The sequence below is a fragment of the Haliotis rufescens genome, unplaced genomic scaffold (assembly GCF_023055435.1).
Source record: "Haliotis rufescens isolate VD_foot unplaced genomic scaffold, xgHalRufe1.0.p SCAF_3, whole genome shotgun sequence".
In the NCBI taxonomy this organism is placed as follows: Eukaryota; Metazoa; Mollusca; class Gastropoda; order Lepetellida; family Haliotidae; genus Haliotis; species Haliotis rufescens.
This window is the reverse complement of record NW_025964001.1, coordinates 50,630,637-50,918,994: the sequence shown is the minus strand read 5'-3', so window position 1 is coordinate 50,918,994 and position 288,358 is coordinate 50,630,637. Positions and strand designations below refer to the sequence as shown.

Sequence of the window (288,358 nt, the reverse complement as noted above, 5' to 3'; positions counted from 1 at the left end):
TATGGATAACAACTTCTTTATTACTGTAAAGGCGACGTTTCGGTATAGATCCTTTTTAGCCTAACCAGACTGACTGTGCCAGGATCACCCAAACCCTCTTAGTTGCATTTTTTATTTTAGTCTAATAATAATAATAGATTAATTAAGCGATGAAACCCTTTTCATAGCCAATAGTTATATCTACAAGAAGCAGAGTCCTAACAACAATTGGGATATTGTAGGAAACAATTTTGCAAGGTCGTAAATAAAAGCATAAAGGATAACATGCAAAAACATCAATTACAAGACCATTGGCAAAAAGGCATTTGATTCAGCTAACAGATCAATACTTCAATAAAAGCTATTAGCAAATACAATTTCAGGAAATGTGTTAAAAATAAAGTAATCAAATTCCTTTAAATCCAACATTGGAGTAAGACGAGGGTGCCTTTTGTCTCTTAATATATACCCCAATGATCCCCAACATTATTTCAAAGCCTGTATCAGTCCTCATTTCAACTTCATTGTCAGTCTGTATCAGTCCTCATTTCAACTTCATTGTCAGTCTGTATCAGTCCTCATTTCAACTTCATTGTCAGTCTGTATCAGTCCTCATTTTAACTTCATTGTCAAAGTCTGTATCAGTCCTCATTTCAAATTCATTGTCAAAGTCTGTATCAGTCCTCATTTCAACTTCATTGTCAAAGTCTGTATCAGTCCTCATTTCAACTTCATTGTCAAAGTCTGTATCAGTCCTCATTTCATCTTCATTGTCAAAGTCTGTATCAGTCCTCATTTCAACCTCATTGTCAAAGTCTATCAGTCCTCATTTCAACTTCATTGTCAAAGTCTGTATCAGTCCTCGTTTTAACTTCATTGTCAAAGCCTGTATCAGTCCTCATTTCAACTTCATTGTCAAAGTCTGTATCAGTCCTCATTTCAACTTCATTGTCAAAGTCTGTATCAGTCCACATTTCAACTTCATTGTCAAAGTCTGTATCAGTCCTCATTTCAGCTTCATTGTCAAAGTCTGTATCAGTCCTCATTTCAACTTCATTGTCAAAGCCTGTATCAGTCCTCATTTTAACTTCATTGTCAGTGCCTGTATCAGTCCTCATTTCATCTTCATTGTCAAAGTCTGTATCAGTCCTCATTTCAACTTCATTGTCAAAGTCTGTATCAGTCCTCGTTTTAACTTCATTGTCAAAGCCTGTATCAGTCCTCATTTCAACTTCATTGTCAAAGTCTGTATCAGTCCTCATTTCAACTTCATTGTCAAAGTCTGTATCAGTCCACATTTCAACTTCATTGTCAAAGTCTGTATCAGTCCTCATTTCAGCTTCATTGTCAAAGTCTGTATCAGTCCTCATTTCAACTTCATTGTCAAAGCCTGTATCAGTCCTCATTTTAACTTCATTGTCAGTGCCTGTATCAGTCCTCATTTCATCTTCATTGTCAAAGTCTGTATCAGTCCTCATTTCAACTTCATTGTCAAAGTCTGTATCAGTCCTCATTTCAACTTCATTGACAAAGTCTGTATCAGTCCTCATTTCAAATTCATTGTCAAAGTCTGTATCAGTCCTCATTTCAACTTCATTGTCAAAGTCTGTATCAGTCCTCATTTTAACTTCATTGTCAAAGTCTGTATCAGTCCTCATTTCAGCTTCATTGTCAAAGTCTGTATCAGTCCTCATTTCAGCTTCATTGTTAAAGTCTGTATCAGTCCACATTTCAGCTTCATTGTTAAAGTCTGTATCAGTCCTCATTTCAACTTCATTGTCAAAGTCTGTATCAGTCCTCATTTCAGCTTCATTGTTAAAGTCTGTATCAGTCCTCATTTCAACTTCTTTGTCAGTCTGTATCAGTCCTCATTTCAACTTCATTGTCAGTCTGTTTCAGTCATTTTAACTTCATTGTCAAAGCCTGTATCAGTCCTCATTTCAGCTTCATTGTCAAAGTCTGTATCAGTTCTCATTTCAACTTCATTGTCAAAGCCTGTATCAGTCCTCATTTTTGCATCAACTTCATTGTCTTATTGTCCTGCTTCAGCTTCATCGTCTATCTGGGGTTCAGTTCTTGATTTGTTCTCTTTGTCTTTCTGTACTTCATTATCGACCACAACATCACTACCGTCTGTTCTTCAGTTCTCATTTCAGCTTCACTCTTTATTTGAATTTTAGTTCTCATTTCAGCTTCACTTTCTGTTTGTATTTTAGTTCTCATTTCAGCTTCACTTTTTATTTGAATTTTAGTTCTCATTTCAGCTTCACTTCCTGTTTGTATTTTAGTTCTCATTTCAGCTTCACTTTTTATTTGAATTTTAGTTCTCATTTCAGCTTCACTTTCTGTTTGTATTTTAGTTCTCATTTCAGCTTCACTTTTTATTTGAATTTTAGTTCTCATTTCAGCTTCACTTTCTGTTTGTTTTTTAGTTCTCATTTCAGCTTCACTTTCTATTTGTATTTCAGTTCTCATTTCAGCTTCACTTTCTGTTTGTATTTTAGTTCTCATTTCAGCTTCACTTTTTATTTGAATTTTAGTTCTCATTTCAGCTTCACTTTCTATTTGTATTTTAGTTCTCATTTCAGCTTTACTTTCTATTTGTATTTCAGTTCTCATTTCAGCTTCACTTTCTGTTTGTATTTTAGTTCTCATTTCAGCTTCACTTTTTATTTGAATTTTAGTTCTCATTTCAGCTTCCCTTTCTATTTGTATTTAGTTCTCATTTCTGCTTCATTGTCAAAGCCTGTATCAGTCCTCATTTTTGCATCAACTTCATTGTCTTATTGTCCTGCTTCAGCTTCATCGTCTATCTGGGGTTCAGTTCTTGATTTGTTCTCTTTGTCTTTCTGTACTTCATTATCGACCACAACATCACTACCGTCTGTTCTTCAGTTCTTATTTCAGCTTCACTTTCTATTTGTATTTTAGTTCTCATTTCAGCTTCACTTTTTATTTGAATTTTAGTTCTCATTTCAGCTTCACTTCCTGTTTGTATTTTAGTTCTCATTTCAGCTTCACTTTTTATTTGAATTTTAGTTCTCATTTCAGCTTCACTTTCTGTTTGTATTTTAGTTCTCATTTCAGCTTCACTTTTTATTTGAATTTTAGTTCTCATTTCAGCTTCACTTTCTGTTTGTATTTTAGTTCTCATTTCAGCTTCACTTTCTATTTGTATTTCAGTTCTCATTTCAGCTTCACTTTCTGTTTGTATTTTAGTTCTCATTTCAGCTTCACTTTTTATTTGAATTTTAGTTCTCATTTCAGCTTCACTTTCTATTTGTATTTTAGTTCTCATTTCAGCTTTACTTTCTATTTGTATTTCAGTTCTCATTTCAGCTTCACTTTCTGTTTGTATTTTAGTTCTCATTTCAGCTTCACTTTTTATTTGAATTTTAGTTCTCATTTCAGCTTCCCTTTCTATTTGTATTTAGTTCTCATTTCTGCTTCATTGTCAAAGCCTGTATCAGTCCTCATTTTTGCATCAACTTCATTGTCTTATTGTCCTGCTTCAGCTTCATCGTCTATCTGGGGTTCAGTTCTTGATTTGTTCTCTTTGTCTTTCTGTACTTCATTATCGACCACAACATCACTACCGTCTGTTCTTCAGTTCTTATTTCAGCTTCACTTTCTATTTGTATTTTAGTTCTCATTTCAGCTTCACTTTTTATTTGAATTTTAGTTCTCATTTCAGCTTCACTTTCTGTTTGTATTTTAGTTCTCATTTCAGCTTCACTTTTTATTTGAATTTTAGTTCTCATTTCAGCTTCACTTTCTGTTTGTATTTTAGTTCTCATTTCAGCTTCACTTTTTATTTGAATTTTAGTTCTCATTTCAGCTTCACTTTCTGTTTGTATTTTAGTTCTCATTTCAGCTTCACTTTCTATTTGTATTTCAGTTCTCATTTCAGCTTCACTTTCTGTTTGTATTTTAGTTCTCATTTCAGCTTCACTTTTTATTTGAATTTTAGTTCTCATTTCAGCTTCACTTTCTATTTGTATTTTAGTTCTCATTTCAGCTTCACTTTCTATTTGTATTTCAGTTCTCATTTCAGCTTCACTTTCTGTTTGTATTTTAGTTCTCATTTCAGCTTCACTTTTTATTTGAATTTTAGTTCTCATTTCAGCTTCACTTTTTATTTGAATTTTAGTTCTCATTTCAGCTTCACTTTCTGTTTGTATTTTAGTTCTCATTTCAGCTTCACTTTTTATTTGAATTTTAGTTCTCATTTCAGCTTCACTTTCTGTTTGTTTTTTAGTTCTCATTTCAGCTTCACTTTCTATTTGTATTTCAGTTCTCATTTCAGCTTCACTTTCTGTTTGTATTTTAGTTCTCATTTCAGCTTCACTTTTTATTTGAATTTTAGTTCTCATTTCAGCTTCACTTTCTATTTGTATTTTAGTTCTCATTTCAGCTTTACTTTCTATTTGTATTTCAGTTCTCATTTCAGCTTCACTTTCTGTTTGTATTTTAGTTCTCATTTCAGCTTCACTTTTTATTTGAATTTTAGTTCTCATTTCAGCTTCCCTTTCTATTTGTATTTAGTTCTCATTTCTGCTTCATTGTCAAAGCCTGTATCAGTCCTCATTTTTGCATCAACTTCATTGTCTTATTGTCCTGCTTCAGCTTCATCGTCTATCTGGGGTTCAGTTCTTGATTTGTTCTCTTTGTCTTTCTGTACTTCATTATCGACCACAACATCACTACCGTCTGTTCTTCAGTTCTTATTTCAGCTTCACTTTCTATTTGTATTTTAGTTCTCATTTCAGCTTCACTTTTTATTTGAATTTTAGTTCTCATTTCAGCTTCACTTCCTGTTTGTATTTTAGTTCTCATTTCAGCTTCACTTTTTATTTGAATTTTAGTTCTCATTTCAGCTTCACTTTCTGTTTGTATTTTAGTTCTCATTTCAGCTTCACTTTTTATTTGAATTTTAGTTCTCATTTCAGCTTCACTTTCTGTTTGTATTTTAGTTCTCATTTCAGCTTCACTTTCTATTTGTATTTCAGTTCTCATTTCAGCTTCACTTTCTGTTTGTATTTTAGTTCTCATTTCAGCTTCACTTTTTATTTGAATTTTAGTTCTCATTTCAGCTTCACTTTCTATTTGTATTTTAGTTCTCATTTCAGCTTTACTTTCTATTTGTATTTCAGTTCTCATTTCAGCTTCACTTTCTGTTTGTATTTTAGTTCTCATTTCAGCTTCACTTTTTATTTGAATTTTAGTTCTCATTTCAGCTTCCCTTTCTATTTGTATTTAGTTCTCATTTCTGCTTCATTGTCAAAGCCTGTATCAGTCCTCATTTTTGCATCAACTTCATTGTCTTATTGTCCTGCTTCAGCTTCATCGTCTATCTGGGGTTCAGTTCTTGATTTGTTCTCTTTGTCTTTCTGTACTTCATTATCGACCACAACATCACTACCGTCTGTTCTTCAGTTCTTATTTCAGCTTCACTTTCTATTTGTATTTTAGTTCTCATTTCAGCTTCACTTTTTATTTGAATTTTAGTTCTCATTTCAGCTTCACTTCCTGTTTGTATTTTAGTTCTCATTTCAGCTTCACTTTTTATTTGAATTTTAGTTCTCATTTCAGCTTCACTTTCTGTTTGTATTTTAGTTCTCATTTCAGCTTCACTTTTTATTTGAATTTTAGTTCTCATTTCAGCTTCACTTTCTGTTTGTATTTTAGTTCTCATTTCAGCTTCACTTTCTATTTGTATTTCAGTTCTCATTTCAGCTTCACTTTCTGTTTGTATTTTAGTTCTCATTTCAGCTTCACTTTTTATTTGAATTTTAGTTCTCATTTCAGCTTCACTTTCTATTTGTATTTTAGTTCTCATTTCAGCTTCACTTTCTATTTGTATTTCAGTTCTCATTTCAGCTTCACTTTCTGTTTGTATTTTAGTTCTCATTTCAGCTTCACTTTTTATTTGAATTTTAGTTCTCATTTCAGCTTCCCTTTCTATTTGTATTTAGTTCTCATTTCTGCTTCATTGTCAAAGCCTGTATCAGTCCTCATTTTTGCATCAACTTCATTGTCTTATTGTCCTGCTTCAGCTTCATCGTCTATCTGGGGTTCAGTTCTTGATTTGTTCTCTTTGTCTTTCTGTACTTCATTATCGACCACAACATCACTACCGTCTGTTCTTCAGTTCTTATTTCAGCTTCACTTTCTATTTGTATTTTAGTTCTCATTTCAGCTTCACTTTTTATTTGTATTTTAGTTCTCATTTCAGCTTCACTTTCTGTTTGTATTTTAGTTCTCATTTCAGCTTCACTTTTTATTTGTATTTTAGTTCTCATTTCAGCTTCACTTTCTATTTGTATTTTAGTTCTCATTTCAACTTAATTGTCTAACTGTACTTCTATGCCAATTCCGACTTTTGAGTCTCTCAATACTTATTTCCACGTCATCTCTGTTTTGCATGGGTCTTTGTCTTTTCACTCTTCTTTCACCTTTGTGTTCCATCACTCTTTTATCATTTTGTGCAACTTCTTTGTCTCTCTGTTTTTGCGAACTGTACTGTCGTAGACATGCATATTCTTCAGGGGTTTACGGATTCCAACAAACATATGTCTTTTCACCCCTTTCTCCTTTCCTCTTCTGTTACACTGTTCATCTTCTTTTCTTGCTTTATTTGTTCCTTTCTTGGTATTTTTCTTTAGCATTGTCAAAACCTTTTTCCTACTACATTGTCTCCCCACCTTGAAAGGCTTACAACAGTTTCCTTCTAACTGTCGCTTTGCCTAAAAGTGTGGTCATCATAATCAAGTGAACTTTCTGATTCAGTTCCTGTGTCATTGAAAGGTTTATAGTGAAAGTTGAACAAGCTGCTTCCCCATGGACATCACACTCGACACACAATTCTACAGCAACGATGAAAGTGAATGCATTATGAATGCATAAGTAGTTAGTGTCCATTTCTCACTTAAGCCATGAAACATCCACTTTCGGAACGTAGGTTATGATCATAGTCCATATCTTCAGTGCATACATCTTCAGACAAATTACCATCGCAGTTTAAATGGTACTCTCTGTCACATGAGTGGCATGTTACCCTCTGTGTACCATCATTGTCAACTAAGACAGTGTTTTCACTCATTAATGGAGCAATGTCCAATTTCATAGAATATTTGGCATCTCTTTCACATTCAAAATATGTGCAGGGTATGTCTGTTGTAGTCACGTCCTGGTAGTGTCGTCCATCTTGGAATGTGTTCATATATAGTTGCGAACAGATTTTACCTTTTACCTAAATTTCAAAAACGTATATGTCTTAATGAAAGCATCAAAATTTATAATATCAAAACCTCGTATTATTTATAAAGTCATTTACAACCAAACTTGTGGTGGTCAACAAGGTATATACATACAGTAACAGTTAAATCTACTCAGTGAATAGTTTAGTTGGACAAATCAGTATTGTGTGAAAATTATATCATGTCATTTTATCAGGGTGACAACTCCTTTGACTGAAAGTACTGTAAACAGAGTCCTGTTTTAGAATCATAGTACTATGACGGTAAACACTATTATATAACAATTGTGCACAATTGAGAAAAAAGAATATTTCAAATATTTAATTTTTCATATGGTGTATTGTGAAGTGTGACAGGAATTGTAATATTTTTAAGCATTTTGTGGACATAAAACCACACACTGTTGGAGTACAGGTACAGCTATTTGTATTCATCATGGCTATATCTCATTGACAGTTCATTGAGCGTGTAGCACGTGTCTGGAACAGCCAGACAAACAGGTCGTATACTTATTTTTATAGGAAGTTTTAACATCAGGACGGCGGTAATATACAAATGCCTCAAACAGCAATTTACTTTCCTCATTCCTGTTTTTTTTGGTCGGCGGATGCGTAATAACGCGCCTTACGCGCCCATCAATATTGATAAATGCGCTGAGTTGTTCTTTTATGGAAGTTAATACTTGCCACGTGACAAACATTTTATAACCCTGTCACCAATCGCGAGGGGCACGTGCTGAAGGCTCAGGGTACATGTAACGTCAAGGGCCGACACAACATCTCACACTTGTAATGCGTCAACTTTTTTAATGTCTTTTTGAATACGGTTATAAAAACGATTATATTATCTATGATTGAAATAGGTCAGAGAATGCGGATGCCCCGGTGTAACAGTGTTGAAATAATGAGATTCAAAGGAACGGGGTAGTCGTGCCCTTAGGTTTACAAAAGTGGCCTCTATTACGAGTACAGAGGGACATTGCCATATTCACATATATATGCAACATAGCCGCTGGACTCTGTCGTATGTCATTCTATAAATAGTTATTATTGCGTTTGTTATTTTAAAACATACAACAAATTGACAGATGTTTAATTTGACTAATAAATGTCATTGTCATTGTTATGGTGACCAACAAATGTCAGTGCTTAATTACCTCCCATCAGCATATGGAATATCTGGTCCCCTGTGATGTAAGGCGCCGTTTACACAGTACCGTCGGGAGGACAGAGTGACTGAATTGGATTTAGGCTGCTAGGAACTACATTTCAATTTTAAATGGGACGTGGGTGGGTGAGTACTTTGGTGGAATATTCCACGGTCTATAACCTGTTTCACTTTCTTCGCCCCTCCCTCATGAAGCGGACACATGATATGACTGAATTACTGTTCCCGGTGGCGTCACACTAAACTCACGCACTCACTCCAAGGTCTCGCCAAGATTCGATAACTCGATAATTTACAGGCATACTTAATACTGTGAGTAAAACAATGCATACTTAATACTGGGAGTAAAACAATGCTGTTTCGTGTGCAATGTGAGTGTGACGTAACACAAACTTGACATTTTAAGTTGGAGTGGGTATGGTTTTACCCTACTTTGCGCGACAGTCCAGCCAGACTTCACCTGTTATAACCACATAGGGGTTTGAACCGGGGCATTTGGTGCGACAAGTGAATGCTTTAACCACTATGCTATCCCACCTCCTTAATAGCCAAGTTTGATTTTTCATCATATTTACACCTGATCAACGCATTGAAAATTTACTGGTCACCGACCAGTTATCGCCATTTTGTTCATGGTATTTTTTTAATATTCCGTGTACAAAGTTTATTGTGCCAATAACATTGATTTGTGTGATTTGTGCGTACTTCTGTCCGTGGAGAAAGCTTTGGTAGATTTCTGTTATAACGCGACGATTGGGAATCAAAACAGTGGAAATAGAAGTTTCCCGTCCACCACTGTTCAAGTTATCGACATCTTCTAAACAGCACGTGCCACGCAATCACTTCATTTATACATATTACATTTTCTATTTTCTCTGGTATCGCACTCAATTTTTATTTTCATTTCAGTTAATAAGAAATGCTTTTATCAATTTGTCGTCTGCAAACGGACGTAAAGCAATATTCCCCAAATTTGATTTACACATGCTTATCCTCAACACTATGTACTATGGATTTTTGGAAAACTAGCTCAAGTATTTTGGGGGAGAAATGACAGACAGACAGTAAGCTATGAAAGAACTGAATGTGCATCATTGCGTTGTTGGATTTTTTTTTACGTGAATAAGTCACGTGACATCACCCGCGTGTCTTTCCTGATAAGGTGTATTTGAGCAAGGTGATTACATGGAATGTTTTTTCATGGGAATGGAGAAATGTCACGTTTATGAATGAGAACGTTCCAACAGTAATTGTCCGGAAGGTGAGGTTTTCGGATTTACGGGGTTCGGTCTGAGAGCTGTCACTGTATTGTACTGCGATCACATAATAAATCGCCTCCGTGAAGAATTGGTCTTCAGCAGCCCAAGCTTGTGTAAGAGACGACAAATAGGATCGGGAGACTAGGCTTGGTTATTGCATGTCATCGTGTCGGCCTTAAGCAACAAACAAACGAATAACAAATTGTAATCTGACAGACATAAAACATCACTAGGGCGCAGTGTGAAAGGACGCAACCGACTGTCGGCTTCGTGTATCGACCTTCCTTCTATATTGAGCCACGTGCCACGTGCAAATAATCACAGCGTGCCCTTTGTCTGCGTTAATTCAGTCTCAATGTCATTTTCACAAAGCTGTGACGTAATCAGTCACGGACCTCGCATAAGGCTGCCGATTGACCTTCAATTCTCTGCGCAGGTTGTTGTCAGAAGCTTTCGCTGTGGGTTCACGACAGATTTGTAAACACCAACAAGGTTAGACTGTTTGTTGAACAGGAAGAGAATGACGTCGACTGTATAAGTGACATCAGCGCTTTGAATGTGTATTTCCTTGTTAATTGTACTCGATGTTTTCTATAAATAATTCTTTAATTGGAAGGCGTCCAATATGTACTTTCAACACTTGGTATCTGAACCCGCTATAGGTGGCTATCCAGCACGTGTAAGCCATAACGTTCCGCTGATAGCGTTGAGCCTACAAACAAACAAATCATCTTTACCTTTGGTTTGGGAATCTAACGAGAAAATATTTGTTTCAGGATTTATAAAGGATGAAGCGCGTGCTGCTAACGTAAACATTGGTCATTTGTGCACAAACAAACTAATTAGGTTGAGAGGCAAATCTTTGCACCATGAACCTGTAATACGTAGGATGTCATCAAGCATAATCGTGGCTAACATACGTGCTGTTCACATATTCAACATAAACACGTGTCTCTTGTGCATAAACAAATGGGACTTATAGGACTGATGTGCTCTTTGACAAACGAACGACATCCGGGATTTCCAGATCTTCCGAGATAAATGCGGATACAATTGCAACATTAATTACTTTGAATTAACGGGAATCGAGATAATGATTTAATTCTAATTCATTGTTTTCGCAATTTTAATGCACGTGATTTAGAGATGTGGCAATCATGTTATGTACATCTCTAATAATTTGAATCCATGGCACATAAAGGGAAGCGGGGTAGCCTAGTGGTTAAACCGTTGGCTCGTTACGACGATGACTCTGGTTCGATTCTAAACATGGGTATATGGGAGGTGCATTCTTGATGTCCAAAGTCGTGATAGGGCTGGAATATTGCTGAAAGTACCGTTACCTTAATTAAAATATATATCTTAAAAATAGAAAACAATATAAAAATGGAGCCCAGAACACTGCTAAATCTGGACTTGCCAAATCATTCCATACTTTAGTTTGATTCATTTTTATATTTATTCTCACGGGTCTGGGAGACAAACTACGTAGCAATATACTCATCTACTCATCCAGGCACGGTACATCAAGTTCTATCAGTAAGAAATGGAATTTCATTAAAAGATCACTGAAGCTTGTAAGGATATTTGAAGGGAACGGACACACCCTACACACTCCACGCACACACCCTACGCTCTCCACACACACTATACACTCCACACACACCCTACACACTCAACACACCCTACACACAACCAACCTACACACACCACACACCCTACACACACCCTACAAACAACCAACCTACACACACCACACACCCTACACTCAACAAACACCCTCAACGCTCCAAACACCCTACACACTCCACAAACACCCTACATACTCCACACACGCCCTATATACTCCACACACACCCTACACGCTCCACACACTCCACAAACACCCTACATACTCCACACACACTACATACTCCACACACACCCTATATACTCCACACACACCCTACACGCTCCACACACACCCTACACACTCAACTCACATTACATACTCCACTCACACTACATACTCCGCACACCCTACAAACTCCATACACCCTACACACTCTATACACCCTACACACTCTATACACTCCACACACCCTACATACTCCACACACACCCTGCATTCTCCACACACACCCCACATCCTCCACACACACCCTACACACTCCACACACCCTACACGCTCCACACACCCTACACACTTCACACACACCCTACATACTCCACACACCCTACACACTCCATACACCCTACACACTCTATACACCCTACACACTCCACACACCCTACATACTCCACACACCCTACACACTCCATACACCCTACATACTCCACACACCCTACATACTCCACACACACCCCACATCCTTCACACACCCTACACCCTCCACACTCCACACACCCTACATACTCCACACACCCTACATACTCCACACACCCTACATACTCCACACACCCTTCATACTCCACACACCCTACACACTCCACACACCCTACACACTCCACACACCCTACATACTCCACACACCCTACACCCTACATACTCCACACACCCTACATACTCCACACACCCTACATCCTCCACACACCCTACACCCTACATACTCCACACACCCTACATACTCCACACACCCTACATACTCCACACACCCTACACCCTACATACTCCACACACCCTACATACTCCACACACCCTACATACTCCACACACCCTACACCCTACATACTCCACACACCCTACATCCTCCACACACCCTACATACTCCACACACCCTACATACTCCACACACCCTACATACTCCACACACACCCCACATCCTCCACACACCCTACACCTTACATACTCCACACACCCTACATACTCCACACACCCTACACACTCCACACACCCTACATACTCCACACACACCCCACATCCTCCACACACCCTACACACTCCACACACCCTACACACTCCATACACCCTACACACTCCACACACCCTACATACTCCACACACACCCTACATACTCCACACACCCTACACACTCCACACACCCTACATACTCCACACACCCTACACACTCCATACACCCTACATACTCCACACACCCTACATACTCCACACACACCCCACATCCTCCACACACCATACACCCTACACACTTCACACACCCTACACACTTCACACACACACTACATACTCCACACACACCCTATATACTCCACACACACCCTACACGCTCCACACACACCCTACACACTCAACTCACATTACATACTCCACTCACACTACATACTCCGCACACCCTACACACTCCATACACCCTACACACTCTATACACCCTACACACTCTATACACCCTACACACTCCACACACCCTACATACTCCACACACACCCTGCATTCTCCACACACACCCCACATCCTCCACACACATCCTACACACTCCACACACCCTACACACTCCACACACTTCACACACACCCTACATACTCCACACAACCTACACACTCCATACACACTCCATACACCCTACACACTCTATACACCCTACACACTCCACACACCCTACATACTCCACACACCCTACATACTCCACACACACACCCCACATCCTCCACACACCCTACACCCTACATACTCCACACACCCTACACACACCCTACAGTCTATACACCCTACACACTCCATACAGCCTACATACTCCACACACCCTACATAGTCTATACACCCTACACACTCCATACAGCCTACATACTCCACACACACTACACATTCCACACACACCCGACATACTCCACACACATTACACACTCCCTCCACACTACATACTCCACACACCCTACATACTCCACACACACCCTACACACTCCACTCACCCTACACACTCCACCCCCCCCCCCCCCCACATGCTCAACACACCCTACACGCTCCACACACCCTACACACTCCACTCACACTACATACTCCACACACCCTACACACTCCACAAACACCCTACATACTCCACACACACTACATACTCCACACACACCCTATATACTCCACACACACCCTACACACTCCACAAACACCCTACATACTCCACACACACTACATACTCCACACACACCCTATATACTCGCACACAATCTACACGCTCCACACACACCCTACACACTCCACACACACCCTACACACTCTATACAAAGATAAGATGGCGGATCCAAATGTTTCATATCTCACAGACAGGTCCTTCGAGTTACCAAGTATACACTGTATATCACATCAGTTCTAATTATTCAGTTCCAAAAGGATGAAGTGATTGAGGTTGGCGTAATGGTTAGCGCACTTGCTCGTCACACTTAAGGCATGTTTGACTCCCGGGGTCGAGTTAACGTTACAAGACTCACATGAGTGAGTGAGTGAGTGAGTGACACGGTAAACGGTAACACAACACAATAATTACAGTGAGAATACCGATGATTGTTCTGTTTAAAGACCAATGATGACGCCCCCTGTTGTAATAACCCTTAACATGGCTTACAGACTCATCACTCATTCATCCAATTGACACAATGATAACAATCGTGGGAACAGTTCTTGTTTGCTCGCTCCGTCTAACAGAGGGATTCTCATACGTATAACTGCCATAAATAGGAAAAGATAAAAAGTTACACAACCCCACAGTCATAAATCTCATATTGACATTTTACAAAACGACAATGATATATGTTATCACCAAAATATATGTGCGGTTCGCGTATGGATATCCAGTTCCCAACTGTGAAATTATATTTGTATTCTTTTGAAACATACGTGCTGTATATCAGCTTGCAGATATTCAAAGAAACGACACCCAGTTATGAATATTTAATTCAAATTCCGTTTCGCCTTTTTCATAGCTGATAAATACGAAATACAAACCCTGTGAGAATCGACATTTTTATATTTTTCAAGAGAAATCCCTGATTTAGGAAATCAAAGTCATTAAGCATTAATTTCTGTTAAATATGCGTATGGCGTTTGTTTCACGCACACACGTGAACTGTCACTTCAGTAGCCATAATCTGCATGATCAGGGATCAGTGTTAACGTACGTGCACAGCTTATAAATGACAGTCATTATATATTAACTATTATCAATATTTCTGGTCTCTGCATGCTACCAACTCGTTTCATTAAACAGAATTTAAGCGTCTCGGAATAATATACCGTATCGAAATAAGGTGTCAATGTATAATTAAAGCGATAATTTATCGAAATATGACGTGTTGATGTTTTCCTTTTTATTTAATTATTTTGTACGAAAATATTTGGCGAAGTTGTTATGCTGTAGAGTATATAACCGGATGTGTTGAAGTTGTATTTTTTGTAATTAGATAAAAAAAAAAGGGTGGAGAGAGAGAGAGAGAGAGAGAGAGAGAGTATGTGTGTTTGGTTGTTGGTTTGTTTGTTGTTTAACGCCGCACTTAGCAATATTCCAGCTTTATGTCGGCGGTCTGACAATCCAGTGATTGACATCGTTAGCATCGATCCACGCAATTGGGATACAATGTCATGCATCAACCAAGTCAACGAGCCTGACCACCCGGTCCGGGGTAGAATAGGTCTTCACTGTAGGTCATGCTTGCTGTAAAAGGCTACAATGCTTGTCGTAAGAGGCGACTTACGGGATCGGGTGGTCAGGCTCGCTGACTCGGTTGATGCATGTCATCGTATCCCAATTGCGAGTTAACTGACTTTAAAAGTCCAGTTTCCAGCCTTGCCGATCTAGACTGGAATTCCTGGGCTCGGTCATAGTGCCACCAGTGGCTACGACTACGAGTTATGTCCCTTCTATGCCTCTCCTGTGGACAATCAGATTCCACCTCTCGTATCACTTGCATTTGCATGACAGTTTACGCACCGGATTTCGATTTCGTTGCGCGATTTTGATTAGACTATGCATAGACTCGTTAGTTCAGCATAATGTAACTCTACAATACCAGCCTAGTTCGGCAAGGGTGGAAACTGGACTTTTATAGTCAGTTAAAGCACTTGCCTCGGGAAGATGCGTGGATCGATGCCCGTGATGTCAATCACTGGATTGTCTGGTCCAGACTCGACTATTTACAGATCGCCGTCATATAGCTGGAATATTGCTGAGTGCGACGTTAAACAACATATAAAGAAACAAACCAAACTAAACATGAAGATGTTTGTTGAAGCATGCATACACTTCCAGAAGTCGACGTATTTTATGTGCAGGTGCAGTGGATGTTTCTTAAATCAATCGAAAGTAATGTTTTCATCAAATGTTACAAACAAGTTTTTAGTTTCGCACCATTTACTAGATATACCTAGTTACACACAATCCTAACACTCAGTATCGCATAAAAGTTTCGTAGATTAAGACAAACTTTATCCGATCTTAATAACCCAAGTTCACATATGGCTAGATTGCCCTTTTTCGTGTACGAATGCTTAACATTTCCACCCTAATTCGGCACTCATCAATATTCCAGCTGTATGACTGCGGTCCGTAAATAATACAGTCTTGGCCAGACAAGCCAGTGATTGACATCGAGAGCATCGATCTACGCACTTGGAAAACGATGTCATGCATCAACCAAGGCAGCAAGGAATTTATGTAACCTTAATGTGTTGATTTACCATTTTACAATGCAATCATCAGTCCTACTAGTCACCAAACCATTAACCCATCGATGGATCTATCAAAAGATCCATAATAGACCAATCATTCATTCAAAAATATAATCATCAATCTTGCCTATTAACTGTATCCATCTAATCAACCCAGGGCTAATCATTCATCAGCTGTCAAATCATCGGTCTTGCATATTAACAATATGTATCTATCATGCCAATCATCAATCCGTCTGTCCAATCACCTATCGTACCTATTAACCAAAAAACACTATCCATCTTATCTGATATATCACTGGTCCAAATGTAACTTAACATCTATCCATCTAATGACTAATCTAGTCGTGCAATCAAAGTACCCATCCAACCGTCCATTAAATAATCCGTCAATCCACTCATGTAAGTAATACAAGCTAAACAACTCTTCAGCTGTATCAACCACTGTCTCAGAATGTCATCCTTTGCCCCTCAAGGTCGGATGCCGTGCAGCAATATCACACACATTCGCAACCTGCCTTGTTTTTGTTTGTGTACCTGTCCACTGATGTTTAACCTGGCGTTTTACCCGAGCTGGCAATCAGCGATAGCTTCGTGAAATATGCACATCACGGGTCGCAGTATTGTCGCATGCGTGTTGAAAGGGCGGGAGAAGTGTTTCCCTGTTGCCACGGTTATTAGGCCTCGTGACATCACCGCGGCCGTTATTGGCGGAATGCCAGAACATGTAACGTGGCGCGAGCTGTCTAAATATAGAACCTTAGTCATGCTCGCTTTCCACGTGGAGAAATATCAATTCCACGTTCTGGCGCACAGAAACATCACTTGGTGTTGATATGTATTACTGGCACAAGTTAAGGTGGATGTTCAGATCGGCCGTGCGCTTTAATTGAAGTGCTGATCAATACAGAGTGGAGAAAGTGTGGTAGACACAGACGAATATACCTTGCTTCACATCATTCCAGACTTTTAAAGAAACTCACATGAAAACGTTGAACATAAAAAAGTAACAAACCAAAACCAAAACAGTGTCAGATTCTATGGGGATTTTTTTATCTTTTTTCTTTTTAAATTCAAAATAATAACAATAACCATGATTTGAATAATAATAATAATAATAATAATCACATCATTATCACGATTTGTTATTATCCTCATCGTTTGTATTACTGTCATATTCAAAACATTGTTATTATATATTGATTATATGTCATTACATACAACCATAGACCCGTGAAGATCCGCGTTAGAACTGGTCTTCATGATGTTCATGCTGTCAATCACTGGACTGTCTGTTCAAGACTCGATTATTTACAGACCGCCGTTATATTGCTGGAACAAACAAAACAAACAACAAATCATTGTTGTTATTTTGATTATATGCCATTACATACAACCAACGTAATATCTGCTTAGAAAAAAAACACATATAGTAGTGTTATCAAATCTGAAATGCTACAAATAGATGATGAAATATCAAAAGTTTGAAATAACATGAGGATATCATCTGTGGAAATGTGATACTGATTACTCTGCCTGTCACTCATGATAAAATATTGCATCATCGTTATATTCTTCCTGTTGTTGCCAACGTAGATGTACCGCCAGCGACAAGCCGCTTATTGACTAGGCCTCAGTGCAAATCTGTCAATGTGTGCGTCCTAGTACTTGGGCGAGTATTGTGTCTCTGTAACAAGAGCCTGTAGCGGATACATAAACCCGTAATGTTGTTACCGATCTGTTCGTGAGTGCTAGTTGGGTCTAACGCCGCTTTGAACAATATTCCAGTTCTATGACGGCGTGTCAGTTTGATGTGAGTGGAAAGCCTGAAGTGATGCAGGTGTTAGATGTTTCCTACTTCTCAGTACGGTTACTTGACACTAACAGACCCTGGGATTCGAACCTGTGATTACATTATTTTTAAAATACTGGGTGCCATTGGCCTTGGATTGAGCCTCGAGTGGGAAAACATGTACTAACTTTCTATGTCAAGTTCAACTCTCTGCATAAATTAGACTCACGGAACACCCCAGGATGTGATTAACATGATACCGCACTGTGGAAGCAGTATTATATGAACATAGTATCTGATATCAAATGATGATGATGATGATGATGATGTCGTTGTTGTTGTTATTATTATTACGCCAAATCCACACAGCATAATTTTTCATAGTAGTAGCCTGCGATGGTTTTAGGTGATCCTACATCCCCACCCCTACTCAAACACACGCACACGCACACGCACACGCACAGACACCACATACACACTGCCCCACCCTAGACACACACCCCATGTACACACCTCTCCGAGCACACTTCCATACACACACTTACCCCAACACACTCCCATATAAACACGCACACACACTTCACACCACTCAACCCTTTCCAGAAAAATATTGACAATTAGAATTCACTGCCGTGTTCGTTAAATACATATTTCATTTGAACAAAATCAGCCTCATGGCAGGATTTGATCACTTTATGGGGAGCAACAGCTGCTTCTGTAATGGAGAAATCATGAAATCTGTTGATTCTACTTCCGGAAAACAACCATTCGAGTGACTGTTCAGACTTGAACTAAATTATGGTTGATATATAATTTCTCTATAATATTGCAAAACGATCTATTATTGTTGGTCAGTTTTATTTGTTTAAAATGCACGTTCAGCACGGCCAGCAATCTCATTAAAATCATGACCCGTAATGGGATGTCCTCAGATCATTGTTTAGCGATTGCAAGAACTAGGGTCTGATTTAAATGAGATGGGCATGGCCAATGAACTCCTGGCTCAGAATCAGCTACAACAACAATAGTGTGACGTCATCATAATGGTTTAACATGCGGGGGACATTTATACATTCTTTATTCATTTCTCCGTCCCGTTTTTTTCTGTACACCAGTATATACTAAACATCAGCCACGTCTTGAGCATAACTTCTCAACATCCTTTGGGTATAATCAAATACGGAATAATGAGAACACACCTCACACATGACATACGCTACGCGTGTCAGACCGAACTATAGGTACAGTGGCAAATAGTCTCGAGGTCCGCTTAATGGATTGTAATTCCTCAATCATCTCACATTTCCGTCTAGGCCTGTATGAGAATTGTATCAAACTTTATACTTATGCTAATTACTGAAGCAGTGAAATCGGAACCAACAGACAAAAGTTGATAGGGATTTAAGGAACAATTGAGCCTGTCCCGAATGTCCGCTATAAAAAGAATAATTCCCAGTTGAGGCCAGAGATTGGCCTTAATGCTGGTGATACCGCCGTCTGTCGGATGTTTGATAGTCATGTGTCGTTACCTTAAACCACCGCTGCCTACATTTGGAAGTTTCATTGCGAGAATGGGGAGGTATTGGGAATCGCCCAGGGGGTGGGGCAGGGGGGTGAGACTATTTGATGGGGTGGGCTAATAACCCACGTGGCTATCTCTGTCCCTGGGACCCCTTCCGCGCAATTTTCGTTATCTAAACGCTAGATTTAATGAGCAACATGCGCTCCTTACGCCTGCCATTATACTTCAGTTAAAGTCTGTTCGTACTTTACCGGGTGATTGTTTGTAGGAGTGAAATAATTAACCATGTAATCCCACTGCTGAGACAAAACAGAATACACTGGCGTCGACCAGAGGAAGACTTTTACAGAAGTTCCCAGAAGTGATTCACTCAGCAGATAAAGCGAGAAATTGACTTTAATCGAGCCCTAATCATTCTTGGTAGCTCTCTGCCACTTTATTATCCAAATTCTAGACAAGAACAGCGCTGAAATTGCGATAAAACTACCAGGGTGTCTGCTGTTTTCGGACCCCGAAGATTCCCGAGGGCGCCTCTGTTACGACGTTTCAGCCCAAAACGCGCGAAAAGTTGGTAGTCGCGCCAGGTTCAGGTCGTCTGCTTGACTGAAAGAGCAGACGACAAAAAGAAAAATGGACGAGAGAGGTTATCTGACCATCTGGTGGTGATTACAACATCTCAAAGTGGCTGAAAATGATACCTTTTCGCGTCTACCAATCCTTTGACTTCTACAGAGCTCGCTAACCTCGGGAGGGAAAAAATTGTGGCACCTTTCGTTTTGGTGGCCGATTTGAATTACTCATATCTGGAGTGACATCCCCGAGCTTCGAAGAAGGCGGCTTATGTTTCATAACTTCAAACCTGATGGTTTTCTTTCAATTACAAATGCATTCCAGTTTGTCTAGCCCCGCCATCTTGGATGATCCGGTGTGAACTTTCCCCGGCTAATCGAGCAGCGTGTTTATTTTTGTAGTATAGTTTTACAGACACCAGGACATTGGAACAACGGTAGTGAAGTGATCAAAGAGGAGAAAAGGTGGCGGTTCCAAGCCCCTGCTCCTAAACATTGACAAACTTTAAAGATAAACTGCAATGGGTTGCGAGTAAAATACTGTCTGCTTTTTCTTCAAACATTGTCCATGGTTCTGTTTTCTTTGTATGAGGTATCTTTCTGCGTGGTTTACGCTGTTTACAATAAAAGCTTAAACGTCAACGTTTAAAGCGATTTTTTTTTTCTTTAAAAGTTTCAGTTTCAAATTTAATTTGAGAATCAGCACGGCTCAGGCAATATCAACAGTCACTGAGGGTCGCGGTAAATATTGACGTGTGTTTGTTTCAACTGTTAGACAAGTCATACAATTATAGAGGAAGAGATAGACTAACATTTAGTCTCTGAAAACTTATATTACACAATATCCTTCTTGACTCTAAAAAAAAAAAAATTCCCTATGCTGATTTCAGAGACTGTGGAATAGAGCTAGCTTGAGCTGGCTAGACTTGCTTTTGTATGCATTTCTAGATTATTATTTTTTTCTCATAAAATAAATATATTCCACGGTCATGGTGCAGGACTAAGCAAGTGACTGTTTGGGCGCAAGCTGATCCTAAATAATTAGTGAAAATATATTAATTGAAAATCTGATTTTCCATATTTAGAACACATTTTTTTCTCCGTGAATGAAAATCATTTTCCTCAGTTTATTTATTATTCTAAATATATTTAACGTCCCTGATCTGGCAAATCTATTTTTTCTTTCAATCCTTTTGACCTTCGTGTGAAAAGAAATAGACTAAATCAACTTTTTTTAAACTCCTAATAAATAACTTTCATGTTTCTGTTGTTAACTATTAATGATTATGACACTGTATTTGAAACTAAGCGAACAAATATCTATAAAACGAAATGATTCGAGACAGTAAAATGAATATTCACATTTTACTTTCTGCCCTTCCGTTTCTTCCGTACTTACCGAGGCGAACCCAAGAAATGTCATGTTAATAAGTAAGCTAAACGTTTCAGCTACAGCTGCAACTGAATACAACTACAACACTGGCGAACAGTGCCGAAACATTGCTGAGTTACTGCCACAACACTGCTGAAACACTGTTATAACATTGCTGAAATACTGCTAAAACAATGCTGAACACTGCTAAAACATCGCTATGACATTGATGAACACCGATAAAACAGTTCTGTACACAGTTTCAACATTGATAAATATTGCTAAAACATTACACTGATACAACATTGCTGAACACTAGTGCAATATTGATGAATACGGCTAAAACATTACTGTATACAGCTTCATTATTAATGAATACGGCTAAAACATTGCTGGACACTGCTACCAAATTGTTGAAACACTGGTAAAACATTATATAAACATGGTTACAACATTGCTAAACACTGGTAAAACATTGATGAAACACTGTTACATCACTCCTGAACACTGGTAACACATTGATGAAACACTGTTACAACATTGCTGAACACTAGTAAAACATTGATGAAACACTATTACAACACTCCTGAACACTGGTAAAACATTGATGAAACACTGTTATAACATTGCTGAACACTGGAAAAATATTGAAGAAACACTGTTACAACATTGCTGAACACTGGTAAAACATTGAAGAAACACTGTTACAACATTGCTGAACACTTGTTAAACATTATAATTTTTTAATTTGAAGTTTACACGATATACGGCTTTTCCATTGGACGAGAGGTCGGTCACATGGCCGCGAAATTGACGTTCATAAGTGTATGAACGACACAATTTGACGTTCATACGTTTTTCACGAGACCGTGTTCTTGAAATGACGTAAACACTGACGGACTACTTCCACATTCCTGGGGAAACCCATGGGAATTCCCTAGCACGAAAACATACATAGGCGTTCTTTCTGATCATTTAGAACCTCTATTCTTGGTCTCAGCGTTTCAGTTTAATTTGAGAAATGTCAGAGAGCGTGACTGCATGATTGTTCACTTATATCCTCGCTACGGCCCATCCTAATCAACAAACGAAGAAATGCACATCTAAACTATCGTAGTATCGTCCGATTCGTGTCTAGGCGGAGACTGACCGTCTCCAGCAATCTATGAATTTACCTTAGTGTCTGTTTATCGCATCTTTATTCACCTTTCAATGATCGGCCAGTTGATCAATGATGACTAACACATGTAACCGCCACAGGTTCATTAACAACTTCGGAAATCTCTCCCGTCACATTATCGTGTCGGCCATTTTGACGTCTTGTACTGGGTGTAAATGTATTACGACGCGCTGTCATTGTGACTGACTTACTGATGTAGCTCTTTACAGACCTTTCTCATCTAATGAGGATATGATTTGAACACATGTGCTGCGTAAGATGTTTCTGAAGAGCAAGTTGTGCATCCATACGCCCATGTCACCTCTCTTTTTGAGGAACTATTTCACTCCGCGATATAGCTGGTTGTTGTATGGTTGTTGTGAAGTCACACGTACTAAATAAAATTGTGTTTAGACCTTGGCCTACATCCTTTGAGGTAAGACATTGTGATCAAACAATTATAAGAATTGACTTTCACTTTGAGGGAGTGAAAACACGGTGCTTGGATGCACGGGCGAGGGCTGGGCGGTTCGTGATGGATATAGGACGCCAAGGCTGTTTTAGACACAAAAGACTGTATTTCTGTTGGTCAAGCACATGGTCAACACTCCTGGTTGGAGGCTGCCATTTTGGTACATATGGAAATTGGAAAATGGTAAAGGAAACGAAATCAAATATAACAAAAGTGGAATTAGACAACGAAACGAAATAATAGACATTTGGGCTCAAAAGGCTTTCTGACACGGCCGCCCGTCAATTTGTCAATATCTAAAGAAAGTCTTTCCACACTGGAACTAGAGTCAATTATCGTCATCCGCACATTCCGGTAGTGGGATGTGTCTTGTGATTGTTCTGGTGTACTCCTTGTCTTTCACACTGACAGTGGCAGTGCGAACACATCCATCTGTTCCGGGGTAGGTTTTTGTGACTCTACCAACAGGCCACTGAGCTCTTAAGAGCTGTGGATCAACTATCATGACAACGTCATTCATCTTCAAGTTTTGTCTCTCTTTCTGCCATTTTGTGCGCAGCTGCATATCAGGAAGATAATATTTGACAAAGTGTACCCAAAAGTGGTCGGCCAGAACTTGACTGTGGCGCCATCTGCGTCTGCTTAAAAGTTCATCAGCTGGATAGACGACTTGTGGAAGAGAAGCATCATGGCGGCCAATCAGCAGGATGTTTGGTGTAACTGGGTCCACATCTCTGACATCTGATGAAACGTAGGCTAACGGCTTAGAATTCAGAATCCCTGCCACCTCCCCTAGAATGGTACGTAACACAGGTTCTGTCACTGTCTGATCTCCTAGTGCCACTCGGAGGCCATATTTCACAACATTTAATCTCTCTTTCCCAAACACCTCCGAAGTGTGGTGCATGAGGAGGATTGAACACAAATCTGACCTTATGGCGAGCCAGTTGTTCAGCAAGGTCTGGTTCCATACTTGCAAGTGCCTCCTGCAACTCTGTTTTAGACCCTCGGAAATTTGAACCTTGGTCTGAGATGATTTCGTAAGGTTTGCCTCTCAGTGAAGCGAAGCGGCGAAATGCCATGAGGAATGCATCCGAGTCCATGCTCCTGAGTATGTCTAAATGCACCGCACGGGTGGTCATACATTTAAATATCAAACCCCATCGTTTCTCTGAGCGACGTCCAACCTTCACATGCATTTGTCCGAAGCAATCAACTCCCTTTGAGAAGAATGGTGGTTTGAAAAGTCCCAGACGTGGTGGTGGCAAGTCAGACATTTTCTGTGTCCTCGGGTTTGAGCGCCATTTCTGACAGATGGAACACTGACGCTGATGGCGTCGAATCGCTTATCGTCCCCTCAATATCCAAAATCTGTGTCTTATCTCTGCGAGTATACGCTCCTGCCCATAGTGTAAGAGCTTCTCATCTTGATCCCGGATGATCAACTTTGTTATAACATGTTGTGGGTCAAGAAGAATTGGATGTTTGATGCCTGTATTTAGAGATTCAGCTCTCTGTAAGCGTCCTCCTACTCTGATCAGATCTGATTCTGCATCATAGATAGGGTCAAGCTGGAGGAGCCTGCTGTCTGGAGGCAATCGTTTACCTGATTTTAGTGCTGTGAATTCCTGGGGGAATGATTCTATTTGCACTAGTTGATAGAGATGGTTCTCTATCTGTTCAAACCGTTCAGCGGTCAGGGGTTGAGCATTTTCCGGGATGGCCGCACCATCAAAGGACTCATTAACATCACCCACAAACACGTCCCAGGATGAGTACTGATCTGCATCTGGCAGCTGAGGTGTATTCACAACAATTGTGCCACACATAACAGATTTCTTTATCTCTGTATTGTCAGAGTCTATTGTCACTGGGGTAACTGGCCAATGATCAGGTGTCTGGCGCATGAATTCTGGCCCATCTTTCCACCGCGATTCCTTGCTGAGTTCTCTGTGCAGTTTGCCTGGAGTAATGTCATCGGCAGGATTTCTCTGTGTGTCAACATATCGCCAGTTCTGTACATCTGTGAGATTCTGGATTTCTGAAACTCATGTTCCAACGAATACCTTGTATCTGCATGATTCTGACTTTAGCCAACCAAGTACAGTAGTAGAGTCACTCCACAATATCACTTTCTGGATTGGCAAAGTTATTTCCTTGCTCAACACATCAGCTAGCTGAGCACCAGTGAGGGCTGCACATAGTTCTAGGCGTGGCATAGACAGTTGTTTCTTTGGGGAAACCTTTGATCGCGCCATAAGGAAACTGACATAGATGTTTGCTCCTTCGTCTGTTGTGCGCAAGTATGCTACTGAACCATACACTCTTTCAGAAGCATCACAAAAGATGTGTAGTTGTCGGTCTGCACTTCCAGAGTCCACGCTATGGGGTGTGTAACACCTTGGTAGAGTGATCATTGGGATTTCTTCTAGCTCTAGATCTTTCACAGATGTCCCCCTTTTCTATAGGGTCATTCCAGTTTCTCTTTGACTTCCACAAGTCCTGTACTATGATTTTGGCTCGTGCAAGGAATGGTGCCAAGTAGCCGATGGGATCATACTGACTAGCAAGAACCCTGTAGATCACTCTCATGGTAAGCTCTTCATACTCTATGGTTCTGTGTTTGTAGGTGAGCTCATCAGATTCACAGTTCCAACGCAAGCCTAGGGCTGGCTCCAGTGAGTCACCCTGGCCGAAGGTAAGCCAAAGTTCTGTATTTTCCGATCTAGCATCGGACGGAAGGTCTGCCACAACGGATGGAATATTGCTGGTCCACTGCCTAATGTTGAAACCACCTTGTGCAAGCAAGTCTCTCATTTTCCGTACAAGTTCCTTGGCTTCTGTTGCTGTAGGTAGGCTATGCAAGCAATTGTCAACATAGAATGATTCCTCTACAGATTTGAGTACTTCTTCATTGCCAGCTTTGTGATCCGAGACATGTTTCCATAAAGCATAGCTGGCACAACATGGCGAGCAGGTGGTGCCGAATGGTAGGACTTGCCATTCATACACATCTGGAGGGCGATCATGTTCCATGTTTCGCCAAATGAAACGCAGAAGAGGTTTGTCACGAGAAAGCAGTCTTACTTGATGGAACATGGCTTTTATGTCTCCTGATTTCGCAACTGCATGCTGCCGGAACCGAAGAAAGACACCCAGCAGTGATGATCCGACTGTTTGCCCAGGCAGAAGGTGCTTGTTCAAGATTTGGCCGTTGTGCTCAAAGGAGCAGTTAAATACCAGGCGAAACTTCCCATTGTGTTCAACAATGTGGTGAGGAAAATACCAGGATTCTTCTGATTTCTCCACTTCCTCCTTGGTGAGTTTCTTTACATATCCTGCCTCAACTAGCTTCTGGATTTGGTCATTGTGGATTCTTGAAAGGTCCGGACGATCTCTAAGTCGCCTTTTAGTGCGCCTGAGTGTAGGCATAACCATTTGTTGATCTGTTTTGAAGCAGGTTCCATCCTGTGTGCGTAACAGTAGGGTGGCATAGTGACTAACACCATCGACATCTATCCTGACAGTTTCAGATTCTAGAGTCTCAATTGCCTGTTTATCCTGCTTGGAGCGTGTCACGTTTCTCGGTGAAAGGCAAAGTGTCGATTTGCCACAATCGCTCAATGTTCTCAACAAGATCTGAATTATTGGTGCTGTGTATGAGCATACACTTGGTGTTCTCTGGTCCAGATTCACTAGATAAACCCTGGAGGGACCAACCGAGTTTGGTAGACACCGCTATAGGCGCATTGATGGGTCCAAACTGAACTGGTTCATTGGGAAGAATGAGATGGGCATTGTCCGATCCAATGAGAATAGTTGGCCGAGCTCCATCAATGTTAGGTATTGGTAACTTTTGCAAATGCGGCCACTGCCTTTGCAGGGATTCAACAGGATATGTGTACTCGGACATACACAAGTTATCTGCAGTGAAGGCACCCTTAATCTTGTACCTGATGTTTGGTTTGCTGATAGGAGATATTTGCAGGTCAACTGAGTGTCCATTACACCTGAATGGCTCCTTGTTGATTGTGGTAAGCAATATACTGTCCGACTTTGTCTGAAGTTTTAGGTCATGAACGGTTGATTGTAACACCATAGTTCTCATGGAACCGTCATCCAAGATTGCATGAGTCTCCATCATACCACTTTCACCATAAAGCAACACTTTGACCACCTTTAGCATGACATTAGGAGGATATGAGGGTTGATCAGTGTACACTTTGTCTGTACTGACTTTCACAGAATACACTTTGGAGGCTGCCTGCTCTATAGCCTCATGCAAGACAGTCAAGTGCACTTCCTTACATATGTGACATGGTTTCTTGAGGGTGCACATGTCTGGCTGATGTGTGCGCCCACATTTCCAACATCACTTGCCGTCATGTAACCAGTCATGTACCTGGTTCATTGTTAGTTTCTTCAATCCTGGACATATATTCAGGAAGTGTTCATTGCTGTTACAGTATGGACAGAAAGGCTTGGTCACGTGACTCCTAGCAGAAGATCCAGGTTTTTGTTCAAATGGTTTGGATTCCCTTGCATAGAATAAAGCCGTAAGTGCAGACCTCTTCTGACTTGTTCGTGACGGATACCTCCTGTCAGGTTTAGTACTCTCCATTTTGTATAGCGCAGTGGCCTGGTTAGCTATACGGTTTGCACGTGATTTTGTCTGCAGCCAGTCTGACAAATGACACAATGTGTAGGTCTGGTCACTGTCAGCCTTGAGGATATCACGGTTGATACAATGTTCTACAAAACTATCTCGATAACCTGGGGGTAGCTTGCCAATCAGGCGGTCAACATGTGACCCACATCTCAGTTCATAACCAGTCTCTCCCTCAAGTGACTTGAGCATACCGACAAGGGAATGGACTGATAGGGCAAAACTGTCAAACCCATCAAAGTCACCATATCTTAGTGCTGGCATGTTCATGAGTATACCAATCTCACTTTGTACAAGTTGTCTCGGCTGACCATACTTGTCCTTTAGTGCTTGCAAGGCTGCTGTGAAAGGTTTGGGATCATGCATAAATGCCTCAGGTAGGCGCTTCGCACTGCCTCCAAGTTTGTCAAGTAAAACTTGGTATTTGTATTGTTCCGTAAGGTGTGGATGAATATTCACCAGGTTATCCAGTGCCATCTTAAGCAAGGCAAAGTCCTTTTCTCTTCCACTGGTGAAATTGGGTAATGTTGGTCTTGGTATGCCATAAGATGAGGAAATCAACAGTTCGGTGAGGTTAGGTGTGCCAACCTGAGGTATCATACCAGTAATCACTGGCGGTTGTGTTCCTTGTTCGGTTGGAGGCAATGTTGGATTATCTGGTTGGAGCGCTTGATGCTGTTGTGGCTGTGACTGTTGATATGGCATATTCGGTAACAGAAACAATGGCTGAGGCACTACCATTGCTGGTGGAAAACTTACCTGGGGGTTGCTCCTTGGATATGAACCAATACCAGTACCATAACCCACCAGTGAAGGTTGCTGTGTAAGTACACCAGTGGCTGTTGGGAAAGTACTTGACATGTCGTTTGTTGTGATTTGTTGGGCACTGGTTAACATCTGACCTTGAAAGTGGTCATTCTGTCTGTATATTGGCATACAAGTTGTCAGGTTACCAGGATAAGGGTTGATCCCTTGATGAAGTACACCAGGATGAACTCTGTCAGATGGATCTGGGCCCCGCTGTATCTGGTTCCCAAGGGTTTGACTGTCACCAGAGGGTAGAATTTGGGAGGTGTCAGGAATTGTAAGCTGCTCTGTATTATTTGTGTTACTTACATTGCCAGACTGAATGGCATTAGGGTCAGCAGTAGGTGGGACCTGTCGAGTTACTGACTGTATTTGAATGTTACCATCGAAACTTGGTTGTTCCGTTAGTTCCTCTGGAGGTTGTACATTTTCTGCATTGCTGTTGGGGTCTTCATTTACCATGGTAGCAGTTAGGGTTGCTTCAGCAAAGTTCTGTTGAGCTTGTCTCAGTTGTCTCTGTCTTGACAGTTGAGTATTAAGTACCTCTCTGCGGCGAATAGCGTCACGCTCTATTTCTTCTGTCCGTCTCTTAGCGGCATTCACCTCATCCTCAGCGGCTAAGCGTGCAGTATAGGCCTGGTCATCTAATGCCTGCAATTGCTCATCAACTCTGAAATCCTCCTGCATCCTAAGCACGAGTTTGTCAAGCTGAGCTACTGTTCTTTGCTGTCTTACCACTGCAGACTGAGATTCACTTAGTCCAGATATCACAGAAAGTTTTGAGGACTTACTTCTTGAATCAAGTGACCTTTCACTGTGACTAAGACTATGTGATCTGGAAGATCTAACAGTATTAGTATCTGGTTGTAACGCCATGCCTTCAGATGATTTACCTCAAAATTAAAGTATTTGAATCTGTAGCTTGTCGATATGTTGATGATGACGTGACAAAGATTGGCTGCCGGGCTTAGAACTTACAACACAGGTTCAACTTTGAATGACAGTTGCAGGAGTACAGTTCTAGAATCAGTTAAGTAACAGTTGCATATGGCGAACGTGACTTGGTAACAGGATATTTGGCACGAGATATATACTGTCTCATGATTGAATGTGGGGTTTACCATTCACTGGCGGGATGGGTAATGCGTACGTACAGCGCACTGTTTATATTTGGAATTTGGCGTCACCTGGTTATTGTATCCGCCTCGCTGGACCATGAAAACACGGTGCTTGGATGCACGGGCGAGGGCTGGGCGGTTCGTGATGGATATAGGACGCCAAGGCTGTTTTAGACACAAAAGACTGTATTTCTGTTGGTCAAGCACATGGTCAACACTCCTGGTTGGAGGCTGCCATTTTGGTACATATGGAAATTGGAAAATGGTAAAAGAAACGAAATCAAATATAACAAAAGTGGAATTAGACAACGAAACGAAATAATAGACATTTGGGCTCAAAAGGCTTTCTGACAGGGAGTTCATTGGATTATGAACCTTCATAGAGTGAGGGCCAAACATTGTATGAACGTCGCAAGCTCCGACGTTCATACAGTTTGGCCCTCACTCTTTGAAGGTTCATACTCCAATGAACTCACACAAAGTGAAGGTCAATTCCTAAGAAGAAACACTGTTACAACATTGCTGAACACTGAACACAATTACAACACTCCCGAACACTGGTAACACAATGATAAAACACTGTTAAAACATTGCTGAACACTGGTAAAACATTGACGAAACACTGTTACAACACTGCTGAACACTGGTAAACATTGACGAAACACTGTTTCAGCACTGCTGAACACTTGTAACAAATTGATGAAACACTGTTACAACACTCCTGAACACTGGTAAAACATTGAAGAAACACTGTTACAACATTGCTGAACACTGGCAAAACATTGAAGAAACACTGTTACAACACTCCTGAACACTGGTAAAACATTGAAGAAACAATGTTACAACATTGCTAAACACTGGTAAAACATTGAAGAAACACTGTTACAACACTCCTGAACACTGGTAACACATTGAAGAAACACTGTTACAACATTGCTGAACACTTGTAAAACATTGAAGAAACACTGTTACAACATTGCTGAACACTGGCAAAACATTGATGAAACACTGTTACATCACTCCTGAACACTGGTAAAACATTGATAAACACCATTACAACATTGCTGAACACTGGTAAAACATTGACGAAACACTGTTACAACATTGCTGAACACTGTTACAACATTGATGAAACACTGTTACAACATTGCTGAACACTGTTACAACATTGATGAAACACTGTTACAACATTGCTGAACACTGGTAAAACATTGAAGAAACACTGTTACAACATTGCTGAACACTGGCAAAACATTGATGAAACACTGTTACAACACTTCTGAACACTGGTATAACATTGAAGAAACACTGTTAGAACATTCCTGAACACTGGTAAAACATTGAAGAAACACTGTTACAACATTGCTGAACACTGTTACAACATTGATGAAACACTGTTACAACATTGCTGAACACTGTTACAACATTGATGAAACACTGTTACAACATTGCTGAACACTGGTAAAACATTGAAGAAACACTGTTACAACATTGCTGAACACTGGTAAAACATTGAAGAAACACTTTTACAACATTGCTGAACACTGGTAAAACATTGAAAAAAACTGTTGCTACATTGCTGAACACTGGTAAAACATTCATGAAACACTGTTACAACATTGCTGAACACTGGTAAAACATTGATGAAACACTGTTACAACACTGCTGAACACTTGTAACACATTGATGAAACACTGTTACAACATTGCTGAACACTGGTAAAACATTCATGAAACACTGTTACAACATTGCTGAACACTGGTAAAACATTCATGAAACATTCCTGAGACACCGATGAATACGACTTAACATTATGAACACAGTTAAAACATTGCCAAAATACTGCTATGACATTGATAAATACGGTGTAAACATTGCTGAAACACTGCTAAAACATTGATAAATACGGCGAAAACATTGCCCAAACACTACTATAACAATGATAAATGCGATAAAAACATTGCCCAAACACTACTATAACATTGATAAATGCGATAAAAACATTGCCCAAACACTCCTATAACAATGATAAATGTGATAAAAACATTGCCCAAACACTCCTATAACAATGATAAATGCGATAAAAACATTGCCCAAACACTACTATAACATTGATAAATGCGATAAAAACATTGCCCAAACACTCCTATAACAATGATAAATGTGATAAAAACATTGCCCAAACACTCCTGTAACAATGATAAATGTGATAAAAACATTGCCCAAACACTACTATAACAATGATAAATGCGATAACATCTTTGCCCAAACACTCCTATAACAATGATAAATGTGATAAAAACATTGCCCAAACACTCCTATAACAATGATAAATGTGATAAAAACATTGCCCAAACACTGCTATAACAATGATAAATGCGATAAAAACATTGCCCAAACACTCCTATAACAATGATAAATGTGATAAAAACATTGCCCAAACACTCCTATAACAATGATAAATGCGATAAAAACATTGCCCAAACACTACTATAACATTGATAAATGCGATAAAAACATTGCCCAAACACTCCTATAACAATGATAAATGTGATAAAAACATTGCCCAAACACTCCTGTAACAATGATAAATGTGATAAAAACATTGCCCAAACACTCCTATAACAATGATAAATGTGATAAAAACATTGCCCAAACACTCCTGTAACAATGATAAATGTGATAAAAACATTGCCCAAACACTACTATAACAATGATAAATGCGATAACATCTTTGCCCAAACACTCCTATAACAATGATAAATGTGATAAAAACATTGCCCAAACACTCCTATAACAATGATAAATGTGATAAAAACATTGCCCAAACACTGCTATAACAATGATAAATGCGATAAAAACATTGCCCAAACACTCCTATAACAATGATAAATGTGATAAAAACATTGCCCAAACACTGCTATAACAATGATAAATGCGATAAAAACATTGCCCAAACACTCCTATAACAATGATAAATGTGATAAAAACATTGCCCAAACACTCCTATAACAATGATAAATGCGATAAAAACATTGCCCAAACACTACTATAACATTGATAAATGCGATAAAAACATTGCCCAAACACTCCTATAACAATGATAAATGTGATAAAAACATTGCCCAAACACTCCTGTAACAATGATAAATGTGATAAAAACATTGCCCAAACACTCCTATAACAATGATAAATGTGATAAAAACATTGCCCAAACACTCCTATAACAATGATAAATGTGATAAAAACATTGCCCAAACACTACTATAACAATGATAAATGCGATAACATCTTTGCCCAAACACTCCTATAACAATGATAAATGTGATAAAAACATTGCCCAAACACTCCTATAACAATGATAAATGTGATAAAAACATTGCCCAAACACTGCTATAACAATGATAAATGCGATAAAAACATTGCCCAAACACTCCTATAACAATGATAAATGTGATAAAAACATTGCCCAGACACTCCTATAACAATGATAAATGTGATAAAAACATTGCCCAAACACTCCTATAACAATGATAAATGCGATAAAAACATTGCCAAAACACTCCTATAACAATGATAAATGTGATAAAAACATTGCCCAAACACTCCTATAACAATGATAAATGTGATAAAAACATTGCCCAAACACTACTATAACATTGATAAACACAACAAAAACATTGCCCAAACACTACTATAACATTGATAAATGCGATAACATCTTTGCCCAAACACTACTATAACATTGATAAATACGATAAAAACATTGACCAAACACTACTATAACACTGATAAATACGATAAAAACATTGACCAAACACTACTATAACATTGATAAACACAACAAAAACATTGACCAAACACTGCTATAACATCGATAAATACGATAAAAACATTGCCCAAACACTCCTACAACAATGATAAATGCAATAAAATCATTTCCCAAACACTGCTATAACATTGATAAATACGGCAAAAACATCGCCGAAACAGTTACAACATTTTTTAATAGGGCTACAACATTGCTGAACACTGCCATAAAATTACTGAAACTCGGCTACAACATTGCTGAACACTGGTAAAACATTGATGAAACACTGTTACAACATTGATGAAGAACCGCCATGACATTGCTGAAACATTTGCTAAAACGTTCATGTCGCTGAACACCGCTAACGTCAAAGTGATCAAGCATAAGGTAGACTTGGAACACACACCTGTGTAGGCAGTACAGGAATGGTTAAACGATAGGTATGTAATAAGCCACTTCTTCAGAAGTACATGTAATTATGCCCAAGTGCTAATGAGTTAAACATGTATGCTTGAAATGCATTATTAGTGATACGCGTCTGAAGTGACATTCGAAATTAAGATGCATTTACAGTCTTCATCAAGAGTTAAACTCCTTACCTAGCGAAAGATGTGTCTACCAGATCCCAAACGTCTGATTACAGGTCGGAATCTGCCTCCCTGTCTATGTCTTGTCTGTGTCGTGTCTGTGTCATGTCCGTGTCTATCTTGTGGGAATCGGACTTCAATAATTGTAAGGCCAAATGAATTATTTTTTTGCTTTATACTGTTGTCCGAATGTTCTAAGATAAATTAATATTAAATTAACACAAAACATGTAAAATTTCAATATTAGAATATGTTTTGCTGATACAATATCTTACAAACTGATGGAATATCAACGATGATATTGTATTGATTTCATACTTAAGTGTTTTCTTTTACTCTTAATGGTAGTTTAAGTTTGTTCCAATACGGTTTGCGCGTTCTTAGTTGTAGGAAAAGTAGGATTTAATTACCCAACTGTAATAATTTCGTCCCTGGTGAGAAAACAATTATGTCATGTAAAAAAGGTGTAATTATGGGATATTTCGTATCGATAAACAGTAAATTGAAATTTTCAACAAAAAATTGTAGTCTCTTTCTCATCATCCGGGTCGTTTTATGTAACTAAAAAAGCATTGGCACATGCCTGGAAAGTAATGCAAATATTGCAATTAAAAAAAATTAAAATTAAAACTCACTTTGAATATGTTGTTTGCATATCAAAATTCCTCTAATCTTATTGTACGCATTTGGTGTTTGCTGTTTCCATCCGTCTCCGGATATGATGCACAAGAGGGTAAGTGAGAAGCAGGACCCAAACTCTCCACACCATATTTGGTAGTGGGGGATCATATGTTGGGAGAAGGGTGTGGGGTGTGTTAGACGATTTATCTTAAAATTATTGAAATATTAAAACATGTATACAGTTTTCAGAACAATAGAGGTGTTAATCTGGATGTGTAAATTTCATTAAGTGTGTGTGTGGAGGTGTTTGTGAGTTGTGTTTAACGCCGCTTTTTAGAGTATTCCAGTTATATTATTATAGTCTTTGTGTACATCCACCATAGGAAAGACTGAAAACCTAACCTTAATAATATAACCGGTTCAACCACACTTATTTATCCAGCACTAAAAAAGGTTATAAAGTGATACCCCAGTTACTGTCTATCAGATGTTATTAGTGCTAGCGGGCGCTCTGTTGGATGTCAGTATCACATAGTATTGCCGAATCTGTACCGAATTTAACACACAGTTACAGTTAGACAACATACGGAATTTTGGCCAAAAGGTCAAAACAAATACATAAAATATCTATTTTGAAATATATATACATATTTTTTATTCCTCTCGCGATTCGCCATATTTTATAATTTATTTAATCATAGTATTTTCAATAATTTATTTATATTGATAACGGAAGTTATTACGGGATTTCTTTACATTGTACTAATTTCTGCTCAAGGGATAGATTTCAAACGAATGTTTTGAATTATTTAAAGTTCAAGACCAGATGGTTGTCTTCGGTAGTTTGGTATAACATCTACCTTATTACAACATCTGAAGAAACTGCTGGGACTATATCGAGTTAAATGAATTCGTATTAACAAGATTCTACTGTTGTTCGGCCCCTTGTTCGAAAGTGGTCTATTTTCCCCAAGTCATCGTTTTATCAGACTGCAGCCTGTGCGTTATCCCTATCAGCGTCATGCCATAGTATATGCATTACAGGGGTCTTTTCTTATCTCTCAGCAGACTACAACAGATCGCGTGGGTTTCACGGGAGTCACGACCTGCATCATTCCGACTTCCCATGATACACCGTTCAAAGTTAAACCCACTCACCGTTTCGACCCGTGAAGAATAGGATAGGTCTTCAGCAACCCATGTCTGTCGTAGGAGGCGACAAACGGGATAGCGGGTGGTCAGACTCGCCAACTTGGTTGATGCATGTCATCGAATCCAATTGCGTGGATCAATATTCATTATATCTATCACTGGATTTTCTTGTCCAGACTCGATTATTTACAGACCGCCGTCATATAGCTGAGTGCGGCGTTAAACAACAAACAAACCATGCAACAACCAAACACTGACCGTTCCACTGTGGGTTCGTGTTAAGAAAATGGATCCCTAGCTTGTTGGTTTCTTGTTTAACGCCGCACTCAGCAATAGTCTGGCTATATGGCGGCGGCTAGTAAATAATCGAGTCTGTGCCTGACAGTCCATTGTTTGATATTGTGAGTACGACCAATTGCGTCGGGGCATGATGTCCGGCAATCAACCAAGTCTGACACCTGATCCAAAGATGTACACAAGGACAGAGCAGTCATTGATAATGCTGCAATGCCAGTATGACTATCTCTGAAACAATATGATGGTTAGCACGATGGTTTAAGTGTTCGCCCGCCAAACGCACGACCTGTGTCCGCTTCCCTGCATGAGCCACAAATGCATTCTTGTTGTTGTTGGTTTGATTGGAGTGAGTGAGTGAATTATCTTTAATGCCACTTCGATCAATATTTCACAAAGTGTCAGTTGTTTTCAGATGGAAAGATCAAAGAGAGGTGAATCGTAGACGTTGGCCACTTTTCTGAAACCTGCTGGTACGGTGCAGTGAAACCAAATATCATAATCGAATCTAGGATTCAAACCAATTACACGGTGGATAGCGGTGGCGGAAACCACTGGAACTATATTGCTTGGCCACCCGCTTCCCGTAAACGCTATTCAGCTAATTGGAAGATAGTACTGTTGACTGCGTCTGCATATTTATCAGTCTGTCAGTTCGCACTCGGGAAGTGTCTGCTGATCTGAATCCCAAACCTGCACGGAAAGTTCATCATGCCCGTTTCTATTTTCAACTTTTGATCTTTAACTTGCGTCTTTCTGTGGTAAGGCCCTATTCCTTTAAGCACTCCTTCGACAAACCCTTGTTAATTCAATACATTGAGTTTGATTGCATCTCTTCTCTTACGTTGTTTCCGCCGATCGCCAGGACTTCTCTTTTATCGCCTTAATTGCACAGAGGGGCGGCCTATGGTCATTTACTGAAATTAATCAAAATGAGCCATTTCAATTCAAAGCGCACTCGGTGTGTATCATTTATGGTTTGTGGGTCATAAACCTAATCTCTAATGACGATGTTGCAACCTGGGAAAACTGTTTGTTCAATCTGCCGGATTCAGTGTTTGCATGTCGCTATAGCGACGTACCAGAAACAGGTCTCGTCTCCGCATTAACGACATGCGTTTGTTTATCGATGTTACTTTCCTCGCACGTTGAAATTACGTAAGATTTGGAAATACAGATCACGCCTGTACTACAATGTCAGAACTCGCATATGTTGTCAGATTGCATCAGGTACGAGAATACGCCGAGAAACAATTACAATGCGCACAATGCACGTGAATGTGCATGCGCGCGAAGCACGCTCTAACCCTGACCTGGTTTAGAACAATCTGTAGGTATTTACGGGCTGCTTTAAATTGTTGGAAGATAATGCTGACTCGCTTCAAATGCTTTTCGTTCACATTTATGTAAAAATCAACTTGGCTGAGAATAAGAAAGAATATAGGTTCGTGGTAACACTTATTTGATATTTGATTATTTGGAATTAATTATAGGTTTTACCCCCGCTTTGGAACCCATTTCAGCAACATCATTGCGGGCTCATCAAACATCACACATTGGGGAATCCAACCCGGGGCCTCGGTTTGACGACCCAACGTTTTAACCACCAGGCTATCCCAACTGACCTTGTCGGAATTGAAATGAATATAACCATTGATAAACGTAATATTAAGATTTTGAAAAAAATTAGCAAAGATTCATGGTAATGAACATATTCACGACAAAGGAACGACATAGAAACAACAACAACAACAACAACAATAATAATAAAATCCAATGAAAACATTTTCATCATTGAATTTTCTGTCCCTTTTGACACTAATGTGATTGACAAGATTCTGGAAAAAACATGGCAAATATGCGGACCTCGCTTTCGAAATGTCACGCTTGCTTCCCACGTACCAAGTTATCCGACGCCCCATTGTTCTCGGTGCCTTAGGTTTGGTACTTCCCAATCTGGTCTCCAACATTGGGTGGGTTCGACTTGGCAGCTCTCCCTGGGAGAAGTCCTATTCGCTGCGTGTAGAGGGGGTAAGGGGCCAGACCTGATTATGAGCCTAACCAGCCTAACTGTGCCAGGATCACCCAAACCCTCTTTGCTGCATTTATTTTAATCTGTAAACAACAACAACACTAACAATGATAATAAAGCATGTCATAGTATCCCAATTGCGTGGATCGATGCTCATGATGTCCATTTGTGGTCCAGGCCCGAATATTTACAGACAGCCGTCATAAAGCTGCAATATTGCTGAGTGCGGCATTATATACTAGTATCAAACAATCAAACAAACAAGATCATGACGCCATGGTGAAATCAAGTGAACCGCAATTCATCCAATACAACAGATAATACCGGGCGTTGTAAAGTAACGACATGGAATTTGATAGAAATACCCGAATGAGTATTTGAGTTGTCGAGCTTTCATAGCGTCATAGCATATACCCGAGAAACTTGACACCCTGAAGATCCGAGTTGCGACTGGTACATTAAGAGATACTGAATCATCTTCTAGTGAGAGGCCTGGCCGGACAGTTATCTTGACACTGCCAACACAAACCAATCAAGATGACCGGGAACGCGGAGATGATTCGACATTGCCGCAGCCAGGAGGTATAATGTGATGTCCACACGCATTAGCAACAGACAATCACACTTTAGACATCAAGTGAGGTCTTTAAGTCTCGGGTAACCTGTGCCGGTGAACACTCAATTTGTTTTATCAATATCGACGTTTATGAATGTTTCGTATGAAGTAGAAGAATGGGACTGTAAATTACACCGAAGTTATGTTCAGAACTTATAATATGGACCGCGTCCTTGGTCTAGTGGACAGAGAGTCTACCCCGAGAGCGGAAGATCGGTGGTACGATCTCCGGCCGCGTTAAAAGATGGTACTTGTTGTTACCCTACCTTGCGCTCGGCATTTAAGGGGCTAAACCAGGAACTGGTCGGCTCGGAGTCCGTATGCTGCTGGGTATCATGTTACATTTCGGCATTATATCACTGATAGTGGGCTAGCACTATTAAACACCCGTTAGGCCGGACTAGTACAAGCAGCCACACACATGCATTCACGTCAATATATACGTGTAATAGAGTTGAACACAACGTACATCCAGTTTGACCTCACCTGTATGTCCACATAGCATAATGTAGTGAGATCCGGTTAATCCCGACGGTTTTATTCATAATTAGATCGTCCGCATTTTAATCAATTTCCTAACTTATTACGTGTAAGGGAACATCTGTATTTTTGTAAATACATAAACGTTATTTAAAGTGACCGGAATGTCGTACCCTATCACAAGATCAACTCAACATATTTTTCCTGCAATACCAGGCTGTATATGGCTACCCTATAGAAGGGACTCGTGAGTGATACGGTCGAGGTGTAGATTCCTTGGGAAGTGTGAAAAATAGATTGATTTAGTTGGTCCGACATACAACTGAGCACAAAGTAATCCGCGTTCATTGGCGATATAGCTGTCCTCCATTTATTAAATATTTCTTATTATTAAGTGAGTATGGTTTTACACCGCGTCTAGCAATATTCCGACAATATGACGGCGGGGAACACCAGAAATGAGTTTCTCATATTGTACCCACGTGGGGAATGGAACGCTTTAACCACAAGGCAACCCCACCGTACTTCTTGTTATTGTTATTATTACGGATGTCGTTATAATGATCACATATACATTGCATGGACGATACACTAAATACGTACACGATACAAATCAACTGTAAAAAAATAGAAACTGAATCAATGAACGAGTTCTTGCAGCGTTTCCCAGTGTTTCAGTAATATCACCGCATGTCAGCTTAAGGTGGGGGAAAGCCAAATCAGGCGAAGTTAAGCAACGTTGGTGGCGGATAATCCTTGGATGGGTGACCTAGTTCGGCAGTTTTCTAGAGCTTAGGTCCTGCCCCACACTGAAGCACATGGGGTCACCTTAGGTAAGTGACTTTATTCGAAGTATACCTCTCTACACCCAGCTGTGAATGGGTACCCGGTAGGATGAGATGGTGATGTGACTGCTAACCTTCTAGCAGACAGGCAGCTTGGGTTGTATACTCTCCAGGGAGCTGAGAATGAAAACTTGAGTGCACACTGATCCATTGACCGGGGTAATAACACTGCAGAGCTTCGAGCATACAATGCACATGTAGTTATGATGCGCTTTACATAACAGTGAATGTGGGTTTGAAGCACTGTTATAGCATTATTTTTCCCAAACACACATAAGACACGACTCGCTTTGTCCACAGACACCGCACACCATCAACACGGATGCTTTGTTAGTATCTTACAACATCTCCAAGTATCACTTCAGCAGTATTGATGTAGAACCATTAACCAGTTCAAACGTTTGAAACAAATGACTTGAACTGCGTATAATATCGTAACTCGTGAACCTTTTGAGGAGGTTTCAAATTTGGGTTTGCATACAGATCAGATTTCCTACTAATGTAACGACCACAAACACCATCGTTAATTATCACTTGAAATACGTCTAACATACGTCTAACATGCGACGTGTTTTATTTCACTTCCTGAACATATTGAGACTGAAACCGAAGTTGGCGCACAGCTGACTGCTGGAGTCAGATCTAATTTTAGCACGGGGAATTCCATACTTTTCGTTCTCGGGGGCCCAATGCACAACAATTTTAATACTACGGCGGTCATAAATATGTGTTAAAATGGGGTTAAGGCAATTTCCGTGTTACATCGATTTTGTTAAATAGGTCCTTAGAGGGGCTCATGGGTAAAGAGTACTTGTAATGAAAGTCTTCCTGTCGGTGCGTGTTTCTTATTCATAGCATTATTAATATCGGTTTTAAGAACAAAGACCATGATTTACAAATGCCCAGGTTTTATTGAAACCATTTTTCTTTGACAAAAACCCTCGAGTAATTTATCATCCCTCCTGGCTAACACGGGTTTTCAAAACTCGCCCTTGAAAACAACACTTCCATCTGCAAACCACGTGACTTGACGTCTGCTGCGCATGTTGATTTCAAGCACATGTGACAATGCAATAGACATCAAAGCTCTTTCTGTCGAAACATGTCTTCTGCAAGAGTTAAACTAATATTGACGGTAGGTAAGTTTTACCACACACTCAAAAACAAAGAAAATACCGATCCCAACGCCAAACAACCGCGTGCATTAAGGACCGAGTGATAGCTTTTCTATGGAGATCGTTTATTTTTCTATCGTTTCATTTCAAGGCGTGTCGCCGATACCGTTGGAACTGACTTTTAGATCCGACTCAGAAACAATAAAAGGCTACTGTCTAATAATTATTGACCCGTAGGCACCGGTCATATATATTGCACGAGGTCAACAATTTGCTTAACACCGTATGCTTATCAATAATATATCGTGCGGAAAACATTACCTTGGAATAATGGTAAAGAGGTTCATGAACCGCGAAATCCTAATTCAAAATGTGATGAAGCGGACCGCTGACCCCCGTACCTTTAGCAACCTAATACATGCTACCATCACAAGTAATATGTCTATACAAACGAAAATGTGTGGAGTCGTACAGTTAAATAATTCTGTCCAAATAGACCTGTATTGAGTGAGTGAGGGATGAGTTGTCAGTTAAATGTGGGAGGAAAGCCCGAAGTAAAGCAGGTCTCAGACGTTTACCACTTTTGTAAACACGTGAGCACGGTGTGATGCTGACAAACCTAGAAAAAATAATCTGGGCGAACCGGGATTCGAACCCACGATCGTAGGTTGCTGGAGAACCAAGGGACGCAACTCTGTCACCCATGCGCCCTATACATTAATTGAACAGTGCCGTTTAACTATTAACTACGATCGAACCATTTGTAAATCGTACCGTTACAGTGTTCATCATAAGAGCGAGTTAGTGAGTGAGTTGGGTTTAACGCCGCTTTTAACAGTATTCCAGTTATATCGCGGCGTGTCAGCTTAATGTGTGAGGAAAGCCGGAAGTGATGCAGGTCTCAGACGTTTATCACTTTGGTGAAACCCACGAGCACGGTATGGTGCTGACAAACCTAGAAACATAATCGGGGCGAACCGGGATTCGAACCCACAATCATGGGTTTCTGGCATGCCCAAGGGTTCGCAAGTCTGCACAGCGAATCGCGGCGCCTTAGACGACTGAGCCACGATGAGTCGTGCGGTTGAACAATTCTGGGGTGGAGGGGTAACCTAGTGGTTAAAACGTTCGCTCGTCACGCCGAAAGCCCGGGTTCGAATCCCCACACGGGAACAATTTGTGAAGCCCATTTCTGGTGTTACCCGTCGACATATTGCTGAAATATTGCTAAAGGCGGTGCAAAACATACTTACTTACTCACTCACTAAACTGTTCAGTGTACAAACGAACTCGTCAGTCATACCGTTAAATTTTTCTCTTTCAACGAACTCGTGAATTGCACCGGCTGTTTAACTGTACTGTTGTACTGTTGTACTGTTGTACTGTTGTACCGTTAAACTGTTCTGTTGTACTGTTGTACCGTTAAACTGTTCTGTTCAAACAACCGCGGGCACATATAATGCAGCTTTTACGGTACACATACCCATTAGCAAGCGTGAGTAGTTAAACTACTAATCTCAACTTATAAAAAAAGTTACCGTGAGATCAAATAAAGGCGATTTCGTTATTTGCTCCTTGTAAGAAAATTACTTTGATGTCAACGATCGCTCGATCACTAACCAACCTTTGTTAATGTGGATGTTTCACCTCGCGTCAAATAACAAGCAATGTTACGTTAAATACCTTCAGTTTCAAACTGAATACTTCTTGCATTAATCACTTACCAGGCAATCTTCCACACCTGGTCTGTTTACGTGAGTAAATACTATTTGAGACACAACTTATAATAATTGTTTACACTCTTAAAACTACTTGATGAGCTAGTTCAACCTTGCTAAGATATTCCTAACAACCTAAAGCATCGCCACAGATCTGGACTGTATCACGCTGTCAGTTGAAATGCGACCGCGGCCCATGGTACAACATATATCACGACAAGATGTCAGATTGGGATACGATAACGCGATGTTTAGTGGTGGAGCTCTGGTCGAGGGAAACTCGAGAATAATTTGTCGCAACCATCATGTCTACTGTTTGGGTCCTCCCTTTTAATCACGTGATTTATCGACACAATTAACGCTCCGTCTGAGAGTCTATTAAGACAATAACCCTATTGATGTGATATCAGTTGTTGGGGTAATAGCCCGTAATAATTTGTATTAGAGGTGGCTCCCGGCGTCTCAATGCTACGCTTGGGACAATGGCGTAATATTCTCCCTTTTGATTCATGTTGTTTTTTTTATTTGCGACAGAACCGAGACTCATATTTGACAGTTATTTCTTGTTAATTAAATATTACTTCCGGTGGGGTAGGTTTTCCGTTCAATGGAAATTACAAGTCAAGTCATAAACAGATTATTGCATAAAACTATTTTCCAAAACATATATATGGGTTTTGTCCCCCATTTTATATACATACTTTATCCGAAATATCCGTCTCATAAGAATATTTTTTGTGTCATTATTTATTTAAACAAAAATTACACATATACCAAATAATGTTTTAAATTGCAATAGTTAAAGTTAATGTGACTGTAACTTATTTCTCAATCCAGTACATATGTTTAAATCCCATGGTGCCCCAATTGCATAAAGTAAACAAAAATCAAGCATTGCGTGTTCCTTGAAGATTTGGTGTCTATGGGACGTTCATTGTGGAACACTCTTGAACTATTGTTATTAAGTACGGTTATTCGTATCTCCGTGACAAAGGTTTGTTACGTTTAATTAAATTCGATATAAATCCGCATCTCCCTTTTGGCACATTTCATTCTCTTAAAAAAATACTCATGTAGTTTTCACTGCCAAATAAAATATCCTAAAGTCCACAAGCTGTTGCTCGACCATTGGTCAGTACTTGACGGTTTAAGCTAAGGAGCCACGCGACCCTCTTGTCCAGACGTGGACGTCACGCGGTGACATGTGAATGGCCACAGTCGCGTGCCCCGCTGGTCGCCTTTATGGTTAGCGATCGCTCTCATATCAACAATGACCATGCCGCCTAATCACATAGTGACCATAACAATGAGCGGTCAATTACTGGTCAAATAGAGCCACTACAGAATCGCGAGTACCTGTAGAAATAACAATGGGTGTTTTACAAGGAATTATCAATTACTTCTCTGTCGTTAAACCTCCTGCTGTGAGGTGTGTTGTTCTGGCACGCGGGGTAGATCGTGATTCCGAGGTGGTTATTATTGAGGCAGCTTGTGAACAGTTGACGGGTGCGAGGCGGTGTGCAGGTTGTTTGATACAATGTCTACAAAGGAAAAATAGATAGATTGATAATCTTTAACACATTGACTCTTGTCACTGCAGCTGATGGTATGGAAGATGGTATGGTTGTTGTTGCTGCAGCTAACAAAGATAGCATGAATGTTGCTGCATCTAACAAAGATGGCATATAACTGTTCTTGCAGCTAACAAAGATGGTATATAACTGTTCTTGCATCTAACAAAGATAGTATGACTGTTGCTGCAGGTAACAAAGATGGTATGACTGTTGTTGCAGCTAACAAAGATGGTATATAACTGTTGTTGCAGCTAACAAAGATGGTATGACTGTTGTTGCAGCTAACAAAGATGGTATGACTATTGCTGCAGCTAACAAAGATGGTATATACCTGTCTTGCATCTAACAAAGATGGTATGACTGTTGCTGCAGCCAACAAAGATGGTATATAACTGTTGTTGCATCTAACAAAGATGGTATGACTGTTGCTGCAGCCAACAAAGATGGTATATAACTGGTGTATAACTGTATATAAGATGGTATATAACTGTTGCTGCAGCTAACAAAGATGGTATGACTGTTGCTGCGGCTAACAAAGATGGTATATAACTGTTGCTGCAGCTAACAAAGATGGTATATAACTGTTCTTGCATCTAACAAAGATGGTATGACTATTGCTGCAGCTAACAAAGATGGTATATAACTGTTCTTGCAGCTAACAAAGATGGCATGACTGTTGCTGCAGCTACCAAAGATGGTATATAACTGTTCTTGCAGCTAACAAAGATGGTATGACTGTTGCTGCAGCTTACTAAGGTGGTATGACTGTTGTTGCTACCAATGATGATATCGCTGTTGCTGCAGCTAACAAAGATGGTACCACCGTTGCTGCAGCTAACAAAAATGATATGACTGTTGATGCAGCTAACAAAGATGGTATATAACTGTTCTTGCATCTAACAAAGATGGTATGAATGTTGCTGCAGCTAACAAAGATGATATGACTGTTGATGCAGCTAACAAAGATGGCATATAACTGTTGCTGCAGCTAACAAAGACGGTATGGCTGTTGCTGCATCTACCAAAGATGGTATATGCATATATACTGCTGTTGTTGTTGCAGCTAATGAAGATGGTATGTCAAGCATATTTTGAAAACTAGTATTTCGATACCATTTAGGAACAATTCTAACTATCATTATTTTCAAAACACACTTCATTTGAATCACCCCCAAAGTATCTTCTCACGCAGCCGACTTTCACACCTGGAGTCCTATATAAACAACACTGACGATGGATGTAACAGTATATTTTATCACAAGCAGTAAACCAACATTTGGCTGTAAAATGTCGCAGATAGAATAGGAGAATGTGTCATGTACATAATATTATTACACAGGATTGACAGAATATAACCTACCTGTTTATGTTATGAACACTATTCTATAAAACATCAACACATACCGTTATACCTTCAAAATTGGCGTAATATTCATTTTTGCTAGCAACATTTTTGCTTGAAATTCCTTTGTGTACGAACCAGATATTATTAAGGAGAGTCAAGGATTCTCCTTTAAACTTATAGTTTCTTTATGAGTGAGTAGATTTAACGCCGCCCTTAACCATACCCAGCCGTATCACGGCGGGGGACACAAGGAATGGACTCCTCACATTATCCATATGTGGGGAATCGAACCCGGGTCTTCTCGTGATTAGCAAACGTTTTAACCACAGGGCTACCCTTCGTTCCTTAAGTGAGACTGAATCTTCAAAGTGACCGCCGACAGTGTTACATTGGCTGCTGAAATACCCTATCCTTCCTACTGATCCACGATAAGATATGTTCCCGCAACAACACCATTGCCAGGAAGCCTTATAATTTGGAATGTGTGATCATGATAAACCTGTAAATGCGGTTAATACACAAGTATCATACTATTCTGTAAAATGTCTCTGAATTGTTTTCAGTATTCATTTTGAGCGTGTCCATACATGTACATTGTTTTATCAAATTGGAGGAAAATTCAATTTCAACACGATCTCGCGGGAGATTCAGGGGAAATATATGAGCTGTAAATACTGAAAATGAACACGTGTCGTAATGGACACCATCTTCCTACCAATAATTTGATGTCAATTTTGTCAGCTTGTAAACTCAACTACGTGACCTTTAGGAAACTGACACCCGAGAAACACAGCGACTGGTGTACATTTCACGACACGAGCTGCAGCGGTAGCATGAGCTTTGGCATTATTACATGTCAGAGTCATGTGATTCCATGCCATGCCTCTCAGTCACGTGGGGGATGTGGTCCCGCACGAATCTAATTACCAATTGTATTAACTAAATGACTGAATACTTCATCTGGAAGATAATGAGGAATTAAAAAGGAAAATAAAGAATCTGGCCTTGAAAAAAATATTTAATATGCAACGTGGATGCTTCGTGTATCATGAATACGTCAATAATTATGTCACATGGATTGACATAATAACTGAAGAAATATGATTAATTTTGAACTGAATATGGACTTGATTCTTAGGACTGTGCGTTATGAAGGCGTGATGGATTTAATTCATTACGTTTCGAGTGTATATATGCTCAAACGCAAAAGTTACTGTGACCATATTAAATTATTATTTCCTGTAGTTATGGTGATATTAACACATTGAGTAATCTCTACATAACAAGCCTATTGTCAAGACAGTTGTAGCTTGGTGCCGTGCTAATTTCTACCTTCTTCTGATCTGCAAAGGCGACCATGCTTGTGGTGAGAGGCGACTAGTGGGACCGGGTGGTCAGGCTCGCTGACTTGGTTGATGGATGTCATCGTATCCGAATTGCGTAGACCGATGCTTATTATGTCAATCACTGGATTGTCTGGTCCAGACTCAATTATTTACATAAACCGTCATATAGCTGTAATATTGCTGGAAGCGGCTTTAAAAAAACCAAAAAACTATATAATCCGTTCTACATCATAGAGCCCGTTCTACATCATAGGGCCCGTTCTACATTATATCGTAAGTTCTACACCATATCGTCCGTTCTAGACCACATCGTCCGTTCTACACCACAGGGCCCGTTCGACACCATATCGTCCGTTCTACACCATAAGGCTCGTTCTATACCATCTCGTCCGTTCAACATCATAGCGTCCGTTCTACACCATAGGGCTCGTTCTACACCATATCGTCTGTTCTGCACTATCTCGTCCGTTCTACACCACAGGGCCCGTTCTATACCATCTCGTCCGTTCTACACCATATCGTCCGTTCTACACCATATCGTCCGTTCTACACCATCTCGCCCGCTCTACACAATAGGGCTCGTTCTACACCATATCGTCCGTTCTACACCATAGGGCTCGTTCTAAACCATCTCGTCCGTTCTACACTATATGATCCGTTCTACTCCACAGGGCCCGTTCCACACCATATCGTCCTTTCTACACCATCTCGCCCGCTCTACACCATAGGGCTCGCTCTACACCATATCGTCCGTTCTACACCATCTCGTCCGTTCTACACCACAGGGCCCGTTCTACACCATCTCGTCCGTTCTACACTATATGATCCGTTCTACTCCACAGGGCCCGTTCCACACCATATCGTCCGTTCTGCACTATCTCTTCCTCTTTACACCATATCGTCCTTTCTACACTATATTGTCCGTTCTACTCCACAGGGCCCGTTCTACACCATAAGGCTCGTTCTGCACCATATCGTCCGTTGAACACCAAACGGCCCGTTCTATACCATCTCGTCCGTTCTACACCATAGGGCCCGTTCTACACCATATCGTCCGTTCTACACTATATTGTCTGTTCTACACCATATCGTCCGTTCTAAACCATCTCGTCCGTTCTACACCATAGGGCCCATTCTACACCATATCGTCCGTTATACACCATATCATCCGTTCTACACTATATTGTCCGTTCTACTCCACAGGGCCCGTTTTACACCATATCGTCCTTTCTACACCATAGGGCCCGTTCTACACCATCTCGTCCGTTCTACACCATCTCGTCCGTTCTACACCACAGGGCCCGTTCTGTACCATCTCGTCCGTTCTACACCATATCGTCCGTTCTACACCATATCGTCCGTTCTACACCATCTCGCCCGCTCTACACCATATGGCTCGTTCTACACCATATCGTCCGTTCTACACCATAGGGCTCGTTCTATACCATTTCGTCCGTTTTACACCATATCGTCCGTTCTACACTATATTGTCCGTTCTACTCCACAGGGCCCGTTCCCCACCATATCGTCCTTTCTACACCATCTCGCCCGCTCTACGACATAGGGCTCGCTCTACACCATATCGTCCGTTCTACACTATATTGTCCGTTCTACACCACAGGGCCCGTTCTACACCATATCGTCCGTTCTGCACTATCTCGTCCTCTTTACACCATATCGTCCTTTCTACACTATATTGTCCGTTCTACTCCACAGGGCCCGTTCTACACCATAGGGCTCGTTCTATACCATCTCGTCCGTTCTAGACCATAGGGCCCGTTCTACACCATATCGTCCGTTATACACCATATCATCCGTTCTACACTATATTGTCCGTTCTACTCCACAGGGCCCGTTTTACACCATAGGGCTCGTTCCACACCATATCGTCCGTTCTAAACTATATTGCCCGTTCTACTCCACAGGGCCCGTTCTACACCATAGGGCTCGTTCTACACCATATCGTCCGTTCTACACTATATTGTCCGTTCTACACCACAGGGCCCGTTCTACACCATATCGTCCGTTCTGCACTGTCTCGTCCTCTTTACACCATATCGTCCTTTCTACACTATATTGTCCGTTCTACTCCACAGGGCCCGTTTACTCCACAGGGCCCGTTCTACACCATAGGGCTCGTTCTATACCATCTCGTCCGTTCTACACCATAGGGCCCGTGCTACACCATATCATCCGTTCTACACTATATTGTCTGTTCTACACCACATCGTCCGTTCTAAACCATCTCGTCCGTTCTACACCATAGGGCCCGTTCTACACCATATCGTCCGTTAGACGCCATATCATCCGTTCTACACTATATTGTCCGTTCTACTCCACAGGGCCCGTTTTATACCATCTCGTCCGTTCTAGACCATAGGGCCCGTTCTACACCATATCGTCCGTTATACACCATATCATCCGTTCTACACTATATTGTCCGTTCTACTCCACAGGGCCCGTTTTACACCATAGGGCTCGTTCCACACCATATCGTCCGTTCTAAACTATATTGTCCGTTCTACTCCACAGGGCCCGTTCTACACCATAGGGCTCGTTCTACACCATATCGTCCGTTCTGCACTATCTCGTCCGTTCTACACCATATCATCCGTTCCACACTATATTGTCCGTTCTACTCCACAGGAACCGTTCTACACCATAGGGCCCGTTCCACACCATAGGGCTCGTTCCACACCATATCGTCCTTTCTACACAATCTCGCCCGCTCTACACCATAGGGCCCGTTCTACACCATTTCGTCGGTTCTACACCACAGGGCCCGTTCTACACCATATCGTCGGTTCTACACCATATCGTCAGTTCTACACCATATCGTCCGTTCTACACCACAGGGCCCGTTCTACACCATATCGTCCGTTCTACACCATAGGGCTCGTTCTATACCATCTCGTCCGTTCAACACCATATCGTCCGTTCTACACCACAGGGCTCGTTCTACACCATATCGTCCGTTCTACACCATATCGCCCGTTCTACACCATGTCGTCCGTTCTACACTATATTGTCCGTTCTACTCCACAGGGCCCGTTCCACACCATATCGTCCTTTCTACACCATCTCGCCCGCTCTACTCCATAGGGCTCGCTCTACACCATATCGCCCGTTCTACACTATATTGTCCGTTCTACTCCACAGGGCCCGTTCCACACCATTTCGTCCTTTCTACACCATCTCGCCCGCTCTACACCATAGGGCTCGCTCTACACCATATCCTCCGTTCTACACTATATCGTCCTTTCTACACTATATTGTCCGTTCTACTCCACAGGGCCCGTTCTACTCCACAGGGCCCGTTCTACACCATACTGCTCGTTCTACACCATATCGTCCGTTCTAAACTATATTGTCCGTTCTACTCCACAGGGCCCGGTCTACTCCACAGGGCCCGTTCTACACCATAGGGCTCGTTCTACACCATCTCGTCCGTTCTACACCATAGGGCCCGTTCTACACCATATCGTCCGTTCTACACTATATTGTCTGTTCTACACCATATCGTCCGTTCTGCACCATATCGTCCGTTCTAGACCATAGGGCCCGTTCTACACCATATCGTCCGTTATACACCATATCATCCGTTCTACACTATATTGTCCGTTCTACTCCACAGGGCCCGTTTTACACCATAGGGCTCGTTCCACACCATATCGGCCGTTCTAAACTATATTGTCCGTTCTACTCCACAGGGCCCGTTTTACTCCACAGGGCCCGTTCTACTCCACAGGGCCCGTTCTACACCATAGGGCTCGTACTATACCATATCGTCCGTTCTGCACTATCTCGTCCGTTCTACACCATATCATCCGTTCTACACTTTATTGTCCGTTCTACTCCACAGGGCCCGTTCTACACCATAGGGCCCGTTCCACACCATAGGGCTCGTTCCCAACCATATCGTCCTTTCTACACAATCTCGCCCGCTCTACACCATAGGGCTTGTTCTACACCATATCGTCGGTTCTACACCATATCGTCCGTTCTACACCATATCGTCCGTTCCACACCATATCGTCCTTTCTACACCATCTCGCTCGCTCTACACCATAGGGCTCGTTCCACACCATATCGTCCGTTCTACTCCACAGGGCCCGTTCTACACCATAGGGCTCGTTCTACACCATATCGTCCGTTCAACACTATGTGATCCGTCCTACTCTATGGGGCCCGTTCTACACCATATCGTCCGTTCTACACCATATTGTCTGTTCTACACCATATCGTCCGTTCTACACCATATCGTCCGTTCTACACCATCTCGTCCGTTCTACACCATATCGTCCGTTCTACACTATATTGTACCTTCTACTCCACAGGGCCCGTTCTACACCATAGGGCCCGTTCCACACCCTATCGTCCTTTCTACACCATCTCGCCCGCTCTACACCATAGGGCTCGTTCTACACCATATCGTCCGTTCAACACTATGTGATCCGTCCTACTCTATAGGGCCCGTTCTACACCATATCGTCCGTTCTAGACCATATTGTCTGATCTACACACTATATGATCCGTCCTATGATCAGATCTACCTTATATAATCTGGTTCGAATACCAGATTCGACCTCATTATGTTTCTAGGTTTGTCAGCTCTATGCATCAGCTCGCGGGTTTAACAAAGTGGTACTTTCGCCCCACCCACCCTCACACACCCACCCTCCCTCCCTCACACAACCACCCTCCCTCACCCACCTTGCCGACCGCCACATTCTAGTGTACATGTAGCCTCGCCCATGATGCGTAATACAACAGAGAGTCTGCTTATCATGCAACATTGGCTTATCGCAATTGCAAACGTACCTAATCAAATTTTGTCAGTAGCCAGATTCATGTTTATAGTGTGATTCCTTGTACGGCAATCAGAGATTATTAATATACACAATGAAACACGTACCAGAACCTGTGGTCGATAGACCTACTCTCAAACGTCAGTACACATTCAAATGAGTTCCCGGAATGGTTTATGAACACTTCGCAGAAACGGAGCCAATTACGAATGTAATAACTGGGCCGATTAGCCTCCTGATTACGACGATGTCTACGGAGATATTGACATAACGGTTCAGTATATTGCTACATGCCTGCTACGTGGCTGTAACTGACTCTGATCTCTCAATTTCGTCAACCTTAAAGTGACCCTGGACCTGTCACATAAAGTCATTATTGCTAGTGAAGGAGAATAGTGTCTGCGGCCAACACTGGTGGTAATAGAATCAGTGTGCATGTACTCACTAAGATGTATCTTCCAAAACATCTCACTTAATGGAAATTTATTTATTTAGTTATTTGTTGCTGTTGTATGAATGCATTTATGCACTCCCACATACAGTGGTGTATACACTCCAACTTGTAATGTTTCACACCTCCCTACATACATGTTATATACAGTGGTGTATACACTCCAACTTGTAATGTTTCACACCTCCCTACATACATGTTATATACAGTGGTGTATACACTCCAACTTGTAATGTTTCACACCTCCCTACATACATGTTATATACAGTGGTGTATACACTCCAACTTGTAATGTTTCACACCTCCCTACATACATGTTATATACAGTGGTGTATACACTCCAACTTGTAATGTTTCACACCTCCCTACATACATGTTATATACAGTGGTGTATATACACTCCAACTTGTAATGTTTCACACCTCCCTACATACATGTTATATACAGTGGTGTATACACTCCAACTTGTAATGTTTCACACCTCCCTACATACATGTTATATACAGTGGTGTATATACACTCCAACTTGTAATGTTTCACACCTCCCTACATACATGTTATATACAGTGGTGTATACACTCCAACTTGTAATGTTTCACACCTCCCTACATACATGTTATATACAGTGGTGTATACACTCCAACTTGTAATGTTTCGAACCTCCCTACATACATGTTATATACAGTGGTGTATATACACTCCAACTTGTAATGTTTCACACCTCCCTACATACATGTTATATACAGTGGTGTATACACTCCAACTTGTAATGTTTCACACCTCCCTACATACATGTTATATACAGTGGTGTATACACTCCAACTTGTAATGTTTCGAACCTCCCTACATACATGTTATATACAGTGGTGTATACACTCCAACTTGTAATGTTTCACACCTCCCTACATACATGTTATATACAGTGGTGTATACACTCCAACTTGTAATGTTTCACACCTCCCTACATACATGTTATATACAGTGGTGTATATACACTCCAACTTGTAATGTTTCACACCTCCCTACATACATGTTATATACAGTGGTGTATACACTCCAACTTGTAATGTTTCACACCTCCCTACATACATGTTATATACAGTGGTGTATATACACTCCAACTTGTAATGTTTCACACCTCCCTACATACATGTTATATACAGTGGTGTATATACACTCCAACTTGTAATGTTTCACACCTCCCTACATACATGTTATATACAGTGGTGTATACACTCCAACTTGTAATGTTTCACACCTCCCTACATACATGTTATATACAGTGGTGTATACACTCCAACTTGTAATGTTTCACACCTCCCTACATACATGTTATATACAGTGGTGTATATACACTCCAACTTGTAATGTTTCACACCTCCCTACATACATGTTATATACAGTGGTGTATACACTCCAACTTGTAATGTTTCACACCTCCCTACATACATGTTATATACAGTGGTGTATATACACTCCAACTTGTAATGTTTCACACCTCCCTACATACATGTTATATACAGTGGTGTATACACTCCAACTTGTAATGTTTCACACCTCCCTACATACATGTTATATACAGTGGTGTATACACTCCAACTTGTAATGTTTCACACCTCCCTACATACATGTTATATACAGTGGTGTATATACACTCCAACTTGTAATGTTTCACACCTCCCTACATACATGTTATATACAGTGGTGTATACACTCCAACTTGTAATGTTTCACACCTCCCTACATACATGTTACGTACAGTGGTTCAAGACGCCCGTACACACAGTAACTGTTGTATTATATATTCCTACGTGAAATGGTTTTATACGCTCATATATACAGTTGTTTCAAATGCTCATCCATGTAGTGGTTTTATACGCTATAGAGGTGGTTTTAAACGCACCTAATGCAATGGTTCAATACGATCCTACATACACTAGCTCAATACGATCCTACATACACTAGCTCAATACGATCCTACATACACTAGCTCAATACGATATAACGTATTAGGTCAGTACGATCCTACATACACTAGCTCAATACGATCCTACATACACTAGCTCAAAACGATCCTACATACACTAGCTAAATACGATCCTACATACACTAGCTCAATACGCTCCTACATACACTAACTCAATACGGTCCTACATACACTAGCTCAAAACGATCCTACATACACTAGCTCAATACTATCCTACATACACTAGCTCAATACGACCCTACATACTAGGTCAATACGATCCTACATACACTAGCTCAATACGCTCCTACATACACTAACTCAATACGATCCTACATACACGAGTTCAATACGATCCTACATACACTAGCTCAAAACTATCCTACATACACTAGCTTAATACGACCCTACATACTAGATCAATACGATCCTACATACACTAGCTCTAAACGATCCTACATACACTAGCTCAATACTATCCTACATACACTAGCTCAATACGACCCTACATACACTAGCTCAATACGATCCTACATACACTAAGTCAATACGATCCTACATACACTAGCTCAATACGATCATACATACACTAGCTCAATACTATCCTACATACACTAGCTCAATACGATCCTACATACTAGCTCAATACGATCCTACATACACTAGCTCAATACGATCCTACATACACTAGCTCAATACGATCCTAGATACACTGGCTTAATACGATATAACATACTTGGTCAATACGATCCTACATACACTAGCTCAATACGACCCTACATACTAGATCAATACGATCCTACATACATTAGGTCAATACGATCCTACATATACTATGTCAATACGATCCTACATACACTAGCTCAATACGATCCTACATACACTAGCTCAATACGATATAACATACTAGGTCAATACGATCGTACATACACTAGCTCAATACGATCCTACATACACTAGCTCAATACGACCCTACATACACTAGCTAAATACGACCCTACATACACTAGCTCAATACGATATAACATACTAGGTCAATACGATCCTACATACACTAGCTAAATACGATCCTACATACACTAGCTCAATACGATCCTACATACACTAGCTCAATACGATCCTACATACACTAGATCAATACGATCCTACATACACTACCTCATTACGACCCTACATACACTAGCTCAATACAATCCTACATACACTAGCTCAATACGACCCTACATACACTAGCTCAATACGATCCTACATACACTAGCTCAATACGATCCTACACACACTAGCTTAATACGACCCTACATACACTAGCTCAATACGATATAACATACTAGGTCAATACGATCCTACATTCACTAGCTCAATACGATCCTACATACACTAGCTCAATACGATATAACATACTAGGTCAATACGATCCTACATACACTAGCTCAATACGATCCTACATACACTAGCTCAATACGACCCTACATACACTGGCTCAATACGACCCTACATACACTAGCTCAATACTATCCTACATACACTAGCTCAATACGACCCTACATACTAGATCAATACGATCCTACATACACTAGCTCAATACGATCCTACACACTAGCTCAATACGATCCTACATACACTAGGTCAATACGATCCTACATACACTAGCTCAATACGATATAACATACTAGATCAATACGATCCTACATACACTAGCTCAAAACGATCCTACATACACTAGCTCAATACTATCCTACATACACTAGCTCAATACGACCCTACATACTAGATCAATACGATCCTACATACACTAACTCAATACGATCCTACATACACTAGCTCAATACGATCATACATACACTAGCTCAATACTATCCTACATACACTAGCTCAATACGATCCTACATACTAGATCAATACGATCCTACATACACTAGCTCAATACGATCCTACATACACTAGCTCAATACGATATAACGTATTAGGTCAATACAATCCTACATACACTAGCTCAATACTATCCTACATACACTAGCTCAATACGACCCTACATACTAGGTCAATACGATCCTACATACACTAGATCAATACGCTCCTACATACACTAACTCAATACGATCCTACATACACTAGTTCAATACGATCCTACATACACTAGCTCAATACTATCCTACATACACTAGCTCAATACGACCCTACATACTAGATCAATACGATCCTACATACACTAACTCAATACGATCCTACGTACACTAGTTCAATACGATCCTACATACACTAGCTCAAAACTATCCTACAAACACTGGCTTAATACGACCCTACATACTAGATCAATACGATCCTACATACACTAGCTCAAAACGATCCTACATACGCTAGCTCAATACTATCCTACATACACTAGCTCAATACGACCCTACATACTAGATCAATACGATCCTACATACACTAAGTCAATACGACCCTACATACACTAGCTCAATACGATCATACATACACTAGCTCAATACTATCCTACATACACTAGCTCAATACGATCCTACATACTAGCTCAATACGATCCTACATACACTAACTCAATACGATCCTACATACACTAGCTCAATACGATCCTAGATACACTGGCTTAATACGATATAACATACTTGGTCAATACGATCCTACATACACTAGCTCAATACGACCCTACATACTAGATCAATACGATCCTACATACACTATGTCAATACGATCCTACATGTACTAGGTCAATACGATCCTACATACACTAGCTCAATACGATCCTACATACACTAGCTCAATACGATATAACATACTAGGTCAATACGATCCTACATACACTAGCTCAATACGATCCTACATACACTAGCTCAATACGATATAACATACTAGGTCAATACGATCGTACATACACTAGCTCAATACGACCCTACATACACTAGCTCAATACGACCCTACATACACTAGCTCAATACGATATAACATACTAGGTCAATACGATCCTACATACACTAGCTCAATACGATCCTACATACACTAGCTCAAAACGATCCTACATACACTAGATCAATACGATCCTACATACACTAGCTCAATACGACCCTACATACACTAGCTCAATACGATCCTACATACACTAGCTCAATACGATCCTACACACACTAGCTTAATACGACCCTACATACACTAGCTCAATACGATATAACATACTAGGTCAATACGATCCTACATACACTAGCTCAATACGATCATACATACACTAGCTCAATACGACCCTACATACACTGGCTCAATACGACCCTACATACACTAGCTCAATACTATCCTACATACACCAGCTCAATACGACCCTACATACTAGATCAATACGATCCTACATACACTAGCTCAATACGATCCTACACACTAGCTCAATACGATCCTACATACACTAGGTCAATACGATCCTACATACACTAGCTCAATACGACCCTACATACACTAGCTCAATACGACCCTACATACACCAGCTCAATACGATATAACATACTAGATCAATACGATCCTACATACACTAGCTCAAAACGATCCTACATACACTAGCTCAATACTATCCTACATGCACTAGCTCAATACGACCCTACATACTAGATCAATACGATCCTACATACACTAACTCAATACGATCCTACATACACTAGCTCAATACGATCATACATACACTAGCTCAATACTATCCTACATACACTAGCTCAATACGATCCTACATACTAGATCAATACGATCCTACATACACTAGCTCAATACGATCCTACATACACTAGCTCAATACGATCCTACATACACTAGCTCAAAACGATCCTACATACTAGATCAATACGATCCTACATACACTAGCTCAATACGATCCTACATACACTAGCTCAATACGATCCTACATACACTAGCTCAAAACGATCCTACATACGCTAGCTCAATACTATCCTACATACACTAGCTCAATACGACCCTACATACTAGATCAATACGATCCTACATACACTAAGTCAATACGACCCTACATACACTAGCTCAATACGATCATACATACACTAGCTCAATACTATCCTACATACACTAGCTCAATACGATCCTACATACTAGCTCAATACGATCCTACATACACTAACTCAATACGATCCTACATACACTAGCTCAATACGATCCTAGATACACTGGCTTAATACGATATAACATACTTGGTCAATACGATCCTACATACACTAGCTCAATACGACCCTACATACTAGATCAATACGATCCTACATACACTATGTCAATACGATCCTACATGTACTAGGTCAATACGATCCTACATACACTAGCTCAATACGATCCTACATACACTAGCTCAATACGATATAACATACTAGGTCAATACGATCCTACATACACTAGCTCAATACGATCCTACATACACTAGCTCAATACGATATAACATACTAGGTCAATACGATCGTACATACACTAGCTCAATACGACCCTACATACACTAGCTCAATACGATATAACATACTAGGTCAATACGATCCTACATACACTAGCTCAATACGATCCTACATACACTAGCTCAAAACGATCCTACATACACTAGATCAATACGATCCTACATACACTAGCTCAATACGACCCTACATACACTAGCTCAATACGATCCTACATACACTAGCTCAATACGATCCTACACACACTAGCTTAATACGACCCTACATACACTAGCTCAATACGATATAACATACTAGGTCAATACGATCCTACATACACTAGCTCAATACGATCATACATACACTAGCTCAATACGACCCTACATACACTGGCTCAATACGACCCTACATACACTAGCTCAATACTATCCTACATACACCAGCTCAATACGACCCTACATACTAGATCAATACGATCCTACATACACTAGCTCAATACGATCCTACACACTAGCTCAATACGATCCTACATACACTAGGTCAATACGATCCTACATACACTAGCTCAATACGACCCTACATACACTAGCTCAATACGACCCTACATACACCAGCTCAATACCATATAACATACTAGATCAATACGATCCTACATACACTAGCTCAAAACGATCCTACATACACTAGCTCAATACTATCCTACATACACTAGCTCAATACGACCCTACATACTAGATCAATACGATCCTACATACACTAACTCAATACGATCCTACATACACTAGCTCAATACGATCATACATACACTAGCTCAATACTATCCTACATACACTAGCTCAATACGATCCTACATACTAGATCAATACGATCCTACATACACTAGCTCAATACGATCCTACATACACTAGCTCAATACGATCCTACATACACTAGCTCAATACGATATAACGTATTAGGTCAATACAATCCTACATACACTAGCTCAATACTATCCTACATACACTAGCTCAAAACGATCCTACATACACTAGCTCAATACTATCCTACATACACTAGCTCAATACGACCCTACATACTAGCTCAATACGATCCTACATACACTAGCTCAATACGATCCTACATACACTAACTCAATACGATCCTACATACACTAGTTCAATACGATCCTACATACACTAGCTCAATACTATCCTACATACACTAGCTCAATACGACCCTACATACTAGATCAATACGATCCTACATACACTAACTCAATACGATCCTACATACACTAGTTCAATACGATCCTACATACACTAGCTCAAAACTATCCTACATACACTGGCTTAATACGACCCTACATACTAGCTCAATACGATCCTACATACACTAGCTCAAAACGATCCTACATACGCTAGCTCAATACTATCCTACATACACTAGCTCAATACGACCCTACATACTAGATCAATACGATCCTACATACACTAAGTCAATACGATCCTACATACACTAGCTCAATACGATCATACATACACTAGCTCAATACTATCCTACATACACTAGCTCAATACGATCCTACATACTAGCTCAATACGATCCTACATACACTAACTCAATACGATCCTACATACACTAGCTTAATACGATCCTAGATACACTGGCTTAATACGATATAACATACTAGATCAATACGATCCTACATACACTAGCTCAATACGACCCTACATACTAGATCAATACGATCCTACATACACTAGGTCAATACGATCCTACATATACTAGGTCAATACGATCCTACATACACTACCTCAATACGATCCTACATACACTAGCTCAATACGATATAACATACTAGGTCAATACGATCCTACATACACTAGCTCAATACGATCCTACATACACTAGCTCAATACGACCTTACATACACTAGCTCAATACGACCCTACATACACTAGCTCAATACGATATAACATACTAGGTCAATACGATCCTACATACACTAGCTCAATACGATCCTACATACACTAGCTAAATACGATCCTACATACACTAGCTCAATACGATCCGACATACACTAGATCAATACGATCCTACATACACTACCTCAATACGACCCTACATACACTAGCTCAATACGATCCTACATACACTAGCTCAATACGACCCTACAAACACTAGCTCAATACGATCCTACATACACTAGCTCAATACGATCCTACACACACTAGCTTAATACGACCCTACATACACTAGCTCAATACGATATAACATACTAGGCCAATACGATCCTACATACACTAGCTCAATACGATCCTACATACACTAGCTCAATACGATCCTACATACACTAGCTCAATACGACCCTACATACACTAGCTCAATACTATCCTACATACACTAGCTCAATACGACCCTACATACTAGATCAATACGATCCTACATACACTAGCTCAATACGATCCTACACACTAGCTCAATACGATCCTACATACACTAGGTCAATACGATCCTACATACACTAGCTCAATACGACCCTACATACACTAGCTCAATACGACCCTACATACACTAGCTGAATACGATATAACATACTAGGTCAATACGATCCTACATACACTAGCTCAATACGATCCTACATACACTAGCTCAATACGATCCTACATACACTAGCTCAATACGATCCTACATACACTAGCTCAATACGATCCTACATACACTAGCTCAATACGATCCTGCATACAGTGTTTTTATACGCTCATGTGGTTTAATACGCTGGTTTAGTTTTATGACTTCCTGCACAGAATGAATTTATATGCTCATAATGCAATGGTTTAATACTCTCCTACACACAATGGTTTAATACGCTCCAACAATGTTTCAATACGCACCATCATACAATTGTATACGCCTCTACATGCAATAGTGTAATACATTCCTACATACAGTGCCCGTCGCTAACTGGTCGATACGAAGTTATATTTGAACTCACCCACTACAAATAGTGGTTTTATACGATGATACACACAGGGGTTTTATACGCACAACACATATAGAGAATCTCACCCAAGTGTCTTTTGATATCAAATATATAAACACGAGTTGATAAAAGTGGAAAAATTCCGAGGCTTGCCGGGGATTTTTGCCACTTTTATCAACGAGTGTTGATATATTTGATATCAAAAGACACGAGGGTGAGATTTTATTTATCATCCAACATCATTCTTTCAACTTTTCAAATTTGTAGACAGTAATTAGGAGTGTCTTCAGTGTAAAAAGTACTGCAAACAGCTTCAGTAGCAGAGCCATTTGTGATGTCATTTGATTGTGACGTCATGGTAACCAGTGACGTCACAATGGTCTGCAAAGCATTGTGATGTAATTTCATTGCAGCGATATCTACAGTGTAGATATCGCTTGATCTCATCCCAGCTATATCTCCTGTGGGAGCCAGTTTTGGATGATAAATTAGTTTTGACAACACAAAGCAACAACGACGATGATTCATCGCATGAGGATACTGTTGTTGAGTATGCTAACCCTCCACAAGCTTCAGTGTCCACTGATATACATTGTACCAGTGGATAGGCCAACTGAAGAGGAACCATCAGAGACTGTATTTAAAGGAGATGGAACTCCTATTGCAGAGGGGGAGGAAGAGCCAACTAAGGATGCTGTTCAGCATGTTCAGCAGATTCATGACGAACAAGAAGATGGTGCTTCTGGGACAGATCATGATGATGACAATGACGACGAAGAAAGAGAGCAACAGCCAACTCAGGAGATAACCACTCCTGTTCCACGTCCACGGCAGTCTACTCGGAATGGATGAAGAGTGGAGAGTTTGCTCTCTCTGCAGTTGGAGATCGTGACTGGCGTACACGAGCCAACTATCTCAGCTCACTTCAAGCTGACGGATTGTTCCGAGAGCAACGACACAGACTTTCTGGTGCCATCTTGGATCTTATCACTGGCAAGGTAAAGTGACGTGGACGTCATTTCTCGATGGAGGGAAGTATGTGGCCGATGTAGTTTTTGTATGTATTTGTTTTAATTTCATTTTAGGTTTTTACATATATTTATCATATATAACAAGTTGTTAGTTTCAGGCAGCTATAACAAAGTGTATCTAACCTGTCTTACCTACTAACTGCCCCATGGCCAGAAGCTTCATATGCTGATTGGCCAAGCTTGACCCTATTGTTAAACTGCATGCTTTGATTACACTGTAAATTCTCTCAGCACATGAAATGACAGAACTGCTCAGACCAGCAAAGCATAAAGATATCATCTTAAATCAGGTGAGTTAAATGGTTATAATCTCTACCTTGTGTTGTATTAAAATAATACAGTATGTTTAAAGTGTTATATTAAGTAAACTAAATGTATGTAATCTAATATAAATGTTGGTTGTGTCTAATTTTTTTAATCTGCATAAGGTAAGCTAAAGAACCATAATTTATCACTAAAATATATTCTATCACTTCAATGAAATATGTGTAAAAGTGTTTTACTTCAAGAATGTTTTAAAAAGCTTTGTAATGTACAGATTCAGAGGTGATACATGCAAATCATTGTAAATAAAATGTGTGTTTATTATCTTGTTCAATATATTAAATGTTAAATAGTGTTTTAGTCTATGTGTTATTTATTGAGATCAATAACTATGCTGTTGCCATAAGTGTGGCAGTAGGGATCCACACCCTTGTATTACCTACAGGCTATGCATTGCATTGTTTACATAAGTTTAAGACTTAAGATTTAATCTAAATGTTATGACCGCATTTAATTTAATATCATAAATTTATAATATCATTAATTTCTGTCTTAAAGTACTATATATGTTTATACAGAATGTGTAAGCGTTATGTATTTATTTTGTGTATACAGCCAAATGAAAGTCAAGGAGTTATCTCCCGTGGATGTTGGTCTTGTGTAGCATGTATATTACTGTATATGTTCTAGTATAATCGTTAAGCGTACAGTCTACCTAGAGTTTTAATGGATGACTAATGTATGTAATACTTACTGGTAGTAAGCCTATGCTATATATCTGGCATTGATGATAATGTTTTACCTATTATTTGTTATGTAATTATGTGTTTCAGGGTGTCTGATATCTTAGATCTTTGATCTTTCACATCGCAATCGCATGGCACCGCGATAAAGCATGTGTTTGTTCACTGTAAAAAGACATGCACTAAACTGCTACATACGTTTAAACACACAGTGTGTTTTTATATACGCTCCTATACATAGTGGCTTTATATGCTCCGTGAAGCAGTGGTTAATACGCCTCAACACACAGTGGTTTATCATTCCTTCACACAGTGGTTTAATACGCTCCTACATACAGTGGTTTATACGCTACTACACGCGGTGGTTTAATACGCTCCTACATACAGTGGTTTAATACGCTCCTACATACAGTGGATTATAAGCTACTACACGGTGGTTTAATACGCTCCTACATACAGTGGTTTATACGCTACTACACACAGTGGTTTAATACGCTCCTATATACAGTGGTTTATACGCTACTACACACAGTGGTTTAATACGCTCCTACATACAGTGGTTTATACGCTACTACACAGTGGTTTAATACGCTCCTACATACAGTGGTTTATACGCTACTACACAGTGGTTTATACGCTCCTACATACAGTGGTTTATACGCTACTACACACAGTGGTTTAATACGCTCCTATATACAGTGGTTTATACGCTACTACACACAGTGGTTTAATACGCTCCTACATACAGTGGATTATAAGCTACTACACGGTGGTTTAATACGCTCCTACATACAGTGGTTTATACGCTACTACACAGTGGTTTAATACGCTCCTACATACAGTGGTTTATACGCTACTACACAGTGGTTTAATACGCTCCTACATACAGTGGTTTATACGCTACTACACAGTGGTTTATACGCTCCTACATACAGTGGTTTATACGCTACTACACACAGTGGTTTAATACGCTCCTATATACAGTGGTTTATACGCTACTACACACAGTGGTTTAATACGCTCCTACATACAGTGGTTTATACGCTACTACACAGTGGTTAAATACGCTCCTACATACAGTGGTGTATACCTTACTACACAGTGGTTTAATACGCTCCTACATACAGTGGTTTATACGCTACTGCCAAGGTGGTTAATACGCTAATACACACAAAGGTTAAATACGCCCCTACACACACTGGTTAAATACGCTCATACACGGTGGTTTAATACGCTACTACACAGTGGTTTAATATGCACCTACACACATTGTTTTAATAAGCTTATACCAAGTGGTTTAAAACGCTACTTCACACGGTGGTTAACCATACGCTACTTCACACAGTGGTTTATACGCTACTACACAGTGGTTTAATACGCCCCTACACACGGTGGTTTAATACGCTCCCACATACGGTGGTTTAATACACTCCTCCACACGGTGGTTTGATATACACAATGGTTATATACCTACACACACCTACACACAGTGGCTAAATACACCGACACACAGTGGATAAATACGCTAATACCCAGTGGTTTAATACGCTACTACACACGGTGATTTTCAATACGCTTCTTCAGACAGTGGCTTATACGCTACTGCATACAATGGTTTAATACGCCCCCACACACGGTGGATAATACGCTACTACACGGTGGTTTAATATGCTACTACACCCTGTGGTTTAACACGCTCCACACACGGTGGTTTAATACGCTCCAACACACGGTGGTTTATACGCTACTACACACGGTGGTTTAACACGCTCCCACACACGGCGGTTTCATGCGCTACAACACACAGTGGCTGATACGCTCGTTCCTCAACATGGGTGATATATTTCGTTCCTTCACTGATTTAATTCGCTTCTTAACCCATATTCACTCACTCACTCACTCACTCTCTGCTGCTGCTCTCACACTCGACGTCACCGAAGTGATGATCGTTATTCAAATTCCCAGACCCTAACTGCACTTTCATATCACTTAACACAGGGCTCGCCGCGTTACACACCATCATACGACACAATCATCGCACTGTGTCTGACCGTATACTTTTAATTATCTCGTTTATGACTCATCCATCACGTGACTGAGGTAAGTAAATAAGATAAGTAAACAGACAGATAATGATGAGCAGTAGGTAATTAATAGACGCTTAACCGACATATAATTAATATCCAGGCTGTAGCAGAACCAACAGTGATCAGCCGATGAGCCCATTGTGTTATAACTGCAATAGTTGTAATTGTTCAGGTAGGAATGTTGGTTTTCTCAAAGTTTCTCTAAATAAATTGTTTTCTAAAACGGGTTTCACTTCAAAATTGAGCGTCATGACTACAATCTTCTGGCTTACACTACAAAAAAATGTGATATCACTTCATAAATTCAATGAATTCAGGTACAGGGTGACAATAATATATACAAATGTGTCTAAATGATTTTGATAGTATCCCCAAGGTTGTTGCCCCTGCCAAACACTCGTATATCTGTATTTTCGTTGTCGTGACAACGGCCTTTACGCCCCGCCCTTTATCATTATTTTATTTGGGTAAAATTGGTATCTCCACAAGGAGGAAAATTATTTCCGTAGTAATTGCGTCATCGAAGTAAACCGATCCAGTAGTTGATACTATATTGTTTTGGCGCATGCAAGACTCGTGTTATGGTGTGTTGTATCGCGTCTGCTGATACATTCAATATTTTTAGTTGGCTTGAACCGCTCCTCTTTGATTTCTCTGTAAAGTTGAATTGTTATTCTTTTTGCTTCGTTGTATATTTTTGTATAATCCTCTGCATTTTACCGACCTGTTAACATTCACAACTGTGAACTTAATACAATGGAATGTTATATAATGGAATCACATTATTTCACAAATCCTGCAACAGTTTTTCTTTAAATCTGTCATATGGAGGATTCTTGTGGAAACAAAGTCACACAAGCAGGGATATACTGGTGACAGTCCAAGGATCATAATAAGACGGATACTGTCACGGCTACGGGACGTAACTCTGCCGCGCATAAACACTGCCCTTTAGAAACACTCAAGGCAACTTTAAACACACCTTGTAGTTCCGGTTGTTTGTTTATCTCCTGTGCATTTTATTTCTCAAAGGTTTTAGGTCATGAGAAATCGATGCCAGACAGTTCGATCTAGAAATATATAGGACAGGATTTCCGCGCTATTTGAATTATATCTGCTGGCGCAACCACAACATAAACTACTGGATATGGCACGTTTATCAAGGATGTGCGTTCACACATGATTCGGTTATAGACCTAACGTCAATATATTAAGTCGCTTGTCATGAATAGCCTTTGTTGGCGCTTGTCATTAAAGATGAACAACGGATGTTGATTACAGTAGTGACGTCATACTTTGAGGTAAAGGCAGGCTGCGGATATTGGAGGCATATTTAGCGCACTTGTGGGTGACCGTCACGAAGAGTACACTACACATACTGTGCTATATGGGCATAACACTGTTTCTGTTATCTTCGGTGGACTTTGGAACCATCTCTGTCATGCTAAGTCATTGAGTTTGTGACAACAAAGGCTGGCTATTGCAGTTCACTCGCAGTTTGCCAATAAATTGTTATCGCACGCCGCCATTTGCAATTCTGAGAAGCGGGCGATATGATCTGGATTTCCTGTTCAGACACGATGGCAGCACTTATTGGAAACGTTAACCGGAAGTGTCCATTTTGGATAGCGACTGTGAACGTTTTTGTCTGAATAACGTCAAATATAATGGCCCATTTAGATTAAAAGAATGATGTGGGTGATTTTGCTGTGCGAGAAAAAGAGTTCTTTTGATTTGTGATCCGACAGAGCCCAATAATTCCAAACATCTCATCCCGTTGTCTTTTTTAATGATATGTGTATAGGAGATAGGACATCTGTCACACGGGTGCATCACACGCATCTCTATCAATAGCCATGGCGTCATACAACTGGCACACATTTGTCTATGTCTAGGACGGGACTGAAGACTTGAGATCATGAGTAATATCCACGCCCCCCCCCCCCCCCCCCCCCCCGCGTATGTGTGTGTGTACGTACATGCGTGCATGATGAGTATTATTCTTTGTATATTGCCTTTCTAATCTAGAAAACACACTTAACAACAATCACTCCATTTCAATTATTTATATACACCAATGTATAACGTTTCCGCATTTGAAATGCGATAAATGTTATCACCATAAACTCGTTTGTTTCTATTCCTTTTTCACAAACCTTATCTGAATTGTTCGTTGGAAAAACAGTGGAAAAACAATCTGTTTCCTCTTCACAGAACATATACGACAGATAGACCTCTCCGCTGAATTATTTATCTCAACGCTCATTCCCTTGAGATGAAATTTGGTAATGCGGAAATGGCAACTTTTTAAAATCTAAATATGCTTGTCGCATGATGACTGTGGATCTAACCGAGGAGAGGATGTTTTGAAAAGGTTGCCATCATTTATGAATGTACCGTATGTTTTACTTTTACAGATTTAGAAGTTAAATTGTCAAACGTGGAGCCTTCTGTCAGCAAGTACTCAAGGTGTCACATCAGATTTGCCTTGCGACGCTACATCAATATGTGATACATATATGAATATATAAATGGTCATCCAAGCCTTTTTGAGTTTCAGAAATGTAGACAATTAAAGGAAAACAGTTTAAAGCTTATGAATTCAAAGCAGCCACATGTTATTCATGTTACCCACGCAGTTTAAGTAATTGATCGTTTTGTTAGCGAGATTGACTTATACAATCAAAGGTGGTTTCACAGTAGGCATGTATCATTGTCTCGTGGCAAGACTTAGGAGTATGCGTCAAGGCGATGAGTTGGCCTTGATAAGTTACAATAAACACCATCGATTGCATTTCAAAAGCTTTCTCTCGTTCGTGTTGTTATACCTGTTTAATAAATAAATGTCGCAAAGTTATGTCTGTGAAATGCTTCCAAAACCTTCATCTATAGTTTTCAAACACATGCGTTTCGGTTTCAAATGGAATTTAGCACGGGTGGATGATTCTTTGTAGTATGAAATGGATAGACAGATCCAGTGCTTTCCGTGTAGGTTTGTTCTACGGTGAGATAGAAATGCAGTATTAATGCACCGCCAATGCAGCACTTACAATTCATTTAGGAATGTCTAGATTTGTCTTGTGATGCAGATGTATAGAAGGTTTTCGGCTTGGCTTGCCGTACATAGTACAGAATCACTGTATAGACTGCATGTCATCCGTAAAATTTGAATAAATAAATAATGTTAGAAATTCAGTCAACGGGAAACCATTCATGCACTGTAAAATGTGTTGAGGCACTTGAAATTCATTGTAGGTAATTTAAAAAGCGAGCGCTTTCTATGTGAACTCTTGAACTCTAGTCCTTCACGCTGCCACATGGGCTACTGAGAGTGTTTACGTCCTAGATGGTAATGTTTCTAGTCATCATTGTCTTCGATTTGTTTATTTTTATATTATTATGTTACTATTTTAGTTCGTTGTGAGTACTGTTGGAACTTTTCGTATGCAAGTGTCTTTGCATCTGACTGAAAAATGTTCAAAATATGTTACACAATCTCATCCATATTTGACGTAATGATCAATGATATGCACTTTAATAAACATCTTTAAATTCTAAACATGTTTAGAAAATTGGGATAATACACATATGGTATGTATTTTGTCGTAAACGTGTACATTCTAAACGCATTTAGATTATGGGAGTGTGTTTAGGTGGTGTTTAGGCTGTGAAACGATAGCTCATTTCATGTGATTAGGCCCTAAACGTGTTTAGATAGGACAGGATTTTCGGATCTAAACATTCTTAAACATCTGTATGTGATTACAATTAACACGTTTTTTTAAACAGTGTGTAAACTGTGGTATGGTCTGATCAAGTACATCAACTACATGTACTGCTGAAACTATGGGGATTCCGAGTTAGAGTTGGTCTCCAGCGGCAACCTAAGATGTGACCAAATACCTGCGACAATGACGACTTCGTACACACTCAATACAAACCTTATCTCCCCATGATTCGCGTATGATCGAAAACGAAGACAAGCTTAAGCGGAGTATGGACATGAAACAGGATTCATGGACAGTTATTTGGAAAGGATGAGGTGCATTTAAAATAATAGAAGGACTGGCAATGATAAACATTTTGCGTTTGTTAGCCAAATATTAACTCAGTCAATTAATTGTTAGTTTTGTTGATAAATATGTTACCAACTGATATAATTATATGAGTTTCATACGTCAACGTGAATAGTCTGTTCCCCAACCCGTGAAGATCCAGGTTAGAATTGGTCTTCAGTAACCGATGCTTGCCGTTAGAGGTGACTAACGGGATCGGGTGGTCAGGCTCGGTGACTTGGTTGATGCATGTTGCGTAGATCGAAACTCATGATGTCAGTCACTGGATTGTCTGTTCAGACTCGATTATTTACATACCGCTGTCATATTACAGAGTTGGGCGTTAAATAACAAACAAACAAACTATATTCTCCTAGATTTGCGCATTTCCGTTGTTCGAGACAAGCGAAGCATGAACATGAAACTGGATTCTGTTGATACGGTACAGTTTAATTGTTTTAAAGGATATATCGAGTTAACGTGGTTCGTGAGATCACGCCGTGGCGTGCCGTTTCTGAGGTCCGGGTACAATGTTTGAAGCCCATTTCCACCAGGTTGCTTGTAGTGGAGTCCTTATCACTGCTGGTGGAACTTAAGAGCTACGACTGGCCTTAGTCTAAAGAATTAAACTGGTATTAACGCTAAGATCGCTTTCCGAAACAGGATCTGGGTCTTACTCTGTAACGAGGGTGGTGGCGCTGAAGTTACCTTCTGAATCCCGCAGGTACAATACTCAACGTCACCGATGATTCAGTTGGGTTTAAACGCCGCTTTGAAGTGTTTCGGTTGTGTCAGCTTGATGTGGGAGGAAATCCCGAACTGATGCAGGTCTTGGATGTTTACCACTTTGGTGAAACCCGCGAGCACTGTGTTGTGCTTACAAACCCAGACACATAATCAGGACAACCTAGGTTTCGAACCTACGACCATCAGGTTTGGACACGAAAAGGCACGCAAATTGCAGCGCCTTTCCATCTTCGCCACTCACGTGCCCAGATTGGTTCTGAATAATGGCACATGACTTGAGCATGATGTCATATACTATTCGAACACTCATTTATACATCGCAGATGTCCAGATACCCCCCAATACAACACGTGTCTTCGAAGTGTCATCAAGCCTAAACGATGCAACAAGAAATTCTTATACAGACGACCCCCGTTTGCAACCAACACACTTTTCAAAAGTATTTGACAGTTGGGACACGATAGATCAGCGTCAGAGACGCCACAATTGCGCCCCTTAGTCTTGCGCGGGTCCACTGGTCGTGGCTTTGAATCCCAGACTGGCCCTGCTTATGATCCTTGGACTGTCATCACCAAAACATTTGGTTGGTTTCAGCAAAGTTGACAATGATTACAACCTGTATGACAGTCATTCAACATAAACGGACATACCGACACCCCCTCCCTCACAACTGCACAAATACGACTGACATATCTTTATAGAATAATGAATTTTATTCAACAATCATAGCAGCAAAATTTTCAAAAGAAATCCAAAAATCATTTGGCAAAGCAAAAATGTTTTTATTTAATGTTTGGAATCGTCTTTTTGGTCATCGCTCCATGCGCATGAGACCTAAAATGTGATTGGATGGTTGATGTTACGTGATCATGGTGATGTCAAACAGTGAACATAAACAAAAAACTACATGACTTTTAACGGTTTTGCGGTGTGACTACACAGGTTTTGCATGGTATTGTGAACATTGTGCAAGTCATAACATTTCATTTCTTCAAACAATGTAGATGCAATATATGAGATGTCGTGTTATGGCATGAGACAGACATCAAAAAGATGGTTCAAAATGAGGACTTAATTTTGCATCGGACACTTGTACGTCGGTTGCCGCCAAAATGGATGACCACCAACATCTTCATAATGTTGAAGGCATGGTAGCAAAGTTCTGTATTTTCACAAATTTCAGAATGAAAAGGCACTTCAAATTGCCACACATTAACAAAATACACAAACATGGGCCTATTGTTTGGGAATTCAATGTATCAAATAAAGAAAGAAAAGAACACGCGGATTTCTTTCTGAGATTTCAAAATTCACTCCATAAAGACTACCGTGAACACAATTTCAGACCTTCGGTATAACATTCAGAGTCGGAAAAAAACATCAGAAGAAAAAAAAGTTATTCCAAATGCATGAGAAATAGAAATAGTATGTATAAAAATTGTGGAGAAAATGTCTTGGATTCAGTTAATTCATTTAAAGTTGGAACACAAAAAATATCCGGTTTAAATTTGTATCTTTTTTCAAACATAGGACTCAAATCTTCAGTTACCTGGTCGTTTTGAAAATGAACTCTTGGCATGAAGGTATATTATGAACTTGTGGACATACAACTGTATCAAATTTGCAAAGTACATGAAAATCTGCATATCAAAAGACAAAAGTGTGGCAAACACGTATCAACATTTCAAACTGTGTCATTGCTTTAGCAGAACATAATTCCTTCATAATAATGTTCTAGACACAATGAAAACAAGTCTGCATATTTCATTCCAAATCTGATTAAGTGCATAAAACAAAGAGAAAACCTGCAAAATTGTCAGTTTGGAACCAAGACAATAGCGGGTTTTCTTACAAAGTCGTAAGGAACATGAAATCTGAATGACTGGCAATGAGGATAGCCTCCCTTGTCAAGGTCGGGTAACTCGTGTAGTGGAAATACCGATTTGTAATGCACGCCGTGAAGTGACCAATGAAAAGAAACGAGTCAGCAATATTCCCTCTACGACATTCAAAATATTGCAAATACAATATGCAAGAACGTGGGTTTTTCAGAAATTCGGTTACATCAAAGGTACCTTTCATTTCAGCCTTATGCACAAATTTGAACAGTGTTGTAAAGGGAATATAATTAATACCTCTCGGTTAATTACGGCAAAGGTGGGATCCAATAATGAGATCTGTGAAAAATTCCTGATTTACAAATTTGACATACTTGGCGATTGTCATCGTGTATTGCTGTGAAAATCCTTTCAGTCACTATACCGCTAGATGTCACTGAAGAACTTGTTTAACCACGCCATCTATCGGAGCAAAATGGAAGCAACACAAACACAACTTTCCCAGACAAAAGAAAAGTTGTTGAATGAAAAACATAACGTTTCAATCAGATGGCATTAACGCTACCGAAAAACTCAGATCAACAGGCTATCACTACTGCTATAGTTTGAGATATTTCCATATTTTACTTCATAGCTGAATATTTCACCCTTCTTATCGACAGAAATTCAAATTATATATCCAGGTGTTATAATATATATAACGACTTAATTTAAAAAGTAAATGTGACAAAACAATCCAAAACACGAGTAATAAGCCTAACAAGCACAACAGATTATTGAAAACAAAAGAGAAAGATATAAGTGTTGAAGGGGAAAGCGGCATAACAATATAAAATGTACAGTATACGCTCTTCTACACACACATACCGCAACGCGGTATCCTTAAATATCAATGAGATCATTCGAAAACTTAAACTTGCTTTAGAATCGCAAGTGAAACGAACCATACACAAAGGAAACAACTCTGTACATGGCCAACTCTACAGTATTCTGTACAAACTGTGGCCGGTGGACACTGTAGGGAGCTTCAGCAACATTATTTGTTGGTAGTATGCAACAATGATGGAGTCACGTGATTACAGGCAACAGTTGCTGTAAAACCGAGGATGGTTAAAAAGACCTTGGTCTCAAGATGTAAAAAAACTTGAACGAATATTTAATTTGACTTTTGAATGCAATTGGGTTTCTCAATTACACCGAAGAACAAGATATCCAATATCGAAAGAAGCATTCGATACAAACATTAACATGCATATTTTGAAACATTTAACCACTTCTCAATGGCCTTTAGAACCCGTTTTACCAAAACTGAAATTATCATATACAGTAACCAAACCAGACAGTTTATTCGGTTTAATCAGTGTCCATTATTGAAAGGTGATATTCAAAACCAAATCCCCATAGTGTCTCATAAGTAAGGCACTTCAAAAGTCTCACAACAAACTGTGAACAGCTCTTGGCCACCTCAGGTGCCACAGAAACCCTTCCGAGTAAAAAGAAAATAACTTCCACTTTTCAAAAACTTGATGGGCTGAGGAGGGATATTAACGTTTATTCATGGGGATTTGGTTGCACGAAACAAATATAGGTAATATATTAAGTTCATCATTGTTGCTATGGTGATTGGCATCTACTAACATTTGGCACATGCATTTCGTAGCTAATACAAAGACACCTTGTTAATCCAAGTCTGCATTAACGAAGTACCATTGTACATGTAACCACCCAAACTACGGCTTTGATCTTTCCTCGAGATTATTGGGATAAAAAGCAAAAGGGCTTCAAAAATACATGTGTAGAAATTAACTTAAGCAAAAATTAATTCTTGTATTTGATGGAACAAAAAGTTAAAATGCAAAATAGTGACCTGAAACGCTGGAATATTACTATACAATTTGTAAATCTTGATGAAAAAATGGATCTAGCACAAACCTTAAGTTCTGTATATATTAATGGAATGTTTGGAGTATGTATACGCTAAAAAGACGCTATTGAGCAATTCATCCTAGTCTACGGTCATATACATAAACATTCCGAACTAACTCTCACTTATCTGGGTTTGCAGGGCATTACAGCTTTCATGTGTTACATCTCACGTGCACTTGCATCAAAAACACTTACAAACTACAGAATTTGCATCACAATTATCAAAGTTTCAAAAATGTTTCTCAACGTGCGGGACATCTAAAGGGGTGGTTTTTACTTTTACACAGAGATCAATATTGTTTGGTTTTGACTGGTGAATAAACACCGGTTCCAGGAAGGTCAAGATAGTCTGGATTTTCCAGGCATGAGTTATCTTTCTTTGACTAAACCATGCCGACATGACTGACAAGGTAAGTTTTCATGAATTACTATTCTGCCTTATAATTGACTGACTTGGTCCTTTAAAAATATGCTTCAGATAAGAAACATCTTTGGCTTTTTTAGCCTTTTGGCAAAAAAGCGATTTGAACCTGTCTATCATCATAGACAGCTAAACGGTACAACGAAAGATGAGTGAGTAGGGTTTAACGCTGCTTTGAACAGTATTCCAGTTATATCGCGGCATGTCAGCTTAATGTGGGAGGAAAGTCTCAACGTTTACCACTCTGCTGAAACCCACGAGCACGGGCATGGTGCTGACAAACCTGGAAACATAATCGGGGCTAACAGATTCGTATCTGGTGTGCCCACGGGACGTAACTCTGCACAGCGAATTGTAGCGCCGTATTCCACTAGTGACTAAAGACGAGCTGCATGTATCTAAGAACAAACATATACTTCTATATTGACTGAATGCTTAAACCAATTGTGTTGCATTTTATGAAATAGATTAGGCTACTGTGGGCACAATGATCAAAAGCAATAATTTATCACCTAATATTTCAACCTTGGTTCCATGTGTAGGTAGTATTAAAGTTAGGCTTGGTTTTGGACTAGATGAGCACTCATTGATGTTGATGAATAAAACATAACAGATAACCAAACATGGATGGATAAGCAGTTGTATAAAATAACACATGAGCCAAGATTCATTGCATCATTACTGGGTTAAGGTTGGTTGGTTGGTTTGTTGTTTTACGCCGCACTCAGCAATATTACAGCTATATGACGGCGGCCTGTAAAATAATCGAGTCAGGCCAGAGAATCCAGTGATTGATATCATGAGCATCGATCCACGCAATTGGGATCGATGACCAGCATCAACCAAGTCAGCGAGCCTGACCACCCGATCCCATTAGTCGCCTTTTACGACAAGCATAGTCGCCTTTAATGGTAAGCATGGGTTGCTGAAGACCTATTCTATCCCGGAGTTGACATGAAACTCGTTCTAACGTTATCGATCACAAACAAATATGTCCAAATCTTTCTCTTGTTCCACAAAGAACACCTCAATGACAATGAGTTTTGAAAGAATCGACTCATTAGCTGGTCCTCTAAACGTGAACAATATTATGCTGTCAATTATCAGTAATACCATTGGAAGCCATACCTTTTGACTAGAATCTTAAAATATATTTTTCTTTCTAGCACTCATTCGGTGATGACATGATTTCGTATGATCAATTTCCGGGAGTTTATAGTAGAAAGCCGGAAAAGTTTACCAATTTGGAAACTTCCGAATAAAAAATCTACATGAACATGAATATAATGCTTCTAGTTTCTTAATGCCCGCAACGGTCAATGGCCATGAAATGAGAAATATATGTCTAAATCAAAACAAAATCATTAACATGTGTCCAAAAATACAAAACTTGTGTCGTGAACATGCCGAGTCCTGCGCGCATCAAACTGCCAAACTATGTATTTTCAAAGTCCAAACGTATTCAACAACAAAATGGTAACGATGGTAATGAATCGAACACTTTCGGCGCTATGTACATCAATGGCGGAGTCACATGGTACCCATTTCCGGTGATGACGTAAGGGCACACTTCCGGTGTATGAGATCAGTGACAGCGCCTCGGGAAACCGCGAAAGGTCCTCCATTGTAAATCGTCAAAAAAGTTCCATACAAAAATAGTCCATTTCAATAGTCATTGCATAGCACCCCTTTCACAAAGAACCGGACAATTCCGGTTTTAAACCAGAATGCTCCGACCTCAACTGGGCCCGGACGGATCTTCCGTGTCTGTCCTTGCTTCCATGGATCCGAAGAAGAGGCTCCGTAAACTCGTCCATACGGTCATGTACGCCGGCCTTGCTCCCGGGAAAGAGGCAGCCTCGCCTTCAAAATTCTCAGCAACCGGATACTGTAAAACGGAAGGAGGAGTTTTAGTTTAATGTTAACACTCGAATCTCAGAATCTCTACGTGTATTGGTGTTGGTGCTCCTATGGGCTATTTTAATTGCTCTTGCTTGAGTTAGTATGGTTTTACACCACTTTCTAGCATGTTCCAACAATGCCACGTTAGAGGACGCTAGAAGTTAATTTTACACATTGTACCATGCATGTGGGGAATCGAACCCGATAGACAAATTCGGACACTTCTTCGATTCAATTTCTAACCCGTGTCACAAATCCATCACGACCTTAAGACTATCGGAGTGGAAACATAAGACCTACGACAGTCGTAACGCTACGGTCGAATTTTCAGTACTGATCCGGAAGTGCTACTCGTGTTTGATAATATATCCCCGTACTGAATAGAAAGTAGACTTCTGATTGGTCACCAAAACTCACCATACAAAACAATACCTCAGCCTGGTTAACATGGCAGTGTAGCGCCAGCGCAGCATACCCAGGTAAACAGGCTGAACAAAACCTAAATATTACCGTCACTATTTTGAATAAACTTTCTGTTTTACACGCAGAGTACATTACGAGCACTGTGATAATACTGATACAAAGCTAAATACTGCCACATAAATCTTTTGGTTTGTGCGTGACTTGTTTCGTTCGGGCACGGTAGCAGGAAAAAGTTACTCGGTGCAAACTTATTAAAGTTTCTTACGATGAGATCAGTCATTTCCTGTCCAATTTGTTAGGCGTATGTATTGGTCAAGGGAGTGTCAAGGGGCTAAGAGAGCATAGGGATTTAGAGATAAATATGCTACGATACCCGGCCTCAAGTGATCTTTTCTAAAAAAATAAGATGATATTTTTTAATTTGTCATCCTGCATATTTAGCGCCATAAATATATGGTAATTACAACAGTGTGTCGCTTCAATTAGTGTACAAGAGGGAAAGCCTTCGCGTAAATTGTACACAGAAATATACTTTGTTAATAGGCTAATGACACATTGTTTAGAATGAAACTATCTTCCCATCTTTACGGACGACTGATATATGTATACAGGTAGGTCCTCAAAAACATCGGACATAATAAAGAGGTATTTAACTATTCATTATCACTCTATCACTGTGAATTTAAAAAATCGAAAGTCCAACAAAAAAGGGACGTATTAGAGAATTAGATTTCTTTAATATATTCTGCTATGGCCATCGTTGATCAATGTTTCAAGTAAGTCTCTGTTCATAGATCCCCTCTTTGCGTCACACTGTGCCACTAGTGGACCTAACACGATGAGGATGATTAACAGGGAGAAAAGTGGCATCGCAATTCACTGCGCAGAGTTGCGCCCCTTAGCCCCACTGATAATCGTTTGAATCCCACATTCGCCCGAATAACGGACCTTGTCAACTATTACGGTGGCAATAAAGGTGTAAATGAGGAAGTACAGTTAACCTCCGTTAATACAGATACCCAGCATTCCAGACAATTACTGATTGGAACGCATAAATAACACAATGTGTCTTTTTTCTGTACCCATGATTCGAAATTTTGGAAATTTGTAAATCCAGACAATTTCACAGAGAATGCTACAGATTAACGAGGTTAGATTATGCGTACATTCCACATTCAGTTTTCCCAAGCTCAAAGTGATAAACTAACTTATACACTAAGAACTGAAGGATAACCTCTGTTCTCGACCTGGCTGCAACAGTGTTAATTCGCGTACCCCAATGTAACGTGCCTCTTCTGGCCACGGATTTGTTTGGTGATCACGTTGTAAATAAACTGTCACGCATTCTCTCTTTGAACAGATACCAACAGGCGAGGGACTGTGACTGAATCACGTACAGGGTGTTGTTCTAATTATTTCCGCACTGGCATAAATAGATGTGTATGGGCTTAAGGAAACTGTAGAAAGGACGTTCTCGACGCACGAGTGGTATCACAACTATAACTGGCCACGTGTACACTGAGAAGTTCCGAATTATTACCGGTTGACACATATCCGCACACCGAGTCCAAAGTTCCACGTGTAAGATGATGAAGAATGATGTTATCATTACCCTAGTTTACACATTCTATTTGCAACTACATGTAGCATAACCATATATGAAACTCCGATCGTATAAACAACTATTAACCATAATAACATGCGGGGGTGGGTTGGTGAGTGAGACTGGATGTTTTGTAAGAGCCGAAAGAAAAGCAAACCTAAAAAACATCAATGTGTTTTTGTGGCAGATATTTTTCGAATTTTTTTAACAGTCGGAAACATTAATTTTTTTCAAGCATTTTCTGGGTCAATTTATTTTTTTCTACAAAATTGCATCCCCCCTTCCTCTCTGTATTCAGGAAGAACTCTTTGTGATATATAATACCACGCCATGACAGATTAACTATAGAAATATCGGGTGGTACTTTTGTAGTAGCATAAGTCGGGAAAGGTCTCCAATACCTCGGTCATAACGCCCACACAATCAAACTAAGACAATTTAGAAGCAGACAAAATGCGCTTACCAATCGCCTCCTCGATCCGTGGGTGGAGTTGAACTCGTCACTTATGCGGCGGAGTTCTCTCCCCATTTCAATTTCACGCTGTTGTCTGAGGGCTTGGACGTCTGGGAGGGACACAGAGCGATCCCGGGGGGTGGGGACAATGTCTGGCAGTGGGGCGTTGTCAGATTCAGCCTCCTGGGGGTCCTCCCCCTCTGAATAGTACCGCTGTCGCCTGTGAACTGGACCTGCAAAGGGAAATAACTCTCATCAGTCATCTAAGTTCAAACTGGGCGTAAATGTCCTGCTGGCCCGCGTAGCCATTAAACTATAACACTACCACCGGATTTCAAACGATGCACGATATTCTAAACAGTCTTCATATTGATTATGTTTACAAATAAAAAAAATGACGTGCGAGGAACGTTTAATTGTTACCAAGTGTGAATCAGTGATAGGTAATTATACTCGAAAACACCTGAAATCTCCATGATCAAATTCAGACTGGGTGAACATTGACTGAAGAACGGAGAACTGTTTGGAAAATCTGCCTCAAACCCTCAGAAACCAACTACTACCTGACAACACCAACCTAAGACACAGCTGATATGGGTCTATTGTAAATAGGTTCGGTTCGGGGTATTTTCATGTCACGCCCATAAATTGCATAACGTACATGTGTACTGATAAACACTATATATAAAACCCATGTCAATGGATACTCGTACAAAACCTAAAACTTCGTTAATCCGAACTCGGATACTGTGTGACTACGGATAAGGCAACATTCGAGGTCCCCAGGAAGTGGAGTTACCGATATTTTCGTACACATTCTCCTAGTTAGACTAGCTTAGCCCTTGGCCCTAAACATTTACGCAATGCGCAGTGCATTACACGAATTGAAAGATATTCTTGTGCGTTGTAATATACCCTAAATATAGTTCTAGGGGACAATGAACCACGCGTGCTTTATTGTGACATAGATTTGCTGGATCTATTACATATACACGAACACAATGCCGTAGTTTGATCGAAGAAGAGATAGACTCGCTACAATATATTTACGGAACGTATTTACGCTTCTGTGCTTGATAACAATATACAGTAACTATTTTTATTTTCATTTTATCCTGGCTAGGCCGATGAACAGTAATTTGTGTCTCTGGTACTTTTATATATGGGTCGTCAGCTTTAACCTTTTGAAAATCTATGACGCTAAACAAGTTTGTGTCAGTCAGCGCGTTGCTCTTTCAGGACCCCGGTGCCATTAAGTGGTGGTCGGACAGCCTAGTCAGTTTGTCCTTCTAGCTGGTGATATGGGTTACGATTCCCGGAATAATTCCCATATACATATACACCTTTTAAACTATTGTAAATCCGAAAAGATGATACCTTGTGAATACAGAGGCCCCCGTACCACACTGTAACCGCACCGATAACCCTGGTAGTCCGGACGGTCAAAGCAAAATAGTCAGGATTGACAAAGGTACTGGTACAGAGCACCGCCCCTTTTGATGTATGAGTCCGCTCCTGACAATAGTTGTCCGGAAAAAGGGGGCTCCGGACTGACAAGGGTTAAGTGTAGGAGTAATTAGGTTTAATACCATGTAACTGTATGCGTGTCACGCGATTGATGGATGAAATATGAATGCTATACTGCCGATCAAAACCCATGAAATCGAAGTATAACATGTGTAATAGCTGTTGACCTTTAAAAAACACCTCGCATCGTCATTATTTACTTAAATGAATTGACAAATTGTTTAATATCACAAATCAGTAGACACTTGACGCTTTAATTGCACATTTAAAAGAAAGATATTACTAAAAGAATGTCCCTTCTTTAATGGAAGCGTAAGAGCGCATTGCATTTCAAGTGATTTACTATGAACACCGTGTTAATCTAACTCAAAACACTGAATTTTCAAGCGGAGCACGTGAAAGAATACGGTATCATCAAACCTTATTAGATGAATAAATGATGATGATGCACGTGCAGGTGGGTGATAACATCAAGCCAAAACGGTATATTTAATGAGATATTTAAATCATACACGCAATTGTCAAATGAACCCCACAACAATAAATTAATAGTTCTACAGTTTTATATTCTTTGAAATTCGATCTGAAATATATATAACTGTACGTGATGACATTTTACATTACAGTGAAAGAGAAAATCGCATAAATAGGAAGTTACTGAGTAATGGTATATCTTATTTAAATAACATTTCTTAACTCAATTGTACATACTTAGGGCTGTGTCTTTGGCCTAAGAATATCTGCCCCCTCTTTGTAATGGTATGTCACAATAATAAACTGAAGTTTATTTGTGACTTTTATTAATAAATTATTCGAAGAAAATCGACTATACCATTCCCCTGTTCCTGGTATTTTGAGCACCAACTAACATATATACAATTACAAATGCTTTCTAAACACGGCACTCTATTCATAACAGAAGTATTTATTCACCAGCATTTGAATCAAATTCATTGCATTTGAGCAACCATAACGAGTTATTCTAAGTATATGCAAAATATTGACTGTGTGTTTACAACCGTACAGCTCCAGGTTACTACGTTCTCACGCCATGCCACGAGAGCTCCTAACAGAGCACCAGCTGTTCCGGAGCTCCACACGCGACGGCAATGTATATCTTTCTGCCACAATTTCTTTTCAAAACAGTCATTATGGCTCGTTGTACAAGTTTGATTACGTTTGGAGTAAATTCAGTTCCATTAGCCCTTGAGCCGAGAATGAAACCATTTCACATTCATAATATACTTGTAAAACGGTTATGTTAACATTGCCACAGTCAGATAATGTGTGCATACTACTGGTTTATTACCGGGATGACCAAGTGCATATCACCCGCAGTCAGCAGAGCGAAGTATTGTCAAATGTAAAACTATATTCTAAAAATAACTATTGTGTAACTATACAGTTACAATAAACAAAGGAGACTAGTGACGAATAATAACAAAACCATGAGGACAGCAAACAAATTGTTCATAATTGAAAACGTTTTAAGTTCGTCGAGCTTTTACTACACAAACAGCACGCAATGACTCCAACCCATTCTGCATCGTCTTCCTGACTACCCGTGCTGCGTGGAGCTGTTATCTGTGCATCGTTAGAACAAATGTCATGGATGAAATGTCAACTGAACAAAATGTGGAAATAAACATCAGTTAGAAGACATTTCAAGGCCAGGCGAACTGCGGGGACAACCAGGAGGCAGACACGCGCATGCACAACTCGCCTATGGCGCGCTTGCAGACTGAGGCTATATTTAGCGCTGACGAGGCGAACCTATATGGACCGTGACCCAACGAGCGAGGGTTGGGTCACCGCCATCCAAAACACGGGCGTGGCCTAATTTGGCGGTGACAAATTTTGTTCGAGCTGTTATTCTCGCTGCTGGTTGTTAAACAGTTTGAGTTTTGCACAATCACCTTATCCACCTCCCGTTCTGTAATTGTTTGTACAATTAACATTATACTGACTGACTGAGTATGGTTTTACGCCGCTTTTAGCAATATTCCAGCAATATCACGGCGGGGGACACCAGAAATGGGCTTCACACATTGTACCCATGTCGGGAATCGAACCCGGGTCTTCGGCGTGACGAGCGAACGCTTTAACCACTGGGCTACCCGACCGCCCCTAACATTATACACCGGGATATCTGCGCACAATGTAAGGCGGATATTAAAATATTGAAACGAACATGTTGACGCAGAGAAGTTTAATCTGCTCTAATCTAAGTTCACGACTTGACAAATCAATGCCTGTGTTTATCAAAGGCCTGTCCTACCATGGATCGAATGGCGATAAAGAGGGTGGTCTATAAATATATCTTACTTCTTATCAGTAAGACTTGTCGTCAACATTTACATAAGCTATGATAGGGCATCAGAGATTTCAAGGCGTGATTGACCGACAACACTACATACACGACAACATTTAATTGTGTCAAAACACTTCATTGCGTGGACAGAAAAGTGTTTGGCACTGGGCCAGTGAGACACGTGATATCCGCCACGTGCTACGTAGAATAATAAGACATATATTAACTCATATAGTCATAATGAACCATTGAAAGTTAGTATTTGTATTAATGATGAATTCACAATTTTAACCTAAATAACCGGAATCAAAGGTTCAAGTCTAACGATTTAATTCGATGTCAGAAAATTCCGCTTTTGTCATTATCCTATTAAACGATCAGCCATGTGTATGTTTCTGGTTGTTTTCATAACCTTCACCACGCACTCATTGAATACAATCCGAACCAGGGGGCCTATATTTGACAACTGATTCTTTTACAGAAACAAATAAAAACCACAGTGTGATGTAAACCGTTATTAGCCTTCAGTAACAATAAGGGAATTATATGTGTAATTATCTCTACTTGCCATGATTACTACAAATAATTAACATTGATAGTATTGAAAAGTTATGTGTGACTCTGTATCGCTCTTTCTCAAAGGAAACAATGAAACTCATTTAACGTATTGCAATCTGGTGTTTGTGTAAACACTTGACATACACATAATGTAGCATCCTGATATTTGTTATTTGTTTACATCAGTTAATACGATCGGGCTACTTTAATCCACGCGAATCACCCAAAGAGTATCGGAAACCGGAATCACGTAAACGATAGAACTCTAAAAGTCGTTTCCTTTCATTGTGTAATGGCCGATTTAGCGCAGCCATTTTCTGCACGTTATCTCTCCGGTTGTGGACAATACGCATTTCACGTACCCTAATTTTGAACAACGTCGCGTGGAGCTCAGATTTCCCTATGTATGTGATCCCAGTTGTTAAACACACGATAAAAATAAGTTCTCTAGACACCGCCGCTAACCACAGACATTTCCGCACACGAGTCATTGACCGGATGGCTAAAAAGTCTAGAAAGTTTCTGATTTAGATTTATTGTCCATTTAGCCGACGTTCTCAGTGTTTCATCTTTCAGTTTGCTCCGTTTGCTAAATCAACATTAAAGTGAAGTCAGATTAAATGTCAAAATATTAAGATTGATTATTTTGCCAAACTGTAGGAACATTGAAGGAGCAGATTGGATATAAATAGAGCATGATTAATGCCATTAAGCCTGTAATTTGTCATTTTAGTATTTTTCTCCTTATTCGATGTAATTAGTCACGCTTGTTTTTAATACATACAATTTGTTCATATTCTTATTCTTATTCTAAACATTTCCGTTCAGTACGATCGGGCAAGCGTTCACAGCAATAGGAAGCGCTGTCAATGGATAGAGCGAATCGAGTTGTCTCCCTTTAGCAACACTTTTTCTTATCGTTTATGCATACTCCAAGAACAATGAATTACACACTACGTCTGGCTTCCCATTATCCTTCAAACACGAATAAACACTTCACACAAACTGGCCCATAAAACGCCACGCGAAACTAATCAAGTAGAGAAAATGTTACCCATATGTAGGAGTACGAGTGTCAGTATGGCTGTTTCTAGGGCTACTACTTGCCGATGGAATTCTATCTAGAAATATTGATCGCATGACACAATTTTAGCACATTAGATAATAACCCAGACAGCTTTAATGCTCGGTTTCTTTTTGTAGCCGAGCATCGCAATCTATGCGCTTAACGAAAACCTCGACAAATCTGCCAGTAGCACTTATGGCGATGGCAACCGCCTATCGCGGCTAATGTATATAGAGCAGAGATATCTAGCCCACTGGGTCAAGGTAGGCATTGCTGTATGTATAGATTTATCATAACATTGTACACGGATCAAATATATATGATTGCTACTGGCTCGCGGAACTGCCTGTTAAAGTCGCATACAAATATCATTATTCCGACCAATGTGTCGACATGAGGTAACTATTAACATATCCGATATCGGGTATACCTATGAGGAGTACCTTTTATAATTCCAAATGCCAGATGGCGAGACTAAAGTATGTTGTAAATAACTGAAGACAATACTACCATCAAATACAAGCGTATGAATCAGATTCTAAAAATATATCACATATCTAAAACATTAAAACGGATACTACAGGTTACAATATCTCTTATACAAGTATAAGGACAAGTATATCTTACCTTGGGCTGTCAAGGGTAAGGGTGTTTCCAGATACTGAATGAGCAGACGACAATGTTCGTGAGGAGTCTGGGTTCCGACATTCCTTCCGTGAGACCCAGGCACTCTCATAGGGATAGGCATTGAAAACGGCACTACCCTCCCGTGGACGGGTGGGGCTGGGTCGACATGTCTGAAAGCTTCGGAACGATGTCTATATATTTGCACAGATGAACTGTCTTCCTCGGGTAATTCCGATTCCTCCGGGCCAGGTGAAAACGGGCTATCGCGAAAAGCTGAGTCATTGTCTTCGTCTTCGTTCTCTAAAAGAATTGGATCGAATGGGGAACAGCCCTCTGCTGTGTCCGACTCAGATCCCCCAACCGCGCCACGTAAACCCCCTTGTTGTAATCGTCCTCTCGTGGCGACTTCAAACGTAAACTGTTGATGACCAGAATACGAAGCTGGTGAAGTGTCCGTTAGATATCCACTGTCCCTTTTTTGAGAACGAGGGGTACTGGTACTAAACGGCCCAAAACCCGCACTATGGTGTCTCTTCCTCCCATTACTCCCCGGCACAGGAAAGGTAGGATCCTCATCCATCTCGTCTTGGTTATTAAAATCCATATTCCATTTGAAATCGTCACGCTGTCTCTTGTATTTATCTCACTATAATAAAAAGGAACCAGAAAATATAGTTCAGCAGCTGTGACACCAAAAGTACTGGATGTGCCAAATGTTTACAATGTGACGAAATCCATGAAAAAATTGTCAACAAAACTCATGAGTCGATTATCTGTGATGATCCTCCGATGACACGTGGTACTGTTTTTCAAAAAAGTTCTTGCGGCGGTAATTAACGTGTTGAAACATCGCCGTCCCAATGCAGTCTCGTTCGATCGATCTAAAGCCCTGTCTTTTAAGTCGGCCACCTAGACTAATTTAGCGTCTTACTCTCATGATATTTCCTATGACAGGTCACCCGTGCGATATCAGAGCTAGTCCGCAATCACGAGAAGCAGGAAAACCCATCCTTGATATCAGCTGGCTGACTTCCAGTGTTTTGTTAAACAAAGACTAGTAAGGCGACTAACCAATCATAACTTATGCTTACTGGTGACCAATCTGTTGTGTTAACGTTGCTCTGTGACCTTTTCATTTCTTACTTAGCGTACGATGCATGGGGTGCATTCGTGCACACTATAAGTGACTTTGGTGTGTTCAGATATGCTACTCCATCTGTACTATAACAGTAACCACCGTGGCGAAGAGCGTTATTGTTATGAATGACGCCCACGGACGCACAAGACCATCTCCAGGAACCTGTTCCAAACCAAACATAAACAAACCAACGTGACAGGCACGTTGCTCGTGTTTTCCCAGATAACCCCAACGCCACTGTGTAGCGTTGAGTGAGGTACAGAAATATTTCCTCATTAAACACGATGTCGGTTAGCTACGACTGGGAAACGGAGACAAGTCATTCATTCAGTGTACTCACCTATTGCTTCAAAGCTGAAGTCTACACGTTTTCGCGCCTGCTGTACATGTGTGAATATAAGTATTGGAATCTGTTTTGATGCATGATGTCATCATCACCTCAAAGCGAGGCTACCAATCACAGCATCCTATTTTTGCGTGCCCTGACAAGCTTCCCCACGACTCTGTTGCTACTCGGTCCCTGCTCGGGAAAGCCCCTCTCTTGGAATTCCCCGCTGTAGTGTCCTACAATATTTTTATAGGCAGTTGTTGCACTAATCTGTCTCCTTGGTGAAACTCAGATCACACTGTCGATGAATTTGCCTTTTTTCGTCTTGCTAGAACGTTATCATTCTGGGGAATCGTCGACGAGCATGCGGTTTTGTTTACAATCGTGCACAGAACACGCCCTTTTTACCACCTGACCCCGTGCAAATTTGCATACGAGAAAGTGCGAGATGACAGCAGTAATGGCGGGCGCTTTGGTTCGTGTATCCCACACTCGCTTGTAGATGCGGCGCTCAGCGGAGTTCTGTTATGTTTTGCAAGCCTGATCCGTGTGTAACTATACTGTGACATTCTGATTGTTAAGACCTGAATACAATTATACGAAAATATCTTCGCGTTTTCAAAGCAAGCCCTATATGACTGCATTGTTTACATTTATTCCGCGTAAACGTCTTTCCTGAGAAAATGTCAACAAAAGAGCATAACGACATCTCGAGTTAAAAATTATCATGATTAAGTATGTTTTATACGAAACCAGAATGTCCCATTTCCCAGCAAGCTTTGTCATAGTGATAGTGTCAGCTAAGATAACGCTCCAAAGAAGACATTTAATCAGAAATGAGCAGGCTTCACTAGGCTATATGCACATGGCGTTACTCTATTCCGAGAACATTTTATCAAGAGGATCAAGACAGCGCAAATGTTTTTTTGTAGCATACCCTATCTATTGCTATTGATGCTAGTAGCTATACTGTCTTAAAGCGCACATGTGTAAACCACAAATATCTACTCGTCCTTATGATACCTTGACTAATGGTCAGTTTGGCAAGGACTACAGGGCTAGTGCCAATTTCTAACGTTGGTGGTATAGTATGGCCTTTTATTATCTCAAATAACAAGAAACATTTTGCATAGGACATATTTATTAGGTTAGTAAGCGTTTGCCACTGCAATCCATTATAAATAAGCTACCGCAATAATATAGTGTACCATGCTATCTTCAGAATCAGGAATGAGAATATGGCACATTTCAGTTTAAATATTTATGTAATATAAAAGTAGAAAAAAGTACATTACCGGTATGAAATCAAAACTAGTAGTATGTTTTTACAACAATGACTTACTGAGACATTAGTTATTGTTTTCAAGGACTATAGGGTATTATGTTGACACAATCATGGTGGTAAACATGATACTGTTGACATTGATATATCTGCAATAGTAAGGTTATAATATTTTTCATAATTAATCTGAAAAACACTTGGAGGCCACTTGATACATATTATTTCTGAGGCATTTGCAAACTTGTGCAAAAGTGACTGAATTGTATGTACAAACCTTAACTTCATCCTTTCATAATTTTGTGCAGAGGGGTAACCAAGTGGTTAACACCATTACCATTCACCAAAGGCTTGGGTTTGATTCCCCACATGGGTACAAGATGTAAAGTCCATTCTTGGTCCCTACCGTCTTGAATATGACGAAAATGTGTGTAAAACACTAACCTAAATTATACACTCCATATTCATCTGAAGCCATTGCTCCCATTTAAGACAAACTGCCATCATAATCCTTCCAGTGACAACTTTTCCTGACATGTCTATGTACAAATATCACTACTATTTCCTTTGTCCCAGATCCAGTCATGACAGTGTCGTGGCTCCACCAAAAACCCACATTGGGGCCTACATGACTGGTGGTCTGAAGGACCTCTATCACAGAATCATCAGGGGCAAGGTTTTACAAACTCCAGGTAATATGTTCATGCTAATTTTGTGTTAGAAGCCACCTACCATATCATACTCATAGGACCATTGAGAGTTTGACTCCGCTACGTTCAGCTGATTTGGATGGGAGTTGAGTCAGAAGCAGTCTGCAACTTAAACCACTATTCTGAAACTCAAGTCTAGTACAAATCCCATCTATCTAATATGCTCAGCTCATAATAGCCTATATATTTAAATGAATAGCTATTAATAATGTGGCCAATAGTTCAGGCTAGTAGATGCACAAGTTCTTACACAGACTGCAGAAGTAACTTGTGCAATTCCGCAGGTGGCCCAGTCATCTATTCGGTGTGCAGTGTTGTGTCCCTTCGGCATGCCAGAAATCTTTGATTGTGGTTTTAAATCATGGTTTGCCCAAATTATATGTCTAGGTTTGTCAGCCATATGACCTTGTGAGGGGGTTTCACCAAATCGGTAAAGGTCTGCGATCTGCATCACTTCTGGCGGTCATATTAAGCTGACTTACTGTGATATAACCTGAATCGTGTTAAAAGTGACTCTAAACCTCACTCGCTCATAGCCTCCGGGTATTGGTGTTTTCTGTCATCATTCTATTTAAACTTTAAAAAGACATCCAAGTAGTAGTTACTTATTGCACCCTTTTACCTTCTTTTACAATTTTGTTCTTTAACATTACATCATCTTTCTGAGTTGACCTAAGTTTACAAAATGTGGTGTATATTGGGAGTCGAACCCAGGCCCCAGTAACTGTTTCTGTCCCCATAGTACTATTTGATAGAATTTGCAGAGTATCACATGTCTGCCTTCATCAGAAACATATTCCACCATTTCAGATGGTGAGGCACACACTAACGAGAAAGGCCATTTTTGGCCAGGACATGATGGTCCGGTGGTTCTGGCGCAACGTTATCACATAACAGAAGTCCTCAACACCCGTGGCCAGTCTGCAGTGCTTGTCTTTGCTGAGGTATGTATCTACACTACATTTTCAGCATGTTCAGGAGTACATGGTTGGCCCTGTGGTCTAATACGCTGCAATTCACTGTGCAGAGTTGCATCCCTTAGCAATGTCTGGATTGGCTTCTTTGGTATGAGTCCTAGGTTTGCCCTAATTATGGTGCTTTATGCACACCTTGCCTGCACCTGTGAGTTGCACTAAAATGGTATCGGTAAATGTCCGGGATGTGCATTATGATTACCGTGAACATTTTTCTCAGAATATATTCAAGGGGCACTGGTGACCTAGTCATCTAAGGCGCTGCAATTCGCTGTGCAGAGTTGTGTCCCCTGGGTGCGCCAGAAACCTATGATCGTGGGCTCGAATCCTGGTTCCCCATGATTATGTTTTTAGGTCTGATAGCACCATACCCTTGCTCGTTGGTTTCACCAAAGTGGTAAAGAGTCCTGCGTTACTTCAGTCTTTTCTCCCAAATTAATGGATCGGGTGGTCAGGCTTAGTAACCTGGTTGAAGGTACTAAATGTCCCCCGACGAGGTTGATCGTTGGTGGTAATATCAATCCCTGGATTGTCTGGTCCAGACTTGATTATATACAGGATGTCGTCATGTCACTGGAATATTGCTGAGTGCTGCATTACACAACAAACACACACAAACAGTTGAGTTAAATGATGTCAGACCTCATGCACTCTCACTTAACATGTTCAACAATATTCCCCCAATATGGTTGGGTGTCCAAATTAGTTGAAAGTCACCGGATCATAACCTTCGTTTGACAAATTTGTAAAATTTGGGGTCTCCAGGTAATAGAGGTACCGTTTGGTAAGGATATTGAATTTGACTTGGTGAAACATCACTTTCTGTGAGTTGTATCACCAAACAATTGGGAGCAATGTGTCTTCTTGCAGATGGTGCTATTGAAACCACATCAATAGCATCTTTCCCTCAAGACAACTGATGCACAGAATATTACAAAAACAAAAATACTATTTACATGACCAGACATGCCAAATATCAAACCAATTTCTTGTATATGTCCAACTGCAATATCAATAACAGGAATACGTTATGAGTGTTTTTGAAGAGATTTGAGGCAAACAATCTTTTATAGGTTAAACATGTTAAAGAATTATTTGATGTTATAATAATATGTCTTGTTATCTGAGGCAATTAATTATTCATAGACTTAAATTACTCTTCTCAAACAGTTTCATTAGGTTTTGGCATTTAACACTATCTCTTTATGTTGCTGAATACCATTAATCATATTTTCAGGGCGTCATCTGGTGTCCCCCGCCGTGATATTGCTGGAATATTGCAAAAAGCGGCGTAAAATCAAACTCACTCACTCACTCATTCAGGGCGTCGTGATTTTTATACCCCCGACCTGTAAGTTAGTGTAACTTTATTACTCACTCACTAATGTTTTTTTCCCTTTGTCAAAATTTCAAGAGGCAAACAAAGAGGCCAGGGACTATTCTTCACCTTCACACTCATCACAGAGGCCGATTTCTCAATTCATGTTAATATATTAAACTAGATAATTCTTATGAATACCCTACCTCTATTACATCATAGCCATAAATTCCTGTTTGTGCTGAGAACCACTCTACAATTTTTTTTAAAAATTTTCAACAGACGTCCTCTTCATTGCCAACATATCTAATAGTTGTGAGGGAAATCCTATACCTCATGAGAGATGCAACTGCACATGTGCAAGGTGGGAACAGCTCACTTCTTTCCAGTGTGTCAAGTTGACAACAAGGAAACATTTTTGTTTGATGCATCTGCACTTGAGATTGCTGTTCAACACTATACAAATCACACTAGATCATCACAAGCTTCACTAAAGACAAGCAGTGAGCAGTTCTACAGCAGAGAACAGGGGTATAAGAAGGCAAAAGTCTCAAGTAAATAAACAGTTTAGAGAACATGTTGTTGGATGAGGACTTCATCCCAAGAAAAGCACTTGCACACAAAAATCAAGGAGCAGTTATTGTGAACCTCTGTCCAAGGAGAATTTTGAGGACCTTTCTAAGGCATGGCACAATGATCCTGATTATCACAAGAACACTAGAGCGTCAGCTAAGACATCTTCATCTGTTTCCTGTTAAAAAGGGAAAGTGATTCAGTCCGTTGTGGCATTCATCAAGGAGAATCACTTGGGTGACAAGCAAGTGTCGCATGGGAGAGATCTTGTTGCTCATCCCACTCTCCCAATACAGTTAAGGAGCCGATGTACCTTTCGGGTTTTAAAGCAACCAGTCACATACATCCGAAAACGTCTGGTAAGGTGGACCATCTAGGCTTGGAAGCAACCAATCTCCATCCTATGCCACATTTCCCCTGTAACTTAAATGAGTTCATGGAAAAGATAACCACTTCCATGTCTGAAATGATTGACAAACATATGCAGTCTACGCTCATGAAAGTTTACCTCTAGAATCCATTGCACAACACAAGACTCAAAAGAGATCTAAGGCTGAGCATCCTTACACACTAGACACTCATGCAGTCAAGCTGAATCAGCATATTATGAGGACAGTAGGAGAGTGATAAAAAGACATTGAGAGTCTCATAGATCCCCTCCCTACCACTCACATCATAGATCATCTAGCCACTATTATGATAGACGAGTGGACAATAGATCTCATGCACATCATGATAGGTCTCCCTGGCGTGCTCCCTCTCATTCTGTTTCACAGTCCAGTTATATGGGCGGGGATAGCAAAGTGGATGTTACGTCACAATCCCATGTGCTTTCCGCTCCTCGAGCCACATATCAGATATACCAGGATTACACTACCCCTAGCCATATTTCCTCTCCCCAGCACAGCCTGATCAGGAGGTGCGGATCCACAGCTAACACGATTTCTTCAAACAACTGGGACTCTATCATGGAGGATAATTACGAACCAAATAAGTATTCTATTAAAGACATCATTGCAGAGCATAATAATTTGATGCCAGCTTTAAGAAGATGAACGGTCAACCAAATCCTTGTTGGAACGTGCTTGGTATGAAAAAATGAATTTCATACCCTTCCCTGCTCGTCATACCTTGATGACGTCATCAAGAACATCGAAGCATCTGTGAATGTTTCTTCGGCACATAATATCAGACTCAGTATGCCCTTGATTTATAAGAATGCTTACAAGACATACGATGCTACTTTCGAACTACAGCCTAAGATTGATGACGATTTTTATGAACTCACTACAATCTCACTGGCATCCAAGATCCAGAAATGGCCTGCAGATTTCCAGCATCAACAACAGAATCCTAAATCTTGTCATGTGAACTTTGGTTGGGATTCTTTTCAAGCCTCTACATGGAAGGACAGATCGTTTCGCCCCAGGAACAAGAACTCCAAAGATGACCATCCCACTTCACAAAGAGGTAGAGGCAAAAGGGGCTTTCCGAGGTGGATCCCTACTGACATTACCTGCCCATTGGACAACGATTTAGGACACCAGATTATCAACGCTACACCCACATCGAATCCTTGTGGACATTGATCAAAGACTGCCAAAGTTCAGCACTACCCCTACACCAGGACCAGTCGGCATCCCTGTCCTTCGACGAATATCTTCACAAACCGTACATTGTTGCCTCAGATGTGCAGGGATTGTCGCCAGAAGACCCGCCAGACCTCCCATTTTGACAGGAAACCACCGTCAAGCACGTCTACAGTGGTGCAGACAGTGTCTATGCTGGACAGCCATGCAGTGGGGACAAGTTCTATTCACTGACGAGTCTCGTTTTCACCTCAGCCACAGCGATGGACGGATTCGAGTGTACCGACGTCGAGGTGAACGTTACGTCAATCATTGTGTCATGGAAGAAGATTGGTTCGGGGGCGGCAGAGTTATGGTATGGGGTGGGATTACAGCAAGACAGAGGACCCGTTTGATAGTGGTAGAGGGAAATCTCAATGGACAAGCACAACCACGATGAGATCATCGGCCCTGTTGATCTACCGTTTTTGCATGGTCATGGCCCAGGGATTACCTTTCAACATGACAATGCCCGGCCTCATATTGCTTGACTTGTTCAGGATTCTCTTCAACAAAACAACGTGAATGTCATCCCCTGGCAGGCTCCCTCCCCTGATCTCTCACCAATCGAGCACATGTGGGATGAGATGGATCCGCGCCTTTGACGTCAACCAATGTGTTCCACAGACACTCCAGGAACTTCAAAACATGCTCCAGCTGATATGGACAGATATCCCACAGGACTTTGTGTGACACCTGGTCCATTCCATAAGACGAAGATGTGTTGCTTGCATGGCAACCAGAGGTGGACATACACGCTATTGATTTGTAAATTGACATTTTGGCATGTTCATGTTTTTTAATGAAATCACACATTTTCTGAAGTCAGTATGGCAAATTAAACCATTTGAACACTTACAGGAGTCTTTTATCTGTTGCAAACCGAAATTGTTTCAGATTTGGTAAAAAACATAACTTTGCATTCAATCTTATTCAATATCACAAGAACTTTTGTTGTTCAGTATATGTAGTGTGGTTCTCTGCATAAACAGGACCGATAAAGAGGAAGAGGTTTTAATGCTTAGTCTCATGTCATTGAAAGCAATCTCAAAATACAATTTTGAAATACCTCTGAATTTAAGTAAATAAGACTTTTTCAATCCTCATATTGAACTAAATGACATACTAATTTACCTGCCAGGGGCACTTAGATTCTTTTTACATAGTCATGTTATAAATTGCAAAACCAGTATTTTTGATCAAACTCTTTCATTTTTTATACTTTTGACACATTGTGAATCATCTCATTCCTGAATCACAATCAGATACAAAAAATTAAGAACAATATCTAGTTGACAAATGTCTGTGAGAAACATAAATCTCCAGTGAAGATTGACAGGGGAAGGGAAGTAACTCTTTGATCAAGAAACAATCTAAGGAGCAGTGTGCAGTGGTCAGAATGAAGTTACAACTGTTACAAGTTTCTTACCAGTTCATGACCGCCATTGACTGCCTCTTATCATGCTTACTGCACTTTGTAATGAAGAAGTAAAATTGACATATCTTTGCAGTTTTAGAGATCATTCCTAATTCACTGAACCCTGTGTTATGTGATTGCCAATGCTCCTATCGAGCCATAACAAAAGGAATATATAAGCATTAGCGCATGACTTTTCATTTTTACCTTTACCTTCAGTTTCTTTGATGAGAAACCAAATTGAATCTGACTCAACCAAGATATCCAGCAAAGCATGTGATTGTCTGTGTGTTTATCTTGTTTTAGTCAGGTAATTGTTCAAGTGTACCGATAAAATCAGTCTGGCAATTGTCTGCACTGGAGGTATGGTAGCCCATTGATCATGCACTGAGACTAGATAAGTCAGCATGTTTTCAATGATGTTATCTGTATCAATCTTAAGTTAATCGAATTTAGTATATGAGAAGAACTCAAGACCAATTTAATTTCTTGTCTTATAGCAGGTTTTCTCAGTCAGCATAGCAGGTTATTGCTAAATTTTAAAAATGTAATGTTCGCATTATTTAAGCAACAATGTTTAGTTAGCCCACCTAAACGAAAGTCAAGTACCAAGATATCATTGAGATGGTTGAAGTGTCATAAAATTATTTCTTCAAACGTCAGGTGAGCTACATAGCCTTGTGGCTCTATTTGATTCATAATTATATTTATCAGCATATTTTTTATCAAACACAGCCCAAGACTAGTCTGGACCAGAGTAAAATTAGTTTTGATCAAGAAAAATGATGTGATTCTAATCCATGTTATGAGGTTAAATTAACTGAAAATAATGGAAAGTTACAATATGTGCAACTCAACTCCAGAAATGGTCTCCAGTACCCCATGGTTGTTTCAAAATAGACACCCATTTTTACTGTAATACTGCTTAGAGCGTTCCTCTCTCATTAAATTATAATACATGCACAAAACTCACTCACTCACTTTGAATTATGGTGGTTCTGATCCTTACTCATAGGTCCATAATTGCTCATCAGTTGATTAGTGATTGATTGATATTTGATCGAAGTATTCTCTCAAATGATTTCAAGTTGATCAGGTAATATTAAACTCTTTTGTTTTCTTGATTTACGTATCTGCCTAACTGATTTTTCCCTGATTTCGAGAATAATGAAAAATTAAGATTTATTCTATTTTTCATAAATCACAGACAACACTAAGATATCGATGGACCTCTCAGTGGAAGGGAAGCAACTCTTCTGCAATTGTCCCTTACATTACAGAAATGTAAATAACTTCTTTGGATGACTGCTGATCTCTGCCAATCAATTCACTTTTTGCTGATTACTGTCATATGCACATTTTTTTATAACTGATAATGGTGCCTAGTCGAGGCTGGTTGTAGTTTGTGAATTTGTTATTTTTGGCGTTTCTGGTAGGGTTTTGCACAATGTCGAAAAAGTGCTTTACTTCAACAGTGACAGAGCAGAACATCTTTGTAATTAAGAAATTAGCTGAAATGAAGCTTACTGACACAGTTGGTGACTTGTCAGCGATTACCACATTCCCTGTCTGTCTGATTTACTGCTACATCAAGTTTAACATGGTTTCTTAACTGCAGTTACTCCATTAGTCAGGAAATATTTAACATTTTCAAGGTCCCTTTTCTGTCTACATCCATCCAAACAATTTGGTCCCATAAATCTATAATGCAAAATTTTTTTTTATTAATCTGGGCTTTTCTAAAAATATTTTCCCTTCTCAATTCAGCGTATTTGGTCCCAAGAATCCATCATACTAGAGAGAAAAAATGGCCTGGCCTAATATGAAAGTTTTCATCATGTAAACGCTATTTCAGCTAATTTCCACCTTTAAGACTTTTCCATTATGAATGAACTCACAGCAATGAGGTGATGAATATTTGATAAGCTCCCAGTACAAGAGGGGGGATTTCCTCATGGCCTTAACATGGAACACAATAGATCCCTTTCTGTAATAATTGTGATGTATGCATAATTGATACATCTACCCAAGATCAGCAAGAACAAGAAGGGTTATGATTTACAACTGGCTCTGATTCCCACCATAACTTCCGCTGACATGGCATGGCACTGTGAACTCTGTAGACTAAAGTTGTCAGTGCAGCAATTTATTGCATTCTTTTCTAACCCAATTTGGAATTTGATGGAATTTCTTGAGCCTATCTGTAAATCATTTTGTGTGTACATGTAGTGTATTATATATGAGTACACATTGTCAAGGTTCTTGTTTGGCATCGTTAAGTTTGTAAATGCCATTGTGGAGAATTTTATGTATGTGTGAACTATTTGTTACTGTTTGTGTGATCCTTTGTGAATTCTTGTGGGCACAGCATGGTTGTCAGTCTGGCAACTGTATTTATTACTTAGTGTAAGGACTGACCAATTTGTGTTCTTGTTTTTTGGGTTGTTTTGCTTAACATTGCAAGAGACAGGAGATGAAATCTGTGGTTGCTTTCATAAGCAAAAATACATAGAAAAGAAAATACAAAGAAATAGTTTTAGAGCATTTGTTCTATCAAGCACAGTATCTTGATTATTTTAAGACAAAAATGTATATTATAAGTACATGAATTGGCCTGGCCTAATGATGCAAGATTCTATTTTTGATTAAGAAAATCATTGTGCAAATTGGTTATATCGTTAATCATTTTTCTGATCACAAACACAATAAATTTACCCTCATCATTTCCTCTTACTGAAGGGCTAGGGGCGGTGGGGCCAAGTGGTTAAAGCATGAGCTCATCAAGCCAAAGAACTGTGTTCAATTCCCAACATTAGTAAAATGTGTGAAGCCGATTTAAAGTGTCCCAGATATTGCTGGAATATTGCTAAAAGCAATGTAAAATCTTACACACTCACTTTTGTCGGGTTTATGATATCCTAAATCCACTACAGCTTAAGTTAAGCTGCTTGCGAACATTTTTTGTGCTTTTAAAACAATCCATAGCCCTGTCTCTTCAGTTACCTGTGCAAATATCATATGTCACCAACATCCTCTGACACGGGTTCAAACTGGCGCTTAGAGACAACCCGCCTCTCACATTGTTGCCTATAGTGGACACCTACCCCTTACTCAACAGCAGCTACTAGGACAGAACATCTCGGGGCTGCTGGACAAGAAAGCAATAGAGGTCATACACAACCCAGCCATAACACCCATCTTCCTTGTCCCAAAGAAGGACTCAGACAAACACAGGATGATTCACAACCTGGCCGCTTTCAACAAACGCTACCTGGCGCGTCCACCTTACTTCAAGATGACCACGCTCAGGCTGCTGTGATCCCGGATCCAGGCACAGCATGTGCTCATAAGCCTGGATATGGAGGACGCCTACCTACATGTCCAATACATCCAGATGACTGGAAATTCCTCCAATTCATCTTCATGGGAGTCCATTACCAATGGGCAGTGGAAATACCAATTAGAATTTCTTCGTCCCCGTGGCTATTCACACAGCTTACCAAGCCGAAAGCCTCATACCTCCATCTCCGGAACATTCAGTTCCAGGCATACATAGACGACTGCCTCCTGAATCATTGGGACATTGTCACTCTACTTCGCCACAGGGACTTCACCCTCCGGCTACTGTACCAGTTGGGGTGGAAGATCAACCTCAGGAAGTCAGAGTTGACACCCTCAAATCGCCTTCAGTTCATCGGGGGCCTCTTCCAGACGCACCTCAACCTCTTCTCTATACCCAGGGACCGGTGGGAGCACATGCAATTGCACCTGATCCCAGCCCTTCACCTACCACGCACTCTGCGCCAGATGCAAGTCCTAGACCTCCTAACCTCAGTGCAGGACTTGACATACAGAGGAAGACTCCAACTGCACCCAGTTCAGATGTTCCTGGCTCCCTACATCAGACGCCAGGACACCACCGTATCCATCGTCCTCCCGGATCACCACAGACTGGAAGCTCCACCCAGACGCCTTCACTCTTGCGTGTCGAGACCACGGTCTCCCCAACATAGACCTATTTGCCACCTGCCAGAACTACCAGATACCGACCTACAGATACCGACTGCTTGGGCAGTCGATGCCTTCAGCGTCCGCTGGGAAGGACTAAGAGCGTACGCTTTTCCGCCACCTGTACTCCCTCCAAGGGTCATCCAGAAGATCAGATCGACACAGAACCTTGATCTGACTTTGGTCGCACCCCGGTGGCCAGCGAGGACTTGGTTCGTTGACCTCACGCCGTCACCACTACTAAACGCCACTGACCTCGCCTCCAAGTCCAGAGCTGGCCTCTCGACCTCAACTGGCTTAAATGCCCTGGACTAGAAGGTTCAGACCCCACTTGCATACAGCTCTGTTCACCAGTCTACAACTTCAACTTGAGAAGGTTATCGTCTGTGGCTGCGTAGTACCTGGACACACCGCATACCTGACTCTTGGTTCCCATCCATGAAATGGTCATTGATGCCAAACATACAGCCGAGGATGGGCTGTGGGAAAAGGAGGTTCCCATTCATGGATTGGTCACTCAAGGCTGACCACACAGCCGAGGATTGGCTGAGGGAACAGAGTTCTGAGATGAAAGTCAAGATCTGAATGTATGCCCTCCACCGATTCCATCGGATAAAGATGCATTAAGGAATAATGCAGGATAAGTAAAAAATCTAGTAAAATCCTAGATATTTTTTATATTTGTATACTTATCCTGCATTACTGCATGTAAAGACCCACCCATCACAGAGCTGCCTCCCCATGATGCCCTCCGATGTTCTGGACTCCAGAGTAATGTAAGGATCTGTGACGTCACTTCCTTTGATGATAGGGTTGGCCTCCCAGCTAGTTGGAACAACTTCTTCAAGCAAAGACCTTCACACAGCTCTTTTCTCTGTCAAGAACAAGCAGTAATATGCATTAAGGAGTAATGCAGGATAAGTATACAAATATAGAAAATATCTAGGATTTTACTAGGTTTACACCACTTTTAGGCCATAATAAATGTTAATTATTAGATTTATTTTCATAAGTCATTTTATTTCTTCAGTTTTATATCTACCACTACACGCTGGTGTATGTTGCATGAACTGTTTATCTTTGTAGGATCTCTTTAATCGGAACAAAGTTGTTGTGATCAAGATTCTTCATACTACCTACTTTAACATTGGAGCACAGGAGGCAGAATGTCTGAGACGTCTTGCCGTGTCCGATCCACTTCATGTTTCTCACACAGTCAAGTTGCTTGTAAGTTATCTCAACTCAGGAGAATTATTTCAACTTTATGATTTTGATTTTCATATTTGTTGTCTGAAAGTATGTGATATATTTGATGGATTTAGATCACCTAAATTTGAATGTATGTGTTTGTTATCATGGCACTTGACTTGTCAGTGTGTTGCAATTTGTTACATTATTTTAACACCATGTGTCATTGTATATAACCTCAGCAATAGTATCCGGCTCTCAACCAGAAAGGCAACAAATTACATTTTAAACATTTAAAAGATCAGGCTAGTTCATATTTAGCATTAAGCTAATTAATTGCAGCTTTAAATAAAAATTCTTAATCTATAGTAGATTATGCATCCATTGAATAACTAATTTTGTTATTAAAGCGATTTGTCATTCTATTTTGATAATTTTGAGTCGATATATCAATTACAAAGTCCAATCAATAAGACCCCCATCTATTTTAGTACAGTAAACTATAGTAACAACAAACTCAAAGGGACCACTTATTTTACTTTGTTATAACCGCATTACGTTATAAGCATATATACAGCAAGTGGCCGGTACCGAAAAATAAGTACTTTATTTCCATCTTCGTTATAAGCGGTTTGTTATACGAGCATAGTTTACTGTATTTTGTTTGCCGATGCAGCCAAGTTCTATTTTTCAGCTCCTATGATCTAGCACGATGTTGCTTAGTGTCTACCTTAAGTCAAAATGTCTTGATGACTTTGATGATGCACATTTGGATCCCAATTTCTAACCTTGGGATTTAGGTCTTCAAAACTCACCAGTATGTCCTGTAAAACTAACTAGTTTTGATGTTTGAACTGGATGAGAATGTAGATTGATCATATGTGTGAGTTGAAAATGAACTTTAACTGAAGCCAGAGTATTATTTCAATTTCGATAAAATCAGGCTCCCCATGACTTTATTTTTGGCTCTTAGACACTGGTTGTTCAAATATACCTTTGCCAACTAGGGAGACAACATCAGAAGCCTGGTGGCTTCCTCAGAAGAAATCAAACTTGAGGCCAAGTGTCTTATAGCATCCCCAACTGCCTCCGTTCTAGTGGATAGAGCAACTGCTTTGAGAGTAGATTGTTCATGGTTCGATCCCTGGCTGTGTCATACTAAAAGATGTTAAAAGATTGTACTTGTTGATACCCTGCCTCTCACTCGGTATTAAGGGGTTAAAACAAGGAATGGTCGGCTCAGAGTTAGTATAATGTGTCTAAGTGGGGTATTCATGTTAAACTGCAACAGAGTATCTCACTTATATCAGAACTGACATTGAATTGTAACCCAAACATTTATACATCGTCTCAATTCACCTCGTACAATCAGAATGATCCTGACCAAGCAGTCTATTTCTAATGTACAAGAGACAGCAGTTGCAATATGGAGATTGTATGAGTGCTTCCAGTTCTTAGTTTCTGTAATTCCTGTTTAGGATGTCTGCCATTGTAAGTGTCAAACAGGTGTTATTAAAACAGCATCCTTACTGTTTGAATATAAAGATATTTGGATGCTGTGCATTCTATTACGTTACATACAATTACGTGTCCGGGCTCGATATTTATGTCTACACGCACCAAGTGCATGTAAAAACAATTCAAATTTGTGTCCCTTACTTGTCCACACAACAACGATCATTAAACACATGCAATACCTCTATGCTTTATGTACCATACTACATCACTAGTTACTGTGTTGTGTGTCAGAGATCTGGGATTGTACTTATTTACACTAGTTTATGCATCTATGTTTTATCTTGGATACATTTATGGGACCAGGGTGCAACCTGGTTATGTCTGGTGTAACTCGCTTTTCATGTCAAAATGCACCTGGTGCAAATTTCATCAAGTTCTTAAATCACGCCCTGCATGTTGTACATGCACTGAACAAGAACTGTGTGAGCTTCTTGTTGAGGACTATATATCATACCATTAGACATCCTTAACTTAATCTGCCATCTCATAAAATATATACTTTCGTGTGAATGTGTTTAAACAATTAGTCAAAATTAGTTTGATGAATAATAATGAGGTTGTGTATTACATATGAAGCACATTTTAGATTTGCATCCTTAGTTGTGATCTGCTGATCCTATGGGCTGTATTGATAGCTAATATGTTATGTAAATAGACAAAATATATCCATTCATTAAAATCTATATTTCAGTTTGGATGATTAAGAAAAATATTGTGAAATTGTTTTGTGAATGTGGTGAAGTGGACAGAATTATATTTTAGTAGGTGAGCTACGCTGTAGGATCTGTTAGCTAGCCATAAAATCTTTGGCAGTGATCATGGTAATGGCAGTAATTGTGAAATTATTTGTTGCAGAATACATTTGTGTTTGGAGGACACTTTTGTATGGTGTTTGAATCCTTGTCACCTCATCCAATCACTGAAGTATTTGGTGACCTTCACCTTCGCAACTGCACGGTAGGTAGACATCTTGTCAGACTCTGTCACATGCAGTGATCTATGGCCTATTGATTCACTTAACAAAGCTGTGTCCCTTAGCCATGCTCTGCTCAAGCTCCTTCCCAGCCCGTGACTCCTTCGTTACACTCCCAGTAGCATCGCTGCCACCAGTATGGACATTATCATTACAAGAATCTTGAAGTTTGCCTTCTAACCTCAAATGTGGAGATATATATACATATTTGTGTATGTTTTGGGGGAATGCCATCATAGTGAATTTTGAAAAGGCTTAAGTCAGAATTTACATTTTGCTTGTTTAATCAGATTGGTTTGAGATTGCAGACTAATGGAAAAGTACACAACTTCCCCCTTACATTTATCATTGGCATTAAATGTGAATGTTTTGTAATAATGCGTATTGTTTAAATAACTGTTAGAAAGTGGTAGTTTCATACATTATACAATATAAATATACACAGTGGTGAGAATCTTCGGTGGATCCGTGAATTTTAGTGACCACAAATTTGTTAAAATCTGAAGGCTTCCCCCATGAACACCCTCAGATTATGGACCACGCTCAATTGCAAAGATGTTTCAACTGAAAAGGAAACTATCCATTCTCATCCCTGTATACATTAATAAATAAGGTATTAAAAATAAAATAGCATTGCAATGTTCTAAATATTTAACCATAAATACATTGTCACATGAAACAAAAGATTCAATAGTTATCTATTTTGAAACAATGTTTAATCTAAATTATATGTAAGCTATGACTTAATTTAAACCCTATAATCCAATCCTAAAATAACATTGTCAAAACCACTTGATTACCTCTGTATTCATTGAGTCTAGACAACGCCCTAATTACCTAGGGCTAATCACCTAAAACAATATATTTCACCCACCACCTAGTTAGTGTCAAAGGATACACATCCAAAAGTTCCGAATAGTTCAAAATCTTAAATGTTAGTCCCTAATATGGTTGGTCCCCACACCCTAAGCTTGTTGTGATTGGTCAGCCAACCAAGACCAATGATATAATACATAAACGTAGTAAAACGTTAGTAAAGATATCAGTCCAGGAATAAGTGTCTACCCCTATTTACTCCAAATCCCCAAAGAATAACCAATTACCTAAATGAACACAAAATAAATAATCTTAAACAAAACAATAAATCATCCAATATCTTCACTCCAAAACTTAATATACCAAAAATAGACACAACACTAGCCGATACACTAAATAAACAGACCAATCCTAACATCACTAAAACCACCACACTAGCATACATACACGAAAATTGGCCAAATTGGTGTCACATATACACAGACGGACGATCTCAAAACACACAGGTTTCGGAGTCCACATCGCACAACCAACCAAAAACAAACTCCCAAACAACCAATCCATATTCACGACCGAACTAAGGGCATGGCCTCAACACTCAATCACCAATCTAAAAAAACACCAAAAAATCCTCATCCTAACCGACTCCCTCAGTGGACTACAAGCCCTCAAAAATAAAAACACTAAAAACCTCCCCAAACTAATAAATGAAATACTCAAAAGCTCAAACAACTTAACTAAGGCAGGTAAACAAATAGAGTTCATTTGGATCCCCGCCCACGTAGGAATCTTTGGAAATGAAAACACAGATAAAGCTGCAAATTTATCCCTTCAACTCCCAGAAATAAGCTTAAACTTACCCAGCTAAAAATCAGAAATCAAAAGTGTCGCTAAACAAAAAATCAACAAAAAATGGCAAAATATATACCAAAACTCAAATAGCCAAATCAGGAAAGTATTCAAGAAAAAACTAACTAAACCAAAAAATACTACACCCATCCAAAACAATCGACAGAATAATTACTAAACTACAAACAGGCCACACCAAACTAAATAATCACCGTAAAATAGCTAATCTACACACAACAGGAAACTGCCCACATTGAAAACAACAAGAAACACCAGAACACGTACTCATTCACTGCACACACTACCAAACACACCGAACAACACTACAGACCGCCCTAAATCTTAAAACTGCACTTACACTAGCATCAATCCTAAATCCACAAAATAACCAAAACCATCTGCATCTAATACTGTAGAACGTGAAATTAATGCGTCTCCAAAAGAATGCGACCGCTGGCCCCTAGCCAAAAATGCGACTCAATATGAATGCGACACACCCTCCTCTCAAGCATCAGTGGATTTATATCTAAACAAAATGTCCTCTGTCAGGTTTACAGGAGAATCCTCATCTTAATCCAACCTTACATTAATCCAATCACACACCAAATAGCACAGCTTATTAGTGCAGCGTAGAGTACTTCAGCTTAAACAATACGTGCACGCTGGCTTGTTTCGGCCTTTGATGCAGTCGGAAAGAGCAAAGACACGGTGTTGGGTGGCGTCTGTCTGGACTTGCAGGTGTGATCAGTGATGACATGAGTGAGTAGAACACTTTTCTTGACCCCAGCAGTGACAATTCACAGGATGTAATTAGTGTTTGAATGACATTGTTTATATACTTGTAACAAGTGCTGCTCAATAAACAGTGATGTGGAATACATAGTTGTTTGTTTTCAGCGTATGTCTAAGTTGGTATATCTGCTATCCAAAATGCCTTATTGTTGATAAAAATGCGATGTGTAATTATGCAAGCAAAGACAACTCGCATTTTTCGCATATAATTCAAGCTCACGTTGATATCAAGATTTACAGTAAGCTACAAAATCATACTATCACCAATCTAAACCCTAAAAAAACAAAAAAACTAAATAAAACACAACAACACAAAATCCCTTAGTTCCTCCTCCTATAGCACAGCATTCTTCAAAATTACAAATTACCCCAAAATTAAATAAGCAGCCATAAAAGCCCACAGGTTGCCATTCCTTTTCAGATATACCCTCCTCGGCAAAACCACTAATTGGCCTGGCGGGTCCGTGTGCAAAATACGCATAAAGTCGGAAAGCAGGCGTAAAGAAGCCAATTATCTCTCTCTCTAGTGTCTACACATATACACAGATGGGTCCTCTGACTTGGACTCAAGACGCACACAGGATTCGGCATCCACATCAACACATCTACAAAAGAAACAAAATCCTAAAGGCTCTCCATTAACAAATCAATCTTCACAGCTGAACTAAAGGGGATAGTAACAGCCCTACTCAGCGCCCAAATAAAAAACACCAAAAAAAACTAATCCTAACTGACTCATTAAGTGGGCTCCAGGATATGAGAAACAAATACACAAAAAAACCGTCCAAAACTAATACTTCAGATACTTAAAAGCTCCGACAATCTCCGTAAACTAAGCAAAGACATAGAAATAGTTTGGATCCCTGCCCACGTCGAAGTGTTTGGTAAGGAAAATGCCAAGAAAGCAGCTTAATCAGCACTAAAATGAGAAGAAGGCAAAACAACTATCAGGAATCAAACTGCAAACCTGCTACAAAAGCCACTCAAAAAAATCAAAATCCATCATAAAATCAAAGAAAGTCGACAGGGCAATAACCAAATTGCAAACAGGCCACACTAAACAGTGAACTAAACTCACACCTACACCAAATTAAAAAACATCAAACCGGTAATTGCCCACATTGCATCCAAATAGAAACACCTGAATACGTAATACTACATGTCACACATTACCAACAACACAGAACAACACTCAAATCCACACTAAACTACAACAACCAGATGACACTAGCAACTCTACTAAACCCCTTAAATTACTTACAAACCTATAAAGGACTAGGCATTTATCTAATCAAAACAGGCCTACTCGGTCGCATTTAAAAAAACCCCAAAGAAACCCCAAACAAAGAAACTACCAATAAAACATAAATCATAAATCTATAAAAACACTTAACCACACAACCTCACAAACCCCTTTAGTTCCCCCACCTTTTTAGCATGGTATATTTAAATATTCCAAATTTCCAAAATACTCATATGTCGGAAAGCGCACATTAAAACCAAAACTAAGTATGTGTCTACAAACTTGCTCTTGCTTCCTAGGAACATGCTCAGACCCTGGGAAGTCTATTGTTGTTCACCAGTGTTGTATATATTTGTTAGCTACCTATGTATATGATGTTCATGTAAATAGATCTGTGTATATTGTACTAGTCGTCTCTTGTTCTACCTGGCTAAACTACCCCCTTTAGTACATTCTTACTAATTACATGATGAAATGAAATAGAGATTCAGACTGACGAACAAAGAAAGTGAGTTAGCTTCTGGAAGAGTATTCAGCATCACAAGTCATCACATTTGTGTGTAAACGTAATGGTCATTCTGTTGCAAACATGGTTGTGACTGCCTGTCACAGTAGGGAGTTGAGTGGTGGCAGGGATAGTATACATAGAGAGCTCCGCAAATGGGCTATTGCTGTGGGGAGCTTCTGCTATGATCCCCTACTTGTTTTTTCAGATCCCAGATTGACCTGGATTGTGATCCTTGAGGCTTTCCTCCCACTTTCTAGGGCTGAATAGGTCCCTTGGAATAGAAACAGATTATGTGACTTAAGTGATTGTGTGTCATAGTGCCACTGGTCCACCATTAAATTATTTACCGGCTCTCATGATATGGCTTGGATATTGCTGACTTATTGCTTTATTCAAACAACCATACAAACAATCCCACCATTAGCTGACACATTGGGATTAAATGTAATACTGTCACTCTCACTTTGTGTGAAGTCACAAATATAGATTAGGGTTTGTAATAGTGCTATGTTTATAGGTAGTTGATTGATAACCATAAGTCATTGTGTGAAAGTGTTGTAAACCAATGCTGTTTTTAGGAATTTGCCTCTATGATATTTTTTAGGTGAGGTTTGTTTTTCCCTCTCTTTTAAACTTTGATTTCTAATGATCGTAGGAATGTATAATCTTAAGGGATAAATTATTAGTTGAAATGTATAATCTTAAAGGATAAATGATTGGTAGGTATGTATAATCTTAAAGGATAAATTATTAGTAGAAATGTATAATCTTAAAGGATAAATGATTGGTAGGAATGTATAATTTTAAAGGATAAACAATTGGAACAAATGTATAATCTTAAAGAGCAATTAAATTCAACATAGTAACTTGCAGATGTTAATACTTTCTGGCATACTTAATGACAAATGCTTGACCAAAATTACATTTGAAAAACAGAAATAGGGTAAAGCAGACGAAAGAAAATAACAGGCGAAATCAACTCCAAAACAAAAATTCCCCCACTGGGGGAATTCCTATTGTGAGTGCTTAATGGATAAGAGTTGTAAAAATATTTTATTAGGCAAAAATTATCTTTTTACAGTTTGTTTATTTAGGATCGATGGACATGATGAAGCTGTTGTGTGTTATATGATGAAGCCTATGTTATACTTCAGCACCTACACAAGGTGAAGAAGCTGAGTCTCCAGCTGTTGGTTGTCCTAGGCTTTCTTCGACAACAGAACACTATCCATGCCGACCTCAAGCCAGAGAACATACTGCTGAAACATGGTTAGTTACACTCCTGGAGATTCTGTAGCAGAACAGGGCTCCGGTACCCTATGCTTGTTGTCATAGCATGTGTATACTTAAATGAGAATTGGGAGGTTGCAATGTGGATCTGGTGGACCTGACATCTTTCCCTGATGGTGTGAATCACATACCAGGCCATCAACCACTGGTTTGCCTGGCCCACACTCAATTATTTACATTTTGATTAAAATGTTAATGTATTAATTTTGTTAGGATGTATGACCTGGCTGATTGTATGCTGTCATATCCTGACATATCCCTATGCTGTCAGCGCAGATTGGTGGCTCGTATATATAAAACACAGTCTTGCTGTCTTCAACTGGAGTGCCTGGCCCAGCATAGATTATTTACAGGCAGTCATCATTCAGCTGATTTTTTTGCTGACTAAGGCATTAAACAGTACTCACTGCTCACTGAGGACACCAAGAAGTAGATAGACGGATGAGCTAGAGTCCATTGAATATCTTTCCAATTATTGCAAGAAGTACTCAATCCTACTTTTAATAGTTTTCTCTGATACTGTGATCAAATGATACCTCCCTGACAGTTTTGATAGTTCTAAGCCAACATGACCATTGGTTCAAGTATCAGTTCTTTGTTTCTTCCAGCACCTTAACTGAATTCTGTGATTGTGATCACATAGTACCTCCCTGACAGTTTTGATAGTTCTAAGCCAACATGACCATTGGTTCAAGTATCTGTTCTTTGTTTCTTCCAGCACATAAACTGAAATCTGTGATAGTGGTCACGTAATACCTCCCTCACAGTTTTGATAGTTCTTAGCCAACATGACCATTGGTTCAAGTATCAGTTCTTTGTTTCTTCCAGCACATAAACTGAAATCTGTGATAGTGGTCACGTAATACGTCTCTGACAGTTTTGATAGTTCTAAGCCAACATGACCATTGGTTCAAGTATCAGTTCTTTGTTTCTTCCAGCACATAAACTGAATTCTGTGATAGTGGTCACGTAATACCTCTCTGACAGTTTTGATAGTTCTCAGCCAACATGACCATTGGTTCAAGTATCAGTTCTTTGTTTCTTCCAGCACCTTAACTGAATTCTGTGATTGTGATCACATAATACCTCCCTGACAGTTTTGATAGTTCTAAGCCAACATGACCATTGGTTCAAGTATCAGTTCTTTGTTTCTTCCAGCACATAAACTGAATTCTGTGATAGTGGTCACGTAATACGTCTCTGACAGTTTTGATAATTCTAAGTCAACATGACCACTGGTTCAAGTATCAGTTCTTTGTTTCTTCCAGCCAATGACCTGAGTTCTGTGACTGTGATAGACTTTGGTAACTCCATACAACATGTCCACAAAGAAGTTTCTCTGTACTACCGTGAGTTTGATGTCCAGACCTTGCTCTACAGGGCGCCAGAGGTAATTTCACTGTTGACCAATGGATGATGTAGAAGTGCCAGAGTATGCTAGTCATGGGTTCGAATCCCAGATTTTCCCAGATTATGATCCCTGATCTCTCAATACCATACCTTGGTTTCACCAATCTGGTAAATGTCTACCACCTTTACTTTGGGCCTTCTGACATATTTGTTTTGTTTTTATATACAAAGTAAAATACTCATATTAATCTAAAGGAATCAGAATTGATTATCTAATGACATGTTTTAGGACTGTTCCATGGCAATAGTTGACTCCCCTTTATAATGCTTCCTCTGCTTCCTGGCATTATATGATATGACTCAGTCCTCAGTACTCAGTACCATCTGGGGGCAGTAGGGTAGCCCAGTGGTTACAGTGTTCACTTGTCACCTCACCGAAGACGCAGGTTCAATTGCCCACATGGGTACACTGTTTAAAGCCCATTTCTGTTCCCCTGCCATGTTATTATTGTGAGAAGCATATCATTTTTTCAACAACTTTTCAATTACTGGCATCTTAGATTTTTATCAGAATGATACGAGTCATTTTCAAAATTTGTAAGATATTTCATGCCTATGAATTTCAAAAAGCAACTATTTCTTTTCCTTGATTTTGGTTCATTAATACAAAAACAACATGTTTTAGAGTTAAGGTAAAGAGTTTGCAACCTTAATGAATCCTAATATTGCTTTGTTGACATTTAAAAACGAAAAATGCAAATTACAAGTCACTACTGTTACATGTTGTAAAGTAAGGGTTATTTGAAAATTGTCATTTGAACTGGGATTTTTAGTGATAATATCATTTTCTGTGAAGACTTGTACACAGAAAAGTCAAAAGAAACCAAATTGAAGAAAATATAAAACAATGATAGTAAGCTTTGGTTTGTCAATTTACATTTTGATAAAATTTTGACACCAGTCTTCTTGTACTAAAACATTGTTTGTTCTGGTGAATTTCTTTCAGAACATACAATTACATGTTTATTTATTAGAAAATAACACATAAAGCAAATAACAAAAAGAAAATAATAAATATTTACTATAAGTTAGGCCGATAACAGTAGTGACATTACATGTAACAGTAGTGACAAGCATAACAGTAGTGACTTTCTTATGAAAGAGGAAATTTAATATGACTTCCACATTCCATCTTTCAACGCAACAAACAATGTTATCAAACAAAAACACATCATATCAACTGAATAAGCTTTAATTTGAATGAAAAAACCTGTTTCACTGGTTAACATGTCGGTTTTACGACAAAATGTTTTTTCAGACAATATGCTGTTGTAGAAGAATGTTGACACATGGGTAACTCACAAAAAAGCACATAAACATTACTGACATGGGATTTTCCATCTCCACCTTCATCCAGAGGTGAAGATGTCTCTTGAACATCCTGCATCATGGATTGACTGGGATTCGCTGGTGTCTCCAAATTGTCCAGAGGTAAAGATGTCTCTTGAACATCCTGCATCATGGATTGACTGGGATTCGCTGGTGTCTCCAAATTGTCCAGAGGTGAAGATGTCTCTTGAACATCCTGCATCATGGATTTGTTGGGGTTCACTGGTGTCAGGTGTTTCCAAACTGTCCAGAGGTGAAGATGTCTCTTGAACATCCTGCATCATGGATTTGTTGGGGTTCACTGGTGTCATAGGTGTTTCCAAATTGTCCAGAGGTGAAGATGTCTCTTGAACATCCTGCATCATGGATTGACTGGGATTCGCTGGTCTCAGAGGTGTCTCCAAATTGTCCAGAGGTGAAGATGTCTCTTGAACATCCTGCATCATGGATTTGTTGGGTTTCACTGGTGTCAGAGGTGTTCCCAAACTGTCCAGAGGTGAAGATGTCTCTTGAACATCCTGCATCATGGATTTGTTGGGGTTCACTGGTGTCAGAGGTGCTCCCAAACTGTCCAGAGGTGAAGATGTCTCTTGAACATCCTGCATCATGGATTTGTTGGGGTTCACTGGTGTTATAGGTGTTTCCAAACTGTCCAGAGGTGAAGATGTCTCTTGAACATCCTGCATCATGGATTTGTTGGGGTTCACTGGTGTCAGAGGTGCTCCCAAACTGTCCAGAGGTGAAGATGTCTCTTGAACATCCTGCATCATGGATTGACTGGGATTCGCTGGTGTCTCCAAATTGTCCAGAGGTGAAGATGTCTCTTGAACATCCTGCATTATGGATTTGTTGGGGTTCACTGGTGTCATAGGTGCTCCCAAACTGTCCAGAGGTGAAGATGTTTCTTGAACATCCTGCATCATGGATTGACTGGGATTCGCTGGTGTCTCCAAATTTTCCAGAGGTGAAGATGTCTCTTGAACATCCTGCATCATGGATTTGTTGGGATTCACTGGTGTCATAGGTGTTTCCAAACTGTCCAGAGGTGAAGATGTCTCTTGAACATCCTGCATGATGGATTTGTTGGGATTCACTGGTGTCATAGGTGTTTCCAAACTGTCCAGAGGTGAAGATGTCTCTTGAACATCCTGCATCATGGATTTGTTGGGGTTCACTGGTGTCATAGGTGCTTCAAAACTGTCCAGAGGTGAAGATGTCTCTTGAACATCCTGCATCATGGATTTGTTGGGGTTCACTGGTGTCATAGGTGTTTCCAAACTGTCCAGAGGTGAAGATGTCTCTTGAACATCCTTCATCATGGATTTGTTGGGGTTCACTGGTGTCATAGGTGTTTCCAAACTGTCCAGTGGTGAAGATGTCTCTGGAACATCCTGCATCATGGATTTGTTGGGGTTCACTGGTGTCATAGGTGCTTCAAAACTGTCCAGAGGTGAAGATGTCTCTTGAACATCCTGCATCATGGATTTGTTGGGGTTCACTGGTGTCATAGGTGCTTCCAAATTGTCCAATGGTGAAGATGTATCTTGAACATCCTGCATCATGGATTTGTTGGGGTTCACTGGTGTCATAGGTGCTTCAAAACTGTCCAGAGGTGAAGATGTTTCTTGAACATCCTGCATCATGGATTTGTTGGGGTTCACTGGTGTCATAGGTGTTTCCAAACTGTCCAGAGGTGAAGATGTCTCTTGAACATCCTGCATCATGGATTTGTTGGGATTCACTGGTGTCATAGGTGTTTCCAAACTGTCCAGAGGTGAAGATGTCTCTTGAACATCCTGCATCATGGGTTTGTTGGGGTTCACTGGTGTCATAGGTGCTTCAAAACTGTCCAGAGGTGAAGATGTCTTTTGAACATCCTGCATCATGGATTTGTTGGGGTTCACTGGTGTCATAGGTGTTTCCAAACTGTCCAGAGGTGAAGATGTCTCTTGAACATCCTGCATCATGGATTTGTTGGGGTTCACTGGTGTCATAGGTGCTTCCAAACTGTCCAGAGGTGAAGATGTCTCTTGAACATCCTGCATCATGGATTTGTTGGGGTTCACTGGTGTCATAGGTGTTTCCAAACTGTCCAGAGGTGAAGATGTCTCTTGAACATCCTGCATCATGGATTTGTTGGGGTTTACTGGTGTCATAGGTGCTTCCAAACTGTCCAGTGGTGAAGATGTCTCTTGAACATCCTGCATCATGAATTTGTTGGGGTTCACTGGTGTCATAGGTGTTTCCAAACTGTCCAGAGGTGAAGATGTCTCTTGAACATCCTGCATCATGGATTTGTTGGGGTTCACTGGTGTCATAGGTGCTTCCAAACTGTCCAGAGGTGAAGATGTCTCTTGAACATCCTGCATCATGGATTTGTTGGGGTTCACTGGTGTCATAGGTGTTTCCAAACTGTCCAGAGGTGAAGATGTCTCTTGAACATCCTGCATCATGGATTTGTTGGGGTTCACTGGTGTCATAGGTGCTTCCAAACTGTCCAGAGGTGAAGATGTCTCTTGAACATCCTGCATCATGGATTTGTTGGGATTCACTGGTGTCATAGGTGTTTCCAAACTGTCCAGAGGTGAAGATGTCTCTTGAACATCCTGCATCATGGATTTGTTGGGGTTCACTGGTGTCATAGGTGTTTCCATACTGTCCAGAGGTGAAGATGTCTCTTGAACATCCTGCATCATGGATTTGTTGGGGTTCACTGGTGTCATAGGTGTTATTCAAACTGTCCAGAGGTGAAGATGTCTCTTAAACATCCTGCATCATGGATTTGTTGGGGTTCACTGGTGTCAAAGGTGTTCCCATACTGTCCAGAGGTAAAGATGTCTCTTAAACATCCTGCTCAATCACTGGTGCCATGGGTAAAAAACTGTCCAGAGAGGTGAAAAACTGTACAGAGATGAATATGCTTCTGGAGTGCCATTGCTCCTTTTGCCTGTAACACCTATGGCATTCCACCGCATTCATACCCATCTTTGATTCTTTGCACTGAAAAAGACTAATATATGATTGGAAACATAACATTTAAAGAAAATTTCACAACCCTAGTCAAAGCCATCAGTCTTCTGAAATATTACCAGGAAAACATAAACAATATTCAAAGACGTCAAACTGAATAAATTAGGTTTCAAGTTACAACATATTCTTTCAAATTATAAAATTCCTAGTCACTACTGTTACAGTTCAGTGTCACCGCTGTTACAACATATTATATGCACTTCGAGTAAAACTGTTTGTAATTCAATGAAATCGGTATCAGTTTTTGTGAAACAGTTTTTAATGAGAAATGCACTTCTCTGCAATTGTAAAACTTAATCCCCCAAACCATTTTCTTACAACATGTACAACATTAAATCAGTTGTCACTACTGTTACATTTTGTGTCCCCACTGTTACAAAGCAACTAAAATGTATGAGATGAAAACTTATGACAATCAGTTCAAACATATCTGTCAAGCAATGTCAAACTTACATATATTATTGTTTCAAAACAGCTATGAAAATTAGCTAACACTTTTATCAATGCACTTTTGTCAAATTTGTTACAATCTCAAAATCTCTGACTGGTCTCTACTGTTACAAGTATTTAAAATACGCATTCCTCTTGCAATCACAGATGTGATTCTGCTAATTTTGAAAATGAATTCATAAAACTTAATCGAAACAAAATATATTAGTTTGAGTGGTTATGTAAGTAAAGCAGAATCTGTATTGCGATCCATTTCAGTCACAACTTTGACCATCCTTCGTCACTACTGTTACATATACTTGCCATATTGTCTGTTTTCTGGCCATGCATGTCAGCATTTTTCAGAACTTTCAAGCAAAATCATTGTATTCATTATGATAATTATTTGTACAAACAGCTATGAATTATTCTTTCAATTTTCCTACAGAATACTATACTGAACTGCAAAAGAAACGTCACCATGGATAGATATATGATAAATCTTATTTGTCCAAACACTGTAAACGTACTTTGAGACATATTAAAAAGATGAAATTTGGCAAAACTGATCATCAAGGTTGAAATTAAAGTGTCAAACAACACTAGTATCTGAGAAGATGGCATCACAAGTCAGTATCTCGTGTGCCTGCCATGTGCATTGATGACTGCCGTGCCACGTCGATACATGGAATGGATGAGGCTGTTGATGAAGGCCATAGGCACTTGAGCCCACACTCTGAGGAACGCCTTAGGCAGTTCAGCTGAGTTGTCGGCCTTGATCGAACATCATTCAGCCGTCTTTGAATCTTGTCCCACAGGTGCTTAATGGCATTTAAATCAGGACTGAGGGCAGGCCACCGCATGATTCAGATGCCATTCTGCTGGAGGAACACTCTTGTTGCTCTCGCAGTGTGGGCACGGGCGTTATCATGTTGAAACTCGTGGTTGCGGCGATGTGCCGAATGATGTAGGTCATGTGGTCTCAAGACTTGATCAATGTACCGAGCTGCTGTGACACAATTGCCTCTCCCTGGACCGATGTTCTGGAAGACCACAGGGCCGACCCTCTGTGCAAGATTAATTCGACCCCCAGACCATGATGCTTGGACCACCCCACGAGTCTCTCTCAACACAAGTATCCGAATAATGTTTCCAATGGCGTCGCCAGACTCTGTCTCTGCCATCTGCTGATGAGATACAGTAACGGCTTTCATCTGAGAAGAGGACTCTTCTCCACTGCTGGTGGCGCCAATGCTGGTGCTGTGTTGCCCACTGAAGACGGTCCTGGCAATGACGTGGTGTCAGAATGGGTCCTCGGAGTGGCCTGTGACAGTGGAGGTGTCTGCTTGTCAATCGTTGATGCACGGTGTCTGCACTAATGTGTCTCTGGTGTGTCCCCATGGTCTGTTTAGCAGTTTCCGCAGCAGTAACAAAGCGATCTTGAAGATGCTGTCACACAATCTGACGATCCTGATGTCGGGTGGTGACCCTTGGTCTTCCACTACATGCTCGGTCATCTGTAGTGTTGGTGGTCTGGTACCGTTGCTTGAGCCTGTATATGGTCCTTACGTGGACTTGAAATGCATTGTCTACTCTGTCAAGCTTGCAATCATCCAAGGGCTTGGTGTCGCTGATTTCTTGTCAATCTTTGCATGTGGTAGCATTTCAATAACGAATGAATGTTATCCGATCTGGGTGGATTTTTATAGGGCAAGAAATGGGGGAACACATGTGCATTTCAATTTGCACGGAACTCACATGCATCGGGTTACTATGGCTGTTGCCATGATGCGTTTGGGCAATCGGTTTTATTATCCCCCGCCACGAAGTGGAAGGGGGATATAGGAATGGGTGCCGTCCATCCGTCCGTCACATTTCGTTTCCGGAGCAGATCTTGAAAACCGTACCATATTTCTTCACCAAACTTGGCACATAGATAGATCTAGTGGTGAAGTGGTGCCTTTTGATAGTTTGGGATTTTTCAAAAAATTATTTTTTGAGTTTCCATGGCAACGACTTTGATTTAGACTGAAAATGGCGGTAGTCCTCGTTTCCGGAGCAGATCTTGAAAACTGTACTATATTTATTCACCAAACTTGGCACATAATGTCATCTCACAGTATGGAATACATTTCCTTTTTTGTTGGTAAGTTCTGCATTGCTTGAGTGTATGTTCCTACAAAAGGATCATGGACACAGTTGTTGCATTCATTGCACACCAGTAATAACTTTTTTTAGTGCTGCAATTAGGCCATTTACAAAAAGGCCCAGTTGCACACAACCCGACATGTCATATTGGCGGGGATGTGAGTATTTCATGCTTGTTGTCATCTGCTTTGGTTTTTTTAATCATCAAATTTCATTTTTCTGGACAAGGTAATGTTAAATTTTAGAAACTTTGACAAACATTACCCAGCTATTTAAATGACAACTTTTCATGCAACATTACTTGGGGTTGACGTTTCTTTTGCGGTTTAGTATAGTTTAACTGACGATATGTCCCCACTGTTACAATTTCTGTCCCCACTATTACATTTTAACACAAATGACATTGTAACAGTAGTGACTGTAACATTAGTGACAAATCACTGAACTTTCATTTCTAAAATAATGATTGGTCCCTTAGGATCAAAACACACATGCTTCCCAAACTATGCACAAAATGGAAAATCAGTACACATATGCACACAACAATTATGACATAGGTTTTCAAGCCCAGTAACAGTAGTGACATAACAAAACATGAGATATGAAAACGACTCACCTTATGTGTTGTAATTTATTTATTTCTGCAGTCTCCAAAAAACCAGGTGCAGCCATGTTGACATCCAAAAAGCAAGGCTTTGGAACAGGAAGTAGTTTAAGCAATCAGCTAGGGAGACCCCATTTATTCAAATTATTTAGCTCTGATAACAGTTGTGACATGTAACCCTGTGACAAGCATAATAAAGGAAATAAATCAAATATTTTTCATTCAAAAGTAGTTAAATTATTTGTTACACTTAATCTAAGATAATCTTTAAAGGGGAAGTGTACACGCAAAAATCACTTTCTTTCTTTTTCTAAACAAAACGCAATTTTAGAATTAATTAGTATCTTTGTTTGAAAATATACACTCATTTTTTACACAGTGAAAGTAGGAAGCTCACAATAGTGTGAAAATGATATGCCGTTATGAGGCCTTCGTTTTTCGAGCTAAACAGGCCTGAGTTATCCCCCTTAGATTATGACGTAATTGGTGCCAATTCAACTGGGTCCCTGTCTATTCTCAACGCAAAAGATATCAAGTACCAGTTTGCGGTAAAACAACATGGCCTACGACACACTCCGGCGCAGTGGTGACTCAGCATAACACTATGCTGGCTGGCATCTGAGACGCTAGAATCACACACCTAGACCTACACCACGTGAAGCGGCTCTAACAAAGCATGATGACGTCATAATGTTTATCAATTGGCACCAATGACGTCATATTGCAAGGGGCATAAGCCATGGTGTTTTTGTTGTGGAAATAGAACACTTGGTAAATGTGAAAAATATAAATCGTTTTAATGCGAAAAATATGTTAATTAATTGTGATATTTTTATATTTTTGTCTATGACACTTCTAGGTTAACACTTTTAATGTGGAAAAAGTACAAGAAAAATAGGTTTATTTCCGTGTGAACTTGCCCTTTAAAGATATATGCAAAAATGTCTGAAGTTGGGCCATCAGGATTGTGACAAGCCAAAATGGGCAAAATTTCACCCTTCAAAGTCATTTTGTGGCGCTTAACTATAATTTATAGCTATTTTTTATATGGTAGTATGTGCAGACATATGCAAGATACAATTTAAGATTAAAACACATTTTTAGAATACCATAATTAATGAGATACTAACATATTACACAAAATCCTACAAATTTTGGAAATGACTCATATCCAGACATGAAATCGTATGTGGATAGATACATAGAAGCTCAGGATATGTGAGAACAAACAGTGGTGGTGATCAACTCTTTCATGATGTTTGCAGATACATCTGAAACAGCTGTTAACAACTGTCCTTGTTACAAGATTACAAAATATGAAGGTTTTTGTGTTGTGTTTGTAGGTGATGTTTGGAATCCCATTCGGCACCGAGATTGACATGTGGTCCCTGGGCTGTATTCTAGCAGAACTGTATCTGGGAAGACCCCTCTTCTTTGGCAAGACCAAGCCAGAGTTACTTACATCAGTAAGGCTGTATGACAGGAACATTACACACTTACTTGATATTGATGGAATTACTCAATGATATGGTTTTACGAGGGAGTTGTTTGATGGTTTGCAAATATGAGTACCCGGTACCCAAGCTAACATTATGTGATTTTCAGTCTGTGCTGAAAAACATTTGAGACTATAGGGTTTACTCACCCAAACTACATTTTCAGACTTGTGACCATTTGAGGACTTAATTACACTCCTATCGAGACTTCCATGTGAAGAACCTATACCTCTGCCACAGGCCAATGCTTGCACTGGTCTGAACTAATGCCGGTTTTATAGTGTTGTCCCACTGAGATACCATGCTGCAGTTTAACACAAATACCCCAGTACACAGTATACTGACTCCGGGCCAACCAGTTCTTGTTTTAGCCCCTTAATGCTGAGTGCCATACAGTGTAACAACAAGTACCATCTTTTTACGTCTTTGGGTATGACATGACTAGGGATTGAACCACAGACACTCTATCCACAAGACCACAAAGGTGGTCTCACTGTTGTTAAGAGGCTTAGTGGTGTGAGTAGACATAATTACCTGTGTCCCTTAGTTTTGCCAGGATTAGCTGACTTCTCTTCTTGTCGCTATTGACCAAAGTTGACTTGAATCAGTCACTTGGTGGAAGCTATTCTGAAGTTATATCTTGAGGTTGATGGAAAAGTTACCTTTAGTCCAGGCAATCTAGGTAATTTTTTCACTTAATTTGGAACAAATTGCAACAGAATTTATTTTACCACAATGCATTTCTACAAGGTCCCGAAAACAACATACTAAAAGTCACAAGAAATCCCAGTTTGGGAAATATGTCTAATTTGCATAATCCAATAGGGCCACCAATTATCAATATATCTTCCATATTTCAAATGAGGGTCAATGTTCTGATAAAAAAAGGCACGTGTTGTATTGCAAAATAGCCATATTATGTTTCTAAAAAGATATTCACAACAACTGAACGTTTTCGACTATTGACAAATCTGCAAAATTCAAGATGGCCTCCAATTTCAAGATGGCCGACAAGTTTCCTAAATGTGTGTTTACACAGTTGAATCTTTTAACTCTAAAACAGTGTGCTAGGACTTATGTGCATATAACATGGCACATTAACTCACTGAAGTATAGTTAACACTTTAAGATAAGAAATTCCATCACCATTGACCCTCATCTGAAATATGAGTTTGTTGTTTTCGGGACCTTGTAGAAATGCATTGTGGTAAAATAAATTCTGTTGCAATTTGTTCCAAGTGAAAGCTTTTTTGCCTGGACTACTTCACTCATATTTGTAACAGAGTAAAGGTTGTGAAGAGATGTTTTAAGATACAGTATTTATGTCAATTTAACCTAAAGTGATTGTATCATGAATTGTCCTTCAGATAACTTCGGTTCTAGGCCCATTGCCTAAGGAAGTATTTCAGAGAGGCAAATACTCACGGGAGTTGGCGACATTCACAGAGGATGTGGAGCAGGAAGATGGTAATGATATGAAGTCTTTGTTTCACTCATCACTATTCCTCATATCTTGTGAGTGCTATGCTACCAAGTACACAACATCAATATGTTGATGTTGAGTTATAAATAGACAATAAAGTCATTTGAACAAGAACAATGAACAATGTTTGCTGACACTTGAGGTTTGCCTGTATATGTTGTCAGTTGCCTGATAACAATTGCCAAAACAAATGTTTATTTCATTCACAAAATTTAGCCCAGCCCCCAGGTTTGTTCGTGTTGTTTGCTTTAACCTACAGTTAGTGCACATTGTGCACAGGGGAGCTTATGTCATGGCACTCCTTTTCTCCATCCAGCATGAATCACAAAGCTGTGCATCCCTTCTGAACAAAAAGGTCCAATGAAGCTGAAATTGTTATTCCAGCAAGGGTGTCTTCTCTCCTTACTTTAACTTTGTGGCCACATCAGCCATATTGAAAATGTTATTTAGGCCCACAAGTCTGCATTTATCTTTGTGATATTGGTAAATACATGGTATGTGTGTGGTATGCTAAATAACAGGTGTAATGTTTTGTTGTGTATTTAACATTTGCAAATCTTTTTACCTTTGGCCATCATATACAGCCTTCTTAAATCATGCTATTTCGCAAGCCTAAGACTCTTGTATTGTGCTCAGTCAAGGTAAAAATCTAATGATGGTAGCCCTCACTGACTTATACTGTAGCAGCACTTGAAGGCTTGATTCTGAACCAGTCTCAATGCTTCAAATCTTTTACTTATCCTGCATTACTCCATAATGCATTCACTGCTTACCTTATAACAACAAAAAGACAGCGCTCGGCGATGGTCTTGGGTGAAGAAATAAAGATGTTTCCACATTCCACTGCTACTTTTTGCATGGACCATCGCCACTGTCATGTGACTTTGATGACAAGTCACCCTCCCCACATCACTGTCTCACATGCAACAGAAAATGTAAATATACTGTAGTAAACATTTTTGTCTGGTTCTAGCAGGACTAGCTACCAGTGAAATAAGGTTTACAGTAGTCCTATGGACTATTCTATAACCAAAAAACAATTTCTAGGCTGCATGTACAGCTGTGGCTACATGACAATCATATTGGAAAACTAATGTATTTTACTTGTGTCCCTCAGTCATGCCAGAAATGACCCTGTGAAGATCAGGGTTAGAATAGGTCTTGAACAGCAACCTATGCTTGCCACTATGCTTGTTTGGTCAGGCTCGCTGACTTGGTTGATGCATGTCAAAATATCCCAATTGCGTAGATAGATGCTGATGATGTCAATCACTGCATTGTCTGGTCAAGGTTTGATTATTTACAGACTGCTGTCATATAGTTGGAATATTGCTGAGTGTGGTGTTAACCCCCTGGATGCCACAGGGACATATATGTCAAATGGAAATTCCCTGTTCCGTGATATCATTCACTGGCATTTTAGGCCAAGCAAAAGTACTGAAAATGACCTCTGAAAATTAGGTACATCATAAATGTCGCCATTTTTTACACATTACTAAATCACCTCTCACGGCGTTATTTACACCATGTTTTGAAATCTAAATTTCGGACATTTACTCCGAGAAATGAATTTCAAAAATAGCATATTAGTGATCACGGGTATCTGTCTTTTATGAAATCACCAATGATCATTCCAAAACGTCTCCAATAACCCGAGAATCGTTTAGAATGTTTTGGGAAAAACGAAAACACGAACGCCCAAGTGAACTTTCCGCCATATTGGATAGTGTTTTCAAAATCACGTTTCAGGTACACCGGTTATGAGACGCCTGTAACATCACGTATATTTCAAATTAATCTGCGATACCTACATCCTTGAATTCCTCATACATTTAAGAATCAAATGACCAGTGGTCTTTGTCACCAATACAAAGTGGCTAGATGAAAACAAGCAAAATAAGTTAGGTGTGAAAACGAACACTGTGCTCGAAAAACTGCACATGGTTGAAATGTAAACAAAGCAAAAATTTAGATTTTAGATTTGTAGCATTTTCTCCTATTTTGAGCTATCCATTCGTCTATTCGTTCAAGATATTGTCTCAACATTTTCAGAATATGCATGGAAAGAGAATCGTTGGAAGAATTAGGGAATTTCAAATAGATACATTGCAATGATTTGATATTTTCAACAGAAATTGTCAAAGTTACCATTCTGGTTGACGTCATGACTGACGCAAAATCACGCACAACGACAACGGTATTTATTGGAATTTCTGACTATTTCCGTTTGTTTCAATGAAAATTATGACAACAAATAACAGTACATAGATTGTCAGAATGTTTCTGATTACTTACATGTCACATGTATGTTTATACGATCCCTGAATCAACGAAAGTCCCCTCGTACAATCCCGCGTACTGTTGACAGTGTACACGCCATTTTGTAAAAGTGGGCCACAGGTAGTGATGTCATACGTCAACATTGTTGTACATATTTGGTAATTTCTTTGAGGTGAAGGTCCTTAAATGAGAGTGCACACGATCATTGTATCATGCTGTTTACAGTTTCAGTTATGGTGTATATTTTGCATGTCTTTTATACATTTCTTCACACAATTAATTTCACTTTGGATATTTGTCAATGTTCAAAATGAAATCATACGTAAATATAGGCCACAACATGTATGAACGAACCTTTGATAATCTCCTGTTTGTTTGAACATTGTTTACATAACAATTGATAGGTTTATAGTGTCGACTACGATATTTCTTTCCTTTGGACAAGTGTTACAAGATGATGTGTAAATTTAACTGCAGCATGTACGTATTTCTTGGGATGTGTAATAAGTCAATATTAATAAGTTCATATAACCAATGTCCATGAATAGCTGTTTCATTTTATTTTATAACTAAAACTGAATATATTACTTTAACAAAATGGATAATATTTTTTAGTAAAATATATGCACACATTTCTGAAATGTCTTGGTCTTGGATTTGTCTTTTATGTCGTTGGATACAGAGAATACAGTGATATCTAACGATTCGCCAGGTGCGCGTTAGTAACAAACAATTTACGAATTATTCCTCTCGTTTTGCATTATATGATCAATGGTTTCATTCTTTTTTCAATATTGTGATCACAGGATAGTAAACAGTTTACTTTATTTCTCCAGGAATTGTAAATGTATAAAAATAAAGCCCATGCCAGGTACCCCGTTGGTTCAAACATATACGATTATCCTGATAATTCTATACCAATAGAGCTTTCTTTGCATCTTTTATTGTGTAAGAAATAATAACATAATAATGAACAAATATATGTCCAATATTGAATATGATTTTGGTTGTTTTGAAAAATTCTTTGGGGAATTTCATTACGTAAATTGATGCCAAACGGGTGCGTGTCTTGTCCAATTAAGATACACGATAAACTATCTAATTGTTTACATATTCAAGACATTATTTACTTGGTGAGTACAGTCATTTTATGTTGTGTCGAAAAAGAGTCAAATTCCGTTCCACACATCGAGATTTTCCATACCATGAACGAAAATTAGGGGAGAAATATATGAATCAAAATACCAGTGTCGTCTTTTTCCGACGTTATCAAAGACATAAAACCAGCCATGACGTCAAAGGGAATGGTGTTATTTTTAGGGTATTTCATTACATTTGATGTTAAGGCTTGTGCTCCATTAATAATGATGCAACATTAGTCAAATTACACTTACACAATCAGGAGAATGTTGGAATCTCAGGACTAAGTTATAGGTTAGATAAGGCCATCCATTTCTCTATTACCTCCTTTTTATGAAGTACGATTTTATCATTTCTTATGGGTATATTTTATAACTAAACGTGTACAGTTTCAATATCGATATTTGTGTTGGAATAGTTTGGTTCCTCCTGAACAAAACACCACGAATATATATTGTCCTTACCCACAGCTAATTCTCACCACATGACTTGAGTAACAACAAACTAGAGCTAAGCATAGCGGAGTTATGCCCCCTTTTCTTTGTACGTGTGTACCCTCTCTGTCACCTTTTGACGTAATAGAGAAAAATCAGTTTTCGTCATTTATGGCATGCTATTTTTGGAATTGAATGTATATCGTTATACATACGCATATAACTCCATTTGATATGTAGTTATGTCGTTCAGATATTAGGCAGTATTTTGTTCGCTCACAGTTTCCGTAAAGCTTCTTAATAAAAAAAATCGCTGCACAGTACTTTATCGGTGTATGATAAAAAGTGGAGAAATTTACTGTTTTTCAATGCAGAATAAATCCTCGGACAACACTTAGGAGTGTCTTTTTTTAAAGCCGGTTTGATATTAACAGTTACATTTACACCATCAAATAGGAAATTTAATATTCTCCACCTCAGCGTAATTTTATAGCCAGAGGTAGATCCAGTGCCGCGTGAGCGCAATTCTTGCACAACCTTCACTTTTCCGATCCTAGGAAAATGTGCGTCAGAAAAAAAACTCGGCATCCAGAGGGTTAAACAACAAACAAACATTCCAGGAATCTAGGATGATGGGTTAGAACGGGTCCACACTGATTATGTTTAAAGTTGTGTCAGCACCATACCCATGCTTGTGCGTTTCACCAAAGTCATATATGTCTAAACCACTTCAGGCTGTCTTCAGACTGATACAGTGATATATAACTGAAATACTGTTTAAGGCGGCATTAAACAAAACTCACCCACTATATGTATAACAACCTTTATTATGTACTGGTACTATTGACAATAATTCAGAAACCTCCAGGTGATTCTCATGGCTCGCTATTTTGTCATTAATTGTCAAAGCCTGTTATTGAATAACTTGTTAATTTGTTAATAGAATATGTTTACTTTCAGCAACTGCCAGGATTCTCGAGTGCCTAGAAGGAGCCAAGGATTATGCATTTGCCAATTTCCTTTCCCAGCTTTTCCGATATGACCCTGGTTAGTCACTTGACAATATCATCTTCTTTGAGTCCATGTTGATCATGATGGGATTCCAGGTAAAAATAGGTCTCCAGAAACACATGCTTACATCACAGAGCTGACTAATATGTATCGAATGTTGAGGACTGGTGACTTGGCTGTGTCTCGATGGTGTGGATCCTTGCTCATGCTTTCAGTCACTGGTTTATCTGGTTCAAACTTAATTATTTATACTGTCACTAGAATGTCCCTGACTGCGCATGCAACAACATGCATTGATGTGAATTGAAGGTCATCTCTACAAGGAGAAAACAGCTATATACGTCACTTTCCTTTTAGCTTAGATAAATGGCATACAAAGTTTGTTTGCATTTCTCGGCTAGGTATTAACATGCTTATGTATATTTAAATACCTGTAGCATTTGGTGTTATATAGAGTTTTCGAGTGTTCTTATTTTATACTCTTAAAAAAAATAATTTTGCCAATTTCAACCGTGTGTTTTTCATCGGCATGCTCAAGTCTATTTCAACTACATCTTCTAATTTTGCTTAACACGTGCTTGCTTGATGTACAAATTGTCATGGTATATTTTTTTCTAACTATTCCTTATCCATGTTGCTTGGACTGCACTGAAGAATGCTCCTTAATTTTCAATGGAATTTTTGTTCACCTCTCTGTCCACCAAGTTTCTCTATTTATAGACAGGTCTTTCACAAACATATTTTACAGCAGTCCCTCCGTGTTGCGAAGAAGATGTTTCAGTTGCAGGACGCTACCGGCCTCCAGTCCCCGGTTATTACCCTTATGCCAGCAGTCTATGACATGGAGGCATCTAGCGCTTGCGCCAATGTATCAGCTACATCAGCCACCAGCACATGAAACAACCCTAGCACTTGCGATTTCATCAGCGTCTGCCGGATCCCGTACTCAAAAAATGATCTAAGTTGACACTTGCACCAGTGATAAAGACGACCAAGTAGGAAAGATGACTTTCCTATTCGTGCCATAGAAATGAAGTGGCTGACCAGACACTAAGTTTGGTAGAAGGACCCTCAGAGGATGACTGGCTCTTCCGAGCAGACCATACTTAAGAACAGGACCTGATCGGGACCAAAGCCTATCGTCTAAACCACCTTTAAATTTTCTGCATACAACGGAGGTCTGATTTTTCCTCAACCTTCAGCAGCGCCTGGCCTCATGCTGATGGATCTGTGAAAGTCTCCGTCAATTCTCCAGTCTAGCGGTGTACACTCAACGTTAGCTAAACAATTCCACGGAGAGGCTTTAGTACTTTCGTTGAATTAGTTTCATGTGGTGCCTGATAGACATGAGCTGTACCAAGCTTGAAGAGCTTCACACTTTCAAGATTGGTTAGACATGTGACAGAATCGTCATATGCTACCGGGTACCCACCTGTTGGGGTCATCGTACACAGGTCAGCGCCAGGCATCACAAATTTCATGGAGATCAATTTGAACCTGCATCGGCCAAGTCACACGTCTACACAGACTTGTCTGTTTACCACACAGTTCACAATGGATTGTCCGTTGTGTGGACCTCATACCTTGCCTCTGGCATATTGCGGAATTCGAGGTTAATGCGCATGGTGATTTAAATATCACGGGTCTAGAACTTGGACTGTAAACACCAGAATAAGGTCAACTAACCTAATGGAAGCGGCGCAGGGTCATTGTTCCAGATTGGTTTGCATGCTTACTGGTACACAATGCTGCAAACTTTCGGTTATACGCCTGTCGCTGTACATCAATGTGACCGAGTCATCTACTTCAGTAGACCGCTGGTGTCAAGCTGCGCAGTATCGAGGCACACATTGAGTACGAGGCACCTCCCTTCATCGTCAACTCGATATTAGAACAGGAGCACCTGTGCAGCAGCATACTTTGGCCATCGGTTGATGGGGACTTTTATTTAGTCTACATGGGAGCTGGTAGTGGTACGCCTACAAAGACTATTTTCCTAGAAGCCCTCCCGTAGTTGATTTCTCAACTCTTACAGTCTTGTAGATAACAATCTGCTACCCGCTCTTCAACACCCACATACATTCTTGCGAGTGGCAAGTATTGCAGGGTTTGCTCACTTCAGGCGCCAAGACCTGTATGCAGTCATCACTCTACCATCTCACCTAAGGACACATCTCAACTGGTGGATGATGGATTGGTCGTCTTAGAAGGCGTCTCCTTATCTGAGCTAGTCCTGAACTTACACCTGTTCATAGAATCCTCCCTGCATGGGGTGGGGTGCTCATATCCAGGGCCAGACAGCCTCAGGGCTGTGCGGAGTCAGGCGCACAACGTCCTTGTCATATAAACAATCTAGAGTTGGGAGCACTGATAATGGCCGTCTCACATTGGCAGGAGCAGCTACAGTCCACCCATCTCGCAATATCCACCGACAACAGCATGGTGGTGTGGTGCCTGCACAATCAAGAAACAATGCACTCTCTCCCTTCTCCGCTTTTTGGCCTCCTGTATTACTGCCTTGTGTGATACCAAAGATCAAAGATACAAGAGCCTTGCTCTAAGTTTGGTCGCGCCTTGGTGGCCGGCGAGGAGGTGATTCGTCGACCTAAAAAAATCTTGCAGAAGATGATCTGCTACCCCTCCCAGAGTGGTCAAACCTACTCATCCACCCTCACAGCAAACTACCTCACGCAATTCCAGGCAGATTTCATCTGCACGCTTGGTTTGTCTTAAAAAGACGTTAAGTGTCAAGGGCTATTTGGCGCTAGCAGCTAAGGCCATTGCTTTTGGCACATTGTCCCTCTACCAGAGGGTTATATGGTGACAAGTGGTGATTATTTGAAACCTTTTTATAAGGCAAAGAATCAAGATCCCACGACAGTGTCACCTGAATTCTTAGCTGAATACCTCCTACACTTGCATACCAAAAGACACTTGAAGGGTAGCACCATTACAACGTATTTGGTTTTGCTTAACTCAGTGTTGGCTGTTCCAGGAAAATTGCAAAATGACAAAGATTCCGGAATTACAGGATAAGAAGGCCAAATTCCGTTCCCCTGCATTGGATTTGAATGTGGTAGTTCAAGCCCCTCAACGTATCCTCATTTTATGACCTCACCAAGAAAACAGTTTTTCTCTTGGCTTGAGCCAATGCGATGTAGGTGAGTGATTTACATGAGCTTGACATCACCCATGTCGGTTTTGAGCATGGTATGCAGGGTGCAGTACACCTTGAGCTTGGTTTTCAACTACAAGCCTAGTCCGATTGTTCCTTCACCATCACACCAATCGTGACAATTGTTTGGGGGGGGGGGGGGGGGGGGGTAGGTGTGTGTGTGCAAAGATAAGGATGAACTCCTCTTCATCCATTGCTTGCAGAATCAGTTATTCATTCCAGTATCCCTCCCATCCACGACCGAAGTTAGTTACACAGTCATCCTGGGGGTTAAGTGGGTGGTAACCTTGATCCACTGAAAGCAAACAACCCTCACGTCGTAGCCTGAACCATTGCTCTACACAGCAATTGTTCTGTTAGGGCAATCATGGAAGGATGTTTTTGCATAAGCATTCATCAATGGGTGTGATGACACAGTCGGCTAGGTCACACATTGTAACCAGGGAATGGACATCTTAGTTGACTCCTACAATTGGCTGTCTGGAGACCTAGCAGTACTTTGGTTGGAATCCCCAAGGTGAACACTTTAAAGCAATGTCTAATATGCTGGTCGTCCATAACTGTAACTTGCCCATCTTGAAAGTTGCTTTTGTAAATTCGCCTGGCTGCATTTCTTGGGTGTATTGAAAATCTGTTGTCCTTTTGTGGCTCCTTTTTGCACTCAACAACAAAAGGGGCAGTTTTGTATTTCTCATGTGATGCTGGGATGTGTACTTGGGGTAAATGGTGATAACATGGCCTACAAATAGTGATGTACATGCTGTTGGAGTAATCAGACACAGAATCTCAAATGTCCACTTGGTCTGAAACTGCCTCTCGTCAATGTTTGTCTAAATTACGGTCATGCTCTTTCTTTTCTCTCTCCTTTTCTTTTCTTGTGTCCACTTAAAGATCATTAGCATCATAAATAATTAATAATCAGGGGTCTAGTAACAACATGGTTAAATGTGTTTTTATTGATTGTAACCTCAACTACGATTGGTACACTTCATGAAATGAATCAGACACATTGTTTTAGAAGTATGTAAACATGAAAGCTAATAACCAGACATTGTGAGCACAACTGGAAATAAAAGTCAGTCATTATTTGCAGTGAAGGAAATGGGGTTTTAAGTACAATAAATCTACACTGACTGTCAGAGTAAATACATTAATAAGTGCTGAGATTTCCTACTGAACATGTTTTGAGTGACGTCATTAAGAAGGATATGTTCTTCTGTTGTTCTTTGTTGACTTGTCTCTGCAGTAAGATGCTGAACAGATATTGTCATGTTCTGCAGATGAGAGGCTGAATCCATCAGAAGCTTCCCAGCACCCCTTCCTGGCCCAGGAGCTGTGTGTCAGCTTCCTCCTACCTCCATCAACAAGTAGGTTATAGTTGTATATCACAGGGGCTGTGTGTCAGCTTCCTCCTACCTCCATCAACAAGTAAGTTATAGTTGTATATCACAGGGGCTGTGTGTCAGCTTCCTCCTACCTCCATCAACATGTAAGTTATAGTTGTATATCACAGGGGCTGTGTGTCAGCTTCCTCCTACCTCCATCAACAAGTAAGTTATAGTTGTATATCACAGGAGCTGTGTGTCAGCTTCCTCCTACCTTCATCAACATGTAAGTTATAGTTGTATATCACAGGGGCTGTGTGTCAGCTTCCTCCTACCTCCATCAACAAGTAAGTTATAGTTGTATATCACAGGGGCTGTGTCAGCTTCCTCCTACCTCCATCAACAAGTAAGTGATAGTCGTATATCACAGGAGCTGTGCGTCAGCTTCCTCCTACCTCCATCAGCAAGTAGGTTATAGTCGTATATCACAGGGGCTGTGTGTCAGCTTCCTCCTACCTCCATCAACAAGTAGGTTATAGTTGTATATCACAGGGGCTGTGTGTCAGCTTCCTCCTACCTCCATCAACATGTAAGTTATAGTTGTATATCACAGGGGCTGTGTGTCAGCTTCCTCCTACCTCCATCAACAAGTAAGTTATAGTTGTATATCACAGGAGCTGTGTGTCAGCTTCCTCCTACCTTCATCAACATGTAAGTTATAGTTGTATATCACAGGGGCTGTGTGTCAGCTTCCTCCTACCTCCATCAACAAGTAAGTTATAGTTGTATATCACAGGGGCTGTGTCAGCTTCCTCCTACCTCCATCAACAAGTAAGTGATAGTCGTATATCACAGGAGCTGTGCGTCAGCTTCCTCCTACCTCCATCAGCAAGTAGGTTATAGTCGTATATCACAGGGGCTGTGTGTCAGCTTCCTCCTACCTCCATCAGCAAGTAAGTTATAGTGGTATATCACAGGAGCTGTGTGTCAGCTTCCTCCTACCTCCATCAGCAAGTAAGTGATAGTCGTATATCACAGGATTTCTGTGTCAGCTTCCTTTAAAAGTAGGTTATATAACAGGTGCTAGACCCTTATTTACCCTGATCCTTGTGAATGTCATGTCAACACCATATCTATGATTAGCATGTACAAACACAATCACATTGGGCTTTCCTCCTTGTCGGATTGGTTGATAAGGCTCGCTGACTTTGTTGATGCATGTTATATCCCAATTGCGTAGATTGTCACTCATGATGTCAATCACTGGATTGACTGGTCCAGGTTGGATTATTTACAGACCTCCATCATATAGATGGAATATTGATGAGTGGGGTGTTAAACAACAAACATACATTAAAGGGGCACTGATCTAACGGACTGGTTGTTGCCTTTGTATTGTTTTTCCCCTGTGAGTACCCGGATGATACGCAACGCAACTGAGCGTGACCAGAGACTGGGGTACCGTCTGCAAGGACAGCTAAATAAACTTGGAGGCTGGAGGCAATATTTGTTTTACGCATTTTTGAACACTGATTGGTTAACTGTGATCTATAAAGATTTCGACAAAGGGCGCATGTTAATTCATTTCTTCAGCCTAAACAAACAGACAAAAAGAACAAGGGAGCTCATCGGACGTCGTCATTTGGAAATACCCCAGATGGTTATAGTTTAATACTAAAAATAGTATCCATGCAGTGAAAGCATTTTCGGATTTCGGCTTGCGTTGATAATACGATTACTACTCCCTTGTTGTCATCCACGTTTTCTCGTATAACCCTACACTTGTGTATTTGTCGTCATTCACTTGATGCTCAGTTAATGAATTTATTACAGGTACAATTAGTGGTAGCACCACTTATATTACCTGACAAAGGTTCCCATTTGGCATTTATTGTGTCTGGGGTAATTATTCAATCTAAATCCATGTTTGAAGTGAGGTGAAATGTGTGTTATGTAATATGCACGTGGCAGCCCAGCAAGAGATGAATGATCACTTGATTTACTTCTTTTTGTAAATCAACGGTCGTTCCTAGTCATCAAAGGATTAACAGAAAATACGTTGATTGATTAATCACTGTTATCTTGCACAGTGGATATGTCAAGAGTGAGTGTTTACATGTCTAGGTTTACTAAAACAAAGGGAATACACTCATATCATGGCGCCAAGTGCCGATGTAAAAACAACATACTTTGTTCAAAGGGTGAACTGATAATACGTTGATTGATTGATCATTGTTATCTATCACTCAATGGAATTTTTAGGAACCGTGGACGCTGAAAATAGTTGTCACGTGGGCTTTCTCAGCCGACCATTGAGACTTGACACCTATGTAAAACACCTGAAACAATCCAAGCGATCAGTTGAGAAACGAACATGGGTTATAATATCCTGAAACGATATATATCTTTTAAAATATTTGATTGTTACTGAGACACGTGACATCAAATAAGTTTCTTTGTACAGCTGCAGATGAGTGGGATATTGTTCCTTTGTGTGGATATTCACGGATACATTCCTCGAACATGCCTAAAACTTATACACATAAATTTGGTAGGTTGTAATTATGATATCTGCATTTTGTTTTCCTTCATTTGAACCGATTCGTTCTTGTTTCTCTACGTCTTGGTTGGGAAATTCTTCAATGCGCGATAGACGTTGTTGTCACAGGTCTTTTCCTTTGTAAGCGTGTATATATTACCGTCAATTTGTAAAATGTGATTCTCTCAGGCAATTTATAAAATGTGTAAATATTTCAGTCATTTTGACTAAAAAATCTGTCCAGATTGATCAAGACGATCAAAAGGGCCTACAAACATCACAACAGATTATTATGTAGGATTAAAAGCCAAACAACTTAGAAATGTACTTTTCAACGTTACATTTTCAGTCTCTTGGTGATGACATTAAACATCAAAATGTTTGGAATTCGTTGTCATAATAATACAGATGGAAATGTTTTTCAGTCACTTTGTAAAATAACTGAATATTTAGACGTTTAATAAATTTGTTACACATTTGACAGTAAAAAAGTATACACACTATAAAAAAAGCATATGCTCAGGTGAAATATATACTTTGTGTTGCAAGTCAAAATAGTGTAAACGAAAATCGCAAAATTACCAAGCAAGTGACTTATCAAAACTTCGTCACCATTACCGATGCTACTCACAAAGATACCTACATTTCCTTATTATCTCGAAAACTGTATTTCATTTTGTTGATCAATGTGACCATACGCCCTTATTACTACCCATAAATGTGACTAATGCGCTTACGAATGGCGCAGCAGAGGTCGCGAACTAGTCTAGATTTCTGCTATAAATCCGGGTATATACTGGGAAAAAACAATAACAAAGGCAACAACAAGTCCCGGGGAATTGCGTTAGATCAGTGCCCCTTTAAGCTTACAAGTTGCAATATCACTGAAATACATTTCCAAGCAGCATAGTGTATGTATAGTGTTCTGGAACCTGACACAAGTTATTTTATTTTTTCCAGAGAGACTGCCAACTTCTATTTTGTTAAACTCCAAGGTGTATAGACATGGTGTCAGGATTTCATCAGAGGTTAAACGTCAGAATCCTTCAACTTATGATCTACTTGTTATTGGAACTGACAGAAAGATTTGTGATCATGGTCGACATGACACCAGAGTGGCGGAGGTCCAGCCATATAAGCAGGAGGTGGATACAGATCATCATTCAAAAGGTCAAAAGGGTGGTCAAGAAGAAAGAGGTCATACAGATTGGAGCTCTACTAATTTCTCGCCACCGAGAAAGCAATTACATGAATGTCAAGAAAGAAATGATTCAGGATTCTATGAAAGGATGGATATGGTAAAATCTGAGGACAGTAATGAATATGCCAAAAGATGCGTGAGAAAGCCAGCATTTGATTTGTCCAAAAACCTGTTCCCACCGCAACAAACAAGGACTCAAACAAGGTCACGGTCGCCTAAACATGCTAGAGGTCAAACAAGATCAAGGTCACCAATGAGTCAAAGTGATAGACACAGTCAGAGCTATATCAGCTACAACTCTCAAACTGTTAGGATTGTAAGTGGAAGAAATGTTGTGTCAACAAGTACAAAACACCCTGATACTCTCCCTAGAACTGATTGGGATAACCCACTCAGTGAGGGAAGAACAGAAAGAAATAGTCTCCAGTGCCCTGTTAAGGTCCTTGTGAAACAATACCAATCTCCATCACATTCAGCATTAAGAGAACAGGAATCAGGTATGAAGCTTAATCAGTCCCGTGTTTCAACTAGAAAAGGACAGAGTGTAGAGATGTCTCCAAAGAGATCAAGATGTTCATCCTCCAAATCTCACATCTCTGAAACTAACTTCAGTGAAGACCTTAGGAGATCACAGCAGCAAACCAGAGATATCTTCGCTGGTCGACATCAGCAGCTGCAAGACTTGGGAGGGGAAGTAACTGAATGGAAAACAGTTAAACAGAGTCCAGGACAGATTCAGAGGAAGATGAAGAGGAAGCAATTAGAAGATGAAAGATGGAGGAAGATAATGGAAGGAGACAAACATGAGGGGAGTAAGAGGTTTGAGGAAGAAACAAATTTCCATGAAGCTGATGTGAAAGATAGAATTGGAATTATGTTTGAAGATGAAAGAGAGTGTTCTTTTCTGGATAGGGATAGAGATGATGTCAATGAAGATTTAAAAACATGTCATATTGTGTCCTCACCACAGTATCCAAAAAGGGACACCTCAAGTCATGATCAGTATAAGATGGAGAAATTGGAGACACACCTGGTGAATGATGGCAAAACAAGATCCTCTCCAGCTGTGGTTACATCAGGAACATTATTAGTAGAGGACAAATGTGAAAACATTGATGGACACAGAAAAATTGCTGGTAATAACTGTGAAACTTTAAGAGGCCAAAAGTCTGATAAGAGTAACAAAAATAAAATGGAGATAATATTGTCCCCCAAATCTAAAATTTCCAGATTCACTGTTTCACCAAATGAGGAAGATGATATGAGGAGCCATGAGATCATTGGACCAAAGTCTGATGACAATGAAATCATGAAATCTGATACATACAAATATGAAACTGCATTTCCAGAAAGGAATGCATCCTCTAGGCTCCGACTGACACATCCAGCTGGAGTAGATGAGGACTTCATTCTGTCCCCAAGGAAAAGTAGACTTGAAACTAGATTGAAAATTCCTCAAAGAGGCAAGAACCAGAGTAACATGGCTGGTTTGGAAAAGGAGGATAGGAGGATGTTGTTCTTTGAGAATGCTCATACTGAGGCTGATGAGCAATTATCAGGGGAGGAAGCAAAGCAGATGATGTTTGAGACGACAGTGCCTTTGAGAGGAGGGAAGTCCCAGAGGAACAAGGTTGGTATGGGAAGAGGGGACAGAAGCAGGTTGTTGAAAGCTGATACTGAAGAGGATACTGGGAGGAGCTGGGAGCTGTCTGATGAGGATTTATCAGAGGAGGAAGCAAGAAAAGTAATGTACAGGAAGACGGTGTCTCCAAGAATGGGGAAGACCCAGAGAAATAAGGTCAATTTAGGAAGAGGGGACAGAAGGAGGTTGTTGAATGCTGATACTGAAGCTGGGAGGAGCTGGGAGCCGTCTGATGAAGAATTATCAGGGGATAAAGCAAGGCAGATGATGTTCAAGACAACAGTGTCTCCAAGGGGGAAGACCCAGAAGAACAAGTTCAATTTAGGACGAGGGGACAGAAGAAGGCTTTTGAATGCTGATAGTGAAGCTGTGAGGAGCTGTGAACTGTCTGATGAGGATTTATCAGAGGAGAAAGCAAAGAAAGTGATGTTCAAGAGGACAGTGCTTCTAGGGGGAAAGACCCAGACGAACAAGGTCAATTCACAAAGAGGGGACAGAAGGAGGTTGTTGAATGCTGATAGTGAAGCTGTGAGGAGCTGTGAGCTGTCTGATGAGGATTTATCAGGGGAGGATGCAAAGAGGATGATGATGGAGACTACAATGGAGTGTGAGGCAATGGCAGAGTTCTGCAGAAGAAAAAGTGTTAGGGTAACCATGAGGAATATGGATATTGTTGAACACAACCAGGGTCCTTGTTCTGGGGAACAAGTGAATGTCAGTGCTGAGAAAATAACAATGGTGAAACATGTAGATGGAGAAAGAAATTGGAGAACTGTTGACAAGAGGACACATGGTGAGAAGAAAAGGAGGATTCAAGGAATTGATCAGGGTTACAACCTCCAGAGGAGTGTGGTGGAGAAGAAGAAAGATGATGATGAAAGGTGGAGGAAGATATTTGAAGATCATAAACGTGGTGTTGTAACATCAAAAGACACTGAATTCAGTCAGGCTAGTGTTGAGAAAAGTAAAGATAGGTGGGTTCAGTTTTCTTTCGTTGATGAGGATGCGGATGTAGGAGCTTACAAGAGTCACGCACAGCGGGAGATGGGATATGGGTCCTCCTTAGATGCTCCTGATGTTCAGGATGAGGATGTGCATCACTCTGCGTCGTCAGATGGAGAAGAGGTTGTTATGAGTGTTGTAGAAGAACATAAGAGTGTCTTAATACCCAGTGAAGCACCACATTCCAGGCAACAGAGAACTAACGTTGAACAAGTGGTTAGTATGCCTGCTAGAAAATACTCAGTTAAGCAGACAAATGGTTGTCTATCGTCATCAGAGAAGTCAAAACAAATGGCATTAAAAGTAAAAGACTCCACTGTACAAAGGAGTTCTACTGTTCAAACGGAACCTTTTATATGCCCCATTTCTCAGGGTAGCAACAGAAAAGAAAGACTCGAAAGAGGCAGAGATATTCCAGATGACAGGGAGTTAGAATTCAGTGGAAACATAAACTTCAAGCAGTTAAGAAGCAACTCTTCGTCACAATGCATTGATGCAGACAAGTGTAAACCATGTTCCTCAGGTTCTGGAAAAGTTGATAAGTTGGAGAAAAGAGGAGGCAGCTTGTCAGATCCTGCTTGTTTTGGAATTGCTTCAAGATATAACTTGTCTGAAATGATAGGACATCCAAGTTCTGAAAACCACCATGTAACAGATGAGAATGGTCTTGAGAGTGATGATGATTATGAGAGTAATGATAAACATGATCAGGGGACGAAAGTGAATCAACCTAAACATCATTATCACTCAATTGATAATGATTACAAAGTTGTTATGGAACAAACTGGAATAAATTCAAATAACTGTGCCATGCCTCAGATCCACCGTGGCCACAAGCTGGAGGTGGGACTGACTGAAGAGGCAGATCGGTGTACAACGGATAGGCAGATGTCCCACAAACCTGCAGCTGCATCTCAAGAAGAGGAACAAGCCCATGTCCAATCAGAAGACATGTTTAATGTGTCACCATGTAGCTTTGAAGCCTCAGTGCAGGAGGACCATGTTGTGATGCAGAAACCAACAAGGATAGGAAGGAAAAAATCTCATGCAAAACGGAAACTAAAATTTGCTAAAAAGAATAAGTTGTCATTCCAGGATGTGTTATTGCATACTGAGGATATTAGTCAAAGAGGATCAAAGCTATGGAATAAGACCTTTGTAAGAGGAACAAAACGTCAGGTTAGTAAGACCATGAGGGGATCCAAACCTATAGATACAGATGATCTTAAAAGTCCTTGCAGGAAAGGTTTCAATACTCCTTATGTAGGTGGATCGACAAAAAATCCTAAAAGCACCTTGTCAAGTATGAAGACAAAATCTTTGACAAAAAGAGTCGCTATGCAAGGAAAGGGAAAGCGGAAATCTAGTCAGGATGTAGCTCCTACAATAATGGAACAATTACCAGAAGAAATACGAGGAAATCATGGAGAGAAGAGGATGAGAGATGGGGAGAGGAAATCCACTAAACATCATTATGCATACCAGTCAAATACCTCTCGAAATATCATTTCTAATGTTTCCAATCATTCTGATTCTGGTGATTCCCATGACTCTGGTGTATCAAAAGTATGTGTCCAAAAACGCCGAAGAACTGATGTCATTAGTTCGAAAAAAAGTCGATCCAGGGCAAACATGGAAGAGTTACCCCCCCTTGCCAGCAAAGGTGTTGCTGAAGTAAAATATTCAGATGAAGAGCCTGCTGTTGATATTCAACCTAAAAAAATGTGGAAAAATATTGAACTTCTGAAAAATGGTGTAAAAAGGTTTCCCCATGTGAAGAAAAAGTTGAGGAAAACTAATAGTTCTCCCAGACATGCTGCCAAGGAGGACCAAGATTTGATGCAATCATCCCATGTGATGGGTCCAAAAATGGTTGTCGAAGGGGTCAGTTCTCCATATTCCATTCCAGGAAGGAGAAAAAAGAGTCAGGATGCAGATGATGATGTGAGTATTTCAATTTGTGTATCAGTTTGCTAAAATTCAATGAGGAGATAGACCTCTTTAAGCTCACCTTCACCTGGTTTACCAATGTAAACTTGTTATGATCTTCCAGTGTCAGTCTATCCATCCATGCTTTTGCACTGAAGCTTAAAACTACTTCTTCTTATCTGATGTTCATGGTTATTGACAAATTCAAAATGTCTGCTGTAGCTGCTCATTCTTGTGAGGAATACAGCTATTGCGGCATCCCCTTCTCCTCAGAAACCATTGGACATATTATTTTCAAATTTTAAGATGATGTCTCTTAGATTCTGCTTTACGATGAATCGTAACTCATCCATTAAAAAAATAAATAAATAAATAAATATTGGTACAGCATGGTAGTTCAAATCATCAGTGAAATGAAGTTGTTTAATAGTATATTTTTTGCAGTTGTCTTGCTTTCACCTCATATTTATCGTTCTATGAAACATCTGTTTCAGGAAATATTATTCTTGATAGCCTAACAAGAAATACATCCTGACAAGAAACATCTTCACTGTGGCCTCCTCTATCAACACACTGTGTGACAGGAGCAGTGGGCTAGCTAGATGTACAATGTGTTGAGCCTATGCTTCACCAACAGAGATGGTACTAGAATATTGCTACAGACAGCATACATGATGATATTCACCTGCAAACACTTTTATTGCCCAAAGGACAATGATGAGAGAGTTGTATCATCTTCCTATTGTATGAATCATGCACAATTCACATTATTGTACATATTAAACGTTCTGTGTTCATAAACTCAAATGCATAGTGTTCTGAAGATTGTCCATCGTGTACTGGCTTGTATCATGTTATTCTTTATCATCCCTGTAACTAGAGTTACTTCCCTTGCAAATGTAAATGTAAATAATGAGTTTGTGTCCCCAATCTGATTAATTGAAAACCATTTTTAAATGGGACTCACGTTTGGTTTCAGTCACAAATTTGATGACATTCATATATCTGGAGTGATGTCATGGCTGTCTCACAGCTGTTTGATTACAAGTATAAAATGACTGCTATGAAAAATTACCAACATCTTGTATCATAAATGTTGAAAAATAATAAATATGTTTACAGTTTAGGGGTGTTGCTGTGTACTCAATTTGAAATGTCTGTACATCAAGTGAAGTAATATTTATTTCCAAAGTAAGCAAAAATGAATAATATACAACTTTCTCCATATTAAACAAGACATAGTATTTTACAGGTGTTTTAGTTTACTCTTTTGGAGCATATTATTCCTTGAAGAGGAAGTATTTCATTATAAATATAATTTATAAATAAATAGCCTTTTGACAAGGCCTTGTGTATCCTTGTGTATTCTACTGTCAATATAGCTGTCGTTATTTTGATTGCCCGAGTGACATGATGTGCCGTCTTTTAGCCATACCAGGATGTTGGTTCGAATCCCAGATGTGCCCTGATTACGATCCTTGGTTTTAGGTAGAACTACCACAAGTCGACAAGCCATAATGTGGGTGAAATACTGACTACAAAAAGTTGAACTGACTCATGCACCTTACGATAGAACTGTTGCATTCTAAGCTGTGGTTCTATTTATTGGTGCTGTGACTCCAGACGAGCAATACTCTAGTTGTTCACTGAACATATGTATGCAAGATGTGCAACACCAATTCTTAATCATACTGACATTTCTTGTGTTATTCATATACTGTAATTACAATTTGTTTCACATCAGCATGACCAGATACCAGTGCTTTCTGAAATATGTCTCCTATATCAAAGCTTCCTACTTGTGCATTAAAGGTACTATCTAATCTTTTGAAGGAATTGATAACTTCTTGTCTAACACTGTGTGCAAGCAAGGGTGAGAGTCGTCAATGAGAATATTCTTTTAATGCTGCGGACTGCATATAATGGAGTCTGGACCAGGCAAACCAGTGACAAAGCATGACACTGACAGCACCAGCAGATCTATTATTTACAGGTTGCTGTGGCAGCTGATATACTACACAGTTAGGCATAGAACATAATCAGCCGTGAAATGCTACTGTGGCTCCAGACTTGTCTTGATTACAGTCAAGGTCTGGAAGTAATGTTTGTGGGACTGTAAGTACATGGTGGTACATAAAGACTTTGGGGTTTGAAGAAATGGCCTTGACAGGGCTGCTTCTGTTTTTGCAACACCTCTAGTGTCATGTTCAATGACCTATATAGATACACAGGGTAGTTGGTAATATTTTTATTGCCATAATTATACACATCACAGTGAGCACCACTGTGAATAAACAATATGACTTCATTCTTAATCAATGTTTGCTAAATAAGTACAAGTTCCAATAAATAAGTTCATACCTAGTCATATATCTGGCTTACAAAATCCTCTGATCTGAATCTTAACGATAACAATAGTGTCAAAAACATTGCCACTAGTTTAGATTTATGTCAACATTTGCAACCATAAAGTGTATCTGATGATGTAAGATAACCAAACATCTACAAGAATTTCCAATTCACAGTCTTCATTAAGGACAATATATGCTCTTACAATCACACATTTTAGACTTGCATTATATATTGTATACAACTGTACAGGACCAACATAAAAACATACATACAGAATTAGCTCTAGCCCGAGCCAATGTTCAGTGGTTACAAAACAATTAAGTCATAATCTGACTAAATAATTCATATGTCCAATGTCGGTTTTAGATCAAGTCAGAATGGGTTGAGACTGCCACTAACATCAAGCCAGATACTGCTCAGCTAGCACAATCTTATTCAAAACGGATCTTTTACTTCAATGTGATGCCTCTCTGTCAGGATATGAGGTCAACTCCATTATATGTCATGTCATGTCAGGTGAAAATTCTGATCAGCAAACTCACGTTGCAGCTAAATTCTCACGAGTGAGCACAGAATTCAAACAAACATATCTGATTGGCTCAAGAACCATATGCATCCTTCATTTAGACAGAGGTCAAAGGATGCTGCGGGTGCATCTGACGCAACCTCTTATGGCAGGGTCCTCAGATATAAACACAAAGAGGTGTCGCATCATCATATACCTTGAATATTGCTGACAGCGGTCTTCTAATCAAAAACAAAACATATGCATTGTATCAGGGTAAAATATGTGATTTTAGTGAGATTGTTGCTGGTTCAGTTTGTCCCACACACAATAGCCTTCAAAAATTTACCGCTATTCTGCAAGAAAGAGACTACGAAATTGTGCTGAGGGAAGTGAAAATCCAATTGTGGTGTTGAAATATGGTTTACACCATTTATCTGGACTGGTCTATAATCAAATGAATTTCTAAGGCTGCATGATCTAAACATGATACACATGAGAAGCTTGCCATGGCGATGTTACTTTTTCCTGTGCCATGCAGAAACAAATCTCAGTAAAATCCAATCTAATTTCTCACTACCGCTAAACAAAGACCTGAGGTCAGGTCAGGTCAGAACTACCTTTCATCCAACCAATCAGTTTGTCGTTTACAAGATTGCACAAGTGAAAGTCTGAACGTGTTTTCTAATCATGCAAAAACCTGAAAAGGTTTAACACTGGGTATTCCTTATGACAGTTACAGGATGCATGACTGATACCAAAAGCTAGCCCGGTCTTAGGGATAAACATTTGAAATGGAATAGTTTTTTTCACACCCCACAAGAAGTACTGCCATACAATTTCAAACACCTATTAGACATTCCAGAATTTTCTTTTGTTCAGTTTTCAAATTTTAAATCAAGAACTTTCTCAAAGTATTTTTAAAGTGTAGTCTGGAGTGGAAGTCGGCATTTTGAAGCTCGTGCCATGTCTCAGGAAAGGTGCTCTTTTATTGGCTAATGTCAACATCCTGTTAGTTATTTCATTGGTCGTTCAAAGTTCACGAAAGGTTGTTCTGACATAACCTGTAATGGAATGTCCTCAGATCCTTGGTGTAGCGGTAGTGAGGTCTAAGATCTGATTGTTATGAGACTGTGCATACACATATTAAACATGTGGAATATCCAAATGCTCCATTTTGACTTATTTTTGAAAGGTGTAAAGACAAAATGACTTAATAAGTGCAAACAAATTATGTAATCACTATGTTAACGGTCTTCTGAAAGCTAGAATGTTGTCACTTTTAAAGGCTTGTTCATGTTACTTGGGCAAGCAGATCTTCCATGTTTATTTCAGCGACTGACAAATCCATGGGAGCATATCGATGACAAATCCCCCGCTGCCAAATGTAGCAAAATGTTTGTAATTACACCTCAGTTCCTTGGCTTGGGTTTTTGAAGTATATTTAAAAACTTTCCTCTCGTCATCTCTCGAGCTGTGGAGAAAAATAAAAACATAAAAATTGAGTGGAAACCTGCTGACAGCAGAGCATTAAAATGAACTTCAATTACAGATTCAAAACAATAAACCCAACACTGTTTGCTTCATTCTATTTTAAACAAGAATCTTCTGCTATGAAAGAAATGTTACTTTGACCAACCTTCTGCATGTCCAAGCTGATATGCCAGATTCTGCAGGCCTCGGACCTTCTCCATTAACTGTGAATGAGTCAAACTGCCAAACTCTGAAAATTACAACCTAATTTCAACATGCCTGTGAAGACAATGAGTTTGTGACAAATGAAATAAAGAAAGTGATGTATCTAACAGTTATACAGTTATGCTTAAGTTTCCTAGACAACAAACCTATCTGAAACACAGCATAAGTATCAACAACAATGGGCCAATTAAAACTAGATCAACCTATTGTACAAATACAGCAAAGGTATAATATGGATTGGCCCCTGCATATTGTCATTACTGACTGTCTACCATCAACTTCCTGGGTGTGTATATATATGAAGGCATTCCCAAAAGTAATTGTCCAGACTGACAGGTTTTCACCATGTTCACTGAATAGTTCTGGACCAGGCAATCCTTCATGTCCTGTTCATTAGTGCTGACAGGTCAAGGCAATGTAAGCGTGAGTGAGATTTGGTCAAGGTCTCTGTAAACAATCTAGTTCTATCATGGCATTCAGTCCTTACAATGAATGTGTGAATGTTGTTACATCTTGCTCATCACACAAGCTAACAAAAGATTTTTCTGAAGCTTATTGTGGGGAGGCAAGTCTGCGATGGGTTGGTCCTTAGACTTCATAATGCAGGATAAGTATTCAAATGTAAAAAAATTTGGATTTTTAACTCCTTAATGCATCTGTATAGCAATGAGTATACCTTCAGATGTCAAAAACCTCAATAATTATAACCCCTTCAAAAGACACGTTGTCAGGGAAATCGTATGGCGAAAATCACAGAAAGAACTTACTGTGTTACCAAGCCCAAGCTGAAAAGCTTGAAAAGTCTTCCCCCCACCCCCCCATTAGGCATGTCATAGTCAGCACTGCGCAGGACAGGTAAGACTGGCTCCAGACAGGAAGAGTTCATTATTTGCGTCGGGTGTTGGTTACCTGCTGGGCTATTACCAGAGAGCTACGAACGTCTTCAAGTGCCAAATGGCGAAGATAATGGCTGGCTAAACCATGTGGCACCTCAAAAAACATCCTTCCATGATTGCTCTAATAGGACAATTGCTATGTAGAGTCATGGTTGAGGCTACCGCTGATCTCGAGAGGATGGTTCACTCTGTGATCAAGGTTAGTGATCTCGTAAGCCTTAAGGATGAATGCGAGTAACTATCGGGATATGGTGTTGTGTCTGACTTCGGTTGTGGACGTACTGGATACAGGAATTCTTCTAAATAACCGTTTTCCGAGAACAATGCCTAGTCTTGGAGCGACGGATGAAAACTTGTAGTGCGAGTACAGGGCACAAGAGGAGTTACCCTCATCTTCAACCCGCACAATCATTGAGATTGGTAGAATGGTGAAGGACCCTTTGGGTAGTTGGTTTTTTACTATAAGATCCAAACAACCCAACGTGTATCATGCTCAAAAAGGACACGGATGATGTCATGTGCACTTAACTCGCTCCCCCTTATCTTCCCAAGGCAAGGAATTTAACTGACTCTAAAAGTCAAGTTTCCATCCTGGGCGAACTAGGCTGGAATTATGGAGTTACGAGGGCTGGCTGAAAAGTTCTAAGCCTAAGTGGGATATCTCAGTCGGATTGAAACAAACTTTTGCCACCAACAAGTACATTCATTTAATGAATCATAGACTTATAAACCTATTCATTGGGATCGCTATTAAGTAAGAGACTTCTTTCTATAGGCATTAAAACCTACTGTGAGGGTTTACTTTCCAGTCGGGTTAAATCTCATAAACAGGGACGTTGTAATGTCCCTGGGATTTTATATAATATCCCAGGGATTTTATATAATGTCCTGGGTATTTTATTCATATAACTTCTGTTCAGATTGTAACATGTAATGAAATGTAAAATCAAATGACAAATGTTTTCTTTATATTCCCGAGGATCGAACTCGCAACCTTCATATCTGTAGCCCAGTGAGTGTACCACGAGGCTACAGAGGTGTTGATAAGCCTCACTGGTTTTTAGAATGTCCTTTTCAAGATCCGTACGACAGTAACAGATATTTTACACGCGTTTCCTAAGGTTCATGGAAAGTATGTTCGAAACATAAAAATGTTGATAAATGTTGTTTTAAGTTTCTTTTTTCGGTTTATAAGCATGGAAAAACACTTTCCCTCGGTTTTGGTAGACAGAGCATGCCCTGGGGGTCGGGAAAAACTGCGGGGGCTTCGCCCCCCTTGATTTTTCCCTCTCCCCAGGGCATGCTCTGTCTACCAAAACCTTGTGAGCGTGTTTTCTCCAATACATAAGAACTGCAACTGTAGTGTTATTATTGTCTTTGTACCAGACCATATTGTGAACCTACTCATTGAAATCACCAGAAATGGACAAAACTGGCTATAGGGCAGTCATCAAGTACCTGCAACTGAAAGGGCTAACTCCAACACAGATACATGCTGACATGGTCTCCACTTTAGGGGATGATGCCCCTTCCTTTTCCACTGTAAAGAAGTGGGCTGCGGAATTCAAGCTTGGCAGAGAGAGCCTTGACAATGACCCGCGTCCAGGAAGGCCTTCAACATCAACCATTCCAGAAAACATTACCCGGGTGCATGTCATGGTGATGGCTGATCGACGATTGACCACTCGACATATTGCCAGTGTTGTGGGCATCTCTCATGAGAGGGTTGAGCACATTATCACCAACGAGTTGGGAATTACAAAAGTTTCTGCAAGGGTGCCAAAGCTCTTGACAGCGGATCAGAAACATGTCAGATTCCTGACATCCCGTGATAATTTATGCCGTTTTGAAGCAGATCCCAATGATTTTTTGGCCCGATTTGTAACCATGGATGAGACCTGGATTCATCCCTTTCAACCAGAAACCAAAATTCAGTCTAAACAATGGAAGCATCCAGAATCACCAGCCCCCCAAAAAGCCAAGTCGGTTCCTTCTGCTGGAAAGGTGATGGCTTCAGTCTTTATGGATTCCAAGGGTATTCTGCGGATTGACTATCTTGAAAAAGGCCAGACTATCAATGGAAGATATTATGCTGACCTACTGAGACAGTTGCATGAAGCTATCAAAGCTAAGCGATGGGGAATGCTCACTAAAGGAGTCGTGTTCCACCAAGACAATGCTCCTGTTCACAAATCGGTGGTTGCCATGTCAGCAATCCATGATTGTGGCTTCCAACTCATTAACCATCCCCCTTATTCACCCGATTTGGCCCCGTCAGACTTCCACCTGTTTCCCAAAATGAAAAAGGAACTAGCCGGTCGCCATTTTCCTAGTAATGATGACGTCATTTCCGCGGTTAAAGGCCGGAGTGCAAACTGAAAAAAAACCCATGGGTTTCTAATTAGTCTCCCATTGGCTACTCCTCAGCAGTGTAGATTTTATCTGCCCATGAGTGACAGAGCTCTAACGGTTTTGCTGCTTGGTGGGAGCCTGGCGAGGTCAAAGGTTAAGCCTTGAATTTACTACAAGAATAAACATGTGCCTTGTAGTAAATCCTGAATCCAACTACACTTTCTCTACAAATTCAGAAGAAAAAAGAAAAAAGACAGAATCATTTGATAACAATATATGAAATTTTACTTATTCATAAAAGTATTATTCACAAAAAGTTTCAATCACAGCACTTCAGTTATACTCCACACACACACACACACACACACACACACACACACACTCACTCACTCAGTCACTCAGTCAGTCAGTCAGTCAGTCACACACACACACACACACACACACACACACTCACTCACTCTCAGTGTGTCAAGTATCCGCAACAGGGAGGAGGTGCCCAACATAAATGTCAAGGTTTCCTCGAAAGATCATCCATTATTCATTTACACATTTTAATTCACGGCAAAGTACCTTTATAGGTTCTTATATATATTGTTTACAACCAACAAATATGTGTTACAGGCGCTCACTTCATCATTTAAATGAACTATAAGCACAATTGTTAAAGTTCTTTTGATCTTTCTAACTTTACAACAATGGCATTAATAGATAACCTTGTTATGGTAATTGAGAGTACATTATTAACAATAACATCAATATAATACTACATAAACAATGAAGAAACACAATTATTGAAAGGGCGTATTCCACATACCGATGCAAACATAACAAATACATAGTCGTAGCATCAATTCCAGGTATGTCCCAAATATGGTTTATTTGGTGGATTTGGTAGCCATGTCCGAACTAGTACTATAACACAATCAGGCATCAGGTCACGTTTGTGTCGGGTTCCATTCCAAACCAAGTGATGTCTGTTCACATGTCTTTCTAATGCCTGTCTCGTGATAACGTGCATCCCTCCATACACCTCGGTGAAGAAGCATAGTCCAAAATCTCTTATAATGTCCCTTTCTTAGTTCAGAATTATGAACATTGTCTTGAAGGATGTCTTCTTCCCACCACATTTGCTTATTACTAGAGTCCGTTATGCATGGTTTGCATAAACAATGAGGACACTCATCTGCATCAGCTCCCTGTTGGATCATAAACTCGGGGTCATCCTCAGGGTCATTAATAACCGGCACAGTTGTAACTGGTGTTGTTGTCTCGGAGTGAGGAACTTCTATTATATCCCAGTTGTGGTGATGAAATAAACTGTAAATGGTTTCTCGCTGCAAAGGAGTTACCATCAATGTGAGAGACAGTCTATCTTCTCCAACTTCCATGTTCACTGTGTCTTGATGTAATAATGTTTCTCACAGCTTTCTCAAGACTTTTACCATGAAGTAACACTGGAGATAATTTATAGTTGACAGTAAAGTCATAAACAAGGCAGCAATTAAAAGTGTCAGCAAGAGAAAATATGTTATCTGTCTATCAGTTGGCAAGAAGTAATTGGTTCAGGTCAAAATAATCTGCCTAAATATCTGCTCCATACATTGCCCCTGTAATTGTAGGAGACAGATTTGTAATTCTTCTTCCTGCGACATCTCTGTGCACCTGGATTCCTTGAATGCCACTGGAAGTGAAGCTCCTATCAACATTTTCATTCCAGTGACAAACAGCTAATTGAGACTTCATGTCATACACTCTGTCAGAAAATGAGATTCTTTTATCTTGAAAAATATCCATAACATTATTGAAACTTTCAACATAGAATGTATCTTTGGCCAAATTGAAGTCATCTGGGTACTTGAAAATGACTATTTGTAATGACTCCTTTCAATAATGAGATTGCTTTCTTGCTTGTGAGCACGATACGTGATGGTTCATAGTTTGGATCTTTCTTGCATCTAGATGAAGGATTGCAGTCTGAATGATTGTTCTTATAATGTTCGATCACATTTAAGAGGGAAGATCTCAGATAATCACTGTCACCATAACAATTCCGAATGGCATGATGAAAGTGAGTTGTGACAGGTTGTACTTTGTCAGACAGCTGCTCATGCCAGGTACTGCCATGCTTATATTTTGGCCCACTGGATACAGCAGAAAGAGATTTGGCTACCGATTTTACACCATGCCATGTGTCGTTTTGGTTAATTGTAGTTCCACTGTCCCGAATGAATTTATTAACAGATAAATTTCTGTCATGTGTGTGGACTTTAACACGGACATCATTCTCTTCTAGGTAATCATAGATTTGTACAGTTCCAATCTTTTCATGTCTCTGAGAGACAGGATCGATCTGTTTAGTGATATGTGGGCATGCTAACACCTTGTGTGTGTGGTCACCAATGGCCACAACACTACTGTCCTTGGCATTTTTCCGCCAACCATGCCGAGCATCTGTCATGATATTTATGCCATCTAAATCTTCATAACCAGCGACTTCTTCTAACAATGCCGTTTCACAGGAATCCGTATACTCTGTCTGAACACAGTTCTTATAAGTGGTAAGCTGTCCTTCTCTATACTTCCGTGAGAGATTACCAATCCCTGCAGCTGAACAGAACCTGCTGTATTGGACTGGTAACATGCCACAGCTGTAAAAAGCATGTCCAATCTTCTCATTCACCAGGAATTTGTTGTCTGGGAGGTAGGGTGAGGACACCAGACGATACTGGTGTGACTTGCGGCAGCGTACTTTCATCTTCATGACATGGCCTCGATAACTGATTTGGGCCACAGTCAATCTGTTGGAGCATTTTCGTCCATGCTTTTCTGCTACATCCAGGCACATTTTCATGGATGATTCAGATATAACAAAAAATCTGTCATCAGTGTCACCTGGTCCAGCTGTCAGGTGTGTCACTGGTGGATCTTCCGGGGCAGTCAGGCCATGATGTTGGAGATAATACGATAATACCCGGTCCAGAACATCAGCATTATTAGCAGGCTTGCTGGTCTCTGCTTTCAGGTGAGCTTTCACCTGTTTCAGCTTTTGAAGAATACCTTCCTTGACTTCATGATCACCTGGTACTTCAATTGTGAAACGAGCAGGTCGCTTATTTGGATCCATCATGTGAGGAAATCAGTATGGTAGAAAACAAGAGATGTCCAATTTATTCAGATAGTTGGAGTCAATGAGCAGTGGTCAGACCCTGAAGTGATCGCATGCTAAAACAAAGCCAGGTTCATTGGTTTTTTTGGGGGGGTATGGGTTGGAGAGGTACATTGAGGAGAGGAGATTGGTATATTTTTTATTAAGGTCTTGTGAAATTTAGGTTATTATAAAGAATTTAGTACAACAAAGGTTAACCATCAAATAGAATGAAAGTTAACTAGTTGAAGTGTTGGTAATGATCACATAGATACCAAACAAATATCACCCCCTCATGGGAGAATCAAATGTTCTTGTTGGTGTCAGTGTCAAAACAGATTACACTCCCGCACAGGGGGAGTGGGGGTGGGGGTCAGTTTCACTGTCTGGGGAGAAAGTGAAATATGAAACCTTGAATGGCAATCTTTCCTCCACTAGCAGACATGTTGCTATGGATACACACCTCCTCTGGTCACCTGACTGATACAGTGGCAAATTCAAATCTGGATTACAATAAGGAGGAAATATTTTCCAAATTGTACGTTTTGTAGACTATCTGAATCCATATTTTTTCATAGTAAGTCTTCATAACATCCTTCTGTGTACTATGGCTGAATATCATCATTAACTGGTAAGTCAATTTTGTGATATTTCATCGAATGTATTTGACTACTGCTTTGCTTTGCACCAAAAGACAGTTTTAACCATACATTGTGGCCACACCCCCTTTGTGCATAGGCTTGAACCCCGGCCTTTAATGATTTTTTTAGGGTGGCTGAAGAAAATTTCTTATTGACCGGCATCCAGGCCTTGCAGCATCGCTGGCAAAAGTGTGTAAACCTGGAAGGGGACTATGTGGAGAAATAAATGAAAACCATCGACTTGGTACGGGTCTTTCACAGTTAGGCTTATTACTTTTCAGCCCTCGTATGTTTTGGCTTGACTAATGAGTCTATGCATAGTCCAATCAAAATCGAACTAGACATCCGGTTTGTGAACTGCCATGCAGATTTCGGTCGATTGCAGGATTTGCAAAAGTGTACTGTCAACTCGGTGTTGACAGATATTTTACAAACTTTTTCATGTTCGTAATCAAGGTTCTCACGTGATTTTGGCTAAAGCCAAGAGAAATATTGTTTTCTTGGTGAGGTCATCAAATGAGGAAGCATTGAGGGGCTCAAAGGGGGGGGCCACGCAAACCTCAAAGTACCGGATTCAAATCCCACACCGGGGGACGAAAATTGGCCTTCTGATCCTCAAGCTTGAAAGAGTGTAGTAGGGCCTGCAGTTCCGAGACCTTAGTCATTTTGCGATTCTCCAGAATTAAGCACTACCAAATACGTTGTAATGGTGCTAACTTCTAGTGCCTTTTGGTATGCAAGTGTCGGAGGTATTCGGCTAAGAATTGAGACAACACTGTTGTGGGATCTTGATTCTTTGCCTTACAGAAGGTTTCAAATGATCGAGTTCCCCACAAACATCAAAGAACCACATTCAGGTCCCACTCAATGGAATAAAAATTGGCCTTCTTATCCTCAAGCCTAAAGGAGTGTAAGAGCTTGCAGTTCCTGTATATTGGTCATTTTACTATCTTCCGGACACCGCCAACACTGAATTTAAAGCTACCAATTATGTGGTAATGGTGCAATCCTTCAAGTGATGTTGGTATGCAGGTGTAAGAGATACTTGGCCAAGAATTGAGGCAAGGTTATAGTGGGATCTTGAGCCTTTTCTTTACAATAGGTCTCAAATGATAGCCACTCATCATAAAGGCCTCGAGTCGAAGGTCTATGTGCCATAACAATGGCCTTAGCCGCTTGTGCTGAATAGCCTTTCTTGCCTAGGGCTCTTTATAAGTGAACCAGACGTGTAGATGCCTGGCGTAGGCTGTGGTCACCTGCTGTGCAGATGCACTAGTAGGCTGGGCCACCCCGGGAGAGGTAGTGGTTTGCTTCCTGCAAGGTTTCTTGGATCTACAAAACACCCTTTTGCAAGCCAGCAAGGCTCCTGGCTGCCCTTATCTTTTGCACCATCTTTGGAAGAAGTACTAGGGTTGAAAAGCGTACGCTCTTAAACATTCCCAAGGAAAGCTTAGCACAACGACCGTCCATGCCTGCTGATCCGGTACAGAAGAGACGTAGGTTTGGAGCTGGCAGTTTTGTCGTGTGGTAAATAGGTCGATGTTGGGTTTACCTAGGCTCTGACATACAAGATTGAAAGCCTCTGGGTGGAGCTTCAACTCCGTCTGGCCAGCACATTTCGACAACCATGTATGTGATTGACCAGGAAGCGCAGACCCAGTCGATCCACAACGTCTGTTTGAGCAAAGAGTGTGAATTGTCCCGGATTCCACAGGTACCAGACCACCGTGATGATGTCGGTGGAAAGGCTAGTTGGGCGTTTCAAAGGCGCTCCTGCCAATGTGTTATCACCAGTATGATCGCCTCCAACTCTAGGTTGTTTATGTGCCACGTGTACAGGACCACAGCCCTGATGCCGTCTGGTCCTCTAGATGCGCACCCCAACCCTGCAGAGATAAGTTTACCAATAGGTGTGACGGTAGGGACAGCTCTGTTAAGGACACACCTCCTAAGACATTCAACTCTACTGTCCACCAAGTGATGTGAGTCCTGATCGTGTCCTATGTAGTCTGAATAAATGCACTCCCTAACCGATCACCGAGGCAGTTCTTATATAGAGGTGACAAAGAAGGGACTCTGAGTGTTGTCATCGGAGGTTGACGTAACGGTTGTGGGAAGAATTATAAAAATTAACGCTGTATCTCGTGGATAAGGCCGAAAATATATATAATTCTTGTGTTTGAAAGATCATACCATATGAAGTAAGGTGATCGTTTCCATTCCCTGAGCATCGTGTAAGTGCTTCAGTTCTTATATCGAGGTAAGGATGAAGGTGGTTCCTCGTAACTCCGCCTGTGGGCATTGGAGGTCTTCCGAAATTAGTGACTCCATCCCATTGATGGAGCAACAGGCGTCGAATCAAGTGGTTGCAGCATTACATACAAGTAAGCCTGCAGACAAATCTGTACAAATACACCATATGGCTTGCGTCAAGTCTGGTAAAGTCGAGTATGTATACAGTAAGCGAGTTCTTGAAATGTGACATTAAAATCACCCTGTGCAGTAACCTCAAATCCAGTTTGCCGGAAACGAGGTTCACGCTCCACACATGGATGATCCACTGTGAAAAGTATGTTGGACAGACAAGTGGTGTTTCCAAGTTCTGTGTAGATTATGTGGCGTGGCTAATGTAGGAGCAAGTTGATAAACATATTTGTGATGCCTGGTCATGTCCTGTGAACGATTATTCTGAGAGCTGCATATCTGGAAGCATATCACGATTCTGTCAAATGTCCACTCGATCGAGACATTTGTGATAATCTTCATGTTTTGGTACTGATCATGTCTACCAGCAGCCCCATGATACAATTCGAAGAGCATACTCTCCGTGGAATCCTTCAGCCAACATTGAATGTTCCCTATTAGATAAGGAGAAATGGCAGGAAATTATACAGAGCTCTCACCATGAGGCCAAGAGCTGCCAATGCATGAGGGAACGTCGGACCTCCATTGTGTGAAAGCCGACCGTGTGTCCAATCTCTGGATAGTCATTGGCTCAGACAGCGAAAGCATGGATAGGGAAATCATCTTTGCCGAACTTTGGCACTTTGAACAACTGTGCAAGTGCCAACCTGGAAAAGTCTTCAGCAATCAATGATTTCAACAGTGTTTTTTTCTTTGTGTTTTTGACGAAGTGTTTGGAGAGATCGTAGATACTCGGTTTTGAAGAAACGGATATTAAACATAGCAGCAGATGAAGGATTGGTGTGGACAAAACAGGAAGTGATGCCAGATTGTATTTTAAAACTTTTACGCGAAGTGTATCTTAATCCACCAGACAAAAAATACATGGGACAAGTGTGGATCTAATGATCAAACTCAGTTTCGTGTGTGAAAATTATGTGAAAGAAAAGAAAATCCATAATTAAAATTGTCGTGGAATATGTAATTTGGAGTTTTCGTTTATCGTAAGTACAATATTATCTAAATAGGCCTAATGTAGGTCAAAACATCAAATTTATTTCGTTACATATTTATCAGTTGCTTATGTGTTTTATGTTGATACTCGTGACACATTCATCTATTGGAGTCAAGCTAAGAAATATTGGCGCAACTTCTGGTGCTTGAAATTAGGCCTCTTTCTAAACACTAGTTGTAAAATATCTGTAATAATTTAAGTTTTATAAATATCATATGATTATTGTGTGGTATAGATCTAAATGTTGAATGCAAGTGAGCAAAACAAAACAGCTATCTGTAATTTTCGGATTGAACTGAAACTGTCGCTAATACTTATGTAACTAACGTAAATTTTGTATTTATGTATCATTACTGTTTCTTACACACCTGTGGGTAAGAAACCCATTTTAGATAACTGGTATCAAACATATGTGTGAGATCGAATTCCAGGCCCGTGATTGGCTACTCCATGGTGATGACCTGAGGTCAGATGATGACGGACTACTTTTCTGATTGTAAGTCATTGATAAGTTGCTCGTGCTTCAGTTGAATGTTCACCTACCCCTTGATGAACCACAGGACCGTGTAATAATTGATAATAATAATAATGGCGTCACGCCAGGGGAAGCAACTCTCACCCAAATCACTTTCCTTATGTCATCTGACTAAGACAGAACGATGGCTGACCAAACTGTATGTATGGTACATTTCTTTCATTGCAAAGGCGTAATACCTCGCATTGTAAAGTTATAGAGTTGTAATTATATGCCACGTGTACGGTACCTTTGAATTCAAAGGCTTTAATGGCGTCCATATTGTAGTGCCACTTATGATACATGAAACACCAGGGCCATTAAAAACGGCTTCTTCTTTTTTTGTTATATTATACGGCTTTGGTCTACAATCTTTTCCTTAACATAAACCCAAGGTGGTGTGTTAATTATAATTAAACTACACTTACCTTTTTTACGGGTTTTTTACACCTTCGCGCGTAACACGCCCACTTTGGTTTTATAATTATACTACGACATTGGCTATTTGTATCGCGTTACAAATCGCATTCTAAATTACGCCTTTGCTTCTAGTTCTACAATTTATGCACGTATCTTTCCGATCTTTCAATCGCACTGATACACTGTGATATACGACCACCCTTAGGGTGCCTCACCCTCCACGGCGAGTCACGCCAGGGGAAGCAACTCTCACCCAAATCACTTTCCATATGTCTAATGCTGACGGAATGTGGGGAGGTGGGTGGCCGTGCCCCAAGGAGGATTTCATCAGAGAATTCATAACCTCTACAGGTTTGTAAAATTCTCTTTCAGATTAAATCCTCCTTGGGGCACTTATTGCATCAAGATAGACTCCTAAAGATAATCTAGGAAGTGGCATCCATCAGCAACAAGCGTGCATAAATACATCATATTTTGATTATTTCAATGAATAAAAAAGAGTTCAATAAATGGAACCAACCTTATCGTGAGGCACCACTGTTGAAAGGCGGGGGCTAGAGACAGGGCGTGGTCGACCATATACAATGAAAGAGCCATTATTTGTGGCTAATCATATCGAGAACTCGAGACCCCCCCCCCCTCCCTTTTTGGAACAAGTGATATAGGGGCGTAGATCACGAGAGACTATAAACCCGCGCAGAGCTAGGCCAGAGGGTTCCCTTGAATCGAAGGAGTGCTTGTGCAAATACGAGTATTATCGAGTAGTAAGGACTGGTATTTTTATCGACCGCAGAAGATATAATCCGGACCGTTACTGAGCAGTATAACCGGAGGGCGGTCTAATATCTCGAAGGCTCAATCGGCTAGAGATGTAGAACTTTGCCCAGTTCGGAGAACTGACTGACCAAACCGAGCACGCTTGCTTGAGTGTTTGTCGAGTTAGTAATGTTTGATGAACGTGCTCGGCTGGCTCCAAATAGCCCCGGAGCAGACCTCCTCAATGGGCAGAGCCGCAGCATACGCTTGTGACCTGGCCACTGCTCTAACTTAATGAGCCTTCAACTTGGTAGGGGGGTCCCTGCCTTGAAGTGTGTACGCAGTACAAATAGTAGACACTATCCACCTGGAGATAGTTTGTTTGCTCGCAGGTGAGCCAGCCTTCCTACCGCCATAACAGCAAAATAGTTGATTATCCTTACGGATACCCTTAGTTCTTCTGAAATAGGCCTTGAGGGTCCTGCGGACATCCAAGACATGAGCATGTCTTGTAGTGGTCCCCGATGAGGAAGGCTGTGAAAGAGTAGGTAGCTCAATAGGAGCAGTCACGTGGAAGGCGTGTGCGACCTTAGGACGCTAAGAGTCCGGCAGGCGAATACTGACCCTGTCCTGGTGGAAGACAGTTAGTTCGGGATCGGCTAACATTGTATGAATGTCGCCTACCCGTCTGCCGGACGTTACCGCCACAAGGAACATCGTCTTTCAGCTCAACAGCTGAAGAGAGAGACGACAGAAGGAAGGACCGGACAGCCAATCAAGAACGTTGGATCCTGTCCACACCTGCTAAAAAGCGCTGCACTAATGGGTGCGCACCCAGAAGTGCCCCGTCGACAGGGACGTGAAAAGCTGGGATAGCTGTAGAGTACCCCCGGACTGTCGATGCGGCCAGGCCGTCATCTAGTTGCCACTGGAGGAACTCAAGCACGGCTACGAGATCTGCAGAAAAGGGATCTGCAATCCCTCTATCGACACACCAGCGAGCATAGCAGGCCCATCTATCCTCGTACTGAATGATTGTCAAATCCCTCCGCGAAGCCAGTATTGTGTCTGCAACTTGTGCAGGAATACCGCTCTTCTGGAGCAATTCCTGACAGTGGCCAAGCAACCCACTGAATCCTGGGATTCGGGTTGAGGGCCCCGTTCTGGGATAGGAGGTCCGGTTGAAAAGGTAATAGAACAGGAGGCTGAGCCAGAAACCTTAGTATTACTGGAAATCAACTCTGCGCCGACCAAAGGGGTGCCAGGAGCACAAGTAGTCGCGCAGGCTGAGTGGCTAGCTGAGACAGGACCTTGGAAATCAGAGGTACTGGGGGGAATTTCTGACCTTGGTAATGCGATCTTGTGACAGAGATACAAGTCCGCTCACTGTGTTGAAATTTGCCCCTAGGAAGACTAGATTCTGAGTAGGGCTCAGATCTGACTTCTTGAGATTGACTATCCACCCTAGAGTGATCAGAATGTCTATCACTTCTTGTGTAGCTATCTGACTCAGGGATTGCGATAGAGCTCTTAGTAACCAGTCGTCGAGGTATGGATTTTGACCTTTTGACCTGGCAACTTGGGCAGGAATCAACATCAGCTTGGTGAACACCCGGAGATCAGAATGGTAGAACCCTGAACTGATAACACCTCCCGTCAAAAGAAAACCTCAGGTATTTCTTGAACTCGGGGTGTATGGGTACATGGAGATAGGAGAATGGCTAACGTCAATAGACCTAAAAGACGCCTGTCTCGACAGCTGAGATCACCGAGCTGAGTGTCTCCATTCTGAAGGACGGTACCTCTATGAGCTTGTTCAGCCTTCTCAGATTGAGAATAGGCCTGAACCCTTCGTCTCTTTTGGTGACTAGGAAATATGTCGAGTAGAAGCCCTCGCTTTCCTGTCCCACGGGAACCGGTTCGATCGCAGCCTTCATAAGAAGTGCGTCGACCTCGGCACGGAGGAATTCTGCCTTCTCTCGGGTAGCAGGCACCGGAGTGTGCTTTATCCCGGAGAAGGGGGACGGATGATGTTTCCACCGAGGCAAATGGCCATCCCTTAGAGTGGACAGGGTCCAGGGATTGGATGTGACTGTCTCCCATTCCTTCAGGAATAGAGCCAGTCGGCCGCCTACGGGGGACATACGGCTTGAGGCAGTGGACCCCGGCTGTTGGCAGTTCGATAACTTGCGACTGTGGGTCCACCCGGGGCACTTCTCGGGCTAATGTGAACCCAATGTGTTCCCGGCACTGCGAAAAGGCTGCTGGTCTCGACCAGCTGCCTTGCCCCGGCCCCTGCCTCTCTTGCTCCTCCCGGCGCCCTTACCTGAAGGAAGCGGCTGCTTCCAAGCAGGTGTGGAGTCAAGTGGAGGTTTAACACATGGTACCTCCAACAAGGCCTTAGAATCCTTGATGGAGGCATACAATTGCTCAGACTCTCGGACCACCTGCTGAGCCCCAGGGAAGAGGGTGGCACCCATCTTATATGGCAAAGCAAGTAGGTCCTGGCGTGTGGAAGCCGAGTATTTGGATACCGACATCCACAGCCTGCGCATGCCCATAACTGCGCATATCATCTGCGAGGCACAGCTACGAATAGCGTCCCTCGCAAGATGACTGTGAACCTCCGTAAGTTGTGCGGCCAACTCCGAAGAGTCGGCCGGCCCCTTTCCCGCTAACTCCCTCTGTACTGCCAACAGATAAGCGGAGTGTACGGACACAGGGAGCTGTTGGCATGCATTACGATATTTCTCCTCGAAGCATATGTAAGCAGCCTTCAACTCCGCACTGCACATGGGAAAGGGGGGCAACAGCCGGCCCGCTTGACCTTAGTCAAGTTGGGGGTCGAAGACCCCCCCCCAGGTTAACGGAGGTCCAAACACATTCATCCACCACCGGTACCTCAAAGTCACCATCCTCTGCAAGCGGGTACCGCTTAATAAGTTCGGGCAGGTCGAACTTCCTGCGGGCACCGACAACAGAGGGAGGATAGAATACGGAGCCGCACCTTGGGCGCCTTGTTAGGAGCAAAAGCGTCCCCCGGAAGGCGGAACTCAGTCGCATCCGACTTGGGCATGGGCGCAGCCACCTGAGGCAGTACCTGGACAATCTTGTCCCGCACATGCCTCAACGAGGAAGCGAAGGAAAATGTTCCCGAGCTCTCCGAGTCGTCTCCCCCCTCCTCCATCCACTCCTCCTCTCTCGATTCTGAGCCGAAATTAATCGACTCTTCCGCGAGAGATGAGGCAGACGAAGTCGGAAGGGGACGCCCAAAGGCCTGGCCGGTCCCGAGGTGCCGGGGGTTCAAGGGAACCCACCTGGCTCTGGGCTAGGAATCCACTAGAGGAAGCCTCGACCTCGTAAGATGCGTCTGGCTCTGCTAGAGAGAATTGTGCGTTGTTAGTGCACGGGCCAGCACCCGCCACCCCTCCACTGGCGGCGTCCTGCTGCTTTTTTACCTTTTTTATTTTTTAGAGGGGGGGGGGGGGAACGGTCTTAGCCGATCTTATATCCACCCCTGCCTTCAAGAGACCCTTAAAGTGCATGAGATCCACTTGTCTCTTTTTTCTGAGCCCCGGGGGTGAAAGCAATACAGATCGGGCATGACCCATCGTCATGCCCGTCTTCCGCCAGACACTTGAGGCAGGTTTCATGTCTGTCTTGAGAGGGAATGGATGCTGAACACCCCGTACACAGTTTGAAGGTCTGTAAAAAAGACCGTAATTTCTGAGGTGGGCGGGAAGGGTTTTAAAGTGTATCAGTGCGATTGAAAGATCGGAAAGATACGTGCATAAATTGTGAAACTAGAGGCAAAGGCGTAATTTAGAATGCGATTTGTAACGTGATACTAATAGCCAATGTCGTAGTATAATTATAACACCAAAGTGGGCGTGTTACGCGCGAAGGTGTAAAAAAAACGTAAAAAAGGTAAGTGTAGTTTAATTATAATTAACACACCACCTTGGGTTTATGTAAAGGAAAAGATTGTAGACCAAAGCCGTATAATATAACAAAAAAAAGAAGCCGTTTTTAATGGCCCTGGTGTTACATGTATCATAAGTGGCACTACAATATGGACGCCATTACGGCCTTTGAATTCAAAGGTGGCGTATAATTACAACTCTATAACTTTACAATGCGAGGTATTACGCCTTTGCAATGAAAGAAATGTACCATACATACAGTTTGGTCAGCCATGGTTCTTGTCGAACGATAATCTGTTGATACTTTTTTAGTCTTGAAAAAAAACAGGCACGATTGTCTTAGTCAGATGACATAAGAAAAGTGATTTGGGTGAGAGTTGCTTCCCCTGGCGTGACGCGCCGTGGAAGGTGAGGCACCGTAAGGGTGGTCGTATATCACACAAAAACGAACTTTTTTGTGTGGTAACATTTTTTATTAAGGAAAATGGTTACAACTATGTCATGTAGATTTTCTTGAGCCAGGAAAATGCAATAAGTGCCCTAAGGAGGATTTAATCTGAAAGAGAACTAAATATTGGATATTTACTCGAATAATTAAAGTAGAACAAGTATTTGTCACAGAGTGACGAAATATCCCCCGCCATATACACCATAGTACCAAATATGAAGACAATCCAGCGATTAGTTCTTGAGATATTGTGGCAACACCGTTTTCCAACTCCAAAAACAGATTTGCCTGCTGTGACCTTGAAAATGGGATCAAGGTCACCAAATCTGACAGGATGATGCGGTGTCTGTATATACACCATAGTTCCAAATATGAAGACAATCCAGCGATTAGTTCTTGAGATATCGCGGCAACACCGTTTTCCAACTCCAAAAGCAGATTTGCCTGCTGTGACCTTGAAAATGGGGTCAAGGTCACCAAAACCGACTGGTGTCTGCGGTGTCTGTATATACACCATAGTTCCAAATATGAAGACAATCGAGAGGTTTAGTTCTTGAGATATCGCGGCAACACCGTTTTCCAACTCTAAAAGCAGATTTGCCTGCTGTGACCTTGAAAATGGGATCAAGGTCACCAAAACCGACTGGTGTCTGCGGAGTCTGTATATACACTATAGTTCCAAATATGAAGACAATCCAGTGTTTAGTTCTTGAGATATCGCGGCAACACCGTTTTCCAACTCTAAAAGCAGATTTGCCTGCTGTGACCTTGAAAATGGGGTCAAGGTCACCAAAACCGACTGGTGTCTGCGGTGTCTGTATATACACCATAGTTCCAAATATGAAGACAATCGAGAGGTTTAGTTCTTGAGATATCGCGGCAACACCGTTTTCCAACTCTAAAAGCAGATTTGCCTGCTGTGACCTTGAAAATGGGATCAAGGTCACCAAAACCGACTGGTGTCTGCGGAGTCTGTATATACACTATAGTTCCAAATATGAAGACAATCCAGTGTTTAGTTCTTGAGATATCGCGGCAACACCGTTTTCCAACTCCAAAAGCAGATTTGCCTGCTGTGACCTTGAAAATGGGGTCAAGGTCACCAAAACCGACTGGTGTCTGCGGTGTCTGTATATACACCATAGTTCCAAATATGAAGACAATCGAGAGGTTTAGTTCTTGAGATATCGCGGCAACACCGTTTTCCAACTCTAAAAGCAGATTTGCCTGCTGTGACCTTGAAAATGGGATCAAGGTCACCAAAACCGACTGGTGTCTGCGGAGTCTGTATATACACTATAGTTCCAAATATGAAGACAATCCAGTGTTTAGTTCTTGAGATATCGCGGCAACACCGTTTTCCAACTCCAAAAGCAGATTTGCCTGCTGTGACCTTGAAAATGGGGTCAAGGTCACCAAAACCGACTGGTGTCTGCGGTGTCTGTATATACACCATAGTTCCAAATATGAAGACAATCGAGAGGTTTAGTTCTTGAGATATCGCGGCAACACCGTTTTCCAACTCTAAAAGCAGATTTGCCTGCTGTGACCTTGAAAATGGGATCAAGGTCACCAAAACCGACTGGTGTCTGCGGAGTCTGTATATACACTATAGTTCCAAATATGAAGACAATACAGTGTTTAGTTCTTGAGATATCGCGGCAACACCGTTTTCCAACTCTAAAAGCAGATTTGCCTGCTGTGACCTTGAAAATGGGGTCAAGGTCACCAAAACCGACTGGTGTCTGCGGTGTCTGTATATACACCATAGTTCCAAATATGAAGACAATCCAGTGTTTAGTTCTTGAGATATCGCGGCAACACCGTTTTCCAACTCTAAAAGCAGATTTGTCTGCTGTGACCTTGAAAATGGGATCAAGGTCACCAAAACCGACTGGTGTCTGCGGAGTCTGTATATACACCATAGTTCCAAATATGAAGACAATCCAGTGTTTAGTTCTTGAGATATCGCGGCAACACCGTTTTCCAACTCTAAAAGCAGATTTGTCTGCTGTGACCTTGAAAATGGGATCAAGGTCACCAAAACCGACTGGTGTCTGCGGAGTCTGTATATACACCATAGTTCCAAATATGAAGACAATCCAGTGTTTAGTTCTTGAGATATCGCGGCAACAAACAGGTGGGACGTACAGACGGACGGACGGACGGTCGTAAATACTATATCCCCCGCTTCGCGCTTTCGCGCGGCGGGGGATAAAAATAGCATATTAGTGATCACGGGTATCAAATCACTAATGATAATTCTGAAATGTCGCTGATAAGCCTAGAATCATTTAGAATGTTTTGGAAAATACGCAGTCACGAATGCCGAAGTGTACGTTCTGCCATATTGTGTTTAAAAAATGCCGGTTATGAGACGCCTATTAGATAAGGTATATTTTAAACCCAGATGCTATACATGCATCCCTGAATTCCTCATATATTTTAGAAACAAAAGACAAATTTGTCACCAATACAAATTATCTAGATGAAATCATGCGAAATATATTAGGTGTGGAAACGAACACTAATCTCGGAAAACTGAAATGTAAACAAAGCAAAATATTCAGATTTTACACTGTGTTGCATGTTTAGAGGTACTTTCGTCTAACTGTTGCATGTATTGGCTCGATCCCGCGTTTGAGAATATTCATGGGAAGAGTATCGTTGCACTAAAATGAATTTCCAAATATAAACATTACAATGATGTGGTAAATTCAATAGAAACCGTACAAGTGTGATGCCATGACTGATGCTAAATCACGCACAACGAAGACGGTAGTTATCTGCATTTCTGACTAATTCTCTTTGTTACATTAGATAAAAAGGTAAACAAATAACAGTACGCAGATTGTCAGAATGTTTCTGATTACTTATGTGACACATTTATGTATTTACGATCCCTCAATCAACAAAAATCATTGTTGTACATATTTTGTAATTTCTTTGAGGTGTAAACTTATAACTCGGCATCCAGCGTGTTCTTTGTTTTTGTCTTGTTTGCATTATCATCATCGCCTTGATAATCTACAGATGTGGCGAAGACCTTTTTGTGTAGGGTCACATTATCAGAGCTCCAGATAAGCTGTGTATCTGCGTAAAATATGCATCAGAAATGCAGAAATACTCAGTAAAATAAAATCCAAGCGTATCAAATACGCAACAAAGATTACAGATACGCTACAAAAATAAAACTTGTGCGTATCATCAAAATATTGTGAAGTAACCCTGCGTATTCGATTAGCAAATCAGCAACTTATTTTGAAATTATGAACGGGCATTTCGTGAACCTTGCCAAACTCCACAATGACAGTTACCTCATGATCATTTGCCATCACACTTTCTGGTGGAAGTATCGTGGTATTTTTGAGTCCTATAAACAGATAAAGCTCTCAAACCCACACGTCACCAGTTTGCAGGGACTAGATGAATAGTGTATAAATTATTATTTATGAGTAGTAAGCAGTACATGGAACGACATCACTTATGGCAATGGTGTTATGTATTAATGCGCCACTGCGATCATGAGAATATACAAAATGCATCGATCCGATGCTAAAAAGGTGCAATTTTAGGGTGTATAAGAAACAGATTACTGTACTCGTGCCTGTCAGATACAATTGATCTTACAACTCGTTGTTACAAAGCGTATCTAACTCGCTTTTGCTCATTAGATACGTTTTGAAACAACTCGTAAGATGAATGGTATCTGATAGACAATCGTGTAGTAATCTCTATTTATACATTAACCGAAACTGTTGTTGTGCAGCTGCCATAAATATATACACAATACTCTTTGACCAAAAATACATTGAATGTGTCACATGTACACATGACCATGTGCTTTGCTATTTATAGCACAATCCTAAATAAGCTCCGCCCACTGTGATTGATGCAGATTCGATTTTTTATGATAATACTACAGAAAATTAATGAACTAATATCTAGATATGGAGCCATTTCTGGTATCCAAGGTTTGTCGTTCAAGCTGATACAAAGTTTTACGGGCAAATGGTGATCTTGTTTACATATGTTTTTCAAAAAACTTCTCCCAACACTCAGTTGTGTTTATATATTGTCAGTCACTGTTCGAATCTGAAACACTGCCACATTGTGGGCTATTTATAGTCAAGGTGAGGCTTTATGCATAGGATCCGCTGGTAAGAAGGCGCAATCTCATCAAAATCAGACCTTAGTTCTTGCTACCGCTAAACAAAGATCTGAGGACATCCCATTAGGGGTCACGTCAGAACGACCTTTCATCCGACCAATCAGAGCGTCGCTTACCAAATCGTGAAAATGACAATCAGAATACGTTTCCTAATCATGCAATCTCGTAAATATAATTACGGGGTATTCTAAATGACAGTTACGGGCGGTACGACTGATTCCGAATGCTAGACATGGAGGCAGCCATTGTTGACACGGGTTAGACAAATGCACTGGAAAGTTGTTTCATAAATTATTTTGCACGATTTCGTCGCTTGAAATATATGACAAGTCATAAGCCATGTCCGCTGAGACTCCAAAAACTAAGGTCTGATTTTAATTAAATTGGGGGAAGGCGCTACTAAGGCGCTACTGACGCGCTACTGATACCTCCAATGAATTTAAATGGTGGTCTACCAGTACCACAGTACAGAGGAATAGACAATACTTGTAGTCTACCAGTACCACAGTACAGAGGAATAGACAATATTTGTAGTATACCAGTACCACAGTACAGAGGAATAGACAATATTTGTAGGCTACCAGTACCACAGTACAGAGGAATAGACAATATTTGTAGTCTACCAGTACCACAGTAGAGAGGAATAGACAATATTTGTAGTCTACCACAGTACAGAGGAATAGACAATATTTGTAGTCTACCATAGTACAGAGGAATAGACAATACTTGTAGTATACCACAGTACAGAGGAATAGACAATATTTGTAGTATACCACAGTACAGAGGAATAGACAATACTTGTAGTCTACCAGTACCACAGTACAGAGGAATAGACAATATTTATAGTCTACCACAGTACAGAGGAATAGACAATACTTGTAGTCTACCAGTACCACAGTACAGAGGAATAGACAATACTTGTAGTATACCACAGTACAGAGGAATAGACAACATTTGTAGTCTACCAGTACCACAGTACAGAGGAATAGACAATACTTGTAGTCTACCACAGTACAGAGGAATAGACAATACTTGTAGTCTACCACTGTACAGAGGAATAGACAATACTTGTAGTCTACCACAGTACAGAGGAATAGACAATACTTGTAGTCTACCACAGTACAGAGGAATAGACAATACTTGTAGTCTACCAGTACCACAGTACAGAGGAATAGACAATATTTATAGTCTACCACAGTACAGAGGAATAGACAATACTTGTAGTCTACCAGTACCACAGTACAGAGGAATAGACAATACTTGTAGTATACCACAGTACAGAGGAATAGACAAAATTTGTAGTCTACCACAGTACAGAGGAATAGACAATACTTGTAGTCTACCAGTACCACAGTACAGAGGAATAGACCATATTTATAGTCTACCACAGTACAGAGGAATAGACAATACTTGTAGCCTACCAGTACCACAGTACAGAGGAATAGACAATACTTGTAGTATACCACAGTACAGAGGAATAGACAATATTTGTAGTCTACCAGTACCACAGTACAGAGGAATAGACAATACTTGTAGTATACCACAGCACAGAGGAATAGTCAATACTTGTAGTCTACCAGTACCACAGTACAGAGGAATAGACAACATTTGTAGTCTACCACAGTACAGAGGAATAGACAATACTTGTAGTCTACCACAGTACAGAGGAATAGACAATACTTGTAGTCTACCACTGTACAGAGGAATAGACAATACTTGTAGTCTACCACAGTACAGAGGAATAGACAATACTTGTAGTCTACCACAGTACAGAGGAATAGACAATACTTGTAGTCTACCAGTACCACAGTACAGAGGAATAGACAATATTTATAGTCTACCACAGTACAGAGGAATAGACAATACTTGTAGTCTACCAGTACCACAGTACAGAGGAATAGACAATACTTGTAGTATACCACAGTACAGAGGAATAGACCATATTTATAGTCTACCACAGTACAGAGGAATAGACAATACTTGTAGCCTACCAGTACCACAGTACAGAGGAATAGACAATACTTGTAGTATACCACAGTACAGAGGAATAGACAATATTTGTAGTCTACCAGTACCACAGTACAGAGGAATAGACAATACTTGTAGTATACCACAGCACAGAGGAATAGTCAATACTTGTAGTCTACCAGTACCACAGTACAGAGGAATAGACAACATTTGTAGTCTACCACAGTACAGAGGAATAGACAATAATTGTAGTCTACCAGTACCACAGTACAGAGGAATAGACAATATTTGTAGTCTACCAGTACCACAGTCCAGAGGAATAGACAATACTTGTAGTATACAACAGTACAGAGGAATAGACAATAATTGTAGTCTATCAGTACCACAGTACAGAGGAATAGACAATATTTGTAGTATACCAGTACCACAGTCCAGAGGAATAGACAATACTTGTAGTATACCACAGTACAGAGGAATAGACCATATTTATAGTCTACCACAGTACAGAGGAATAGACAATACTTGTAGCCTACCAGTACCACAGTACAGAGGAATAGACAATACTTGTAGTATACCACAGTACAGAGGAATAGACAATATTTGTAGTCTACCAGTACCACAGTACAGAGGAATAGACAATACTTGTAGTATACCACAGCACAGAGGAATAGTCAATACTTGTAGTCTACCAGTACCACAGTACAGAGGAATAGACAACATTTGTAGTCTACCAGTACCACAGTACAGAGGAATAGACAATAATTGTAGTCTACCAGTACCACAGTACAGAGGAATAGACAATATTTGTAGTCTACCAGTACCACAGTCCAGAGGAATAGACAATACTTGTAGTATACCACAGTACAGAGGAATAGACAATAATTGTAGTCTATCAGTACCACAGTACAGAGGAATAGACAATATTTGTAGTATACCAGTACCACAGTCCAGAGGAATAGACAATACTTGTAGTATACCACAGTACAGAGGAATAGACAATATTTGTAGTCTACCAGTACCACAGTCCAGAGGAATAGACAATATTTGTAGGCTACCAGTACCACAGTACAGAGGAATAGACAATATTTGTAGTCTACCAGTACCACAGTACAGAGGAATAGACAATACTTGTAGTCTACCACAGTACAGAAGAATAGACAATACTTGTAGTCTACCAGTACCACAGTACAGAGGAATAGACAATACTTGTAGTCTACCACAGTACAGAGGAATAGACAATATTTGTAGTCTACCACAGTACAGAGGAATAGACAATATTTGTAGTCTACCACAGTACAGAGGAATAGACAATATTTGTAGTCTACCACAGTACAGAGGAATAGACAATATTTGTAGTCTACCACAGTACAGAGGAATAGACAATATTTGTAGTCTACCAGTACAACAGTACAGAGGAATAGACAATATTTGTAGTCTACCAGTACCACAGTACAGAGGAATAGACAATATTTGTAGTCTACCACTGTATAGAGGAATATACAATACTTGTAGTCTACCACTGTATAGAGGAATAGACAATACTTGTAGTCTACCACAGTACAGAGGAATAGACAATATTTGTAGTCTACCACAGTACAGAGGAATAGACAATATTTGTAGTCTACCAGTACAACAGTACAGAGGAATAGACAATATTTGTAGTCTACCAGTACCACAGTATAGAGGAATAGACAATACTTGTAGTCTACCAGTACCACAGTACAGAGGAATAGACAATACTTGTAGTCTACCACAGTACAGAGGAATAGACAATATTTGTAGTCTACCACAGTACAGAGGAATAGACAATATTTGTAGTCTACCAGTACAACAGTACAGAGGAATATACAATATTTGTAGTCTACCAGTACCACAGTACAGAGGAATAGACAATATTTGTAGTCTACCACTGTATAGAGGAATAGACAATACTTGTAGTCTACCAGTACCACAGTACAGAGGAATAGACAATATTTGTAGTATAACAGTACCACAGTACAGAGGATTAGACAATATTTGTAGTATACCACAGAACAGAGGAATAGACAATATTTGTAGTCTACCAGTACCACAGTACAGAGGAATAGACAATATTTGTAGGAATTATGGCCTCATCATCATCATCGTATACAAATTGCATAGATCGATGCTCATGTCATGTCTAGTCCATATTCAATTATTTACAGACCGCTTTGATGGTTGAAATATTGCTCAGTGCAGCATTCAGCAACAAACAAACAATACAATCCACAAGACATTTTTTCCTTGTCCCTGACCTAATAGTAATACTATTGAGAGCCTAGTCCTAGTCCTAACCCTAAACATCATGATATTGATGGATCTGGTATTCTTACCCAGCCTATAGATGACTGCATAATACTGGCCAACCCATGTCTTTTTCCATATGTATTAAAATAATCTATCTATAAAACCCTCAAGTGTTCTTCTGATGCCATACAAGGGCATGTATGGAGACACTTTACACACTACAAACTGACCTTGCAGTAGTTCAAGGTCATCATTTTCTAGTTCTGCAAGCCACTTTGGCGGAGAGTCGGAAGCTGAAATGGGCTGGAAAGAAAGAGCTAATGGTGAAAACATTCAATCTCGAATTAAACGTAAAACAACTACAGCACTGCAATCCAATACAATCCAACACACCAAACAATGAGCTGGCCTGGGGCAGATGGATATTATCTCGCAGTCAATCACTGAAGAGATGAGGTAAATGGGGATCAATGTCACATTGGAGATTATTGAACTTACAGTATACTGACTCTGAGCCATCCCCAGTGCTCCCGCTGGCTTTTGAAACTGCCAGTTCTAGTGGACTGGCAGCTCTAATAATTTCCTTGCAATAAAAATAGACAAGGGGAAACCCTGATGGTAACAGACAAGCTGACTTCTGAAAAATGTACTTATATGAATTTCATCAATGTTTTGTTCAACAACAAAGATTTATAAGGCTTAAAAAAATAAAAGAATTGGTTCTCAGGCAATGTTTTCTGAAAAATAGGCCTCCACACATAAATCTATTCATTGATGAGTAAAATACTGGAATACAGTATTTGACTCTTGTTGGACTTGGAATATTTAAGGATTTTTAATTAATTTTTTTTAAATGGAAACGTGTGGCAAACTTTATAATGATGCGGGCGGTGCCTGAGAACCAAGACTATTTTTTTTAGACTAAGGTACATTGCACTTTATTTGCCAGTCCATAGGGACTGGCAGTCACCTGAATTACCGGTCCAAGCCTAATTTTACCAGTAAAAAAATGGTAATTACCGGTAAACGGAAACACTGCATCCCCTTAATGCTGAGTGGAAGGCAGGATATCAACAAATACCACATCTTAATGTCTTTTGGTATGAAACGGCAGGGGATTGAACCACCAACTTTCCACTCTCCGGGCAGACGCTCTTACCACTACATTACAGAAGTGGTGTCAAACACTGCAGAATACACAGCATCCCATCTACTGTGGCCTTATGGAAAATACTATTTATGACCTGAAGGGTACAAACTGAAACTTACACTTTTTATGGCAGCAAACTCAGACACACCAGGAACTGAAATCAAGAACATAGAGTGGTGTATGTTAAGCATTTGGATACAGAACATTCACTCACATTACCGGGGTATTCAAGTTCTTGGAAATCCTCCCTCTAGAAGCTGAGCCGAAACTTTAATTATTTTCATTATTCTTTCTCATGGCACTTTGAGAAGTTATTCATATCTGGATTAGCACAGTATAAAAGTAGATTCTTACTAAGCAGTGTTAAGTGCATAAAACTTGTGAGTCAATGTTGTTTTTAGGGATGTCCAGACTCACTTTTAATTCCATGCTTCATGCATCTAAACACCAGGATACACCTGTTGATATGATACAATTCATCAATTCATGCTTTATTTCTATATTGATTATTAAAACTTTAAAATTAAAACTACAGAGTTTTAAAATAACTTGGTCTGATAACTACTCATTTCAGCCAAGGCTATGTCAGTCACTTGACTACATCAACATTTTGCTATACTTCACTACTTACTTTGTTCAGGCCACAGATCAGGAGAGGCTCGATCCAACTTCTCTAAACTCAAAAGGCCATGGTCTTCATCTAAAAAACGTAAACATAAACCAAAAAAGTCAAACTTATTATTGGGATAGTGGGTCCGGAGCTCTAATAACATGAATCATGCTAATTTGCAGGACTTAGCTTGACAATATTTCTATTTGTTGTTTAACAATGCACTCAGCAATATTCCTCTCTAATATAACTACTGTCAGTACATAATTGAGTTTGGACCAGGCAATCCAATGACTGACATCATGAGCATCGAGCAGTTGGGATATGATGACATGGATCGACCAAGTCATGGAATCCGACCACGCAATCCTGTTGGTCATATCTAAGCATGGATTGCTGAAGACCTAAAATAACCCAAGTTCTCACAGAGCTTCACAATATTAAATTAGTAATTGTGTCACCAGTGACCACTGGGACGCTCATGCCCCTGGAAAGAGTGACTGTGTCCAATCAAACAGTGATGACACACAACCATCACAGTCAATGAGTAGCAGACAGAAGTGCACTAGACTCATGAAGAATTGATTTCAGCAACCCACACTTGTCGTAAGAGGAGACTCTATAGCAGGATCAGGTGGTCAAGGGCTTGGTGACTCGATTGATGAATGTCATTGTATCCAAATTGTGTAGATCAATTCTCATAATGTCAATCACTTGATTGGTCCAGACTCGATTATTTACAGACCAGCTTCACCTAGCTGGAATATTGCCGAGAGCTGCATTAAACAACAAAGACCACTAGGCAACAATGTTGGCAAATGTTGTCCCGTTTTCCCTTTACTTCAGTATATTGAGTATGTAAATGTCGTTTAATGCCACTGTCAGCAATAGCCCAGGCATATCACTGCGACCTATAAAACATCAAGTTTGGACCAGGCAAACCGGTGATTGAAAACAAGAGCAACAAACAGTTCATGCAAACAGAGTCCATTATATGGTCTCTGATGCAAATTGTGCACAGTGATCCATATTGTGTCAACTCGCATCATGAATAGGAAACCAGAGACCAATGCTACAATGGAAAGCACAGAAGTACTTTGGGATAATATTATTTAGGGCGGAATTGGTATCAATTAGGCTATATCGAACCTAAACTTCCTGTTTTATTATGCAATAGATTATTATAGACATAAACGGTTAATTGAAATCATTAACCATTTGTGTGAGTAGCGCATAAGCAACTTTTCAACATTTTTGTGTTTGCCCTACATCACATGTTTTTGAAATTACCTCCACTATCAAAATGCGAATTACCCGCATTTTGACCCGCCATTTTGTCTATATAATCTCGACGCAAAGTGTTACTCTGAGAAACTATTCATAAACTAATAAAAGAAACAACTAAATAGTATGATAAATTAGAGAATACTGCAACTAATATCTTTCGAATATTTCTTGTAAATATAAGCATAAAATTTTAGCGTGACGAACCATCTGACTGGTCATTGGTCTTAAGAATACGTAATGATGCTAAAGCAAACGCGGTAGCGCAAATCTTCAAAGTAACCAGTTACAAGATGAAATAAATTGACCAATGAAATTGCCTTTCAGAGTCATACCTCCTCAGGGTCAAGGACACGCACCTGGTTGACGAGCTGAAAATCTTATTGCTCTAGAATCTGTTCGAGGTGTCGAAATTAGCAATTGTTGTCATGGCGTCACTTCATCGTCTGATTCATGTTGGGAAGGTGCAATGTCAATTTACAAATTTGTCTCTGCTTGCAAAATGATACGTCACACTTGAGAATAACATCCACCACGTATGGGTGTCGGTGACCTCAAATGTTTATATAAAAACTATTCATATGAATTTGTGACTAAATCTTCTCCTTTACAAGATAGTTATGGAACTAAAATAAACGTTTATATATGTTTTAATTACTTTGCTAAACGGATGGGTTTTTTTTCATATTTTTACATGTTGCCTATTGATCGATTGTGTGTTGATGCATGACATATAGAAGATCTAAAAGTATGAATTGATCTTTTTCTTTTTTCACAGTACTCATCCTCATAAGAATTTATGTGTTTTGAATTTACTTTTATTTTAAAGAACACAGTAAAATATCTACTACTGCGGCTTTGTTTCAAAGTGAACGAAATATAATAACTTTGGTTCAGAACCCCTTGTTCAGTCGTATAGATCTATGTGTTATAACATGTACCAAACATTTACTGTAATTCTAAGCCCATGTTGGTTAGAAATGGTGGCAAAATTAACAAATTGATTTTGACCTGTGCCAAGACTTGAAGCCCTGTCTTGAGACAGTTAGCCTAGTGGTTAAAGTGTTGGCTCGTCACGCTGAAGACCTGGGTTCGATTCCCGACACGGGTACAATGTGTGAAGCCCATTTCTGGTGTCCCCCCGTCATGATATTGCTGGAATATTGCTAAAATGGCATAAAACCATACTCACTCACTCACTCACTTGAGGCCGTTAATTCTTAACACATAACTGCTGAAAGATACAGATCAACTATCTACAGCTGACATGACTTACCAATGAGTAGTAACTGACACATTCTTTTGTTACTACAGACAATAAAGTTTGTATGAATACTTATAGTAAAAATCCCAAACAAACAAAACCTTAAAAGATCAACTCTCAGCTGTGATCTGTATAAACGCATCAAATGGGAAATGCTTTACAGTTTTGTCATGATGAACCTTGGTTATTGCAGATCTTGAGTGGAGGAAACTTTTCAAGATGCTACACCACAGCGGTAGGAACACAATAGTGTTTACTTGTCCTTCATCAACTGACTCGGCATCAATCTCATTAAAATCTGATCTTAGTTCTTGATATCGCTAAACAAAGATCTGAGGACGTCCCATGAAGGTTCACGTCAGAATGACCTTTCATCCAACCAATCAGAGCGTCTCACCAGATCATGAAAGTGACAGTGGGAATGTGTTTTCTAATCATGCAACCACGAAATATTTAACACGGGGTATTCCGAACGACAGTAACAGCTTTTATGATTATATCCATACAATCTAGGCCATCTATAAGCCATTCCAGAATGTTCTTCTTATCAGTTTTAAATTTTTTTAATCGAGAATATGTCAAAATATGTTTTGAAGCGTAGTTGCCAGTTTGAAACTAGTGTGGCAAAGCTCGAGAAAGCTGCCTTCTGATTGGCTAATGATTTCTTGTCAGTCATTTCATTAGTCGGTCAAAATTCATGAAAGGTCGTTCTGATGTGACCCATAATGGGATGTCCTCAGATCTTTGTTTAGCGGTAGCGAGAACTCAGATCTGATTTTAATGAGATTGACTCGGCATCAGGGACTTACCTGGGTCTATCTGTTTTCGTCTCCAGGAAACTCTGGAGTAATACGTTTTGGGCATCTGAGGAATTGAGATTGGGGTCCCAGGCTGGCGACATGTGATTTCCAGGAATTTTACTGATGCCATGCTCAGAAGCCTTAATTAATAGGATTTTCAATGTTGCATTGAAGACAATCATCTCATTGCCACCCTAAACATTGAGTGTATTTATTACCAGAATAGAAATGTTAGTTGTTTGTACTATCTACAGAGTTGCCATCAACCTAATGGTAAAAGTGAAAAGTCACTATTCCTGAGTTTTTCTAGTCTCAGACTAGTGGACTTCTGTTAAACTTGAACCCTGGCACTAGTGATAGTATCAGGCCATAATGAGTGTTGTGAGGATCCTGGTGCAGGGCGCCTCTGTGCACCATGCTTGTTAGAAGTAATAGACAGCTGATGAGTTGTTTCTTACATCTCACCTGGGTGTTTGTCTTAGTATGCCTTGATAGCATGGGTCACTCACTGGTTTGTCTGGCCCTGATAACCGGTAGACATTTCACCATGATTGGCATAGCTGAAACATGCATGGGATAACACAATGTACAACCGCTGACTTGACCCAGGACTCAAGCTGCCGCTGGTCATGGGTTTGAATCCCAGATATGACTTGACTTACAAAGGTAGGGGTCCAGGGTAACCAACAGTTAATTTCAAGGGTCCTTGCAGACAAAATGAGGGTCCTGTAAAGTAATGAAATGGTGTACTGTACATTTTAATAATTGCTTTAGAGCCTGGAATGAATCAAAGATCATGTGAACAGTGGTCATGATTTATGGATGAAATAACAGACACCCATAACTGTGCTGTAGGTACAATGAATATTACTGTGCGTCCCTAGAGACGTAGTGTATTCTTTTTCTGTGTCCAATCTCAACATTTGTGCGTACTTGACTCACAATTGTGTGTTGCTTAAAACCTTGTTTTGAATATTGTTCTTCTTCCATGTCTATCAGGATCCATATGGTCATAGGTTTCAGCTAATTGGTAACAGGATCACTGTGGGCTTCGACCAATATTTAACTGGATTGTTCTAGGCAGATTGCAGGGCCACAGGAAAAAAGCCTTTGTTTTGGGCAAACCACCCAGCCCTGCAAAGCTCGAACTGATAAGTTTTTTGCCAGCTTTAATTTTAGCTCACCTGACTGTTGTTTATCTGTCGTCAACTTTACCTTTTTCTACATCTCTTCTAAAACTACATGGTCTCTGAAGCTGAAATTGTTGCTTTATAATTCCAATACAATTTTAGACATGGACATGTAACCAATTAATGGTCAATATAGTGAATAGTTCAAGTAGATCAATGCTGTACAGTGACAGCAGGCTAGTAAACAATTATTATCTATTTGATTAATTTTGATAACTCACTCTTCATCTTTGTAACCATAACAAAGTTGAAGTATCATAAAATTGTTTCTTCATTATTCAGGTGAGCTGCAGAGCTATTATTTGATTATTTAACGTAAATGCCCCTCAAATCAGCATGTCTTTTTCAATCAATGATCATCTAACTATCTCCTTTAAAGAACACACCCTCCTCCTTCCCTACTTACAGTAATTGTGTTGCATGAAACTTAATGTTTAGTTATGGCCTGATATTACTGGAATATCGCTATACGTGTTCAAAGATTTGTTAAGCTCACCTGACATGTGTCTGTCTTTGCAGCCCACCACCAAGATGTTTATTGATGGACAGATGGTGGAATCCAAGACAAATAAATGGATAGATGTCCACGATCCGGTGAGGAAAGGCTGTCACTCTGAAATCCTATAGAACATAGAATAAGTAGTTTAATTTCAGCATTGGTTAGTTGTAGATTGATGAAAACATATGACAAAGATATGTCTCAATTTTGTACATTGCTATGCTTGTTATAAGCATTATTTCTGCCACCTTTGGTCTTGAAATATGTCATTAATCAGCAGTAGTATTTAATAACAACATATCTTATTCTGGAAAGCCCATTTGGATTCAGAGACAGAAGACGTAACTCTTATCACAGGCTTCTTAAAATGGCATATTTGAAAGAGGATCCATATGGTCAAAGTGTGTCCCCTGGTTGATGTTGTGTTATTGTATCCACACAAACTTGGGTCATTGCTCATGCTACCAACCACTGGTTTACTTGGCTGATTAGTTTGTTTGTTGCTGAACACCGCACTCGGCAATATTCCAGCTATATGACAGCGGTCTGTAAATAATCGAGTCTGGACCAGACAGTCAAGAGTGATCGACATCAAGAGCATCGATCCACGCAATTGGGATACGATGACTTGCATCAACCAAGTCAGCAAGCCTGACCAGCCAATCCTGTTATTTGCCTTATAGTTTTCTCTTATGACAAGCATGGGTTGCTGAAGATCTATTCTACCCCAGATCTGCACAGGTCAGCTGATTAGTTGTTGCCAATATACATGATACAGGCAACCACCTTGGTTGAGCTTGACAGCAGCTGACTGCAGCATTATGCCACGTTCACTCACACAAACATCCTGGTTCTGATAACAGCAGTGGGTGTGTATCTGGAGGGATTCATTTGTACTACCATATTGTCTAGGTTCACTGAAGATTTTGATGCATGTCAGTATTGTTCGTCACAATACGTTTATTTCCCTGTGGGGGGGATTTGCTCCCCAGTAGCCTATACTTGTTGATAGTGTCATCTTGACCTGATAGTGCGTCACCATGACCTGATGGTGTATCACCATGACATGATGGTGTATCACCATGACATGATGGTGTGTCGCCATGACATGATGGTATGTTGCCATGACATGATGGTGTGTCGCCATGACATGATGGTGTGTCGCCATGACATGATGGTGTGTCGCCATGACATGATGGTATGTTGCCATGACATGATGGTGTCGCCATGACATGATGGTGTGTCGCCATGACATGATGGTGTGTCACCATGACATGATGGTGTGTCGCCATGACATGATGGTGTGTCACCTGATGGTGTGAATCCTTGTTGATGTTTTCTGTCACAGCATATTTTTACTATTGTGAGGTGTCAAATGATATTGCAGGCAACCAATGAGGTGGTGACGCGTGTCCCAGAGTGTACCCAGGATGAGATGAAGGCTGCTGTGGCATCGGCCAAAGAGGCGTTTAAGAGCTGGTCACAAACAACCATCCTCACAAGACAACAGATCATGTTCAAGTTCCAGCAGCTCATCAAGGATAACTTAGTAAGTTACAGATGTCCACACAGGGCTCTCATAGTTACATGTTAAGTAGTGGTGTAACGATTGATCAGATAATCAATACATTGCAGTGGCCATTGATGACCTGATGATCATCAATGACATTTAAGGTGGCACGGGTGGCCTAGCCGTCTAAGGCGCCGTGATTCACAGTGCAGAGTTGCCTTCCTATGGCATGCTGGAAACCTATGATTGTGGGTTAGAATCCCAGTTTGTCCCGATTATGTTCCTAGGTTTGTCAGCACCATATCCGTACTTGTGGGTTTCACCGAAGTGGTAAACATCTGAGACCTGCATCACATACTGTCAAAAGCGGCGTTAAACGCAACTCACTCACTCAATGACATTTAAGCTAAAAATAAAGCAATTTTATCTTATCCTGACTCATACTTATTGCTTATCTCTCTCTCTTCCGAATAGGTAGCGGAAACATCCTGTGCTGTTCCCAAAGAACAGAGAAAACAGCTCACCCAAACGCACCCTCACTCTGCGCATGCGCACCGGAACCATGTGACCAAGCCCAGTAACTCATCACTCTCTCTTTTTCGCGCCATCTTGGCAGCTGGAAATTTTTTGCTGTGCATCGTAATCCAAGCTTTCCTTAAAAATTCACCCTTTTAACAAAATTTTTTGCTTGGATTATCTTCTGTGGTTTTATATACATCATATCTAACGATTATTTTATATATTTGGCATTAGAATTTTTTCGTTATTTGGACTTAAAGACAAAGTCGAGTTATGAAAACATGTAACCGATGTAAATTACGTGTTTCAGATTCGGACCCTCATCCAACCTGTACCAGCTGCACAGTACAGAACTGCACTGCAGAGAATAGATGCAAATTCTGTGCCCCCGTGGGGAAGGAAGAATTTAGTAATTATCTTTGTGCAGTGCAGAGGAAAAAGATGGATCGAAAACGACGTGAGTCATCACGCTCGTTGTCATCCAGGGAGACGGCAAGAAGTAAGAAGAGGCGAGAATCTACGCCCTGCCCTTCGTCAGAGGAATTCGAATTTGATATTATTCAAATAACTCCCGCTGAAGATGATGCAGTCACCCCCCATCTTACTTCCTCGTCTACCAAGTAAGAAGTCTGGAGGGTCTAGGAATAAACCTACTGAAAGTTTCAGTCAGGCGATCAATCTGCAACAATTAGCTGAGAAAAAGAGTGCTGCATCATCTACTTTGAAGCCGTCTTCCCCTAGGAGAGAGCATGTTTTTGCAGAGGTTATTACCTCAACAAAACCACAGACTTCGTCCGTAGTCACGAAGGGGATTTCAAGAAAATCAGCTGTTTCTTCTAGCCAGAAGAAAGCCTGCGCACAGACTATTACGTCCACACAACCCCAGAGGTTCGCGCAGCCCGCAGTGTCATCCAATCAGGCTAGAAATACAGCCGATATAAACCTCAATCAGCCTCAGACCTTCGCGCAGATACCGGCCTTCGCGCAGCCCAACACAACAATTACGCAATCCCCTACCTTCGCGCAGGCTATTAATCAACAAGAGTATCCACAGACGCCAGCCTTCGCCCAGGCTCCCGCCTTCGCGCAGCCCTCAACGTTTACACTGCCAACTACCTTCACGCAGCCTACCTTTTTTACACAAGGTACTTTGCCAACGCCTGCTATTAACACAGATATGATAGCAAATATCACTCAGCAAGTTGTAATGGCTATGCAACAACAAATGTGTAAACAACCTGGCACGCAGTCGACTACCTCTTCACACAATAGCTCGCAGATGTCGCAGCCTTCATTTACGGCTCCGAATCCTAACGCCTCCTATCTTCTGCGAGAGGAGGATGTGTTCGAGCCCCCTCAAAATGACGACACATCGGGGGAAAATTACCCTTCAATTTATGAGGATTATGAATTATTGGCGTGGATTACAGATAGACTACCGATATCATCACCGTCAAGAAATTCTTCTCCCACTGATACATACTGTATCAAAGGGGACGATATAGACACACTAACCATTCCACCGATAAAACCAATCTCCAACATTGCAGAGAATCTTAATGTTTCTTTTGCGAAAGCCACGAAATCACAAGGACTTCCAACACCGAGCTTTAATTTTAAGAAATTCCCCATGCACGCCATGTCGCAATTTCTTCGCTCACCGGAGATTGATGAAGATTACTCACTTATGTCAGACTCCAAAAGTAAAGCCTATCGCATTGAGGATAAGAAAATTGCACAACTTGATACGACTACAAGACATGCATTCTTTGGACTAGCGATGTCACGCGCTATGAATGAAGCTATGATCTATGAATTAAAAGAGCCTCAGAACGACCGTGAAAGAATGTTACTTTCAGCGCTCGTCAATCAAAAGAAAAATCAAGAAATTATTTCTGATCATATGAGTTCAGTGTCGGCAGGTTTAACACTACTACGACGACAAGGTCTTATAAATAATTCTAATTGGTCAGATACCTATACCAAAGAATTATTAAGACAACCCTGGGAGGCCCCAACCATTTTTAATGGTAACATACGGAAAATCAACAAGTAAGTGCTTCAAGACTCCAAAGATCATATGCTGATCAAGTCAGTTCAGACTATGAATTCTATGTATCGTCAATCCATGCAGAAAACCCATTTCAAAAGCAGTTTCACGGGCATTCAAAAAGCTAAAGAGAAACGCTCGTACAACTACAGAGGCGGGAAATCATCTGCCTTTCACAAGTCACATGACACGTCACGTGATGCCGGTCGCGGCCGCGGATCGAGGGGATACCGCAATTACCGGTGAAGATGGGCTGATGAACGACTGGGAACTTTCCCCCCCAGCCGTTCATGTACAGCATTCCCCAGTAGGCGGAAGATTGGCAAGATTTTGGATGAATTGGGACATTCTAGGAGACGAATTTGTTTCCAACATTCTAAGAAAGGGCTACGCCCCGACTTTAGTCAAGAAACCCCCGTTATCTCGCAAGCCACCGGAAATACGTTATCGGAAAGAACTTTTGCCGAAGTTGTACGAAGCAATCAATTCACTTCTCAACAAGGGCGCAGTCGAGAAAATTCAACCAGAATTACTAACGCCGGGTTTCTATTCACCGATCTTTCTGGTTCCCAAAAAGAATTCAAATGAAAAGTTTCGTTTGATTTACAACATGAGGAAATTCAACAAGAAATACCTCCCAGAACCGGAGAAGTTCAGAATGATTCATTTACCACAACTAAAACAGATGATAAGACAGCAGGACTTTCTCGGAAGCATCGATCTACAGGATGCTTACCTACACATTCCCATAAAACGGACTTTCAGGAAATATTTACGTTTCCTCTTCAAAGGACAACATTACCAGTGGGCGGTCCTGCCCTTTGGAATTTCCACGGCCCCGTGGCTATTTACACGAGTGACCAAACCAATTGACAATTGACATTTCTTCACAACAAGGGAATTTGTTGTGCTTTTTACCTAGACGACGGGATACAAACCCATCAATCAACAGAGGTACTCAGACTACAACTGAATTTCACCCTGAAATTATTAACACAACTGGGTTGGTTAATAAATTTTCAGAAGTCCGATCTACAACCATCTCAGGACCTCAAATTTCTGGGGATCAGATTTCTAACCAATCAGAACCTAATAATGGTACCAGAAGATCGGTGGATAAAAATCAAGACTTGCTTGCCAACAGCAATTTACAAGAAAATCTCAGTCAACGAATGGCAAGTGATACTAGGCTTACTCACGTCAGCCCAAGCGTTGACGGTCCGAGGCAGACTACACTTACGCCCTATTCAGAGATTTATAAATCAATACCTAGAGTATCAGGATTTAAAACTGCAACTACCACAAACTTTGAGGAAACACCTCTTATGGTGGACAGTGAAATCGAACGTTTGCGCAGGAACTTGTTTAAACGAGCCGGATTACAACAACCACTTATTCGTGGACGCCTCACTTCAAGGTTGGGGAGCTCACTTCAACGGAGAAGTAACAGCAGGCATATGGTTAGAAGCAGAAAAGCTCTACCACATCAATTATCTGGAATACGAGGCAGTAATCCGTGCAATATTTCACTGGGCCCCACAGTTAAGAAACCAACGTCTGATGATCAGAACAGACAATTCAACTGTGGCATACAATATAAACCTTCAAGGCACGACAAAATCGGAGACCCTCCTGAAGTTGACATTTCAACTTTACGAGCTAGTAGACAATCTCAACTTAACAATAAAGGCAAGACATATACCAGGAGTGGCAAATGTCTTAGCAGACGCCTTATCCAGGCCAGCCAAACCATCACCGACAGAATGGAAGCTACACCCAGAAGCATTCCAACTGGCAATAAAAGAGAAAGGTTGCCCACTGATAGACCTATTTGCAACCAGATTCAACAATCGGATAACAACGTTTGTATCACCAGTGCCAGACCCACTAGCTTGGTCAGTCGATGCTCTGTCAATATCATGGGAGGGACTAAATGCGTACGCGTTTCCTCCACCAGCCGTGATACCACAGATATTACAAAAGATCCTACACACGAGCAGCCTACAACTGCTTTTGGTAGCGCCTTACTGGCCGGCGAGAACGTGGTTTCCAGATCTCATCGAACTAGCAGGGAATCCAATGTTAAAACTTCCAAACTGGCCAAATCTACTGCTACATCCTCACTCCAATCAGGTCCATCCAAGACCAGATCTTTATGAACTTCACGTATGGAGCATATCAAGAGCAGTCTCGTTAAAAGAGGATATTCCATAAGAGCAGCTAAGGCAGTCTCCTTAGCACTTCGTAGATCAACGAGGAATCTCTATGATGATAAATGGAAAGGTTTTGACCAGTTTGCAACATCCAAGGGTTTTTCTGCAGCCAAAGCTACTATACCACAAGTAGCAGATTACTTACGAAGTACAAGGAATCTTAAAGGTTCGACACTGGGCACTTATTTGGCCGCTAGCAGTTCTGTACTGACAATGGCTAACGGGATAAAACTTACTAAAGTTCCCAAGCTGATAGCCCTACTCAGATCCTTCAGACTTGAGGACCAACAGAAAAGATTTAGAGCCCCAGCATGGGACCTAAATATAGTGCTACAACACCTAACCAGTGATGCATACGAGCCGCTCCAACAGGCCGACTTTGAACACCTGACGCAGAAAACCCTATTTCTTCTGGCATTAGCTACGGCAGCCAGAATGTCTGAAATCCATGCGATAGACTTCAATCGCATCACATTTGACAGTGGTAACAACTCATCAGCGCACCTTGGCTTAAGATGGGACTTTATTGCAAAGAACCAGTTACCAGGCCAACCAGACAGACAATTCCACATTCCGGCTCTTTCCTCCGTCCTTGGTGCAGAGGATACAGAGGATTTATCACTATGCCCAGTCAGAGCCTTAAGATTATACCTACAAAAGTCTAAACCTAGAAGACAAGGTTTTAAATGACTATTTATTCCTTTATTAAGGAATACACACACAGAGGTATCCAGAACAACTATCTCAATTTGGATGAGAGCTGTTATTCTTAGAGCATACAGAGCAGTGGGATTGGACCCCCCTTCAGCCTCCAACCCGCACGGTGTAAGAGCCTTAGCCTCAACTTTGGCACTTCACAGCAACTGCTCCATAACAACTATTATGGAAGGTTGTTTCTGGAAATCAGATACAGTTTTCGCCAATCACTACCTCAGAGACCTTGCTACAGAAGACTTAGCTGGTATTCACCAATTCGGACCATTAGTTGTGGCACAACAACTCACGAATCCTACCAGACGACATTAGAAGATCACACTCGCCCAATATCACGTAGACTTGTTGACGTCAGGTTACTGTTCCATAACCAACGACTGAGAGTCCATGCCCCCTGTTTTACAATGTAATTCAGCACATGAGTGAAAAAGATTGTGTTTAGATTATTGCTCTTCTCTTAACACCCTAATCGTTTAAGGTGAACAAGATTTATCTTAGAAACCTTATAAATCCACAAATCTATATGATTTACTTCCATTTTGCTGCTCACAAAAAAGGAAGGTGGTCCCCAATTAAGAATTTACACAGAAGATTAACAACGTTCCTATGGGGTTTATAGAACAGATCGATGTTTATCACACATACAGGTGAAACCCACCACCTACTGTGAGATTCAAGCAATAAGTATGAGTCAGGATAAGATAAAATATGTATTTTTTAGAGTAAAAATATCATTTATACTTATCCTGACTCATACGAATGAGTACCCTCCCGGCCTTCCCCTCTTTCCACTGATGTGTTTCGACCATTAAGTAGGAAATAAGAGAGAGTGATGAGTTAATGGGCTTGGTCACATGGTTCCGGTGCGCATGCGCAGAGTGAGGGTGCGTTTGGGTGAGCTGTTTTCTCTGTTCTTTGGGAACAGCACAGGATGTTTCCGCTACCTATTCGGAAGAGAGAGAGATAAGCAATAAGTATGAGTCAGGATAAGTATAAATGATATTTTTACTCTAAAAAATACATTTTTCTTTTAATATCCAGTGGTAGATTAAGTCTTCAGCAACCCATGCTTGCCATAAAAGGTGTCTATGTTTGTCGTAAGAGGCGACTAACAGGATCGGGTGGTCAGACTCGCTGACTTGGTTGGTGCATGTCATTGTATTCCAATTGCGTGGATCGTTGCTCATGATGTCAGTCACTGGATTGTCTGGTCTCGACTTGATTATTCACAGACCATCGTCATATAGCTGGAATATTGCTGAGTGCTGCATTAAACAACAAAGAAACAATCAAATCAAGTGACTCAACTGAAACTTTGTGGAAAATAAAATGATTAAGAGTTTCTTTTAGGTACCATCATCAGTTTTGAATTTTGGGCACTGCTAACAATGTTGCAAAAATTTAAAAAAATTATGTTAACTTATCCTGCGTTACACCATTATTATGGTACTTTTTCGATGCTGAATATTATATTTAAAGCACATTTTTGTAACCCTGATCAATGGATCAGTGTGCACGAGACAATCATTCTCAGCTCCCTAGGGAGTTTACAACCCAAGCTGCATGTGAGGTGCCAGAAGGTTAACAGCCACATTGCGATCTCCTACCAGGTACCCATTCACTGCTGGGTGAACAAACGCACATTTCAAACAAATTCACTTGCCCAAGGAGATGCACATGTGTTCATGATATACATGGTAGAGCTAAAAAGGTGAGGAGAATGGAATGGCAATGATTGTTTTATTAAGTATGTGCTCTTAGTAGTCTTAGGTGTGTAAGAAAAACAAGTTCACATGTATAAGGCTAGTCTTTTTCTATGTGTTGTTGTCTGGTTCTATTTAGTTAAGAGGAGACTGGTAGAGCTTATCACGACACGTTTTCCATTTCCTTTTCATAAGAATTCATATAAAATTTGACTTCACTCAAAGACATCCTTGCTTACACAGTGTATTATGTCTCCCCCAGAATGGAGGGAGACATATTGTTTTTGGCACGGTTCCCGTGGGCGTGGGCGTGGGCGTGGGCATCGGCGTTCCCACCGTTTCCGGACCATAACTCAGAAACCATTTAATATTTTTTCGCGAAACTTTGTATACACATTAACCCAGCACTGAAGTGGTGCCTTTTGCTATTTAGAGATTTTTGACATTTTTATTTTTTCGCGTTTCCATGGAGATAACTTGAACATAGACTCTGAATGGGGGTAAGCTTTGTTTCCGGACCATAACTCGGAAACCGTTTAATATTTCTTCGCGAAACTTTGTATACACATTAACCCAGCACTGAAGTGGTGCCTTTTGCTATTTAGAGATTTTTGACATTTTTATTTTTTCGCGTTTCCATGGAGATAACTTGAACATAGACTCTGAATGGGGGTAAGCTTTGTTTCCGGACCATAACTCGGAAACCGTTTAATATTTTTTCGCGAAACTTTGTATACACATTAACCCAGCACTGAAGTGGTGCCTTTTGCTATTTAGAGATTTTTGACATTTTTATTTTTTCTCATTTCCATGGAGATAAGTGGAACATAGGCTCTGAATGGGGGTAAGCTTTGTTTCCTGACCATAACTCAGAAACCGTTTAATATTTTTTCGCGAAATTTTGTATACACATTAACCCAGCACTGAAGTGGTGCCTTTTGCTATTTAGAGATTTTTGACATTTTTATTTTTTCTCATTTCCATGGAGATAACTTGAACATAGACTCTGAATGGGGGTAAGCTTGGTTCCCGGACCATAACTCGGAAACCGTTTAATATTTTTTCGCGAAACTTTGTATACACATTAACCCAGCACTGAAGTGGTGCCCATTAGTTGTTTGAAATTTCTAGGAGTTCTATTTTTGTCTCTGTTATTTAGTAATGGAGGGTGGGAATGAAGAGATGGGGTTTAACGTGAAGTAAACGAATGAATGGGGGTTGGGGGAGTGGGGGGAGACATATGTTTTTACGAGTAAAAACACTTTCTAGTTATATCTCCATTCTGTTATGATACATACTGTGGACCCAGAACTACCATAACTTAGTGTTGAGTATTAGATCAAATGATGTGAAGGTGAAAATAGCCATCCAATTAAATTAAGCATATGTGCAAGAGACATCCTGTGGGATATTACTCACAAGAGACATTTTGATGGTCATGTCTCATTCTATGTGAATCGTTGGTACCTGTAGCTCCAGGCTACTTTTTTTTTATAGAATTCAGGGATTTATCAAGACCTGTTCTGAGGCTTATAATCGGCCCCAAGTCTGAAGCAATTGTCAGTAAGAATTCCCAAATTGCGTTGCTTTGCAGATGTGACTTACGATTCATTGATAACAAAACCAGTGATGAAGCTTTCATGTGTAGTGTTACATTTTTGCATTGAATGAAATATAAATATGATTAATATACTGCTGAATTTAAGAAAATAGACCTTTGAGAAAGTCCTGATTTTGGACAAAATTATGTTTTTTCCTCATTTTGTCTGCTAAGGGCACTTTTGAATCCTGGGATGGAGATATTATACCTTACATGATGGAGGAGGGCTTGAGGCCTGATGGTCATGGAGTTCTGATACCACAGTATTGTCATCAAATAGGGTCCCAAGAAGGCATAGAATTTGTCAGTGGATAAGTTCCTATTTTTTAACTTATCCTGCATTACTCCGTATTGCATTTACTGCTGTCTTTGACAGAGAGACAAACTGTGTGAGATCCAGCTGCTGAAGAAAGTTGTCCCAACCAGCCCAGGAGGCAGCGCCCTCTCACAGTCGGCACGTGACCCGGAAGTCATGACGTCACACAAAAAGACATAACTGCTTTGTCACCTCCACGGACGGACGTACTTTGTATCCCTTGTGGAAATTAAAGCTTATTATTTGTTTTTTATATTTTGCGTGTTTCTACATTCATTATATGCTGCTACATTGTTACCTGTTATGGGCCGTGACCTTAGGGTCTTCCCATTCGTAAATTGTAACGTTTATCGCTCGTCTGTGGCTCACGTCACAGTAATTTACGGGCGCAATGTTGTTCCCGCCATTTTGTTTTCTTTCCCGCCATTTTGGCCATTCACCACGTGGCCATGTAATGTCGTGCTCTGCGTTTTGAATTCTCTCTTTGGCTTGGGTAATACATTACATTTATGTATGTTGTTTTGGTGCCTTTTTGCTACCTCTCAGCGTAATTGTTTCTTCTCTTAAACTTCAATATAATACGAAGTTTTTGAGTTACATTATGTCTCCCGTACTCTGTGGTTTTGCCACATGGTTACGTGTTTGCTTAAGGCTTTGCCTTTTCGCTCCCATTTAGCGTACTTGTTTATCTCATAAACTTTAATAAAATATACTGTTTTTGAGTTACTTTATGCTTCCCATACTTTGTGATTGGTCACATGGTTATGTGTTTGCTTAAAGCTATGCTTTTTCGCTACCTTTTAGCGTCATTGTTTGATCTCATAAACTTCATTGAAATACAAAGTTTCTGAATCACATTATGCTTCCCGCACTTTGTGGCTTTGCCACATAGTTATGTTTTGCTTAAATTCCAGATTTTCTGCCTCGCTGCACTTGTTGCCGCGGGAACAAATCTGGTCGGGGCCGCCCCTTTCTGCCGTGATTGTACGACGCCCTGTACTTTCACAAGGCAGTGCCGATGTTGCAGTCATTCGTCGCTGTGATCCTTCAGCTCATGCGAGTATCCAGGACACACCTCGCTCAACGTGCTCGTCGACCCCCACCTACGTTGACGGCAGCAGCGCTCAGCGAAGCTTCACGACGGCTCCCAGCGTAGAGTCTGCCTCCCATGGCACGACATACGACCGTTCACCACGGTCTCCTACTCCACCGGCGGCTCCAGCGCTCCCAACGTAGAGTCTGCCTCCCATGGCACGACATACGACCGTTCACGGTCTCCAACACCGTCAACGCTGATGTCTCCGGCGCCTCTGATGTCCTGGCGCACCCGGCGCTCCCGGCGCCTCTGATGTCTCGGCGCCTCCGATGTCTCGGCGCCTCTGATGTCCCGGCGCTCCCGGCACTCCCGGCACCTCTGATGTCTCGGCGCCTCTGGCGCTCCCGGCGCCTCTGATGTCTCGGCGCTCCCGGCGCCTCCGATGTCTCGGCGCCTCCGGAGGCGCCGAGACATCAGAGGTGCCAGGAGCGCCGGAGGCGCCGAGACATCAGAGGCGCCGAGTCATCGGGAGCGCCGGGACATCAGAGGCGCCGAGACATCAGAGGCGCCGGAGAAGCATGGTGAAACAACTGTCGCCGCTCCTGTCGCTACTCTCCCGTCGGTCTTCGGGATCGTGACTATCGTTCTACTTCCTGGGTGGAATCATTTCAACCAATAGACAGTTGGTCTGATTCAACTTGCCCACTGAGACGTTATCCATAATCCCGTCGTTTAAAGCGCTATGATTCCGGAGAGATGACCTGCGGGTTTTCCATCGAAACAGCGTCATGTGAACTGCGTCTGTATCAGATTCGACGACGACATCCACTTACAAAGAGTTTACTTCGTCGACATCGCAGACATCAACGCTGTTCTACCCTACCCTAGCGCCAGCGTTCCTGAAAGAGACTCTTCCTCGGCGCTCCCCGGGTTTTCCACGACGCCCATGGGGTTCCGTGTTTTATCGCAAAACTCGGGTACACCACTTGTTGTCTCTCACACAGTTCATTGAGGATTGTCTGTGTGTGGAGTTTGCACCTCAGTTCCGACTCCAAGGCGGTTTTCTCGGCTACTGCGCAGAGTGATTTACATGTCACATGCCAAGTACTCGGACTGTCAACAACTCCGACCGGATTTAGGTCAACTTACCATGGCAAGGGGTGCCATGTATTTCTACAGATTGGTTTCCATGTCTACCTGTACGCTTGGTGATACCACTCAACCAGGCGCCTGTCGCAGTCCATCCATGCACGGATGTTGGAAACAATAGACCTCCTCTTCCAACACGGCTGTCACAAGGAACCTTGTTTCATCAACCCTTCGCTATAAGAACGATAGCGCCTATAGGCGTTCAAGGGATGGAAAAGATCGCCTTCCTTCGTCCGGTTTGATCTTTTTGACTACGACACCTGCCTATCTTCCGCCTTGACTACCGGACACAGTGTCGATTTGATACTTAAAGTCCCTCGGCCGTCCCACTGACCCCTGTTGCATACCTGCCTCGTATCGTGTTGTCGTCCTCCATCGTCACCTCGATATAAGAACAGGAGTACTTATACGCCGCTTCAGGGATGAAAACGATCTCATTACTTCGTGCAATGGCCATATTGCCTCGACTTCCTACTACCCGGTTACGTCGATGCCCCGGCGGTCGATTGTGAAGCTGGTTTACTTCGTCTACTTGAGGTTGGCGATCACACCTTTTTCCGAATCGTACCGACGGTACGCAATCGCAGACCCCTGTTGCTGACTACCTCCCCTGCCACCTTGTCAGTGGCTAGTGGCCCACACCAGCCCACATTGTGACCACCTGTGATCCAGAGATCAACACCATTGGCACAGCAACAGCCTCGAGATAAAGGCTTATCCAGGACGTCACTTGCTGACAGTGCATTCTCGGTCACGCCCTGTTGATCGTGTCCACTGACGACGTCACCGTAGTGTGGTGTTTGCGGACCCAGAGTACTCGCCCCTCTCCCGGCGCTACAAACTCGACCGGCGCCCCCGAGAATCACCATCTTCGGCGTTCCAGGCGCCTCAAGCTCTCCGACGCCTCACACTCTCCGGCGCCTCGGGCCAGACTATGTCAAACGGTCGACACCCCAACCCTAGATCTGTTTGCCTCATATCTGAATGTGGCCAGCTGTCGTCTTCCATTCCACCTGTGCCGGATACGACCGCCGTGGCAGTCGAAGCCTTCCATCGTTCCTGAGAAGGATTACGCGCGTACGCTTTTCCGACTCCGGTTCTCCCTCCCACGGTTCTTCAGAGATCCAGGCCACTCGACCCCTGCCATTGACTTTGGTCTCGCCTTATTGGTCAGCCAGAAGTTGGGTTATCGACTTTCGAAACATAGCCAGAGACAACCCCTGGAACTTCCGGTGTGGTCCAACCTTCTGCTCCATCCACACGGTCTGTTGCCACACCCTCATACCCGCATGTTATCGTCTGCACGCCTGACACACATGCAGAAAGCCAAGGGCTATTCGGCTAGAGCGACCAAGGCTATTGCTTCAGCCAACCGTCCATCTACAGGAGGACTGTATGCTGATAAATGATGCTTGTTCCAGGCATTTTGTTCTGACAAACACCAGGATCCGATGACAGCGTCACCGCAGATCCTGGATCAGTTCCTTCTGTACTTGCGTAGCACCCGTCGGTTGAAGGGCTTACCACCCCCACATACCTGGTCGCCATCTACTCCGTTCTGGCCATCCCAGACGATCGGAGAAAGACGAAAATTCCCGACCTACGGGCCTGGCTGCGCTCGTTCAGTCTTGAAGACCTGAAGGCCAAGTTCGGACCGCCTGCGTTGGATCTGAATGTGGTCTTTAACGCCCTTCGAACCACTCCCCTCGTCTTCCTTCTACGACCTTAAGTAGAAGACGGGTGTTTCTACTGGTTTTGACTACTGCCGCTCGAGTCCATGTACAGCACGCCCTCGACGTCTCCCGTGCCCGGTTCGAATGCGGTACCCAGGGCGCCGTTCATCATGGACCGTACTGGGACGTCAGCGTAAAGACTCAACTCCCAGGACAGCCTGATAGATCATTCCTTGTCCCCTCCCCCCTCGTCCAGTGTGGGTGCCGAGGATGAGGATGAGCGTCATTATGCCCAGTAAGGGCACTGAAGGTTATTCTACGATCTAAAGACTGCCGCAAGTCTAGGAAACACCTTTTTCTGCCGGTCTCCCCTTCGTCGCACTCGTTGGTCAGCCGGAATACTTTTCCCCGTGGCTCCGGGCGGTCATCCTTAAAGCTTATGAGCCGCCGGATTGGACCCTCCCCCCAAAGGCTATCACCTGAAATAAAATGAGATCAGGGCGATCGTATTTACACTGGTTCTTCACGGTATACTGTTCCATCCAGTCGTTCAGGGAAGCCTGTTCGTGGCGATCGGACACCGCCTTCACCAACCACTACTTCCGTGATGTAGCCTTGAAAGTTGTCGCCGGCGTTCACAGTTTTGGTCCCTGGTTGTAGCCCAACAGGTCATCTATCTCCGACGCTACTGATTCTCCGATACCCTGAGCGGGGCCCGTCGACCTCTCTGGTGTTTATCACCCCAGACGAGACGGCTCTCTTGCGTTCCCCATTCGCTCTTAGGTCAGTTTTAGTTTTGGGTTACCCGACTCATTCTATTGCTGTCACCTATCCGGGTTTTACTTTTTGCATCAACTCTCGTTTCCTGACGACAGGAATGGTAGTTGATGTGGACACCGGCGCCGACGCCAACGCCAACGCCGCTGCTTCTCTGATACCTGAGCGGTGCCCGTTGACCTCACCGGTGTTCCTTGCCACCAGCCTAGAGGGCTCTCCTGCGTTTCGCATTCGCTCTTGGGATCGTTCGTAGATTTTGCCGCCGACGCCGCTGATTCTTCGAATCCCCGAGCGGGGCCCGTCGAACTCTCTGGTGTTTATCGCCTCAGATTAGAGGGCTCTACTGCGTTTCGCTTTCGCTCTTCGGTAAGTTATATATTTTGGCTACACGCCTCATTGTATTTCGGTTACCTATTCGGGCGTTTCGTTTTTGCATCGACTCTTGTTTCCCGAAGACAGGAATGGTCGTAGATGTTCCGGTCATCACTTGTATGCGGTGCGGATTCATCGGACCTTGACGAGGGTTTAATATGGTTCACATCTGCAGGTATGCCCACCGGCCATGCCGTCTGATAAAGATGCAATACGGAGTAATGCAGGATAAGTTAAAAAATTTAGTAAAATCTAAATATTTTTTACATCTGTATACTTATCCTGCATTACGAAGTCTAAGTGCCCTCCCTTTCGCTACGCTTCCTCTCCACGAAGTTTCAGATGTTATGTTTAAAGCAGTTATGTCTTTTTGTGTGACGTCATGACTTCCGGGTCACGTGCCGACTGTGAGAGGGCGCTGCCTCCTGGGCTGGTTGGGACAACTTTCTTCAGCAGCTGGATCTCACACAGTTCGTCTCTCTGTCAAAGACAGCAGTAAATGCAATACGGAGTAATGCAGGATAAGTATACAAATGTAAAAAATATTTAGATTTTACTAAATTTTGTCCCATTTTATGAATAATGTTCTTTTAATTTCACAGAAAAATATTGCAGCCAATATCACGAAGGAGCAAGGAAAGACTCTGATGGATGCTGAGGGCGATGTCATGAGGGGGTTACGTAAGTGTTTTTTTATGCCACCATATTCCAGCTATATGATGACAGCCTGTATATAATTGTGTTTGGACCAGAAATCCATTGATCAGTATCATGAGCAATGATCCACTTTAAGGTACGATGACACAATTAACCAAATCACCTAGCCTGACCACCCGATCCATTTGGTTGCCTCTTATAATCCAGTGCTGTAATTAAGAAATAATCCTGCTTTGATTGTTTTGTCAGACATTACCACATATCATTGAAGTGTTGTGAGATTAACTTTAGCAGAGAAACTTGTAGCACAAAGCTGTGATGTGTTGAAGGTTGCTGCAGAGATTATTGACTGTTGTCATGGTTACAGAGGTGGTGGAACACTGCTGTAGTGTGACCAGCCTCCAGCTTGGGGAGACGCTCCAGGGCATCGCTAAGGACATGGACACGATGACGTACAGACTGCCCCTGGGTGTGTGTGCCGGTATCACCCCTTTCAACTTCCCGGCCATGATTCCACTGTGGGTGAGTTGCTCTGTTTGAATCATGTCAGGAAATATGAAGTCACATCTGTCATAAACTACATGCATTTTATCAGATAAATATGCACAATAAATCACCAAAACCCATGCCCAATGTAGCTTTTACAACTTTAGGACATGAATAACTTTATTAATCGGAGCCGGATGTTGTTTATTGTACAATACAACACTGCAGGGAGAATAAACCATGAGGGGCACAACCTCGAGTGGTTTGTTCTCCCACCGGTGTTTTATTGTACAATAAATAACGACCATCAGTCGTTATTTCTTATGTGAGATATCAACATTATGTACAGCCTCTTTGAGGATGATGATAAACTGTACACACTTTAAAAATATTAAGATTTTAATAATGACTCCCTCAATAGAATCTGACCTCAGCAATATCGGACAAGCCTATTTTAAGCACAGGTGGGTATTTCCCGTATAATCTCACACTCTTCACACTGATTACCTGTACCCTTTCTCCCAATACCGATTGTCATCGGCCATCACGTTTAGCTGCGTTGCCCAACTACATCTATAGGGATCAACTAACTTGACACTCCCCTCTCAAAAATAACATGGCCCAGTATAAAATGTCATCAAGTTGCGAGCGGGGGCACGGGTGGCCCAGTCGTCTAAGGCGCCGCAATTCACTGTGCAGAGTTGCGTCCCTTGGGCATGCCAGAAACCTATGATTTTGGGTTCGAATCCCGTTTCGCCCCGATTATGTTACTAGGTTTGTCAGCACCATACCCGTGCTCGTGGGTTTCACCGAAGTGGTAAACGTCTGAGACCTGCATCACTTCGGGCTTTCCTCCCACATCTAGCTGACACGCCGTGATGTAACTGGAATACTGTTAAAAGCGGTGTTAAATCCAACTCACTCACTCACTCAAGTTGCGAGCACACTTTCGAATCTCATTAAATGACATCATGATATAACTATGTGTTATTATGAAGTAAACCACACTTCTTTCTTCATTCTTTGCGATTTATCACATAGCAATCATATATTTTTCAAATTATCCTGCATTACTCCTTAATGCATCTACTGCTTGTTCTTTACAGGAAAAAGAGCTGTGTGAGGTGGTCTTGCTGAAGAAGTTGTTTCAACTAGCTGAGAGGACAATCCTATCACACAGCTCCCACATGACCACGGAAGTGATGACGTCACTGATCAGCACATTACTGCAGTCACTCACAGAAGCAAAACCTGTGTCGTCTGTCTTTCCGGTATCATCACCTGTAGACACTCAGGTATTGTAGGCAGCCCTGTTGTCTACCCCTTCAGTTGTCGTCTCTACCTGGGCACCGATGTTGACCACTACAATGTCAATCTACTCGTCTATGGCCACCACGATGACGACTGACGCGGCACCTATGGATCACTTCTCGCTGACCCAGCAGCCGACGGAGCAGTACTCCACAGTACCTATGCGGTCAACACTACAAGCGCCTCCGGGCTATGATCTACCAATCTTCCAACAGAAGTCTCAGCAGCAGACGCCCTATATTGACCCCCTGTGGCTCCACTACCTCCAGCTACTACAGCAGTCCTTGCTTCAGTTCCTGGCACCTTCATCACGGGGACTTCATGCAACGCCTCCTCTGAATAGGATGGCTGATCAGTCTACGGAAGTTGGGGGTCTCTTCAAAATAGACTGAGACCGTCTCTCTGTACCCAGCAGGGTCAGGGGGGACCGAATCCAACTCCATCCGCTCCCGGCACTCCACCAATCATGCACGCTGCGCCAGTGGCAAGCAATCTTTGGCCTCCTAACATCAGCGTAGAACTTGACCTCCAGAGGACGACTCCAACTGCTCCAATTCAGATGTTCCTGGCCCTTTACTTCAGATGCAAGGATTTGTCGGTACCCATCATCCTCCCAGACCACCTTATGCCTCATCTCTGGTGGTGGACAGAGCTTATGACCTTGTTACACCTATACATCGATACCACTCTTCAAAGATGGAGAGTGCATCTGGAAGGGGCTTTGGTCCGCCGCTCAACAGCATTGGCATATCAACAACCTCGAGAGGTGCTCATACTGGCTCTCCCTCACTGGAAGCAGGCCCACCAGCATGCACGGATCACCATCTCAACGGACAACATCACCGTCATCTGGTGTCTCTAGAACCAGTGAACGATTCACTCCCACTCTCTCCTTCAGCAAACGTTCCAGTTCCTCAACCTTGTCAATCAACTGGGGCTCCAAATCCGGGTCCAACACATCCCGGGTTGCCGCAACATTCTGGCAGACGCCCGGGAAAAAGTTGCTCCATCAGAGTGGAAGCTCCATCGGGATGCCTTCGCTCTTGTTTGTCTGCACCACTGTCGCCCTAACATAGACCTATTTGCCACCAGCCAGAACTACCAGATCCAGACCTTCATATCTCTGGTATCAGATCTGCAGGCTTGGGCAGTACACTTTTCTGACGCCTGTATTCCTTCCAAGTGTCATCCAAAATGATCAGTATGAAGCAGAGCCTCAATCTGACTTTGGTGGCATCCAGGTGGCCAGCGAGGGGCTGGTTCGTCGTCATAAGAGACATAGCCAATGGCGACCTTCCCCAACTCCCAGGCTAGCTGAATCTTCTGATTCATCCACACTGCAAACGACCACACCCTAAGTACAAGACAGGTTACATCTACACATCTGGTCCATCTTCAAAGAGCCCTAAGTACTAAGGGTTACTCGTCCAGAGCAGCGAAGACTATTACTTTGGCCCATTGACTGTCCAACAGGAACCTTAAGACATCAAGTGGCTTTCCTTCGAAAGTTTTTGCAAGAAATACATCAGGATCCCTCCTCAATTTCTGGCCAAGTTCCTGGTGTTCCTGAGTCACAAGCGTCGTTTGAAGGGTAGCACAATCACTACATACCTTGTGGCCCTCAACTCCATAAGATTGTAAAATGACGAAGGTTCCAGAACTCCAAGCTTTACTTTGCTCCTTCCGTTTGGAAGACCAGAAGGCTAAGTTCAGACCCCCGGCATAGGATCTGAATGCGCCCTTTGAACCACTCCATTCGGCGGGTCAGGTCAGGTTTCAACAGGGAGCGCTGTTCACCTCGGACTCTGCAGAGACTTTATCGCTAAGAACCAGCTCCCAGGACAACCCCACAGATCCTTCCTTATCCCGCCTCTATTGTTGTTAGAGGGAGCGTTGGACTAACAAGAACTCCTACTGAGAGTGCTGTGATGTTAAATCCGCTGATCCATGGTTCTCCATTACCAATGCCACCATCTCTTCGTTCCAGTATCAGCGACCTCACAAGCAGAAGTCAGCCGCAATACCACCTCCCTCTGGCGTAAAGCCATCATTCTCCAGGCCTCTGCGGGACTGGATCCTTCGAGAGCCAGCAACCCAACATGAGATCCTGGCAGTCGCCTCCACCATGGCACTTCACGGCAACTGCTCCATACACGCCATTATGGAAGGCTGTTTCTGGCGATCTGACACTGTGTTCACCAGTCACTACCTGCGAGATGTTGCCTTAGAAGACGTGCAAGGAATGCGCAGTTGTTGCCCAACAGAAGGCTACATGTTGCTTACATTTCGGCTCAGTACGTCAATTGATTTTAATCTCATTTAACTTCTATGATTGTATCCATACCTGGATATCCGGCATACCTACTCTCTCCTTCCTTGTCAACAGAAATGGTAGATCAATGCCGAGCTTTGCCTTCGCTGATTTGCTGAGGGATCTTGGAGTGTTTTAGATGGAAGATCACATCTGAAGGTATGCCCTCCAACGTTTCCATTGGATACAGATGCATTAAGGAGTAATGCAGAATAAGTAAAAAAATCTAGTACAATCCTAGATATTTTTTATATTTGTATACTTATCCTGCATAACTGCATCTAAAGGGACCCACCCACCCACCCATCGCAGAGCTGCCTCCCCATGATGCATTCAGATGTTTTCCCTGTTTTTAGCAGTAATGTGCTGATCCGTGACGTCATCACTTCCTTGGTCACGTGGGAGTTGTGTGGTAGGGTTGTCCTCTCAGCTAGTTGAAACAACTTCTTCTTCAGCAAGACCTCACACAGCTTTTCTTTCTGTTGAGAACAAGCTGTAGCTGCATTAAGGAGTATTGCAGGATAAGTATACAAATATGAAAAATATCTTGGAGTTTACTAGTTACAGATTGAATGCAGGCATTCATAAACACAACTGCAGTGCATAATACACAATGGGGTTACTTCTCACTTATTGTAACTGAGACATGTGTCACTGTTGTGAGCTAGGAGGCACGGGTGGCCCAGTCGTCTCAGGCGCCGCGATTCGCTGTGTAGAGTTGCGTCCCTTGGGCACGCCAGAAACCTATGATTGTGGGTTCGAATCCCGGTTTGCCCCGATTATGTTTCTAGGGTTGTCAGCACCATACCCGTGCTCGTGGGTTTCACCGAAGTGGTAAACGTCTGTGGCCTGCATCACTTCGGGCTTTCCTCCCACATTAAGCTGACACACCGCGATATAACTGGAATACTGTTAAAAGCGGTGTTAAACCCAACTCACTCACTCACTCACTGTTGTGAGCTTATGTGCCTGGTGACACTCCATGCAATTCAGGCGACACTTTTGGGGCAGCACATGAACATTAGAAGTTACCTGAAACAACATAATATGTCTCTTCTTTGGTTTAAAAATACCCAATTGACTGGACTCAAGGGAGAAAAAATATATTGTAGACCCAAAGATTGAGGGGATGAACTTGTTGTCATGGGTTTGAATGCCAGATTAAGCTGATAATGAGCCTTCTTAGTATTACCAGCATGGTTTGGCAAATCTCTATGCCAAGCATCACTTTAGGCTGTCTACATTCATGATAACAAGACTTATGTACAACTTATTGTTCAATGCAGGGTTAAGCCTCACTTCACTAATCACATATACAGTGCAGTATTTTGATATCCTGTTTTTCTGTGTGGAGATGTTCCCTATGGCAGCTGTGTGTGGCAACACGTCTATCGTGAAGCCGTCGGAGCGGGACCCAGGAGCCACCATGATGCTGGTGGAGCTTGCAAAGGAGGCTGGGATGCCACCTGGTGTCATCAACGTCATCCACGGCAGACATGACTGTGAGCACTCGCCCCAAATACATCCCCAGTACCTCATGCTTGTCTCCCTAATATGTCAGAATATGTCCTCTATACCTTAGGCTTATACTTATCGCCCTATTGACATCAGAATAGATTCCCAGTACCCCATGCTTGTTTCCTATTGACATCAGAATAGATTGCCAGTACCCCATGCTTGTCTCCTATTGACATCAGAATAGATTGCCAGTACCCCATGCTTGTTTCCTTTTGACATCAGAATAGATTGCCAGTACTCCATTCTTGTCTCCTATTGACATCAGAATAGATTGCCAGTACCCCATGCTTGTTTCCTTTTGACATCAGAATAGATTGCCAGTACTCCATTCTTGTCTCCTATTGACATCAGAATAGATTGCAAGTACTCCATGCTTGTTTCCTTTTGACATCAGAATAGATTGCCAGTACTCCATTCTTGTCTCCTATTGACATCAGAATAGATTGCCAGTACTCCATTCTTGTCTCCTGTTGACATCAGAATAGATTGCCAGTACCCCATGCTTGTTTCCTTTTGACATCAGAATAGATTGCCAGTACTCCATTCTTGTCTCCTTTTGACATCAGAATAGATTGCCAGTACTCCATTCTTGTCTCCTTTTGACATCAGAATAGATTGCCAGTACTCCATTCTTGTCTCCTTTTGACATCAGAATAGATTGCCAGTACCCCATGCTTGTCTCCTATTGACATCAGAATAGATTGCCAGTACTCCATTCTTGTCTCCTATTGACATCAGAATAGATTGCCAGTACTCCATTCTTGTCTCCTTTTGACATCAGAATAGATTGCCAGTACTCCATTCTTGTCTCCTTTTGACATCAGAATTGGTTGCCAGTACCCCATTCTTGTCTCCTATTGACATCAGAATAGATTGCCAGTACTCCATTCTTGTCTCCTTTTGACATCAGAATTGGTTGCCAGTACTCCATTCTTGTCTCCTATTGACATCAGAATAGATTGCCAGTACTCCATTCTTGTCTCCTTTTGACATCAGAATTGGTTGCCAGTACCCCATGCTTGTCTCCTATTGACATCAGAATTGGTTGCCAGTACCCCATTCTTGTCTCCTTTTGACATCAGAATTGGTTGCCAGTACCCCATGCTTGTCTCCTTCTTTTTGAAAGAGTGAAGAGATATTGCAGGACATGAATTTGTTTAGTTCCATGGTAACAAGGCTCACAGGCAGACACTGCATACCAGAATTACATTAGTGCTGGTTCAAATCCAAATTCCCTCTGATATAATTCTAGGTTTGTCACAACCATACCTTTGTTCGTGGGTTTCACCAAAGTGAAAAGTAGCAAAGTCCTGCCATCCTGTGAAACGAAATATGAAATAGTTTGGCCCTGTCTCCTGATCACTACTTGTCCCCCATGATGTACAGTTGACACACTTGTCAGGTACATACAAGCCTACAGTGCTTCATCTTGTTTCAGCGGTGAACTTCATCTGTGACCATCCCGACATCAAGGCTATCTCATTTGTGGGATCCGACCAAGCAGTAAGTGAATGTTAAAGGAAAACAGGCACTGCACCCACTCTGTCAGATACCTTCTGGCCAACTTTAGGATGTGTATCCCCTTAATGGCTTTACCAGATGCTTTTCATCCTATACACATTCAAATTGAGAATTGATGCAAATAGATTACAGTGCAGGACACTATGGCAACTTGACCACTATAAATCTGGGAATTCTCTTTCAGATTAAATCCTCCTTGGGGCACTTATTGCATTTTCCTTGCTCAAGAAAATCTACATGACATAGTTGTAACCATTTTTCCTTAATAAATAATGTTACCACACAAAAAACTTTGTTTTTTTCTGATATAAGACCACCTTTACAGTGCCTCACCCTCAACGGCGCCCCGCGCAAAGGGGAGTAACTCTCACCCAAATCACTTTCCTTATGTCATTCGACTGCACAAGACGTCTGATTTTTCAAGAAAGTTTTCAAAAAGAACCTAATCGTTCACTGAGAAGACCATGACTGACCAAACTGTATGTATGGTACATTTCTTTCCTTGCAAATGCGTAATACCTCGCATTGTAAAGTTATAGAGTTGTAATTCTACGCCACGTGCACGGTACATTTGAATTCAAATGGCCCCCATGTCTTCCATTGTGTAGTTCCACTGTCTGACACATGTAACACCAAGACCATCAAAACGGCTTGTTTTTTTGTTATATCATACAGAATTGAACTACAGGTTTTCCTTTACATAAACCCAAGGTGGTCTGCTAGATTATAACGACACTTACCTTTTTTACGGGTTTTACACCTTAGCACGTAACACGCCCCTTTGGTGTTATAATTATACTACGGACATTGGCTATTAGTATCGCGTTACAAATCGCATTCTACATTACGCCTTTGCTTCTGTTTTCACAATTTTGCATGTATCTTTCCGATCTTTATATCGCACTGATACACTTTTTTCCCACCACCCCGCCCAACTTAGAATTTACGGTCTTTTTTACAGACATTCAAACTTTGTTCGGGATGCGGGTCTAATATTCCGTCCCAGGACCAGCACCCTAGCTGCCTGAAGTGTTTGGCAGAAGAGGGGCATGACGATCAGTCATGCTCCATCTGTCAAGAGTTTACCCCCAGGACATTAAAGCGTCGGCACACCGATCTGATCCACTTTAAGGGTTTACTTGAGGCGGGGGTTGACATTCGCTCTAATAAGGCAATTCCCCTCCCCCCCCCCCCTAAATCAACGCCTTCTGCTACTGTCTCCTCCGCCCCTTCTCCGAGGGCTCGAGGGTCCCCGAGGCACCTGCACCCTCTCCTGCACCCTATTTGGCAGATATTTCTCCTCTACTAAAGTCACAGATGGCATCGATGATGGAGGAGGTTAAGTCCCAACTCCTAGAGGAGCTGCGGGCTGGGCCTTCCCCGTTGTCGGCGCCGGACATGGCCTCGAGGCCCTGTGGAATGCCCGGCGTCAGCTGAGGCAGGCCACTTGGCCTCTGGGACGATCCGAGACCGGGCTTCGGCTCCGGCTTGAGGTCGATCCCCAGCGGAGGGGTGGTGGGCGGTGGCCCGTTCACTTCCTCCGCACCATTTTCCCTAGCTGAGCCAGACGCCTTCTCCAAGGCCGAGGCTTCCACTAGTGGATCTGTGGCCCAGAGCCAGGTGGGTTCCCTTGAACCCCCGGCACCTCGGGACCGGGACTCGGCTTCGGGCCGGGGGCAGCCCGGGGATGCGAAGGCCCAGGCCTTCGGGCGTCCTCTTCCTGTCTCGAGGATGAGTTGATTACGGTCGACTCTGAATCGAGAGAGGAGGAGTGGATGGAGGAGGGAGGGGATGACTCGGAGGCTTCGGGGACATTCTCCTTTGTATCCTCGTTGAGGCACTTACGGGACAAGATCGTCCAGGCACTGCCTCAGGTGGCTGCGCCCATGCCCGCGTCAGATCCGACTGAGTTCCGCCTTCCGGGGGACGCCTTCGCTCCTAGCAAGGGCACCAGGTGCGGTTCCGCATTTTGTCCTCCTTGGCGCACGAGGTCATCGATCCTCTGCTTTCGGGTGCCGACAGGAAGTTCGACCTGGCCGAACTTATTAAGCGGTACCCGTTAGCAGAGGATTGTGATTTCGAGGTTCCAGTGGTCGACGAATGCGTATGGACTTCTGTCACCCTGGGGGGGGTCTTCGAGCCCCACCTTGGCAAAGGCCAAGCAGGACCGGCGGTTGCCCCTCTTTCCCATGTGCGGTGCAGAGCTGAAGGCTGCTTACGTTTGCTTCGAGGAGCAATACTGTAATGCATGCCAACAGCTTCTCGTCTCCATACACTCCGCCTATCTGTCTGCAGTACAGAGGGAGCTGGTGGGGGAGGGGCCGGCTGCGCAACTGATGGAAGTCCATAGCCATCTCGCGCGGGACGCTATTCGTAGCTGTGGTTCGCAGATGATGTGCGCTGTCATGGGCATGCACAGGCTGTGGATGTCGGTGTCTTAGTACTCGGCATCCACCCGCCTGGACCTCCTAGCTTTGCCTTATAAGATGGGTGCCACCCTCTTCCCTGGGGCTCAGCAGGTGGTCCGAGAGGCCGCTCAGTTGTACGCTTCAATCAAGGACTCTAAGGCCTTGTTGGAGGTACCTAGTGCTAAGCGGCGTAAGCGGACCTCTCCCCTTGACTCTTCCCACACTGACACGCCGGGTCAGAAGTCTGCAGCCGCTTCCTTCAGGTAAAGGCGCAGGGAGAGGCAATGGCCGGGGCAAGGTGGCTGGTCGAGGCCAGCAGCCTTTTCGCGGGGCGGGAACCCACGGGGTTCCCATTAGCGCCCGAAAGAGCCCCGGGTGGACCCACAGTCACCAGTTCTCGAACTGCAGACAGCCGGGACCCACTGCCTCAAACCGGATGTCCCCGTATGCGGCCGACTGGCTCTATTCCTGAAGGAATGGGAGACAGTTACATCCAATCCCTGGACCCTGTCCACTATCAGGGATGGCCATTTGCCTCGTTGGAAAACACCATCCACCCCCATTCTCCGGGATAAAGCACACTCCCGTGCCTGCTACCTGAGAGAAGGCGGAGTTGTTTCGTACCGAGGTCGACGCACTTCTTATGAAAGCTGCGATCGAACCTCTTCCCAAGGGACAGGAAAATGAGGGCTTCTACTCGACGTATTTCCTAGTCACCAAAAAAGACGGAGGGTTCAGACCTATTCTCAATCTGAGAAGGCTGGACAAGCTCATAGAGGTACCGTCCTTCAGGATGAGACACTGCGCTCAGTGATCTCAGCTGTCGAGACAGGAGAGGGGCTAACGTCAATAGACCTAAAAGACGCCTATCTCCATGTACCCATACACCCCGAGTTCAAGAAATTCCCTGAGGTTTTCTTTCGACGGGAGGTGTTATCAGTTCAGGGTTCTACCATTCAGGATCTCCACGGCCCCGAGGGTGTTCACCAAGCTGATGTTGATTCCTGCCCAAGTGACCAGGTCAAAAGGGCGGTTCTGCCATCCGTACCTCGACGACTGGTTACTAAGGGCTCTATCGCAATCCCTGAGTAAGATAGCTACACAAGAAGTGATAGACATTCTGATCACTCTAGGGTGGATAGTCAATCTCAAGAAGTCAGATCTGAGCCCTACTCAGAATCTTGTCTTCCAAGGGGCGAACTTCAACACAGTGAGCGGACTGGTATCTCTATCACAAGATCGCATAGTCAAGGTCAGAAGTGTTACTTCCCAGTTCCTTCTATCCATAAGACACACTGCTCGTACATGGCTCCAGTTACTGGGCAACATGGCGGCGACAGTGGATGTGGTTTGGCGGGCGCGCTTGAGAATGAGACCCATTCAACAAGCGCTCCGTCGACTTTGGGTGAACTCGAAAGATCTCGAGACTCCGCAGTGGCTCATTACACACCTTCAGTGGTGGACTGAGGTCGGGAATCTGTCCCGGGGGCTCCCCCTCGACACTCCCATTCCATCTCTCACAGTTCAAACAGACGCGTCACTCTCCGCCTGGGGAGGCGTTCTGAACAATCACACTGCCTCGGGACTATGGTCCCAGCAGGAGATCAAACTGCATATCAATGTGCTAGAACTGAGAGCGGTCAGGTTGGTGTTCCAACGCTTCCTGGATCTGCTTCATGGCCAAGTGGTTCGTCTAGAGATGGACAACCAAACGGTGATGTCTTACATCCGGAAGCAGGGGGGAAAGGTGTCTCCGTCACTTCTCCAAGAGGCGTGGCAGTTCCTCCTATGGTGCGACACTCACGATATCAGGGTGATACCTGTTTATCTCCCAGGGATGGACAACGTCCGTGCAGACGCTCTTTCTTGCCGGATCCTCGCTCCTTACGAGTGGAGGCTCGACCCAGGGATATTTGGGATTATCTCCTGGTTATACAGGTCGTTCCAGGTGGATCTTTTTGCGTCATGCAATGTCAGCCGATCCCGAACTAACTGTCTTCCACCGGGACAGAGTCAGTATTCGTTTAGAGCAGTGGCTACGTCACAAGCGTACGCCGCAGCTCTGCCCATTGAGGAGATCTGCTCCGCAGCTATTTGGAGCCAGCCGAGCACGTTCATCAAACATTACCAAATCGACAAACACTCAATCGAGCGTGCTCAGTTTGGTCAGTCAGTTCTCCGAACTGGGCAAAGTTCTACATCTCTAGCCGATTGAGCCGTTGAGATTTTAGACAGTCCTCCGGTTATACTGCTCAGTAATGGTCCGGATTTTATCTTCTGTGGTCAATAAATATCAGTCCTTACTGCTCGATAATTACTCGTATCTGCACACGCACTCCTTCGATCCTCGGGGAAAGTCTGGCCTAGCTTTGCACAGGTTATGTCTCTCGTGATCTTCGCCCCTATCTCACTTGTTCAAAAATAGCGGTGGGGGGGTTTCGAGTTCTTGAATTATGATAAGCCACACATTACTGGCTATTTCATAGTATATGGTCGACCACGCCCTGTCTCTAGCCCCCGCCTCTCGACGGTGGTGCCTCACGATAAGGTTGGTTCATTTATTGAACTCTTTTTTATTCATTGAATAATCAGAAAACGATGTATTTTTTTACGCTTGTTGCTGATGGTTGCCACTTCCTAGATTATCTTTAGGAGTCTATCTTGATGCAATAAGTGCCCCAAGGAGGATTTAATCTGAAAGAGAATTTTACAAACCTGTAGAGGTTATGAATTCTCTGATGAAATCCTCCTTGGGGCACGGCCACCCACCTCCCCACATTCCGTCAGCATTAGACATATGGAAAGTGATTTGGGTGAGAGTTACTCCCCTTGGCGCGGGGCGCTGTGAAGGGTGAGGCAATGTAAAGGTGTATATTATACAAAAACGAAGTTTTTTGTGTGGTAACATTATTTATTAAGGAAAATGGTTAGAACTATGTCATGTAGATTTTCTTGAGCAAGGAAAATGCAATAAGTGCCCCAAGGAGGATTTCATCAGAGAATTCATAACCTCTACAGGTTTGTAAAAGTTTTACGCCATGAAATTAGTGCAAGTGGCTAACAATGGCCTTAACTGCATCTGGAACATTTTGCAACACCCTGTAGAGATTACCAAAGATTAAAGCTGCTTTTGCAGGTGTTATATTTGATAATTGTTTTACTTATCCTGCATTACTCCCTAATGCTTTCACTGCTTACCTTAAGACAATAAGGACAGCGCAACTGCGAAGGTCCTGGGTTAAGAAATAAAGTTGTTGTTCTGAAGTCCCTTTACTGACCTTCCGTCGCTGTACTGTGACCTTTAAGACACCTAAGGTCATCTTCACATCACTGCTTGTCGCAATACAGCTAGGACGTGTCCCAGCAGAGCTCTCCTTTTGGATTAATTTAGACCTTCAGTTTTCGTCTACAATCCTAAAATTGATCTGTGATGGGTGATGTATTCTTTTCATATTACTTTCACCATGTTGTGTAGTTTTATGAATTAATTAGGCGTGAAAAGACTCTTGTCTTTTTTCCCGCCACATATTTGTTGTTCGCCGCCATTTTGAATTGTGTTACAATTGTTTGCCTGCCAAGGTAGTCAAATTGTTTACAATTCTCAGCTATGCATTTATAACATATTCTTGTGTTCTTAAATACTACTAGCTTTGGTGTAACAGTGAGTTGGGTATATATATATTATTGTATACACTTTCAACTCATTAAAAATATGTTTGCCGATAGATTAATAGCAAATCTACGGCCTTCTTCCAGTCCCATTTCATCAACAATTCTTTAATTGCGTTCCTATGTTTGCGCGATTTTACTAATTGTGGAAAAAATCTTACCAAGATTATCATCCACGTTGGTTGGCTTGCACGCATATGTGTTTGCCAAAATCTAAAAGTAAATAGCCTTGGTTTACATTGAGTTGTGTGTAGTTGAGTTGAGTATTGTATACACTTTCAACTCGTATTTTTGCTGATAGATTATTGTTCACTTCTACGGGATTCTTCCAGAACCATTTCTTTAACAATGGTTTAATTGTGTAACTTATGCTTGCGCTTTGTACATATTGTCATGGAATAAATTGTTCGGTTCGGTCATTACCACCCAACCGTTATTATCGGCGGGTAATATGATGCCCGTAACTGTGACTGCAGAAGTGCACCCTCCGCCGAAATCAACAATACCGGAGGATTTTGTGAGTATCGAAACTGCTCCTAATTTTCGGCCGCCAGGCACATCCAGATCTGTTAAATCTGTGACGTCGGCGACAGCACCAGCATCTCAAGACGCTATCATGGAGGTAGCACAGACGCAAGCCATGGTCCAGTCAATACCTTTGAGCTTTGTGTCTCAGTTACCTGCGCTGAGCGCAGCGCCTGACTACTACCCAAGCGCCTCTATTACGAAGACGGCGCACGATCAGCTTAGCGCTGTTCCAACCATTCCCATACGCTAATTGGGCAATGGTCCAAGTGCTTCTACAATGATCCAGTCATCACTGATGAGCCTTGTCTCATAGACCTGCGCTGAGCGCACCAATCAAGGTCTCTACAATGATGTCAGCCCAAGGGCTTACAGTGTACTCAGTTATGCAACCGGCACATGATCAGCTTAGCGATGTTCCAACATCCTTGGCACAAGTGTAAGCGCCTACACCTGCGCCTAACAAATACCAAATACCTAATGTGTTTTCTGGTACAGCATACATCGCTGGGCAGCGAGTATGGGAACATTGCCACATGACACATGACTATCCAGGCGGGTCATCAAAGCCTGGGGATGGAGAAGGCACTACGCACCGGAGCAGATCACCGGCTTAGCACAAGTACCCGATTGGGTAGCAGACCATCTCGTGTAAGTAACGCCCTCCCCTGGTAATGGGGTAAATAAGAAGGACACCACGAGATCATTGGAGGAAGACTTCTCCAAACTCACATTTGCTCAGTCATTTAAGCCACCAACATCGTCAATGTTTGCCGTGGATCAGGATCTATCAGAGGATAACCCTATCTGATTAGATCACTTCCAAACTATGGAGATTTTCCTACAGCGTCAGATTGACCACAGGAAAATTCATCTTGAGCCCGCCCTGGGGGAGATTACCGTTACACCCAGACTGTACAGTGTTTCCAACTGGGATTCTGGTTTCAAGGGCAGGCTTCTATGTCAACCTTGGTCATCAACTCCCGTGTTCAATGAACAGATCGCAGACACGCACGCCAAGTTCCCAAAACGCTTGGGATGACACTGTGCGCAAGAGTCTAGAGCACGTGTCTTTTAGTCTATCCCAGCGGGCTGGCAAGTCAGGCAATTTCAAGCCTAGACGCACTTCTCTCAAGGAAGACCTTATTCCCTTACTGGGAAAGGGCGTGGCAGAGACAAGTCTCAAGGACGATTACGTACTCATTGTACTATATCATGGTTTCCGTATACACGTAGAGGTAACTCCACCGTTGACCACAGTTTGATTTGGAAAATCCAAATAGACATACTGTTGGTAAGAAGAGCTGTAGAGTTGGTTCACAACCCAGTCTTTACACCGGGGTTCTCTCCTAACATCTGCCTGGTACCCATGAAGGACCCAGACAAGATGAGAATGATCCACAATATCTCCGTGTTCAACGAACGTTATCTGAAGCGTCCACATTATTGCTGGCTCACCAAGTTGAGACCTCTCATAATCAACGTTTGATTCTTGATCAGTCTCGACTATCCATCCCAACCGTAGACTCCTCAGGTCCAGTTCAATGGGGTTCACTACCATTGGGCAGTGTTCCAAATTTGCATGTCAGTGACCCTATGGCTATTTACAGGAGAAATGAAGCCAATAACTGCGTATCTACACTTGACGAACACTTGGTTCGAGTCGTAGATGGATGATGATCTACTGTGTCATCAACACATCAATGTTAGTAAGCCACCGGGAATTCACCAGGCAGACGGCTACTATATCTTTTTAACTGGGATGGATGATCATCGAGGTGAAGTCTGGAGTTATCTCCTTCCTGTCAGCTTCAGTTCCTTGGAGGCCTGTTCCAGACAGACCAGGACAGATGTACCGAGGGACAGATGACACAAGATTCTATGCCTGTTGTCATCTGCTCTACACCAACCACACACGCTTCACCAATGGCAAGTGTTGCTAGGGTTACTCACCTCGGCACAGGATGTAACTAGCATGGGCCTCTTACAACTGTGAACAATTCATCTTTTCCTGAACCCTTACATCAGGAGTCAGGATCCATTCAAGGCCATCACTCTACCAGCTAAACTAGGGCCTTACCTCAGTGGTGGTGTTGAATGTCTTCGGAGTCTCTTTATTCAGTTTTTCCCTGAATATAGACCTATTCGTGGACGCCCCCCCCTTCAGAGGTGGGGTGTTCACTGACAAGACCAGATAACCTCAGGGGTATGGTCCGGCGCTCAGTGAAAGTGGCACACAAACAACTTGGAGTTGGAAGCTTTAATTCTGGCTATATCACATTGGCAGAATCAACTACAGTCAACTCAACTTGCAATATCCACAGACAACAGCTCTGCGGTGTGGTGCCTGCACAATCAGGGAACAACACACTCCCACTCCCTGCTTCAACAGACATTCAGGTTTTTCTATCTAGTGGATCGGCTGCAACTACAGTTCATAGTTCAGCTCATCCCCGGATGTCAAAACATACATCCAGACAGGGTGGCTCGCACCGAGTGGAAACTTCTCACAGAAGCATTCCAGTTACTGCTTCAGAAGTTCAGGCAACCAAACATTGACTTGTTTCTTACTTGCCTAGACCAACAACTCATGACATATATCTTCCCGTTACCGGATCTGCAGACTTGGGCGGTGGACGAGTTCAGTATCCCTTGGGAAGGGCTAAAAGCATACGCTTTTCCGCCACCAGTTTTACTTCCCAAGGTGATACAGGGGATCAAGAAGGCAAGGTATCTTGCTCTCACCTTGGTCGCGCCCTGGTGACCAGCGAGAGGGTGTTCCTTGAGCACAGAAAAATCTTGGCGAAGTCGATCCACTACCCCTCCCACAGAGGTCCAACCTACTCATCCACCATCACAGCAAATTGCCTCACCCAACGTCTGCACACATGGTTCGTCTTTAAGAGGCATTTAAGTGCGAAGGGTTATTTTGGCACAGGCAGCAAAGCTATAGCTTTAATTCATCATTGCTCTCCCAGAGGACTATACGATGACAAGTGGGGATCATTTGAGACTTTTTGCAAGGCAAAAGAATCAAGACCCTACGATTGCGTCACAACAATTCCTAGCGGAATACCTCCTACATTTGCATACCCAAAGACACTTGGAAGATAACACCATTACTACATAATTGGCTGCACTTAACTCAGTGTTGGCTGTTCCGTAAAATCACAAGGTGATTAAGGTCACTTAACTACAGGCCCTATTACGCTCATTCAGGCTTGAGGCAAAGTTCCGCCCACCTGCTTGGGACTTGAACGTGGTACTTCGAGGTTTGCGAGGGCCCCCCTTCGAGCCCCTCTGTGCATCCTCATTTTATGACCTCACCAAGAAAACAATGGTTTCACTTGGCATTAGCAATGGCGGCACAGGTGAGCAAACTACATATCATTGACACCACCCGGGTCCTTTTGAGCATGGGCCGCACGGAGCGGTACATCTGGGGTTATGCTGGGATTTTATTGCTAAAATCAACTACCAGGCCAACCTGACCGTTCCTTCACCATCCCACCAATATTGACTATTGTGGGAGCCGTACATGAAGGGGAAGTTCTTCTGGGCTCGGTGCGAGCAGTTTGAGTTTTCTTTCGCCACTCCAAGACTAAGTGTGGTTTGAGGAAACGGTTATTTATACCCATGTTTACTACGTCCATGACCGAAGTTAGTCGCAAACACCATATCACGGAAGGATATTTCTGGAGGTTCAACACAGTTTTCATTAGTCATTATCTTCGCGTTGTGGCTCTCGAGGACGTCGAAGGCGTGCGAAGTTTGGCCCTTCGGTTGTAACCCAGCAGGTTACCAACCCCTGACGGAAATAATGAACTTGCCCTATACAGAGCCACCCTACTCCCATGTGCAGTCACTTAGTTGCCGCCAGTGGAAGAATATTAGACAATCTTGTTTGTCAACAACGGCTCTATGACATAGTAAGTAAAGAATTAGCTGATAAGCTATTATTTTCTTTATTACTAAATGTGTATAGGGATTTTCTCTTTAATTCCTAAGTTCAATCGTTTTGATATTTGAACAACCCAACCATAATGGCGTTTTTCGGAACTTTTCCACTTCACAGTTTATCGACCAACTGGTGTCGTATTGCAGGGTGTGAATTATTCAGGTTTCTGTATTCTGAAGGTTTACCCAACTCCAAACTGTCCGATACAGATGCATTAAGGAGTAATGCAGGATGAGTAAAAAAATTAGTAAAATCTAAATATTTTTTACATTGGTATACTTATCCTGCATTACTACGTTTAAGGCCCACACGTCGCAGACTTGCCTCCCCACTTTGGTTTCAGAAACCTCAAAAGTATGTTTTTCTAAGAGCTTGGGCAACAGGCGGTGATGTGAAGATGAGCTTAGGTGTCATCAAGGTCACAGGACAGAGACGGAAGCTCAGTAAAGGGACTTCAGGACAACAACTTTATTTCTTCACCCAGGACCTTCGCAGTTGCGCTGTCCTTCTTGTTGTCGTAATGTAAGCAGTGAATGCATTGGGGAGTAATGCAGGATAAGTATACAAATGTAAAAAAATATTTAGATTTTACTAAGTAGGAAGCGACATGATGAAATGGTAACTCAGTGTCAGTCAGTGAGATTAAGACTATAATGCATGTGTTGTTGTAGTTGACACGGAAGGTAGTAAAGCGTGTTTATCTAACAGTTTAGATTAGTATGCCTCATTCCGTCTTTTCTTTGTGGTTGGTCTGCAAAGTAACTCTCATCATGAAAGCATTGTGTCCCTCGCAGTTTTTGCAGTACTTTCCTGCTTGTAAAACTTTCAAGGTTTACAGTAATTAAATTTATGTAACACTGATGTTTCCATTTGGGTAAAAAATATACTTCAAACTTCAGGGTGTCGGTGGTTTGATTTCCAGCTATGTTACACTGAAATCCCATTTCTGGTACCAGAAACCTAAGATTCTTGTTTTGAATCCAAGATCTGCCCTGATTATGGTTCTAGGTTTGTCGGCTCAAACATGCTCCTGACATGCCATGATGTAACCAGAATATTGTTCACTCACTCCTCTCTGATCTATGATATAAACATTTGTGGCTATCTCTGTTATACCATAAGCATCACTTTGTTTTTCATGCAAGTATCCCACCTTTCAAGTTTCAGACTTTATGACTGCTCTTGTTTTACCAGGGTCAGTACATCTATGAGAGAGGATCACGGAACGGCAAACGGGTGCAATCAAACATGGTAACTATAACGGAATGAGAGCAAATATTGATGTCAAGTGCAGTTCTCTGTAGAAAACTTTCATGTTGTTAGGCAACAACTTTGTTATTTCATGTTTTAGGTATATTAGACCAGAGCTGATGGATAAGGTAACTACAAACTACAAAATATAGCTGCAAAGCAGCAATGGCGTGCTCCAAGTAACACTGTGCACAAACATCCCTGTTCGAATCCTCAAAGGGTTTCCTCATACCAAATCCGTCAAATGTAGGCACCACTTGCAGGGTATCGCCGCTACGAAATTGTCGTGTGCAGGGGTGTCCAAGTCTGTTCTAAACCCATTTTTGACCTTGAACATGTTTGAATCCTCAAAGGGTTTGCTTGTACCATCTCCTTCGGACTTCGCCACTACGAAATTGGCGTGTTCCAGGGGTGTCCCAAATATAAATAAAATATTACCACCAAGTGGTGGTACTTTTAGCATGCAACCAAGAACAAAAGATGAGGTACATATGTCCGACTAACTTCATGTCAACTTTCAATAGTTTCTGTGGAGAACCATACAAGATATGATCTTTATATAAAGTAAAATTTCGGTGAAAAAAATCATCAAAATCAAAATCCAACAGGGCCATCACTAAGAAAGAGGGCGGTCGGGTAGCCTAGTGGTTAAAGCGTTCGCTCGTCACGCTGAAGACCCGGGTTCGATTCCCGACATGGGTACAATGTGTGAAGCCCATTTCTGGTGTGCCCCGCCGTGATGTTACTGGAATATTGCTAAAAGCGGCGCTAAACCATACTCTCTCACTCTCTCACTAAGAAAGATATCCAAAAACGGCTAACAGTGTTTGATGTGATATGTATGGAGACAATTCTCAGAAAGTTTGAAATCATTTCATGCAGTGGGTTCAGAGGAGATAGGTTTTGAAGACATATTCCCCAAAAACCCTGTGAAAACCTTGAATCCAATATGGCTGCCAAAACACGTGACCAATGACCAAAGTCAAAGAACAAAAAATAGGGCTCTTCAGCCTTTCGTCTTGGTGACTCTTTAACAGGCTGTAACTTCTTTGTCAGTTGTGCTCCAGTCTAACGGATTAGCGTTCTGCGTTCGTCCGGGCCCTGGGTTTCTGTCGCATTGCTGAGATAAAGTGCTAAACCTGTTTCCGACCGCGTTCATATTCGAATCCTCAAAGGGTTTACCTGTACCAACGCCGTCAAATGTAAGGAACCTCTTGTGAGACATCACCACTACTAAATTGACATGTGCCTGGGTGTCCCATGATGTTTTAACCAATTTCCAACTTCGACCATGTTCGAATCCTCAAATGGTTTGCTTGTACCAACGCCATCAAATGTAAGGAACCGCTTGCGAGACATCACCACATGTGTCCCAGTGTGTTCTTAACCCATGTTTGACTTCGACCATGTTAAAATCCCCAAAGGGTTTGCTTGTACCAACTCCGTCAAATGTAAGGAACGCTTGTGAGACATCACCACTACGGAATTGACATGTGCCTGGGTGTCCAATGGTGTTTTAACCAATTTCCGACCTCGACCATATTCTAATCCGCAAATGGTTTGCTTTTAACAACGCCGTCAAAAGTAAGGTACTGAAACAATTGGCAATTGAGAAATGAAGAACCAAGTCAGCGAGTCTGACCACCCAATCCGATTAGTCGCCTCCTGTGACAAGCATAGTTGCATCTTGAGACAAGCATAGGTTGATAAAGGCCAATTCTAACCCTGATCGTCAAGGGTAGTATACATAATACTGAACATTTGCAACAAGACTGTGAAGCAGGCTTGGGTATCTGCAAAGCCAGTGAATGGGGGTTTATAGTTGATTTATGGGGCGCTTCTTCAGTATTTGTACTCAAGTCTGATTTTTTACTAAAATCAAATAATACCACCAAGCGGTGGTGCTTTCATATGCAACCCAGAAGAAAATGAGGTACATATAGTACCAAAACTTCATGCAAACTTTCAGTAGTTTCTGTGGAGAACCTTACAAGATATGATCTTTAAAGTAAATTTCGGTGAAAAAAAGAAGATCAAAATCCAAATCCAGTATGGCCGAGGCTAAAAAAGATATCCAAAATCAGCTAGTAATGTTTGATGTGTCATGTATGGAGACAATTATCAGAAAGTTTGAAAGCATTTCATGCAGTGGACTCGGAGTTGTTTGCGTTTGAAGACAGGTACCCCAAAAAACCTTGAATCCAATATGGCTGCCAAACCATGTGACCAATGACCAAAGTCAAAAAACAAAAAATGTCAAGCAGCTCAAGCAGCAGATACATGCAAGGTTTGAAAGTAATCAGATAAGCGGTTGCGCAGCAATAGGGCAAAATACATCTTAAAAAAATTCCGTTTTTTTAGTTATCTGCCCTTGGCCTTTGGGCCTATGGCCTTGGGTTTTTGGTGGGCACTAGTACCCAACGGTCTACATACACAAACAAAATTTGAACAAAATCAAGCCAGTGGATATTTTGCTAGGTCTGGTACAAAAATCGGCGGATTAATAAATAATAATAATAATAATAAATCGAACGATTACAATAGGGCTCTACAGCCTTTCGGCTTGGAGCACTAATAATAAATCAAACTATTACAATAGGGCTCTACAGCCTTTCGACTTGGAGCCCTAAATAAATAATAATTAATCAAATGTCCCAAACACTGCATTGCTCGTCACAAGAGTAGACTAAAAATGAGCATGTATTCTTGCTCTGTGATTGGCATAAGAGTAGAATCCGATGGATAATGTATTTGTGCTCTGTGATTGTCATAAGAGTAGACTCCGATGGATAATGTATTCTTGCTGTGATTGTCATCAGAGTACACTCCGATGGATAATGTATTTGTGCTCTGTGATTGTCATAAGAGTAGACTCCGATGGATAATGTATTCTTGCTGTGATTGTCATAAGAGTAGACTCCGATGGATAATGTATTCTTGCTGTGATTGTCATAAGAGTAGACTCCGATGGATAATGTATTCTTGCTCCGTGATTGTCATAAGAGTAGACTCCGATGGATAATGTATTCTTGCTGTGATTGTCATAAGAGTAGACTCCAATGGATAATGTATTCTTGCTCTGTGATTGTCATAAGAGTAGACTCCGATGGATAATGTATTCTTGCTGTGATTATCATAAAAGTAGAATCCTATGGATAATGTATTCTTGCTCTTTGATTGTCATAAGAGTAGACTCCGATGGATAATGTATTTGTGCTCTGTGATTGTCATAAGAGTAGACTCCGATGGATAATGAATTCTTGCTGTGATTGTCATCTGAGTACACTCCGATGGATAATGTATTTGTGCTCTGTGATTGTCATAAGAGTAGACTCCGATTGATAATGTATTCTTGCTCTGTGATTGTCATAAGAGTAGACTCCGATGGATAATGAATTCTTGCTCTGTGATTGTCATCAGAGTAGACTCTGATGGATAATGTATTCTTGCTCTGTGATTGTCATCAGAGTAGACTCTGATGGATAATGAATTCTTGCTCTGTGATTGTCATCAGAGTAGACTCTGATGGATAATGTATTCTTGCTCTGTGATTGTCATAAGAGTAGACTCTGATGGATAATGTATTCTTGCTCTGTGATTGTCATCAGAGTAGACTCTGATGGATAATGTATTCTTGCTCTGTGATTGTCATAAGAGTAGACTCTGATGGATAATGTATTCTTGCTCTGTGATTGTCATAAGAGTAGACCTGGTGGCCCTGTCATCTAAGGCACCACGGAGTTGCCTCCTTTTGGGCACTGCAGAGATTCATAAGTTCCGATTCCTGGTTCGCCCCAATTATGTTTGTAAGTTTGTCAGCACCATACTATCGCTTGTGGGTTTCAACAAAGTGGTAAAGGTCTGAGACCTGCATTACTTGGGGCTTTCCTCCCACATTAAAACTGAAAAGCTGTGTAGGGAGCCAAGCAATCACACTTATGTTGTATTTGTAGGGAGCCAAGCAATCACACTTATGTTGTATTTGTAGGGAGCCAAAAACCATGGAGTGATTATGCCTGATGCCAACAAGGAGAGCACCCTGACTCAGGTGAGACACCCAACATAGCCGTGTACCAGGGAGACTTACAACATGTTCAAGTATGGGAAAGACAGCAACAGTAGAGGTGTGACTGATGGGTGGATCGACATCTTTCCATTTGGCTGTATTAATGTTGCCATGATATTGTCGTCGGGTTGGCGTGGTGTACTGACAAGAGCGTCTGCCCGGAAGAACAGAAGTTCCAGGGTTCGATTAAGGGGCTAAAACAAGTACTGGTCAGCTTGGAGGCAGTATCTGAGTGGGGTATTCATGTTAAACTGTGGCTAGCATCTCAGTGGGACACACACCACACCACACCACACCACACCACACCACACCACACCACACCACACCACTGAAATATGTTATGTGTATAAATAATGTGAAAAGGCCTTGAATTTGAATGTCACTTCTAGAAAAGATGTTAAACATGAAATGCATTATGCATCAGTGTTTAGCATTAATAAGGCCCCAAGGTTTACCTTTATTATCATATATATATAACATATTAAAATAGAAGTTGCAGCATTAATCTTTTAGCATTATACAGGCCACATATACTACTTAAAAGTAATTAAGAACACCTAATAATAACTATAATTTATCTGTCATTTCATGACATTAAATAAAGTAATATGAAATAATATGTTCTTCTTATGAGTAGTATATATTTGAAAGGGTCTTGTCTGTTTTTGTGTGTGCACAGTAACCCTGGTTTGTTCTGTACAGCTTGTGGGTGCAGCGTTCGGGGCGGCAGGACAGAGGTGTATGGCGCTGTCAACTGCAGTGTTTGTCGGGGAGGCTAGAGAGTGGATCCCAGAGCTGGTGGAGAGGGCCAGGAAACTCAAGGTCAATGCTGGTAAGAGTGTAACATGGAGCTAGACAGACATATGTTGTACTGACATTTAGAAGTTAGCAGCAAAAGTGTCCAAGGTATTTACCATAATGGAATGCAGATAAGATACACCTGGAAGGTCACAGAAGTCTCACTGCATCACATCTTTGCCAAAAGATCTTGTTATGGTTGGCCAGTTATGATGATTATGTATATGAGGTTGTCCCTGCCTTTAATCACAAGCCTACAATACTACAGTCTCATATATTTCCTGCTCATGCCTTCAGAATGTTTTATAGTGAAAAGATCTTGGCATGGAAAAAAAAAAAATCACAATTAATTTTTATTGTTTTGTTGATGGTACAGGATTCTAAATGCAAAATATTGTCTTTACCTCAGGTCATGAACCTGGAGCAGATTTGGGGCCGCTTATCTCCCCTGAAGCAAAGAAGCGTGTGGTTGACCTTGTGGAATCTGGAGTGAATGAAGGTGCAGATCTGTTACTTGATGGTCGTAATATTCAAGTAAAGGGCTATGAAAAGGGAAACTTTGTTGGACCAACTATCCTTCACAATGTCAAGGTAAATAGGAGAAACACAAATTACATTAGGCAAATCGTTTTAAAAAAATAAATAGTTTCAGCTAATCAAAGACAACGAAAAGTGAAAAAGAGATTCTGATGAGGACATTGTATGTTCAACACACAAAATAATGTGCATACTATTTACCCTGCTATTGACCAGGATTTTTCACAATAAAATCTGTTAAGATAAATATAATTTTTTTAACTGTTCCTGCATCCTGTTCTAAGCTTAAAAAAATAAAAGAATTAGTTCTCAGGCAATGGCTTTTGAAAATATTGACTGACACGCTGTGATATAACTGGAATACTGTTAAAAGTAGTGTTAAACTCACTCCCTGATTTCCATGTCGTGAGGCAGCCCAATAGTCTGTGCACTACTTGGAGTTGTGTGCCATAGACATGCCAGGATCCAATGCTTGTGGGTTCAAATTCCATATTAGCAGTGATTGTAAGGCTAGGTTTGTCGGTACCATACCGATTACATTTCACAAGAGTGGGAAACATCCAAGATCTGCTTTGCTTTCATCCCACATTAGACTGCAATATTACTTAAATAAATTTCAGAGTGGTTTGACCTCAAATCACTCACTCACTCACTTACACAAGGGGTGCACTTTTCATTGTATTATTGGTAACTGCACTCTTAAGGAACATTGACCCACACTACTCGTCTGTCTGGAGAGGGTAAGATTCACCTCTGTGATCAAGGTTCACCTCTGTGGTCTAATGGATAGAGAGTCTGTCTGGAGATGGTAAGGTTCACCTCTGTGACCAAGGTTCACCTCTGTGGTGTAGTGGATAGAGAGTCTGTCTGGAGACGGTAAGGTTTTGGGGTTCAATCCCTGGCTATGTCTTGCCAAAAGATCTAAACGATGGTACTTGTTGTTTCCCTGCCTGGTGCTCAGCATAAAGGGGCTAAAACAAGGACTTGGTCGGAGTCAGAATAACATGTCTGAGTGGGTATTTATGTTACAACTGTGGCATGGTATCTCAGTAGGCTAGCATTAATCTTGACCAGTACAAGCAGACATGCATCCATGCACACACACACACACTTACTATCACACTGACATTCTCTCACACACACTCATATTCAGACACACGCACATGCACACATCACCATAAAAAAACAAAAACATTTCACCTCACCTCACATGACACATGTGTATACCATGTGACCAATCTTTCTGTCTGTCCAGCCCAACATGAAGTGTTACACAGAGGAGATATTTGGGCCGGTACTGGTCAGCATGGAGGTGGACACACTGGACGACGCTATCAAACTAGTAAACTCAAACCCGTATGGAAATGGCACCGCCATCTTTACAAATAATGGCGCCACTGCCAGGAAATACACCATGGAGTCTGACGTTGGACAGGTACATTTTCAAGTCCTTATTCCTAGAGTTCAACTCAATATTTGTTTTAATATGATTTGTTTGTTCTGGACATGGTGTCATGGTTCCTGTCATATGACATTGTACACATTTGTTAAATTTGAAACTTTACGCCATCACCATATGGCCAAAATGTTGTTTATGCAGAAGTTTAATTTTTTCATTTCATCAGGAGCTCAGTGGGCTTTGTTGCCACAACTTGGTGTAGATTTACATCCCTTAGCCGTGACAGGATGAGCTGGTGGTCAGTGAGCACCTGTACAGGTCAAGGTTTACAATCTGCCCCACTTTGGGCTTTCCTCCATCATTAATTTCACTGCCATGATAGAAGTGACATACTGATCAGTGTACCATGCAGCAAACATTGTTATTTCATGTCTTTGATATTTTTCCAGGTGGGCATCAACGTCCCTATTCCCGTCCCCCTCCCAATGTTCTCCTTCACAGGATCTCGAGGCTCTTTCCGTGGCGATACCAACTTCTATGGCAAACAGGTACATTCACACCGTCATGTCATACTCGGTGATCCTGGGTATCTAGACTCTAGACTCTCCATTGATCCTTATTTTGCCAGCTCATGTGTTTCACCATAGCAGTAGTTATCTAGTAGCTTTGTTGCTTTGGGCTTTCCTCCAGTGTCACTGGCACTCAGCAGTATTCCAGTTGTTTGGTGGCAGTCTGTATATAACTGAGTCTGGACCTGACAAACATGAGCATCAAAGAAGTCAGCAGCCTGTCAGTCACTGACTTGGTTGATGCCTGTCATTGTACGCAGCGTTAAACAATAAACAAACAAACACAGTAAGCTTACATTCTGTGATGAAACTGAAATACTGTTCAACCCGACTCACTAACAGTCTTGTCTCTTTCCAGGGCATCCAGTTCTACACCCAGGTGAAGACCATCACACAACTGTGGAAGTCCGATGACGCTGGCGTTCAGAAGGGCTCAGCCACCACTATGCCAGTCATGAGATAAATTGTCTCAACGGGTGCGGGAAAGGTCTACTTGTATATAACACAAGACTCATGTGTTGTGGATGTCAGTGATAAACAGTTAAAATAGAGTTTGATATTATGAACAAAATAATAGACTAGGAAGTCCATTTCAACAATAATTCCTGGATTTCTAGACAAATGTGAAAAAACAATATTGGCTGATTTGAACACGTCAAGGGTGTTCACAAAGAAATAACTGTTGTTTATGAAACTATGTTTGATTTTCCCAAAATTTGTTCAACTTGAGTAGTCAGAAATTAGAATGTTAGGTCAGGAGGTAACATGCTTTTGATCAAATCATATTTTGTTTTTCTGTTATTATTTTTTTACACATTTTATGTACATTAAAGAAAAGAAATTGGTTTCCCTTGTATAGGTTTATTAAGAGTGACATGATACTGATGTTGCTGTACAAAGTGCTTTTTTCAAACGTATATGCAAGTTGTCATTGTACAAGTTCCATTTTTTTGTCTCAGCACTAGAAAGTTGGGGAATGTATCGAGTAATCATCTTAACAAGTTTAAGTATATTTGAAACACTACACACTTTTACAGATTTATATTTGTTTTCTTAAAGTTGCACTTGCATTTTACTCAGTATTAGTGCTAAGACTTGTTCACAGGTACACATATAGTCCTCTATGGGGTGATGTAAAGGATAGTGTGTTCACTTGCCATGCTGAATATGTGAGTTTCATTCTCACATGGGAACATGTAAACCCTTTTCTGCCAAAACATGACAGCCATTGCCAAATCAGGGTTTAAACATTTATTGATTTTTCAACAGAATTAAAAACAAGGTATGGCGCAGAAAGATAATTTTCACAAATTGTATTCTTTGTTTGAGATGACATAGATTTCCTAGTGTATGTTACTACAGTATGGCTGATGGTGGCTGGTTAGTGTGTGCTCTGTGACCAATGGAAGGAAGACTTGGGAATCTCTGTAATGACACCAAATAAAACATGCTGGAAATGACACGTTGTTGTTCCAGAAGCATTTGCCAAATGGAGTCTTCAGGATAGTGTCCTCATGGTAGGTCCAATCATTGGAGGGGGGTGGGGGGGTGCTGGGATTATGTTGGAGACTAGATATTTCAAAACCAGATATTGTTTTGATTAAGACTATGAGCCTAAATATATTTTTAGGAAGAAAAAAAACCTTGCAATTTGTTTTGTGGTAGATTATTTATGTTTTAGTCTGTTTTCAGTCGTACAAATGGGTATCTCTCATACCCTCACGTCTAGTCGCACGTTTAAGAGGAAGCCAGAAGCTGGAATGTAAACATTAAACTTGTTTCCGTCCGGTTGCGCACGCACCTCCCTATGACATGTCACAAATCTCTCAGCGCGCCTCTGCGCTGGTCGCTCGAGAAAGTCTTTCGGGGTAGACTGCTAGTTTGTATTCTACTAGTACTTATCGCTTATCTACAGTTGTTCTAATAAAGTAATAATATGTCTTACCTGTAGACTCCTGGAATGTAATCCTTGGTAATCCATTGTTTGTGTATCGCTGTTTGACAGTGATTCTACACGTGGCAATATGTCGGGCATTTGTGCCTCGTGTCAACGAAAACTGTCTAAAGTAGACCCTCACAAGTATTGTCCTTCCTGCATCATTAAGGACGGGTTTTCAAAGTGTTCGTGGAATAAACGTTGTAAAGAATGTGAGAACTTGTCTTCAATAAACTTTAACTTGTATCTTCGTGCGTTGGCGAAGCGGGCTGCTGACCAGTGCTACAAGCAGAGAAGGTCATCGGTTGGATCCTTGGACTCTGCACCCTCCGCATCAGGCCCTGGGGGTGGCGAGTCGACCACACCTCAGAAATCAGTTGATAAAGACCCGCCTCAGTCAACTTCAGTTTTCGACAAGACATGTGACCGTTTGCCTGCTGATGATACTACCCGCACGACTGGTCTTCGTCATTCGGTTGATCGAGAGCGTCACTCAGCCTCCCCCGTTACGACGGGACCGGGTGGTGACGAGGACCATGAGGGGACTACGGTCCCCAGTCGGTCCGTATCTCGTTCTACCAACGACGATAGGGACATCGTGCGGGACGACAGTGGACACAGAAGTCGTTCCCGTTCAAGTCGGGACGACAGGACGAGTGCCTCGTCGAGAGACAGTACACGACAAGAGGGCGTTCATCGTGGTCGTCGAATGCCGTTTTCGTCACCCATGACTAGGGATTTGGACTGGGGGCTACTCTTCAAGAGACCAGCGCCCTCCACATTTGGAATCCATGGACACTGCTGTTCGTCACCAGCTGCAAACGCTTGCTATGCTGTCGACAGCGATCAAGGCCCTCTCAGTGTACTTTGAGGAGAAAGAACCCCAGGACGAGGACGACAGGACGGTGCCATCGGTCCTCCCCTGTATGCAACGGTGGATCTCGGACGTCCTCGCCCAGTCCCGATATGTATCGGGCCAGATTACTACGGCGCGTCGCCATGGTTACATCGACTGCACTGACCTACCTGATCGTCATGGCAGGTCACTCTTACGGGCCCCGTGGACATCGCAACAGTTGTTCGACGGTCGTACCAACGACGTTCTGGACAAGTACTCCAGGGAAGCCGAGCGTGACATCATCATTTCGGCTTCACACAACCTGTCCAGACGGCCACCGGTTTCGAACGCCCCACGACGACGTTACCGAAACGAGAATGTGCAACGGGCCTTCCGTAGGGACGTGCCTCGAAAGCCGTCCCGCAAGAGAGATTCCGACAGGAAAGGTCGCCAGGTCTCCTTTTCCAAGTTTCCCAGAGGGGGACAGTGCCAGCGGGGGAGGAAGTGAGGTCCCTTCCCCCGCCGTCGCCGTGGTTGGAATCTCCCCCGGTGACACTACCTTTAGACGAGCTACCGGTAGGGGGGCGACTTCGTCACTATGCCCACAAGTGGGTTTTCCTCAACGACCCTTACGTTCAGAACATTTTGACAACAGGCTACGCCCCACGCCTGAGATCGACGCCACCACTGACGTCATCCCCGACATTCCAAATTCCACCAACGGATCGGCTGACGCATTCACCTTGATATCCCTCAGCTCTCTGCGTCGGATGATATTACCGAACGACTTCCTCGTCTCGTTAGACCTTCAGGACGCGTATCTACATGTACCAATAGCTTCCGAGTTCCAGAAGTACCTCCGATTCGAATACCAAGGTATTCATTACCAGTGGGCGGCCCTCCCGATTGGAATTTCTACGGCCCCGTGCTTTTTCACACGGATCATGAAGACGGTCGTAGAATGGCTCCATCAGCAGGCGATCAGGGTCGCCTTCTACCTAGACGACGGGCTCCAAGCTCACCAGTTTACAGAAGCCCTTCAAGGTGAGTTGGCGACCACCCTGAGTCTACTACGGTACCTCGGGTGGATCGTCAACTTTCAAAAGTCGGACTTGGTACCAACTCGGGTTCTACAGTGCATTAGGATAAGCTTCCAGACGGGAGTCAATCTGGTCCAGGTACCTCAAGACCGTTGGGACAAGATTGTCAGCAGCGTTCCGAGACTTCTACATGCTTCGGCGTCGGTGCACACGTGGCAGGAAGTCCTCGGTATGTTGACATCGGCCCAAGACTTGACTCGTCGAGGTCGTCTTCAACTTCGTCCGCTGCAGAGATTGGGAAACTCCAGGTGGGGGTACAGCAATCTCCTGGTTCCACTTCCGGCGCAGCTACGTTGTCATCTGGAGTGGTGGCTCCAGCCGTCGGCGGCCCTTCTGGACCGGACATTCAGGTTCTTCGCCCTCGTCGACGACTTGGACATGGGCGTACGCGCCCGTCACATCCCGGGGGCCAAGAATGTGATTGCCGACGCCCTGTCGAGACCATCGAGGCCGTCTCCCACGGAGTGGATGATCCATCCGACAGTCTTTAATCTGCTGACAGATCGACTCTGGTTGCCCCAAGAAGATCTCTTTGCTGCCCCGTACAACAACCGCCTCCCTCGATTCGTGTCACCGGTTCCAGACCCACGGGCATGGGACCACGACGCTCTAGCGATATCGTGGGGGGGTCTAGACGCTTACGCGTTTCCACCAACGGTGCTGTTACCATCGCAACTGGTGAAAGTTCGTCAAACGGCCAACCTACGTCTGCTTTTGGTCGCGCCTTATTGGCCAGCCAGAACATGGTTCCCGGAAATTCTTCAGATCATCGATCAACCACCGTTCCCGTTGCCAGATCGAGACGACCTCCTTCTTCATCCTCACACCGACGACTTGCATCCGGGGATAAAGAACTTCCAGCTTCACGCCTGGGTTTGCTTAAGACCTCGTTAATGAAGAAAGGCTATTCGGCTAAAGCGGCAGCGCTTGTCTCGTCGGCACATCGAGTTACGACTCGTAAGCTGTAAGATGACAAGTGGACCACTTTCTCCATTTTCGCCAGGTCTCATGGCTTCAACCCGGCGGTAGCGACCCCACCACAGGTGGCGGAGTTCCTAGTCTCTCTCCGGTCATCTCGGCGTCTGAAAGGGTCGACGATCTCGACATATCTGGCAGCTTTGGCTTCAGTAGTGCCGTCTCCTACAGGCGACAAGCTCACTAACGTACCGGAGTTGCAGAAGATTCTACGTGCCTTCATGGTTGAAGATCAGTCACATAAATTCCGACCGCCGGCCTGGGACCTTGATGTCGTTCTGCGCAACCTGTCTAGTCAGGCTTACGAGCCTCTCGATCAGGTCTCGTTCGACTTATTGTCTCAGAAAACGGTTTTCCTTCTCTCGCTGGCTACAGCTGCGAGAATTACGGAAATACATGCCATTGACGTCGGTCGGATTACGTTCGATCAGCGTAACCATGGCAACGTCCATCTTGGTCTCAGATGGGATTTTTTAGCGAAAAATCAACTTCCTGGCCAAGATCCGAGAATGTTCAACATTCCTTCCTTGTCTGCCATTATGGGCCCTCATGATCACGCTGATCTCACCTTGTGCCCAGTTCGTGCGCTTCGTATTTACCTGCAGCGTTCTGAACAGCGACGACAATATTTTCGACGGCTGTTCATACCGCTCTCAACCAATGCAAAGAAAGAGATTACACGTAATACTCTCTCATTTTGGTTGAGAGCGGTAATTCTCAGAGCTTACGAGGCGCAAGGACTCGCACCTCCCACCTCCTCTCATCCGCACGAAGTTCGAGCCTTCGCTTCAACATTAGCACTCCACAGTAATTGTTCGCTACAAGTTATTATGGAGGGCTGCTTTTGGAGATCTACTTCAGTGTTTGCTTCGCATTATCTTAGAGATATCTCCACAGAAGATGTTGAAGGACTCAAACAGTTTGGTCCACTCGTGGTGGCACAACAGATCTCTCAGAAAAGACAGTGAATTTGTGTTTTATTCACTTTGGAGTTTTTGCTCGACACTTCGTGACATACTACAGGTTACAATAAAAGCATTCTTATGGTTTTTTGTTGCGTGCAGTACTTCTGCTTTTTATTATGGTTATTCGGTGTATGCATCGTCTTCCCATACATTATAGTACTGCTCGTACTTTTAGTTACTTTGTATACTGCGAGTTGCTCTGTAACTAAATTATGCGCCGACCTCACTTCGATCCGGGTTCAACTGACGTGTGCAGTTGTACTGTCGCATTGATAATTAGTTGTGTGTCGAAGAGCATTACCCATGCTATTTTAGTTACCTTGTCTACGGCGAGTTCTGTAACTAAATTATACGCCGACCACATTTCGATCGCAATTCAACTGACGTGTGCAGTTGTCCTGTCGCTTCGATAATTAGTTGTGAGTCGAAGAGCATTAAACATGCTGTTTTAGTTACCTTGTATACTGCGAGTTGCTCTGTAACTAAACTATTCGTCGACCACACTTCGATCGCAGTTCAACTGACGCATGCAGTTGGCCTGTCGCATCGATAATTAGTTGTGTGTCGAATAGCATTAACCATGCTGTGCGTTCGTGATAAACAACTTGTCTCGTCTGTGCATCTGGTCGAATGTTCTATTGTCACTACAGGGGTGAGGAACTTGGTACATTCGACGTGAAAGTGGTCACTGCCTGATTACTTTCCCGACCCTCCTTCCAGTGTTCCGTCGAATTCTACCCATTTGTACGACTGAAAACAGACTAAAACATGGGTTTTTCAGATTAAAAACGATGTTTTATTGGTCTGTTTTCAGTCGTACGTTCCCACCAAGCCATCCCCACAGGGAAGTAATCCAGTCCAGTCCTGCTTGATGGCTTATTCTTCAAGATTTGTGACATGTCATAGGGAGGTGCGTGCGCAACCGGACGGAAACAAGTTTAATGTTTACATTCCAGCTTCTGGCTTCCTCTTAAACGTGCGACTAGACGTGAGGGTATGAGAGATACCCATTTGTACGACTGAAAACAGACCAATAAAACATCGTTTTTAATCTGAAAAACCCATTTTTCAATAAAATCCCAGGCCCCACCTATAATATCAAATGGTCATTCCCTCAATGATCCAATGAAGACAAACATGTAAGGCTTTGAAATTATAGGTAGTCCCACTGTAGATTAGATACCTATTATTTTAATTTGGAACCAAGTGCTTCGCTATTTCAGGTAGAGGTGGTTATTATGATTTAAAATTTCTGATTGACCAATCAGAATCGAGAATTTTCCAAATCATGGTCTTATGTGTGTCCGATACACCAAGAATGAGGAGCTCACCTCTGATTTAAATGGCTAAAGCGCTCGGTTCCAAATTAAAAAATAAGTTATCTAATCAGTGTTTGAAATAGATGTCGACCCGTGGCCGACAGATTTGTTCTCGGGCTTATAGTTTTAAATTTCAGCAGGCCCTCACTGCCTGCAGTTTATTGTAAGCTGTAAACATGGTAAATGAATCACAACAATGAGATTGCTTGGTGAAACAGGGTCCAGCTTCAAAGTACTCCGCTCGGTAACTCTTTCAACACCGCAGGCCGGTGTACCAGCCACACCATAGCAACATCAAAATAATATTTAGTTTCATGAAACTACCTGTCATATCATTCATTTATTAAATCTATCACTTTCTGCTTCATTTTGACCAATCACAATCCTAATATTAGATTACAGTAAAAGTGTCATTAGAAACCAATTTCTGTCCAATAAAATTGCATGTTACAACTATGAAAATACTCCTGGCGAGGTTACTGTAATATTATTGATGTTCAGAACTTTCTAACTATACTAAACATTGTAGGAATCTTCACACGTGTTATTTTAACAAAGCTTTGAAAACGGAGGTATTTCCTTGTATTTTATCATGTCACTGAGCGGAAAGTCACTGTTATTGGAAATGTGTGATGATAGATCGTACTTAAAATTATTCTTATCATATTCCAATTACTTCAAAGAAATGTTAATGGATAGCTCTATTATGAAATCTTAAAATTGCCGAAAATCGCCATAATTTTTGCGTCCTTGGTGCTTAATATGGACACTATAAATGTGTTAATTAAGTTTGTTTTTAATTTTTTTAAATTAGCTTAGTTATAAGCGCATTATGTAAAAAGTGAGATAAACATAACTTTTATATTTATAAACAGTAGAATTAGACCTTTCAAACGGTGTATGATATGTACCAAAGATACATGTATTTGACAAGCTGATAATTTCACTTTATATTCAATACCTATTATTAGATTAGATAGAGTGTCTGAAACTCAGCAGAGTAAACTGAGAGCCTTAAGGGCCAGCACATTTCAAAACTGTAGGCCCCGTGGAAAAGCTGTAGGACTAAACATTTTAGCTGAAGCAGGGACACATACCGGTACTCTTGCAATATAATTACAAAACACAACCAGTCAACCAGAATCTTTTACTGCTACCACACCGACTTCCCAGAGACTGTTGTGAAAGATGAAGCCTATGTTTATCAAGGAGATTATTAGATTTATCTCCTAATTAGACCATGTGTATGTCAGCAACACCACTAAAACAACACTTATTGGAAAGCTCTCCTTTTTCAAGCCCGACCAATATGCCGTTTCAAATATTTATTTTACTTTAACCAGCGTACCAGAGGAACAGAAGATTACCCTTGCTGGAATAGTGACACTTGACATGGGATTGAAGTTTAAGATATGGACTTTATTTGATTTAGGAGATCACCATTCTGTGTTTTATTATAGTGTTAAAATTTCTTGTCATTGAAAACTCGGTAAAACCCACAAATCTGTAAACACAGGTAATCAGTCATTTTCTGAAGTGTAAACCCTCAAGGTTGTGAGACAATCAGGACGTCACTCTGGAATGCAATGAAGTCATGACAAAGTAGCTAAATTGTTCACTCACCGAAGACCCGGGTTCGATTCCCCACGTGTGTAAAAAGTGTGAAACCCATTTCTGGTGTCCCCTGCTGTCTGGTGTCCAACACCAAAGACCTGGGTTCGATTCCCCACGTTGGTAAAAAGTGTGAAACCCATTTCTGGTGTCCTCTGCTGTCATATTGCTGGAATATTGATAAAGCAGCCTAAAACCATGTTCACTCACTCACTCCGCATCATACAAAACAAACAAGCCAATGTTATTTGCAGTTAATATATTATCTCTTGATATAGATGATGCTTAGACAGCGACTGAAGGCTGCTTGCCTCAGATGTCACGGGCAACAGAACTGCTGAAGTTGCTAGATGATTAACAATATGGCTACAAACTGCTTTCAAAATGAAAAGCTACACATTAGCGTCCATTACAGTCCATGTTGAACAGCACTGTAAAGATTACAAGCAACATGTGGATTTTGTTACAGTAAATATTGAGTCGTAAATACAAACATGGCTTCACAATGTGCACAATGGGATGTAGCAACTATAGCAAGTGATACTCGCATATGAATGGACAGAAACAAAAGCAGATAATTGGATCATTCTCAAGTTGTAACTTGTCAATATGACTACAAAATTAGTAAACAAAAGTCACAAAACTGATGACCCGAAACTGTTCCCTGTTATCAAGAAAATTAACGAGCATCTAGTAGCCTACATATTTAATTGATGAGGCCTGATTTACAGATTGTGTGTGTGTGAACAATCCAAGATGGAAGGTGGACAATGAAGATACTCAAGATGAAAATGATGATCTTCAAAGTGTTATTGGGACATGCATGTACACCATGCTTGTTAAGCAAGTGTCATTTTTAACAGTTTTTTTTGTCTTACTGTGTGCCATTGTTTTGTTAATAGGTAAAACTTTATTTGGTGGAAGAGGGAAATAGAGCTGTGAAGATTTTCGTTCCCAGTTTTCATTTTGATCTGTAATTCAAGTTCAAAAAATAAATTTTTCCCTAAGAATGGCCTATAGATCAGTACCATACATTTCAATGAAAGGCATCATTGCAATGGATAAACGACTTGTGAAAAATATGATGCTGTGCTCAGACACCAGCAGGTGGAATACATGCATGGAATAGGGAGGATCAGTTAGTAGCACTTAATTTACTTCTGCAAACACATTCTTTCACCCAATGCTGGTCAGAATACACCCCAGCTCAGCATACTTGTCTTAGAGATGATATACTGTGGTAGAGATGATGGTTGTGTGTCATCCATTTATACTTACAGATTTAGCTGGAACATTGTTTACTTCAGCATAACATCATCCCTCTCACCAACAGTTTGAATGGACTGATCAAAGAGCTGTAATAGACTGATCCCAGGAATACTTATGCTTCAAACTGTTTTGTTTTTTTTCATGTTTGTTTCCGTTTATGCTTCATTTTCAATAATGTTTGTTTAACAGTAAGGGCTCATAATCAAATATTCCGCAGTTATTATAATCTGACTGTTTACAACAAGCCATGTCAACGTAACAAGAATATAAGAAATATTTCTCAATGTCTGACCAACAGTACAAAGATTAAGATATAAATGTGACATAATTGACTAACAGCAATTGAAACAAGGGCATTAAAATCTGACAAACACAACATAAAATCGTCCTATTAGTGATGCTAACATGTGACATCTACTGTACAGGAAATATTTCACTAAAAGCAAAATGTGCATTCAAAGTATCATGTTTTTCATGATTCCTTATGCTAAGAATTAAACTAAAACAACAGCAAATAAGATTCCATATACGCGATTGATTGGAACATTCAATTCAAGAAATAGGGGTGGCAGGTTGTCAAGGGATTCACAACTGAGAAAGAATCTTATCACACAACCTAGCTTACCTGCATTGTGTCTTGCTTTTTGGAGAAACCAAAAATTGGTTTACAAATGGACCGTAGAGCACATTAACATAATTTGACTGAGTAATGTTCAAGTGGTACAATTCTTCCAATGACGGTGGCAAATTCTCACAATTCTTGCAGCAAGAAGATAAAACTACATAAGATGCAATAATGACCTTTGAAAAAATACTTGAAGGCTGATGAAGCCCAATAGTTGCAAGACACTGTGCAGTTACTTCCCTTGGCCATGCCACGATCCAGAGATCGCGAAAAATGCATGATTTCAATGAATTTTAGACTTAAAACAAAGTCAGTGTCATTATGCAAAATTATAGAGAAATTATATATCAACCATAACCTGGTATAAGACGGAGAAATAACTTGTATCTGTTTCTCATGATATCTCCATTACAAAACCTCACAATTTAAAAAATTGATCAGAATTTTTCCCAAAGTGACAAATACACTGCATTCAATTACTAATGACTCACATGCAGTGACCGCCAGACAACATAATGATAGTGGCATTGTGCCACGCTATGAGATTAGGAAGCAGACATAGTTTAAAGAATGTTGTAGTGATACTCTCATTCAGAATTAGCTTAAGTAATACTATAGCAACATGAAAGCAGGATTTAATTTCTTGATGTATCTATATATACTGCAGCATCTTTGCCTGGACTTTTAGACTCAGATTTTTGGCTTCGCTACCTAACGATGATAGAATGACAACTAGATATGATGTGGGAGAGCTGACACACTGCAGTGGAGTTTCACAGTGACCAGCACATATAGCAAAAAACATCCCCACTCGGTGTACATCACCCACAGTTTGCAATAACTAACATCTTATAATTCTTACAATTCTAAAAACACAACCATCCTCTGGTGATACCCAAAATGTAAGAAACTGTCCTTGTAATGTCTTTTTAAAAAAATACAAACTAAAAATAAAATAAACATTCCATTCATCATCAGTTCATAAAACAACGTGTCACGACAATAACAAAGCTGAAGACCTGACACGTATTGTGGATAACAACTTCCTTATTTCTTCGTAACAATGTTTCAGGACTACTTCCTGCCCCTTCATCAGATGGATGTTTCAGGGCTACATCCTGCCCCTTCATCACATGAATGTTTCAGGGCTACATCCTGCCCCTTCATCACATGAATGTTTCAGGGCTACTTCCTGCCCCTTCATCAGATGGATGTTTCAGGGCTACATCCTGCCCCTTCATCGCATGAATGTTTCAGGGCTACATCCTGCCCCTTCATCAGATGGATGTTTCAGGACTACATCCTGCCCCTTCATCGCATGAATGTTTCAGGGCTACATCCTGCCCCTTCATCAGATGGATGTTTCAGGGCTACATCCTGCCCCTTCATCGCATGAATGTTTCAGGGCTACATCCTGCCCCTTCATCAGATGGATGTTTCAGGGCTACATCCTGCCCCTTCATCGCATGAATGTTTCAGGGCTACATCCTGCCCCTTCATCAGATGGATGTTTCAGGGCTACATCCTGCCCCTTCATCGCATGAATGTTTCAGGGCTACATCCTGCCCCTTCATCAGATGGATGTTTCAGGGCTACATCCTGCCCCTTCATCGCATGAATGTTTCAGGGCTACATCCTGCCCCTTCATCACATGAATGTTTCAGGGCTACATCCTGCCCCTTCATCAGATGGGTGTTCCAGGGCTACTTCCTGTCCCTTCATCACATGAATGTTTCAGGGCTACTTCCTGCCCCTTCATCAGATGCATGTTTCAGGGCTACTTCCTGTCCCTTCATCACATGAATGTTTCAGGTTTACTTCCTGCCCCTTCATCAGATGGATGTTTCAGGACTACTTCCTGCCCCTTCATCAGATGGATGTTTCAGGACTACATCCTGCCCCTTCATCAGATGGATGTTTCAGGGCTACTTCCTGTCCCTTCGTCACATGAATGTTTCAGGGCTACATCCTTCCCTTCATCACATGAATGTTTCAGGGCTACTTCTTGCCCCATCATCAAGAATGATTTACTTGAGGCAAAACGTAGCCCTGAAACGTTACAAAGGGTAAAGAAGGTGCTATCCATAAACTGTTTCATGTCTTCATAGTTTTGCCAACTTCTAAATGCCTATCAAAGACTTAATAACAAAACTGTTTCAACTCTCTAACTTAACATCAAACCTATTTACCTATTTGAAGTATGTACCCGGGCTACTGGTAAAACTACACTAAAACTATATTCAGCCCGAAAACCCTGAGGAAAAGGTACTACGATCGTCATTAAACTTATTATGTAATATCTTAAACACCTCATCTTGAAATAATTATGTTTGAAATAAAAAGAAAACAGTCTACATAAACACTTGGAAGCAAAAACAACAAAATTGATTCTCAAACAACAACTTGAACAAGTCAGCATGGGAATCTGCAAAATTTGCTACTTGTCCCGATTGGACAAATGTTATTTTGTAAGCAGAGACAGGACCAGTGCCACTGAAAATATTAGTCCGAATGGAAAATGGTCTGGTCAACAAAAAGAAAACATACTGAGATTTTGAATTTTCAAATATCCAGTTGACCACCTTTACTTCACACTTCTGGTTCTGATAAATGCTTTCTTGCATTTGCCTGCTGGCCCAGCTGAATGGAGAAAGTGCCTGAGAACCCAAATTATATTCCACCTCATGGGCGGATACAGAGGGGGGATGCTGGGGTGCGCACCCCCCTTTTTATTTCGAACAAAATCTTTATTTCTGTATAAATTACCACCAAAGACAATAAATAGATCTTAATTGTGCACCCCCCCTTTTCAAAAAAGGTGTATCCGCCCATGCACCTAACACAATATTGAAAAGTGATAAAGCCCATTATCTATTCCAATGAAAATTAAAAACAAACAACCAGTGAAAATATTAAGAAAAACAACATATCAATCCCTGACTCTTTTCTACTAATCAACAGGCTACTCCAGGTATACTAATGAAAACAAGTTAAGGACCTCCCGATTCTTTCATATTAGTGTAGTTAATCTGTCATGGTATGTCATGGTATGACAGATTCACTATAATAATATGAAAGAATCAGATGGCCTTTAACTTTTTATGAATAGTTCATACTAAATGATTACGTCACTAGAGACACTGCCATGTTTGTTTCATGGGAACCGTGGACGGAATCTGCCAAACCACAAGACTAATGTCAACTTGTACATGAAAGCTGATTGTGCATTTCAAAAATTACAAATTGTCCATTTTGGGTCATCATTTGAACTATCAATGGACCTACAGAATAAGACAACACTATTAGTGGATACAGAACGACTGACAGTACTGTACTTGAATGAAGGGGTTTGTTTGTTTGTTGTTTAATGCCTCACTCAACAATATTCCAGCTATATAACAGCAGTCTATAAATAATCAAGTCTGGACCAGACAATCCAGCAATTGAGTGAGTTGGGTTTAACGCCACTTTTAACATTATTCCAGTTATATCATGTGGTCAGCTTAATGTGGGAGGAAAGCCCGAAGTGATGCAGGTCGCAGACGTTTACCACTTCGGTGAAACCCAGAAGCACGGGTATGGTGCTGACAAACCTAGAAACATAATCGGGGCGAACCGGGTTTCGAACTCACAATCATAGGTTTCTGGCATGCCCAAGGGACGCAACTCTGCACAGCGAATCGCGGTGCCTCAGACGACTGGGCCACCCGTGCCCCCCCTGGTGCTGCTACATACCTAATCATGCTACATTGGTATTATCTCACCTAGTTATTTAATGAACTAGTCACAAGGGTTAGTGACCACCTAAGACTAGCCGCTGTGATAATTCATAGCCGACCAAGTACCACCTCAATTTAACCAAGCGCCTTAAAATACCGTTTTTGTGATGGAAGGATAAGGAATCCTAAGTTGTTTGACATAAACATGTGATAGACGTGTGACCCTCGTGACCCCAATGAAATTGAATAAACGGCAGATGTGTTGTGGTGCTGTTACCAGTAACGGTATGTGCCCTGCTGCAAAAGGCAGATGTGTTCGTGGTGCTGTCACCAGTAACAGTATGTGCCCCGCTGCAAAAGGCAGATGTGTTCATGGCGCTGTTACCAGTAACGGTATGTGCCCTGCTGCAAAAGGCAGATGTGTTTGTGGTGCTGTCACCAGTAACGGTATGTGCCCTGCTGCAAAAGGCAGATGTGTTCATGGCGCTGTTACCAGTAACGGTATGTGCCCTGCTGCAAAAGGCAGATGTGTTTGTGGTGCTGTCACCAGTAACGGAATGTGCCCTGCTGCAAAAGGCAGATGTGTTCATGGCGCTGTTACCAGTAACGGTATGTGCCCTGCTGCAAAAGGCAGATGTGTTTGTGGTGCTGTCACCAGTAACGGTATGTGCCCTGCTGCAAAAGGCAGATGTGTTCATGGCGCTGTTACCAGTAACGGTATGTGCCCTGCTGCAAAAGGCAGATGTGTTTGTGGTGCTGTCACCAGTAACGGTATGTACCCTGCTGCAAAAGGCAGATGTGTTTGTGGTGCTGTCACCAGTAACGGTATGTGCCCTGCTGCAAAAGGCAGATGTGTTTGTGGTGCTGTCACCAGTAACGGTATGTGCCCTGCTGCAAAAGGCAGATGTGTTCGTGGTGCTGTCACCAGTAACGGTATGTGCCCTGCTGCAAAAGGCAGATGTGTTCGTGGTGCTGTCACCAGTAACGGTATGTGCCCTGCTGCAAAAGGCAGATGTGTTCGTGGTGCTGTCACCAGTAACGGTATGTGCCCTGCTGCAAAAGGCAGATGTGTTCATGGTGCTGTTACCAGTAACGGTATGTGCCCTGCTGCAAAAGCAAACTAACCAAATATCTGGATCCTCCCTAAAATACGTGGCCCACACCTTCTTTTCACCAATGCCACTGCACATCTTTAACACATCTGTGTCTACCAGTCCTAAATGACATACAACCAACACAGGCCCAGGCCCACATGTCAAGACACAATTTGAAAAGAAAAAATAACATTCTTTTGATTAATAGTGACAAACAGCTACCAGGGAGTCAATGAAACAAGCAATGCTGTAGAAAGCAAACAAACACTGCTGGCAATGTAGAACAATACAAGCATTTAGCCATGATAAATGTATTACAAACACTAGACTTTCATCTAAATATCTTTTAAAGTAATAAAAGCTGTATAATTCTATGAATTAAAATCCAAATTGATTCCAGCAATGTTGCAGCTACAGACAGTAGAAGGTGGCAACTGCGGCCATGATTAGATGAAGCAAGGTAATACGTCCAAGGATGTTGACAGATGAAAATCTGACAATTTATTTATTACGACCTTAATCTGAGTCAAGTACTTGAAGGCTGATCCAGGGAACAAATGGCAGGGGGGCTAGCACAAGGGATGCTCCTAGATGTAGTGATTGAAATGTACGTGACACATCAGAGAATGATTAACATGGTAACCATGGTAACTGTACACACATATAATATACATCGCTGAATACTTGAAATTTACAAACATGACATGAAATATACAATGTTGTCAGAAACTGAAATAAGCTTGGCATAATGTTGAAAGCTTTAGTCCTTACATTTTAGAATATGTTACAAGGAATCACACTGTTTCTTTGCCCAAATCGGTTTGCTTCAGAATAAAACTAAGAATCTTAAAAAAGTATCAGTATTTAAAATACATTTATTTTCAATGATCATCCGTGATGAGTTTTGTTAATTACACACATTTACTATCAATAAAAGAACATGGCCAACGAAAATGATGTGATAAATTAGAAATATATTCAGAAGTATGTTTTGTCGCGTTCTGGACTACTTTATGCATGTAGACATGCAAACCCTGTTGTAGCAGAGATTTCACTAGTAAAACGAAGACTTAACGGCCTAAGAAAGAATGCCAAGTTACACAACATTGTATACAGTCATGAATGACATTCACTCAGCCTTTATTTCTATTTTCTTTCCAACGGGTTGCCGCATTTTCTTCTTCTTAACAAATCCTTTGGCTTCCTTCATCAAAGATCTCACATCCTCTTCCTCTGGGTCATAGTCCGAGTCTTCCTCCTCTGGATCTCCGCATGAAGATTCGCTCGCATAAGACTGCCCAATGTCATCGATAAAACTGTCATTGTAGTCATATGTGTTCGGTTCTCCGTTGTCGTCGTCATCTTTAGCAAGCACGCTTGTTTTACCTGCAGTGTGAGTCAGAGAGGGAGTATTCATGTTCAAATACCCTGTTTTGGGTAAGGCCAGATTTATTTGGCGTGGTACAGATTTTTGTCCCAAAATAATTGGTCGGTAGGTCAAAAATAAAACAGAATATAAAAATTCCCCAAAACATTATGTAGGTGGTGAGTGAGTGAGTGAGTGAGTGAGTGAGTGAGTATGGTTTTACGCTGCTTTTAGCAATATTCCAGCAATATCACGGCGGGGGACACCAGAAATGGGCTTCACACATTGTACCCATGTCGGGAATCGAAACCCAGGTCTTCGGCGTGACGAGCGAACGCTTTAACCACTAGGCTACCCGACCGCCCCTATGTAGGTAGTGAAAAAAGTGGAGACTATAATGATAGTATTTTGATATAATAATACATTTATTTTGATAGTGACAGAAGATGAGTTACATAATGTGGTACAATATATTTTACAATGTTGATAAACATTGTGTTTTCAAATTGTTGGTGTTATTTAGGAGATAACCTAATTTTGAACCGAGCACTTTAGCGCAAGGTTCCAAATTATAATAAAGAGGTATCTATTCTACAGTGGGACTACATCAAATTTCAAAACACAGTAGGTTATCTCCATTCTACCATGAGGGCAACAACGCTTTGAAAACGGCGTTCTTTTGCAACTCGTAATAACACAGGTGCACAGGTCCGCAATCTTAGAACATTCCAAAAAGTGGTCACAGTTAGTTATATATATATGTAACAATTATTACTAAAGAACTCACGGAAATGAAAAAAAACTTTTTTTTTCGATCTCAGATTTTAAATAAATGCAGTTAATATACAAAATATATAAATATTCAAACAACCTAATTAGTACTAATTGGGCCTTGGCACAAATACAGCGTATCAAAGGTTTATATGTCTTTTTACATGTAAAAGTGTGTAAAAATATGACTATTGTGAAACTGAGCATAACCAGGTGTTAGTAGATCAAGGTGAATGTCCATGACCTATAACACCTTGACAACAGGTGAAAACAGGTGCTTGAAACCCACGTGCATGTGATTTGTCAGTGGTTAGTGATTTGTGAGTGGCATTGTGGGATAGTGAATCATCGTCAAAATATCAGAACGTAAAAGTAACATATTCCCTTCTCAAACAACAACTTACATGTCATTATTATTATGTACATAAACACAGCTGTTATTTTTATTGTTGTTTTGATAACTTTTACCTAGGCATAATGCCTATAGCCTGTTTCTGCCATGTCATTTTGGACTTAGTTTTATTTTTGAACGTGAAAGTGCTTACAAATTACCTCCTGTAAAGTACATTTTGTATTGAGCACTGAGATAAAACTAGCAAATCCAGACTAGTACTTTTCCAGTTGTTTTGTTATTTCGTATTTACATCTATGTAATGCTTTGTGTCGATTATTAAATCCAGCAAAACAGTTTTTTTTCCATTTCCATGAGTACTTTAAAGTTCAAGATTAAAAAACACCATAGTCGTGAGTAGTTCATAATAAGTGTTCAAAACACATAGTTTTTCAAAAGAAGTTGACAAATAACACTCCTAACTTAATCCAAAGAGAGATGTTTTAATTTCTATCAAACTGTTGCACACTTTTGTACACTGTGGACTGGCTGTCGTTTCTCGGAAATTTGTGATAGAGGTCATTTCTTGGAAATCGAACATGCCATCATTTCTATTGTAGGGGTGACGGGTAATAGAAAAAGGTTTTAAAATGCTAAACAAATATATTTCTACAGCAAACTTTATGAATTAACATTCTAATATATATTTAACATGCCTAAGAGTTATTAGTCAGATAGCAATTACCCCCAGTAAACAATAATAACATCAAAGTAAATGCCTCTCCACCCTGAACTTGGATGTGGCAGAAGTTGACCTACATCACGGTTACTCACACCTCACAGCTGTCAATGGCTGACAATCATGTGTTTACATTAACTAGATCTAGTTAAAAGAAAAAGATGACAACCCCGATCTATGATGTGGTTCAACATTTACCTGTAGATTTACTGGGATTGATCGAGCCTGCGGGTACATTCATATGATTACTAATGGAACTGAGTATGACTGAACAGCCGCTGTTTAGGGTGCAGACGAGCCGGATATTTTGAAAAGAGGAATCTCTATGGTGTGACCTGTCAATTTCAAGATTTCACGGATCCAAAGCCAAATAGTGACAGAACTTAGACATTTCTGGTCCAGGAATAGTAGGTCGTGTATGATTTTCATAATTGTGGGTGTTCTGAAATGAATTTCATCAAGTTTGATAAGCTGTCACTTCAGTTGGGACATTGTTTTCGTGGACTTTTGAAGGGAAGTGTTTTCTGATGCACTTTCAAATCCCCTCCTGCCAAATTCTAACGGTGGTGGTTGACGGAGATGGCAATGGATATTGATCAGAAAAAGGTTTGTAAACACCATGTTGTCATGAATAAAATGTCTTCAAACACATTTTATTATGTTATATTTCACTTTCATTGTCGGTTGTTTCAATAATGAAATTACCTGTTCGTGGGTTTCAGAAAAAGTTACCAAAAAAATGAACAATTATTATTTTCTCAACAAAATTTTTTAGATATCACTCTTTCACTTATTTTGAATGTGTGAATCTTTGAATTATACCTCCCCACCCTGAACTGAGAACCGTCCTAACGTGTCCCGGTTGTCACTATATCTGCACTGCACTCTCAGTTATGGCTGCTAGAGAAATTGTAGGAAACCAGAAGACAACCCAGTACTGTGCGTGTGATGCTGTTCAACATTAACATGTTGACTAACTATCCCTGCTGGTGTGATGTTTTTTCAAACAATTTTTATAATGTTATATTTTACTTTCATTGTCGGTTGTTTACCTCTTTTTAACCAATCAGAATCAAGCATTCATCAATGTCATGGTAGAATGGGTAATTGATCTACAGAAATTGTACCATTTGAAACCTGTGGCAAATGCTGTCAGTTCCAAATGACATTTGGTAACGTTTATCTCCAAAGTATGCACACACAAAAAGAATGATGTTTTTCAAGATTCAAGAGAAAATCTAGCTATGACCAATAAAGTGATCCAAGATGAAGTTTTTATCTTGTTGAAAACTTAGTTAGGATCAACATGTTCAAATATATCAGAAACTCTTCAAGAAAATCTCTTCTTTTTTATCAATTTTAGCTTTACCTATTAACTATGTGTTGTAAAGTTCCAGACATGCAAGTGTTGAAATGAAGAGGATAAGTGTCTTTCATATGAACACATTGAATTACCTTCACAATTACATCCAAGCTATTTCATTCCTTAAATTATGCAGATCCTGTGAGCCACAAAGGGTCCTCAAATACCTCGTGATTACATACCTTGTCCTTACCATACCATGTCCTTACCATACCTTGTCCTTACATAATCCGTCCTTAATAATAACATAACCTGTCCTTACTATACCATGTCCTTACCATACCTTGTCCTTAACATATCTCATCCTTAACATATGTTGTCCTTACATAACCCGTCCTTAATAATAATAACATACCCTGTCCTTACTATTCCATGTCCTTACAATACCTTGTCCTTAACATACCTTGTCCTTAACATATCTCGTCCTCAATATACTCTGTCCTTACTATACCTTGTCCTCACCATAACATGTCCTTAATATATGTTGTCCTTACCTAGTCCCTACCATACCTTGTCACTAACATACCTTGTCCTTACTATACCTTGTCCTTGCCTTGTCCTTACTTACCTCGTCCTTAACATACCCTGTCCTTAACATATTATCCTTACCTTGTCCTTACCAAACCTTGTCCTTACCTAGTCCTTACCATACCCTGTCCTAACTATAGCTTGTCCTTCCCTTACCATACCTTTTCCTTAATATATGTTATCCTTACCTTGTCCTCAACATATGTTATCCTTACCTTGTCCTTCCCTTACCTTGTCCTTACTATACCTTGTCCTTAACATATGTTATCCTTACCTTGTCCTTCCCTGACCTTGTCCTTACCATACCCTGTCCTTACTATACCCTGTCCTTACCGAACCCTGTCCTTACCATACCCTGTCATTCCCTTACCTTGTCCTTAACATATGTTATCCTTACCTTGTCCTTCCCTTACCTTGTCCTTACTATACCTTGTCCTCAACATATGTTATCCTTACCTTGTCCTTCCCTTACCTTGTCCTTACTATACCTTGTCCTTAACATATGTTATCCTTACCTTGTCCTTCCCTGACCTTGTCCTTACCATACCCTGTCCTTACTATACCCTGTCCTTACCGAACCCTGTCCTTACCATACCCTGTCATTCCCTTACCTTGTCCTTAACATATGTTATCCTTACCTTGTCCTTCCCTTACCTTGTCCTTACTATACCCTGTCTTTACCATTACATGTCCTTACCATAACTTGTCCTTACCATACCTTGTCCTTACCATAACTTGTCCTTACCATAACTTGTCCTTACCATACCCTGTCCTTACCATAACTTGTCCTTACTATTCCTTGTCCTTACCATAACTTGTTTTTACCATACCTTGTCCTTACCATACCTTGTCTTTACCATAACTTGTCCTTACTATTCCTTGTCCTTCCCATACCCTGCCCTTACTATACCCTTTTCTTACCATACCATCCTTAACATACCCTGTCCTTACCATACCCTGTCCTAACTATACCCTGTCCTAACTATACCTTGTCCTTAACATACCCTGTCCTTACCATACCCGCTCCTCACCATACCTTGTCTTTACCATAACTTGTCCTTACCATACCTTGTCCTTACCATACCCTGTCCTTGCCATACCTTGTCTTTACCATAACTTGTCCTTACCATAACTTGTCCTTACCATACCCTTTCCTAACCATAACTTGTCCTTACTATTCCTTGTCCTTACCATAACTTGTCCTTACCATACCTTGTCCTTACCATACCTTGTCCTTCCAATACCCTGCCCTTACTATACCCTGTCCTAACTATACCTGGTCCTTAACATACCCTGTCCTTACCATACCTTGTCTTTACCATAACTTGTCCTTACTATTCCTTGTCCTTCCCATACCCTGCCCTTACTATACCCTTTTCTTACCATACCAACCTTAACATACCCTGTCCTTACCATACCTTGTCCTTAAAATACCCTGTCCTTACCATACCCGCTCCTTACCATACATTGTCTTTACCATAACTTGTCCTTACCATACCTTGTCCTTACCATACCCTGCCCTTACCATACCTTGTCTTTACCATAACATGTCCTTACTATTCCTTGTCCTTACCATAACTTGTCCTTACCATACCTTGTCCTTACCAAACCTTGTCTTTACCATAACCTGTCCTTACTATTCCTTGTCCTTACCATACCTTGTCCTTACCATACCTTGTCTTTACCATAACTTGTCCTTACCATAACTTGTCCTTACCATACCTTGTCTTTACCATAACTTGTCCTTACCATACCTTGTCCTTACCATAACTTGTCCTTACCATACCTTGTCCTTACCATACCCTGTCCTTACCATAACTTGTCCTTACCATAACTTGTCCTTACCATAACTTGTCCTTACCATACCTTGTCCTTAGCATACCTTGTCTTTACCATACCCTGTCCTTACCATAACTTGTCCTTACTATTCCTTGTCCTTACCATAACTTGTCCTTACCATACCTTGTCTTTACCATAACTTGTCCTCACTATTCCTTGTCCTTACCATAACTTGTCCTTACCATACCTTGTCCCTACCATACCTTGTCTTTACCATAACTTGTCCTTTCCATACCTTGTCCTTACCATACCTTGTCTTTACCATAACTTGTCCTTACCATACCTTGTCCTTACCATACCCTGTCCTTACCATAACTTGTCCTTACTATTCCTTGTCCTTACCATAACTTGTCCTTACCATACCTTGTCCTTACCATAACTTGTCCTTACCATACCCTGTCCTTACCATAACTTGTCCTTACTATTCCTTGTCCTTACCATAACTTGTCCTTACCATACCTTGTCCTTACCATAACTTGTCCTTACCATACCCTGTCCTTACCATAACTTGTCCTTACTATTCCTTGTCCTTACCATAACTTGTCCTTACCATACCTTGTCCTTACCATAACTTGTCCTTACCACTGAATAAACAAGAGATAGAAATATTATGATGTTTATTGCAAACACATCCATAGTAAAAGGTTCATCTAAAATAAAACAATTTGAATATAATCTACATTTAAATCCTATTCTGCTACATGTATATCACAGCAGCCTGTGAAAAGTCAAGTCCATGGCATCAGGGTACGATGAGATTCAAATGAACAATGTCACCCAAACTAATTTAGCCACCTCTTATGACAAGCAATAGAAAGTTTGTGAAATGTTCTGAAGACCACAAGTCCTCTCACGATGTAACCGAGAGAGGGGTTTAATGCCACTTTGAACAGTATTTCAGTTACATCAAGTCAGCTTCATGCGGGAAGAAAGCCCGAAGTGATGCAGGTCGCAGACGTTTACCACTTCGGTGAAACCCATGAGCATGGGTATGGTGCTGACAAAGAGTAAGATAATCAGGGATTGGAACCCATGATACTTGTTTCCTGGCGTACCTAAGGGGTGCAACTATGCAATGCAAATTGTGTCAGACTACTGACTGGAGCGGAGAGCACATACACTTATAGTAAAGTAAGGAGATGGGGATGTGCTGGAGTGGAGAGCACATACACATATAGTGAAGTAGGGAGATGGGGATGTCCTGGAGTGGAGAGCACATACACATATAGTGAAGCAAGGAGATGGGGATGTCCTGGAGTGGAGAGCACATACACATATAGTAAAGTAGGGAGGTGGGGATGTCCTGGAGTGGAGAGCACATACACATATAGTGAAGTAGGGAGGTGGGGATGTCCTGGCGTGGAGAGCACATACACATATAGTGAAGTAGGGAGATGGGGATGTCCTGGAGTGGAGAGCACATACACATATAGTAAAGTAAGGAGATGGGGATGTCCTGGAGTGGAGAGCACATACACATATAGTGAAGTAGGGAGATGGGGATGTCCTGGAGTGGAGAGCACATACACATATAGTGAAGTAAGGAGATGGGGATGTCCTGGAGTGGAGAGCACATACACATATAGTGAAGTAAGGAGATGGGGATGTCCTGGAGTGGAGAGCACATACACATATAGTGAAGTAGGGAGATGGGGATGTCCTGGAGTGGAGAGCACATACACATATAGTAAAGTAAGGAGATGGGGATGTCCTGGAGTGGAGAGCACATACACATATAGTGAAGTAAGGAGATGGGGATGTCCTGGAGTGGAGAGCACATACACATATAGTGAAGTAAGGAGATGGGGATGTCCTGGAGTGGAGAGCACATACACATATAGTGAAGTAAGGAGATGGGGATGTCCTGGAGTGGAGAGCACATACACCTGGTGAAGGAAGCTCTAGACGATAGTTATTGAAGCAACTAAGCATGCAACTCTTATTCCTTTTTGGACAATACATAAGAATTGTTGATAATCAATTTCTGAGTAAATATTGCAAGTCTTCAAATATGCTCAGGACAAAATATATTCTTCCTGCAACAATACAATAAAGCTTATATTTCATAACTGTGATCGAAAGTTGATTTCATATGAATATTTCAAAGATGATTGTCGTGTAAATGTCTTAGCATGTCAATTTGAGTGAGTGAGTGAATGTTGTTTTATGCCACAGTCAGCACTATTCCAGCAATATATCACGCCTGCATGTGAAACTGAAGAAAAGGTCTACCTATCGTACACCTACCATCCTTTTTTGCTGGTTTTCTCTTGGGCTGATCATCTGGTTTCTTTTTATGAGAATATTTCTTTAAATGGTCGGCATTTTTCCTGCAAGAGAGTTGCATTATAGGTCTCGTCACTTTTAATAAATCTGAGCTATATGAGGAGTCTGTATGTACATGAGAAGTATGTATGTACATGAGAAGTCTGTATGTACATGAGAAGTCTGCATGTACATGAGGAGTCTGTTATTACAAGAGAAGTCTGTATGTACATGAGAAGTCTGCATGTACATGAGAAGTCTGTTATTACAAGAGAAGTCTGTATGTACATGAGAAGTCTGCATGTACATGAGAAGTCTGTATGTACATAAGAAGTCTGCATGTACATGAGGAGTCTGTATGTACATGAGAAGTCTGTATGTACATGAGGAGTCTGTATGTACATGAGAAGTCTGTATGTACATGAGAAGTCTGTATGTACATGAGGAGTCTGTATGTACATGAGAAGTCTTTATGTACATGAGGAGTCTGTATGTACAAGAGAAGTCTGTATGTACATGAGGAGTCTGTATGTACATGAGAAGTCTGTATGTACATGAGAAGTCTGTATGTACATGAGAAGTCTTTATGTACATGAGGAGTCTGTATGTACAAGAGAAGTCTGTATGTACATGAGAAGTCTGTATGTACATGAGAAGTCTGTATGTACATAAGGAGTCTGTATGTACATGAGAAGTCTGTATATACATGAGGAGTCTATGTACATGAGAAGTCTGTATGTACATGAGAAGTCTGTATGTACATGAGGAGTCTGTATGTACATGAGGAGTCTGTATGTACATGAGAAGTCTATGTACATGAGAAGTCTGTATGTACATGAGGAGTCTGTATGTACATGTGAAGTCTGTATGTACATGAGAAGTCTATGTACATGAGAAGTCTGTATGTACATGAGGAGTCTGTATGTACATGAGAAGTCTATGTACATGAGATCTGTATGTACATGAGGAGTCTGTTATTACAAGAGGAGTCTGTATGTACATGAGGAGTCTGTATGTACATGAGAAGTCTGTATGTACATGAGGAGTCTGTATGTACATGAGAAGTCTCTATGTACATGAGGAGTCTGTATGTACATGTGAAGTCTGTATGTACATGAGAAGTCTGTATGTACATGAGGAGTCTGTATGTACATGAGAAGTCTGTATGTACATGAGAAGTCTATGTACATGAGAAGTCTGTATGTACATGAGGAGTCTGTATGTACATGAGAAGTCTGTATGTACATGAGGAGTCTGTATGTACATGAGGAGTCTGTTATTACAAGAGGAGTCTGTATGTACATGAGAAGTCTGTATGTACATGAGAAGTCTGTATGTACATGAGGAGTCTGGATGTACATGAGTCTGTATGTACATGAGAAGTCTGTATGTACATGAGGAGTCTGTATGTACATGAGAAGTCTGTATGTACATGAGGAGTCTGTATGTACATGTGAAGTCTGTATGTACATGAGAAGTCTGTATGTACATGAGGAGTCTGTATGTACATGAGAAGTCTGTATGTACATGAGGAGTCTATGTACAAGAGAAGTCTGTATGTACATGAGGAGTCTGTATGTACATGAGGAGTCTGGATGTACATGAGGAGTCTGGATGTACATGAGGAGTCTGTATGTACATGAGAAGTCTGTATGTACATGAGGAGTCTGTATGTACATGAGAAGTCTGTATGTACATGAGGAGTCTATGTACAAGAGAACTCTGTATGTACATGAGGAGTCTGTATGTACATGAGGAGTCTGGATGTACATGAGGAGTCTGGATGTACATGAGGAGTCTGTATGTACATGAGAAGTCTGTTTGTACATGAGGAGTCTGTATGTACATGAGAAGTCTATGTACATGAGAAGTCTGTATGTACATGAGGAGTCTGTTATTACAAGAGAAGTCTGTATGTACATGAGAAGTCTGCATGTACATGAGAAGTCTGTATGTACATAAGAAGTCTGCATGTACATGAGGAGTCTGTATGTACATGAGAAGTCTGTATGTACATGAGGAGTCTGTATGTACATGAGAAGTCTGTATGTACATGAGAAGTCTGTATGTACATGAGGAGTCTGTATGTACATGAGAAGTCTTTATGTACATGAGGAGTCTGTATGTACAAGAGAAGTCTGTATGTACATGAGGAGTCTGTATGTACATGAGAAGTCTGTATGTACATGAGAAGTCTGTATGTACATGAGAAGTCTGTATGTACATGAGAAGTCTGTATGTACATGAGGAGTCTGTATGTACATGAGGAGTCTGTATGTACATGAGAAGTCTATGTACATGAGAAGTCTGTATGTACATGAGGAGTCTGTATGTACATGTGAAGTCTGTATGTACATGAGAAGTCTATGTACATGAGAAGTCTGTATGTACATGAGGAGTCTGTATGTACATGAGAAGTCTATGTACATGAGATCTGTATGTACATGAGGAGTCTGTTATTACAAGAGGAGTCTGTATGTACATGAGGAGTCTGTATGTACATGAGAAGTCTGTATGTACATGAGGAGTCTGTATGTACATGAGAAGTCTCTATGTACATGAGGAGTCTGTATGTACATGTGAAGTCTGTATGTACATGAGAAGTCTGTATGTACATGAGGAGTCTGTATGTACATGAGAAGTCTGTATGTACATGAGAAGTCTATGTACATGAGAAGTCTGTATGTACATGAGGAGTCTGTATGTACATGAGAAGTCTGTATGTACATGAGGAGTCTGTATGTACATGAGGAGTCTGTTATTACAAGAGAAGTCTGTATGTACATGAGAAGTCTGTATGTACATGAGAAGTCTGTATGTACATAAGGAGTCTGTATGTACATGAGAAGTCTGTATATACATGAGGAGTCTATGTACATGAGAAGTCTGTATGTACATGAGAAGTCTGTATGTACATGAGGAGTCTGTATGTACATGAGGAGTCTGTATGTACATGAGAAGTCTATGTACATGAGAAGTCTGTATGTACATGAGGAGTCTGTATGTACATGTGAAGTCTGTATGTACATGAGAAGTCTATGTACATGAGAAGTCTGTATGTACATGAGGAGTCTGTATGTACATGAGAAGTCTATGTACATGAGATCTGTATGTACATGAGGAGTCTGTTATTACAAGAGGAGTCTGTATGTACATGAGGAGTCTGTATGTACATGAGAAGTCTGTATGTACATGAGGAGTCTGTATGTACATGAGAAGTCTCTATGTACATGAGGAGTCTGTATGTACATGTGAAGTCTGTATGTACATGAGAAGTCTGTATGTACATGAGGAGTCTGTATGTACATGAGAAGTCTGTATGTACATGAGGAGTCTGTATGTACATGAGAAGTCTGTATGTACATGAGGAGTCTGTATGTACATGAGGAGTCTGTTATTACAAGAGGAGTCTGTATGTACATGAGAAGTCTGTATGTACATGAGAAGTCTGTATGTACATGAGGAGTCTGGATGTACATGAGTCTGGATGTACATGAGAAGTCTGTATGTACATGAGGAGTCTGTATGTACATGAGAAGTCTGTATGTACATGAGGAGTCTGTATGTACATGTGAAGTCTGTATGTACATGAGAAGTCTGTATGTACATGAGGAGTCTGTATGTACATGAGAAGTCTGTATGTACATGAGGAGTCTATGTACAAGAGAAGTCTGTATGTACATGAGGAGTCTGTATGTACATGAGGAGTCTGGATGTACATGAGGAGTCTGGATGTACATGAGGAGTCTGTATGTACATGAGAAGTCTGTATGTACATGAGGAGTCTGTATGTACATGAGAAGTCTGTATGTACATGAGGAGTCTATGTACAAGAGAACTCTGTATGTACATGAGGAGTCTGGATGTACATGAGGAGTCTGGATGTACATGAGGAGTCTGTATGTACATGAGAAGTCTGTTTGTACATGAGAAGTCTGTATGTACATGAGAAGTCTGTATGTACATGAGGAGTCTGTATGTACGTCTGAATGACAGCTGCCAAACATTACAGGAAGCACAGAGTAGCGTTCCATCACAATGAATATCAGCATGCAAAGGGAGATCACTCATTGCTTAAGCAACCACTGCCCAAGCAACATGCAACAAGGTTGTCTTGATTGGAAAGTTTAGTATCACTAAATCGACTTAAAAGTATCACAATAAAGCGATTAGCATGTAAATGAGATAATCTGTAAGTGATAGATAATATATTCCTATCAAGACCTTCAATTAATCAACTTAATCATACACATAAACTTAGTTCATCCATAAATGTTTAAAATCGAATGTCCAGCCAAGCAAATAATAGAAATAATTACATTTTTGTTGATCCAGGTCCCTCCCAAAGCATTTCCACTTTCATAATCTGCCCATTACACCTAACTGCCTCTAACTTACAGAGCCTCACAGCACAAATCATGTGCAACATACCCATTACCCCATCTGATCAGGAAATGCACCACACAAACAGACAATCTTTATACCATACCAATTGCTTGCCATATCTTTAATTACATGCACAAAGTATGTATTCAAAAGCTCCTGCCCAACATCTAACATGTCATCCCATATCAATCAACAAATGCCTTGCACTTAACACCCTACATTTTACACCCCAATAATACACCTAATACCCTCATCCTACACCTTACACCATCCCTACTCCCAACAACACATACACCAGATAATACACCCTACTCCCAACAACACATACACCAGATAATACACCCTACATCCTCCCACACAGTACACCCTTCTCCTAACACAAACACCAGATAATACACCCTACATCCTCCCACATAGTACACCCTTCTCCTAACACAAACACCAGATAATGCACCCTACATCCTCCCACATAGTACACCCTTCTCCTAACACAAACACCAGATAATACACCCTACATCCTCCCACATAGTACACCCTTCTCCTAACAACACATACAACAGATAATACACCCTACATCCTCCCACACAGTACACCCTTCTCCTAACACAAACACCAGATAATACACCCTACATCCTCCCACATAGTACACCCTTCTCCTAACACAAACACCAGATAATGCACCCTACATCCTCCCACATAGTACACCCTTCTCCTAACACAAACACCAGATAATACACCCTACATCCTCCCACACAGTACACCATTCTCCTAACACAAACACCAGATAATACACCCTATACCCTCCCACATAGTACACCATTCTCCTAACACAAACACCAGATAATACACCCTATACCCTCCCACATAGTACACCCTTCTCCTAACACAAACACCAGATAATGCACCCTATACCCTCCCACATAGTACACCATTCTCCTAACACAAACACCAGATAATACACCCTACACCCTCCCACATAGTACACCCTTCTCCTAACACAAACACCAGATAATACACCCTATACCCTCCCACATAGTACACCCTTCTCCTAACACAAACACCAGATAATGCACCCTATACCCTCCCACATAGTACACCCTTCTCCTAACACAAACACCAGATAATACACCCTACATCCTCCCACATAGTACACCCTTCTCCTAACACAAACACCAGATAATACACCCTACATCCTCCCACACAGTACACCATTCTCCTAACACAAACACCAGATAATACACCCTATACCCTCCCACATAGTACACCCTTCTCCTAACACAAACACCAGATAATGCACCCTATACCCTCCCACATAGTACACCCTTCTCCTAACACAAACACCAGATAATACACCCTACATCCTCCCACACAGTACACCCTTCTCCTAACACAAACACCAGATAATACACCCTACATCCTCCCACACAGTACACCATTCTCCTAACACAAACACCAGATAATACACCCTACATCCTCCCACACAGTACACCATTCTCCTAACACAAACACCAGATAATACACCCTACATCCTCCCACACAGTACACCATTCTCCTAACACAAACACCAGATAAAACACCCTACACCCTCCCACACAGTACACCCCACTCCTAACACATACAACAGATAATACACCCTACATCCTCCCACATAGTACACCCTACTCCTAACAACACATACAACAGATAATACAACCTAAATCCTCCAACACAGTACACCCCACTCCTAACACAAACACCAGATAATACACCCTACATCCTCCCACATAGTACACCCCACTCCTAACAACACATACAACAGATAATACACCCTACATCCTCCCACATAGTACACCCTACTCCTAACAACACATACAACAGATAATACACCCTACATCCTCCCACATAGTACACCCTACTCCTAACAACACATACAACAGATAATACACCCTACATCCTCCCACACAGTACACCCTTCTCCTAACACAAACACCAGATAATACACCCTACATCCTCCCACATAGTACACCCTACTCCCAACAACACATACAACAGATAATGCACCCTACATCCTCCCACATAGTACACCCTACTCCTAACAACACATACAACAGATAATACAACCTAAATCCTCCAACACAGTACACCCCACTCCTAACACAAACACCAGATAATACACCCTACATCCTCCCACATAGTACACCCTACTCCTAACAACACATACAACAGATAATACACCCTACATCCTCCCACATAGTACACCCTACTCCTAACAACACATACAACAGATAATGCACCCTATATCCCCCCACATAGTACACCCTTCTCCTAACACATACACAACATAATACACCCTACACCCTCCCACACAGTACACCCCACTCCTAACACAAACACCAGATAATACACCCTACATCCTCCCACATAGTACACCCTTCTCCTAACACATACACAACATAATACACCCTACACCCTCCCACATAGTACACCCTTCTCCTAACACAAACACCAGATAATACACCCTACCTCCTCCAACACAGTACACCATTCTCCTAACACAAACACCAGATAATACACCCTACATCCTCCCACATAGTACACCCCCTCCTTACACAAACACAACATAATACACCCTACACCCTCCCACATAGTACACCCTTCTCCTAACACAAACACCAGATAATACACCCTACATCCTCCCACATAGTACACCCTTCTCCTAACACAAACACCAGATAATACACCCTACATCCTCCCACACAGTACACCCTTCTCCTAACACAAACACCAGATAATACACCCTACCTCCTCCCACATAGTACACCCTACTCCCAACAACACATACACCAGATAATACACCCTACATCCTCCCACATAGTACACCCTTCTCCTAACACAAACACCAGATAATGCACCCTACATCCTCCCACATAATACACCCTACTCCTAACACAAACACCAGATAATACACCCTACATCCTCCCACATAGTACACCCTTCTCCTAACACAAACACCAGATAATGCACCCTACATCCTCCCACACAGTACACCCTTCTCCTAACACAAACACCAGATAATGCACCCTACATCCTCCCACATAGTACACCCTTCTCCTAACACAAACACCAGATAATACACCCTACATCCTCCCACATAGTACACACCACTCCTAACACAAACACCAGATAATACACCCTACATCCTCCCACATAGTACACCCTACTCCTAACAACACATACAACAGATAATACACCCTACATCCTCCCACATAGTACACCCTACTCCTAATAACACATACACCAGATAATGCACCCTACCCCCTCCCACACAGTACACCCCACTCCTAACACAAACACAACATAATACACCCTACACCCTCCCACACAGTACACCCCACTCCTAACACAAACACTAGATAATACACCCTACCCCCTCCCACACAGTACACCCCACTCCTAACACAAACACTAGATAAAAAACCCTACACCCTCCCACACAGTACACCCCACTCCTAACACATACACAACATAAACACCCTACACACTCCCACACAGTACACCCCACTCCTAACACAAACACAACATAATACACCCTACCCCCTCCCACATAGTACACCCAGCTCCTAACACATACACCAGATAATACACCCTACACCCTCCCACACAGTACACCCCACTCCTAACAAAAACACAACATAATACACCCTACACCCTCCCACACAATACACCCCATTCCTAACACATACACCAGATAATACACCCTACCCCCTCCCACACAGTACACCACACTCCTAACACAAACACCAGATAATACACCCTACAACCTCCCACATAGTACACACCACTCCTAACACAAACACCAGATGATACACCCTACAACCTCCCACATAGTACACCCTACTCCTAACACAAATACCAGATAATACACCCTACACCCTCCCACACAGTACACCCCACTCCTAACACATACACAACATAATACACCCTACACCCTCCCACACAGTACACCCAACTACCAACAACACATTCACCAGATAATACACCCTACACCCCCCCACACAGTACACCCCACTCCTAACACAAACACAACATAATACACCCTACATCCTCCCACATAGTACACCCTACTCCTAACACAAACACCAGATAATACACCCTATACCCTCCCACACAGTACACCCCACTCCTAACACATACACAACATAATACACCCTACACCCTCCCACACAGTACACCACATTCCTAACACAAACACCAGATAATACACCCTACATCCTCCCACATAGTACACACCACTCCTAACACAAACACCAGATAATACACCCTACATCCTCCCACATAGTACACCCTACTCCTAACAACACATACAACAGATAATACACCCTACATCCTCCCACATAGTACACCCTACTCCTAATAACACATACACCAGATAATGCACCCTACCCCCTCCCACACAGTACACCCCACTCCTAACACAAACACAACATAATACACCCTACACCCTCCCACACAGTACACCCCACTCCTAACACAAACACTAGATAATACACCCTACCCCCTCCCACACAGTACACCCCACTCCTAACACAAACACTAGATAAAAAACCCTACACCCTCCCACACAGTACACCCCACTCCTAACACATACACAACATAAACACCCTACACACTCCCACACAGTACACCCTTCTCCTAACACAAACACAACATAATACACCCTACCCCCTCCCACATAGTACACCCAGCTCCTAACACATACACCAGATAATACACCCTACACCCTCCCACACAGTACACCCCACTCCTAACAAAAACACAACATAATACACCCTACACCCTCCCACACAATACACCCCATTCCTAACACATACACCAGATAATACACCCTACCCCCTCCCACACAGTACACCACACTCCTAACACAAACACCAGATAATACACCCTACAACCTCCCACATAGTACACACCACTCCTAACACAAACACCAGATGATACACCCTACAACCTCCCACATAGTACACCCTACTCCTAACACAAATACCAGATAATACACCCTACACCCTCCCACACAGTACACCCCACTCCTAACACATACACAACATAATACACCCTACACCCTCCCACACAGTACACCCAACTACCAACAACACATTCACCAGATAATACACCCTACACCCCCCCACACAGTACACCCCACTCCTAACACAAACACAACATAATACACCCTACATCCTCCCACATAGTACACCCTACTCCTAACACAAACACCAGATAATACACCCTATACCCTCCCACACAGTACACCCCACTCCTAACACATACACAACATAATACACCCTACACCCTCCCACACAGTACACCACATTCCTAACACAAACACAACATAATACACCCTACATCCTCCCACATAGCACACCCCACTCCCAACAACACATTCACCAGATAATACACCCTACACCCTCCCACACAGTACACCCCACTCCTAACACAAACACAACATAATACACCCTACATCCTCCCACATAGTACACCCCACTCCCAACAACACATTCACCAGATAATACACCCTACATCCTCCCACATAGTACACACCACTCCTAACACAAACACCAGATAATACACCCTATACCCTCCCACACAGTACACCCCACTCCTAACACATACACAACATAATACACCCTACACCCTCCCACACAGTACACCACATTCCTAACACAAACACAACATAATACACCCTACATCCTCCCACATAGTACACCCCACTCCCAACAACACATTCACCAGATAATACACCCTACACCCTCCCACACAGTACACCCCACTCCTAACACAAACACAACATAATACACCCTACATCCTCCCACATAGTACACCCCACTCCCAACAACACATTCACCAGATAATACACCCTACATCCTCCCACATAGTACACACCACTCCTAACACAAACACCAGATAATACACCCTATACCCTCCCACACAGTACACCCCACTCCTAACACAAACACAACATAATACACCCTACACCCTCCCACACAGTACACACCACTCCTAACACAAACACCAGACAATACACCCTACACCCTCCCACACAGTACACCCCACTCCTAACACATACACAACATAATACACCCTACACCCTCCCACACAGTACACACCACTCCTAACACAAACACAACATAATACACCCTACATCCTCCCACATAGTACACCCCACTCCTAACACAAACACAACATAATACACCCTACCCCCTCCCACATCATACACCATACATCCCATCTCATACTCCCAACATCATCCACCTCATATAATAACCCCACATCATACACCATCACACACATGCACATAATGTCACATAACATATGCAGTTTATCAACACATACAAGATCACCCTGAAACCCTGCAACCAGGACACCCACTAAGCCTGTCAAGCTGCCAGCCCACATGTAGCATGCACTGTGACATCATAGACTGGGCATCCATCATACACACCTGTAGCAATCAGTTCCAAATTCACATTCTGGTTTATCATCGTCATTATCAACGTTTTCATCATCATCACCCTCTTCCTCAGATGCTTCGTCATATGAGGTGTCACCAGGATGACAAACATCTTTGAAGTGGGCAGGATTTTTTCTACAAAGAATGTCAACAAAATGCAAATTGTTGAGCTCATTTTGCAATTTGATTAATGCTATATTCTTGTAGCACCCAATACATTATTCAATATTCAATTATACAGTATTCAATACATGTTGGCAGTACCTTCAGAGTACTTTCACAGTACCCTATACATGTTCACAGTACACTCACGGTACCCAAAACATGTTCACAGTACCTTCTCAGCACCCAATACATGTTCACAGTACACTCACAGTACCCAGTACATGTTCACAGTACCCTCACAGTACCCAAAACATGTTCACAGTACCTTCTCAGCACCCAATACATGTTCACAGTACCCAATACATGTTCACAGTACACTCACTGTACCTGATACATGTTCACAGTACACTCACAGTACCTGATACATGTTCACAGTACCCAATACATGTTCACAGTACACTCACAGTACCTGATACATGTTCACAGTACACTCACAGTACCTGATACATGTTCACAGTACCCAATACATGTTCACAGTACACTCACAGTACCTGATACATGTTCACAGTACCCAATACATGATTACAGTACACTCACAGTACCTGATACATGTTCACAGTACACTCACAGTACCTGATACATGTTCACAGTACCTTCTCAGTATCCAATACATGTTCACAGTACCCTCACAGTACCTGATACATGTTCACAGTACCTTCTCAGTATCCAATACATGTTCACAGTACCCTCACAGTACAGGTCAGCTGACCTACCTGTAACACTTCTTCCCATACGGACATCTGAGCCTCTTCTTTGTGACCACTCCCCTCTTCTTAGAAGGAGTTTTTTCTTCCTCCTCTTCCTCCTCCTCACTTTCCATCTTCTTCCTCTTGGGTGCAGTGCCTCTCCGTTTGGATGGCCGGGGAACATACGCCTCGTCATCATCTTCCTCGTCATCATCTTCCTCGTCATCATCCCTGACCTTGCGAGGTCGACCACGTCTGCCTGACGCCCTTCTTGGCGTGGCAAGAGCTTTGCCTTTTGACTGTGTCAGAATGTGAAAGATGTTACAGACTTAAATAAATGCCAATCAGATCAGGTTTTTAATAGCCTTCTGTATAATCAATAATAGGATTGATCACCTAGTGATGTCTTCATTCTATTCTGAATTAGAGAACCTATTCACTAGCATAGCTTAGCTTGAGAAGCTATGTCACCATCTCCATCTCACTGTCAGCAGTCATCAACAAGTTCCCAAAGACACACCTTCTCTCACATGAGTGTTATCTGATTGGATGGCTACTTGTAGTGTTTTGAGTCATTGGGCTCAAGACAAAGCACTGGTACCAAAGTAAGGGGTGATAGGCAGTGGGTCAATGGTGCATTTCTAGGATGTGTCATACCTGGTCTGGTTGCTACGGGCTCAAGAACTATCCATAAATCCCCCAATCAGTATGGTTGTTCATTTAAATCTCCCCTTACGACAAACTATGTATTGCTTAGAAGTGTGAGGAACAAAATGGTTTACAAGTGTACCATAGTGTTGAAGGTATTATGGTTCACACCTACACTATAGTGGTCTGTAGCAGTCTTTCTGCTTATTCATTTAACAGTCATCACATTTTTGCATTGATTGGGAATCTTGTAGAATTTTCCTATTCGGAATATTCTATAAGTAATATGTTACCACTGTTATACCGAGGCTGTTGTCCCCCACAACTGCTCTTATAGCGAAATCTTCCACAGAGATCTCAATTACCTCATGCAGCACGTGCATAGCCACCTAGCAGCCATGTGACACCCTTCACTCTTGTCTCTTGCGAGAGGAAGTGCTCGGGGGACGACAGGCGGGCAGCAGCCCAGTGGAAACGTATTACTTATAGAATATTCTGAATAGGAAAATTCTACATATTACATTAAGTAATACGTTACCACTGTTATACCGAGGCTGACTACCACAGTAGGCGGTGGGGAGCACCTACAACCCGAAACCTAACTGCTCGTGTTCCTTCCGGCCAGCGGAAGTAAACAACAAGGCGGATGCACTCGATGCGCATGCTCCCAGCATAGCGTTACCATATAGGGATACCAAAGCACTGTCAAGCGCATACCGTAAGGCTCAATCGTCATTGCCAAAACGATTGGTGACTCCAAACGGCCCCACTGGATAGGTATTTCATCGCCGCAGCGGATGAGAACACAGTATCCGTGTGAGCCAAATCTTAGATCAGGTTAAACAGTCGAAAAGAGGGAAATTAATTTCATTCGGACCGTATATCCCGAGAACAAGCCTACTTAAGCGTGTGTAATCGGCGCATGACCTAAATTCAATATTGGAAAGCATGCATTACAAGGTTGCAATACACGACAGACAATTACGTTAATAATTGTCAAATCCAAATAAAGAAACACACAGAAAGTCGACTCACCTGTGGATGAGGGCGCTGGCTTGTGGGACCCCCACACCCGTACCCACGGCTGTGGGAACGCTGGAGTAGACCCAGATTGACCACCGTGCAAGGTCTGAAGCCTGAGGAGTTCGGAATTGCGCCGGGCACACCCCTTAGATGACCGCTTGTGCCGCGATCAGCGGCCCAAGACGGTGCACACCCTCCACGTCTTCATCAGAGACCCATCTGAGGTAATGATTGGCAAAAACCGAGTCAGAACGCCAGTAACAACCCCGCAATATTCTGTGAACAGATATATTGGAGTGTAGGGCAAATGTTGCCGCTAGCTCCCTAATCTCGTGCGGGTTTGACCCCGCTACCGGTAACCCCCGAGATTGATGACAGAATGAAGCCATAACGCAATCGAGTTGCGAGTTATGTCAACCGTGCGATTAGGGTAACACGATATGAACAGACGGTCACGCCCTTGTCTGCGTTCATTCGAAGCCTTAAGATAATACTTAAGGGCCCTAACCGGACACAGCGATCTGTCCTCGGTATCAGCAGGAGGTAAGATTCGTCTCCCTATCGAATCGTACTTTGGTGACATCGAGTGCGTGTATTTCTGACACTCGTGCCGCCGTGGCAAAAGAGAGAAGAAATGCTGTTTTCCAAGTCACATGCCGGAACGAAGCACTACCCAAGGGTTCATACGGAGCCTCCGTAAGTGATTGTAACATTAAGGAGTGATCCCAGGCCGGTGCCCGAAGGCGGACCTTTTCAAGATCTTGCTGTTTGAAACCCTTGATAATACCCCGAATCACCGGCTCTTTTGAGAGACTGGTACTCATAGCAACGTCCCGTACCGTAGCAACGGACGAGACATAGTTGGCAATGGAACCCCCGCAGAGTTTCCGGGTCTCTCGTAAGTGAGACATGAAACGAGCAATATCCTGCACAGATACCTTATCTGGCAAATGAATGTGATGTTTGCAACACCACTTCGTGAAAATAGCCCAACGTGCATTATACACCTTCTGGGTAGAATCACGATGCATACTAACGTATGCCCGAGACGCCCGACGAGAAAAACCTTTACTCCTCAGACGCTCGGTGACAACATCCACGCGTGCAGATTGAACTGCCCTGCGTTTGGATGAAGCTGATGGGTGTGAGGGTGGATCAGCAGATCCGGTCTCACAGGCAGTGGAAGTGGCGACTGCGTGGCCTGGGAGAGCAAGTCGGGATACCACGATCTGTTCGGCCACATGGGCGCGATCAGTAACATTCGACAGCGAACTCCTCGGAGCCGGCTTAGAATGAGTGGTATTAACGCCGTCGGCGGGTAAGCATAAGCGTCCATGCCTGTCCAGTCTAACGCGAGATCATCGTGATCGATGGCCCTCGGGTCCCGGACTGGTGATACAAAAAACGGGAGTTGATGGTTGAACCTGGTTGCGAACAGGTCGACCATCGGACGACCCAAACATTCGCACAGCCACTGAAACACCACTGGGTTTAGCATCCACTCCGTGGCGCTCGGATCCCGAGGCCTCGATAGAGCGTCGGCCAGTACGTTCTGCACACCTGGGATGTGACGGGCGCGTACCTGGCTCGGGACACTGTCCACCAGAGCGTAAAACTCAAACGCGAGATCGAGAAGCGAGCGACTGTGGGTTCCCCCCAGTTTGTTCACATAGGACACTACCGTCGTGTTGTCGGTCGCCAGCATGAGCCGGGCGTCGACGAGACGATGCCTTGAACTCGAGGCAATTGATGTGAAGACCTTGTTTGTCGACGCACCACAGCCCCGAGCTCCCCTCCCCCTCTAGATGGGCGCCCCAGCCCACTAGAGAGGCGTCTGTATACAGGTTCAACGTGGCGCGGAAGGGCCGCATAGAGACACCTGATAAGACTTTGCAAGGGACCGTCCACCACTCCAGATGCGGTCGGAGCCGATCCGGGAGGGCGACGGTCGCACTGTTCTCCTCCTGTGCTAACAACTGGATTAGAAACCGTTGCAGCGGGCGGAGTTGGAGACAACCCTGATCGGTGCAATCCTGGGCTGACACAAGTAGCCCTAACAGCTGTTCCCAAAAGTGAACAGTCTGTTGCACCGCTAAGACTTTGGCAATCATCGCCTGAATCTTGTGCCACCGGTCTGGGGGGCCAAAGAGGCGATGGGTCACCGTGTCGAACCGACCTCTGATGAACTGCAAGTTCTGTGAGGGGGTTAACTCGCTCTTTGGGAGATTGATAATCCACCCCAATTGCTCCAAGAGCCAACGTGCGAAATCGAGATGGCGTGACAGGGCGTCCGTCATTCGATTGGCCACTAGCGAGTCGTCCGGGTACGCGAAGTACCTGATACCCCTCTTGTGGAGGAACCCCACCATGGGGGTGGTTAACCGGGTGAACAGCCAGGGAGCGGACGAAAGACCGAATGAGAGTACAACCCACTCGTAGTGCCTGCCTTGAAAGACAAACCTGAGATACTTGTGATGATCTGAGTGAATCGGAACATGCAGATAAGCATCCTTCAGGTCGATCGAAACAAGCCAGTCGGCCGGCATGATCAGAGCTTTCAGGTCCGCCAAGGTCAACATTCTGAACTTGGGCGGCTTGTGCAGGTAAAACTCATGGAACGATTTCAGATTGTGAATCATTCTGAGTTCGGCACTGTCTTTCTTGGGAACAAGAAATATCCTGGAGTAAAACCCCAGTGTTATTTCTGGTAGGACTAACTCCCGTACCGCCCTCTTCTCCACCAAACTGCCTTGGCATCGGCGAGGATGGGAAGATCAGCTTCCGAATAGAAACCTACCAACGGGGCGACGGTGAGCGGCGGATCCGCTTTGAGATCTAGCCGATAGCCATACCGAATCGTGTTGACCACCCACGGGTCGTCGAACACTTGTTCCCAATTCTCCCAGTAAGTCTGGAGTCTGGCTCCGACAGGGGAAGGGAAGGGAGGCCTGACAGGCTGCGGCAGACGCAACTGTCCAGGGCTGAATGACTCAGGTTCGCCTACGGGCCAATCGAAGCTGGCGCTGTTGGCACACGAACCCTGCAAGAGAGAGTCATTTGGAGGAGCCCTTACTGTCACGAGACGGCTTAGGCTTCCCCCAGTGTCCCTTCTTCTCCCGAAAGGGCGGCAGGTTGCCCTTACTGGGGCCCTCACAGCGGGACCTCTTCCCGGAGGAAGAAGACACCGACCCCTTGGACTTCCCGGCCGCAGCATCCTGAGGGGCGCTCTGTTTAGGGGCACCACCCAGGCGTCTGTGCAGAGACTCAACCAGATCCAACATATGCTGCGAAGCCGCGGCAGACGAAGCAGACTGCTGTTCTTTTAGAACACCAGGGATCCGATTATTAAATAGGGTCTGCGCAGACCAAGGCTGCGAAAGTAACACCTCCTGGTTGGCGGCGTCCAACCCAGAAGAGGCAAGGTACGCTTGCCTCCTCAAAAAATGGCACGTGCCGGAAAGAAAGACCGAAGCCCCGGCAACGTACTCAAGGGTTGCATTCAAACCGATCAAACAGTTGTAAATGCGCTGGTCTCGGTCCGTGGGGGAACCTTCGACCAGACTGGCCGCCCCCGCCAAGTAGGTGTCGCCATGTGACATAGCAACATGGAGTGCCGAGAGAGGGTGTCCATCTGCTGTAAAGTCGCTTGAGTGACTGTAGCAGCAGGTGGGGCACGGACACCGAACCTCTCCACATGGTCCTCCGCGGTGGGACTTGATTCCGGGAAGGCCAAGTCATGCACCGGGAACGAACCCTTTCTCCATGACGGAGGAGGTAACGGGAGTCCCCGACCGGAGGCTGCCGCGAAGGCTTTCTCCAGAGACGGCTTGATCCCGCGCAACAAAGTTGACGCGGGAAAAGCCTTGTCGGCGGACTCGTCGAAAACTCGTAACTAAAACTGCATGTTTAATGCTCTTCGACCCACAAGTAAGTATCGATGCGACAGGACAACTGCACACGTCAGTTGAGGTGCGATCGAAACGTGGTCGGCTTATAATGTAGTTACAGAACGACTCGTCGTAGGCAAGGTAACTAAAACAGCATGTTTAATGCTCTTCGACACACTACTAATTATCGATGCGACAGGACAACTGCACACGTCAGTTGAACTGCGATCGAAGCGGTCGACGTATAGTTTAGTTACAGAGCAACTCGCAGTATACAAGGTAACTAAAACAGCATGTTTAATGCTCTTCGACCCACAAGTAACTATCGAAGCGACAGGACAACTGCACACGACAGTTGAATTGCGATTGAAGTGTGGACGGTATATAAAGTAGTTCAGAACGACTCGTCGTATCCAAGGTAACGAAAAATAGCATGGTTAATGCTCTTCGACACACAACAAATTATCGATGCAACATGACAACTGCACACGACAGATGAAATGCGATCGAAGTGTGGTCGGCGCATAATTTAGTTACAGAGCAACTCGCAGTATACAAGGTAACTAAAAAATACGAGCAGTACTTCTAGTCGGAGACAATGTCGAAAGCGACCTGATCGAGAGGCTCGTAAGTCTAACTAGACAGGTAGCGCAGAACGATATCGAGGTCCCAGGCCGGCAGGCGGAATTAATGTGACTCATCTTCAACCATGAAGGCACGTAGAATTTTCTGCAATTCCGGTATTTTAGTGAGCCTGTCGCCCGTAGGAGACGGCTCGTCTAGGTAGAAGGCGACCCTGATCGCCTGCCGACGGAGCCATTCTACGACCGTCTTCATGATCCGTGTGATGAAGTCTTCCCCCTACCGGTAGCTCGTCTAAAGGTAGTAGGCTCCGACGACGGTGACGGCGGGGAAAAGGGACCTCATTACCTCCCCCGCCGGCTCGCTGTCGACAGCATAGCAAGCGGTTGTAGCTGGAGACGAACAGCAGTGTCCATGGAACCCCAATGCCTGTCTACTACAAGAATCTTGGAGGGCGCTGGTTTCTTGAAGAGTAGCCCCCAATCCAAGTCCCTACTCATGGGTGACGAAAACGGCATGCCATAGATCGGGTAACGCGATCAAACAGGTGGTTTGCTGAAACTCTGCCCCGGCAGAGCAGAGGCAAGTTCTGGTCCATATCGTGAACCATGGCTCTGAAGACATTGGGAGGAGAAGACTGAAGAGACTGCGGCGTATCTCCAACCTTTAAGCCAGCACACGTCGGTTTGTCATCATCTTTTGATAACTCAGGCAGAAAAGTGAGATAGCCAAGCCATAGCCAGGCTGTCTTCACAATCCATCGTCGACGTCGATTGTGTAGATGTAGATGAAGGTACTGGTGTATTGGTCGATGGTCCATGGACCTCTGACGTAGTCGAATCCTTCTTGGTCGACGCCCTGGAGGTGAGTACCGCCGTCGTGATCTGGGCTATCAAAGCTGGGGCGATATGAAAGTGAGACGAGGGTGTCGATCAGTCATTATCTCTACGACGCTGTCGTCACAATCCATCGTCGACATCGATTGTGTAGGCGTAGATGAAGGAACCGGTGTACAGGACGATTGTCCATGGACCTCCGACGTAGACGAACCCTTCTCGGTCGACGCCGTCAAGGCGAGTACCGCCGCCGTCATCTGGCCTATCAAAGCCGGGTCGATATGAAAGTGAGACGAAGGTCACGATCGATCATTATCTCTACGACGCTGTCGTCACAATCCATCGTCGACGTCGATTGTGTAGGCGTAGATGAAGGAACCGGTGTACAGGACGATTGTCCATGGACCTCCGACGTAGACGAACCCTTCTCGGTCGACGCCGTCAAGGCGAGTACCGCCGCCGTCATCTGGCCTATCAAAGCCGGGTCGATATGAAAGTGAGACGAGGGTCACGATCGATCATTATCTCTACGACGCTGATCTCCCAAAAACTCCCTTCGAAGGCGTCGCACGTCCCCGTGGGGGCGAGGGCTACGATCTCTAACTGTAGAAGTACTACGATCCCCATCGTAGTTATCGTCCGAATCGAACTCCCGACGACCTCGAAAGCGACGAACGTCCTCGTGTCGTTTACTGTCACTCGACGAGGCCCTCGACCTGTCGTCCCGTGAACGGGAACGACTTCTAGAGAGGGATCTGTGTTCACTGTCGACCCGCACGACGTTCCTATCGTCGTTGGTAGAACGAGAGACGGACCGACTGGGGAGCGTAGTCCCCTCGTGGTCCTCGTCACCATCCGGTCCCGTCGTAACGGGGGTGGCTGAGTGACGCTCTCGATCAACCGATTGACAAAGATCAGTCGTGCGGGTAGTATCATCAGCAGGCGACCGGTCCCGTGTCTTGTCAAAAAACATAAGTTGACTGAGGCGGGTCTTTTTCAACTGATTTCTTGGGTGTGGCCGACGCGCCACCCCCAGGGCCAGATGTAGGGGGTGCAGAGTCCAAGGATCCACCCGATGACCTCCTCTGCCTGTAGCGCTGGTCAGTAGCCCGCTTCGCCAACGCACGAAGATACAAGTTAAAGTTGATAGAAGACAAATGCTCACATTCTTAACAACGTTTATTCCACGAACACGTTGAAAGCCCGTCCTTATTTTTGCAGGAAGGACAATACTTGTGAGGATCTACTTTAGACAGTTGTCCTTGACACGAGGCACAAATGCCCGACATGTTGCCACGTGTATAATCAAGTGAAACACGTGTTGAACCCAAACAATGGATTACCAATGATTACATTCCAGGAGTCTACAGGTAAGACATAGTATTATTACTGTATTAGAACAACAACTGTAGACACACGATACGGACTAGTAGAATACAAACTAGCAGTCTATCGTGAAAGTCCTTCTTGAGCGACCAGCTCAGAGGCGCGCTGAGAGATTTGTGGCATGTCATCGGGAGGTGCGTGCGCAACCGGACGGAAACAAGTTTATTGTTTACATTCCAGCTTCTAGCTTCCTTTTAACGTGCGACTAGAGGTATGAGATACCCAATTGTACGACTGAAAACAGACTAAAACATATATATATATCATAATAAGTGATGCAAAAAAACACCCCACAATATACCACTAAAGGTAGACGGAAAAGACAAAGTGCCGCCGCCACACCCCCGTTAGTAGCGAAAAAAGGCGCGAAACTTTTCTAAGCGCCACATAACGAACGCCCCGTATATTACAGTTTACTTAGGACTAAGAAACAGTAATAAATATCACCAAGGATAGCAGGAGGCTGATAGAACGCAGAGCAGTCTATGGATAGGTCTTGCGAAGGCAAGCGAAGAGACGAGTGAAGGGTGTCACATGGCAGCTAGGTGGCTACGCACGTGCTGCATGAGGTAATTGAGATCTCTGTGGAAGATTTCACTATAAGAGCAGTTGTGGGGGACAACGGCCTCGGTATAACAGTGGTAACGTATTACTTAATGTAATTTAGTTCTACATGGGGTGAGTGAATGAGTATTGTTTTATGCTGTTTTAGCAATTTTACATCAATATCATGGAGGGGGACGCCAGAAATGGGCTTCACACATTGTACCCATGTGGGGAAATAGAACCTGGGTCTTAGGCATGACAAGCAAACACTTTAACCACTAGGCTACCCCACCGCCCCCTGCATGGGTGAAGTGCTCATGGATTTAAAACATTAATCATGTTAATAGACACTTGCATCACCATCACCCAATGATGAAAAGTTTGTCATGCATGGTGGTAAACACAATGGTAAAAGACAGATTACTGTGGTACAATAAGACTTGTGGTACCCAACTCTAAGGTAATTCATCTACCTTTCCTCTCTTTCCCTTGCCCTTACTCTCCCAGTCACTGCCGGAATCTCCGCCTCCACCGTCGTCAATCTCAAAGTCACTGTCGTCATCCTTCACCCGCTTTAGATGGTCTGGTAACGAAGCATCACTGTCATCATCGGGGATAAAGTCGTCAACTGGAAACATATTTTGTATCAACACATTGTACATCACGCAAAGAAAAGACAAAAGATATGATAATCCAATACTGAATACAGGCATTTGTGTGAGAGAGTGAAACTCATGCTGTGGACTGGAGTGCCTACATTGAGTGAGTGAGTGTGTTGGGTTTGACATGCCTTTAAATAAAATGTTTAGTTACACCAAGGCATATCAGCTTTAAAGCCTGAAGTGATGAAGGTTGAATTAGCTACAGTAAAACCCACGGGTATAGTGCTTACAAACCAAGAATCATAAGTGAGACAAATCCAAGATTCAAACCCATAACTGGACAGCACATTTTGGTTGTAGACACCCATGAAGATCTAGGTTAAAATTGGTCTTCAGCAACCCATGCATGTGATAAAGGCGACTTTGTTATGCATGTCATCCTATCCTAGTTGTGTATATCGATGCTCATTATGTCAATCACTGGATTGTTTGGTCCAGACTCAATTATTTACAGTATGCAGTCATATAGCTTCAATATTGTTGAATGCAGCATTAACAAACTTTGGTGTCGAGCAAAGGCGCAGTGCTGTCAGACCCACGCTAAGAATTGTGCGAAATTTCAAGGCAGTTCACAGCCTATGAAATCTTTTATTCCACAATAAATAAATTGTAAATGATTTCTGTTTCTATAAAATCAAAAAGAATGAAGGCACATCTGCTAACAGGCAGATGTTGTTTCTTGATCTGTTGTTAAATAGAGTTGGTGGGGCTTGTTTGCATTATTGCACTGAATAATGTCACTGATTTCATATAATCTACAGTCACTTGTAGTGTTTATCATTAATATGAGTTAAATATAAAGTTATTATTGTGGACATAACTATTTACAAGAATTGACATCAATATGTTTAATGACCTTATGAATTATGTCATATGTTTTGAGTTATAAACATAAAAAGTCATGGTATGACAGATTAACTTAAGTAATATAAAGAATCGGATGTTCTTTAACTTCTTCTGAGTAGAACATATACTCTGCAGTCATGATAGAGGACTCTCAAACCAATATCTCACCATAGCTGCCTCTTGACTCTCGTGCTGCCCGCTGGGGTCGTTTTCGTGGTGAAAAGTCATCATCATCGTCATCATCATACGCAGCTGCCCTACGTGATGGTCGTGCACGTCGCCGTGGTTTTCTTTCTTCCTCCTCCTCTTCCTCCTCAGACAATGTTTTCCTCTTTCTCTTCTGGTTCCTCTGTACAGGCTGGGGTTCCTCTTCCTCCTCGTCATCATAGTCATCAACATACGTTCGCCTTGGGGCAGCTCGCTTACGTGGAGAGGCTGGAGTGGAACTCTCAGCTAAGAAAAGCAAATTCATAAACATCATGAAGAAATGTTTTATATCTGTAACAATTCAATTTCCTTAAACACTGTAATTATTAATCCACAACATGTAAATCACACACAAAATTAACAAAAGATAGGGATTTTAGTGAAGCCACGTTGGCAATAAGGCGACTAACAGTATCCGATGGTCAGGTTTGGTTGATGGCATGTCATCATATTCCAATTGTATAGATTGATGCTCATGATGTCTGGCTTGGCTGGTCCAGACTCAATGATATACAGACCGCCATAATACAGCTGAGGGTGGTGTTAAACAACGAACAAACAAACGAAAAGGGTCCCTTAGCAGAGATACTAAGTTTTCCTCAAGGAGTTCAGGTCACACTCACCTCCCCTCTTGGCTACAGCTGGTATCTTAGCAGTAGGCTTCTTCTTCTTCTTCTCTGGCACTGGACCTACGGCAGCCATCTTGATCATCCAGTCTGGCAGTGTACGCTGCTTGTCTAGAGGCAACGCCATCTTCAGCTTGCCCCGAACCTTCACAACCGCAGGGCCACTGTCCTTGTTCTGTGTGCAGTTGAAAGGAATCTCACACAATTGACACTGACAGGATAAGCACCGGCAACCTTATACAAATTCATCAAAATACTAGTTGCTGTATCAAGTTGCACAAAATGAGTTTTAAAGGATGAAATAATCTTTCTGTTTTTCATTTGGATTTTTGTGAATTGTGCAGGAAACATTTCTAACATTTACATGAGAATAAATCCACATGCAACTTTTACATGTTGGAGTACTATGAATAGCATTCATCACGGCAACATCAACAAACATTGCTTGGTCTTTGAGCATTTGACACTTGACTGGGTCCGACATGGTTCGGTGTGATTGGCTCAAGTGGATGTCTCGGTGTGGATGTCTCGGTGTGGGCGGCTCAGTGTGGGTGGCTCGGTATGGATGGCTTGGTGTGGGTGGCTCGAGGTAGATGGCTTGGTGTGGGTGGCTGGGTGTTGGTGGCTCTGTGTGGGTGGTGTGGGTGGCTCAGTGTGGATGGCTCGGTGTGGGCGGCTGGATGTGGGCGGCTGGGTGTGGATGGCTGGGTGTGGATGGCTGGGTGTGGATTGCTGGGTGTGGGTGGCTGGGTGTGGATGGCTGGGTGTGGGTGGCTGGGTGTGGGTGGCTCGGTGTGGGCGGCTTGGTGTGGATGGCTTGATGTGGATGGCTGGGTGTGGGCGGCTGTGTGTGGATGGCTGGGTGTGGGTGGCACTGTGTGGGCGGCTGGGTGTGGATGGCTGGGTGTGGATGGCTGGGTGTGGGTGGCTGGGTGTGGATGGCTGGGTGTGGGTGGCTGGGCGTGGATGGCTGGGTGTGGGTGGCTGGGTGTGGGTGGCTGGGTGTGGGTGGCTGGGTGTGGATGGTTGGGTGTGGGTGGCTGGGTGTGGGTGTCTCGGTGTGGGCGGCTTGGTGTGGATGGCTGGGTGTGGATGGCTTGGTGTGGGCGGCTGTGTGTGGATGGCTGGGTGTGGGTGGCTGGGTGTGGGTGGCTGGGTGTGGATGGCTGGGTGTGGATGGCTGGGTGTGGGTGGCTAGGTGTGGATGGCTGGATGTGGATGGCTGGGTGTGGGTGGCTGGGTGTGGATGGCTGGGTGTGGATGGCTCGGTGTGAATGGCTTGGTGTGGGTGGCTGGGTGTTGGTGGCTCTGTGTGGGTGGCTGGGTGTGGGTGGCTGGGTGTGGATGGCTGGGTGTGGATGGCTTGGTGTGGGTGGCTGGGTGTGGGTAGCTTGGTGTGAGTGGCTTGTTGGCATTACCTTAGTTTTTTTCCTTGGTGTTGGTGAGTCCTCCAAATCTCTGCCAACATCATCCAGGAAGTCATCAGGGTCTGAAGATTACATAGAGTTCGGAGTCATGGTAGATCGCTACAGGAGCAGACCAAACAGTTAACATACATAAAGCTTTGGCTGTTTTTAATTATTTGCTTAAGGATCCATTAAACCAAAAGCATTAAAATAAAAGGTTTCATGTTTGTTTGTTGTTTTACACCTTTGCACCAGGAGACCTTTTTGTCCAAGACCTACTGTCACATTATTTTTAAGAGTTGAATTTACAGATCTAGGTTTCTGCCACCTGCCGTTGCACAGAACAACATGATAAGTGATCACAAAATGATCCATGTAACTACAAATTAAATGAAAACGTTTTTACTCCCAGTACCCCTACCAGGTCTGTGGACCCAGAACCAGAGAAGGCCTGCAGACCCTGTATCCCAAACCATGTTACATCTCACTCCTTGCACGCTGAATTGAACTAAGTGTTCAAATCCCATATTCACCTTTATCGTGATTGGTTTATCGGCACTTTACTCCTCGTGCTAGTGGGTTACACCACTGTGATAAACATCTCCTATTGTAAGTGACAAGTGCTTATGTTCAAAGGGAGATAACTCTAAATACCAGAAGTGATAACGAAGTAAACACTTGTCAGAGAGTTGGGGAAATTCTAATGTTGCTATAAAACTGGTAATTTATGGTAAGTGATCATAATTTTGGTACATGTTGCTAGGATATCTGGTTAGGTTGTGAGGATGTCACAGAGATGACAATTTGAGTCTAGATCTTGAATCAAAAAGTTGTATTGTGTAAACTGTGTTATGATCTTTTACTATGACCTGCATTATGCTTTCCTCCCACTTTAAGCTGATGCTCGTAGATAAAGCTTTGAATCTTTCATATCGAGACACAAGGGTAAGATTCAGCTTGTAAACAGTAGGGAGCAATGTACAGCTAACAAGCTTCAGTGGCAGAGAAATTAGTGATGCCATTGATTGTGACATCATAGTTAGCGATAGTGTCACAATGGTCTGCAAAGCAAATTGTGATGCAATTTCATTACAGTGATATCTCCAAGGGAATATTGCTTGATCTCACTAAAGCAATATCTCCTGTGGAAGGTAGTTTGGGATGAGAAATACTGAAATACTGTGTTAAGCAGTGTCAAGCCCACCTCACTCATGCATGGCTGTATAGGGATATCCCAAGTTGGCAACCATTACCTTCATCTTTCACTGTTCTGTCCAATGACTTTGGTTCAGATTTGACTTTGGAATCTGATTGACTCAGTGATTCTTCTTTGATACTGTAAAAAAATGGCATTTAACAATAAGGCTTTTTAGATGTTAAATTTTTTTACTAAAAATGATACAAAACAATATTAAATATTGTACAAATGAATCCGAAGAGCATCAAATCACTTGAGCAAGAAAAGATTTGCGAACTATCTGTCGATGTCCAGTTGATGGTACACACGCTTTGCAAATCGTGCAGTCGACCGAAATCTGCACATTGAAATCGATGTTGATTACGAACCGGATGTCTACTTCATAACGCGAGTTTGATGCATAGACTCGTTGGTCCAGCCAAAATGTAACTCCAGAATTCCAGCCTTGTTTGGCAAGAGTAGAAACGGGAAGATGAAAAATTGTAAGTTTTCTAAAACAAATCTGTTGTAGATAATAACTATAGCATTATTAATAACCTCGCATAAAATATAAACATGAATGACTTATCTCCCCTTAGTGATATAACGTCAATTGATGTATTGTTTGTTCGTTTGTTGCATATGTGACAGCTTATCATAACTTGTCATCAATTTCAGGTAACAACCGTGACATTGGGAATAACGATATGAAAATTCACCCTCAGCAAAACACATTCTCATGAGTTCTTTTGAAAGCACACTATTCATTCATTCTTCTTCATGAACACTTACCTTGTACCATTAATAGCCCCCTGTTTTCCACACACAGTGAAAAACAGTTGTTCAGGAAGCAGTCCAAAGACATCGCCAATAGCCAGCTTACACTTCTCGTCCTTAGACAACGCTACTTGGGTATCTCCCCCTCCCCGTCGCAGGAAACATGGGTTAGTATGAGTCTGTAAATATAAAGATATCATCATTATTACAATAATGAGAAGGATTTGAGGTTATGAAAAACATAAAACAATAATTCCTGATCTGAATTTCATGTCTTGTTGCCATGCTACAGATCTGACCAAAACATCAACCTTTGTGCCTTTAGAAGACAAAACTTCGACTTTATTCCACAATTTGGTTCAGAAAGGAAAATTGACAAAAATAGATTTTAATGTTTCTAAATATCCTTAAAAACATTCTGCTTCCAGAGTGAGTGAGTGACTATGGTTTTACTCTTCTTATAGCAATATTCCAGCAATACCAAGGTTAGGGATACCAGAAATGGGCTTCACACATTGTACCTATTTGGGAATCAAACCCAGCCTTCGGCAAAATAAAAACACTTTAACCACTAGCTTACCCCACTGCCCCTCTGCTCCCTGAGCCCACACGTTTTGGAAGATAAGATTCTTACACTGTTTACTTGCTTACTTACGCAAATATTTCTACAATTGTAAGAAAGAAGTTGATAATCCATACCATCAATCTTATCATTTACATATGCAAACAGTAAATGGTACTCACATATGTTCAAGAAATGAAATCCTGTAGTGTGTTTTGTCTTGATATTGGAATGGTTAGAAATGGTGCTACTTCACAGAAACAAACATGTGTAATCTTACACATACTAAAATGGAATAACAGTGTAGCATAGCAGTAACATGGACTTACTGGAGTTATGTATAAACTCTTGTCAGTAACTTGCAGTTCAGCATGGCTCCGGGAAACCCTCTTGTCAGTAATCTGATGGCAGGCACCATAATGGTACAGAATATATTCTATATCACATCAGTAATAACAAAAATAAAGAGTTTGTGGAAATTGTGTCTTAATACAGTTAACATTCTCTTCCAATTCACCAGGTTATTAAATGCCATAATCAAGTTTAAATACACCGGGTGAAGAACACAATATGAGCAAATCATAAATAATTATTATCATATTAAGATCTTCCTCTTTGATGACCAACAGTATCCTTGTTTCAACATTTGTGCTCATTAATTATCTTTGTGTTCCATTATTCCTTGCACACATTGTGGAAAGGATATACCTGCATAAATGTGAATATAATTATTGAAACAAAACGACATGGAATGAAGTATAACACGTTCAATCTGCAATATCAGCAGACGCATGCATGTTGCAACTTTTAACACCGAGGTCACCACTGTAAGTGATGTTCGCTAAATCGTTGTTTAGTACCTGAAGAAATGGGCCTCTACCGATGACAGTTTTTGCCAAAGGTACTTCAATTACTTCCCCACCTTCCGTCGATTGCAGATATATGCCCGACATATCTTTACGAAGTTTTAATACATTTATGTCCTGCAATATTTAGCTATAACGTGGAGAGAGAAACTAGGTCACAGAATGATGAACCCAACAGCGTCCCGCGAGTGTCCTCGATATCGTATAACCTCTATCAATGTCTGTTCAGCAAATCAAATGAAAACTATTTGTGCAAAACAATGGAAAATTGCAGAAGTTGTCAATTTAGAGGCAGTTTTTGCCAAACAATCGTGGACGCATCGCATTTTCGCTTGTTTTGGTCGCAAAAACTTTTTGATTTCCAAACAAAACGAGTGGTTCTAAGGGGCGCTACTCTATTGTGTCTTCGCAAACTGTGTAAAGAGCTATAATATAATGTACCAGTTGTGTTCAAATATTTGAGACAAAAAATACTAAATCGTATCATTAGCGATTAAATTAGTAAAGTTAAATCATTATATTTTGTCGATATTCTAAATAGTTGTTTATTAAATTCCATAACTGAATAACGGACATGAAGTAGTCACTACTTCATGTCACGTGGTACGAGTTGAAAGCGCTAGCCAATTAAAACTGTGTTCAATCTGACTCCACTTTTTTAATTATTACTATATTGTGCCTGAGAGTTAGAACTTTACTCTGCTTTATATATATATATATATATATATATATATATATATATATATATATATATATATATATATATTTTTTTTTAAGATATACACCTCTTCAATACATCGTACATTTCTTTGTTCTCTATAACATAATTTATTTAAGAATTGATATTTAAGAATTTCGTGTTCATCCCAACTGACATTCAATTCTTATAATTTCATACTTTGCAGTTTACTGGTCTCGCTGAATAATATCGTAACAATGTTTGCTTAAATTTGAAGTCCTCTGTTTTCGTGTTTTCGCCGAAGAACATTGCAACAATGTTATTTTGTCGGTATTGGCCGGCTCTCGGACACACACGTTTCCCCACTCATACTTAGTCACGCAAAGAGAAATACTTCTTTGAATACATACAACATAATCTGAAAATATGCTTAGCTGGTGTTTCTTGTCACCTGAGATAGACCTACTGTATGACCTGATGCCAGCTTCATTACTGTGCCCCGTCACTACCCATATGCCGCCGCTTCTCGGCCAAGAACGCACGGAGAAGGTTGGCCAACTCAGAAACCGGAATAGTAGATTTGGCCTTATTCCGTCTATGGATATTTATCGTCTCCGATGACCAATCGATAAAACAGATAGGCAAGTGTTTTGGGGGGGGGGTTAAATTTTAAGTTTCTTTCCTTACCTTTTTATGTTTTATGGTTTCTCAAAATCTTAGATTTTTTTCCCGATACAATAGTAAATCAGATTTTAGTTTGGGATTGATCAGGAGCAGTCGCGTTTGCTCTGTGTCAGCGGCCACATCTGAGCAGGGTACGACATTGTTTTCATTGGTGCTAGATTCCTGTCATTTCCGAAAACAATTTTTAAGGCATCAAAGTAAATATCGCTCAATAAATCAATTTCGTTCACTTCAGTTATTGGCCCCAGTAATTTTACAGAATTAATTTTCTTCAATTGCGTTATTAGTATTGAAAGATAGCCATATTCAAATCACCGTAAGGATAATCCATTTTGTTTCATGTAGGCCTAGCAGCTAGACGACATCAAACACCAGAACCAAAGCATTTCTTTATTTATAAGTCAGATAAAATGTTACAAGACCAGGCAAAAATACTAGATTAATTAAATTGCTGATAAATGCAGGGATTAAAAAGAAAATAGAAAAACGAGTTGATCGTAATCACCGATTACCGATAATTCGGGGAAACCCCGGGAGTAGTTCCGGCAAATGTTCACACGATCAATTTCACAAAAACATTGTTCACATCGTGTGAACTTTTTTTGTCCGTTCACCGGGGTGTGAACTCCAAATATCATATCACGTGACTACCCATTCAGCCAATCAGCACGAAAGAAACAGTGTAAACTTCAAAGTATGAAATTATTGTGATTTAATAGCCTCTGATTGACCAATCAGAATCGAGTAATTTCCAAATTCATGGGAGAATGTTCAATGGTGACGTCATCTGGTTTGTTCTATGACGTTTCCCTATTTGTAAAAGGGGGTCAGTGATATTCGTTAAGTGTTGATTGCAGTAAATGTTTCAAAATCAATATTGTTGACATGTTCATTTTTATTTGATAAGAAAATTCTTTCTATTTTAGCTATAATAACGGTAACGCTATTTTTCAGGGCATTATCATTTGCAGAAGCTCTCGCTCTTTTCAGCTGCCCTCCTTCGTCGGGCGGGTAATTGAAGACTTCGGGCTCCTGCTAATGATATTGCTCTGAAAAGAAGCGTTACCCTTATACTGTTTTGTGTTTTGATATCATTAATTGTGAAGAGCAAAGACAGTATTTATTAAAGAAACCACGTTCGTGACTTTATGGATAAATATAACAGAAAAAAAAAGCTTACAACGGGCGTCACTGAGTTACAAATAGTAACGTCACATAACCAATCTCATTAAAATCAGATCTTAGTTCTAGCTACCGCTAAACAAAGATCTGAGGACATCCCATTACGGGTCACAGACCGACCTTGCGCGAACTTTGACCGACCAATGGAATGACCAATCAGAAGGCAGCTTTCTCGTGCTTTACGTCACTAATTTCAAATTGTCGACTACGCTTCGAAACATATTTTGACAAATTCTCGATTACAAATTTGAAACCTCAACAAAAGAACATTCTGGAATGGCTAATAGATGGGCTAGATTGTATGGATTCAGTCGTTTAACCCGTAACTATCGTTCGGAATAAAGTTTTCAAGGTTGCATGATTAGAAATCACATTCCGACTGTCACTTTCATAATCTGGTAAGCGACGCTCTGATTGGTCTGATGAAAGGTCGTTCTGACGTGACCCCTAATGGGATGTCTTCAGATCTTTGTTTAGCGGTAGCGAGAACTAAGGTCTGATTTTAATGAGATTGGTCACATAACATAATATAGGATGACGTCATAAACAAGAAACGCGACGCCAATGACGTAACATAGCATTAGAATAGACACCAGTCCGCCGTTTAGGGGAAAGCGGACGGCTATCACGTTACAGTGGCCCGCAGATTTCTGTTGACATGAGTGGTTGGTTTGTTGTTTAACGCCGAACTCAGCTATACGACGGCTGTCTGTAAATAATCGAATCTGGATCAGACACTCCAGTGATGGATATCTTGAGCATCGATCCACACAATTGGGATCGATGACATGCATCAAGCAAGTCAGTGAGCCTGACAACCCGATTCCGTTAGTCGCCTCTTACGTCAGGCATGAGGGCATTTCTATGGCAATTCTATCAATTTTAACTATATACTATAATTAATTTTTCATTGTGTTCATTGAAACTCCTGCATTCTGGTTAGCTGAATTGATCACGTGTTCTTGCGCCGGAGTGTGTTCATTTCCCAATGAATGTAAACAATTAAGCCACGCCCACCGAGGCGCACTACTTTTATTACTGGGAATGTCGGGGAATCCCAATCTAACAGTCGAGGGAATTCCCTTTCTGCTCACGTGTATCGTCATGCAAAGGACATTTAGCGACTTTCATGCATATTCATTGTCCAAACTACCCTTTGAAACCGAAGGCCGAGAATGAATGAAACAGCAAACGTGCAGGCTTGCTCGCCTGTTTTTCCCCCGCTCGCCTCAACTTTCATGTCTTCGGGTTTCATTTCTAACTAGCATTTTTCCAACTGTGTTTTACCGTAATCAGGGAAGTAATGTTTAAATGTTTAACTGACCATGATATTTGAAACAGCCGCCTTCTCCCGGACATATTTCTTCCGGTTCGTTACAGTCTGACTGTTGCATTTCTTTTCGCCTCTTGCCTTAATTGGCAGGTGCAATGAACATTCTTTTGATCCTACTCTCCGTTGATTGGCTACTGACTGTGTAGGCGTGTCAAATGTGCATAATTTAAACGATTTACCTGATTCATGTCACGCCACACCTACACCTGGAATGTTTATCAGTCTCGTCATTTTTGTCTGTTTTGAGATATACAACTGTTTTTGGTAAAACTATTGTAGATAAAACATGTTTTACGTTGTCGAATTTAATTATAAGCATTGACTGTTTTTTTCCGGTTCATTGAGGTATGAATAAAAAAAAAAACGATGTGCAAACCTTTGTAAGTTTGTAACGACATACTGACGTTCATCGGGAAATGAACGACAGTCAGCTTGGTAGTGTTCACCCAAGGCGAGGTCACCCACTACTGTCAATATTTCCCGATGAACGTCAGTATGTCACGTGATTACGTTGTCAATCGCTCGGAGACATACAGAACTACTTTAAGGGAATTCCTCAATGCCTAAAAATAACATTAAAAATAATTAGGGAAAACTGAGAGCGACTTAGATTCGATTTAGGCTATGAATGATGCAGGCTTTGAAGTCAGACAGATCATGTATATTTCGGGTCACCGAAATGAAGCGCCCATTCGAAACTATAACAAAGAATGCTCGACTTACCAAAAGAAATCACCGAGCTCCACACTATCGTGCCTCAGTAAATCCAACCGTGCCGCCTAAAGCGGTAATCCACGTCATCGGCAGCCGCAGTATGACTCAAACAGACACCGGAAGTTCACAGAATGTTAATATGTATCCATTTTCAGCATGAGCCGGGTGTGTATTTCTTTCCAATGCTAACATCACAAGCGTTAGAAATTGGCACTAGTCCTGTAGTCCTTACCAATCTGCCCAATAGTAAAGGTATCCTAAGGACTAGTAGAAATTTGCCCATTTTAAGGGTTTTGCTACATGTTATCATTATAAGGACTAGTGGACAAAAACTGTTAGTTTCTAACCCTGAAAATATACTGGGTGAAACTTGTATTTCAAGTGAATGACATTGCGGTAGCCGCCATTTTCTGTCGTTTGTAAAACCAAGGGATGTCACTCCAAATGGAATGTTTGGGACGGGTGACGTCACGACGTCACGACTCTCCGCATTGATATAGTTCGCTTTCAATAATTAAACTATTTTCATAACGTCCACGGTTCCTAAAAATTCCATTGAGTGATAGATAACAATGAGCGATCAATCAACGTATTATCAGTTAACCCTTTGAACAAAGTATGTTGTTTTTACATCGGCCCCTCACGCCATGATACGCCTAGACATGTAAACACTCACTTTTGACATATCCACTGTGCAAAATAACAGTGATTATAACTTGCCCGTGAAGAGATCACCCGTTTAATAAACATACAGCTGTATTACACATTGTGTAATACCGAAACGCGTGCTTATGTACTCTCGGAACACGTTTCACGAACAAATATTGAAAGCTCTCAACACCCCTTGGCTTATTCAACGACATTGCGTGTGGAGTTGATAAATCACTGAAAGGAGCTTATGCACACTCGATGACCCCAGCAACCTTGTTGCTAGGCTGACGTCACATGGCATTGTTTCGCCGATGGATCTTGCAACAAAATTCCACAAATTGCGTCATTGGGTATTGTGACGTTATTGTAAACTTTGAGGTGCAAGGCCCGTTCCACATGGCGATCGCAACGACAGTCGTTAGTCTGTTAAAGTATGTGAGTTGCGATAGTCTTAGCCCTACGATAATTTTGTGAATTCTAAAGATGGACCGTTGTATGGTATTAAATTCATACGTTTCAACTTTTGACGTGTTTAAAGTATTATTCTGTTAAACTTAATTGGACTATGTCGTAGATCGTGTAGGTGTCAGCCTATTCATACTCAACAGTATAATTCTAAAAACGTTATAAATGGCAAGTAATAAATAAAATACTAAACTCGCTCCCGTGTAAAACCAATTTTATGAAACTCGTGAATAGTTGTGGTATCTGACTCGCTTTCGCTCGTCAGATACCAAAACTATTCACTCGTTTCATGAAATTGGTATTACACGGGAGCTCGTTTAGTATTCTATATTTAATCAATCAACGTATTTTCTGTTAATCCTTTGATGACTAGGAACGATCCGTTGATTTACAAAAAAAAGTAAATCAACTGACCATTCATCTCTTGCTGGGCTGCCACGTGTAGCCTATATTACATAACACACATTTCACCTCACTTCAAACCTGGATTTAGATTGAATAATTACCCCAGACAAAATAATTATAAATGCCAAATGGGAACCTTTGTCAGGTATTCAGAGCGGTGCTACCACTAATTATACCTGTAATAAATTCATTAACTGAGCATCAAGTGAATGACGACAAATACACACAAGTGTAGGGTTATGCGAGAAAACGTGGATGACAACAAGGGAGTAGTAATCGTATTATCGACGTAATCCGAAAATGCTTTCACTGCATGGATACTGTTTTGCTATTAAACTATAACAATCATATAACTATTTCCAAATGACGACATCCGATGAGCTTCTTTTTGTCTGTTTGTTTAGGCTGAAGAAATTAAATAACATGCGCCCTTTGTCGAAATCTTTATAGATCACGGTTAACCAATCAGTGTTCAAAAAGGAGTAAAACAATTATTGCCTCTAAGTTTATTCAGCTGTCCTTGCAGACGGTAGCCCAGTCTCTTGTCACGCTGAGTTGCGTTGCGTATCATCAAAATTCGAAAGTCGCTAGACCAGTATTTCTCGTTTTTGTCGCCACTGGTCGACCATGACGGCTGCTCCTTGGCAAGCTCATTCACGTGAACAGTAAATTACGTAATCATAGATAAAGTCGGCAGGTACATCCGGACCAGCCTTTGTTCTCTTGATAATGTTTTGTAACCAGCTGGCGCAGATTTGACCGTCATCTAAAACTATAATCAAAATCAACTCTTGTTAGGTAATACAGATACTATTCTATCACACCTGCTTTTGTGTAGTCAACTTTGACAGCCTATGGAAGATAGCACAGTAGAGCTGATACGAGTAGAGCTGTGGGGGTATACAACTCCTTGGGTGTTGGTCCTCAGCACACTTGCGTGAATAAACCCTATAGCTAAGGGCCTCACAGCTCTCTTCTCTCTTGATTCAAGGCTAGCTCCCAATAGCAAATTCCCCAAATCGAGGCCTGACAGATATTTGAATCACCCCTCAAAGCTGTCTTATTAACATAACACTGATCACATTTACGTTGATATTCCACACCTACTTACTCACGCATACTTACTTCAAAGGACTGGGTGGTCATGCTAATGACTTGACCCCAACGACGTGGATCTTTGCACATGATACTGATCACTGGATTATCCGGTCCAGACACACTTGTTTACAGGCCGCCGTCATATGGTGGAAGGAGTATTGCTGGGTGCGGTGTTAATATTAAGAGTGTAACCCTCTGGATGCCAGAAGGATATATATATATATATATACACCAACCACAAATGAACTGTTTAGGGGTAGACTGAGTTCGCAAACTGTTCGAAACCGTCTAAGAACTGCTCACCTTGATTCTGACTCAATAAAACATACGTCAACGTCAATTGTGGGCACAGCGACACTTACGATGGACTCAGAGGAATTGGAATCAAGTCGTCTTCAGTGATGAAGCCCGATTTAATCTTCGATTTGCTGATGGTAGGGCGAGGGTGTGGAGGCGCCGTCATGAACGTTACGCCCAGTGTTGTGTACAGGAAGTTGACAGATTTCGAGGCGGAAGTGTCATGGTGTGGGGTGCTTTCTGTGGCAATGCACGTTCCAGGCTTCTTGTCATCCGTGGCAACCTCAACGCTGCTGCTTACCGCGACCAGGTACTGGCACCAGAACTTCTGCCTTTTATGGCAGCACATGGACCCGGTTTGATCTTCCAACACGACAATGCCAGACCCCACACAACAATTTTGACAAGGAATTTCCTTCAGAATGCGGGAGTCAACGTCATGGACTGGCCGTCAAGGTCCCCAGACCTCAATCCCATCGAACACGTCTGAGATGCTCTTGGCAGAAGTCTGCGCACTCTCCAGAACCAACCACAGAATTTGCAAGATCTTGGCACCATTTTGCAGCAACAATGGCGTCGTCTTCCCAATCATGTGTTCACAAGCGTCACAAGGTCCATGCGGAGGCGTTGTGTGGCAGTTGTCAACGCACATGGTGGCCATACACGCTACTGAACTTGTGTGCCATCAGATTCTCGTGCTAGGGACTTATGATTTAAACTGTTGATGTAATTACCGAATACCGTAGGTGCTTGGAACAAATTATGGTTACCACCGTTAATTAAAATCCTTCTTTGGACATTAATGATTTAAAATTACCTTCTCTGATACATTTGTCCGTTGTATATCATATATGGGATTACTTTTAAAAATGTGAAGTTTTTAATTTCACTCAGTATATATATATATATATATATATATATATATATATATATATATATATATATATATATGTGTGTGTGTGTGTATATATATATATATATACATACATGTGTGTGTGTGTGTGTGTGTGTGTGTATATATATATATATATATATATATATATATATATATATATATATATAATAAAATAATAAAGTCCACGTTAGTCCATCATCTTCTTTATATCAGTTTCAGACATAGTGTAACTGAAGAGCTGTCATGACACAGCGAAAGTACTATGTTTGAAACTGATATAAAGAAGATGATGGACTAACGTGGACTTTATTATTTTATTATATATTACATGTACACCGAGTGAACATTTACCTCATTTTTGTATATATATATATATATACACACACACACACACACACACACACACACACACACACACACACACACTGAACTGAAAATCCCTTTTTTTATTGAAAATCAGGAACGTCTTAAATTAATTGTTTCATAGGAATTACTTAGAAGTTGACGGATGACAAAGTAGACACAATTTATGGATAACAACTTCTTTAATTACTGTAAAGGCGACGTTTTGGTATAGATCCTTATGCCGTTGTAGGCCGGTGAAGATCTTACTTGCGTTCCACTGGGCTTGCCATCTTTGGGCTATGGAGGCTTTGATTTTGATTTTTATCTCTAGTTTACTGAAGGGAAAAGGCTGTATCTAGAGCTAGTTTCGCCAGTGTGTCTGCTTTTTCATTTCCATTTCCGGTCAAAGTTCGCGAAAGGTCGATCTGACGTGATCTGTAATGGGATGTCCTCAGTGGTGGCGAGAACTTGTATCCGATTTAATGAGATTGAGGTAATCAAGGCATGTGATTAATCCCAAGCAGTAATTGTTTATTGTTAAGCAAATTTATCTCTGCAGCCTTTGAAATATGCAGCTACTCGCCGACTCGTCTCGCATCAAAACACGGGGCTGTGTACTCGCGGGCAGATGACCATGGAGTACGCTGATCACTGTGTCGGATTAACGAGACTGATTAATGAGTGATTTCGGTAATTCGTTGCAAATTATGTGTGTCGGAGTCGGAGTGCGAGATTGTCGGATTAACGGGACTAAATAGAACTGATTTAATCGGTTCCCATCGTTAGTGTCGGATAAAGCCGATTGTCGGATTAACGAGTGTCGGATTAACGAGACTTGACTGTATATGAATCCTATTGAACATCTGTGGGACCATCTTGACAGACAGATTAGAGCACGCCATCAGCCTCCCGTCAACAGACAAGAATTGCAGCAGGCCCTGAGAGACGAGTGGCAACGGATTCCAGTCCACGTCATCAGAAGACTGACGTCATCGATGAGGCGGCGTATCACAGCATGCATTGAGGCAGCTGGAGGTCATACACGCCATTGAAGGCAACTGTGTCGACAATGAACTTGTAGTGTGTCTGACAATATTTTGGTGACATTTCAGACAACTTTTGAAAATGAAATTTCTTACCCCACCATTGTTTACCTTGAGCTTACATTACCTGTGATTGCACAATTTCATTCAAACTGTGGTTGCTCAATCATTTGTTACCCCTCCCTAGATTATATTATAATTCACATCAAAACCTCCTTTTGTTATTTTTTTATCGATCATGGAACTCGACCTATACTTTCTTTTGCCGCCCAGTTTAATTTTTTTTTATTTGGAGAAATGAATTCCCAAAATAGCATATTATTGGCCACGGGTATCAAATCGCCAATGGTCATTCCAAAACGTCGCCGATAACCCTAGAATCTTAAGAATGTTTTGGACATAGAGAATACTACACTCATTCTCGTTAGATACCATTTTAACAAAACGCGTGGACTTTCTATGGTATCTGACTTTTGGTGATCTGGTCGGGCAGTCGTGAACAAACAACTCCCGAAACAGTGCCACAAAATACGCTTCAAAGAGGACACTGATGGCACAACCGGAGCATCCCAAGTAAGTCTAGATATCTGTCCAGATAGGTCTAAACCGACTTTATTTCACCACACTTATATTTTTACGTTAAATCAAATTGAAAGCGTCACGCTCATGGGGACCATCAATAGAAGATCGTACATTGTCAATGGGGTGAGTATGGTTTTACGCCGCTTTTAGCAATATTCAAGCAATATCACGGCGGGGGACACCAGAAATGGGCTTCACACATTGTATCCATGGGAATCGAACCCGGGACTTCGGCGTGACGAGCGAACGCTTTAACCACTAATATTGATGCAAACCGAATTTGATGCGTGAGACTATCTTGTTTGCTTTAATAAAGTGTTTGTAAATATCTCTCGCTTTCATGAGATTGCTTCAGTTGTGTTCTGCCTTGTTGTTGCAAAATGAATGACGTTTCATGAATGAAAAAGTTGTCCCTGTGTCAAGGGGTTCACGGTTAAACGAATAAAACGAGGCCAACATTGTACGACACGCGTGTGACGTACGGATTTAGTATCTTACCACTTGTATCTTCACTACGTGGGTAATAAAATACGCAAACACGAACGCCGAAGTGAACTTTCAGCCATATATTGGATATAGTGTTTACAAAATCACGTTTCACGCCTTCCAGTTATGAGACTCCTATTACATCACGTGTATTTCAAACTCAGCTGCGATACATAGATCTACATTCTTGAATTCCTCAAACATTTTAGAATCAATTTTAAATAGCAACCGAAATGGTCTTTGTCACCAAATGCAAAGGGTCTTGGTGACATCAAGCAAAATTAATTAGATGTGAAAATAAACGCTAAGGTCGGAAAACTGAACTTGTTTGGGATGTAAACAAAGCAAAATTCAGATTTTACGGAGTAAGCACTTTCTCCTATTTTCAGCTACCCATTTGTCTATTCGTTGCATTCTTTGGCTCAACATTTTCGGAATATGCATTGGAAGGGAATCGCAGCAAGAATTAAGGAATTAAAAATAGATCCATTGCAATGATTTGGTAAATTCAACAGAAGTTGTCAAAGTTTCCGTCCTGCTTGACCGCCATTTCTAACGAAAAATTACGCACGACGACAACGGTATTTATCGGAATTTAAGACTATATATATTGGTTTCAATGAAAAACATAAAAACATATTACAGTACACAGATTGTCAGAATATTTCTGATTACATATCACATTAATGTATATACGATCCCTGAATCAACGAAAGTCCCAATCTCATTAAAATCAGATCGGAGTTCTCGCTGCCGCTAAACAAAGCTCTGAGGACATCCCATTACGGGTCACGTCAGAACGACTTTCGCGAAATTTGACTGACCACTTAAATGACTAATACCCCCATTCCACAGAAAATGTTGGCTCATCGGTCACTCATCGGAAGCAAAGTTTTATACTTCCGGTAACCCACTGTTATAAGGTTAAAAATGCATCTCAGAAACTAATGATAATAAATAGAACCCATTAGATATAGTTCGTGACAGAACTTGTAATTGGAAAGGAATCAATAGAGAAAAGACATTTCACATTTATCATTGGATTGGTCTCTGGCTATTGTCCATGAGTTAATGAAACAAATGGGGAATTACAAGGTATAATCCATTTGGAGCTTCGGAGCGAGTCACAAAATCAATAGAGAGATGAGCAATCTGGCACGTAGGCTTTTGGTATTTTTCCGATGGCGACACACATGAGTTCATGGTCAGATCTAAACTTGTAACGAATCAAATGGAGGTATTGAGACATGTGACAAGGACAGGTCAGCCTCGAACACTATAAAATGATACCCTCAACATTAGGAGAGGAGAGCGCGGTTTGCAATCGATCGAGTCGTATCCCGATCGTTCTAAGTTTCCCCCAGCTAGTGACGAGCCTGGCCAGTCGGATCCTGTCCTGTATTGATAGATGGGCTGAGAGTAAGTAAAACTATGTGAGTATAGACTGGTGTTGCGTTTCTTTATTATGCGTGTGTGAATGCTGATAGAGACAACTTGGAGTAAGGGTCATTAGACCAATCCCTCCTTGACGGAGCCGAGCCGTGGTGAACAAGGCGAGGGCAATGTCCTGGCTTAATTGACCACAAGGACCAGGAACGGCAATACATTTAGTAACTGTAGCAGGGTCGCACTGGACGCCCGAAAGCAGTTACGACACCACCGAAGAGTATCGTATCACACTCCGATGAATCCGATTTGTGTTTGTCGACTGTCAGGTCAGCGTCCATCGGACGCCATTTCCGGTCGCAAATCGAGTCAGTGTCGGATGAATGTCGAGTCAGTCCGATGTGTGTCAGAATCGTGATGTGCAACTATCGGACGTGTCTAGCCGACGTCTGACGGCAATCTGATGAGTGTCCGATAATTAACAGTGAACTGACGCTCATCTGATTGCAATCTGCGGTCTGCCCGACACGCCTGATAGCCGCCCATCACCAATTCGATTCTCATAGGAAACATTGTTGTGACATCGGAGGGTAATCGCTCATTAACTCAACTGCCATCCGACACATATCGGACTACGAAAGGAGGGTCAGCCGACACCCACTTCGCAGATTTTCATCGGACACTACAGCACCAAGATCCTGAAGATGGCTCCAAGAAAGAACAGACATGTTGGAGGACAGAAGGCAAAGAAGAGACCTCCCAGAACTCCTCAACAATCTCGAGTGCCAGAAGACTCCTCTGTGCCTCCTCCTGAAGATGCAGAGACAGAGGATAGGCCTATACAGGCCCCAATCACTGCTCAGCCACACGTTTCTCCCTGCATCTTGTTGCATAGTTTGTTGCTGGAGCACAAAAACACAGCCCAGGGCTGCAGCGTTGCGAAGAAGTTGATCCATGTCTAGTACTGTCAGGAGATGCAGCCCACTTTTATACTCGACTGCCGATTTTGGCGACAAATCCGACCAGTATTGGGTCGGTGTCCGATTACCTTACGAATAGTAACCGATGTGTCGGATTGGTGTCGGGAGAGTGTTCGAAGTGTCAGATTAGTGTCAGGTCACCCTCGAATTACAATCCGACCGCAATCGGATCAATCGGACGCCGCCGATGAAAATGGCGGACAGACATCGGGCCGCTACCAGTCTTTCATCCGATTACCCCGATCAATGTTGGATCTCTATCAGATTTTACGGAAAACGGGGACCCCAAAAAGAGAATGTCGGGTGAATTTTCATCGGAACTCATCGGAACGCTGAAAATTTTGCAAAATTTGGATCAGATGGGCTTCAGATCAGGTACGGTTTGATTGGTCGGATGAAAGGTAGTTCTGATGTGACCCGTAATCGGATGTCCTCAGATCTTTGTTTAGCCATAGCGAGAACTAAGATCTGATTTGAATGAGAATGCTTTGTTTAGCGAAAGCGAACACTAAGATCTGATTTTAATGAGATTGCGAAAGTCCACTCGTAAAATCCCGCGTACAGTTGTCAGTGAACACGCCATTTAGTGAAAGTCTGTCACCGGTAGTGATGTCATTCGTCAACATTGTTGTACATACTTAGTAATTTCTTCGAGGTATTTCTTTGGAGTGTATTTTGTATTTTCATAAATAATAATAGAAGAATTGTCTCAGTTTTGGTATTGTTGTCGTTTGATAGGCACAAGGTGTGCGTTAGTCTCAAACGATTCATGAAATATTCTTCTCTATTTGTATAAAATAAATACTGTGATTACAGGATATTAAACTGTTTACTTTATTTCTCCAGGAAACCCTGCCATGTTGCCCGTTGGTCCAACCTTATACGATTATCCTGATAATTCTATACCAAAGAAGCTTTCATCGCAGCTTTTATTGTATAATTCGGAGAAGAGGTGAAAAGAAAACTCACATAATAATGAACAAACACATGTCAAATACTGAATATATTTTTATGTTTGGAAATATTCTTTCCTGTTTTTGATTGGGTAAAATTCATGATAAACCGGTGCCTGCCCTGTCAAATTATGATGCACGGTAAACTATCTAATTGTTTATCTATTTAAGACATTATTTACAAGGTAAAATCAGCCATTTTATCTTAAAAGCGTCAAATTCCCTTTTACACATCGAGATTTTACACACCATGAACGAAAATTAGGGGAGACATAGAGGTTTTTATGCGAGTGTTTGGGTTTGGTAAATATCCTGTATTAGGATAAACATTGTGTTTAGTGAGCTTTGGCGAGCTAAATCCAGTGTTGATTCCTAATATAATTTATTTACCATCCCCGAACGTGATAACCTCTTTATCATATAATGTCATTCTTCAATTCTGTGCTCGAAAAATCTTTTCCCATGTCTCACAAACATTACCTGAACATTGCAAGTTTTCCTGGAATGTGCGCATTAGTTAATATCTCTTCTTACGTCAGAAGGTAGTTGCTTGTTGTTTTACGTCGCTCTCCGCACTATTCCAGATACATGATGGCAGTCTGTAAATAATTGAGTCTGGACCAGACAATCCAGTGAATGCCATCATGAGCATAAGTCCACGCAATTGGGACACGATGACATTCATCAAGCGAGTCAGCAAGCCTGACCACCCGATCCCGTTACTCGCCTCTTACGACAAGCATAGTCGTCTTTTACGACAAGCATGGGTTGCTGAAGACCTATTCTACTCCGAATCGTCACGGGTCACGTCAGAAGTGATGTGTCAGTCGGACAGTGACAAGAGTCAATATGGGGTGCCCCCTGTTTCCCAACATTTTGTTGGGAACCCGGGAGTACACCGTCAATGAAGTGGCGTAACTACATATATAGGCAAAACAATTGCCTACACAACTTATTTCTGATTGCCTTTCGCGGCAATTCTGTCTGCAGGAGTAACTGTCCTTCATCAAAGGCATGCTACTATAACCCTAGTATGTGGGACGCCACGTTTGTCCTGTCATAACGTTACGAAGTGCAATCAGATGTATATGCAGCGACAAAACGAAACAAGGTAACAATTAGGACATATTTCGTCAAAATCCATCTGTCTTAATTTGGGGAAAAATTTCAAGCGGAAGAGGTCTACAAGCACATATATGGAAACTTATCCCGCTAGGCTAGCGTCCTCGCTAAATTGTTTTGCAATTTACATCTCCAAAGTTGCCCAAACTTGTAAAATACCTTAGCTACGTCAGAGTTAGACACTGATTTTCAGTATAGTAGACTATTCTTTCTCTGACGTTGTCAAAGAGGGTAATTTTTAAAGTAATTCATTACATTTGATGATAAAGTTAGTGCTCCCTCAATAAAGGGGCGGCATTAGTCAAATCATACTTGCACATCAGGAGAATGTTGGAATCTAAGGACTAATTTAATGGTTAGATAGGGACATCCATTTTGATATTATTTCCTTTTTTATGAAGAACGATTTAATCATTTCTTTCATTCATTTCAGTTTTTTATACCAAAACATATACAGTTTCAATATCGATATTTGTGTTGGAATAGTTTGGTTCCTCGTGATCAAACCACAGCTAATCCTCACCAAGTGATTTGAGTTACAATAAGCTAGTGAGTAGTTGAGGGCAGCGGAAAAGAATCGCTCCTGGCTCTCTGATTGGTCGAGAGGATCACGTGACCTATGTGACGTCACTTCCGGTCACGTGACCTGCGCATGCGCGCAGGGCATTGTGGGGCCTGCGTGCGCATCCAAGATGGCGGCACATCCGTTTCCGGTACATATGTGAGTAAATTTACTCCTGGTGTGCAAATGGGTCATGTGAACGCATTTACTTACATATGCAACATTGCTTCTGGAGTATATTTACATGACCTAAAGAGGTCATGCAAAAGTATATTTACTTATAAGTATATTTACATGGTATGTATTTTGTGCCATGTGAACACAAAATACTTTTGCTTAGGTACGCAAAACTGTTTCATCATGACTAAAAATAGCAACAGGTGACAGGATCTCTATGAATAGCTCGGATCAGGCGATCATTCAAAACATGTACACAAGTCAGGTTGCTTACAAGCCGAACACAGGTAAAATAACAACCAGAAAATATGAGGCTCTTCTCAGCGTTTGGAGTGATGAAAACATAGAAGACCAGTTGGACGATCCAAAACGGATCAAAGGTGCAATATATGAACATTTGTCATCTGAATTGCAGAATCGGGGCTTTGAAAATTCAAGCGCACAATGCAAGATCCACATGCATACTTTAAAGAGATCCCTTAGAGAGTGCAACAAGCAGCTAAAAACCAGTCGCAAAGGCCGAAAACTATGCAACAGACTGAATGAAATCCTGAGAAGTCGGCCAGCCACCTCACCTGGGAAGGTTGTTGAAAGCATGACAAGAAAGCGGAGATTGATCGAGTCTGATGATACAGATAACTCTGATATTGGTAATGGTGATGATCTGGAGACGGAGACAGACATAGTAGATACTGAAGCAAGAGAGACCGGTACAGATTTAGTAATTGAATCCAGAGAAGACGAACAGAATGAAGGTCGTGGAGAAAATACTACAGAGGATGGAGAAATAAAGGCAAAGGAAACTGAAAGGAGATTCCTTCTATATATTTTATACAGTTCGGATATCCCCAAACCGATTCAAAGCCATCCGGAACTGCTTTCAGAACATCCTCCTTTGGAAATTTGATATAGTTCAACATCATCGTGCTTCACACACATCTCTCAGGCACTTCCAAACAGTTGATTTCCCAACTCCTAAGAGATTTGCAACTGTCCTGAACTCTGCAGAGGATGCAAGCCAGTAGACTGCTACAGCTACTTTATGGTCAATGTCCAAACGTTCCCGAACTGGCACAGACTCATTGGACAGGGATTCCTGCAGTTCCTGACAAAGGAAGTAAAATGTTTCCTTTGTCATCCGACCCGTGAAGATCCGGGGTAGGATTGGTCATGCTTGCCGTAATAGGCGACTAACGGGATCGGGTTGTCAGGCTCGCTGACTTGGTTGATGCATGTCATCGATCCCAATCGCGTGGATCGATGCTCATGATGTCAATCACTGGACTGTCTCTTCCAAACTAGATTATTTACAGATCGCCGTCAAATAGCTGGAATATTGCTGAGTGCGGCGTTAAACAACAAACCAACCAACCAACCAACTAAAATCCTTTGTCATCCGAAAATTTTCCACCCAATCTTTGTCTGTCAACTTTCCTTTTAGGATGTCATTCCATGTTTTACCTCTGTTGTATCAACACTTTTCTATCATGAGTAAGACCCAGTACTAAACCAGTGCATAGAAATATAGGAAAGTCTCTTCTTCTCTCCACAATGAGTAGCCTGTTCATCTTGGTTTTAACAGCGAGTGAGTGAATGAGTTGTAGAGACCGAATTACTATGAAACTTATTTTATTTTGCACACGGCGCATTTTCTTCATGTGAACGCAAAGTATTTTTACTTTTTCTTTATATGTGCAAATTTAATCTGTATGTAAAGATACTCATGTGTGAAAAATCAGTTTTCGTCATGTAACAGGTTCAAATATTTGTATATATTCTGGGAGTTTTATTTGTTTAGCTTTTACTGAATTAAATATTCAGTCAAGTATGTTTTTAACATGAAATATATCACACTTCAGCTTTCCTAGTTCTCTGTTTCAGCTTACTGCATGAGTTATTTGCCACAGCCACAATGACCTAGTGCACTATCACACAATAGCCTGCCCAAAGCCTGCCTAAAGGTTTAGCATCACTACAGTTTATGTCACATTGGAGGTTACTGTCAGACGATCACACATAGTACTTGACAGTGTTGGACAGGTAAGACTACCACCCGTATCCCCACTCAAAACATATATAATTAAAGGATTGAGCGGCAATGCGTACATATATAACTTTGGGGGGGGGGGGGGGGGGGGGGGGGGGGGGTTATTGGCAGAAGTCCGGGGGAATTCCGGGTTAGATCGACTGGTCCCTAGCAACCTGTGCTTGTCGAGGATGGTCAGGATCGCGGATGATTTGCCTGATTCAGAAAGATTGCAAATTGGTACCAGGTCCTGTGAAATATGTCAACTTTGCAATTATCTCTTCAGTAGTAAAACCCAACATTAAAGATGTAACTGATATCTGATCGAGATCACAGTACAGAAACTAAATAATAATATGTGAAGAGGTGACATGATGACGTGTCTAAAACTCGTTGAACCACAATATTTCGTTCCGCCCAGCCCTCACTGATCATATGCTATGATCATAGCCCTAAATGAAGCAAGTCTAGATTTACAACAGGTGCAACTCCCATCTCACTGGGGGATCCTTTTCAATTGTAATGAAGTTGTTTGTTTCTATCAAAATTATATTTATGAGCGTTTGTCTGATGCTATCAGCTGTCTCGAGCGGGCCTCCACTGACCTGTATTCTGCCAGCAGGACAGGGTTCGCTTATCAACACATACAGACTTAAACACTACGTCCAAGTACAGTAGAGATAACGCGAACCACACCCTGTGAACCAATCGTCAGTCCAGTCGGAAGGGAAAATATTATTGTTCGGGGATTGCTTGATGTGTGAGTGGCGCACGGCGTAAAGAAGCTTTCCTATCAGATGAAAAATCGAATCCTGACACGACTAGGGGACACAACAATGTACTTCGATTGTGAAACCTAAGACAACTGGGTGATTCAGAAAAAAACATTTGCATATTCTTGTGATTTAATTTTGGGGAAACGATGTAGTGACCAATTTACCAATGATAGACATTGACACATTGACAGCCAGGTTTTGACTGGATCTTTCCTGGTGGCCCTTGTTCCACGAGATATTCACGCACTAAGGATGAAGAAGCAGATCTTCACACACACAGGCTGGAAAGACAGATCTTCACACACAAAGGCTGGAAAGGCAGATCTTCACACACATAGGCTGGAGAGACAAATCTTCACACACAAAGGCTGGAGTGTCAGATCTTCACAATTGCACACAAAGGCTGGAGAGTCAGATCTTCACACACAAAGGCCTGAGAGACAAATCTTGACACACTAAGGCTGGAGAGACAGATCTCCACACACAAAGGCTGGAAACACAGATCTTCACACACAAATGCTGGAGAGACAGATCTTCACACACAAAGGCTGGAGAGTCAGATCTTCACACACAAAGACTGAAATGTCAGATCTTCACAAAT

General features: G+C 41.6%; 7 protein-coding genes and 2 long non-coding RNA genes across 11 annotated transcripts; 2 read left to right on the top strand and 7 right to left on the bottom strand.

The window, feature by feature from the left end:
• Nucleotides 1–788: 788 nt before the first annotated feature.
• LOC124142009 (clumping factor A-like) lies at nucleotides 789–1,817 on the bottom strand. Its single transcript, XM_046510231.1, has one exon. It carries the CDS (start codon nucleotides 1,815–1,817, stop codon nucleotides 789–791), a length of 1,029 nt encoding a protein of 342 aa, XP_046366187.1.
• A 23,707-nt stretch (nucleotides 1,818–25,524) lies between these two features.
• On the bottom strand, nucleotides 25,525–26,574 carry LOC125384397. Its single transcript, XM_048403449.1, has one exon. The coding sequence runs from the start codon at nucleotides 26,572–26,574 to the stop codon at nucleotides 25,525–25,527; it is 1,050 nt and encodes a 349-aa protein (XP_048259406.1).
• Nucleotides 26,575–75,819: 49,245 nt separating this feature from the next.
• On the bottom strand, nucleotides 75,820–87,157 carry LOC124141987. The gene is made up of 4 exons (XM_046510208.2): nucleotides 86,942–87,157; nucleotides 85,464–86,109; nucleotides 79,384–79,607; nucleotides 75,820–76,880 (listed from the first exon to the last, which is right to left on the bottom strand). The coding sequence occupies exons 2-4, from the start codon at nucleotides 86,065–86,067 to the stop codon at nucleotides 76,731–76,733; spliced, it is 978 nt and encodes a 325-aa protein (XP_046366164.1). The 5' UTR covers nucleotides 86,068–86,109; nucleotides 86,942–87,157; the 3' UTR covers nucleotides 75,820–76,730.
• Nucleotides 87,158–87,323: 166 nt separating this feature from the next.
• LOC124141985 lies at nucleotides 87,324–138,869 on the top strand. Its single transcript, XM_046510206.2, has 13 exons — nucleotides 87,324–87,476; nucleotides 88,785–88,900; nucleotides 89,729–89,862; nucleotides 99,923–100,063; nucleotides 102,398–102,499; nucleotides 107,878–107,992; nucleotides 109,282–109,403; nucleotides 118,307–118,429; nucleotides 119,827–119,926; nucleotides 124,757–124,843; nucleotides 129,263–129,349; nucleotides 132,807–137,635; nucleotides 138,115–138,869. Exons 1-13 carry the CDS (start codon nucleotides 87,457–87,459, stop codon nucleotides 138,136–138,138), a joined length of 6,000 nt encoding a protein of 1,999 aa, XP_046366162.1. The 5' UTR covers nucleotides 87,324–87,456; the 3' UTR covers nucleotides 138,139–138,869.
• A 984-nt stretch (nucleotides 138,870–139,853) lies between these two features.
• LOC124141988 (protein lin-52 homolog) lies at nucleotides 139,854–170,272 on the bottom strand. The gene is made up of 6 exons (XM_046510209.2): nucleotides 170,146–170,272; nucleotides 168,877–168,945; nucleotides 168,365–168,399; nucleotides 167,326–167,398; nucleotides 142,117–142,200; nucleotides 139,854–141,951 (listed from the first exon to the last, which is right to left on the bottom strand). Exons 1-6 carry the CDS (start codon nucleotides 170,186–170,188, stop codon nucleotides 141,890–141,892), a joined length of 366 nt encoding a protein of 121 aa, XP_046366165.1. The 5' UTR covers nucleotides 170,189–170,272; the 3' UTR covers nucleotides 139,854–141,889.
• A 179-nt stretch (nucleotides 170,273–170,451) lies between these two features.
• On the top strand, nucleotides 170,452–217,968 carry LOC124141986 (probable methylmalonate-semialdehyde dehydrogenase [acylating], mitochondrial). Its single transcript, XM_046510207.1, has 15 exons — nucleotides 170,452–170,603; nucleotides 171,597–171,638; nucleotides 173,913–173,987; nucleotides 175,280–175,441; nucleotides 190,127–190,205; nucleotides 190,549–190,703; nucleotides 195,644–195,791; nucleotides 197,246–197,310; nucleotides 209,083–209,139; nucleotides 213,128–213,187; nucleotides 213,908–214,037; nucleotides 214,413–214,594; nucleotides 215,796–215,975; nucleotides 216,389–216,487; nucleotides 216,867–217,968. Exons 1-15 carry the CDS (start codon nucleotides 170,568–170,570, stop codon nucleotides 216,969–216,971), a joined length of 1,575 nt encoding a protein of 524 aa, XP_046366163.1. The 5' UTR covers nucleotides 170,452–170,567; the 3' UTR covers nucleotides 216,972–217,968.
• Nucleotides 172,872–184,618, bottom strand: LOC125384270. The gene is made up of 3 exons (XR_007223153.1): nucleotides 184,410–184,618; nucleotides 173,890–174,014; nucleotides 172,872–172,929 (listed from the first exon to the last, which is right to left on the bottom strand). It is a non-coding gene; the product is annotated as an uncharacterized LOC125384270 (long non-coding RNA).
• A 13,474-nt stretch (nucleotides 217,969–231,442) lies between the features above and the next one.
• Nucleotides 231,443–269,274, bottom strand: LOC124141989 (aprataxin and PNK-like factor). 3 transcript variants are annotated; one of them, XM_046510210.2, is made up of 12 exons: nucleotides 268,911–269,274; nucleotides 268,380–268,451; nucleotides 267,504–267,667; nucleotides 266,788–266,870; nucleotides 265,547–265,617; nucleotides 264,126–264,303; nucleotides 263,464–263,748; nucleotides 262,261–262,415; nucleotides 252,907–253,178; nucleotides 252,020–252,163; nucleotides 241,144–241,226; nucleotides 231,443–233,345 (listed from the first exon to the last, which is right to left on the bottom strand). In XM_046510210.2, the coding sequence occupies exons 1-12, from the start codon at nucleotides 269,001–269,003 to the stop codon at nucleotides 233,089–233,091; spliced, it is 1,857 nt and encodes a 618-aa protein (XP_046366166.1). In that variant the 5' UTR covers nucleotides 269,004–269,274; the 3' UTR covers nucleotides 231,443–233,088. The 3 variants fall into 3 exon arrangements, with proteins under 3 accessions (XP_046366166.1, XP_046366169.1, XP_046366167.1); XM_046510211.2 differs by lacking the exon at nucleotides 241,144–241,226 and having other exon boundaries at nucleotides 233,213–233,345; XM_046510213.2 differs by lacking the exons at nucleotides 241,144–241,226; nucleotides 252,020–252,163 and having other exon boundaries at nucleotides 233,211–233,345.
• On the bottom strand, nucleotides 234,890–241,136 carry LOC124141990. The gene is made up of 2 exons (XR_007223152.1): nucleotides 237,246–241,136; nucleotides 234,890–237,071 (listed from the first exon to the last, which is right to left on the bottom strand). It is a non-coding gene; the product is annotated as an uncharacterized LOC124141990 (long non-coding RNA).
• Nucleotides 269,275–288,358: the final 19,084 nt, after the last annotated feature.

Coding starts and splice junctions, on each gene's coding strand:
- LOC124142009 (XM_046510231.1), bottom strand. CDS start 1,817: ATGAGGACTGATACAGACTTTAACAATGAAGCTGAAATGAGGACTGAT.
- LOC125384397 (XM_048403449.1), bottom strand. CDS start 26,574: ATGCCTACACTCAGGCGCACTAAAAGGCGACTTAGAGATCGTCCGGAC.
- LOC124141987 (XM_046510208.2), bottom strand. CDS start 86,067: ATGGATTTTAATAACCAAGACGAGATGGATGAGGATCCTACCTTTCCT. Junction 79,608..85,463: donor CTTACCCTTGACAGCCCAAG/GTAAGATATACT, acceptor TTCCCTTTGCAG/GTCCAGTTCACAGGCGACAG. Junction 76,881..79,383: donor ACGGATCGAGGAGGCGATTG/GTAAGCGCATTT, acceptor TCCGTTTTACAG/TATCCGGTTGCTGAGAATTT.
- LOC124141985 (XM_046510206.2), top strand. CDS start 87,457: ATGTTTTGCAAGCCTGATCC. Junction 102,500..107,877: donor TTCACCTTCGCAACTGCACG/GTAGGTAGACAT, acceptor GTTATACTTCAG/CACCTACACAAGGTGAAGAA. Junction 118,430..119,826: donor AGCCAGAGTTACTTACATCA/GTAAGGCTGTAT, acceptor ATTGTCCTTCAG/ATAACTTCGGTTCTAGGCCC.
- LOC124141988 (XM_046510209.2), bottom strand. CDS start 170,188: ATGGCGGGTCAAAATGCGGGTAATTCGCATTTTGATAGTGGAG. Junction 167,399..168,364: donor AGTTTGCTGCCATAAAAAGT/GTAAGTTTCAGT, acceptor CTTTCTTTCCAG/CCCATTTCAGCTTCCGACTC. Junction 141,952..142,116: donor TCAGCTTGGACATGCAGAAG/GTTGGTCAAAGT, acceptor TTTTCTCCACAG/CTCGAGAGATGACGAGAGGA.
- LOC124141986 (XM_046510207.1), top strand. CDS start 170,568: ATGGCGTCACTTCATCGTCTGATTCATGTTGGGAAG. Junction 171,639..173,912: donor CAAGATGCTACACCACAGCG/GTAGGAACACAA, acceptor CTGTCTTTGCAG/CCCACCACCAAGATGTTTAT. Junction 209,140..213,127: donor AACGGGTGCAATCAAACATG/GTAACTATAACG, acceptor TTGTATTTGTAG/GGAGCCAAAAACCATGGAGT.
- LOC124141989 (XM_046510210.2), bottom strand. CDS start 269,003: ATGTCGGGCATATATCTGCAATCGACGGAAGGTGGGGAAGTAATTGAA. Junction 267,668..268,379: donor AGAGTTTATACATAACTCCA/GTAAGTCCATGT, acceptor TTATATTTACAG/ACTCATACTAACCCATGTTT. Junction 264,304..265,546: donor CACCAAGGAAAAAAACTAAG/GTAATGCCAACA, acceptor AACTGCACACAG/AACAAGGACAGTGGCCCTGC.